The 288,358-nt window shown below is 43.8% G+C and overlaps 1 protein-coding gene across 1 annotated transcript; it reads right to left on the bottom strand.

Moving 5' to 3' along the window:
• Window positions 1-118,040: 118,040 nt before the first annotated feature.
• Window positions 118,041-236,434, bottom strand: LOC137374096 (5-hydroxytryptamine receptor 2A-like). Its single transcript, XM_068039854.1, has 3 exons — window positions 236,056-236,434; window positions 204,513-204,713; window positions 118,041-118,897 (listed from the first exon to the last, which is right to left on the bottom strand). Exons 1-3 carry the CDS (start codon window positions 236,432-236,434, stop codon window positions 118,041-118,043), a joined length of 1,437 nt encoding a protein of 478 aa, XP_067895955.1.
• Window positions 236,435-288,358: the final 51,924 nt, after the last annotated feature.

Raw genomic sequence — 288,358 nt, 5'->3', positions numbered from 1 at the left:
CTAGTGACCCATTGTATGCAGATAGTTTGGCAGTTGTCGGTTGTATCATCGATCTCTAATAACTCCGGTACATATTTTTATTTTTTATTTATTTATTTATTTTTTTTTAGAGATACAGCACTGAAACAGGCCCTTCGGCCCACCGAGTCTGTGCCGACCATCAACCACCCATTTATACTAATCCTACACTAATTCCATATTCCCACCACATCCCCACCTGTCCCTATATTTCCCTACCACCTACCTATACTAGTGGCAATTTATAATGGCCAATTTACCTACCAACCTGCAAGTCTTTTGGCTTGTGGGAGGAAACCGGAGCACCCGGAGAAAACCCACACAGACACAGGGAGAACTTGCAAACTCCACACAGGCAGTACCCAGAATTGAACCCGGGTCGCTGGAGCTGTGAGGCTGCGGTGCTAACCACTGCGCCACTGTGCCGCCCATATCTTTGAGGATTCGGCCTGATAGGATATTTGCACTAGCGCCGGTGACTATCTTGACCTTTAGTGTGTGTTTTCCAGCTTTCTTTGGGCACGTGATGTAAATAGGGACGAAAGCTTCCAGTTGCTTGACGTCATTAACATGATGTGTCAGGTTCACAATGTGGAATGCTTGCTCGTCTTCTGACTGAGACTTACCTCTCCCCAGGTCTCGTCTAAGGTCTGTTTTACTGTGGACCTCATGTATCGACTTGCGTTTATAAAGGTCTGTGGCACTTTTCTTGCTGCTGTTACTGTGTTGCTGTGCCTGTCTTCTGTTGGTTCGTGTCCTCCATGGCTTCTGGCTGCGTCTTCAGAGACATAAAATTCCTGCATAGGTGGGCCCAATGTCCTTTTACACTGCTGCCTTGCACAGGTCTCGAAATGCAGTGCAATTTCGCTGTGAGTGGGACCAACCACACTTACCACACAGCTTCCTTGCTCTTTTCAACCTGGATATGGTGCCGATACTGTTGGCTGCACCCAGTGCTTGCAGGTGCTGTTGTCCAGCTACAATGGCTTTGTATTTCCTGCCATCTTCCTGCAGTGCGTCAATGTTGTGACCTTTCTTTTCCAAAAGTGTTCTTTTTGAAACACTTCAATGGGTGTTGATACAATCACCAGCTCCATTATTCAGTCTGACAGTTCAGCGTCTGAGAAATCGCATTCATTGCCCTTGCTACGGCATTTGCATACGAACTGGTCTATTGATTCCTGTGGCTGTTGCCACAGGACATCAATTCCAGGCAGTAATTCACTCTTTATCAGAGCTGATCTTCAAGCACTTTCCATAGCTTTGCAGCATCTTTCTGGTCCTTTTCAGATGCGCCTGAGGTATTAATTCTGTGCAATCTCTCATTTCCAATCACTATCATTATTTTTAGAGCTTGCTTCTCTGGTTGTACCATCAGTTGGTCTGTGAAGCATAACTGCATTCTCTGTTTGAACAGTTGGAACTCAGATAGGTTATCCATGCTTTCTAGTTCATGTTGGGAAACTTGAAATCCATCTTTCTGCTGTTCTTTTGCTTTGAAACTGGCTTTAAGAGCTGGTTTTGTGACTCTGCGCTGTTTCCTCTTTAAGAAACTGTCTTGGCTGATTTGATTGACAACCGTAGCTTATTTGTTTGTCTAGCTTCCAGCCCCTAGTCTGTTGGTTTATACCGCTGTCCAATAGGTATTTCAAGTGCCTTTTTCTACTAGTTTGTTTATATAGCCAGTCAAGTGGCAATTCTTAAAGCTTGAGTGATTTAATGAGGTTTCTTTTTACAGCTCTAGCTGTGAGCTGCGTGAATGCAGGATTCCCACGCTTTTCACTGTTGGGCGCCTCCTGTAATGGCACCGACCACCGTTCAGCCTGGAAGTGGAGTCGGGTCTTCTCTGTTTTTTTAAACAGAGGCTTTGAAAAAGATCAATTTTTAGGCAATTCAGAGCTTTTCGTAAAAAAATTGATTTGCTGAAGGATTTCAAAGCTTTTTTTACAACAGTATCCCTCGCCTGTCGGCAGAATGACTCACCTGGTTTCCTTGCAGCCTGTCGTTCAGCTCTGTCTTCTACAGCTTGAGGTAAGTGTTTTCTTTCCCTGTTTGGGCCAGTATTTTTCTTTAACTTTCTCTCTTCCAGCTGTAGGGAGGTAGTGTTTAAAAGATGCTTTCCTGTGGTCTTCAAACTTACATTTTTTCTTCTCATCACAGCTGCCACCATGTAATGAGAAGCTGTTTCCATGTTGTCTGATGCAACATAAATGAGATGCGTTGAGTTCAGATTGTTTGAAGATCTTGAAACGGGTTGATTAAACAACTAACTAATATATAAAGTACAGAGCTATCTATTAACAGGACTTGCCTCTTGGTGTTACAGTAACATAGTGAGACTGGCATGTAGCCACATGACTACGCCCTGGTACTTGGCTCATTAGCATACTAAGATTTTAAAGGTACATTACTCAAAGGCAATTACACAACATCAACGAGCTCTTTAGTGACCTTAATTACCATCATTATCGGATCGAGTAGGTTCTTGGGGCTGCCCTCCCAACCACCCTAGTGAAACCTGCTGATGACAGGAATGGCGACGGGAAACCGGCATGTCGGCCGATGGCAGTATTTTCATCCCTGCCCGCTTCCGTTCCCACCCTTGGTGGCAGCTAAAAATTCAACCCAATGAGTCAGACTACAAACTTGAAAAATAATGTTTCTTTAATATGGAAATCCCATTACATTTGAATAAAATGTACAACAGACTCAATCTGAAAGGTACAGTTTTATTTTGATCACATGTAAGGACTATTAAAATAGTTTAGGTAAATGATAGGGTGTGAGCTTCATTAAAATCCACACAGGAGCCAATGTTCAGAATGCCAGTAATTTATTCAGATGAGAAGTATTGAGAAAGGTATGTAGGGACAGGAGTAGGCCATTCAGATCCTCAGGTCTATTCTGACATTCATTTAGATCATGGCTGATCTGTAGCTCAACTCCATTTATTCACCGTTGCACTCTGTCCATTGATAACCTTACCCAACAAAAATCAATGTCAGTCTTGAAAGTTCCAATTGACGCCCAGTATCCACAGCCTTTTTTTGGGCGGGGTGGGGGGGGCGGGGGTTGCAGTGGTGGGAAGAGATCCAGATTTCCACTACCCTTTATGTGAAGAGCTGCTTCCTGATTTCTCTTCTGATTGGCCTAGCTCTAATTTTAATATTATGGACCATTGTTCTGGATTCCCTACCAGAGAAAATATGTTTTCTGTATCTACCCTATTGAATCATTATTATTTCAAAGACCTTAATTAAAACACCCCTCAACTGTCTAAATGCAGGAGGTTACAACCTACATTTATCCAACCTAGCATCATAATTTAATCCTTTAAACCCTGGTATCATTTTGGTGAATCTGTGCTGTACTCGCCCCAACGCCAGTGTATCCTTCCTGAGGAACTATACCCAGAACTGAACGCAATACTCCAGACAGAGTTTGACCAAGGTTCTGTACAACTGAAGCATAATTTCCTTCTCTTGGCATTCCTTCCCCCTTGAGAGAAAGGCCAACATCCATTCGCCTTTGTGATTACTTTATATGCATGCGCACAAGCTTTTAGTGATTGTGTATTTTAGTGATTGTGTATCTGGACACCGAAATCCATTTTCTCCTCCACAGTTCTTAATCTCTCATCATTAGGAAAATATTCTGATTTGACTTTCTTGGATCCAAAGTGGATGATCTGTCACCTCTCCACATTGAATGCCATCTGCATGCTTTGCTCACTCACTTCACCTGTCTATGTCCCTTAGTAACGTCTTGGTCTCCTCCATACAACCTATCGGGCCTCTTAAGCTAGTGTCACCTGCGAACTTGGATATACAACTCTATATCTGGGTTCAAGTCATTGATTCATCAATATATGATCGTGAAAAGCTGAGTCCCAAGTACAGATCCTGGCACAACCCAACTTGTCACATCTCGCCAATCAGAATATGTTCCCTTTGTCTACTGTTTGTCTCTGACCTCTCAACCAGTTACCAACCTGCACAACAAGGTTACCTCCAATTCCATGCACTTCATTTTTGCTGATAATCGCTGGTGCAGCACCTTATCAAATGGCTTTTGAAAGTCAATATAGACAACATCCCTTATCCACCATGTTAGTGATCACCTCAAATAAAATCAACTGTATTGGTCAGACATGACCTACTCTTTGCTGATCAATGCTGACTCTCTCTGATCAGCTCATAATGATTCAGTCTCACTGATAGATTCCAGTAACTTCCTTGCAAGTGATGTAAAACTGACAAGCTCTGCAGTTTCCTGTTTTCTCCCTCCCTTTTAAATAATGGAGGGACATTTGCAATTTTCCTGTTGAAAAGATGCAATGCCTGAATCCAGGGGGCTTTGGAAAATTATGACTAACATATATGCAATTTCTTCACCTATTTCCTTTAATACCCTGGTGTGGAAATCTAGATCCTAGAGATTTGTCTTTCTTAAGTCCCATTATTTTCTCCAGTACCATTTCTTACTTGTATTAAATCGAATAAGTCCCTCCTTTTGATATATTTTTAGGTTCCTCGTTCTCTACTGTGAAGATGGATATGACGTACTCATTCAACAAATCTGCCAATTTTTATTGTCCATTATAGTATCACATGCATCTGTCACAATCCCCTTTTTGCCCTCTGAATATTTTTGTAAAAACTTTTACTATTAGCTGTAATGTTCTTTGCATATTTCTTCTCCTATTCCCTTTTTGTACCTGTTATTACTGTCTTTGTATCTCTTGATTTTTTATGGCTTTCCCAGTCTGCTTGATTTACACTTTTTCTCGCATTTCTATGTAGAAACAACGGGGTTAACAACTGCCATGTTTAATCTGTTATTACTGTACTGCTTGAATGAAACTGTGCAGGTTATGGCCTGCTGCTTACATGAGGTGCTATATTTTTAAAGTAGAATGCTTGTTGGAAATGATGCAGTTATGCTGGGAATAGTTACACTTTGTGTGTGCATCAACGCATTATATTCGGATTAAGTTGTGCACCTTGTGTCTGGAATCATGTATGTGAAATGTATATTTGCAAGCTGTACTGAAAAGATGGCTGAATTTTATAAGCCCATCATCAAAAGTGGCAGTGGGCGGAAAAAATGGCAGCCCGCCCATGTGGGCCGCATGCTAAAGAGTCGCTGCGATTCCAAGCTCGGTGGCTCATGTAAATAGCCAGGGCAGGCTGCCACCCCCCCCCCCCCACCCCCCGGATTATGGGAAAGGGGCGGGCTGTCCATCCCCAGCAATGGCATCAGCTGCCAGTGCGCAGGCGCTGACACCATTTTTAAAAGGCTGTCAGCCTTACTGTGACATTTAAATATTTAAAGTGACATTGAATTAAAATAAATAAATACATTTATTTTCCTCCTCTCCCACCCCTCCCATATCAATTAAATTACTTATTTGCCCTTTCCCCCCCAAAATACTTCCCTGCACAATCTGAGCTTACCCCCGCCAAACTGCACAAACTTTAAACTATAACCGTTCCCACCATCCGCTACACCCATGACGTTCATTTGACCCCGCTCCCCCCCTCACCAACACTGAGAAACCTACCTCCTCCCTCCTCCCCACCTGTGTTGCGCCTCGTTTCCCCGGATGGGGATCTGAAGGCACGGCACTGTTGGCTGCCAGGGGTGAAGATCGTGGTGGGACTTCAGGAGGTGACGGGAGACTCATTTATTCAGGTCTTTTTATTTATTTGAATATTTAAATGGGGGTTCCATCGCCAATTAGCAGGGGCTGGCCACCATGAGGCCTCGCCGCCGCCGGCAATATCAGGCTGGGCCCTGCTGGCATCGAGGTCCATGGTGGGCCTCATCTGGGGCCATCTTCAGCCACCCCCCCCACCACCCACCACGGTTCCCAACGTCGAGGGCTCCATAAAATCCAGCCCAATGTCTGCTGTAGGACAAAGGCAGAAATGGTTTTGAGATAAAGCAGGATGTCTGATGACTGCTCCTCTCCATTTCAATTAAGAGAGACTCCGAGTAACAATAACTGATAGACCTGCAGGCCTCATGGGGATAGAAATGTGAATAAAGATATTCAGAAACGATTCATAACTGGTGTTACGACCAGATAGGAAATGTGTCTAGCGGTCTGTTACTGTCTTCACCTGGTCTTATTGTAATAGGGTTTTATTTTTAAACACACTGTGTTTTGAGCTCCCCCTTTGTGAATCGTTGTTCACCACTTTCCAATTATAAGGCAAAGGAATGAGTATAAACAGGCTTACTCAGGTTTAAAGAAGAAAAGTGAAGTTTATTAAACCTTAAACTTAAACTCTAATACGGTTAACGCCTACAGATATACGACACGCCCACACTAGCAAGCACATGCGATACACACATGCAAATAGGGACAGAAAAGAGCAGAAGAAAAAAAATGGAGAGGTTTCAGGCAGTCTCTAAAGGGTGTTTCTTGTTACTGTTTCTGTGTTTCCAGTTCTCCGTAGAGTCCTTGACTGTAGACAGCTCTTACTTTTTGTTGGGGCCCAGTATTCTTCTTAAACCTTGTTCACTGTCGGAGACTTTTCTCTCTTGGTGTTCATATGTCTTCAATGTTTTCTGAAGCTTGTGAGAGCAAGATGAGAACAGATAGGAAAGAGGTGTTCTCAGTCCAGGAGAAAACAGCTTTCTGAGTTTCAAGCACTCTGTGGCGAGTTCAAAATTCAAACAACTCCAACAGTCAGCCAGTCTGGCCTGACCATGTCTGTTTGTGTATTTGGCCATCTTAGTAGTTCACCTGAAATGCTTCAACGTCTGGTAATCTAAAGTCCATTGTGGATTAAATTGGAGCAGGGACTAGCCCCTTTGTCCATTGAAGTACTTGTCTGTTGATATGCTAATGTCTCTCTCCAGCCAAAGTCTCCAATTGTTTTTTAAAGCAAGTTTTTTATTCACCAACGATAGTTTAAAATCAATGTTCATGTAGCGAAATTAATTTTCCTCATTCTTGGAAGGTGGGGGGCTTGCCTGACACCTCCACACCCAGAGGAATGAAATGCGATTTGAAGAAAACAGAACATTTCATTACAGGGTTTGAGAGAAAAATAAGATACAGAAAGAAAAATCATGCATTTCTCGCATTCATTTCCATTCATTCACCAATCTTAAAGCTTATTAAAATGGTCTTTTCCAGGGTGCCAGGGCTGCTTTAATTTCCCCTTTCTTTTCTCAGGAGAGTTAGTAGTGGGTGGGTCTACCCTGAACTCCCTGAGTCATGAATAGACTTTTGACTTCAGGGGATGGGTGGTTCCATTTTCCTCTGACTGTGGCGGGGGTGGGGGGTGGGGAGGATTCTTTGTTAATCTCCCCTTTGTTCTCTGGGATACTCCTACCTGCAGGTATTTGTGCAGACTTGACTGCACTCTCCTGTGACACTTCAACTAGGTGAGACATCACCCTCATGGTTTATGTGCCCCCTAGAGGTCTCTCTTTGTCTCTGCAGGTTCCTGTAAAAGCTGTTAGCAACTCTAGTGGGGTGCCTCTAGAGTCTGCATTTACATAGGAGGATGTGGGGTTTAACTTTTCAAATTTTTTGCGGTTGCTTGACCAGACAGTAGGGCATTTCATCCAGGATACCTCCCAGACTTCCTTTAACACGCCCTCTTGGTCACTTTTTCCGCTTCTCTTTCTAAACATTTGCCAGCCATGTTCTTGCCTGTCCCTTTTTGTTCTTGGTGGGGGTCCCTTACAGTTCACCAGCCCTCTGTTGGAGGGTCCTCCTAACACCAGTACAGGACTGAGGGGTGCAGGGTTCACTGTAGGTTGGGGTTTCCCCTCAACTTGGCGCATGTGGCAACTCCAGCAGTACTCCACCACATCTTTGTGGAGTTTTGGCAAGGCAATCTGCAATCTTAGGTGGGCTTTGGTCTTTCGTATATGTACAGCCACTGTTGTCTCGTGGGCCCTTCTTAATATTTCTCCACGGTACCTCTGTGGCATCACTAACTGGTGAATTACTGTCCACTCCTTGTCCTCAGGTCTGTGAGGAGAACTCCACTTCCTCATCAGTACCTCATTCTTTAAATAGTAGCAATCAGGGACTCCCTCTGCTTCACTTTCAGACTGGGCAGCCTGTGTTAACTCCCTCAATACTGGGTCGGCTCGCTGAGCCTCAGCGAGGGAAAATCCATTTAATTCATTCCCTGGGTCTCCTAATTTTCCAAGGGAAGTCTTGGACAGACAGAGTTCATTGCCTGCAGTGCCAATTCAGTCTCCTCTGGGGGAGCTGGTTTGATCATGGTTTGATCCACTACACAGTCAGGGACACTGCAGGGGACTGTCTCCTGCTACTACCCTGTCTCTCTGACCTCCTGCGGTCTTTCTTTCACTAATCGGGGGGCTGCCACCTTCACCCCTGCCAGATCATTACCTATGAGGAGGTCAACCCCGTCCACAGGCAAACTAGGGACAAGCCCTACGGTCACCAGTTCCGAAACTAGGTTGCACTCCAGGTGTACCTGTTGTACAGGTGCAGGCATACACTGCCCTCCAATACCATTCACCACCATTCTGGTGTTCACTGCACTCTCTGGGGGAAAGGTCAGGCCTTTTCCCAGTAAAAGGGATGTGGTGGCCCATGTGTCCCTGAGAATTACTATGGGCTTGCTTTCCTAACTCGAGGGATATGAGGTTACTTTCCCTTCAAACACAAAATCCTAATAACCTTCGGAAATCCTATTAACTTTTCCTGCACTGGCCGTAGTAAGCTTCGTCGGTTGCACTCTTACTGCAGTTAAAGTCACCGCTTGCTCTGTGCTTTCCATCAGGGTTCCATCTGCACTGAGTGGGTATGCCCTGATTAACCCGACTGGTTTTCCATTTAGTTTCCAGCAGTCAGCTTTTAAATGCCCTGCCTTATTACAATGGAAGCACACAGGTCTCCGGGTCTCACTCTTGCTCACAGCACCTTCCTTTTTGGCTGGAGGAGGGCCCCCGTGTCTCCTGCTTTGCTTTCTCTTCCAAGACTGCCTGCGCTCCTAACACCTTCCCACTCTTTGTCCTTTTTGGATTGGTGGGGGTGATTCGGAAAGGTTCTCCTCTGGGAAACCGACTTATAAATGAGAGCAAACTCATCGGCCAGAATGGCCACTTGCCGGGCTCTCTGGACCTGTTGCTCCTCTACCTGGGTCTTTTTTGAGAATGGGAGAGAATTTTTAAATTCCTCTGATAGGATTACTTCTCTGAGATTCTCATAGCTGACCTGTATTTTAAGAGCCCTCAGCCACTGGTCAAAAGCCAGCTGCTCACTTCTTTCAAACTCCCGATAAGTTTGATTGGCTTGCTTTTTGAGGGTTCTAAACTTTTGGAGATAGGCTTCAGGTACTAATTCATATGCCCCCAGGATAGCATTTTTGGTCAGTTTATAACTTGATGAACTCTCCTCTGGCAGCAAGGAATAAACTTCATGGGCTTTTCCGGTTAGTTTGATTTGCAATAAGAGAGACCAGGTCTCAGCTGGCCATTTTAGCTGCCTTGCCAGTTTCTCAAACGACACAAAGAATGCTTCCACATCTTCCTCATTGAATTTTGGAATTAATTGAGCGGGTTTTAGCAATTTTGTACACAGCCCTAAATTCTGCTCCTCCATATTGGCCATGCTTTCACTAGGGTTACTCTGTTGCCCTCTAGTTCACTCAAGCCACTTCAAGTCTCTTTCTTCAAATTCTTTCTGGAATAATCTTTCTCTCTCTCTCCTCTCTCTCTCGTTCCCTCTCCTGTCTTTCATTTTATTCACATTCCTTCTGGAAGGCTCTCTCTTTCTCCCTCTCCTGTCTCTCTCTCTCTCTTTCCCTGTCTTCTAATTCAAGTTTCCTTTGTTCCAATTGTATCTTTGCTAGCAGTACCCTGTCTGGGTCTACTTCTAACACTGCTTTCCTTCTTCAGATTCAAGGGAAAATTGTTTGGCCACTAGCCTTAGGAGTTCAGACTTCCTAGCCTTGCCACGTACAGTGATCCCACACTGCTGAGCCATTTTCCTCAACTCCTCCATAGACAGAGCTTTTAACTTATCCCAAGTTACTTCACCCTGGCTTGGAGAACTACTAGCTTCAGTTGCAGACATGTTAGTTATCAATCACATACAACCACAGGAAAACCTGTATTGAAATTTGCTCTTTTTGATTGGGAACAATTTGGCTTCCCACTTCCAATTTCACGCATTTGACTGTGGGAAAAATTCCGGATGCTAGCACCCAGATTTCTGTTATGACCAGGTGAGAAATATGTCTAGGAGTCTTTTACTGTCTTCATCTGGTCTTATTGTAACAGAGTTAAATTTTTAAACACACTGTGTTTTGAGCTCCCCTTTTGTGAATCCTCGTTCACCACTTTCCAATTATAAGACAAAGAAATGAGTATAAACAGGCTTTCTTAGGTTTAAAGAATGAAAGTGAAATTTATTAAACTTAAACTTAGACTCTAATATGGCTAACGCCTACGGATATACAAAGCACCCCCACACATGTGCAAATAGGGACAGAAAAGAGCAGAAGAAAAAAAATGGAGAGGTTTGAGGCAGTCTCTAAACGGTGTTGTTACTGTTTCTGTGTTTCCAGCTCGCTGTAGAGTTTTTGATTGTAGACAGCTCTTACTTTTTGTTGGGGCCCTGTATTCTTAAACTTGTTCACTGTAGGAGACTTTTCTCTCTTGGTGTTCATATGTCTTCAATGGTTTCCAAAGCTGGTGAGAGTGAGATGACAGCAGACAGGAAAGAGGTGTTCTCTGTCCAGGAGCAAACAGCTTTCTGAGTTTCAAACACTCTGTGGCAAGTTCAAAATTCAAACAACTCCAGAGCCAGTCAAGTGACTAAACTGGCCTGATCACATCTGTTTGTGTATTTGGCCATCCGAGTAGTTAACCTGGAATGTTTCAAGGTCTGGTAATCAAAAGTCCATTGTGGATAAATTGGAGCAGGGACTAGCCCCTTTGTCCTTTGAAGCACTTGTCTGTTGATATGCTAATGTCTCTGTCCAGCCAAAGTCTTCAATTGTTTTTTCTTCACCAACAATAGTTGAAAATCAATGTTTATGTGGCAAAATTCATTTTCCTAATTTTTGGCAGGTGGTGGGGTGGGGGGGGGGGGGGCGCGTGGTGGGTGGTGCTTGCTTGACACTGGAATGTTGATGGGAATATCAAATATTCATGACAATTACTTAGGTCATCAAACCATTTTTAGAGACAATGTATGGAAGGTGATGTCATAAACTTTAGGGACTTTCAAAAGGCTTTTGGATAGGTATATGGATAAAGGAGAATGATGGGGTATAGATTAAATTGTCCTTGACAGAGGACAAAGGATCGGCACAACATTGTGGGCCAAAGGGCCTGTTCTGTGCTGTATGTTCTATGTTCTATGTTCTATACCAGACCAATCGAAAAGGTTAAGTTAGAATATGACCTAATATGGAATGAGGAAACCCCTGGAGGGGGATAAAAGGAGGTTGAGAACAGTGGAATGCACACAGATTTGAAGAAGGAACCAGACCATGGTCAACAGAACACCTGAAGAGAGAAGACTGCGCCACGGCAGCTCGGGAAGCAAGAACAGGCGACCAAAGAGGTAGGTTTTCAGGAGCATCTTAAACTGAGGACACTCTGCATTCTGCTGTAGACTACTGCTGTTGGTTAAGTATTGCAAATCCTTGCTGTGCTTAATAAACTCTCTATCTTGATTTAAGAATACCAGAAACTGTACCTTGTGGATCCAGCCTAGTCAATGTGCCCCCCCCAACACCACCACCACTGAACACAAAGAAATCTTATATCTGTAAGCTTTGTCTTTTTTCTTAATAATGTTTCTTACATCATTTATTGACCAAGGATGCTCAACTACACAAGAGGAGCATTGTCTTTTAAGGATGACATACTGGTTTTGTGTTGGACCAAATCTTTGACTACTTCCCATAGCTTGTCCATAGGTTTACCCATTAACAGCTCAGCCCAGTTTACTGTGGTTGATTTACTTCTCATCCCTTTTAAATTTGCCTTGCTTTAATTTAAAATCTTTGTGATTGTCCTTTATCCCTAATATCAAGTTCATATGGTCACTTTTTGCAAGCTGTTCCCTTACAGTCAGATTGCAAATTAATTCTGTTTAGTTACTCATCACTAAATCTAGTATGGTCTGCTCCCTTGTTGGTCCTAAAACAACATTATTCTAGAAAACTGTCTTATTTTTGTGTAAGAAATCTTTGCTTATTCCAGTACACTTTAACACAATGATTGATTGTTAATGTAAGCAAACTAAGAGCAGCAATCTCGGTAACTATTCAGGGGACAGATCCAATTAGCTTATATAAACTGTGTTCCAATATCATAAATTTTACAGCTTTAGCATAAGGCGTTATTCGAGCAAAGATTTATTACTGCTGATGGACTTAAGTCAGTGAATCTGATATTAGGAACTTGTGATAACAACAACAACTTGCATTTATATAGTGCTTTAAACATAGCAAAACATCCCAAGGCTTTTCACAGGAGGGTAGTCAGAAAAATTTGACACTGAGCCACATACAGATATTAGGACAGGCGACCAAAGAGGTAGGTTTTAAGGAGTATCTTAAAGGAGGAGAGAAGGGTAGAGAGGCAGAAAGGTTTAGGAAGGAAATTCCAGAGCTTAGGGCCTAGGCAGCTGAAGGCACAGCTGCCAATGGTGGAGCAATGAAAATCAGGGATGCGCAAGTGGCCAGAATTGGAAGAGTGCAGATCTTTAATAAGTGTTTAAACTTTTTAATGCATTGTGCTGCTTTGCAGTCCAAAATACCATAAGTATTACATTAGAATACAGCCGTGCAATGGGTGCACAGCTAGGGAAAGGTTTCAGATGCAATGCTTTTGTATAGAAGATACATTATGGGATATTGAGCGTCATAAAGGGCATATTCGGACTTTGAGAACACTGCGCAACCTGATTAATTTTCTCTCCATTGAGTGGCGTCTCATCAAATTTACGCTAATGTGTTCCAATGAACAAAGTCATTTTCTACATCAATAAGTTAATGAAAGGAGCGGTCAAATGGTAAAAGAATGTCAAATGTGATAGAACATTAAAAAAGCCACAATAGCTGTTTCAAGGAGGTTGTAGGAACAGTATTTACCCTTATACATGGAACTATAAAACATGGTGGAGCCAAATGGGCAATTTTACCAGTATCCGCCTAGCAGGTGGGCAGTTAAAATTGGCTGAGTGACTAACCCACATCATATCCAATGGTGTCCATGTACGCTAACACACTAATCACTAAAAGCTGGTGCACAGATACTGAAAGTCATAAATTAAGATAATAGAACATTGGCCTTTATTTTAAGGGGGCTGGAATACAAAAGTAAGGAAGTTATTCTGCAATTCTACAGAGCCTTCATCATACCCCATCTGAAGTATGTGTTCAGTTTTGGGCACCATATTCGCAGGAATTATATATTGGCCTAGGAGTGGGTACAGTGCAGTTTCATTAGGATGATAATAGGTCTTAAAGGGTTAAGTTATGAGAAAAGGTTGCATAAACTTTGTTTGTATCCCCTTCCATTTAGAAGGTTGAGGGGTGATTTAAATGATAAAAGGATTCCGTGGAGTTGATATAGAGAAGCTATTTCTTCTGGTGGGGGAATCGAGAACAGGGGAGCACAATCTTAAAATTACAGCTTAGGCCATTTAGCAGTGAAATTAGGAAACACTTTTTCACACAATGGGCAGAGGAAATCTGGAACAGCCTCCCCTAGAAGAATGAGAAAGTTGGGTTAATTGAAATTTTCAAGCCTGAAATAGACCTTAGTTAAGGGTATTAAGGCATATGAAGCAAATGAGGAACTATGCAGTTCAGAGACCTATCAGCCGTGATCTAACTGAATGAAAGAATAGGCTCGAGGGGTTGAATGGTCTACTCCTTTTCCTATGTATTCCATGGTCCAACAGTTTGATTTGCAAAGAAATATCTCCTAACCTCTCTCCTCATTCTTATAGTGATAACTTTAAATTTCAGACCCCTTGTACACAATTCCTCAATGAAAACACTTGGGGGAAAAGTCCATTCCCATAGCATTGATTCACTAGGGGCAGACAGCACCATGAACCACTACATGCACAGCCCATGTGGATTTCCTTATTGATACCATTGAAGAACTCCACAAAGGTCACACAGGTAGTGACTGGTGGGTGGTAAACCCCTGGGGAATCAATGTGAGTCTATGCAGGCTCTAGAAGCAGTACTACATGAGCAAATTTTTCCATCTTAGTCTTTCTCTATTCACTGTATCAAAATCTTTTATCTGATGCCCCTCTTTGCTATTTTAGCTGAGATGTTAATCCATTGAAAGAACAGAAGGGTGTAATTTCAAGGCTGAAGTCCTTTAAAATTTGTGAAATTAAGTAGATGTCAGCACAACACTGTGTAAATATATACAAAACTAACAAAGCATTTTGCTAAGGAGCTAACTAAGGAGCATTTTGAATTGTGCAGTATATTTTTACTCAGGCCTTTTCTCTGAAGCGAAGTACACATTTTCTGCTTGTAGAATTTACAATGAGCTTCCTGCTGTGTACAGATCATTTGTAGGATCCTCTAGGAGGTTACATTTTGAAAGTAGACACCCGTTAATCACAGTAAAGTGGTTACAGGCTCCATAACTCTAGTAGATTAGCCTTTCAAGATTTAAGGAACCTCTAACAACAACATTTGGTTGAGTTATTTCAAATGTTAAAAGAACTCAACAGAATTGCTACAGACAAACTATATCCTCTGGTAGGGGAATCAAGAACAAGGGGGCATAAACTTAAAATTAGAGTCAAGCAATTTAACAAAGAAATCGGGAGTGCTTTTTCACACAGAAAGTAAAAATATGGAATTCTATCCCTCAAAAGGATGTGAATGTTGGGACAATTGGAGCTTTCAAGGCTGAGATCAATAGATTTGTATTTTTTAATATTCATTCTTGGAATGTGAGCAATGTGAGGGCGGCACAGTGGCGCAGTGGTTAGCACCGCAGCCTCACAGCTCCAGTGACCCGGGTTCAATTCTGGGTACTGCCTGTGTGGAGTTTGCAAGTTCTCCCTGTGTCTGCGTGGGTTTCCTCCGGGTGCTCCGGTTTCCTCCCGCATGCCAAAGACTTGCAGGTTGATAGGTAAATTGGCCATTGTAAATTGCCCCTAGTATAGGTAGGTGGTAGGGAAATATAGGGACAGGTGGGGATGTGGTAGGAATATGGAATTAGTGTAGGATTAGTATAAAATGGGTGGTTGATGGTCGGCACAGACTCGGTGGGCCGAAGGGCCTGTTTCAGTGCTGTATCTCTAACCTAAACTAAACTAAACATTGCTGGCAAGTCCAGAATTTATTGCCCATCCCTAAATGCCCTTGAACTGAGTGGCTTGCTAGGCCATTTCAGAGGGCAGTTAAAGTCAACCACATTGCCTTGGGTCTGGAGTCACATGTAGGCCAGACCAGGTAAGGATGGCAGATTTCCGTCCCCGAAGGCCATTAGTGAAGCAGATGGGTTTTTAATGACTATCAATGATTATTCATGATTATTATTAATGAGACTCACATTTTTATTCCAGATTTATTAACTAATTGAATTTAAATTCCACCAGCTGTCATAGTTGGATTGGAATTCATGTCTCTAGAACATTAGTCTGGACCTCTGGATTACTATTCCAGTAGCCTTACCACTATGCCATCTTCTCCCTTCGGTCAGGGTATTAGAGATATGGAGCTAAGGCAGAGTTAGGAACATAGGAACAGGAGTAAGCCATTTAGCCTCGCAAACCTGTTCTGACATTCAATGAGATCATGGTTGATATGTGACCTAACTCCACACACCCACCTTTGCCCCATATACCTTAATACCTTTGACTAACAAAAATCTATCAATCTCAGTTTTAAAATTAGCAATTGATCTAGCATTAATTGCTGTTGGTGAAAGAGAGTTCCAAACTTCAACCACCCTTTGCGTGACGAAATGTTTCCTAATTACACTCCTGAAGAATCTGGCTCTAATTTTTAGACTATGCTCCCTCATCGAAGACTCCCCAATCAGTGGAAATAGTTTTTCCCAATTTACCCTATATGTTCCCCTTAATATCTTGCAAACTTCGATCAAATCACACCTTCTACGTTCCAGTGAATACAATCCTAGTTTGTTTCATCTCTCCTCGTGGCTTTACCTTTTGAGTCCCGGTATCATTCTTGTAAATCTATGTTGCACTCCCTCCAAGGTCAATACATCCTTCCTATGGTGTGGTGCACAGAACTACTCACAGCACTATAGGTGTGGTCTAACCAGGGCTTTGAATAGCTGAAGCATGACTTCTACCCCTTGTATTTGAGTCCTCCAGATATAAAGGCCAGCATTCCATTAGCCTTTTTGATTATTTTCTGTACCTATTCATGACATTTTAATGATCTCTGTCCCTGGACTCCGCCACCACCCCCACCCCCCCTGCACCCCCCACCCCCACCAAGTATCTTTGGGCCTCCACTGTTTCTAGCTTTTCACCATTTAAAAAGGACACTGCTGTATCCTTATTAGGTCCAAAGTGGATGACCTCACATTTGCCTACATTAAAATCCATTTCTCACAGTTTTGTCCATTCACTTAATCTATCAATATCTCTGTACTTTTATACTTCCATCTATACTGCTTACATTACGGCTTATCTTTGTGTCATCAGCAAATTTGGATATGTGGCTTTCTATCCCATCATGAAATCAGTAAATAGTTGAGGTTTCAACACAGATCCTTGTGGGATACCACTAGTCACATCGTGCTAATTATCCCTATTCTCTGTCTCATTCCACTCAGCTAATTTCTTAACCAATTCAATAATTTGGCTTCAATTCCATGAGCTTCAAGATACAGATCAGCTATGCTCCATGAATTGAATGGTGGAGCAGGTTTGAAGGGGCTGAATGGCCGGATCTTGTTCCTGTGGCCGGCAGCGGGGCAGCAGGTAGTGGGGGGGGGGATGCAAAAAATCAGCTGGATGGCAGGGGCACCATACCTGTCGCCGACCTGCCTCCGCTGGTATTTTACCAGTGGCGAGGTAGGTGTCAGGCAGAGCGCCCGCCCTTGGGCCAATTGAGGCCCTTGAGTGGCTAATTAATGGCCACTTCAGGGCTTCTTCCAGCAGCTGCTGGTATTTTGACTGTGGATTCGAGGTGGAGGGGGGGGGGGGGGTCCCTCCTGTTTGTGCAACCTGTGCCCCACAGAGGGCCCCCATTGGAAAGGGCTGCCCTGGCTTGATTTCCACCTCTTCCCCAGCCTCCTGATTGCTGCCCGAACCCCCTCATGCCAGGTTTTGCCCGGTGAGCCCTGGTGAGCCCACCCCACTTACTTGAACTCTGGACCTCCATCACTGGCTGGGTCTGGGGCCGGGTGCAGTCACAACAGTGACCACCGCTCCCAGTGGTGCTGCTGGGACTGAAGAGCCGCCGGCCCTCTGATTGGCTGGCAGCTCTTGGAGGCGGGACATCTTGCCTCATGTGGGCAGAAAGCCATGACCTCAAACAACTAATTGCCTGAGCCACGCAAAACTGCGTTGTGGCTTCCCGAGCCAGCGAAAGTGGGCTCATCCCCAAATTTTCCAGCTGGTGGGTGGGACCACCACCTCTGCATTAAGTCCAGCCCTATGTTTCTAACAACATTCCAGAGTTACTAGGAGATATTTTGCTGACTTTTGACCAGTGTTGTGAGCAACTTAATCCCCATTGTAGCTGATGTGTCCCTATCTCAATCCTAAAGTCTATGGCTTGATACTATTCAGAAATAGATCACTGAAGAATCTTCCAAAAGGTTTGGAACTGTTCCATTGAACATAATTGAACATTACACCATGAGTGCAACTGTTCACGGGGACACCTCCCCATCTCAGATGTTTTGGAATGGATGATGTCTACCTCCTCTTCCTGTTCTAACCACAGTATTGCTCCAGTTGTCCTTCAACCTTCCTTAATCCTTTCAATGTGGTTCTACCTCTGGTCTGTAGCCTTACCTTTGGGAATCTACGGTGTAATTCCTCCTCACAGACAAACACCTTGGTCATCTTTATCATACTCCTGAGATAGCAATTAGTTTTTGGACTGCCTCTGAAGATGTGGATAATGCATGGAGATTAATTGATGTAGGGATATGCATTAATGGTGCCTTTTATAATAACTCTGTTCCAAGATGGTAAACAGGAACTAATTTACATCCTTTGTTGTAACAATTTATAGCTAATGAATATTATATATCGGATTGGCAAGATTATAATAGGTACAGTTGGCAATCATTTCATAGAAACTGCTGTGTTGTGCATCTTACAGATAGTCACTTGGTAGTACAGAAGTTGCGTATTACTGAAAAAGAGACATGCTGTCGAAGCTTTTCATCTTGCACTCATCAGGACAGATGCAAGAATGCCAAATTTCAAAGGGAACAACAATTAATACTGCATGCGAATAGGCTACTAATTGGTTGGCAAGTTGACTCTGATTGGTTGAGGTGTTGCCTTAGAGAATGCATCAGGGAAAGATTTGTTCGAGAAACTTCCAAGCCTGTTTGTGAAGAAGACACTGAGACTAGGATGCTTTGGTGGAGACTGTTTATTGTTTGCCACAGAGCTTACTTCTCCACTCTGAACAACACCCAAAACCTATTCACCCTATTACCTTCAATTACTAGGTATTTAACATCCATTAACAGAACTTATTAGACACTAATACTATTGTCCTCCACACTTTTGTTTAATTCAAAAAGGTGCAATGCCTGGACATGTTCCTTTTGCCTGCAGAGGACAGGTCCCTGCCTATGAATATACGTAGCTTCTAGCAAACGTAAATGAGCCACATTCCGAGCCCGACTGATAATCTTCAGTTGGTTGTTTATGCAATTATTAGCACACTTGGGATTGTTCACTAAATCTGCCTATAGCGAACAACCCAATCCTCCAGTGGTTGGGACATACGGCTGATGTACCTTGCAGTACACCGGCACTGGAATTCATATACCACATCACTCATTTGTGTGGTAGGCAGAACGTCTTTTTAGCTGGACGGCAGCATCTTATTAGTGGAAAATATCAAGTGTTGCTACTGCATAGTAGCAATGTGAAATAGCTAGTTTCACCTGTGGCTCAAATTTTTGAGATACCTTCCCCTTCCAGGGTAATTTGAGGTAGACTGGGCACTTTTCAGGTCCGAATGTGGAGGCCTTAGGCCCATTCGTGAATTTGCGCAATACACAGCGAGCAATGATCTGATCAGGTTAGCCATTACCCTGCAGGGTAGCTTTGATGCCCCCTATTTTGGTGTCAGGTTCACACACTGAGCAAATGACTCAGGCCCTATTTATGAGATTGCCAATAAGGCCAATCTCGTAGCGCGTGGAGCTGTAGGAATCCCAATGCGTATATTGATCAGTGAAGGTAGGATTGTGGTAAACAGTAGTAACGAGCCCATTAGTGGATTTCTCAACTAGCACGTTGAGGATAGGGAACACATTCAACTGCTCCATTTCAAAGGTGAACTTGAGCGTGGGATGGAGCGCATTAAGGTGTGTAAGGAAATTCTTACACACAACTGCAGATTCAAATATAGTAAATGTATCATCTATGTATCGGAAATACGCCAAGGGTAGGAGGATGGGATCATTCCATAGAAAACGCATTTCCAGTGGAAACTGACGAAAATGTTAGCAAGAGCTGGGCCTAGAGCACGGCCGGAATTTTATTTCAGGCGGAAGACCCACCCACTGGCTTAAAATTCAGGGCGATTTTGCCTCTGCTGGGCCTGGGAGCCACGCATAGATTTTGCGTGGCCCAGGCCCTTAATTGACCTCAGGTGGGACTTTCACCCCTCTGAGGCAGGACGTCCCACCTCCAGGAGTTGCCGGCCAATCAGCGGACTAGCAGCTCCTCAGTCTCATCAGCTCCACCAGGAGGTGGTGGTCACTGCTGAGACTGCACCCAGGTTCATGAGGATTGTAGACGCTGGCCCTGCAAATAGTAGGTGGGGTTTTGGGCCTCGCTAGGGACAATCGGCTGGGCCCCGGCGAGGGGGATGGGGAGGCAGTGGCATAGTGGTAATGTCACTGGACTAGTAATCCAGAGCCCAGGCTAATGCTCTGGGGGTATGGGTTCAAATCCCACCACGGCAGATGGTGAAATTTGAATTCAATTAATAAATCTGGAATTTAAAAAAAAAGCTAGTCTAATGGTGACCATGAAACCATTGTCGATTGTTGTAAAAATCCATCTGGTTCACTAATGTCCCTTAGGGAAGCAAATCTGCTGTCTTTACCTGGTCTTGCCTACATGTGACTGCACACCAACAGCAAATGTGATTGACTCTTAAATGCCCTCTGAAATGGCCTAACAAGCCACTCAGTTCAAGGACAATTAAGGATGGGCAATAAATGCTGGCCTAGTCAGCGACGCCCACATCCCACAAATGAATATGAAAAAAAAAATCAGGAGGGCGGGGGCAGGTGCACCAGCAGGGGCAGCAAGAGCTGCCCAACCAGAGGAAGTGTCTTTCCAGCCTGCAAGGAGTCCGCCAGGTATAACTGGACGGACTCCACAGCTGACGAAGAGCCTGTCTACCGTTGGTCATATACCAGCGGCAGTGGGAGGAGGCCCTTAAGTGGAAATTGATTGACCACTTAAGGGCTTCAATTTACCTGGGGCAGGCACCTCAGCCACTGCTCATATAATTGCAGCCAGGGCGGGAAGGCAATGGGAACGGCACCCCTCTCCTCCCACACAATTTTATGCCCCCCTCCTCCCGCCCACTCCCACGGGGGGTGAAAAATTCCGGCCCACGTCCCTTTAGCTCATAAATTTGGAGACCCACAAATTTGGAGACCCACATCATGCATGGTTGACATTAGGAGATCTGCAGAGCCTAACCCATACATGTTTTTGTTCTCTGATGCAGGTTGGCATGCGCAGGTAACCATAGCCACAGGGGGACAGTCGTCCACCTCTGAGGAGGAGGACGTCTCAGAGGATGCATGGTCCCATGGCCCTCCTGTACTCTCCACCAGTGCAGATACTTTCACCTCGGAGTTTCTGCTCGGCTGTAGAATCAGGCTCACAAGCTGGTGAGAGCACTACACACGTGCCCGAGCAGCTGAAAGTCAGAGGACTGTGGTTGGCCAGGCCCATGCTAAGCCCTAGGTTGATGATGAGCCTCTGATGTCAGCAGCACAGGGCATGCTACAGTTGCAGAGAGAGGTAAGGCAACAGCTGGCAGAGATGTCAGAGGCCATGTGTAGTCATGAGCGGATGATGCAGGTTCCACCTATGCCATGAGTGCTGCCATGATTCAGGCATGTGAGCGCATGGCTTCCTCCATCGAGGGGTTGGTGACCCTCATGGAAAGCCAGATCCCACAGGTATGCGCAGACCTGCACACCATTGCCTTGGCCATGAGCTCAACACAGCGGTGGCAAGATGAGAGAAGGAACAGGAGCCTGGAGTCTTCTCCAGCTCCTCGTCCTTCTCTGGTAAGCAGGGAGGTTCAAGTGAGCCTTCAAAGTGAGGTGGAGAGTCTGACCTCTACATCTGGGGGCTCCGTGTGGACACCGTTTCCTCAGCCCCTCCACCAGTGAGCCCAGCTCCAACAACCGCGACGCCTGAGGAGAGTCCTGCACCAGTGCAGGAAACCCTCAAGCAGCCGGGCCTTCCAGGCCTCAGGCAGCCAGAAAACTCTGTCAAATTCATCACAGGCCAAGGGGCAGCCTGATCAGCAACCTGCGTCCAGCCCAGCTGCAGGGATCACACTACATACGAGCACCCGCAAACATATTAAGACCAACTATCCACACTTCTCATGGGCACTAGCATGTATTGTAGCTGGTCACCAGTCAGGGAACACAAATAGAAAGGAAGCAATAGACTACATAAAGAAGGTGAGTCTTTATTACATTCTCAGTGAGTGGACATCAGGGTAGCTGGAAACGGCTAGTTATGAGGTTGTCTCTTGCCTCCTTTGTGCATCTCTCAACCTGTGTGGCCTCTAGTGCCGTGTCTTCACCATACATTGCTGCTGGCCCCTTTCCCTCCTCTGCGTCCTCCCCATTGGAGGATGATCGCCACTTTGGCATCTCATCATCATGTAAGGCCTCCTGCCTCTGAAGTGATAGATTGAGCAGAGCACAGCAGACTACCACGATACTCGAAACCCTCGCTGGGGCATACTGCAAGGCTCTGCTAGATCGATCGAGCCAGCGGAATCTCATCTTCAGTAGCTCAGTGGCCTGCTCGATGGTAGCGTGAGTGGACCTGTGTCACTTGTTATACCTCTCCTCTGCTGCATTGCAAGGGTTCCCCACAGGCGTAGGAAGCCAAGTCTTTAATGGGTATCCCTTACCTCCGAGAATCCATCCCTGAAGGTGAATGGTGGCCTGAAAAGCTGTGGTATCTGGGTCTGTTGAAGTATGTAGGCGTCTTGGCTGCTTCCCGAGAAGCGGACACACACTTGCAGGAAACGCTTTTGGTGGTCGCAGAACAGTTGAACGTTGATGGAATAGAAACCCTTCCTGTTGATGAAGGCGGCTGGCTGGTCCTTGGCAGCCTTGATGGCCACATGTGTGCATTCTATCACACCTTGCACCCAGGGAAATCCAGTGATGGCCCTGAATCCGCTGGCCCTCTCTGCCTGACTGTTCATGTCAGCCCTCTAGAGCTCATAGTCGACGACCCTCTTGATTAGGGCATTCATTGGTCACCTCCTTGAAGCAGCGGTGGGCAGCTGCCTGTGAGACTCCACACATTTCTCCGGCAGATCCCTGGAAAGATCCTGATGCGTAGAAGTTTAGTGCCATGGTGATCTTCAGGGTCACGGGCATTGGGTGACCCTCAAATCCCAGAGGTCGCAACTCATCCTGCACCAGGGCACATAAATCGATGACGGGCTCCCTGGGGAGCTGCAGTCTTCGCTGACAATGGTGCTCGGACATTTGGAAGAAGCTGATCCGAGTCCGGTACACTCTTTGGCGTATGTGGGCCCTTCTTGGCATGGCCGGCTGCTGTTGCTCTCGTCGTGGAGCTTCCCGGACAGATGCAGCTGCCTCTTCGCCCTCCCAGCATCGAGAGTCCAAAAAGACAGGGTCTATGAGACCTATGTCAGGTGACCTGTGGGCCTGCAGATCGATGTCAATGCAGAGATGACCCTACCTTGGCAATTGAGCTTTTGACAATTCTCTCGGCAGAGTCACTGATGGAGCTCAGAGTCCACCCTTGATGATGGTCTACCCTCTGTTCCAGCAGTGTGACTGAACAACCACATCACACAGCTGTATTGTAAGCCAAGACAGCCGTCCCACAACAACATGCATCTTTGCAGAGCCTCCCACACCCACACTGAACCCTTGCAGAGTCCCCAAGACACCGAACCCCCTTGCACAGCAACACAGTCTGACAATGACCTCTGAACCCTCCTCTTTCTCTATGCAGCAATGCTCAGGGCTGCCTCCCCGATGCGTCTTGCCTCACAGCCATCAGGTTTTAACGGTCATTAACACAAAGGCAAGTAAATGCAAGTAAATGCACAAACGTGAGGGCCTATCATGAAATCAGAATTAATTATATTTAAATGCATTTAAAAAAGCAGTTCAGCAATTTAAATAGCTTCCTGTTGTGGGGGTTTCCCACCGCTGACAAAATCTGGAACTGACATCACGATGCCGGATTTCCGGGCGGACGGTTCCAACCTGATTCTCTGTCCCTCCATGCCACCATACCCACCTTATACAGCCACATTAAATTCTGCCCTAGGTGTGCACAGATCATTCCAGGTTCATGACCCATGCAGAGGATCAGTAATCAAAGAAAACCAAGTAAAGTGTTTTATTAATAGAACCATTCGGTTCAAGTCAAGAAACAACCATTTAGTTAGACCGCATCGAGAGCACAGTGTTGAACCAGATTTTGTCCCCTCACATGATGAATGATGTAGGAATCTTTGAAAATGTTCAGAGGAAAGCCACAGGAATGATTCCCATCTTGAAGAATCATAGGTACTCGGCTTAAAGAGCTGGATCTAAAAGGGACCTAAAAAGTGATTTACACATGGAGGCAGGGGGCATGGCTGAGATACTAAATGAGTACTTTGCATCTATCTTTACCAAGGAAGAAAATGCTGCACAAGTTATGGGGAAAGAAGATGTAGATGAGACACTGGATGGGCTAAAAATTGATAAAGAGAAGGTATTAGATAGGCTGGCTGTACTTAAAGTTGATAAGTCACCAGGACTGGTTCAGATGCATCCAATGTTACTGAGGGAAGTAAGGGTGGAAATTGAGAAAGCACTGGTCATAATCTTCCAATACTCCTTCGATCCATGGTGGTGCCAGAGGACTAGAGAATTGTAAGTGTTACACCCTTGTTCAAAAAAGGGTGTATGGATAAGCCCAGGCCACTCTGTTTAACCTCAGTGGTAGGAAAACGTTTTAAAATGATAATTCTGGACAAGAAAAATAGTCATTTGGGCAAATGTAGGTTAATTAAGGAAAGCCCGCACAGATTTCTTTAACTAGCTTGCTTGAGTTTCTTGATGAGATAACAGAGAGGGTTGATGCTGTTGATGTGGTGTACATGGACTTCCAAAAGGCATTTGATAAAGTGCCACATAACAGCCTTGTCAGCAAAGTTAGAGCCCGTGGAATAAATGGGTGTACAGTGAACAATTTCAAAATTTGCAGATGACACACAAATTGGAAGTATTGTGAACTGTGAGGAGGATAGTGATAAATTTCAGGAGAAAGTAGATAGGCTGGTGGAATGGGCAGACAAGTGAAAGATGCAATTTAATGCAGAAAAGTGTGAAGTGATTCATTTTGGTAGGAAAAATTAGGAGAGCCAACATGAAATGAAGGGTACAATTCTAAATGGGGGTGTAGGAGCAGAGGGTCTTGGGGTTATATGTACACAAATCATTGAAGGTTGCAGGGCAGGTTGAGAAAGTGATGAATAAAGAGTATGGGATCTTGGGCTTTATAAATGGGGGCATAGAGTAAAAAAACAACAAAGTTATGATAAACCTGTACAAACCACTGGTTTAGCCTCAACTGGAGTAATGTGTCCAATCATGGGCACCACACTTTCGGAAGGATGTTAAGGCATTAGAGACGGTGCAGAAAAGATTCACGAGAATGGTTCCAGGGATGAGGAACTTCAGTTATGTGGATAGGTTGAAGAAGGCTGTTCTCCTTGGAGAAGAGAAGATTAAAAGGAGATTTGACAGAGGTGTTCAAAATCATTAGGGGTCTGGACAGAATAGATAGGGAAAAACTTTCCATTGGCCGAAGGATTCAGAACCAGAAGACACTGATTTAATGTGATTGGCAAAAGAAGCAACAGCAACGTGAGGGAAAACTTTTTTATGCAGCGAGTGGTTAAGATCTGGAATGCACTGCCTGAGAGTGTGCTGGAGGCAGACTCAACTGTGGCCTTCAAAAGAGAACTGGATAATTATCTGAAGAGAAAAAAATTGCAGGGCTACAGGGAAAAGGGGCGGGGGGGGGGGGGGTGGGAGGTGGTGTAGGCATTGGGTCTAAGTGAGTTGCTCTTGCAGCAAGCCAGCACTGTCGTGATGGGCTGACAGGCCTCCTTCTGTGCTGTAACTATTCTAGGATCCTATGATTTACTTTAGAGCAGAGTAGATGTAAAGGCAACCTGATAGAGGTACATAAAATAATGAAACGGTGGGATATGTATTCATTGTTAAATTATTTCAGTTTCACAAATTGGAGAGGGCCGGGTGCACACATTTAAACTACACAACCGTAAGAATATACTGAATGGTAAGCAATTCTTCTTTTCGCAGAGAGTAGTTAACCTCTGGAATACGTTTCCAGCTTGTGTGGTGTGTGCTAACTCTCTACATGCCTTCATGAGGGAGCTGGACCAGTTCTTGGCTGGAGCAGAGATCGCATCATATAGAAGGTAAATGAATTAACGATTAATGTTCATATTGTCCATGTGATCTCTTGGACTAGCTTCGATCACCAGAAGGGGGCTGGAGATGAATTTTACAGTGTGTTTTCCCTCCTTTTTGGACCTATTTTCAATCTGGTTTTTTGCCTCTCCCAGGAGATTAGATGGCCACGGGAGGGTAGAAAGTGTCTGGCTTTGCTAACCTGTGGCACAACTTTTATTGACTGATGTATTTATCCTCCGAGATCCCTTTGTTCCTCTACCTCACCTAGACTTGTACCTTCCAAGTAAAAAGCGACCTCCCTATTCTTCCTAGCAAAATGTGCTGCCTCATATTTATCTGTGCTAAACTTCATTTGCCAATTATTTGCCCATTCGGCAAGTTTATTAATGTCCCCCTGCAATTTGTTGATAAAAAGAGTAGGATTAAAAGAAAAGGCCTGTAAAGTTGCCAGAAATAGTAGTAAGCCTGAGGATTGGGAGGATTTTAGAATACAGCAAAGGAGGACCAAGAAACTGATAAAGAAAGGGACAATAGAATATGAACATAAGCTAGCAAAAAATATAAAAACAGACTGTAAAAGCTTCTATAGGTATGTAAAAAGGAAACGTTTGGATAAGACAAATGTGGGTCCATTACAGGCAGAGTCAGGAGAATTTATAATGGGGAATAGAGAAATGGCAGAGAAGCTAAATGATTACTTTGTGTCTGTCTTCACTGAGGAAGATACAAGAAATCTCCCAGAATTAGAGATCCAAGGGATTAGGGAGAATGTGGAATTCAAGGAAATTAGTATTAGTAAGAAGGTTGTATTGGAGAAATTAATGGGGCTGAAGGTTGATAAGTCCCCAGGACCTGATATTCTACATCCCAGAGTGTTGAAAGAGGTAGCTATGGAGATAGTGGATGCATTGGTGATCATCTTCCAAAATTCTATAGATTCTGGAGCGTTTCTTGCAGATTGGAAGGTAGCAAATGCCACCCCACTTTTTAAGAAGGGACAGAGAGAAAAAACAGGGAATTACAGACCTGTTAGCCTTACATCAGTAGTAGGGGAAATGCTAGAATCTATTCAAAAGGATGTGATAAATGGACATTTGGATAATAATGATCTGATTGGCCACAGTCAGCATGGATTTATGAATGGGAAATCATGTTCGACGAACCTGTTGGAATTTTTTGAGGATGTTACGAACAGAATTGCTAAAAGGGAGTCGGTGGACATGGCATACTTGGATTTTCAGAAGGCTTTTGATAAAGTCCCCTACAGGAGTTTGGTTAGAAAAATTAAAGCACATGGGATAGGAGGTAATATACTGGCATGGATTAAGGATTGGTTAACAGGCAGAAAGCAGATAATAGGAATAAATGGGTCATTCTCATGTTGGCAGGCTGTGATTGGTGGGGTATCGCAGGGATCAGTACTTGGGCCCCAGCTGTTCACAATATATATCAATGATTTGGATTTGGGGACCAAATGTAATATTTCCAAGTTCGCGATGACACAAACATAGGTGGGAATGTGTGTTGTGAGGAAGATGCAAAGTGGCTTCAAGGGGATTTGGACAGACTTAGTGAGTGGGCAAGAATGTGGCAGATGGAATATAATGTGGAAAAATGTGAGGTTATCTACTTCGGTAGGAGGAATAGATGTGCAGAGTATTTCTTAAATGGTAAGAGATTAGAAAGTGTAGATGTATAAAGGGAACTGGGTGTCCTTGTCAATAAGTCACTGAAAGCTAACATGCAGGTGCAGCAAGCAATTAGGAAGGCTAATGGTATGTTAGCCTTTATCACAAGAGGATTTCAGTACAGGAGTAGTGAAGTCTTGCTTCAATTGTATAGAACCTTGGTTAGACTGTACCTGGAGTACTGTGTGCAGTTTTGGTCCCCTTACCTTAGGAAGGATATTATTGCCATAGAGGGAGTGCAATGAAAGTTCACCAGACTTGTTCCCGGGATGGCAGGACTGTCCTATGAAGAGAGATTGGGGAAACTGGGCCTGTATTTTATTTTATTTTATTTAGAGATACAGCACTGAAACAAGCCCTTCGGCCCACCGAGTCTGCGCCGACCAACAACCACCCATTTATACTAACCCTACAGTAATCCCATATTCCCTACCACCACTAGGGGCAATTTACAACAGCCAATTTACCTATCACCTGCAAGTCTTTGGCTGTGGGAGGAATTCTCTAGATGTTTCGAAGAATGAGAAGTGATCTCATTGAAACCTACAAAATGCTTAAAGGGATAGACAGGGTAGATGCAGCTAAGATGTTTCCCCTGGTTGGGGAGTCAAGAACAGGGGACACAATTTCAAAATAAGAGGGAAGCCACTTAGGACAGAGATGAGGAGAAATTTCTTTACTCAGAGGGTTGTGAATCTTTGGAATTCTCTACCCCAGAGGGCTGTAGAAGCTCAATCATTGAGTATGTTTAAAGCAGAGACTGACAGATTTCTAAATACAATGACATAAGGGAATATGAGGATAGTGTGGGGAAAAGGCATTGAAGTGGATGATCAGCCATGATCATATTGAATGGCGGAGGAGGCTCAATGGGTTTGCTTTTTTATGGCCTTGTTAACCTATGTCACTATTTTTAGTGATTTGTGTATTTGTACTCCCAGGTTCCTTTGCTCTTCTACCCCATTTAGATTCTTATTTTCTAAATAATATGCAATCTCCTTTTTTGTCAAATTGTAATACCTCATATTTATCTGTTTTGAAATTCATTTGCCAATTATACGGCCATTCTGCAAGTTTGTAAATATCTTCTGTAATTTGTTGCAGTCCTCAGTATTGATTACCCTCACTTCCGACCCCCCAGCCGCCGACTCCAATCAGCTGCAAATGTAGAAATTGTGTTTTTGATTCCAAAGTCTAAATCGTTAATATAAATTGGAAATCTAGATAAATTACATCTTCTACTCACAGTTACCTCTTCAAAATTTTCCCTTTCGAAATCCATGCCTATTCATTATGGTATTTTTGGTTTCTAGATGTCCTTCCATTCTCCCCTTTAGTAGGGATTCCATTATTTTTCCTACCACTGATGTTAATCTGCCTGATCTATAGTTCGCCGGACATGTTCTATCTCCTGTCTTAAATATAGGTATAGCATTAGCTTTCGGCCAGTCTTCTGGCACTACATCTTTCTCTCATGAAATATTAAAAATGTGTCGTAATGTTTCTGCTATCTGTTCCCTAGATTCTTTTATAATGGACAGATCGGGGTTTTATTCTCTTTAAGTTCAATTACTTGATAAAGATTACACCTCTTTTTATTTTGAATGCCGTTATCTCATTTCTAGTCTCATTATTCGATGTCATGTCCACCTGTCCTATTTTTCTGGTAAATACTGAAGCAAAGTAATTACTTAATATTTCTGCTATTTCTCGATTGCTGCCTGTGATATTATCCTGTCCATCACTAAGTAGTTCTATTCCCATTGCAACGTTCCTATTCTAAATTTATGTGCCTGTAAAAATTTCAGTATTTTGTTTTATGTTCCTTGATATTTTAATTTCATAGCTCCTCTTTTCTTTCCGAAAGGTTTTTTTTGTCTTCTCTTCTAATCGCTTCATATTCTCCCTGCTGTCCATGTAATTTGTATATGTCTCTTTCCTTACCCTCAATTATTTCCTAATGTCTTTATTCATCCATAGTGTTTTATTAGTGTTTAGTTTGTTTTGGTATAGTGGAATATATTTTTCTTGGACTCTGTCAAAAGTTTCCCATTTCTGTTCTACATCGTTGTTTGCCAATATTGTTGTCCATTTTATTTTCCTGAGATCTACGGCCAGCCCCTCCAAATTGGCTTTTCTCCAATCTATTATCCTTGTCCTCATCATACTTATTTCCTTCGCAGTTATTATCGTAAAGTGTATAATATTATGGTACTGAGAATGTGTGGCTGTTCTGGTTTTCACTAAGCAGACAATTTTATAACTCAAATTGAATTGTGATTCTTGTGCATGTGGGTTGTAGTAGGTAATCAGTGAAGATGGAATGAATTGAGACGTCGCTCTTGGCTGACATACATTGTCCAGGCCTCACTGCCATAGAGCAAGGTACTGAGGACACAGGCTTGATACACTCGGACCTTTGTGTTCTGTGTCAGTGCGCCATTTTCCCACACTCTCTTGGCCAGTCTGGACATAGCAGTGGAAGCCTTTCCCATGCGCTTGTTGATTTCTGCATCCTTGGGATGCGTGGGAGCGACGTCTCAATTCATTCCATCTTCGCTGCCTCCGGAGAATACTTGGCATCAGGTGGCAGGACCGTATCTCCAACACAGAAGTCTTCGAGGCGGCCAACATCCCCGGCTTATACACACTACTGAGTCAGCGTCGCTTGAGATGGCTTGGCCATGTGAGCCGCATGGAAGATGGCAGGATCCCCAAGGACACATTGTACAGCGAGCTCGCCACTGGTATCAGACCCACCGGCCGTCCATGTCTCTGCTTTAAAGACGTCTGCAAACGTGACATGAAGTCCTGTGACATTGATCACAAGTCGTGGGAGTCAGTTGCCAGCGTTCGCCAGAGCTGGCGGGCAGCCATAAAGGCAGGGCTAAAGTGTGGCGAGTCGAAAAGACTTAGCAGTTGGCAGGAAAAAAGACAACAGAGACATGACGACGAAAGGATAGGATTGATTTTTTTCACATCTCATTTGAGAGATTACTGTCTGAAGAATATTCTGACACATCTTTTGGAACTCCCAAAGTCAATTTGGAGGAAGTTGGAGTGATTTGAAAGATTGCTCTGTGTATCTGCAATTCATGTTCAGCTACGACTCAGTGAGTATGTAATTTTAAAAATATGGCACTGAAGACATATTTTGGGTTCAACCCTAACAAAGAGGACTAGTGTAATTATGAATGAAGGTTACACATGTGACTGCAAGCTAATGAAATTCTAGGTGAGGATAAAGTGAATGATTTCCTGACCATGATAGTGTTGGATGCTTTTGAGGTGGTGTTTAACCAATGCTGCCCAGGAGACTCCAGTACTTTGGACTATTTTGAAATAAATGAGATTGTGAACTCATATTATGGCTCGATTAAGAATGAAATTGCACTCCAAATTACATTCTGTGAAAGGAAACAGTTGCCAAGTGAGTCTACTGCAGATTATATTCTTGAACTAAAAATATTGTCTCATCACTGTGGTTATGATGCCAACTTAAAAGTCAACCTCAGAGACATGTCCGTTGGAGGTCTAAAGAACAATAAAATTCAGGCCAAGCTTTTGAGTAAAGGCAATAAGCTGACGTGGAAGGAAGCCTGTGATGTGGCCACAGCTGTGGAAATGGCAGGAAGAAATAGCTGCAGATAGCAAAGAAGTTCTTTTCCTGAGTCGGCAGGGGAGGTCCATTGGATTTCAGCAAGAACCAGGCAGCCATGTTCACAGACTCAGAGTCAGAAATTTAGATGCCATCATTGCCACGGTAGCCACCAAACATCCAAGTGCTATGCCTGTGGGAAAGTTGGTCATATCCAGGCGGCATGCAGGAGTAGAGGAAACAGTAATGCTCCAGGTCGCGAAAAAGCTCCCAGTCACAGCAATGCATCAGGTCGAGGTCTTGGTAGATCTAAAGCTAGATTAGTCTCCTGGAAGTCCTTGAATGCACACATGATAATTATGGAAACAGAAGTTGATGTTATTGAGCAGAAAGGTCAAAAGTTGTACTTGATCAGACAGCAAGAGAAACAGCATTTGGATGTTGAGAGAAAATAGGAATGAAGATATAATTCCAGTGCCCACAGTAAAAATGAAAGTTGGAGAGTCACCATTTACCTTCATCTTTGATACAGATGCAGCAGTGTCTGCTATCTCAGAAGGAAAGTACAAGAAGTCTCTAAGTCACATTCCCTTATGAAAAACTGGTGTGAAACACACTAGTTATTCCAATAACAGTATTCCAGTATTTGGTGAAGTGAGTGTTAAGGGGAACTACAATGATGCATGCTATTACTTGCCATTGGTAGTAGTAGGAGGGAAGAAAGTCTTCCTGATGGGAAGAAATTGGCTTAAGGAAACATGTTTAAACTGGGCTGAGTTATTTACAGTTGGGATAATTAAGAGTACATCTGACATTAAGGAAGTGCTAAGAGCGCACAAAGTGGTCTTTGAGAAAGGAGGACGAAGTCATAAAATTAGGTATCATAAGGCCGAAGTCAAGACAAAGGACAAAGTCAAGATAAAGACAAAGCTATGCCAGTGCCTCATGCACAGTTAGAAGCAGTAAGCAAAGAGCTGGATAGATTAGAAAGAACAGGGGCAATTAAAGAGGTGAGGAGCAGTGAATGCACCACACCCATTGTGGTTGTTCAAAAAGCAAATGGGTTTGCTCAAATTTATGGAGGTTATAAACAAATGGTAAATAAAATGATTGAAAATGATACTTACCCACTACCTACTAGTGATGATTTGTTTTCTAATTTAGCAAATGGGAAGGTCTTCAGTAAAATAGATCTGTCAAATGCATATTTGCAATTAGAATTAACTGACAAGAGGAAGGAATTGCTTACCATTCATACACACAAAGGGTTGCACCAGTATGAAAGGTTACCATTTGGGGGTATCTACTGCTCCCACAGTGTTCTAGAGTGTCATGGATTAGGTACTAAGTGGGATGAAAGGAGTGTGCTGTTTCTTGGATGACATTTTAATTAGCACTAAGATGGAGAAAGAGCACATTATAAGATTGAACTAAATCCTAGATCAACTTTGAAAGTGTGCATCAAAGCTAAAAATCACAAGTATTGCTTCATGGTGTCAAGTGTAACACACCTAGGTCATCAAATAGATAGTCCCTCTATCCATCCAACACAGGAGAAGGTTGAGGGGATTTTAAAAGCAAAGAGACCAAAGAACAAAGAAGAACTTAGAACATTCATAGGAATTGTTGTGTATTATTCTAAGTTCATCCCCAACTTAGATAATGTATTCGCTCCATTGTATCAACTGCTCAAAGATGGAATAGATTGGGAGTGGTCTGTGGAATGTCAGAAAGCATTTGAAGAAGTGAAGAAAGTACTGACTAGTGATGCTGTTTTGACCCATTATGATCCCAAGAAACCCTTGGTTTTAGCATGCAATCCCTTGCCACAGACATTAGGTGTGGTGTTATTTCACATAATGGAAATCAGTGTGGAGAAGCCTGTAGCATATGCTGTATGTACTTTAACAAGGTCAGAGCAAAATTACTCACAAGTTGAGAAAGAGGCATTAGCGATCATATATGGTGTCATAAAGTTCCATAAATACCTGTACAGTAGAAAGTTCATTTTGTTAACTGATTACCAAGCCCTACGATCATATTTGGTTCAAAGAAGGGAGTATCATCTCTTGCAGCAGCACGGCACCAGAGATGGGGATTGAATTTGATGGTCAATCAGTATGATATTAAATATCATAAGTCATACAAATGCGGATGTTCTTTCGATATTTCCCATGAAGACTGATTTATTTTAGCCCATGAGTTACCTATAAATAACATTCACAAATGACATGCCAGTGTCTCCCAGAGAAATTTCTGAAGAATCTTGCAAGGATGTGGTGCTCAGTAAAGTGTTCAATTATGTCATGAATGGCTGGCCTAAAGAGCGCGATGATGAGTATTTTTGATGAGGAATATTTCACAGGTAGAAATGAACTGAATGTACATCAAGGCTGTCTCCGATGGGGCTTCAGAGTCAATATTCTGCCAAGATTTAGATAGAGATTTTTAGAGGAACTTCATCAAGAGCACACAGGGATAGTCTGTATGAAAGCAGTAGCAAGAAGCTATTTTTGGTATCCAAAGGTAGATAGAGATATTGAAGAGTTGGTGAAAAGTTGTGAAGTGTGTCTCAAAATGAGAAATGATCCAACCAAAGTTTCTTTTATTCTATGGTCAAACACAAGAAAACTGTGGGAACGAGTACATTTCGATTTCTTTGGAGTGGAAGGTAAAGTGTATTTTGTTTTGCTTGATAGCTATAGAAAATGGATAAATGTTGAGTTTATGTCAAATATCATAAGTGCCAAAACTATTGAGGTTTTGAGAAGTTGGTTTGCAATTTATGGATTGCCAGAAGTGTTGGTGTCAGATAATGGCCCACAGTTTACATCAGAAGAGTTTGAAATATTTCTGATTAAGAATGGAGTCAAACACACTCTAATATCACCATATCACACAGCATCGAATGGCGCTGCAGAAAGAACTGTGCAAATTGTGAAGAGGTCGTTGCAGAAATATTTGCTAGGTGACAAGCTAGGCAGTAATTTCCATGTTTCTCTTCGACACAGATAGACAATTTTCTGTTCTCTTACAGAATAACCCCACAGTCTACCAGAGGTTGGTCACCTTAGCGCTAGTGTTTAAACACGCTCCTAGGACAAGGTTTAGTTTGCTTAAGGCTGACATCAATAGCCAAGTAAGAGAAAAGCAAGACAGAGTGAAGGTGAGTCATGGTACTCGAGGCATGAAACTTAGAGAGTTCAGTGCTGGTCAGGTCATGGTGAAAAACCACTGAGGTGATAATGAGAAGTATGTATTTGAAGGTGTTGTAAAAAATTGGTGTATTCACATATCTAGTGAAGGTTAGAGAGACACTCTGTCAGTGTCATATCAATCATTTGCTTGAAAGACGAAATCTGACAAAAGGAGAGCATGAGAAACCTCTTATAGTCCAAGTTCCTATAGCTCCAAGTGAAAATCAGGAAGAAAGCGAAAGTCACGAAGAAACTGGAAGTTCGCCGATATCTCCAAATCCACCAGTACAGCAAAGTGAGTCAGGGTCTTACTTTAAGAATAACCAATCAATTTTCCAGTCCCAACCATTAAGTGGTGCTGGTAGTCAAAGTCAAAGTTCAGAATCAACACACTCTGAGATGTGGCGGCACAAATGAGGGGCAGTGCAGTGGTTAGCACCGCAGCCTCACAGCTCCAGGGACCCGGGTTCAATTCTGGATACTGCCTGTGCGGAGTTTGCAAGTTCTCCCTGTGACCGCGTGGGTTTTCGCCGGGTGCTCCGGTTTCCTCCCACCGCCAAAGACTTGCAGGTGATAGGTAAATTGGCCATTGTAAATTGCCCCTAGTGTAGGTAGGTGGTAGGGAATATGGGATTACTGTAGGGTTAGTATAAATGGGTGGTTGTTGGTCGGCAGAGACTCGGTGGGCCGAAGGGCCTGTTTCAGTGCTGTATCTCTAAATAAATAAATAAAAAATAAATGTTTGGAGAGCAGAGTCAAGCTAATGAAAATGGAAGAGGATATCCAGACAGAAAGAAAAAGAAGTCAGATAGGTTAATTGAAAGTATGTAGGAAGGAACAAAAAGTAAGTTGTTTATTTCATTACTTTGTGTCATAATGATATTTTTGTTAAATACATACTGGTGTTAAGGAATTGTTTTACATGTAAATTATTCTGGAAATATTGGTTATGTATGTTTTAGTTGTGATTATAGTAACAACAAGCATGCAACCCAATCTGTATTCAGGTAAATTATATACATGTACCATTTTACACTTACTGTACAAGCTATTTTTTTTAAGTGGGGAGGGAGTGTGGTATATTGTAATATATTTTGTATACTGCCTCTCTGCTGCCCTCTCTGTTGGGAGGTGTAAATAAAGTTTCCAACATGGCTGCTCTCAGTTAAGACCTCATGTTAGTTTTACTGTGAATACACAACAGATACAATGGATAGAAAGGACCAATTTCTCTTAGCAGAGAGATCAATAACTAAGGATCATAGATTTAAAGTAACTGGTAGAAGGATTAGAGGGGAGTTGAGGAGAACGTTTTGTCTCCCAGAGGGTGGTTGTTGTCTGGAACTCATTGCCTGAAAGGGTGGTAGAGGCAGAAACTGTCATCACATTTAAAAGGTACTTGTAGATACACTTGAAGTTTTGTAACTTACAGGGCTATGAACCAGGAACTAGAAAGTGGCATTAGGCTGAACAGACACGATGGGCTGAATGGCTGAATTTTTGCTGTAAATAACCATGATTCATCTGCTTTCATCGTTTTCAATAGCATATGAAACACTGAGATGTACAGAATACCTGATTCTGAGTGTCCATCTTTATGCTACAACAAGAAAGTATAAATAAACTCAAAGCAAGAAAAATGTATCAGGCCCATCAAACCAATTGTACCTAGAGGCAATGTAAAATTACACTATCATGGTTTTCTCCTCTGCCACATATTAATCTCCAACTGTGAAGGGGTACTGAGTTCCTTCATTCCCTGCTACTGAAAAATCAAGCAGTGCTATTGGTACCTCAATCAATGTTGATCCATCGGCTTTTTAAAGGACAGTCACCACGGATACATAAACATCAGCTCCTGGTAAGTGTGGACAGTATAAGTAGCAAGAACTGTATCAAGTGATTCTGGGTCAAGGTGGGGACTGTATCAATTATTTCTGGATCAAGGTGGGGACTGTATCACAGGAATATGTCAAAAGAACAAAAGAATGACAAAAGAAGATGGCAAGAGGACCATGCAAGGTCAAAAACTGTAAATTACCACCCCCCCACCACCGACCCCTGCACATCTATGGACAGTTTTGGAGGGCTAAATTTGAAGAAATGTGAAACCCGGCTCCAATGCACTGTGGAACGCCTATCCCTGAATTTACCAGTGCTGGTTTGAGGTCAGCCGAGCTTCCTGATCCTGAGAGGTGAGTTGGTAATTCTCATATTGAAATGAGGCTCCGAGCCTCAGATTTCTGGAGCAATTTGAATTTAATCTCTGTGGTTGGTTTTCTTAGGGTTTGGGTTCCTGTTAACTGAATAGAGTCCAGAGCTGTCAGATCCAGCAGGGAAGTATTTTTCAAGCACTGCTTGTGGGTCAGGTGGAGCTGTAGTGCACCCCCTTCAATAAAACCTATCTGCCTTCCCCCCACATTATGTAATGACACAGTGATTTAACGATCCTCCATGATCTAACGGCTCCCCCAAAATCCAAAGAACACCATGATCTAATGAACCCCCAGCAATTTAAAGACTCCTGTGATCTAATGAGCCCCTAGTGATTTAGACTCCCATGATCTAGCGATACCCACGTGTTCTAATGATCCCCCGCAATCTCAGGATCTCCCGTGATCTAAATTCTTCCCTGTGATCGAATGACTTATCCACAATCTAACGACTCCCCCATGAGCTAATGATCCCCCGATCTAATGATCCCCGTGATCTAATGACACTCATGCAATCTAACAAGTTCCTGATGATCTAATGATCCCCCGATCTAATGATGCCCTGTGATCTAATGACACTCTGATGTTCTAATGATTCCCCCTGTGATCTAATGCCCTGTGATCTAATGACACCCTGGTGATCTAACAATCCCCTCTGCCATCTAACGATCCCCTGGCAATCTAATGGCTCACCCATGACCTAACGATCCCCCACAATCTAATGATCCCCCCACGATCTAACAGCTGCCTCGTAAATTTAACAGTTTCTCACGATTTAACAGTCCCCAACAATCGTTTTTATATTCAACCATGAGATGTGAGCATCATGGGCTAGGCCAGCATTTATTGCCCATTCCAAATTGCCCTTGAGAAAGTGCTGGTGAACTGCCTTCTTGAACCGCTGCAATCCATGTGGTGTGATACACTAACAGTGCTGTTAAGAAGGGAGTACAAGGTTTTTGACCTAGCGACAGTGAAGGAGCGACGATATAGTTCCAAGGCAGGATGATGTGTGGCTTGGAGGGAAACTTGCAGGTGGCGGTGTTCCCATGTGCCTGTTACCATTGTTCTTCAAGGTGGTAGAGGTCGTGGGTTTAGAAGATGCTGTGAAGGAGCCTTGCTGAGTTGCTGCAGTGCATCTTGTAGATGGTGCACAGTGCTGCCACAGTGCGCTGATGGTGGAGGGAGTGAATGTTTAAAGTGATGGATGGGGTGCCGATCAAGTGGGCTGCCGCGATCGGTTTGTTATATTGTCCCGGATGGTGTCGAGCTTCTTCAATTTTGTTGGAGTTGCACTATCCAGGCAAGTGGAGAGTATTCCATCACACTCCGTACTTGTGCCTTGTAGATGGTGGACAGGCTTTGGGGAGTCAGGGGTTGAGTTACTCACTGCAGAATTCCCAGCCACTGACCTGCTCTTATAGCCACTGTATTTATGTGGCTGCTCCAGTTAAGTTTCTGGTCAGTGTTATGCCACCAGGATGTTGACAGTGGGGGATTCAGCAATGGTATTACCATTGAATGTCAAGGAGAGATGGTTAGACTCTCTCTTGTTGGAGATGGTCATTGTCTGGCACTTGTGTTACTTTACTTGTGACTTATCAGCCCAAGCTTGAATGCTGTCCTGGTCTTGCTGCATGTGAGCATGGACTGATTCGGTATCTAAGGAGCTGTGAATGGAACTGAACACTGTGCAATCATCAGGGCATTAGCCAGGGCCCCTGGATTACTAGTCCAGTGACATTAGTGGAATTTTACACCCCCTCCCCCCCCACCAGCACCACAGGAGCGAGCTGGGGGGGGTGGGGGGTGGTTGGGGGGAATTGAGTGCGCGGCTGGGGAGTACGGGGGCCATTCCTGATGCCTTCCCACCTCCGCTGCAATTCTACCAGGGGCAGCGGCGGTGAGAAACGGCCTGCCCGCCCCAGGTCAATCAAGGCCCTTAAGTGGCCAATTAACCACCATTTAAGGGCCTTCCCCCGCCACTGTTGGTATTTTACTAGTGGCCAGGGAGTGCCTCAGGCTCCTAAAGCTCCGCCAAGTAAAAGGTTGTGAGGGGGGGGGGGGGGCAGTGGGTTGGGGGGGGGGGTGCAGGGATGTTCCTGATCAGGCACCCTGTACCTCGTGGAGGGCCTCCTCAAAGCCCCAACTGCCCCCACTGAAATAAAGTACACCCCCTCCCAACCGACCTCCCTTGCCTCAACGGGGCCCGGACAACTATCCCCGGCGAGGCCCCAAAACTTACCTACCTTCCAGGGCCGATGTTCATGACCCTTCCGTTGGCTGGGTGCAGTCCCAGTAGTGGCCACTGCTCCCGATGGCGCTGCTGGGACAGAGAGCTGCCAGCCCGCTGATTGGCCGGCAGCTCTTGAGACAAACTTCCTGCCTCAAGGAGGTGGAAGTCCCGCCCAAGTCCAAATAAAGGACTGCCTGTGAGACAGGACATATCCCCGGAGGATGATGGAGGAATCTGGGAAAATGGCTGTAAAGTATGATTCTGTGAGGATGACTGTCAGGCTGTTGCTTGACTAGTCTGTGGGACAGCTCTCCCAAATTTGGCACAAGACCCCAGATGTTAGCGAGGATAACAATGTGGGTTGTCTGGGCAGAGTGTATCTTTGTCGTTTCCGGTGACTAGGTTGATGCCAGGAGGTCCGTCCAGTTTTATTCTAATGTGACATTTCTGTAGCGGGCTTGCTAGGCCTTTCGGAGGGCAGTAAAGAGGCAACCAAATTACTGTGGGGCTGGAGTCACAAATTAGGCAGATTTCCTTCCCTAAAGGAACTTGGTGAACCAAATGGATTTTTACAAGAATCTGATAGTTTCGTAATCATTATTGAGATGAGCTTTTTATTCAAGATTGATTAATTAATTGCATTTAAATTCCACCAGCTGTAATGGAAACCCCTGCAATTCAACAATCCCCTGTGATCTAACAACTCCCCCTGTAATTCAACAATCCCCTGTGATCTAACAACTCCCCCTGTAATTCAACAATCCCTGTGATCTAACAACTCCCCCTGTAATTCAACAATCCCTGTGATCTAACAACTCCCACTGTAATTCAACAATCCCCCGTGATCTAACAACTCCCCCTGTAATTCAACAATCCCTGTGATCTAACAACTCACCCTGTAATTCAACAATCCCCAGTGATCTAACAACTCCCCCTGTAATTCAACAATCCCTGTGATCTAACAACTCCCCCTGTAATACAACAATCCCCTGTGATCTAACAACTCCCCCTGTAATTCAACAATCCCTGTGATCTAACAACTCTCCCTGTAATTCAACAATCCCTGTGATCTAACAACTCTCCCTGTAATTCAACAATCCCTGTGATCTAACAACTCCCCCTGTAATTCAACAATCCCCTGTGATCGAACAACTCCCCCTGTAATTCAACAATCCCCAGTGATCGAACAACTCTCCCTGTAATTCAACAATCCCTGTGATCTAACAACTCCCCCTGTAATTCAACAATCCCTGTGATCTAACAACTCCCCCTGTAATTCAACAATCCCTGTGATCTAACAACTCCCCCTGCATTGAAAATCCCCTGTGATCTAACAACGCTCCCTGTAATTCAACAATCCCTGTGATCTAACAACTCCCCCTGTAATTCAACAATCCCTGTGATCTAACAACTCCCCCTGTAATTCAACAATCCCTGTGATCTAACAACTCCCCCTGCATTGAAAATCCCCTGTGATCTAACAACTCCCCCTGCAATTGAACAATCCCCTGTGATCTAACAACTCCCCCTGTAATTCAACAATCCCCCGTGATCTAACAACTCCCCCTGTAATTAAACAATCCCCGTGATCTAACAACTCCCCCTGTAATTCAACAATCCCCCGTGATCTAACAAATCCCCCTGTAATTCAACAATCCCCCGTGATCTAACAACTCCCCCTGTAATTCAACAATCCCCTGTGATCTAACAACTCCCCCTGTAATTCAACAATCCCTGTGATCTAACAACTCCCCCTGTAATTCAACAATCCCCGTGATCTAACAACTCCCACTGTAATTCAACAATCCCTGTGATCTAACAACTCTCCCTGTAATTCAACAATCCCTGTGATCTAACAACTCTCCCTGTAATTCAACAATCCCTGTGATCTAACAACTCCCCCTGTAATTCAACAATCCCCTGTGATCTAACAACTCCCCCTGTAATTCAACAATCCCCTGTGATCTAACAACTCCCCCTGTAATTCAACAATCCCCGTGATCTAACAACTCCCCCTGTAATTCAACAATCCCTGTGATCTAACAACTCCCCCTGTAATTGAACAATCCCCGTGATCTAACAACTCCCCCTGTAATTCAACAATCCCTGTGATCCAACAACTCCCCCTGTAATTCAACAATCCCTGTGATCTAACAACTCCCCCTGTAATTCAACAATCCCCGTCATCTAACAACTCCCCCTGTAATTTAACAATCCCCCGTGATCTAACAACTCCCCCTGTAATTCAACAATCCCTGTGATCTAACAACTCCCCCTGTAATTCCACAATCCCTGTGATCTAACAACTCCCCCTGTAATTCAACAATCCCCTGTGATCTAACAACTCCCCCTCTAATTCAACAATCCCCGTGATCTAACAACTCCCCCTGTAATTCAACAATCCCTGTGATCTAACAACTCCCCCTGTAATTCAACAATCCCTGTGATCTAACAACTCCCCCTGTAATTCAACAATCCCCGTCATCTAACAACTCCCCCTGTAATTTAACAATCCCCCGTGATCTAACAACTCCCCCTGTAATTCAACAATCCCTGTGATCTAACAACTCCCCCTGTAATTCAACAATCCCTGTGATCTAACAACTCCCCCTGTAATTCAACAATCCCCTGTGATCTAACAACTCCCCCTGTAATTCAACAATCCCCGTGATCTAACAACTCCCCCTGTAATTCAACAATCCCTGTGATCCAACAACTCCCCCTGTAATTCAACAATCCCCGTGATCTAACAACTCCCCCTGTAATTCAACAATCCCTGTGATCTAACAACTCCCCCTGTAATTCAACAATCCCCGTCATCTAACAACTCCCCCTGTAATTTAACAATCCCCCGTGATCTAACAACTCCCCCTGTAATTCAACAATCCCTGTGATCTAACAACTCCCCCTGTAATTCAACAATCCCTGTGATCTAACAACTCCCCCTGTAATTCAACAATCCCCTGTGATCTAACAACTCCCCCTGTAATTCAACAATCCCCGTGATCTAACAACTCCCCCTGTAATTCAACAATCCCTGTGATCTAACAACTCCCCCTGTAATTCAACAATCCCCTGTGATCTAACAACTCCCCCTGTAATTCAACAATCCCCGTGATCTAACAACTCCCCCTGTAATTCAACAATCCCCAGTGATCTAACAACTCTCCCTGTAATTCAACAATCCCTGTGATCTAACAACTCCCCCTGTAATTCAACAATCCCTGTGATCTAACAACTCCCCCTGCATTGAAAATCCCCTGTGATCTAACAACTCCCCCTGCAATTGAACAATCCCCTGTGATCTAACAACTCCCCCTGTAATTCAACAATCCCCCGTGATCTAACAACTCCCCCTGTAATTCAACAATCCCCGTGATCTAACAACTCCCCCTGTAATTCAACCATCCCCGTGATCTAACAAATCCCCCTGTAATTCAACAATCCCCCGTGATCTAACAACTCCCCCTGTAATTCAACAATCCCATGTGATCTAACAACTCCCCCTGTAATTCAACAATCCCTGTGATCTAACAACTCCCCCTGTAATTCAACAATCCCTGTGATCTAACAACTCCCCCTGTAATTCAACAATCCCCGTGATCTAACAACTCCCCCTGTAATTCAACAATCCCTGTGATCTAACAACTCCCCCTGTCATTCAACAATCCCCGTGATCTAACAACTCCCCCTGTAATTCAACCATCCCCGTGATCTAACAAATCCCCCTGTAATTCAACAATCCCCTGTGATCTAACAACTCCCCCTGTAATTCAACAATCCCTGTGATCTAACAACTCCCCCTGTAATTCAACAATCCCTCTGATCTAACAACTCCCACTGTAATTCAACAATCCCTGTGATCTAACAACTCTCCCTGTAATTCAACAATCCCTGTGATCTAACAACTCTCCCTGTAATTCAACAATCCCTGTGATCTAACAACTCCCCCTGTAATTCAACAATCCCCTGTGATCTAACAACTCCCCCTGTAATTCAACAATCCCCTGTGATCTAACAACTCCCCCTGTAATTCAACAATCCCCATGATCTAACAACTCCCCCTGTAATTCAACAATCCCTGTGATCTAACAACTCCCCCTGTAATTCAACAATCCCCGTGATCGAACAACTCCCCCTGTAATTCAACAATCCCCGTGATCTAACAACTCCCCCTGTAATTCAACAATCCCCGTGATCTAACAACTCCCCCTGTAATTCAACAATCCCTGTGATCTAACAACTCCCCCTGTAATTCAACAATCCCCGTGATCTAACAACTCTCCCTGTAATTCAACAATTCCCGTGATCTAACAACTCTCCCTGCAATTCAACAATCCCCGTGATCTAACAACTCCCCCTGCAATTCAACAATCCCCCGTGATCTAACAACTCCCCCTGTAATTCAACAATCCCCGTGATCTAACAACTCCCCCTGTAATTCAACAATCCCCAGTGATCTAACAACTCCCCCTGTAATTCAACAATCCCCGTGATCTCACAACTCCCCCTGTAATTCAACAATCCCCGTGATCTAACAACTAGCCCTGTAATTCAACAATCCCCAGTGATCTAACAACTCTCCCTGTAATTCAACAATCCCTGTGATCTAACAACTCCCCCTGTAATTCAACAATCCCTGTGATCTAACAACTCCCCCTGTAATTCAACAATCCCTGTGATCTAACAACTCCCCCTGCATTGAAAATCCCCTGTGATCTAACAACTCCCCCTGTAATTGAACAATCCCCTGTGATCTAACAACTCCCCCTGTAATTCAACAATCCCCCGTGATCTAACAACTCCCCCTGTAATTCAACAATCCCCGTGATCTAACAACTCCCCCTGTAATTCAACAATCCCCGTGATCTAACAAATCCCCCTGTAATTCAACAATCCCCCGTGATCTAACAACTCCCCCTGTAATTCAGCAATCCCCTGTGATCTAACAACTCCCCCTGTAATTCAACAATCCCTGTGATCTAACAACTCCCCCTGTAAGCCAACAATCCCTGTGATCTAACAACTCCCCCTGTAATTCAACAATCCCTGTGATCTAACAACTCTCCCTGTAATTCAACAATCCCTGTGATCTAACAACTCTCCCTGTAATTCAACAATCCCTGTGATCTAACAACTCTCCCTGTAATTGAACAAACCCCTGTGATCTAACAACTCCCCCTGTAATTCAACAATCCCCTGTGATCTAACAACTCCCCCTGGAATTCAACAATCCCCGTGATCTAACAACTCCCCCTGTAATTCAACAATCCCTGTGATCTAACAACTCCCCCTGTAATTGAACAATCCCCGTGATCTTACAACTCCCCCTGTAATTGAACAATCCCTGTGATCTAACAACTCCCCCGTAATTCAACAATCCCCGTGATCTAACAACTCTCCCTGTAATTCAACAATCCCCGTGATCTAACAACTCTCCCTGCAATTCAACAATCCCCGTGATCTAACAACTCCCCCTGCAATTCAACAATCCCCCGTGATCTAACAACTCCCCCTGTAATTCAACAATCCCCCGTGATCTAACAACTCCCCTTGTAATTCAACAATCCCCAGTGATCTAACAACTCCCCCTGTAATTCAACAATCCCCGTGATCTAACAACTCCCCCTGTAATTCAACAATCCCCGTGATCTAACAACTAGCCCTGTAATTCAACAATCCCCAGTGATCTAACAACTCTCCCTGTAATTCAACAATCCCTGTGATCTAACAACTCCCACTGTAATTCAACAATACCTGTGATCTAACAACTCCCCCTGTAATTCAACAATCCCTGTGATCTAACAAGTCCCCCTGTAATTCAACAATCCCCGTGATCTAACAACTCCCCCTGTAATTCAACAATCCCCGTGATCGAACAACTCCCCCTGTAATTCAACAATCCCCGTGATCTAACAACTCCCCCTGTAATTCAACAATCCCCGTGATCTAACAACTCCCCCTGTAATTCAACAATCCCTGTGATCTAACAACTCCCCCTGGAATTCAACAATCCCCGTGATCTAACAACTCTCCCTGTAATTCAACAATTCCCGTGATCTAACAACTCTCCCTGCAATTCAACAATCCCCGTGATCTAACAACTCCCCCTGCAATTCAACAATCCCCCGTGATCTAACAACTCCCCCTGTAATTCAACAATCCCCGTGATCTAACAACTCCCCCTGTAATTCAACAATCCCCAGTGATCTAACAACTCCCCCTGTAATTCAACAATCCCCGTGATCTCACAACTCCCCCTGTAATTCAACAATCCCCGTGATCTAACAACTAGCCCTGTAATTCAACAATCCCCAGTGATCTAACAACTCTCCCTGTAATTCAACAATCCCTGTGATCTAACAACTCCCCCTGTAATTCAACAATCCCTGTGATCTAACAACTCCCCCTGTAATTCAACAATCCCTGTGATCTAACAAATCCCCCTGCATTGAAAATCCCCTGTGATCTAACAACTCCCCCTGTAATTGAACAATCCCCTGTGATCTAACAACTCCCCCTGTAATTCAACAATCCCCCGTGATCTAACAACTCCCCCTGTAATTCAACAATCCCCGTGATCTAACAACTCCCCCTGTAATTCAACAATCCCCGTGATCTAACAAATCCCCCTGTAATTCAACAATCCCCCGTGATCTAACAACTCCCCCTGTAATTCAGCAATCCCCTGTGATCTAACAACTCCCCCTGTAATTCAACAATCCCTGTGATCTAACAACTCCCCCTGTAATCCAACAATCCCTGTGATCTAACAACTCCCCCTGTAATTCAACAATCCCTGTGATCTAACAACTCTCCCTGTAATTCAACAATCCCTGTGATCTAACAACTCTCCCTGTAATTCAACAATCCCTGTGATCTAACAACTCTCCCTGTAATTGAACAAACCCCTGTGATCTAACAACTCCCCCTGGAATTCAACAATCCCCGTGATCTAACAACTCCCCCTGTAATTCAACAATCCCTGTGATCTAACAACTCCCCCTGTAATTGAACAATCCCCGTGATCTTACAACTCCCCCTGTAATTGAACAATCCCTGTGATCTAACAACTCCCCCGTAATTCAACAATCCCCGTGATCTAACAACTCTCCCTGTAATTCAACAATCCCCGTGATCTAACAACTCTCCCTGCAATTCAACAATCCCCGTCATCTAACAACTCCCCCTGTAATTTAACAATCCCCCGTGATCTAACAACTCCCCCTGTAATTCAACAATCCCCGTGATCGAACAACTCCCCCTGTAATTCAACAATCCCCCGTGATCTAACAACTCCCCCTGTAATTCAACAATCCCTGTGATCTAACAACTCCCCCTGTAATTCAACAATCCCCGTGATCTATCAACTCCCCCTGTAATTCAACAATCCCCGTGATCGAACAACTCCCCCTGTAATTCAACAATCCCCGTGATCTAACAACTCCCCCTGTAATTCAACAATCCCCGTGATCTAACAACTCCCCCTGCAATTCAACAATCCCTGTGATCTAACAACTCCCCCTGTAATTCAACAATCCCCGTGATCTAACAACTCTCCCTGTAATTCAACAATCCCCGTGATCTAACAACTCTCCCTGCAATTCAACAATCCCCGTGATCTAACAACTCCCCCTGCAATTCAACAATCCCCCGTGATCTAACAACTCCCCCTGTAATTCAACAATCCCCGTGATCTAACAACTCCCCCTGTAATTCAACAATCCCCGTGATCGAACAACTCCCGCTGTAATTCAACAATCCCCGTGATCTAACAACTCCCCCTGTAATTCAACAATCCCCGTGATCGAACAACTCCCGCTGTAATTCAACAATCCCCGTGATCTAACAACTCCCCCTGCAATTCAACAATCCCCCGTGATCTAACAACTCCCCCTGTAATTCAACAATCCCCGTGATCTAACAACTCCCCCTGTAATTCAACAATCCCCGTGATCGAATAACTCCCGCTGTAATTCAACAATCCCCGTGATCTAACAACTCCCCCTGCAATTCAACAATCCCCGTGATCTAACAACTCCCCCTGTAATTGAACAATCCCTGTGATCTAACAACTCCCCCTGTAATTCAACAATCCCCCGTGATCTAAAAACTCCCCCTGTAATTCAACAATCCCCCGTGATCTAACAACTCCCCCTGCAATTCAACAATCCCCCGTGATCTAACAACTCCCCCTGCAATTCAACAATCCCCGTGATCTAACAACTCCCCCTGTAATTCAACAATCCCTGTGATCTAACAACTCCCCCTGTAATTCAACAATCCCCGTGATCTAACAACTCCCCCTGTAATTCAACAATCCCTGTGATCTAACAACTCCCCCTGTAATTCAACAATCCCCGTGATCTAACAACTCCCCCTGTAATTCAACAATCCCCGTGATCTAACAACTCCCCCTGCAATTCAACAATCCCCCGTGATCTAACAACTCCCCCTGTAATTCAACAATCCCCCGTGATCTAAAAACTCCCCCTGTAATTCAACAATCCCCGTGATCTAACAACTCTCCCTGTAATTCAACAATCCCCGTGATCAAACAACTCCCCCTGTAATTCAACAATCCCCAGTGATCTAACAACTCTCCCTGTAATTCAACAATCCCTGTGATCTAACAACTCCCCCTGAAATTCAACAATCCCCGTGATCTAACAACTCCCCCTGCAATTCAACAATCCCCCGTGATCTAACAACTCCCCCTGTAATTCAACAATCCCTGTGATCTAACAACTCCCCCTGTAATTCAACAATCCCCGTGAACTAACAACTCTCCCTGTAATTCAACAATCCCCGTGATCAAACAACTCCCCCTGTAATTCAACAATCCCCGTGATCTAACAACTCTCCCTGTAATTCAACAATCCCTGTGATCTAAAAACTCCCCTTGTAATTCAACAATCCCCGTGATCTAACAACTCTCCCTGTAATTCAACAATCCCCGTGATCAAAGAACTCTCCCTGTAATTCAACAATCCCCGTGATCAAACAACTCCCCCTGTAATTCAACAATCCCCGTGATCTAACAACTCCCCCTGTAATTCAACAATCCCCGTGATCTAACAACTCTCCCTGTAATTCAACAATCCCTGTGATCTAAAAACTCCCCCTGTAATTCAGCAATCCCCGTGATCTAACAACTCTCCCTGTAATTCAACAATCCCCGTGATCAAACAACTCCCCCTGTAATTCAACAATCCCCAGTGATCTAACAACTCCCCCTGTAATTCAACAATCCCCGTGATCTAACAACTCCCCCTGTAATTCAACAATCCCCGTGATCGAACAACTCCCCCTGTAATTCAACAATCCCCGTGATCTAACAACTCCCCCTGTAATTCAACAATCCCCGTGATCTAACAACTCCCCCTGCAATTCAACAATCCCCGTGATCTAACAACTCCCCCTGTAATTCAACAATCCCCCGTGATCTAACAACTCTCCCTGTAATTCAACAATCCCCGTGATCTAACAACTCTCCCTGCAATTCAACAATCCCCCTGATCTATCAACGCCCCCTGCAATTCAACAATCCCCGTGATCTAACAACTCCCCCTGTAATTCAACAATCCCCGTGATCGAACAACTCCCGCTGTAGTTCAACAATCCCCGTGATCTAACAACTCCCCCTGCAATTCAACAATCCCCGTGATCTAACAACTCCCCCTGTCATTCAACAATCCCCGTGATCTAACAACTCCCCCTGTAATTCAACAATCCCCGTGATCTAACAACTCCCCCTGCAATTCAACAATCCCCGTGATCTAACAACTCCCCCTGTAATTCAACAATCCCCGTGATCTAACAACTCCCCCTGCAATTCAACAATCCCCTGTGATCTAACAACTCCCCCTGTAATTGAACAATCCCTGTGATCTAACAACTCCCCCTGTAATTCAACAATCCCCCGTTTTTAAAAACTCCCCCTGTAATTCAACAATCCCCCGTGATCTAACAACTCCCCCTGCAATTCAACAATCCCGCGTGATCTAACAACTCCCCCTGCAATTCAACAATCCCCGTGATCTAACAACTCCCCCTGTAATTCAACAATCCCTGTGATCTAACAACCCCCCCTGCAATTCAACAATCCCCGTGATCTAACAACTCCCCCTGCAATTCAACAATCCCCCGTGATCTAACAACTCCCCCTGTAATTCAACAATCCCCGTGATCTAACAACTCCCCCTGTAATTCAACAATCCCCGTGATCGAACAACTCCCCCTGTAATTAAACAATCCCCGTGATCTAACAACTCCCCCTGCAATTCAACAATCCCCGTGATCTAACAACTCCCCCTGTAATTGAACAATCCCTGTGATCTAACAACTCCCCCTGTAATTTAACAATCCCCCGTGATCTAAAAACTCTCCCTGTAATTCAACAATCCCCCGTGATCTAACAACTCCCCCTGCAATTCAACAATCCCCCGTGATCTAACAACTCCCCCTGCAATTCAACAATCCCCCGTGATCTAACAACTCCCCCTGTAATTCAACAATCCCTGTGATCTAACAACTCCCCCTGTAATTCAACAATCCCTGTGATCTAACAACTCCCCCTGTAATTCAACAATCCCCCGTGATCTAACAACTCCCCCTGTAATTCAACAATCCCTGTGATCTAACAACTCCCCCTGTAATTCAACAATCCCTGTGATCTAACAACTCCCCCTGTAATTCAACAATCCCTGTGATCTAACAACTCCCCCTGTAATTGAACAATCCCATGTGATCTAACAACTCCCCCTGCATTGAAAATCCCCTGTGATCTAACAACTCCCCCTGTAATTCAACAATCCCCTGTGATCTAACAACTCCCCCTGTAATTCAACAATCCCTGTGATCTAACAACTCCCCCTGTAATTCAACAATCCCTGTGATCTAACAACTCCCCCTGTAATTCAACAATCCCCCGTGATCTAACAACTCCCCCTGTAATTCAACAATCCCCCGTGATCTAACAACTCCCCCTGTAATTCAACAATCCCCCGTGATCTAACAACTCCCCCTGTAATTCAACAATCCCTGTGATCTAACAACTCCCCCTGTAATTGAACAATCCCCTGTGATCTAACAACTCCCCCTGCATTGAAAATCCCCTGTGATCTAACAACTCCCCCTGTAATTCAACAATCCCCTGTGATCTAACAACTCCCCCTGTAATTGAACAATCCCCTGCAATCTAACAACTCCCCCTGTAATTCAACAATCCCCCGTGATCTAACAACTCCCCCTGTAATTCAACAATCCCCTGTGATCTAACAACTCCCCCTGCATTGAAAATCCCCTGTGATCTAACAACTCCCCCTGTAATTCAACAATCCCCTGTGATCTAACAACTCCCCCTGTAATTCAACAATCCCCCGTGATCTAACAACTCCCCCTGTAATTCAACAAACCCCTGTGATCTAACAACTCCCCCTGCATTGAAAATCCCCTGTGATCTAACAACTCCCCCTGCATTGAAAATCCCCTGTGATCTAACAACTCCCCCTGTAATTCAATAATCCCCTGTGATCTAACAACTCCCCCTGTAATTCAACAATCCCCCGTGATCTAACAACTCCCCCTGTAATTCAACAATCCCCCGTGATCTAACAACTCCCCCTGCAATTCAAAAATCCCTGTGATCTAACAACTCCCCCTGTAATTCAACAATCCCTGTGATCTAACAACTCCCCTTGTAATTCAACAATCCCAGTGATCTAACAGCTCTCCCTGTAATTCAACAATCCCTGTGATCTAACAACTCCCCCTGTAATTCAACAATCCCTGTGATCTAACAACTCCCCCTGTAATTCAACAATCCCAGTGATCTAACAACTCTCCCTGTAATTCAACAATCCCAGTGATCTAACAACTCCCCCTGTAATTCAACAATCCCCTGTGATCTAACAACTCTCCCTGTAATTCAACAATCCCTGTGATCTAACAACTCCCCCTGCATTGAAAATCCCCTGTGATCTAACAACTCTCCCTGTAATTCAACAATCCCCGTGATCTAACAACTCCTCCTGCAATTCAACAATCCCCATGATCGAACAACTCCCCCTGTAATTCAACAATCCCCGTAATCTAACAACTCCTCCTGCAATTCAACAATCCCCGTGATCTAACAACTCCCCCAGCAATTCAACAATCCCCGTGATCTAACAACTCCCCCTGTAATTCAACAATCCCCGTGATCTAACAACTCCCCCTGTAATTCAACAATCCCCGTGATCTAACAACTCCCCCTGCAATTCAACAATCCCCCGTGATCTAAAAACTCCCCCTGTAATTCAACAATCCCCCGTGATCTAAAAACTCCCCCTTTAATTCAACAATCCCCCATGATCTAACAACTCCCCCTGCAATTCAACAATCCCCCGTGATCTAACAACTCCCCCTGCAATTCAACAATCCCCCGTGATCTAACAACTCCCCCTGTAATTCAACAATCCCTGTGATCTAACAACTCCCCCTGTAATTCAACAATCCCCCGTGATCTAACAACTCCCCCTGCAATTCAACAATCCCTGTGCTCTAACAACTCCCCCTGTAATTCAACAATCCCCTGTGATCTAACAACTCCCCCTGCATTGAAAATCCCCTGTGATCTAACAACTCCCCCTGCATTGAAAATCCCCTGTGATCTAACAACTCCCCCTGTAATTCAATAATCCCCTGTGATCTAACAACTCCCCCTGTAATTCAACAATCCCCCGTGATCTAACAACTCCCCCTGAAATTCAACAATCCCCCGTGATCTAACAAATCCCCCTGCAATTCAAAAATCCCTGTGATCTAACAACTCCCCCTGTAATTCAACAATCCCTGTGATCTAACAGCTCTCCCTGTAATTCAACAATCCCTGTGATCTAACAACTCCCCCTGTAATTCAACAATCCCTGTGATCTAACAACTCCCCTTGTAATTCAACAATCCCTGTGATCTAACAACTCCCCCTGTAATTCAACAATCCCTGTGATCTAACAACTCCCCCTGCAATTCAAAAATCCCTGTGATCTAACAGCTCTCCCTGTAATTCAACAATCCCTGTGATCTAACAACTCCCCCTGTAATTCAACAATCCCTGTGATCTAACAACTCCCCTTGTAATTCAACAATCCCTGTGATCTAACAACTCCCCCTGTAATTCAACAATCCCTGTGATCTAACAACTCCCCCTGTAATTCAACAATCCCTGTGATCTAACAACTCCCGCTGTAATTGAACAATCCCATGTGATCTAACAACTCCCCCTGTAATTCAACAATCCCTGTGATCTAACAACTCCCCCTGTAATTCAACAATCCCTGTGATCTAACAACTCCCCCTGTAATTGAACAATCCCATGTGATCTAACAACTCCCCCTGCATTGAAAATCCCCTGTGATCTAACAACTCCCCCTGTAATTCAACAATCCCCTGTGATCTAACAACTCCCCCTGTAATTCAACAATCCCTGTGATCTAACAACTCCCCCTGTAATTCAACAATCCCTGTGATCTAACAACTCCCCCTGTAATTCAACAATCCCCCGTGATCTAACAACTCCCCCTGTAATTCAACAATCCCCCGTGATCTAACAACTCCCCCTGTAACTCAACAATCCCCCGTGATCTAACAACTCCCCCTGTAATTCAACAATCCCTGTGATCTAACAACTCCCCCTGTAATTGAACAATCCCCTGTGATCTAACAACTCCCCCTGCATTGAAAATCCCCTGTGATCTAACAACTCCCCCTGTAATTCAACAATCCCCTGTGATCTAACAACTCCCCCTGTAATTGAACAATCCCCTGCAATCTAACAACTCCCCCTGTAATTCAACAATCCCCCGTGATCTAACAACTCCCCCTGTAATTCAACAATCCCCTGTGATCTAACAACTCCCCCTGCATTGAAAATCCCCTGTGATCTAACAACTCCCCCTGTAATTCAACAATCCCCTGTGATCTAACAACTCCCCCTGTAATTCAACAATCCCCCGTGATCTAACAACTCCCCCTGTAATTCAACAATCCCCGTGATCTAACAACTCCCCCTGCAATTCAACAATCCCTGTGATCTAACAACTCCCCCTGTAATTCAACAATCCCCTGTGATCTAACAACTCCCCCTGCATTGAAAATCCCCTGTGATCTAACAACTCCCCCTGCATTGAAAATCCCCTGTGATCTAACAACTCCCCCTGTAATTCAATAATCCCCTGTGATCTAACAACTCCCCCTGTAATTCAACAATCCCCCGTGATCTAACAACTCCCCCTGTAATTCAACAATCCCCCGTGATCTAACAACTCCCCCTGCAATTCAAAAATCCCTGTGATCTAACAACTCCCCCTGTAATTCAACAATCCCTGTGATCTAACAACTCCCCCTGTAATTCAACAATCCCAGTGATCTAACAGCTCTCCCTGTAATTCAACAATCCCTGTGATCTAACAACTCCCCCTGTAATTCAACAATCCCTGTGATCTAACAACTCCCCCTGTAATTCAACAATCCCAGTGATCTAACAACTCTCCCTGTAATTCAACAATCCCAGTGATCTAACAACTCCCCCTGTAATTCAACAATCCCCTGTGATCTAACAACTCTCCCTGTAATTCAACAATCCCTGTGATCTAACAACTCCCCCTGCATTGAAAATCCCCTGTGATCTAACAACTCTCCCTGTAATTCAACAATCCCCGTGATCTAACAACTCCTCCTGCAATTCAACAATCCCCGTGATCGAACAACTCCCCCTGTAATTCAACAATCCCCGTAATCTAACAACTCCCCCTGCAATTCAACAATCCCCGTGATCTAACAACTCCCCCAGCAATTCAACAATCCCCGTGATCTAACAACTCCCCCTGTAATTCAACAATCCCCGTGATCTAACAACTCCCCCTGTAATTCAACAATCCCCGTGATCTAACAACTCCCCCTGCAATTCAACAATCCCCCGTGATCTAAAAACTCCCCCTGTAATTCAACAATCCCCCGTGATCTAAAAACTCCCCCTTTAATTCAACAATCCCCCATGATCTAACAACTCCCCCTGCAATTCAACAATCCCCCGTGATCTAACAACTCCCCCTGTAATTCAACAATCCCCTGTGATCTAACAACTCCCCCTGTAATTCAACAATCCCTGTGATCTAACAACTCCCCCTGTAATTCAACAATCCCTGTGATCTAACAACTCCCCCTGTAATTCAACAATCCCCGTGATCTAACAACTCACCCTGTAATTCAACAATCCCTGTGATCTAACAACTCCCCCTGTAATTCAACAATCCCTGTGATCTAACAATTCCCCCTGTAATTCAACAATCCCTGTGATCTAACAACTCCCCCTGCAATTCAACAATCCCTGTGATCTAACAACTCCCCCTGTAATTCAATAATCCCTGTGATCTAACAACTCCCCCTGTAATTCAACAATCCCTGTGATCTAACAATTCCCCCTGTAATTCAACAATCCCAGTGATCTAACAACTCTCCCTGTAATTGAACAATCCCCATGATCTAACAACTCCCCCTGTAATTCAACAATCCCCTGTGATCTAACAACTCTCCCTTTAAGTCAACAATCCCTGTGATCTAACAACTCTCCCTGTAATTCAACAATCCCCCGTGATCTAACAACTCCCCCTGTAATTCAACAATCCCTGTGATCTAACAACTCTCCCTGTAATTCAACAATCCCCCGTGATCTAACAACTCCCCCTGTAATTCAACAATCCCCCGTGATTTAACAACTCCCCCTGTAATTCAATAATCCCCTGTGATCTAACAACTCCCCCTTTAAGTCAACAATCCCTGTGATCTAACAACTCTCCCTGTAATTCAACAATCCCCCGTGATCTAACAACTCCCCCTGTAATTCAACAATCCCTGTGTTCTAACAACTCTCCCTGTAATTCAACAATCCCTGTGATCTAACAACTCTCCCTGTAATTCAACAATCCCCCGTGATCTAACAACTCCCCCTGTAATTCAACAATCCCCCTGTGATCTAACAACTCTCCCTGTAATTCAACAATCCCTGTGATCTAACAACTCTCCCTGTAATTCAACAATCCCTGTGATCTAACAACTCTCCCTGTAATTCAACAATCCCCGTGATCTAACAACTCTCCCTGTAATTCAACAATCCCTGCGATCTAACAACTCACCCTGTAATTCAACAATCCCTGTGATCTAACAACTCCCCCTGTAATTCAACAATCCCCGTGATCTAACAACTCTCCCTGTAATTCAACAATCCCCTGTGATCTAACAACTCCCCCTGTAATTGAACAATCGCTGTGATCTAACAACTCCCCCTGTAATTCCACAATTCCAGTGATCTAACAACTCTCCCTGTAATTCAACAATCCCTGTGATCTAACAACTCCCCCTGCAATTCAACAATCCCTGTGATCTAACAACTCCCCCTGCAATTCAACAATCGCTGTGATCTAACAACTCCCCCTGTAATTCAACAATCCCCCTGTGATCTAACAACTCCCCCTGTAATTCAACAATCCCTCTGATCTAACAACTCCCCCTGTAATTCAACAATCCCCTGTGATCTAACAACTCTCCCTGTAATTCAACAATCCCTGTGATCTAACAACTCTCCCTGTAATTCAACAATCCCCCGTGATCTAACAACTCCCCCTGTAATTTAACAATGCCCCTGTGATCTAACAACTCTCCCTGTAATTCAACAATCCCCCGTGATCTAACAACTCCCCCTGTAATTCAACAATCCCTTGTGATCTAACAACTCTCCCTGTAATTCAACAATCCTCTGTGATCTAACAACTCCCCCTGTAATTCAACAATCCCCCGTGATCTAACAACTCCCCCTGCAATTCAACAATCCCCTGTGATCTAACAACTCTCCCTGTAATTCAACAATCCCTGTGATCTAACAACCCCCCCTGTAATTCAACAATCCCTGTGATCTAACAACTCCCCCTGCAATTCAACAATCCCCCGTGATCTAACAACTCCCCGTGTAATTCAACAATCCCTGTGATCCAACAACTCCCCCTGTAATTCAACAATCCCCTGTGATCTGACAACTCCCCCTGCAATTTAACAATCCCTGTGATCTAACAACTCCCCCTGTAATTCAATAATCCCCGTGATCTAACAACTCCCCCTGTATTTCAACAATCCCTGTGATCTAACAACTCCCCCTGTAATTCAACAATCCCTGTGATCTAACAACTCCCGCTGTAATTCAACAATCCCTGTGATCTAACAACTCCGCCTGTAATTCAACAATCCCCCGTGATCTAACAACTCCCCCTGTAATTCAATAATCCCCCGTGATCTAACAACTCCCCCTGTAATTCAATAATCCCCCGTGATCTAACAACTCCCCCTGTAATTCAATAATCCCCCGTGATCTAACAACTCCCCCTGTAATTCAACAATCCCCGTGATCTAACAACTCCCCCTGCAATTCAACAATCCCCTGTGATCTAACAACTCCCCCTGTAATTCAACAATCCCTGTGATCTAACAACTCCCCCTGTAATTCAACAATCCCTGTGATCTAACAACTCCCCCTGTAATTCAACAATCCCCCGTGATCTAACAACTCCCCCTGTAATTCAATAATCCCCCTGTGATCTAACAATTCCCCCGTAATTCAATAATCCCCCGTGATCTAACAACTCCCCCTGCAATTCAATAATCCCCCGTGATCTAACAATTCCCCCTGTAATTCAATAATCCCCCGTGATCTAACAACTCCCCCTGTAATTCAACAATCCCCCGTGATCTAACAACTCCCCCTGTAATTCAATAATCCCCCGTGATCTAACAACTCCCCCTGCAATTCAACAATCCCCTCTGATCTAACAACTCCCCCTGCATTGAAAATCCCCTGTGATCTAACAACTCCCCCTTTAATTCAACAAGCCCCTGTGATCTAACAACTCCCCCTGTAATTCAACAATCGCCTGTGATCGAACAACTCCCCCTGTAATTCAATAATCTCCGTGATCTGACAACTCCCCCTGTAATTCAACAATCCCTGTGACCTAACAACTCCCCCTGCAATTCAACAATCCCTGTGATCTAACAACTCCCCCTGTAATTCAATAATCCCCTGTGATCTAACAACTCCCCCTGTAATTCAACAATCCCCCGTGATCTAACAACTCCCCCTGTAATTCAGCAATCGCCTGTGATCTAACAACTCCCCCTGTAATTCAATCATCCCGTGTGATCTAACAACTCTCCCTGTAATTCAACAATCCCTGTGATCTAACAACTCCCCCTGTAATTCAACAATCCCCTGTGATCGAACAACTCTCCCTGTAATTCAACAATCCCTGTGATCTAACAACTCTCCCTGTAATTCAACAATCCCCTGTGATCTAACAACTCCCCCTGTAATTGAACAATCCCCTGTGATCTAACAACTCCCCCTGCATTGAAAATCCCCTGTGATCTAACAACTCCCCCTGTAATTCAACAATCCCCTGTGATCTAACAACTCCCCCTGTAATTGAACAATCCCCTGCAATCTAACAACTCCCCCTGTAATTCAACAATCCCCCGTGATCTAACAACTCCCCCTGTAATTCAACAATCCCCTGTGATCTAACAACTCCCCCTGCATTGAAAATCCCCTGTGATCTAACAACTCCCCCTGTAATTCAACAATCCCCTGTGATCTAACAACTCCCCCTGTAATTCAACAATCCCCCGTGATCTAACAACTCCCCCTGTAATTCAACAATCCCCCGTGATCTAACAACTCCCCCTGCAATTCAACAATCCCTGTGATCTAACAACTCCCCCTGTAATTCAACAATCCCCTGTGATCTAACAACTCCCCCTGCATTGAAAATCCCCTGTGATCTAACAACTCCCCCTGCATTGAAAATCCCCTGTGATCTAACAACTCCCCCTGTAATTCAATAATCCCCTGTGATCTAACAACTCCCCCTGTAATTCAACAATCCCCCGTGATCTAACAACTCCCCCTGTAATTCAACAATCCCCCGTGATCTAACAACTCCCCCTGCAATTCAAAAATCCCTGTGATCTAACAACTCCCCCTGTAATTCAACAATCCCTGTGATCTAACAACTCCCCCTGTAATTCAACAATCCCAGTGATCTAACAGCTCTCCCTGTAATTCAACAATCCCTGTGATCTAACAACTCCCCCTGTAATTCAACAATCCCTGTGATCTAACAACTCCCCCTGTAATTCAACAATCCCAGTGATCTAACAACTCTCCCTGTAATTCAACAATCCCAGTGATCTAACAACTCCCCCTGTAATTCAACAATCCCCTGTGATCTAACAACTCTCCCTGTAATTCAACAATCCCTGTGATCAACAACTCCCCCTGCATTGAAAATCCCCTGTGATCTAACAACTCTCCCTGTAATTCAACAATCCCCGTGATCTAACAACTCCTCCTGCAATTCAACAATCCCCGTGATCGAACAACTCCCCCTGTAATTCAACAATCCCCGTAATCTAACAACTCCCCCTGCAATTCAACAATCCCCGTGATCTAACAACTCCCCCAGCAATTCAACAATCCCCGTGATCTAACAACTCCCCCTGTAATTCAACAATCCCCGTGATCTAACAACTCCCCCTGTAATTCAACAATCCCCGTGATCTAACAACTCCCCCTGCAATTCAACAATCCCCCGTGATCTAAAAACTCCCCCTGTAATTCAACAATCCCCCGTGATCTAAAAACTCCCCCTTTAATTCAACAATCCCCCATGATCTAACAACTCCCCCTGCAATTCAACAATCCCCCGTGATCTAACAACTCCCCCTGTAATTCAACAATCCCCTGTGATCTAACAACTCCCCCTGTAATTCAACAATCCCTGTGATCTAACAACTCCCCCTGTAATTCAACAATCCCTGTGATCTAACAACTCCCCCTGTAATTCAACAATCCCCGTGATCTAACAACTCACCCTGTAATTCAACAATCCCTGTGATCTAACAACTCCCCCTGTAATTCAACAATCCCTGTGATCTAACAATTCCCCCTGTAATTCAACAATCCCTGTGATCTAACAACTCCCCCTGCAATTCAACAATCCCTGTGATCTAACAACTCCCCCTGTAATTCAATAATCCCTGTGATCTAACAACTCCCCCTGTAATTCAACAATCCCTGTGATCTAACAATTCCCCCTGTAATTCAACAATCCCAGTGATCTAACAACTCTCCCTGTAATTGAACAATCCCCATGATCTAACAACTCCCCCTGTAATTCAACAATCCCCTGTGATCTAACAACTCTCCCTTTAAGTCAACAATCCCTGTGATCTAACAACTCTCCCTGTAATTCAACAATCCCCCGTGATCTAACAACTCCCCCTGTAATTCAACAATCCCTGTGATCTAACAACTCTCCCTGTAATTCAACAATCCCCCGTGATCTAACAACTCCCCCTGTAATTCAACAATCCCCCGTGATTTAACAACTCCCCCTGTAATTCAATAATCCCCTGTGATCTAACAACTCCCCCTTTAAGTCAACAATCCCTGTGATCTAACAACTCTCCCTGTAATTCAACAATCCCCCGTGATCTAACAACTCCCCCTGTAATTCAACAATCCCTGTGTTCTAACAACTCTCCCTGTAATTCAACAATCCCTGTGATCTAACAACTCTCCCTGTAATTCAACAATCCCCCGTGATCTAACAACTCCCCCTGTAATTCAACAATCCCCCTGTGATCTAACAACTCTCCCTGTAATTCAACAATCCCTGTGATCTAACAACTCTCCCTGTAATTCAACAATCCCCGTGATCTAACAACTCTCCCTGTAATTCAACAATCCCTGCGATCTAACAACTCACCCTGTAATTCAACAATCCCTGTGATCTAACAACTCCCCCTGTAATTCAACAATCCCCGTGATCTAACAACTCTCCCTGTAATTCAACAATCCCCTGTGATCTAACAACTCCCCCTGTAATTGAACAATCGCTGTGATCTAACAACTCCCCCTGTAATTCCACAATTCCAGTGATCTAACAACTCTCCCTGTAATTCAACAATCCCTGTGATCTAACAACTCCCCCTGCAATTCAACAATCCCTGTGATCTAACAACTCCCCCTGCAATTCAACAATCGCTGTGATCTAACAACTCCCCCTGTAATTCAACAATCCCCCTGTGATCTAACAACTCCCCCTGTAATTCAACAATCCCTCTGATCTAACAACTCCCCCTGTAATTCAACAATCCCCTGTGATCTAACAACTCTCCCTGTAATTCAACAATCCCTGTGATCTAACAACTCTCCCTGTAATTCAACAATCCCCCGTGATCTAACAACTCCCCCTGTAATTTAACAATGCCCCTGTGATCTAACAACTCTCCCTGTAATTCAACAATCCCCCGTGATCTAACAACTCCCCCTGTAATTCAACAATCCCTTGTGATCTAACAACTCTCCCTGTAATTCAACAATCCTCTGTGATCTAACAACTCCCCCTGTAATTCAACAATCCCCCGTGATCTAACAACTCCCCCTGCAATTCAACAATCCCCTGTGATCTAACAACTCTCCCTGTAATTCAACAATCCCTGTGATCTAACAACCCCCCCTGTAATTCAACAATCCCTGTGATCTAACAACTCCCCCTGCAATTCAACAATCCCCCGTGATCTAACAACTCCCCGTGTAATTCAACAATCCCTGTGATCCAACAACTCCCCCTGTAATTCAACAATCCCCTGTGATCTGACAACTCCCCCTGCAATTTAACAATCCCTGTGATCTAACAACTCCCCCTGTAATTCAATAATCCCCGTGATCTAACAACTCCCCCTGTATTTCAACAATCCCTGTGATCTAACAACTCCCCCTGTAATTCAACAATCCCTGTGATCTAACAACTCCCGCTGTAATTCAACAATCCCTGTGATCTAACAACTCCGCCTGTAATTCAACAATCCCCCGTGATCTAACAACTCCCCCTGTAATTCAATAATCCCCCGTGATCTAACAACTCCCCCTGTAATTCAATAATCCCCCGTGATCTAACAACTCCCCCTGTAATTCAATAATCCCCCGTGATCTAACAACTCCCCCTGTAATTCAACAATCCCCGTGATCTAACAACTCCCCCTGCAATTCAACAATCCCCTGTGATCTAACAACTCCCCCTGTAATTCAACAATCCCTGTGATCTAACAACTCCCCCTGTAATTCAATAATCCCCCTGTGATCTAACAATTCCCCCGTAATTCAACAATCCCCTGTGATCTAACAACTCCCCCTGCATTGAAAATCCCCTGTGATCTAACAACTCCCCCTGTAATTCAACAATCCCCTGTGATCTAACAACTCCCCCTGTAACTCAACAATCCCCCGTGATCTAACAACTCCCCCTGTAATTCAACAATCCCCGTGATCTAACAACTCCCCCTGTAATTCAACAATCCCCGTGATCTAACAACTCCCCCTGTAATTCAACAATCCCTGTGATCTAACAACTCCCCCTGCATTGAAAATCCCCTGTGATCAAACAACTCCCCCTGTAATTCAACAATCCCTGTGATCTAACAACTCTCCCTGTAATTCAACAATCCCCGTGATCTAACAACTCTCCCTGTAATTCAACAATCCCTGTGATCTCACAACTCACCCTGTAATTCAACAATCCCTGTGATCTAACAACTCCCCCTGTAATTCAACAATCCCTGTGATCTAACAACTCTCCCTGTAATTCAACAATCCCTGTGATCTAATAACTCCCCCTGCAATTCAACAATCGCTGTGATCTAACAACTCCCCCTGTAATTCAACAATCCCCCTGTGATCTAACAACTCTCCCTGTAATTCAACAATCCCTGTGATCTAACAACCCCCCCTGCAATTCAACAATCCCTGTGATCTAACAACCCCCCCTGCAATTCAACAATCCCTGTGATCTAACAACTCCCCCTGTAATTCAACAATCCCTGTGATCCAACAACTCCCCCTGTAATTCAACAATCCCCTGTGATCTGACAACTCCCCCTGCAATTTAACAAACCCTGTGATCTAACAACTCCCCCTGTAATTCAATAATCCCCGTGATCTAACAACTCCCCCTGTAATTCAATAATCCCTGTGATCTAACAACTCCCCCTGTAATTCAACAATCCCCTGTGATCTAACAACTCCCCCTGTAATTCAATAATCCCCGTGATCTAACAACTCCCCCTGTAATTCAATAATCCCTGTGATCTAACAACTCCCCCTGTAATTCAACAATCCCCTGTGATCTAACAACTCCCCCTGTAATTCAACAATCCCCGTTATCTAACAACTGCCCCTGTAATTCAACAATCCCTGTGATCTAACAACTCTCCCTGTAATTGAACAATCCCCTGTGATCTAACAACTCCCCCTGTAATTCAACAATCCCCTGTGATCTAACAACTCCCCCTGTAATTCAACAATCCCTGTGATCTAACAACTCCCCCTGTAATTCAACAATCCCCCGTGATCTAACAACTCCTCCTGTAATTCAACAATCCCTGTGATCTAACAACTCCCCCTGTAATTCAACAATCCCTGTGATCCAACAACTCCCCCTGTAATTCAACAATCCCCTGTGATCTAACAACTCCCCCTGTATTTCAACAATCCCTGTGATCTAACAACTCCCCCTGTAATTCAACAATCCCTGTGATCTAACAACTCCCCCTGTAATTCAACAATCCCTGTGATCTAACAACTCCCCCTGTAATTCAACAATCCCCCGTGATCTAACAACTCCCCCTGTAATTCAATAATCCCCCGTGATCTAACAATTCCCCCTGTAATTCAATAATCCCCCGTGATCTAACAAGTCCCCCTGCAATTCAACAATCCCCTGTGATCTAACAACTCCCCCTACAATTCAACTATCCCCTGTGATCTAACAACTCCCCCTGCATTGAAAATCCCCTGTGATCTAACAACTCCCCCTGTAATTCAACAATCGCCTGTGATCGAACAACTCCCCCTGTAATTCAACAATCCCTGTGATCTAACAACTCCCCCTGTAATTCAACAATCCCTGTGATCTAACAACTCCCCCTGTTATTCAACAATCGCCTGTGATCTAACAACTCCCCCTGTAATTCAATAATCTCCGTTATCTGACAACTCCCCCTGTAATTCAACAATCCCCTGTGATCTAACAACTCCCCCTGCAATTCAACAATCCCCTGTGATCTAACAACTCCCCCTGCAATTCAACAATCCCCTGTGATCTAACAACTCCCCCTGCAATTCAACAATCCCTGTGATCTAACAACTCACCCTGTAATTCAACAATCCCCTGTGATCTAACAACTCCCCCTGTAATTCAATAATCCCCTGTGATCTAACAACTCCCCCTGTAATTCAACAATCCCCGTGATCTAACAACTCCCCCTGTAATTCAACAATCCCCCGTGATCTGACAACTCCCCCTGTAATTCAATAATCCCGTGTGATGTAACAACTCTCCCTGTAATTCAACAATCCCTGTGATCTAACAACTCCCCCTGTAATTCAACAATCCCCTGTGATCTAACAACTCCCCCTGTAATTCAACAATCCCTGTGATCGAACAACTCCCCCTGTAATTCAACAATGCCCTGTGATCTCACAACTCCCCCTGTAATTCAATAACCCCGTGTGATCTAACAACTCCCCCTGTAATTCAATAATCCCGTGTGATCTAACAACTCCCCCTGTAATTCAATAATCCCCTGTGATCTAACAACTCCCCCTGTAATTCAACAATCCCCGTGATCTAACAACTCCCCCTGTAATTCAACAATCGCCTGTGATCTAACAACTCCCCCTGTAATTCAATCATCCCGTGTGATCTAACAACTCTCCCTGTAATTCAACAATCCCTGTGATCTAACAACTCCCCCTGTAATTCAACAATCCCCTGTGATCTAACAACTCCCCCTGCAATTCAACAATCGCCTGTGATCTAACAACTCCCCCTGTAATTCAACAATCCCTGTGATCTAACAACTCCCCCTGCAATTCAACAATCCCCTGTGATCGAACAACTCCCCCTGTAATTCAACAATCCCTGTGATCTAACAACTCCCCCTGCAATTCAACAATCGCCTGTGATCGAACAACTCCCCCTGTAATTCAACAATCCCTGTGATCTAACAACTCCCCCTGTAATTGAACAATCCCCCGTGATCTAACAACTCCCCCTGCAATTCAACAATCCCGTGTGATCTAACAACTCCCCCTGTAATTCAATAATCCCGTGTGATCTAACAACTCCCCCTGTAATTCAATAATCCCGTGTGATCTAACAACTCCCCCTGTAATTCAACAATCCCCTGTGATCTAACAACTCCCCCTGTAATTCAACAATCCCCGTGATCTAACAACTCCCCCTGTAATTCAATAATCCCGTGTGATCTAACAACTCCCCCTGTAATTCAACAATCCCCTGTGATCTAACAACTCCCCCTGTAATTCAACAATCCCCGTGATCTAACAACTCCCCCTGTAATTCAACAATCCCCTGTGATCTAACAACTCCCCCTGTAATTCAACAATCCCCGTGATCTAACAACTCCCCCTGTAATTCAATAATCCCGTGTGATCTAACAACTCCCCCTGTAATTCAATAATCCCGTGTGATCTAACAACTCCCCCTGTAATTCAACAATCGCCTGTGATCTAACAACTCTCCCTGTAATTCAACAATCCCTGTGATCTAACAACTCCCCCTGTAATTCAACAATCCCCTGTGATCTAACAACTCCCCCTGTAATTCAATAATCCCCTGTGATCTAACAACTCCCCCTGCAATTCAACAATCGCCTGTGATCTAACAACTCCCCCTGTAATTCAATAATCCCCTGTGATCGAACAACTCCCCCTGTAATTCAACAATCCATGTGATCTAACAACTCTCCCTGTTATTGAAAATCCCCGTGATCTAACAACTCCCCCTGTAATTCAACAATCCCCTGTGATCTAACAACTCTCCCTGTAATTCAACAATCCCTGTGATCTAAAAACTCCCCCTGTAATTCAACAATCCCTGTGATCTAACAACTCTCCCTGTAATTCAACAATCCCTGTGATCTAACAACTCCCCCTGTAATTGAACAATCCCCCGTGGTCTAACAACTCCCCGTGATCTAACACCCCCTGCGATTTAATGAACCCCATGATCTACTGATCCGCACAATCTAAGTATGCCCCCATGATCTAATGGTCCTCTTTGATCGAATGACCCCAGCAATCTAACAGGTCCCCATGATCTAAAAGATCTCATTTGATCTCATGATTTCCCCCAAAAGCCAATGATATGCTGTGATCTAATGACTCCCCATGATTTAATAATCCTGGTGATCAAATAATCCCCACGATTTAACAATCCCCCTTGATCTAACGAACATGCGAACATACATACGAACATACAAATTAGGAGCAGGAGTAGGCCACTCGGCCCCTCAAGCCTGCTCCGCCATTCAATAAATTCATGGCTAAACTGATTTCTCCACATTAGCACCTCCCCTAATGATCCTCTGCTCTGTAACAACCTCCATGATGATTCCCCCATGATCTCATGCTCCCTCTAAACTGTTCTCCCATCTTTCCCACCTTGCTGCTAAATTTTGTGTCCCCCTTCATCATGCTGCAATCTGCATTATTCCCTGGATTGTCCAGCAGTTATTTACTCTTGTTCCTCGCCCGGTAGCTGCCCAGATTGAGAGCCTCACTCTCTTGTCTGGACAAATTCAGCAGGATCTTCATGCTCCAGGCATTTTTGGATTTCTCGACCCCAACATATGCCCACCCCGCTCCTTCCCCACCTCCCCATAAATATCACGGCCTGTGTATCAGACTTAAATCATACCTTATTGAGATTATAGTGAAGAAAACAAATATTTTCGAGCAAATGTTCCTTTATTTTATTTGACATATCTAACAATTCTCACTCTCAGCTGTGACATCCATATATATCTTTCTTTTCATATTAAAATGGGATATTATAGCTTTACCTTAAGGTGTCAAGCCTTTATTCAGTGGTAGCAATCTTGCCTGAGGCAATGGATTCAAGCTTTATTCCTGAGGCTTGAACACAGAAATTAGGCTGTCACTCTAGCCTGGTACAAAAGGGCTGCTATACAGTAGGACATGTTAAACTGAGGCCCCGTTTGTCCACTCAGGTGGATGTAAAAGATCCCATGGGATTATTTGAAGAAGAGCAGGGGAGTTCTTCAGAAACTAAAAGCCCTTCGTTGGCCATCAAGTGCTTTGTAACGTCCTCAGGTTGCGAAAGGCAATATATAAATGCAAGTTTTTCTTTCTTTCATTCTCATCCTGCTTCCCTTACCCCCACACCCACCCTTTAGAAAATGGCCATCCTATCTTAGTATCGACCTGCCAATATATTTTGGTTGGCAGATTGCCTCACTGGAGGGCACCAGCCTTCACTTATGTAGATAGTTGTTCCCCTGTTCATGTGCAAATCCAGTAACATACGCAGCACTCCCTCAGTAATTCACTGGAGTGCCAGCTGTAGCTCAGTGATAGCACTCTTCGCTCTGAGTCAGAAGGTTATGGGTAAAAGTACCACTCCAGAAACTTGTGCACAAAATCCAGGCTGGCATTCCTGTGCACTACTGAGGGAGTGCTGCACTGTCAGAGGGGCCATCTTTCAGATGAGGAGTTAAACCAAGACTCTGTCTGCCCTCTCTGGGTGATGTAAAAGATTCCGTGGCACTATTAACAGAATCACAGAATAATACAGTGCAGAAGAGGCCCTTCGGCCCATCAAGTCTGCACCGATGCATTAAAGACACCTGACCTGTTTACCTAATCCCATTTGCCAGCACTTGGCCCATAGCCTTGAATGTTATGACGTGCCAAGTGGTGGATGATGAGCCTAGGGATGGGAGTGTAGATAGTCTCAGTCATCTCATTATCAAAAAGGAGGAGGTGTTGGGTGTCTTGCAAAGCATTAAAGTAGATCAGTCCCCAGGGCCTGATGGAATCTACCCCAGAATACTGAGGGAGGCAAGGGAAGAAATTGCTGGGGCCTTGACAGAAATTTTTGCATCCTCATTGGCTACAGGTGAGGTCCCAGAGGACTGGAGAATAGCCAATGTTGTTCCTTTGTTTAAGAAGGGTAGCAAGGATAATCCAGGAAATTATAGGCCGGTGAGCCTTACGTCAGTGGTAGGGAAATTATTAGAGAGGATTCTTTGGGACAGGATTTATTCCCATTTGGAAACAAACGAACTTATTAGCGAGAGGCAGCATGGTTTTGTGAAGGGGAGGTCGTGTCTCACTAATTTGAGTTTTTTGAGGAAGTGACAAAGATGATTGATGAAGGAAGGGCAGTGGATGTTGTCTATATGGACTTCAGTAAAGCCTTTGACAAGGTCCCTCATGGCAGACTGGTACAAAAGGTCACACGGGATCAGAGGTGAGCTGGCAAGATGGATACAGAACTGGCTCAGTCATAGAAGACAGAGGGTAGCAGTGGAAGGGTGCTTTTCTGAATGGAGGGATGTGACTAGTGGTGTTCCGCAGGGATCAGTACTGGGACCTTTGCTCTTTGTAGTATATATAAATGATTTGGAGGAAAATGTAGCTGGTCTGATTGGTAAGTTTGCGGACGACACAAAGGTTGGTGGAGTTGCAGATAGTGATGAGGATTGTCAGAGGATACAGCAGGATATAGATCGGTTGGAGACTTGGGCGGAGAAATGGCAGATGGAGTTTAATCCGGACAAATGTGAGGTAATGCATTTTGGAAGGTCTAATGCAGGTGGGAAGTATACAGTAAATGGCAGAACCCTTAGGAGTATTGACAGGCAGAGAGATCTGGGCGTACAGGTCCACAGGTCACTGAAAGTGGCAACGCAGGTTGATAAGGTAGTCAAGAAGGCATATGGCATGCTTGCCTTCATCGGTCGGGGCATAGAGTATAAAAATTGGCAAGTCATGCTGCAGCTGTACAGAAATTTAGTTAGGCCACACTTAGAATATTGTGTGCAATTCTGGTCGCCAAACTATCAGAAGGACGTGGAGGCTTTGGAGAGGGTACAGAAGAGATTTACCAGGATGTTGCCTGGTCTGGAGGGCATTAGTTATGAGGAGAGGTTGGATAAACTCGGATTGTTTTCACTGGAACGACGGAGGTGGAGGGGCGACATGGTCGAGGTTTACAAAGTTATGAGCAGCATGGACAGAGTGGATAGTCAGAAGCTTTTTCCCAGGGTGGAAGAGTCAGTTACAAGGGGACATAGGTTTCCGGTGCCAGGGGCAAAGTTTAAAGGGGATGTGCGAGGCAAGTTCTTTACACAGAGGGTGGTGAGTGCCTGGAACTTGCTGCCGGGGGAGGAGGTGGAGGCAGGTACGATAGCGACATTTAAGAGGCATCTTGACAAATACATGAATAGGATGGGAATAAAGGGATATGGTCCCCGGAAGTGCAGAAGGTTTTAGTTTAGGCAGGCATCAAGATCGGCACAGGCTTGGAGGGCCGAATGGACTGCTCCTGTGCTGTACAGTTCTTTGTTCTTTGTTCTTTTGTATGCCTTTTTCACCACCCTATTAACCTGCCTTTCTGCCTTCAGAGATCTATGGACAAACACGCCAAGGTCCCTTTGTTCCTCGGTACTTCCCAGTGTCAGGCCATTCATTGAATACTTCCGTGTCACCTTACTCCTTCCAAAGTGTATCACCTCACACTTTTCAGGGTTAAATTCCATCTGCTATTTTTCTGCCCATTTGACCATCCCGTCTATATCTTCCTGTAACTCAAGACACTCAACTTCACTGTTAACCACTCGGCCAATCTTTGTGTCATCCGCGAACTTACTGATCCTACCCCCCTATTCAAAGAAGGACAGGGAGTTCTCCCTGGTGTTCTGGCCAATATTTATCCCATGACCAACATCACTAAAAAACAGATGATCTGCTCATTATCACATTGCTGTTTGTAGAAGCTTGCTGTGGCCAAATTGGTTGCTGCGATTTTTGCATTACAACAGTGACAACACTTCAAAAAGCAATAAAGCATTTCATTGGCTGTCGAGCACTGTGGGACAACCACAAGTCATAAAAGGTGCTCGATAAATGCAAGTCTTTCTGTCTGTAATATTCACTGATTTGGGTGTTTGGTTCTTTTTCTGAACAGTGTTTATATTGGGCGCTTTTGCTTACAGATCATTCACTCAAGGCTTTATGTGTACAAATTGTAAATGGCTCATCACTGATGTGTGAAATGAGATTAGATAGTTTGGAGCTTTGGTTTACTATCTGTGTGAGGAAGCAGAAAAAAATCTGTCGAGCCTTCCTTCAGGAAATGAAATAAACTGAATCGAACTGATAGTGCATTTATAGGGTCTGTGGGAGCAGTGGGGCTTGACAGGTGAATGACCAGTGCTCATTCCGAACTGTGAGGTTTTTACATTTCCAAATCTTTCTGCCTTCTGTTGTTCCACATAAATTTAATCATCGGTTCATTAAGATATTCAAGAATCTTCTTTCATATTCAGATGCATAGAGGCTTATTCTCATCTTGCTACTGTCCCATTTATGCCTAATTGAAAAGATTCCAAAGACTTACTGTTGGAGGTCCATCTGTTTATGAGCGGGCCTCCATTTAGATAGCCAAGGTTCCTGCTGGCAACAGGCAGCGGCCTCATTAAAGTATGTTAATAGGGGTAGACTGACTTAGCTGAGACCCTGGTCTGGACACCTGGCAGTAGGCCCCTTTTAAAATGCTGCCAGATGCATTGCCAGAGCTGATGGGCCAGTAAGGCTACTGACCTCATTTTCAGCCCATTACTTGCCCTGTTAATAACAGGAGAAGGCAGTCAGAATCAACGCTATGATAATCATAAAAAAGTGGTACCAAATTAAAATTAAAACATACAGCCCAATGAGATTTATAGTTTAAAGTGTGACCTAGAGACTGGTCAGTCAGTTCTCCTGCTGTTAAACATCATGTTGAATCTAGAATTGGCAAATCATGGGAAAACTGGGTGACATTCATGATTCTGATGTCACATACATTTTGCATATTAACACGTTGAAAGGCTGATCTCATGTGTACTTTCACCACGAGTATGGGGAGAGGGGAATAAATTACAGTCAGTGGAGTCCACACACTGGACACTGGGATAAAGAATGCATTTCTGCTGCTGTGTTTTACTGAGAAGCTGATGTAGCGCAGTGCCCAGAGATGGCAGCAGCCATGACAATGGATGTTCCTGACGGATGCCCATACTCATTTGGATGGCACCTGAAGAGGTAGGAGCAGTAGGCTCCTGCACTGGCAGCAGTGGGGTGAAAGGATTGTGTGTCAGGCACCTTAAAGCCTTTTCATTCTGCGTGCTGATAATACAGCATGTTCTTACTTAGACTAAAACCATCACCCTTGAACAATTACACAAATCCTGCCAGATGCCTCTTCCTTGGATGTTAACAAGTTTGTGCCGGGGGAAAGCTAAGAAAGTTGTAGCCATCATATATTTGGCACCTTTACTCAGTCGCAAAGCACAGAGAACATCAACAGAATTCAAAACTTGGAACTATATTTTTTCCAGAATGAAGCTACATTCTGTGCAGGAAGTCTAATTTACATAGTGGTGCAAAAAAGAAAATCTGGCACGCATAAAAATGGGCACTCGATGCTGCAGAAATATGCCTCAATGCAAAAGAAATTAAAGCTCGTGCTGTAACCAAATGCATTGAACAATATTTGACAGAAGGGTTTGCAGATATTGATGCACCTTAGTTTTCTCTCTTCGTGCTTGTTTCCTAGTATTGGATGTGAATAATCTGCCAATTATGATGCAGTTCTCAAATTAAAAAAACACTCTTTGCCACTGACCCTTTCATTGTTTAGGTACTTGAAGATATAATTAATGGGGTAAGTTCTTGCCTTCACCACGAGTGGTAATTTATCAGTGTGATTGCCCACCTATTGTGGAATCTCCCTGAACTTCATTCCATTGATTTCCATAGAATGAAAATTAGGCAACTTCTGTAATGGGCAGGAGATCCACTTCACTCCATTAATACCTATGTGCTGACTTTGGAACTAAATCTAGGCTAACACTTCAGTGCAGTACTGAAGAAATGCTGCACTGTCAGAGGTCTTATCTTTCAGCTAAGATGCGATGCTGAGGTCCAGTTTGCCCTCGCAGGTCTGGACATAAAATATTCCATGGTACTATTTTGAAAATGAGCAGCATAGTTGTCCTTGGCATCCTGGCCATTATTTATCCTCCAACCTAAAAATCAGATTATCTGGTCATTGTCACATTATTGTTTTGTGGGATCTTGCTGTGATTCACGCAAGAAAGAAAAAGGAAGAACTTGCATTTAGATGGCACCTTCCACAACTTCAAGATGTCCTAAAGCAGTTTACAGCCAATGGAATACTTTTCCCGTTTGGTCACTGTTGTAATGTCGGACTCGTGGAAGCCAATTTGCACACAGGAAGCTCTCATAAACAGTAATGTGATAATGACCATATCATTGTTTGTAGTGATGTTGGTTGAGAGATAAATATAGGTCAGGATACTACATTGGTGGGTAAGGTTTTGGAAACAATAATCAGGGAAACAATCAGTAGGTACTTGGAGAGGTTTGAGTTAAGTAAGGATAGCCAGTTATGGGGATAGAGCAGGGGAATGGGACTGATGGATTGCTCTACAGAGAACACTGGGCTCGATGGGCCAAATGACCTCCTTTTGTGTTGTTATGACTCTATGACTCTTCTTCAAAATTGTGCCTTGGGATCTTTTGCAGCCACCTTAGAAGGCAGACAAGTCCTCGGTTCAAAGGATGATCCCTCCAACGGTGCAGCACTCCCTTAGTACTACATAGGAAAAATCAGCCGAGATTATGCACTCAAGTCTCTGGAGTGAGACTTGAACCCAGGATCTTCTGAATCAGAGGTGGCAGTGCAACCAGATTGATTCCTGGGATGAGAGAGTTGTCCTATGAGGATGGAACTATATTCTCTGTAGTTTAGAATAATGAGAGATGATCTCACTGAAATGTATAAAATTCTTAGAGGGCTTGATAGGGGAGATGCATAGAGGCTGTTTTCCCTGGCTGGAGAGTCCAGAACTATGGGGTCATAATCTCAGGACGCGATCGGCCAGTTAGAACTGAGATAAGGAGAAATGCCTTCATTCAAAGGGTTGTGAATCTTTAGAATTCCCTACCCAGCTGATGTGGATGCCATATCATTGAGTATATTCAAGAAAGAGGTCGATAGTTTTTTGGACATTAAGTGTATCAAGAGATATGGGGACAGGACAGGAAAGAAGGGTTCTGGTTGAAGATTAGCCATGATCTTATTGAATAGTGCAGCAGATCTGAGGAACCGTATGGACTACTACTGCTCCTATTTCTTATGTTCCTTTGTATCACTGAGCCACAGCAAGAGTGCAATTTCTATCACTTGTGTGAATGCTAAAGGAGATTGAATGGGTAATTCAGCGTGATCATTCCAGATTTTTCTGATTGGTTGCTCAGAACAGATTGGAGCCCCAATGAACGTACTAAGAGCAATGTTGCAGTTCTCATGGTTCAGAGAAGTGCTAAAATCCCCTGTTATAAAATTGGTCACTGTTGCCCAGTTCTTGGCAGGAATAAACCAGTGGGTTGCTCTAAGTGTGCTAACTAAAACAAACGAAAATGACTCACTCATTTCATGCACCAAGTAAACTCATTGGTGATTAGGATGCTTTTACTTATTAGTCTCACCCAGAAGTTTTCTGACTCGAGTTTAATTTAGTACTTACCACTGTCGAACACAACCTGGTCGCAACATATTAATTGCAGTTAGTTGGCCATTTTGTGATATTCTAATGTTCTCTACATTCTTTTGTATATATTAGAACATAGAACATAGAACAGTACAGCACAGTACAGGCCCTTTGGCCCACGATGTTATGCCGAACCTTTAACCTACTCTAAGATCAAACTAACTGCCTACCCTTCATTTTACTATCATCCATGTACCTATCCAAGAGTCGCTTAAATGTCCCTAATGTATCTGCTTCTACTACCACCGCTGGCAGCGCATTCCACGCACCCACCACTCTCTGTGTAAAGAACCTACCTCTGACATCTCCCCGAAACCTTCCTCCAATCACCTTAAAATTATGCCCCCTGGTGATAGCCCTTTCCACCCTGGGAAAAAGTCTCTGGCTATCCACTCTATCTATGCCTCTCATCATCTTGTACCCCTCTATCAAGTCACCTCTCATCCTTCTTCGCTCCAATGAGAAAAGCCCTAGCTCCCTCAACCTTTCCTCGTAGGACATGCCCTCCAGTCCAGGCAGCATCCTGGTAAATCTCCTCTGCACCCTCTCTAAAGCTTCCACATCCTTCCTATAATGAGGCGACCAGAACTGAACACAATATTCCAAGTGTGGTCGAACCAGGGCCTTATAGAGCTGCAGCATAACCTTGCGGCTCTTAAACTCAATCCCCCTGTTAATGAAAGTCAACACACCATACGCCTTCTTAACAACTCTATCAACTTGGGTGGCAACTTTGAGCGATCTATGGACATGGACCCCAAGATCCCTCTGTTCCTCCACACTACCAAGAATCCTGTCTTTAAGCCTGTATTCCACATTCAAATTCGACCTTCCAAAATGAATCACTTCACACTTTTCCAGATTGAACTCCATCTGCCACTTCTCAGCCCAGCTCTGCATCCTGTCAATGTCCCGTTGCAACCGACAACAGCCTTCCACACTATCCACAACTCCAGCAACCTGTTTGTCATCGGCAAACTTGCTAACCCAGCCTTCCACTTCCTCATCCAAGTCATTTATAAAAATCACAAAGAGCAGAGGTCCCAGAACAGATCCTTGTGGAACACCACTGGTCACCGAGCTCCATGCTGAATACTTTCCATCTACTACCACCCTCTGACTTCTATGGGCCAGCCAATTTTGTATCCAGACAGCCAACTTTCCCTGAATCCCATGCCTCCTTACTTTCTGAATGAGCCTACCATGGGGAACCTTATCAAAAGCCTTGCTAAAATCCATATACACCACATCCACTGCTCTTCCTTCATCAATTTGTTTTGTCACATCTTCAAAGAATTCAATAAGGCTTGTGAGACATGACCTGCCCCTCACAAAGCCATGCTGACTGTCTCTAATCAAACTATGCTTTTCCAAATAATCATAAATCCTGTCTCTCAGAATCCTCTCCAATAATTTGCCCACTACCGATGTAAGACTGACTGGTCTATAATTCCCAGGGTTATCCCTATTCCCTTTCTTGAACAAGGGAATAACATTTGCCACCCTCCAATCATCCGGTACTACTCCAGTGGACAGTGAAGATGCAAAGATCATCGCCAAAGGCGCAGCAATCTCTTCCCTTGCTTCCCGTAATATCCTTGGGTATATCCCATCTGGCCCCGGGGACTTATCTGTCCTCATATCATTCAAAATTTCCAGCACATCCTCCCTCTTAACATCAACCTGTTCGAGCATATCAGCCTGTTCCATGCTGTCCTCACAAACTACCAGGTCCCTCTCACTAGTGAATACTGAAGCAAAGTATTCATTTAGGACCTCCCCTACCTCCTCCCACTCCAGGCACAAGTTCCCTCCACTATCCCTGATCGGCCCTACCCTCACTCTGGCCATCCTCTTGTTCCTCACATTAGTGTAGAATGCCTTGGGATTTTCCTTAATCCTACCCACCAAGACTTTTTCATGTCCCCTTCTAGCTCTCCTAAGTCCATTCTTCAGTTCCTTCCTGGCTACCTTGTAACTCTCTAGAGCCCTGTCTGATCCTTGCTTCCTCAACCTTAAGTAAGCTTCCTTCTTCCTCTTGACTAGCTGTTCCACATCGCTTGTCATCCAAGGTTCCTTCACCCTACCATCCCTTCCCTGCCTCATCGGGACAAACCTATCCAGCAGTCGCAGCAAGTGCTCCCTAAACAACCTCCACATTTCTGTCGTGCATTTCCCTGAGAACATCTGTTCCCAATTTATGCTCCCCAGTTCCTGCCTAATAGCATTGTAATTCCCCCTCCCCCAATTAAATATTTTCCCATCCCGTCTGCTCATGTCCCTCTCCATGACTATAGTAAAGGTCAGGGAGTTGTGATCACTATCACCGAAATGCTCTCCCACCAAGAGATCTGCCACCTGGCCTGGTTCATTGCCAAGCACCAAGTCCAAAATAGTCTCCCCTCTAGTCGGCCTATCTACATATTGAGTCAGGAAACCTTCCTGGACACCTGACAAAAACTGCTCCATCCAAACTATTTGCACTAAGGAGGTTCCAATCAATATTAGGGAAGTTGAAGTCACCCATGACAACAACCCTGTTACTTCTGCACCTTTCCAAAATCTGCCTCCCAATCTGTTCCTCCGTGTCTCTGTTGCTATTGGGGGGTCTATAGAAAACTCCCAATAAAGTGACTGCTCCTTTCCTGTTTCTGACTTCCACCCATAATGACTCAGTCGACAAACCCTCCTCGACGACCTCCCTTTCTGCAGCTGTGATACTATCCCTGATTAGCAATGCCACTCCCCCACCTCTTTTACCTCCCTCCCTATTCCTTTTGAAACATCTAAACCCCGGAACATCCAACATCCATTCCTGCCCCTGTGATATCCACGTCTCCGTAATGGCCACAACATCGTAGCTGCAAGTACTGATCCATGCTCTAAGTTCATCACCCTTATTCCTGACACTTCTTGCGTTAAAATAGACACACTTCAACCCATCATACTGGCTGCAACTTTGCCCTATCAACTGTCTAACCTTCCTCACAGACTCTCTGCACTCTGTATCTGCCTGTTCAACAGCTACCCCATCCACTATCCGTGGCTCCGGTTCCCATCCCCCTGCCAAACTAGTTTAAACCCTCCCGAAGAGCTCTAGCAAACCTCCCGCCCAGGATATTGGCGCCCCTCCAGTTCAGATGCAACCCGTCCTTCTTGTACAGGTCCCACCTTCCCCAGAAGGTATCCCAATGATCCACATATCTGAATCCCTCCCTCCTACACCAGTTCTGTAGTCACGTGTTCAGCTGCACTCGCTCCTGTTTCTAGCTTCACTAGCACGTGGCACCGGTAACAATCCTGAGATTACTGCTCTGCTCGTATATATTATATATATTTTAAATGGATTTCATCCCCATTACCTTCTCCCCTCATCCAAGGGGTTGAAGTCTGCCTGGGGCACAGGTGGCCTTGAACACCTGGCCCATGTGACCATTATTCATGTGTTACCCTGAATGTTTTGCTACATTACAGGTACTATATAAATGCAAGTTGTTGTTGTTGTTGCTATTGTGGGTACATCACAGCCAGGTCCCATCCTACTCTCATCTGATGCCCAGGAGTGCTGAGCCCCCACCTGTTCAACAGATCAGTTCACTTAGCACAAACCCACAATCAAACCTGCTACCTTTGATGTGTATGGTTCAACTACTCACTGACTATAGTAACTGAGCTTATCGATGCAGGCTTTAGAAATTCCCTCCCATCCCCACCACCCCCAGAAAAGTAAAATAGACTAAATTGACTCAACTCATCTCAGCAGTAATTCAAGTCACAATTTAATTCAGCTTCCTTACTGGCAGGCAAGTCTAAACATTTTTCAAAAAATATTCTGATGGAATTTGCACTATAAAATGACAACTTTACTGAAGCATCAAGATTCATAACGGGATAATAATAATGCTTCCAATACTGTACTGCTATTGAATAGACGTGATAACCCATCTATATATTAACTGCATTGTTCCAAAGAGGCACCAAGGTTTTCGGTTGCAGCAATCTTATGGGGAAGATAGTTTATATATTTTTAAACTGGTACAGGTCACTTATACCAAATTATAATGCAGGACCCAAAAGATTACAGCACCAGGAGTAATAAAATATCTAGAAATGTTGTAGAGTAAAGAAGGACAAAATTACAATGTTTTTAAAGTGTTGGATATGGAAATGGACAAGTGACAAGAATAAAAAAGGTGTTGGGGCCTTGAATTTGGACTGTGTGAATATTAGCATGAAGGCTCCATTCAAATGGATTAATCCCTCTTCCTGAAAATGGTGGACATGAATATGGTTCATTCCCTAATGTTCATAAAGTTCAAGGTTTGTCTGATAAACTGCCAGAAAAATTCATTGAATAAATATTCCTTACATATCACGTTGTTTGAAAGCAAATGACAAAGATTCCTCTCAGCACACCTCCCACACACCAATCTTGAATATAAATTGATGGCTTTGTGGTGGGTAATTGGATTTCTAAATTGATCCATACTGATTAATCACTCTTTGAGAGATGTAGAGGGGGGTGATGTTTTAACACCCAAGAATGGGTGGGAAATTAAAATTGAAGAACTTTAAAGGGCAACTGCAACCTGGCTCCAGCACGCCCACTTCCAGGTTTCATTGAGGCATATATGGCAATGTGGAAGTAACATGTTCACCAGAGTTGGTGCCACTATTCATGCAGGTGGGTTGGCAATTTCCAATTGAATTAAGTAGTCCTTTGAATTTAATGTCTTCAGCACAGGTCTCAGGAAACTTGCCAGTGACAAGGAGATGAGATTAAGGTGCACTTTGCGGGGGTCATTAAACTTTAGCTAACCCGAACTCAATAAAAAGCTCAGTGCTTACAGATGTTTTGTCAGTTTCCTTGGGCAAATGTTTGGCACAGGAACAGGAGTAGGCCATTTAGCCCCTCCAGCCTGTTCTACCTTTCAATGAGATCATGGCTGATCTGTGACCTAACTCCACATACCTGCCTTTGCCCCATATCCCTTAATATGTTTGGTTAACAAAAATCTATCAATCTCAGATTTAAAATTAACAAATGATCCAATAATAATTGCCCTCTTGCAGAAGGGAGTTCTAAATTCTACCACCCTTTGCATGTACAAGAGTTTCCTAATTTTGCTCCTGAAAGGTCTGGCACTTATTTCCCTTGCAGTATAACTTCTACCCACTAGCATTCTAGTTCTCTGGGTATAAAGTCCAGCATTCCATTAGCCTTTTTCATTATATCTGTACCAGTTCATGACAGTTAATATCCTATTACCGAGACACCCAAGCCTTTTTGGACCTTCACTGTTTCGGGCTTTTCACCATTTAGGAAGTACCCTGTTCTATCCTTTTTTAGGTCTAAAGTGGATGACCTCACATTTTCCAACATTGAAATCCATTTGCCATAGTTTTGCCCATTCACTTAATCTATTAATATCTCTTTGTAATTTTATGCTTCCAGCTACACTGCTTACAATGCCGTCTATCTTTGTGTCACTGGCAAACTTGGATATGTGGCTTTCTAACCCATCATCTAAGTGGTTTATAAATAAGGTGAATAGTTCAGGCCCCAACACAGATCCTTGCGGCAAACCACTGGTCACATTCTGCCAATTACTGTACCTGCCCGTTATCCCTACTCCCTGTCTTCTGCTGCTCAGACAATTTCTTAACCAGGTCAATAATTTACCTTCAATTCAATGAGCTTCAACTTTAGCTAACAGTCTTTTATGAGGGACTTTACCAAACAGCACTGAGATGCAAAACTGGGCATCCATGAGGCGCTGTGGACTATCAGCAGCAGCAGAATTGTACTCAACCACAATGTGTAAGCTCGTGGCCCAGCATATCCTCCACTCTACCATTACCATCAAGCCGGGGAATCAACCCTGGTGCAATGAAAAGTGCAGCAGGGTATGCCAGGAGCAGCACCAGGCATACATCAAAATGAAGTGTCAACCTGATGAAGCTACAAGCCAGGACTACTTGCATGCCAAACTGCGTAAGCAGCATGCAATACACACAGCTAAGCGATCCCACAACCAACAGATCAGATCTAAGCGCTGCAGTCCTGCCACATCCAGCCGTGAATGGTGGTGGACAATTAAACAACTAACAGGGAGGAGGTGGCTCCACAAATATCCCCATCATCAATGATGGGGGAGCCCAGCACATCAGTGCAAAAGATAAGGCAGAAGCATTTGCAACAATCTTCTGCCAGAAGTGCTGAGTGGATGATCCATCTCGGCCTCCTCCTGGAATCCCCAGCATCACAGATGCCAGTCTTCAGCCAATTCGATTCACTCCGCGTGATATTGAGAAAAAACTGAAGGCACTGGATACTGCAAAGGCTACGGACCCTGATAACATTCCGGCAATAGTACTGAAGACCTGTACTGCAGAACTAGCCGAGCCCCTAGCCAAGCTGTTCCAGTACAGCTACAACATCAGCATCTACCCGGCAATGTGGAAAATTGCCCAGGTATATCCTGTACACAAAAAGCAGGACAAATCCAACTCGGCCAATTACTGCCCCATCAGTCTACTCTTAATCATCAGTAAAGTGATGGAAGGTGTCATTGACAGTGCTATCAAGCGGCACTTGCTTAGCAATAACCTGCTCAGTGACGCTCAATTTGGGTTCCGCCAAGGCCACTCAGCTCCTGACCTCATTACAGCCTTGGTTCAAACATGGACAAAAGAGCTGAACTCAAGAGGTGAGGTGAGAGTGACTGCCCTTGACAACAAGGCAGCATTTGACTGAGTGTGGCATCAAGGAACCCTAGCAAAACTGGAGTCAATGGGAATCAGATAGAAAACTCTCCACTGGTTGGAATCGTCTCTAGCGCAAAGGAAGATGTTGTGGTTGTTGGAGGTCAATCATCACAGCTCCAGGACATCACTGCAGGAGTTCCTCAGGGTAGTGTCCGAGGCCCAACCATCTTCAGCTGCTTCATCAATGACCTTGCTTCAGTCAAAAGGTCAGATGTGGGGATGTTGGCTGACGATTGCACAATGTTCAGCACCATTTGCGACTCTGTATAGGAATGCAGCAAGACCTGGCCAATATCCAGGCGTGGGGCTGATATGTGCCAAGTAACAGTTGCACCACACAAGTGCCAGGCAATGACTATCTCCAATAAGAGAGAATCTAACCATCTCCCCTTGACATTCAACCCGGCATTATGATTGCTGAATCCCCCACTATCAACATTCTTGGGGGTTACCATTGACCAGAAACTGAACTGCAGTAGCCATATAAATACCGTGGCTACAAGAACGGTTCAGAGGTTAGGAATCCTGTGGCGAGTAACTCACCTCCTGACTCCCCAAAGCCTGTCCACCATCTACAAGGCACAAGTCAGGAGTGTGATGGAATACTCTCCACTATGCCTGGATGGGTGCAGCTCCAACAACACTCAAGAAGCTCGACATCATATAGGACAAAGCAGCCCACTTGATTGGCACCCCAACTACAAACATTCACTCCCTCCACCACCGACGCACAGTGGCAGCAGTGCATACCATCTACAGGGCAGCAAATGCATGGGAACACCACCACCTGCAAGTTCCCCTCCAAGCCGCACACCATCCTGACTTGGAAGTATATCGCTGTTCCTTCACTGTCGCTGGGTCAAAATCCTGGAAATCCTTTCCTAATAGCACTGTGGGTGTCTCTACCCCACATGGACTGCAGCAGTTCAAGAAGGCAGCTCACCAACACCTTCTCAAGGGCAGTTAGGGATGGGCAATAAATGCTGGCCTAGCCTGCAATGCTCACATCCCAAGCAACGAATAAAAATAAAGTTCTTGTGAGCATAGAGGTACTTGAAAAATTTGGAGGCTTTCAAATGGACACCGGCAGTTTGGGATGTGCCATGAATGTTTCACACATTAGGTCAGTTGAGGAAGTCAATTACCATCCATGGCAGTGATGATGTGCGGTGGTGGGATCAGTGGGTGCACAGGATGGGGAGAGAGATATGCACAGGGGAGAGAGAGAGACTGAGAGATAGATAAAGGTGAACAGGAGAGAGAGAGTTGCAAAAAAACAGAGAGGTGGTCAACAGAGGGGCTGAGGTTACAGCAGGCACTACCTATGTGAGAGGGTCTACCAACAGAGGCTCAGCTTCCTCGCTCCATCTGAACAGTAGTGCTTCCACAGGCTCAGATTGACATGGCAGGCGATCGCTGACATCTACACCTTCTTCAAGAAGAGCTGCTCCTTGCTGGACCTGCTGGCCATGTATTGTCTGTTGCTGTCATACTCAGTAATATCCTCAATTTCTTTGCCTCTGGTTTCTCCCAGTGCACCACTACCACATATGAACATATGAACATACGAATTAGGAGCAGAAGTAGGCCGTTCGACCCTTCTAGCCTGCTCCGCCATTCAATAAGATCATGGCTGATCTGTTTGTGTCTTGAATTCCACACTCCCATCTACCCGAATAACCCTTGATTCCCTTGCCGAAACAAGAATCTATCTACCTCTGCCTTAAAAATATTCAATGACCCCGCCTCCACCACCTTCTGAGGCACAGAGTTCCAAAGTTGCACAACCGTCTGAGAGAAAAAATTTCTCTTTCTCTCTGTCCTAAAAGGGCACCCTTAATTTTAAAACAGTGCCCCCTAGTTCTGGACTCCCCCACAAGAGGAAACATCCTTTCCACATCCAGCTTGTCAAGACCGTTCAGGATCTTATACACTTCAATCAAGTCATTCCTCACTCTTCTAAACTCCAGTGAAAACAAGCTCAGTCTGTTCAACCTTTCCTCATAAGACAACCCGCTCATTCCAGGTATCAATCTAGTAAACCTCCTCTGAACCGCCTCCAACGCATTTACATTCTTCCTTGAATAAGGAGACCAAAACTACTCACAGTATTCGAGATGTGGTCTCACCAATGCCCTGTATAATTGAAGCATAACATCCGTACTTTTATTTTCAATTCCTCTTGTAATAAAGGATAGCATTCCATTAGCCTTCTTTATTACCTGCTGTACCTGCATACTAACTTTTTGTGACTCCTGCACTGGAAAACCTAGATCCCTCTGCACTTCCGAATTCTGCAGTTGTTCTCCGTTTAAGTAATACTCTGCTTTTTTATTCTTCCTGCCAAAGTGAACAACTTCACATTTTCCCACATTATACTCTATCTGCCAGATTTTTGCCTCAACCTATCTATATCGGTCTGCAACCTCCTTATGTCCTCTTCACAACATACTTCCCTATCTATCTTTGTGTCATCTGCTACCATGCCATCGCTCCCCTCATCTAGGGTCCATCGAGGATCTCTCAGTTGACTGCTTTGTAAATTTATATGGCTGGTCACAGATGGGTTGTTTACTAGGGTGTTGAGTCATGTCAACTTCTGCTGTGATGACAATAGCCAGAGTGATCAAGGACTTGCATTCGCCTCTCTGGCTGGTTTTACAAAGTTATACGGTGTCACTGATTGCATATGTGTGGCAATCCTAGCACCACCACAGCAACCAGGAGTTTTTATAAACTGCAAGGGCTATTAGTCCAGCAATGTGCAGCTGGTATGAAACCACCAGAAGAGGTTCATGCAGGTGTGCTCCAGATTCCCTAGGAGCTGTCATGATTCACTAATACTGCGGCAGTCCAAAATCTCAGAGCTTTCATTCAGCAGACTTAAGGGCTGGCTCACAGGAGACTGGTGATACCCCCTGCAAACTTGGTTCACTACCCCTGTGAGGAATCCTACCAATGAAGCACAGGAGAGTTTCAAGGAGTCACATGACCACCAGATGTGTCATCAAGTAAGCCATTGGTATGCTAAAGATGCACTTCAGGTGCTTCAATATGTCTGGAGACGTCCTTCAGTACTCCCCAGTGAGGGTCTCCAGAATGATAATGCTGTACTGTGTCAGGCAGAGAGGATTGCAGGTGGAGTAGGATGAAGGTGCTCATCACTCATCTTCAAATGAGGAGGACTTGGAGCAGGATAAAGATGGGGCAACGTACACTACTGTCCAGTATGTCCAGATGTCCTCATAGCTCAAAGGTTCAGTTAATTATTCCGACTGCAACAAACACGAATGAAAGTCACCACCAGTATCATCCCCATCCCCACCCTCCCTTTGCATCAAACAGTCCTTCAAACCACTCATCCACCCATTGTACATGCACCCAATGGATCCCGGCTCGTATTGACATTCATCATGAAACAAGTGAAAGGGCGAGTTGCCATTTGGTACGCAAGAACTAGCAAGATGTCGAAGTGATGCTAATCAATACATTTCATATGGCATTATAAAAAAGGAAATTTAACAACATACTTTTTGTCAAACACCCACATGCGTACCCTTAGTGAATAACAATTTCTTCAATTTAGCTTCCTACCGCTTCTATGTGGTGCATTCTGTGTGGCCTCAGCAGAGGCAGCTGCTCACGTCCCTTTTCTGACTGTGAGTTATACTTGTAGCTGACCCTCTGGATTTAGGAGCCATTGAGGGCTCTGTCAATGACTCCTCCACCTGTAGGAGCAGACTCAGCCATTGGGAGATGAGGCAGTATGTCTGGTCCTGGCTGAGGGGTGATGACGGGTGAGATGTTGGAGCGCTAGAGTGGAGTTCCCACTGCCATGTCTCCTTTCATCATCATCCCTATCCCAGGCCAGTGCCATATCATTCCTACCACTCTGCTGGGTATCAGGGTAGTAGCTTGATGCAGGTCAGGGACACATTGTAAAGCCTGTTTAAGGCAGCAGACAAGTTGGCACCCAGATTCTGCAGGGCCGTGGTCATGACCTGCTTGGACACATTTGAGAGCCTTGTTTGAATCTCCATGGAGATGGCCACTCTCTCTATCCTCTCCACTGTTGTGGAGAGTGTGTGAGAGATACATCTGTCAGCACCTCGTGAGGCTGCTGATGCACCTCTAGCTTTCTCCTCCTCAATGATAGGCCCCAGGGTTCAGCAACTGTATCCAGCTGAACAAAAGTTGTATAGGATTGTGCCCCTGATGCAAACTCTCCACTGCTGTCCCTGCCACCACTGCCTACTTGCACTCACTTGTGAGGTGTGAATCACCAGGTGAAAACCAAACTAACAGTCTTAGTGAACCACGGAAGTCTGTCTATTTGTGCTGGTGCATGGCTGCATGTCCTGTGATGGTGTACTCTTAGAACGAATATGGTCCTCTGAGGACTCGTCCTTGTCCTCATGGATGTCCTATGACACTTGATGTACAAATGAAGGGTATGGAAGACAAAAATCCGGGGATATGATTTAGTCATGGCAAAGTCACAATCTTGACAATTACCATACTCTGTCTTCTTGTAATTCAGTTATTGATGAAATGAAGTTAGCATATGTATTCAGGGATATTTGTAATTCCGTCACCAGCTATCTTTGGGCTTCTTGACTCCTCATCTCTGACTAAGAGGGACGAAGATATGTCACTCATCTCCAGGACTGTCTCTGCACCAGTGAACTGGATTATTTGTTCTGGTCCACCTCCAGTCCTGTCTCCCTCCCTTCTGTTTTGTGCTCTTTTCTTCTCCAAGGGTAAATAAATAGACTTGTGAGTGAATGAAGCTCAGGTATTCACCTGATGGAGACAATGCATTCGATGAGGGAGACTATCAGGCAGATGCATCACATTGTGTCAGGATCAGGGTGAATGGCATTTGATGGATAAATGGAAAGGTGAGGAATTGCATAAAAAGTGAAGGCTGCATGTTCCTCAAAGTTAAGTGGGTGTGAGGAGCAATGGGAAAGAGCATGCTTAGCAAGACAGTGATGGGGAACTTGGTGCTTAAAGCACAGGATGTAGATGAAGCAACAAATGTACTCACTTTTCCTGACCTGGTTACATCATGAAACTGCCTCCTACACTGCATCCATGGCCTATGCACAATGTTCCTGCTGCTCACCTCCTCAGCTACTTCTAACCACATCTTCTGAGTGAGAGCTGTGGGTTTCTTCCTCTTGTTGTTGGGGAAAAGTCTGTATTCCTGCTTCTGTCTGCACCCAGCAATAATTCCAGTGATGTATCATTGAATCTAGGTGCTGCCTTGGTTCTATGTGAATCCATTGTAGACACCTCCTGGTTCCTCCAGATTCCATTTTTGCATTTGACCTTTAGATAGTGGACTTCAGATCACATTGTGTGGATACGCTTAACACCGTAGCACAGTATGGAGACACAAAACCCAAAAGGAAAAACTTTAATCATTCAATCAAGTCAAAATTGTGACATTCAATCCACTAACTTTACTTCCGGCTTTTGTGCATCTAATCCCACCCCATCTTGGAACCCACATTTGCAATAATATCAGGGCTATAGTCTTTGTTGTCTCCTTAATATCATACATGAAGGACAGCCGCTTGCACCCCCCGACTGAAACCAGAAGCTTAATCAGTCCTCTATTCACATAGTGCATTATAGTGAACCCCTGCAAGAAAGACTTGCATTTATACAATGTTTTACACAATCTCAGCATGCCAAAGCACTTTACAATAACCAACGCCATACTTTTGAAGTGTACTTACTATTTTAATATACAGTCAATTTTCACCTGGCAAGATCACATAAACAGCAATGCGATGATAACAAGATAATTAGTTTTAGTGATGTTGAAGAATAAATATTTGACAGAACACTGGGAAGAACTTCCCTGCTTTTCTTCAAAATAATGACATGGGATCTTTATGTCCACTTGAGAGGGCAAATGGGGCCTTGGTTTAACATCTCATCCTAGCGAGAGCATCTCAGACAATATCTGGACTGAGTCTTGAGCCCATGACCTTCTGGCTCAAGAGGCAAGAGTTGTGACTGAGCTACAGTTGATACTGGCATCTATGGTGCTTACATGTGCTAGCTCCTGATGACCACGCATCCCAAACAGACTAGGAGCCCTTCTCGTAACATAGCTGGAATACCTTCTGAGGAAGCATTTGCTATAGGGGGTGTGGTAGGTGTCGGGGGAGTGGGGAATGAGATGAAACAGTCTTTCACTTCAGGGCTGCCTTCTCCTTCCAATAAGAACACTTTCTTTTCCTGCATCTGAGGATCATAGAATCATCAAATGTTATCGCACAGAAGAAGACATTTGAACCATTATTTCGATGCTGGCTTTTTGAAAGAGCTATTCAATTTAGTCCTATTTCCCTGCTCGTTCACCATAGCCCTGTAAATACATTTAACTAATTCCCTTTTGGAAGTTATCATGAATCTGCTTTCACCACCCTTTCAGGCAATGCATTCCAAATCACAACAACTCGCTGTGTAAAATAATATTTCCTCATGTTGCCTCTGGTTCTTTTGCCAATCACCTTAAATCTGTGTCCCCTGGTTACCGGCCTTTCTGCCACTGGAAACAGTTTTTTATTTAGTCTATCCAAACCATTTATGATTTTGAAAACTTCTATCAGGTCTCCTCTTAATCTTCTCTGCTCTCAGAAGAACAACACCAGTTTCTCTAGACTCTCCATGTAACTGATGTCTTCCAGCCCTGATACCATTCTAGTAAATGCGCCCTCTCCCAGGCCTTGACATCCTTCCTAGAGGATGGTGCCCAGAATTGGACACAGTACTCCAGCTGGGACCTAACCAGTGTCTTATAAACCTTTAGCATAACTTGCTTGCTTTTGTACCAAATGCCTCTATTTGTAAAGCCAAGGATCTTGTGTGTCTTTTAACAGCCTTGTCAACTTGTCATGCCACCTTCAAAGATTTGTGTATGTATAGCCCAAGGTCTCTCTGTTCCTGCATCCCCTTTAACATTGTACCATTTAGCTTACATTGCCTCTCCTCATTCTTCTGACCAGAATGAATCACTTCCTACTTCTCTGCATTAAATTTCATCAGCCCATTTTACTGCTCTGTCTATGTCCACCTGAAGTCTGTTACTATCCTCCTCATGGGTTATTATGTTTCTAGTTTCTTGTCACCAGAAAACTTTGAAATGCCTGTTAGCCCAAGTCCTAGTTATCAATATATATCAGAAAGATGGATTTGACATCTTGCTCTTCTCCATGCTCTTCAGGTGAGAGAATGAGATTTTGTTGTGGTTCTCCCAAATTTTGAAGCTGGTTGTTTGAAGTTTCTCGTAAAAAGAAAGACTTGCATCTATATAGTGCTTTTCATGACAACCGGACGACTCAAAGTGCTTCACCGCCAATGAAGTACCTTTGAGTGTAATCACTATTATAATGTAGGAAACGCGCCAGCCAAATTTCGCACAGCAAACGCCTGCAAACAGCAGTGTGATAATGATTGGATAATCTGTTTTTGTGATGTTGATTGTGGGATAAATATTGGCCAGGACACCGGGGATAACTCCCCTGCTCTTCTTTAAAATAGTGTCAAGGGATCTTTTACATCCACCTGAACAGGCAGGTGGGGCCTTGTTTTAACAGCTCATCAGAGAGATAACACCTCCGATAGTGCAGCACTCCCTCAGTACTGCACTGGAGTACCAGGCTTGATTTTTGTACTCAAGCCCTGGAGGAGAGCTCGAGTCCAGAACCTTATGATTCAGAGGCGAGAGTGTTACCAACTGAGCCATAAGACTAACCCAAATATAATCCCTTGCTGTCGATGGCTCCTTCTCATGCCCTTCTTCATTTTGAAACATTCTTGGCTTCAATTACTTTTTTGATTTCCTCATTACAAAAGCTATTTCCAAAAAACCTCAGCGACTCTTACCTCTCTGTACAGGGTCTACATCTGTCCCAGGGTTGAATATTGCTCCCTTAGCTTTGTAGGTTCTGACTGCATCTCTCTTACATTCCTGGACAGGATATACAGAGAGGTTTTAGTCTGATAGAAAATTCTTCTGCCAACCCTAGTTTGCAAGCTCACGCTCTCCATCACAACTGCTTTCTTTGTCTTCATTTTATCAATACTGTTATGATCCTCGCTGATGCAAGCATTCCTTTATTGTTCATCTCAAGCTCCTGATACAGTATCCTTCATCCCTTCTGTTCCACTCTCCTGTTCGAACTCATTTTTTCCTTGAAGTTAAAAGTCATGGAACTCCCTATCGAGTTTCATTCTTCTAAACCTTTTAAGTCACAAGCTACGGATTTTAGCCTTTTATCTCAGCTTCTTAATTTAAAAAACACCTTGAAGTATGGTAATTGTTAGTTTAGGTTGTTCAATCATGTCTTCCCTCAATCGGCTTAATTATTGCATTAACTGTTATAACTGGGCTTAATTCAACTCTTAATTGCCAATTAGGATGAGAGTGTCACCAATCAAATTGTCATTTGACAAGGTGGCTGCTTTTGAAGGGATGCAAACAATAAACACCAAATTACAAAACAAAGGAAACGTATCAAATTAAATTATATTATTTTCTGTGTTAACAATGCCCTCCAGCTGGGCTTAATTGAGCATGTAAATTCTGCTAAAAGTAGCAATAACACTAAAAGATCCACACTAGTATGAATGGTAAACATGTAATACCATTAGCAGATCGATTTGGGCCCTTTTCTTTTATCCCTTTCCTTTCCCAAATTTCTTCACAGGAATTTGTTCAATCTGGATGGAGGTGTTTAATATGTTGAAAGGATTCGATAGAGCAGATTTAGAGAAAACATTTCCTATGTTGAAAGACCCAAGAATGAAGGGAATGAGGTTCCTGTGTTCCTGTAGAGGTTCTGATGAAAGCTCACACAGACCTGAAACGTTAACTCTGATTCTTTCTCCACAGATGCTGCCTGACCTGCTGAGTATTTCCAGCACGTTCTGTTTTGTTTCAGATTTCCACCATCCACAGTATTTTGCTTTTGGAATTTTGACTGATCAATTAGGAGAGGAAAAGATTTTGAAGACTTTGGTGTTTTACATTGTTTAGGCCCTCAGAATTATTGTTAATTCAAAATCATTTGTTTCCTTGTTTCCTTTCAGATACCCAAGAACTGCCATGTGGTCAAGCACTGCTGCAGGAACATGAAGTGTAAGAGGAGCAGGACATTGAGAAAGAAACACCATCACTCGATCTCACACTCATAACCATCAGCTCAGATACTGGCACTGCACGATAAAGGATAGTATAGAGGTGGAATCTGCATGTGATGAGTCAGCGGGCACACGTGGGGTGCAGACAGGCCAAGGGGAAAGGGTGTTGCAGGTGCCAGCTCCCCGGATAGCGATGTTGCATTGAGTACTACTGTGAGGGACTCAGATGATGACGTCAATGGGTGGTGCACAGAAAAAGGTTGATGGACATGCACAGAAATGCTTAGTGCATTGGCAGGCCTATCGGAAAGCCTGATGTCACTGTCAAAGAGCATGCAGATGTCCGGCTCCAACTTGGCACAGGCTTTGTGCAGAGCTTGGAGCCCATCCTTTCCAGCAGAGAGGTGGTGGTGAGCTCCTGAGCTGCACATTGTATCCCAGCTGTCAAGGTCTGTGCCCTGGCCAGGCTGTGGAGGATGCAGCAGACCACTATGAATTGGGACACACGCTCCTGTGAGTACTAGAGGGGAGTGGAACTGTCACTTAAGCATCCAATGGTCTGCTCTACGATGTTTCATGGTTCCCATTACACGCAAGCTGACCACATGTGCTTGGGTTGTGGAGCGGGGCCTTGAGCTAGGTATGAAGTGGATGGCCCTCGACACCCAGCAGTCACTCTCTGGTTTAACATGGTTGCTCAAATACTGAGGGAACAGCAGCCTGGCACAGAATAAAAGCATTGTGACTGCTGCCAGGATAGCTGCCACTCACCAGCATACTGGGATGAGGCTGGTCGCATACCAATTGCACGTTCAGCGAGTGGTAACCTTCGCGGTTGCGATATACCTCAGCATTTAGATGCGGTGCCTGCAAAGCCACATGTGTGCAGTCAAGGCACCCTATAAGAAAAATGCTTTTGGGAGACCCCAGGAGGGCCAGGCCTCATGCTGAAGGCCCTCCTTTGTGTCAGCTGTGGCTCAGTTTGTAGCCCTCTGGCCTGTAAATGAGAAGGCTCTGGGTTCAAGTTCCACACCATGACTTGAGCACAGAAATCTAGGCTGACACTCCAGTGCAGCATTGAACTGTCAGAGGTGCTGTCTTTCCGATGAGACATTAAACTGAAGGCCTGTCTGCCCTCTCAGGTGGAATAAAAGATCTCTTGACATTATTGTAAGGAAGAGCAGGGAGTTATCCCCGGTGTCCTGGCCAATATTTATCCCTCAAACAACATCACAAAACAGATTATCTGGTCATTACCACATTGCTGTCTGTGGGAGCTTGCTGTGCACAAATGGCTGCCACATTTCCTACATTACAACAAAGACTACACCTCAAAAATATTTCATTGAATGTAAACTGCTTTGGGATATCCTGCATTTGTGAAAGGCCCTATATAAATGCAAATCTTTTTTTCTTCTAACCCTTCTTCTCTTTCTCTGAGCTGGTTCTCTCCTTTGCTGCCTCTGGTCTATCTCTTCCTCATGCTGCAGCCCAAATGGGATGATAACAATAACACTCATGACTTGAAGCAAGTGGCTTGACCAAAACTCCTAATGGCAGAAGCAAGGCCTTCTCGACATGCAGTGCCACTTCCTGTCAACTTTATAAACTTTAACCAACTGTGCAAACCACCAACCTCTTCTACAAACTCAAACAGAGCCAGTAGAAATTAATCAGCAACTAACCGGAGAGTGGTTGATGATCCATTTAAATAGTGCTGGTGGGGGTCCTTCCTGCTGCTGAGCACATGTTCAGCTGTGCATGTTTAAGAGAGGCATTAGCTGAAGTGGCAAGGTCGAAAATGGCAGTGCTGGCATCGAATCAGAATTGCACACGGATTGATGTCACAATCTGCCTACTCTGCATACTTCCAACATATGTTCCTAACACTCACACTAACGTCCTTACCAAGATGGCGTTAGGCACAGGCCATGCCAGAAGTGTGCCAATGGGAACTGGGGGAAAACTCTCCACTGGTTGGAGTCATACCTAGCGCAAAGGAAGATGGTTGTGGTTGTTTGAGGTCAATCATCTCAGCTCCAGGACATCACTGCAGGAGTTCCTCAGGGTAGTGTCGTAGGCCCAACCATCTTCAGCTGCTTCATTAATGACGTTCCTTCAATCATAAGTTCAGAAGTGGGGATGTTCACTGATGATTGCACAATGTTCAGCACCATTCGTGACTCCTCAGATACTGAAGCAGTCTGTGTAGAAATGCAGCAAGACCTGGACAATATCCAGGCTTGAGCTAAGAAGTGGCAAGTAACATTTGCACCACACAAGTGCCAGGCAATGACCATCTCCAACAAGAGAGAATCTAGCCATCTCCCCATGACATTCAATGGCATCACGATCACTGAATCCCCCACTATCAACATTCTTGGGGGTTACCATCGACCAGAAACTGAACTGGAATAGCCATATATATACCATGGCTACGAGAGTAGGTCAGAGGCTAGGAATCCTGTGGCAAGTAACTCACCTCCTGTCTTCCCAATGCCTATCCACCATCTACAAGGCACAAGTCAGGAGGGTGATGGAATACTCTCCACTTGCCTGGATGGGTGCAGCTCTAACAACACTCAAGAAGGTTGACACCATCCAGGACAAAGCAGCCCGCTTGATTAGCACCCCATCCACCACATTCAACATTCACTCCCTCCACCACCAATGCACAGTGACAGCAGTGTGTACCATCTACAAGAAGCACTGCAGCAATGCACCAGGGCTCCTTCGACAGCACCTTCCAAACCCATGACCTCTACCACCTAGAAGGCCAAGGGCAGCAGATGCATGGGAACATCAGCACCTGCAAATTCCCCTCCAAGCCACACACCATCCCGACTTGGAACTATATTGCTGTTCCTTCACTGTCGCTGGGTCAAAATCTTGGAACTCCCTAATAGCACTATCCTATAACTCCCTATCCCACATGATCTGCAGCGGTTCAAGAAGGCAGCTCACCACCGCCTTCTCAAGGGCAATTAGGGATGGGCAATAAATGCTGGCATAGCCAGCGACGCCCACATCCCATGAAAGAATAAAAAAATATACAGCGCAGATGCCATTTTGGTACCAAAGCGGCACTCGTAGCGCTGAAACTATCAGCACTACTGAGCTTAATTTTGTGGCTCTTCTTCCTGGTATTTTTTTAATTTTGTGGGATGTGGGCATCGCCAGTTCAGCCAACATTTATTGCCCATTCCTAATTTGCCCTTGAACTGAGTGAATTGCTAGGCCATTTCAGAAGGCATTTTAAGAGTCAGCCACATTGCTGTGGGTCTGGAGTCACATGTAGGCCAGACCAGGTAAGGACAGCAGATTTCCTTCCCTAAAGGACATTAGTGAACCAGATGGGTTTTTACAACAATCGACAATGGTTTCATGGCCATCATTAGACTAGCTTTTTAATTCCAGATTTATTAATTCAATTCAAATTCTACCTTCTGCCATGGTGGGATTTAGATCCATGTCCCCAGAGCATTAGCCTGGGCTCTGGATTACTAGTTCAGTGACATTATCACTACGCCACCGCCTCCATATTTTTACAATTAGAATTTTTACCAAAGTGTAATATTATCTGTTCCTTTGGTATGTGAACTATTGTAAGACTCACAGGACTACAAGTAATATCCAAAGAATACATGGGTTTTTATTATAATGTAACTGGAACACCTATATGCAGACAACTACTGCACAAGCACATCTACACACATCTCACTCTGTCAGACTACATCCACAGCTCCCTGGTTATGTGTGATGTGATATCACATCCTCCGGTGACCTTCACTTACAGCCTCTTAAGGTGGTCGTCTTAAGATAGTCCTACAATAACCCCTTTTTTCAAAGATTAAAAACATATGTACAATATACAACGATGTTGCGGTTCGGACGAACTATGTATGATTAACATAAAACATTATTTACAAGTAAGCAAGTTTGAAACTCTCTAAAATGTAAAGGAGCTTTGCTTACTTGTCCCGATCTTGTTATCGTAAACCTCTTCGCAGGGCTGAGTTCGTCTCGACAAATCTTCGGAGACTCTCGTGACTCAGAACTCTGGTTAGCATATTCTTTCTTTGTGCTGGTAGCTTCTGTACATTCATCTTCAGACTTTGTCTTTGAAGGTGTCCGTGATGCCACAGGGTTGTCACATGTAGTGTTGTCATACAGTTCTCTGATTTGACTTCAGTTCTGTCTGAGAATTGCACCATTGGGTGTCTGGACCTTGTATATTCTGGGCTGGTTGCATATCCTAGTAATTTCTGCAGGATACCAAACTCCCAACGCATGACTGAGGGCTCTGGCCTTCTGTCCTACTCGCAATCGAGCTAATTCTGGTCCTCTGGCCTATCATAGGATGCCTTAATCTTCCCTTGTTTGGGAGAGCTTAGAAAAATGATAACTGGCAACTTCAGTAATCACAGACAATCTCTCTGACTTCCAGATACTTGCTGTAATGAACTGAAGACTGAGGAGAGACTCCCAGTTATAGCATCTCTGCGTGTCAAGACTCCCAGCCTTTGTGCCATCCTTTACATGGACCAACCCGATACACTCGACCTGGATATTTTCTACCATCTGACTTCATGTATTGTGACAATTTGTAAACCTTGGCATACTGGAAGTCCTGTGGCAGCTGGTCCAGTTGTATCTACAGTATAAAACATTTATGGTAGCCATTTGGAGCACCAATAACTGCACTGTAAGGTTATTGTTCCAACGCAGTTTGTTGGAGAACCATTGTAGGCAGTCAGCCTAGCCATGGTGGATTGTACCATAGATTCCCATTTCTTTAAATACATATTCTTCAGTATACGATTGGGTAGAATATTTGCATTTGCTCTGGTATCAATTTTCACTCTGAGCTTATGTTCGCCACTCTTCTGTGGACATATAATCCCGATCATGTGAATGCCTCAGATTGCGTAATAGCATTAACACGCTGATCCAAATTAACTCTGTGAAATGCTTGCTCACTGTTTGCACGAGTTCATTCTTCATTCGTCTCCTCCTGACAATCTGTCTCTCTGCTGATCTGATGTACCTGCTTGGGCTTTTGTTGTGTATTGGTAAACCTTTTGTTACATTTACCATCCTGTCTTGCAGACGTTCTCTCTGCATATGATGCACCACCATTCCTGTGTGCATTATCTGAGCTCGACTTTCTGCAATGCCTTGCCCAATGTCCTTGCATGCCACAAGCTTTGCATTGGTCCTGGTACACCGGGCAACTGTGAATTGGGTGAATCAGGCCACATTTGTCACAAGGCGTAGCAGATTTCTGAGCCTTGGTTACCATACTCATTGTTGTAGCCACCTCCAATACTCCTGACTGTTGGCACCTAGGCATGATGGCTTCAAATTTCCTTCCATCATTAAGTACTGCATCTATGGTGTGCCCTTTCCTCTTTTCTAGCAGGTCTTTTTGAAAGGCCTCCATTGGGTAGATGTGATTACTAGCTCTATAACCTGTTCTGACAATTCGACATCTGCAAAGTTGTATTCTTGAACTTTGTTTTGGCACCTTGCAACAAATTGGTAAATGGACTCATTTTGCCTTTGCTGGTAGGTCATAAGTTCAAGCCTGTGTACTTGGAAATTTACCTTTACCTGGAGTTGCTCCTCCAGGAATGTCCATAGCTTGCTAGGATCCTTCTGATCCTCAGCTGACAATCCCGATGTGTTGATCCATTGCAGGCCCTCATTGCCCAGTGCGATCTTGCTTGTTTCTCTGGTTCATTCACTTCTTGATCCAGGAAACGCAGTTCCAACTGTTGGTGAAACAATTTAAATTCAGGCGCTATATCCAATGCCTTCCAATCCATAATTGAATACCTGAAAGCGATTTTGCGGCTGATCCTGCTTTTTTTTAATATAGGACTTTTTACAAGTTTTCCTTATCACCGGTATAGCTTTCTGTTTCCTTTTTCAGACAGTAGCATTTTTGCAGGCCTGCCCCTTTTAAGAGTGGGACTGCAGCTGTTTTCTTTGTTTGCACAGTGTGTTCATTTTGTTAAACTGGAAGAGCAGTTCTTTTTCTCTGCAGAGGACTGCAACTTGCAATACTAGCAGCTGGCACAGCCAGCCTTTTTTGTGCTGGATCTCCAGTGACACTGTTGAGCCCGTCCCACTATTTTCAGCCTATGCCCCACCCACAAACAAAAAAATGGAAAACTAAAGCAGTTTTGGCTGTAGCTACTTCTTTTCAAATTTTGTGCCACTGCCGGATTAGTTGAAAGCTCCGATCTCCTGGCAATTTGCTTGTGTACTTACAGTGTCAACGCCTCCCAGGCTCTTGTCTGCAGGCCTAGCTCACTGCACTGTTGTAGATTCTCCTGCGAACTGCTCTCCAACTTCAGCCACTCCAGGAAGGCAATTAGCTGTTGTATGTTCTCTCTTGGTCTGTTCTTCAGGAAAAAAAAATCAAATGTTGCCATGATGTAATATTTGGTAGTCTTCAGAAAAAAATCCCAAACATTGCCACTATGTAATATTACTTGTTCCTTTGGTATGTGAACTATTGTAAGACTCACAAGACAACAAGTAATACCCAAAGAATACATGGGTTTTTATTATAATGTAACTGGAATAGATATACACACAGCTACTGCACAAACACATCCACACATATTTTACTCTGTCTGGCTACACCCACAACTCTCTGGTCATGTGTGACGTGACATCACTTCCTCTAGTTGTCATGTCCTTGGGACTTGAGTGAGGTTTAGCCAAGTTTGGTGTAGGATATGAGGCAAAGACAGAGAGACAAAGACTGCAGCAGCTGAACATAAAGGCTTCTTCATTTATTCAGTCTTAGTTTCACTTTCTCTTTGCTAGCATGTGTGTTCTACAGCAGCCTCTAGAGTACACAATGCACAAATGCAATTGCAATTTCAAAATGCGACAACACTACATTCCTCCCTTTCTTAGTAAATGAGAGACATAGCATGTTTCCTTGGTTTGTTTCTAAAGCAGTAGACAATAAACTCAAACATAAATAGTTCATTTCATAACATAGCCACTAAAGTATGGTAGACATTTCCCTCACAAGTAAAATATCTTCTGACATCAGATGTAGTCTCATTTGACTCATGTTCTTCAACTGAGCTGTCAATGTTGGAATTGGATTCAGTGCTTGTGAGTGGTGTTTTTAGTGCTTGAAGAATGACACATTTCCTGTGATGATTTGTGAACTGCGCTTAACAGTGATTATTGATCCTTTTGTGTTGGTCACAACAAATAATGTCATAAGGAGTTTTTTGTTTTCCAATATGACCATCACGTTTCACAAGTACTTTATCTCCTGGCTTTAGCGGTGTAGCTCTAAATTTCATGTTTCGCTTTGCATGTACTTTTATTCGACCCTGCTGTTCACGATTGTGTTCACATAAGTGTCGCACTGTAATTACAAAGTGATATAGCTCTTGCTTTCATGACTTGTTCTCAGCTTTAGCTGTACATATCACTTTTTTCAAGGTTTGCATAAATCTCTTGACTTCACCATTAGTCAAAGGGGTGTGATTTTCCTATGAATGAACCCTACGTAGTTTGTGAATTAACTGAACTCATCGCTGTTGAATGGGGGTCCCTTGTCACTTCTTACCATTTGAGGGATTCCAAACAAGGCAAAGATCTGGTCAAGCTTTGGGATGATTGCTTTTGTTGAAGTTGGCATAACTAATTCCATGATTGGGAAAATGCTGGTTGCCAGTGACAGAAGTAGGTGTTCACCTGTGGGCAAATCTGTGAAATCAACATTAACTTGAGTCCATGGTCCTGGAGCTAGTTCAGATATCTTGAGAGGATCATGAAGATTTGACATTGTGGTTGCTTGACATGGCAAACACTGATTGATCTTGTGCTGTTCCATCTGGTCAATATCAGGAAGCGATCAGCATACAGTTTGGGAATGTTTTTATTATGTGTAGGAATTGCATATGTGACTGCAATCATGTGCAGATTTGTTGCTGTGTGGAAACTGATAAGTGTGTCACATTCTCCAGATATGACATAGAATAGAGCTTTCGTTCTAATGCCTTTGAATGAGACTGGTGCTTCAGAAGTCCTGAGGATTTTCAGCAGTTTGTCATTGTTGTAAGGGAACACTTTCATATATCCTGGTTTGTAGAGAATGAAGCAATTCTGAATTTTGTTGAATATTTGTCTTCTATAACGCTGACAGATGTACCTGTGTCTTTAAGAGCATCTACGTCCGAGCAGCCAATGGTCCCTGTCACACGTGACTGTTTGCTGTGTCTGAGAGAGCACAAATGTATATTGAAGGTCATTCGCCTTTATGTTAGCTACATTCTTGCGCCCTTTTGCTGTGGTATGTATATGTGGAACCCTTCTGTGGGTGTTGGTCTTAGTAGTTGATTTTGCTGATGAGCGACAAACACAAGCAAAGTGGTTGGGTTTTCCACAGGCTTTACACTGTTCACCAGTAGCAGGACACTCTGTTCAGTGTGGGCAAGCACCACCGCAGTGGAAACATTCTTTGGATAAGTCGCAGCTCTGTGCGACTGCTATTGTTGCTTTGCAGGTGGTTTCCTGGTATGTGAGAGATGAACAGTGTTCACAGGAGTAGAACTTGGAGTGTGGTAGTTACCGTTAGCACCCTCAACTTCAATAGCTCTGGACTCTGAAAGCGACAATGATCTTGCTAACTCCAGCAGCTCTGCCAGCTTTCTGTCTTTCTTGAGTGCTTTTTGACATGATTTACTGGAGAGACAGCCTTTGATTATTTGTGTTTTGACTCCCCATTTGACATATTCAACATCACTGAAATCACATCTGGTTGCTAATTGCCTCAATTGTGTGCAATATTGGTCAATTGTCTCACTTGCTTCTTGCTCAGTGCATCGGAAGATAACGGTTTTGTATATGGTTGTTTATCTTGGGCATGAATTAGGCCGTCAGCGCATTTGTTGCTGAGTTGTCATAAGTTTGCTCAGGCGTAAGTGTCTGAAAGATATCCTGTGATTCTTCATCTCCGTAGTGTAGAAGTAAGGCCTTTTTCCTTGTGTCATCAATGATTGCGAAACCTGCCAAACGTCACAGCCACTTTTGCCAATGTGGGGATACGGATGATGACTCTGAATGCACATCAAAAGGTGGTAAATTGGGTACAGACAATATCATTTCTGACCAGCAACACAGCGATAAAGGATCCAGGATCGCCCTCCTTTCGGAAGAAACCTCTCTGCAGTGATCTGAGATTATATCCAAAGTTTTTTGATTGGATGATTATTTTGGAGAGATCAGTGTGAGTATACACTGTACTAGCTTCCTGTGTGTCATTTTAACAGCCTCCGAGTTAAAATGCTGTCTGTGAAAGTAGACAAAAACTTTCCAAAATTTTCATACCTGAAAGCAATGTTTCATTTTTTTCATCCTTTTTCTGTTTCCCACCGCGCTCTTATGATGTCCTCGGGACTTGAATAAGGTTTAGCTGAGTTTGATATAGGATATGAGACAAAGATTTGTTTACATGTGTGTTCCACAGCAGCCTCTAGAGTACACAATGCAATTGCAGTTTCAAAACACTACAACACCACACCGGTGACCTTCACTTACAGCGTCTTAAGGTGGTTCTCTTAAGGTTCTCTTAGGATGGTCCCACAAGACAAAGTAACAGGGTTGTAGTTTGTGTTTATGCAAATTGACCCTTATACTGCTCTGAAAAACGCCAGTCGAAAGAAATGGCACACTGTGAAACAAATATTACAATGGTAATCAGCCTTAAAAATAATTTAAATTTAACGCTAGCTTCTGGTGTCTTTCCAATTTGTATTCATTGCTATATTTTGTTTGCTGAGTTGTTTCATTTAATTGCAGGAAGTTTACAAGGCAAAATAGCTGTAACTTAATACATGGAAGGTCTATTTTTGGATTCTTGGGAGTAAATGAACTTTGAATGGATAGATTGTACATGCATCAATTTACTGCTTAGCTGTGAATGTTGCATATTCTGGTACACATCATCTAAAGTTCTGGCAGTATACCAAGACACTCATTCATTGCAAAGCCATGCTGATCACCATTAAGCACCTAAACAAGCAGAAATGATACATGTTAACTCTAGGTATCATTGTGCAAGAATTCTGCATTCAGAAATCATTGCAAGATAGTAATTATTTTGGAAGAAAGAAGCAAGATTCACATTCTTCAATATTTGGCGCTCATCCCATATACAAGGAAGGAGACCTAGGTGCTTAGGAGTACAAAAGCAAGGAAGTTACAATGACCTTTATAAAACACTGGTTCTGCCTCAACTGGAATATTGCATCCAATTCTGAGCACTGCACTTTAGGAAGGATGTGAAGGCGTAGGGTGCAGAAACGATTAACAAGAATGGTTCCATGGGTGAGGGAGTTCAATTATGTGGATAGACTGGAGAAGCTGGGGTTGTTCTCCTTAGAGGTGAGAAAGTTGAAAGGAAATTTGATCTGTGTTCGAAATTATGAGGAGTCTAGACAAAGTAGAGAGAAACTGTTCCCAACAGCGAAAGGGTCGAGAACCAGAGGACACCGATTTAAGGTGATTGGTAAAAGAGCCAGAGGTGACATGAGGAAAAATGTTTTTATGCAACAAGTGGTTCTGATCTGGAGTGCACTGCCTGAGAGTGTAGTGGTGGCAGATTCAATTAAGGCTTTTAAAAGTGAATTGGATAAGTACCCGAAGAGAAAGAAATTGCAGGGCTATGAGGAGAGGGGAGGGGAGTGAGACTACCTGAGAGCTGGCAAAGACATGATGGGCTGAATGGCCTTATTTTGTGCTGTAACTATTCTATGATTCAATGAGGTGAATGCATGGCGGGCGAATGCAGCCTCCACAAAAAGGGGAACCTGATAGGAGGTCTGGGAAAACTCCATTGCATAAACCAGCATGGAGAAGGTTGTATCCTGACTGCCCAGCGAGGACAGCAACTACTGAAGTAAGTCAGAGATGGGTACAATAGGGCACAACTCCAGCCTGGAATGCTTGTGGGGGTGGCAGGAGATAAAATGGCAGGATCCATGACTGAGGTGAGTAAGGAAGTTCCCCATGTATACTTTGATTTCTAGAACATATTGAGCAATGACTGTATTGGGATCCAGAGATAGAAAGATGTAACCTCCCTGACACAATGCATTGTATCACATAGTAATTATCATAAATATACACTCTTGTTTTATGTACCACTTGTCTAAATTTGCACCAGCTGGAGTGTAAGAGCTCTTACTGTAAGACAGTGCTGCACAACCAATACAAACCACTCACATTACAGTAGCTGGCAGGAGCTTGAGGGACCTGTGGTTATATACATTACAGTGTCAGTCATGTGAGACAGAGGAGGAATTACAATGGTTGAAGCCAAATTGAAAAGGCAGTTGTGGATGACAGGCATTGCAGGACTGAGACACCAGTGTGGGGAGTGGTCTTCAGGGTCGGAGCGTGATGGAGGCTGCACTCACACACCATGCACTTACCTCATAGAATGGTTACAGCACAAAAGGAGGCCATTCAGCCCATCATATCCTTGACAGCCCTCTGTAGCTCAGGTAGTCCCACTCCCCTGCCCTTTCCCCATGGCCCTGCAACTTTTTTCTCTACAGGTGCTTATCCAATTCACTGTTGAAAGCCCCGATTGAATCTGTGTAAAATGTTGTTCCTCACGTTGCCTCTGGTTTTTTTGCCAGTCACTCTAAATCGATGTCCTCTGGTTCTCGATCCTTCCACCGATGGGAACAGTCAGCGACTCAGTGCTATTGGTACTGTGCACAGTATGATAGGTCAGAGGGTGGAAATCACAGATATCTCCCTCTTTAAGATACAAGTCTGTGTCTCTGAAGAATTTGTCATGCTGTACCATTGAGGTGTTACACCACAGCTCACCTTAGAGGGTTCACCATTTACCTGGATAAAATCAACAGTGATTCTGGCATTCAGATGATTTTAAAGTACTCTGACTGCTCCTATGTCACCTTGGGAGGGGGGGTGGGGAAGCAGTGGGGGTGGTGGGTGGGGGGACTAGTGGGTGGGTGCTCAGTGCTCCAAGCAGCATTGCATTCGTGGCTGAATGATGTTGCAGTCAATTGTAAGGGAAGTGTTGGTAGAACAGATGTTCGGTCTGTTCCCAGCTGCAACCGTTGCAAATCACTGCAGGCTGAAGTTTGGACCATTGGAACCAAGAGAGTATTCCATAACCTGACTGTGATGTGTGAGCCAGGTCACACAAACTCAAAGACATTGTGTCTTGCACATTGATGCCTTAAGAATCCCTCTTTGTGGCACATTACCGTCAGGAGATGCCATTGATGTCCCCACCATCACGGCACTCTAAATTGCACATCCCAATTGGATGTGGTTCCTTTCCCCATAAAGGGATTAGGAAGGGTACAAATAGAAACATTTTGTCAAATTACTCTCTATGCTGTTTAAACAGAGACAACCCACTGTAAATGCCGCTGATAAAATAGACACAGGCAATGCCATAAGTTATCATGCAACCTTTTATTGACATGTCAGTTGAATATTGGTGTGGCTGTTTGTATGTGGAATTGGTAGGAATGTTTGTAAGTGAAGTTTCAGAAAATGGGTGACCTTTTCAGAGGCACACTTATGAATGATATCTTTCTCTGTCAGCTCTGATCATTTATTATGAATGGAACAGGACATGTTCATGTTGATAACTCAACAAGGCATCTTCCCCAGAACCTCCCAAACCTGCAACCTCCACCACCTAGAAAGACTGATGCTGGGAACCTCCAAGTTCCCCTTATCCTTCCCACACTACATCCTGACTTGGACATATATCACTGATCTTTCATCATTGCTGGATCACAATCCTGGAACTTCCTCACGTAATAGTATTGTAGGAGCACCTTCACCGCAGGCACTGGAGTGGTTCAAGAAGAAAGCGCACCACAATCTTCTCAAGGGCAACTATGGATGGGCAATTAATGCAAGCCTTGCCATCAACACCCATATCCTGAGAATGGAAAAGTATTTTATCAGGATGAGGGATTCTTTTAACTGAATGAAAGGAGGCTTTTGTAAATCTTCCTTGATAACACTGGCTTATTGTCCTCTGAATGGTGAAGTAATTCAACACAGACAAGTGTTACGACCAGGTGACACAGCAATCTAGAGGTTCCCTCTCAGCCTTTGCCTGGTTTAACCATAACAGGATTTAATTTTAGAAACACCGTGTTTTAGCTCCCCCTCAGTGAATCGTTGTTCACCGCTTTCCAATTGTAAAGCAAAGAAATCAATTAGACAGGTTTTCCTAGATTTAAACAAGAAATGTGGAACTTTATTAGTCTTAAACTCTAATTTGGATAATGGCTACGAGTATGTGATGCAATCATGCTAGCATGCATATGTAATAAACACACAAGGAGATGGAGACAGAATAAGTAGAAAAGAACAAAGGAGAAAAGTTTGAGGCAATAGATGGATTGTATTTACAGTCCTTTGAGTTTGATGTGGAGTCTTTGGTTGCCGGTAAGTCTTGCTCATCACTGGGGCCCAGTGCACACTTTAACTTGTTTCAATGTAGGAGTCTTTTCTCTCTTGAGGTTCACGTGTCTTTAGTGGGTCCGGAGGCTTATGGGAAAGCGAGAGAGATCCAGCCAGGAGAGAGGTTGTCTTGTTCCAGGTTCATTTGCACTCTGCAGTCTGAATTCAAACTGTCCTGTGTCTAGTTCAAAAAGCCTGGACCAGCCGGTTAGCCATGTGACCAGCTGGTTTAACCACTCCTGCGTTTGTGGATTCCAAAGCTCTCAGTGGGAATTGTAGTGCTGTCTCTTACCCCGACAAGATGTGGATCACCATTGCCCAGTCCAATCTCTGTTAATTGAATCAGTGAGCAATTCTTTTGTCTGTCCAAGCATTGTCTCTTAGTATGCAAATATCCTCCAGCCAAGAGTTTGGTGATCTCTTTTTAACAAGTAATTTCTTCACTCCAGCAACAGTTTAAAAATTAATGTTCATATGATAAAATTAATATGCCTCTTAGCAGGTGGGGGTCTTCATGACACCTCCACGCCCAATGGAATGAAATGTGATTTTTTTTAAAAGAGCATTTCATTAAAAGGGACTAGAGAGAAGATAAGTACATGAAAACACACATGTATCTCTCGTTCATTCAGAATCTTAACAGTTGTTACAGCCGGCCTTTTCTTGGTAGCAGTGCTGTTTTAAACTGCCCTTTTTGGCGTCCCAATAAACCTGTGGTTTTTGGTAAGTTTTTCAGTTTGCACATTTCCATGACTGCCTAAGGGGCCTTTGTTCTTGTTGAGGTCTGCAGGAAGAGGGTTAGATTTAATTAGCCCTAAGTGGGAGTTCTGCTCAAGGGTGTCGGCAGTGGGTGGTCCTACTCTGAATTCTCTTTCAGTGCTTTGATGAGTCATGCAAGGGCTTTTCACCTTAGGGGATGTTTGGTTCCCTTTTTCTCCTGACTGTGGGGTGTGGGGGATTCTTTGCTAATCTTCCCTTTGTCCTCTGGGATACTCCTGCTTGCAGGTATTTGCCCAGATTCCCCTGTGGCATCGCCCTCATGGTTTCTCTGCCCTCTTGAGGACTTTCTTTGCCTCAGCAGGTTCCTGTAAATGCTGTTATCAACTCTGGTAGGGTGCTTCTAGTGTCTGCATTTACATAGGAGGATATGGGGTCTAACTTTTCAAATATTTCACAGTTGGCTGACTGGACAGTAGGGGTTTCCATTTGGGATTCCTCCCGGACTTCCTTTAACCTGCCCTCTTGGTCCCTTTTTCCCCTTTCCTTTCTAACCTGTTGCCAGCCTTGTGCCTGCCTGTCTGTCCCCTTTTGTTCTCAGCAGGGGTCCTGTTACAGTTCATTGGGTCCTCCAAACACCAATACAGGATGTAGGGGTGCAGATTTCACTGTAGGTTGGGGTTTCCCCTCAACCTGGCACATGTGGCAACTCCTACAGTATTCTACCACATCTTTGTGGAGTTTCGGCCAGTCAAACTGCTGTCTTATTTGGCCTTTGTTTTTTCGTATACCGACATGTACAGCCACAGTAATCTCATGGGCCATTCTTAATATTTCTCTCTGGTACCTCTGCGGCACCACTAACTGGTGACCACTGTCCACTCTTTACTCTCAGGTCTGTGAGAAAAACTTCATTTCCTCATCAGTACCTCATTCTTTAAATAGTAGCAATCAGGGACTCCCTCTGCTTCACTTTCAGACTGGACAGCTTGTGCTAACTCTCACAATACTGGGTCAGCTCGCTGAGCCTCGGCTAGGGAAAATCCATTTAATTCATTCCCTGGATCTTCTAACTTTCCAAACAAAGTCTCAGACAGACAGACCTCATGGTCATCTGCCTGCAGTGCCAATTCAGTCTCCTCTGGGGGAACTGGTTTGATCATGGCCTCATTTACTATACCTTCAGGGAAACTGCAGGGGTCTGTCTCTTGCCACTGCCCTGTCTCTCTGACCTCCTGCGGTCTCTCTTTCATGACTGGGGAAGCTACTAACTTCGTCCCCACCAAATCATTACCTAGGAGCAGGTCAACCCCGTCCACAGGCAAACTAGGGACAATCCCTGTGGTCACAGGTCCCGAAACTAGGTCACATTCCAAGTGCACCCAGTGTAACTACACCCACAGCCGTAAGCTTCCTTGGTCTCAGTCTTACTGCTGTTAAAGCCACAGCTTGTTCTGCTGTACTTTCCATCAAGGTCCCTTCTCTGTCACTGAGCGGGTGTGCCCTGATTAACCCTACAGTTTTCCCTTTAGTTTCCAGAAGTCAGCTCTTAAATGCCCTATTTTATTACAATGGAAGCACACAGGTGTCTGGGTCTCACTCCTACTTACAGCACCTTTTTGGCTGGAGGACAGCCTCCTGTTTCTCCTGCTTTTCTTTCTCTCCCAGGACTGCTTGGGCTTCTATCACCTTCCCACCCTTTGTCCTTTTTGGATTTGTGGGGGTGATTAGAAAAGGTTTTCCCATGGGAAACTGACTTATAAATGAGAGCAAACTCATCAGCCAGCACTGCAGCTTGCTGGGCTTTATGAACCTTCTGTTCCTCTACATGGGTCTGTATGGAGAGTAGAAGAGAGTTTTTAAATTCCTTGATCAAAATTACTTCTCTGAGATTTTCATAGCTGAGCTGTACTTTAAGAGACCTCAGCCACTGGTCAAAAGCCAGCTGCTTATTTCTCTCAAACTCCAGGTAAGTTTGATAAGCTTGCTTCTTGAGGGTTCTAAACTTTTGCGATAGGCTTCCGGTACTAACCCGAGGATAGCTTTTTTTGTCAGTTCATAATCTGATGAACTCTCATCTGGCAACAGGGAATAAACCTCATGGGCTTTTCCGGTTAGCTTGCTTTGTAGCGTGAGAGTCCAAGCCTCAGCTGGCCACTTTAACTGCCTTACCAGTTTCTCAAAAGTCACAAAAAATGCTTCCACATCTCCTTCATTGAATTTTGGGATCAGTTGGGAAAGTTTTAACAATTCTGTACCCATCCCTGAATTACGCTGCTCCATTTTGGCCATGCTTTCACTGGGGTTACTCTGTTGCCCCCTAGTTAATTCAAGTCATCTCAGCTCTCTCCGCATTCTTTCTAGAAGATTCTTTCTCTCTTCCATATCTCTTTTTCTTTCTCCTGTCTTGCTTTCTCTCTCTTCTGTCTCTCTTTTTCTTCACATTCCTTCTGGAAGGCTCTTTCTTTCTCTCTCTCCTGTCTCAACTTTCTCTTTCCCTGTCTTCTAATTCAAGTTTCCTCTGCTCCAATTGTGTCTTTGCTAGCAGTACCCTGTCAGAGTCTATTTCTAACCCTGTTTCTGCTTCTTCAGATTCATGGGAAAAATGGTTGGCCACTAGCCTTAGGAGTTCAGACTTTCTAGCCTTGGCACAGACAGTGATCCCACATGGCTCAGCCATTTTCCTCAACTCGTCCATAGACTTTTAACTTATCCCAAGTTACTTCACCCTGGCTTGGGGAGCTACTGGCTACAGTCGCAGGCATATTAGTATACTAGAACACACAACCACAAGTAAACCTGTATTGAAATCCTTTCTCTTTTTATTGGGAACAATTTGACTTCCCACTTCTAATTTCCTCATTTGTCTGTGGGACAAATCCAGGATGCTAGCCCCCAAATTTCTGTTACTCCCAGGTGAGACAGGGGTCTAGGGGTTCCCTCTCAGCCTTTGCATGGTTTAACCATAGCAGGATTTAATTTTAGAAACACTGTTTTTAGATCCCCCTCAGTGAATCCTTGCTCACCGCTTTCCAATTGTAAGGCAAAGAAATCAATTAGACAGGTTTTCTTAGATTTAAACAAGAAAGGTGGAAGTTTATTAATCTTAAACTCTAATTCGGGGAACTGCTACGAATACCCGAAGCGACCATGCTAGCATGCATATGTGATAAACACACACGCAGATAGAGACAGAGAAAGTAGAAGGAATAAAGGGGAAAAGTTTGAGGCAATATCTGGTAGTTACAGTCCTTTGAGTTTGATGTTGAGTCTTTGGTTGTCAGTAAGCCTTTCTGTTCGTTGGGGCCAGGGCATGTTTCAATGTAGGAGTCTTTTCTCTCCTGAGGTTTATGTGTCTTCAGTGGGTCTGGAGGCTTATGGGAAAGCGAGAGAGATCCAGCCAGGAGAGAGGTTGTCTTGTTCCAGGTTCAGTTGCACTCTGCAGTCTGAATTCGAACTGTCCTGTGTCTCGTTCAAAAAGCCAGGACCAGCCGGTTAGTCATGTGACCAGCTGGTTTAACTACTTCTGCGTTTGTGGATTCCAAAGCTCTTGGTGGGGGTTGTAGTGCTGTCTCTTACCCCGACAAGATGTGAATCACCATTGCCCAGCCCAATCTCTGTTAAGGGAGGGACAGGACTGGCAGCTCAATATTCCAGGGTATATAATCTTCAGGCGCGACAGGGGAAGGGATAAAGGAGGAGGTGGCAGTGCACTGTTGATCAAGGAGTCAATTACTGCAGTAAGGAGGGATGACATCTTAGAAGGTTCCTCAAATGAGGCCATTTGGGTAGAACTTAAAAACAAAAAGGGGGCAATCACTTGGCTGGGTGTGTACCTCTTTGGTCTCCTTGTCTCGAGAGACAATGGGTAAGCGCCTGGAAGTGGTCAGTGGTTTGTGAAGCAGTGCCTGGAGTGGCTATAAAGGCCAATTCTAGAGTGACAGACTCTTCTACAGGCGCTGCAGATAAAATTGGTTGTCGGGGCTTTTACACAGTTGGCTCTTCCCTTGCGCTTCTGTCTTTTTTTCTGCCAACAGATCGACTCGTGTGTGTACTACAGGCCTCCAAACAGTCAGGAAGAGATAGAGGAGCAGATATGTAGGCAAATCTCTGAGAGGTGTAAAAATAATAGGGTAATAATAGTAGGGGATTTCAACTTCCCCAATATTAACTGGGATAGTCTTAGTGCAAAAGGCTTAAAAGGGGTGGAATTCTTAAAATGCATACAGGAGAGCCTTTTGAGCCAGTATGTAGAAAATCCTACAAGAGAAGGGGCAGTACTGGACCTAATCCTAGGGAATGAAGCCAGTCAAGTGGTAGAAGTGTCAGTGGGGGAGCATTTCGGGGATAGTGACCATAACTCTGTAAGATTTAAGGTAGTTATGGAAAAGGACAAAGATGATCCAGAAATAAAGGTATTGAATTGGGGGAAGACTGATTTCAATATGATGAAACAGAATCTGGCCAAAGTGGACTGGGAGCAGCCACTAGTGTCCGATGTGACCATTTTGCTGCCCGGTTTATATCGGACAACCTTCACCAAAAGTCTTTGCGACCACGGAGGAGCACTCATGAGCAGTTTGTGCCATATGGTTTCAAGTAGCTTGTGGTCAGTGTCCATGGTAAAATGTTTGGCGAACAGGCAGGTGTGAAACGTAACATACCAAAAATATGAGGTAAGATTTCACATTTGATGTAGAGTAATTGAACTGGGTTTGCGATAAACTCTTTGACACAAAGGCGATTGGCTTCCCTTCCTGTATGATGCAGGTGCCTAATCGCATCTGGGACGCATCGAACTTGAGCGTGGCCTCTTTGGTTGGGTTGTAATACTGTAGCATGCTGTCTTGGCTTGACGGAACTAACTTTAAGGACCTAAACACCTGCTGCTGGTCTTCCTGTTACAAGTAAGGGGTATCTTTCTGCAGCAGTTCCCTAAGTGGTGCTGCTCGCTCAGCGAAATTGGGGATGTACGGGGCCAAAACATTGAACAGCCCGAGACACCGTTGAAGGTCTTCCCGGTCCTGAAGAGTCGGCATGGCTCTGACATCTTCGATCATATCTGGGTCTGGGTGTATTCCTGTAGCGGAATATATTGACCCAAAGAAGCTGATGTGCCCAACATTGACCTGGACTCCTTGCTATTAAACACAAGGTCCTCACGGCGAGCAGCCAGCAATGGCTAATGCAAGTTTCAGTCATTGGCCCGGCCGATCACCGCAATATCATCGGCTATACAGATACAACCCGGGATGTTTTCCATTATCCTGTCCATGTATTGTTGGAAAATGGCTTGGCTGACGCACAGACCAAACAGAAACAGTATCTCCTGAATGGCAAACTAAAAGTTGTGAGTGGCTGGGGCTTCTTGGCTAAGTGGACAGTCCAGTAGCCATGCTTCGCATCGAGTTTTGTAAAATACGTAGCAGTAAAATTAGGATTCAGCTCCTCCAGGGTCAAAATTTTATGTGGGCTTCTCTTGTGGGTGAAATTCACTCGTTGCGGGTCTAAGCAAATCCTGAGATTGCCATCTTTCTTCAGCATGCAGGTAATGGAGCTGCACCAATCGGAATGCTGGTGCACTTGGTGGATGCACTCCATCTCATCCAGCTCCACTTTAAGCTTCTCTTGAATGTGAACATGACACTTCCTTGATGCATCAATAGTAGGAACTGCATCCACCCTCATGCATCAAACCTGCCTGGATAAAGTAGTTTCAGGTCTCTAACCAACTCAATGCACTCTGTGTTGCAAACATTTGGTGTGATGCTGACCTCGTATTGTGACAATTTGTAAATCTTGGCATACAGGAAATCTTGTGACAGCTGCTCCAGTTTGTCTATAACATAAAGCATGAGTGATAACCATTCAGAGCTCCCATCGCTACACTACAAGGTTATCTTTTCAATGCACTTGATTGGAGAACCATTATAAGCAGTCAGCCTAGCTGTGGTAGTCGATACCATAGGTTCCCATTTCTTTAAGTACATGTTCTTCATTATACGAATGGGTAGAATATTTGCACTTGCTCAGGTGTTGATTTTCACTCTGAGCTTATGTTCGCCACTCTTCTGTGGACATCCCGATCATGGCAAATGCCTCTGATTGTGTAATAGCATTGACACGTTGATCCAAATTAACTCTGTGAAACACTTACTCACTATTCGCACGAGTGCATTCTTCATTCGTGTCCTCCTGACAATCTGTCTCTCTGCTGATCTGATGTACCTGCTTGGGCTTTTGTTGTGTGTTGGTGAACCTTTTGTTACATTTGCCATCCTGTCTTGCAGACGTTCTCTCTGCATGTGATGCACCACCATTCCTGTGTGCATTATCTGAGCTCGGCCTTTTGCACTGCCTTGCCCAATGTCCTCACAAGGCACAAGCTTTGCATTGGTCCTGTCACGCTTGGCAACTGTGAATTGGGTGAATAAGACCACATTTGCCACAAGGCTTAGCAGACCATGAGCCTTGGTTACCATCCCAATTGTTGTAGCCATCCCCAGCACTTGTAAGCATTGGTGCCCAGCTATGATGGCTTCAAATTTCCTTCCATCATTGAGTAGTGCATCTATAGTGTGTCCTTTCTTCTTTTTCAGCAGGTCTTTTTGAAAGACCTCTAGTGTGGTAGATGCAATTACTAGCTCTATAATCCGTTCTGACAATTCAATATCTGCAAAGTCGCATTCCTGAGCTTTGTCTCAGCACCTTGCAACAAACTGGTCAATGGACTCATCTTGCCTTTGCCAGTAGGTCATAAACTCAAGCCTATGTACTTGGAAATTGACCTTCGCCTTGAGTTGCTGCTCTCGGAATGTCCATAGCTTGATCTTCAGCTGACAATCTGATGTATTGATTCAGTGCAGGCTCTCATTGCCCAGTTCAATTTTGATTCTGAGAGCTCGTTTCTCTGGTTCGCTATGAAGAGAGATTGGGGAACTGGGCCTGTATTCTCTAGAGTTTTGAAGAAGAGAGGTGATCTCATTGAAACCTACAAAATACTTAAAGGGATAGACAGGGTTGATGCAGGTAAGATGTTTCCTCTGGTTGGGGAGTCTAGAACCAGGGGAAACAATTTCAAAATAAGGGGGAAGCCACTTAGGACAGAGATGAGGAGAAATTTCTTTACTCAGAGGGTTGTGAATCTTTGGAATTCCCTATCCCAGAGGGCTGTGGAAGCTCAGTCATTGAGTATGTTTAAAGCAGAGACTGACAGATTTCTAATTACCAGTGACATAAGGGGATATGAAGATAGTGTGGGAAAAAAGTATTGAAGTGGATGATCAGCCATGATTTTATTGAATGGCGGGGCAGGCTTGATGGGTTGAATGGCCTACTCCTGCTCCTATGTTCCTATGCTCACTTCTTGATCCAGGAAACACAGTTCCATCCATTGGTGAAACAGTTTATATTCTGACGCTATGTTAAAGCATGGCTACTCGACCCGAACCTGACCAGACCCGACGACATGCGTGTCGGGTTCGGATCGGGTCTTTCTTCCAGGTCCGGCATTTGGGCTCGGGTCAGGTTGGGCTGGACATGGACACAGTGCTGCCTTGCTTAGGGAGGGAAGTAATCTTCAAAATTTGAACATTCAGCCGGGATGTCAAGGCAGGAAATGTGCTGCTGGAACGGAGGATCACAACATTTGGACAAGGTAGAGCATAATAACCTGTTTGATATTATTAACTTTATTACGGTAGTCGGGTCGGGTCGGGCGCGGGAAAAAAATCAAAGGACTCGGGCCTGGGCTGGGTTCGGGTTGGATGTGGTTAGGTCAGGCCTGGGTTGGGTTTCAACTTCATACCCGAGCAGGAATTTACACTATGTCCGACGCCTTCCAATCAATATCTGGATATGTGAAAGCCATTGTCTTAATGATCCTGATTTAAAAAAAAAATAAATATAGGACTTTTTACAGGTCTTCCTTTTCACAGGCATGCTTTTTTTTTTCTTGTTTAGACAGATTTGTTTTCTGCAGGCCTGCCCCTTTAAAAGTGGGAGACTACAGCTGCTTTCTCTTTGCACAGCTCGTATTTTTTAGGCTGCGTTTGCTGACAACACAACCACGAGGTGGTGCAGTACTGGCACATGGGCAAATGCAGTCTCATCCACTGAAACATCACTATCTGTGACTTTCAGGCAGCTGCCAGTAATAAAGATGGCACTGCTCATTTTGTCCAAAAAACAAATTAAACCCAAATCTCCTCAATGGCTGTGATCGCCGCCTCCATCCCACCCCCAACAGTACCCTGCTCCCTCCTGCCATCATGCTTCTCTTGGCCGTTTCCTGCGCGCTCATCTGCTTGCTGCTCGCTCCCCGCCTCGCTGCTGCCTTCACTCAGCCACTCTCTCCTCACTTCCCCCGGCCCCTAGCTGCTCACTCCAGGCCTTGCTGCTTCCCTTCTCTCGATGACTCACTCTTGCATCGCAACGTCACCCCTCGGTCGCTTGCTCCCCGCTTTCCTGCTTAGCCGGCTCATTCCATGCTCTCTGCCGCTTCTTCAGGTGGCACAGCGGGGAGCAATCGATCGAGGGAAAAAGCGACGAGACTGGGAGCAAGCGGATGAGTGGGTGAAGGAGCGAGGGCGGGAGCAAATGGCTAAGGAGGGGGAAGCCACGAGGCCAGGAGGGAGTGGTCAAGAGGCGAAGTGGCGAGGATGGGAGCAAGTGGCTGAGGGAAGGCAGCAGCGAGGCGGAAAGTGAGTGGCCGAGGGAGGGAACGAGTGGCTGAGGATGGTGGGAGAGAGCAGGATATTGTTAGGGGGAATGGAGCCAGCGATCACGGTTATTGAGAGGTGATGACGTCATTGCGTGGTGACGTCAGTGCGGGCATACGAGCATTCATATTGGCAAGCTGGAAAATGTTCGCACGTACAGGTGATGTCCATGATCACTCTGCGCATACTCTGCATTGTCATGAATCACTGTTCTTTTAACTGTGAGACAGTTTTTTTTCTCATCAGTTTGCTTTACCAGCAGCTGCCACAACCAGCCTTTTTCCACTGTGCTGCGGACATCCAGTAGTGCTGTTGAGTTCTTCCCTCTCTTTTCAGCTTAGCCCCACCCATGAAGCAAAAAAAAGGGACACCTAAAAAAGTTATGGTTTCAGCTACTTTTTTTCAAAATTTTTGATGCATTGCCAGATTAGTTGAAAGCTCCGACTTCCTAGCAAATTACCAACTGTACTCACAGACTTTCAATACCTCCCGAAGTCCTGTCTCTGCTCTCTGCCTGAATCTTCATCCAATCCAGCTGGGGATCGGCTGTTCTTTGTTTCCTCTTGATGTGTTCTTCAGAAAAAAATCAAACATTGCCATGATGTAATATTTGGTGGTCTTCAGAAAATATATAACTCACCACTGTTACCATTTAATATTACTTGTTCCTTTCATATGTGAACTATTGTAAGATTCACAGGACTACAAGTAATATCCAAAGAAAACGTGGGTTTTTATTATACTTTAAACTAGAACATATATATACAAACAGTTACTGCAGGAGGCACATCTAAACACATCTCACTCTGTCAGGTTACACCCACAAGTGACATGACATCACTTCCTCCAGAGACCTTCACTGACAGCTTCTTAAGGTCATCCTACAACAGAAACCATCCAGAACAAAGCAGTCCACTTGATGGGCACCCCATCCACCATCTTCAACAATCACTCTGTCCACCACTGACACACAGTGACAGCAGTGTGTACCATCTAAGATGCATTGCAGCAACTCAGCATGCCTCCTTCAACAGCATCTTCCAAACCAGCGAACTCTTCCACCTAGACGGTCAAGGGCAGCAGACGCATGGCAAGCCACACAGCGTCCTGACTTGGAAATATATCGCTGTTCCTTCACTGTTGCTGAATGAAAATCCTGGAAATCCCTCCCTAACAGCACTGTGGGTGTACCCGCAGCAGATGGACTGCAGCAGTTCAAGAAGGCAGCTCACCACCACCTGCTCAAGGGCAATTAGGGATGGGCAACAAACGCTGGCACTGCCAGTGATGCCCACATCCTATGAAAAACAAATAAAAAAAAATAAAGAACATTACAACAATGACACTTCAAAAATACTTCTTTGGTTGTTAAACGCTTTGGGACATCGTTTGGTTGTGAAAAGTTCTATATAAATGGCAGTATTTATTTTTCTTCTTTTTCATTTAATATGAATGGTTGAAAAATAGGATATGGTGTGCCGGCCTCCAGTTCTTGATCCGTCCTATTATTGATGAAGTTCCATGCAAGGAGGCCTCATTTGTAAAACCTATGCATTATCCTGTGCCTGAAGGTTCTTTTGCTGTCTGCGTGTGAAATTAAAGAAAACAATTTCTCTAAACTATTGTCAGTTTAGAACGAGCTCAGTGAAATCATTTTTCTTTAACATTCCACCCAGAGGAAATGATATAAAGAAAGACTTGCATTTAGATAGTGATTTTCATATCCTCAGAACATCCCAAAGTCCTTAACAGCCAATGAAATACTTTGAAGTATAGTCACTATTGCAATACAGGAAATGAGACAGTCAACATATGCACAGCAAGCTCCCACAAACAGCAATGTAATAATGACCAGATAATTTATTTCGGTGATGTTGGTTGAGGGATAATTATTGGCCAGGAGACCAAGGAGAACATCTCTGCTCTTCTTCGAAGCAATGCATGGGATCTTTTACATCATTGAGAGACAGAAGGGATTTTGGTTTAACATCTAATCTGAAAGGCGACATCTCTGACAGTGCAGCACTCCCTATGTGGTAAAGAGAGGATTAATGAGCCAATGGCTTTCATCACTTTCACAGACTCAGGCAAAACATTCTCTAAGGATAGTTTTAAATCAGTTGCCAGCATCATACATACTTCACTCAATACCTCTCTGGAAATTTGGCCGGTCCAAATTTTGCATTTCAGGCCTTTATTTTGAGCAAGGCCTTTTTTCTTATGATCCTGCATTTCCTTATCTTTCTGCTTCTCCAGCAAAACCAAATAGCTGTTAGTGGCCAAAAATATGTAATCCTGTCAAAACAGAAAATGTTGGAAATATTCAGCAGGTCTGGCAGCATTTTGTGGAGAGAGAAATAGATTAATGTTTTAGGACTCTTCATATTGTTATGTTTGTTGGCGATGTGACTGCTGAAAATGTGACAAATGAACATCATTTGACTATTTGGAATGTGCAGTGTGACTCAAATTAACTGTCTATATCTTTAGGTTGATGCTGTTAGTCAACAGGCAGAAAACACTCATTGCCATGTTGACCCTCTATCAGAATATGCAAACTGGCTTCAGTACCACCTAAATTTGTCTTAAAGCCTGGACTTTCATTCTCTGCAATAGAGGCAAATTGCCATTAAAATTACTTGCAGTCCCCATATTTTTCCATCAGTAGCCCTAATAAAAATCGGGAGCCATCTCCCGATGTGTGAAATAACTGACCATATCAACAGAAAAAAAGACATATGTTACTATCTTTCCTAACTAAAAATTCAATTTTAACCACCTTTATTAATCCTATGGTAATAATTAAAATGGCAGACATTGGCTTCTTGAAATGTTTTTATTGGCACAATATATGGAAGGGTCAAAATACACATTTAAAGCAATAAAACTTAAATCGTGACTTTGTACACAATTCAAAACAAAGTTCAGTCTCCTCTATACAGAGGGGATGTGAAATCTCAGCACATTATATACTTGTTGCACAAAAATCAAGACATTGGAATTATCCGCACCACTTTAAAGCAGCCAACAGGGAACAATATAATCGAATAGAAACAATAAAGTATTGGAAACATTAACCAGAATATTACCAGCCTTGTGGAGGTGGCTTTGGAGGTGGGGGACATTTCAAAAGTTGCTCGTCGGTTCGGCTGCCCGACATGTTCACGCCTCCATACACTTTTGCTGGAAGAGGGCTCAAAGCGACAGAGACTACCTGCCCAGCAGCAGGTAGACAATTAGACCAATTAAGGCCCCACTTAGGGTAGACGCTGACAGTATTTTACCAATGTCGGACTGGCCTCCTTGCTAAGTCCAGACGCCAACAGCAACTTGGAGGCAGCCTCCCAGGGGTAGACCAGAGGGCCATTGGTGCCTCCTCTCACTGGCCCAATGAATGAGCTGCAAGAATGAAAAGGCCACGGCCTCGGTTGTAACCATTCCAGTGGTGGGGTTTCTGCTCCACACTGACGGTTCGAGGAGCTGTGGACCTTCCTGATTTTTAAAATCTAAGCACCCTTCTGAGAGTGCCTCCATCTTGAGGTGCCCTCGAGCTCCCCTACCTGCCTCGGCAGTACCCACCTCTCCCGTTGGGGCTGCCGTCCATCTTGTGCTGCAGGCCAGTCTATTAGGCCTTGGGAACCCGCCTGCCATCCTTAATTGGATGGCAAGTGTGGAGAGAGCCTGTTAATTGGCCACTGTCATGAATAGATGAGAACCCCCCCCCCCACCCCCCGTAAATTGTGTTTGTGCATCTGAGTATTAATGACAACTGCCATTTTATACATCATGTTTAAGTTTTGACTTCTATGTTTCAATTGTCAAAATGGAGGAGAGATGTCAGGTGGGACAGCAACTTGAAAAGGGTCTAGTTTTAGGACCCAGGAAATCCCTATCCAACCTGCCTGGACTGGGAACTGTAACAGTTTGAGGGTACAGCCTGTTTCCAATACACAGCTGCCTTTGGTTCAGATTAGCCCAGCTGCCTGAAGCTGCACATCTCTCTCTAAGACACAGTCTGAAGAAGCCAGGAACATCAAAGAAGACCTAGACTGCAAACAGCAAAGAAAATTAAAGACACAGTCTGCAAAAAAAGCAAGAAAACCTGCCTTTGGCCATCTAAGGAAAAAGGTGAGTTCAGCCAAATCAAGCTACCTCCATTTATATCTGAGAGTGCAAAGAAGAAGAAATTTGTAAGAGAAGAGATATTTCCAACAGCTCCTCTGTGATCTCCAATTTTTGGACCATTTTTGATAATTCAAATGGACACTAGTTTTAACTGAAATTCATGTTAGTTTATAGTTCTATTAAGTAAATGTCCTTGCCTTTTAATGTCTTTACCCTTTCCCTGAATGTTTGTAAGTGTGCGTGGCGAAGTTAAACTCCCTTCCCGAGTTTAAGAGTGTGTAAATAAACCCTAATTCTTTGATTTAACTCTAACAACCGTGTTGTTGTTGCAGTCATTTATTATCAGGGTTTAAGGGAGGGAAAGAAATTCAATCGCTGATCTATTCATGGACAGGTGGTTGGAAAAACAGGGAAATTTGTTCAGAGGAAAAAAAGATTAACTACCTGTCTGTAACACCACCTCCTGGAAGATCGCAATGCCGTGCTGACAGCAGACACCAGTGGGGTCAGGATACGAAAGTGTTCCCGACCGTCGATTATTTTCTATGTCGAGAAGATTCCACCCTCTGATTCTGCTTCTGTTATAAATTTGTGAATTTGAATCCATCTTATTTTACATGAAGTTTTAAAAACATTCGACTTAATAAAAGGTGCTTTCTATGTTTAAAGGGACTGTGCCACCTGGCCTGATAGTGAAATAGCAATTTTGTCTCATTTTGGTCTTGCCATCTGGGAGTTCAAAGGGAAGGGAGGCAATCTGCAGACGAGCCATTCAGGCTGCTACTACACACATCTCCCTTATGCTCTACGTTGGGCAGTGCAGAGGCCTCTGTATGTAAGATGCATAGACCTTAAAAAGGGGAAAGGAAATGTTTACGCTATAAAACTAAATGGAAAACCTCAGAGCGGTTACAATGCACCTCAGGGGAGTGGAGTTCAAGCCATTTTCATATCAGGCCTTTCAAGGCATTCATTCAGGGTCGCAGTGACACTGTATCCCAGCAGCCTTTATTGTTCCCTGGCAACACAGAAAATAGCGCAATAATGCAGCATGACGTAAATGTATATCAAAATATATGACTTTATTCTGCTATATCCTAACATGTTGTGCGGATAGATTTCCTTCTGTTTAAACTGCAGGAGCAAAAGGGGAGTTGGGAGAAGACACAGTCAAATCTGGGAAAGGTACCCAGAGTGAATAAACATTATAAATCTTTTTGTCTCTTAGTTTTAGCTATATGTACAACAGAATAAAACATTTGAAAATGCTTATGTATACAGTGAACCCCTGAAACATTTGATCATATTTTAATATTCCAAACACAACTGTAAACTCAATCATGATACTTTTCCTACGGTTCTGGTGCAGTTTTCCAACCTTCAGCTTGTTCCCATTGTGTATTATCCACACAATACATACACCAACAAATGCTGAATTCTAACCCTGACTTTATATTGTTGGTAACACTTTAAAATCAACACATTCTTTTTCAATAATAGAGGTAAGAATGGCTTCTGAAGAGTTAGATTATTGCACAAATGTATCGTAAATACAGAGGTGCTGTACTCCTCAAAACAATAGCTTTCTGAGCGATAGTTATAAGATAAACAGGACACTGTTACAACTCTTCTTACTATTTCTTATAATGTGTTTGTACATGGTTTTTACAGCTCGTATAAAGAAAAATCTCCATATTCACAACATTTTAAATTATTCACAGGTAGAACATGTCATGTAAACCAGAACTGCACAGACGGCCTATCATGAAACATCAGCAAATATATATCATTTACTTTTGGACCTTTTTTTCATCTAAAAGTTGACCTGTGTGTCACTATGTACAGGTTCCTATCAAAAGGAAAAGAAATGGGACTTAATATCTCAGTTAAATATGGGAGTTGCTAACTACAAGTAACCAATCTAGTGCATCCGTAGCCAGTCATGAAAGGAATCGATGGCGTGAGCAAAAAGGTGTTCGGAGAACTGAAGGATTAATGGATTTTGTGAATGGAATTGCTGATTATAATTTACTAAGCATTCCAAAGGTGTATGGTTATTTGTACATAAAACAATTACAATGGGTTGCAATATACTAACCAATCCAGTCGAATCTATTTACTCTTGATTCTTTTCCCATAATCTAAACTGGAAAATCCAACTGTACCAAACTTACAGTGCTCTGCTGTCTATAACCTTAAAGGCAGTGAATGCAGCAGGTATTGGGATATAGTATATATAATTAACATTACAATATAACAGCATTTGAAGATATGTCATGTTACTTTCTGTTTCATTAACTGTCCCGAAGAAGACTTTCACTATTTCATAATGGGTAGTAAGTTGCACTCAAACATAGCTGACCTTTTCAGTGATATAAACTGTTTCAATCTTTGATGTCTCTTGATGGTTTTCTCCCAGTGTTTCAAGGGAATGTACCCTGGTCCTCATTTCTGTGCTGTTTTTCAGACTCTCCGTACTGGAGAGCTGCAGTTTGTCCTTGCTGGGTGTCAGAGTGGGTACAGTGCTGACTAGAATTTGCTGAGCAGGCTTCTTCTCGTTCTTGTATTGACAGTGAATGTACCGCAAAAAAGCCAATCGATAGGTTTTATTGAAAAGTGTGTATACAAGTGGATTAATACCAGACGAGACGTACCCCACCCAGACAAATATGCTGAGGAGTTCTTCAATGAGTTCCTTATCACACACCTTTATACAGATTACAGACATGACGTTGGTCACGAAGAATGGGCACCACATCACAACAAAAAGGAGAAACACAATCCCAAGAACCTTGGAAGCCTTCTGCTCATTGCTGATTGACTGCATTGACCGTCTTCCTGAAGTCCCCAGTTCTTTACTTGAGGAACACCAAGACAATATCTGAGGAGATGTCCTTTTAATGTCATATTTCTTTAACATCGCTGCTTTGTCTGATGAGTTGGCTGACAAAGGCCCTTTCTGAAGAAACATCCGAAGGTTTGTCCATTTGGGCTTGGGTTTAAATACGTCCAAGCACAAAGTGGCTTCCTGTTGTAGTACTCGAATTGTCAAAAAGTAGGTGGCCACCATTATTGTGAGGGGAATGAAGAATGCCACGAAGGAACCCACCAGGACAAAATGTTCATCCGTCAGGGAACAACTGCCATCCTTAAAAACCTTGGAGGCATCTTGAAGTCCAAAAACAGGAATTGGCATTGAAATACCTTGGAGATAATTTGAAGAGAAAAAGAATCAGTTAAGGATGCAAAAGAACAAAAAGGCAAATGAAGGTTAGCAGATCCTAACCCAACTGTGTTCATGTGAACTATTTTCATATGTCAAAATGAAAAAAAATAAAGACTTTCATTTATATAGCACCATCCTCAGGACGTCCCAATGCACTTTAAAGCCATCTAATTGCTTTTGAAGTGCAATCATAAGAACCTGAGAAATAGGAACAGGAGCAGGCCATTCGGTCCCTCAAGCCTGCTTCACTATTCAATATGATCATGGCTGACCTTATTGTGGCCTAAACTCCACTTTCCTGTCTGGTCCCCATAACCCTTTACTCCCTTGTAGATGAAACATCTGTCTAACTCAGCCTTATATTCAATGGCGCAACCTCCAATGCTCTCTGGGGTAGAGAATACCAAAGATGAATGACCCTCTGAGAGAAGAAATTCCTTCTTATCTCTGTCTTAAATGGGAGACCCCTTATTTTGAAACTGTGCCCCCTAGTTCTAGAATATCCTCTCAGCATCTACCCTGACAAGCACCCCCCCCACCCCCAAAATCTTATATGTTTCCATAAGATCACCTCTCATTCTTCTGAATTCCAATGAGTATAGGCCCAACCTGCTCAACCTTTCCTCATAAGACAACCCCTTCATCGCGGGAATCAACCTAATGAACCTTCTCTGAACTGCTTCCAATGCAAGTATGTCCCTCCTCAAATAATGTGACCCAAACTGTACGCAGTACTCTAGGTGTATCTCAGCAACATCCTGTACAGACACTGTTGGGGTATAGGAAATGCGGCCGGCATTTTGTGCACAGCAAACTTCCACAAACTGCACTGTGATAATGACCAGATAATCTGTTTTTTGTGATGCTGATTGAGGAATATATATTGGCCAGGATACTGGGGATAACTCCCTTGCCCTTCTTTGAAATCGTGTCATGGGATCTTTTATATCCACGTGAAGTGTCAGCCTAGATTCTCTGCTCAAGTGTTTGGAATAGCACTTGAATCCACAACTTTCTGTCTCAGATTGGAGATTGGTGCCTCTGACTATGACTAACACCAAGTTAGCAATGCTTTCCATATTAGGAACAAGGATGAAGGAGCAGTCATCGCATCTTTGCTGTCTGTACACATGTCAAAGGGAGTTGCAGTAAAAATCATTATCTATTAAGGAGCCTTCTCATTGAAATCCAGGGAAACATTTCTGTTACTTGCACAGTTTGGAAGATTCCAGCAGAAAACTGAACTGAAAAACCACTCTAGATATGGCCAGTGGAATTCTCTGAAGACACATTACAAAATGATCCTAGAATGTGGATTACTGCTGGGCTTTGAGATATGTTCACAAACTTAATTATGTCTGCAACAAAATCAATAGCTTGCTAGACTGTCAGAAATGAAATATATACTACTTCTAGGCTGCTGGAGATGGGATGAATACTACCACCGACTTCAATGCAACCCCACTCCACCACCCCAGTCTCTCTCCACAGGAATCTGATCCATGCATCCCATAAACCATTGTAGACTACATTAGTAATTCAATATTAGGATGGCAGCAATGAAAATTTAAATTTAATATGATAAAAGGAAAAGACTTGCATTTATATAGCACCTTTCATGACCTCAGGATGCCCCAAAAAGCATTTCAGCCTATGAAGTACTTTTGAAGTGTACTCACTGTTGTAATGTAGGAAATACAGCAGCCAATTTGCACAGAGCAAGCTCCCACAAACAGCAATGTGATAATGATCAGATAATATATTTTAGTGATGTTGGTTGAGAGGTAAATATTTGGCCAGGACATCGTGGAGAATTCCCCTGCTCTGCTTCGAAATAGAACCATCCGCCTGAGAGGACAGGGCCTCAGTTTAACGTCTCATTCATAGGATGGCATCTCTGACAGTGCAACACTCCATCCGTAGTTCTTGTTCGGAAAAGCAATATATTCCTTTTGGAGACTCCAGCCACAGGTATTGTATGCAGTCTACTAGCCGTCGTGATAGCAGAAAGTGATTGCCAGACACGAAAAATAGCCTCATAGCTACTTCTGTTGAAAGCCATCCAAAGCTGAAATGGTGCATGTTGTATCCAGGTTTGCACAAGCAAACCCAGAATAGCCTGCTTGAGGTGAATGTGCTTCACAAATCTCATTTGACACTCAATCCTCACATTCATTCTCCTGCTTTAATTTCAGGATTGCCCCAAAACTTAAATTTTTTACACATTGCAAATGAGCATATTAGACATGGCATGTTTCTGCTCATTTTAATTATCATTTTTAAGGGTTTTTTTCAGATTATCAAGGTACAAATATCAGTATTGGAGAGTGAAGCATTTTCCCATTGTTTGCACACAAGGGTTGATTCTGTAATCAGATGCTCCCAATGAAGAGTCCTGTTACCTCATATATCCAATTGGGACAGGTTTGGAATTGCCAAAACTCAATTCGCTTTGGGTGTATTTACACTACAGGTTCCAGACAGTCTAAACTGTGTTTACAAAGTTTGGTTCCTGCCCAAGAGACAGCTGTGCACATGTCTGGATAGAGACATCAGGAGAACTGTCTCTCAGCAGACAGAAATTTGAATGTTGGGAGAGCGCAGAGGAGAGAGTCCCAGTCGCTAGCCATTTACATTAACGTTAGATAGGTTTAAAAAGTGGCCCTGAGCACTTTGTAGCCAGGTTTGCCACTGCACTGGATTTACCTCCTCTTGGAAGTTTCAGTCCATTTCAATCTGGATTTACGCTGCACATTTAGTGTTGGTGCAAAGCTGAAATCACTTTGCAAAGACACCAAAGGTTAGCTCTACATGCACCCATAAACCTGTTAGATTCTTTTACATCATCAGCTCTTAATCTCGCAATGCACTGGGAGCGAGAGGGGAGGTGGGGACCCCAATATCAAGTGGGAAACCGGGAAGTAAGTACACGAGCCTGCCTGTGGCTTTTTAACTCAGTCACCTCATTCTAATTTTACTTCTTAGTTTCCTTTCTAATCAGTGGCATCAGGTGTGATGTAGACCCGCGTGACGCAATCTTAACTCCAGTATTCAAAGGGACACTCCAAACATACACGTTGAATGAGTTTAAAGTTGGGAAGAAAAGAGAATCAAGTGCTAGGGTTGTATCCAGATGGGCAAAGGCTGCACCTTGTTTCAGTGACATCTCCCTGGATGTGTTCTTGGGGGCTGTGAGGAGTCAGAGAGAGATACCCTGGAATTAAAAGCTAGTCTCAGCAATGGTGCCACTGAAACTATCATTGATTGGTGTAAAAACCCATCTGATTCAGTAACGTCCTTTAAGGAAGGAAATCTGCCGTCCTTACCTGGTCTGGCCTACATGTGACTCCAGACCCACAGCAATATGGTTGACTCTTAACTGCCCTTTGAAATGGCCTAGCAAGCTTCTCAGTTGTCAAGGGCAATTATGGATGGGCAACAAATACTGGCCTTGCCAGTGACACCGACATCCATGAAAGGATAAAAAAAAAATCAATGGGAGGAAGAAAACGGCAGCTGAGACCAAGAAGGCATGGTTTGACGTACTGGAGGAGGTCAGAATCAGGAGCATGGTATTAGAGGCCTGCTACCCGACCCAAACGCGACCGGACCCGACGATGTGTCAGGTTCGGGTCGGGTCTGGCCCATCTTCTGGGGCCAGCTTTCGGGCTCGGGTCGGGTCGGGCTGGGTCCAGGTCGAGTTGGGTTGGGTCGGGCCTGACACACACGGTAAGTGCTCTGCTAGTAAGTATTGGAATTAAAAAAACTTACCTGAGCTGGGAGTCCGGGATGAAACTGAGTCTGTGCAGTGAGCGAGTGACGTCACTATGACATCATCGCGCATGCATTGCAGCTTCCAGCAGGTTCAGTGTCGGAGGTAAGTAAAGGGATGGTCGGGTCAGGCTCAGGTCGGGTTGAGTAGTGGCGGGTTTGAGTCGAGTCGGGCTCGGGGCAAAATAGGAGAGACTCGTGCCGGGTCGGGCTCGGGCCCGCTGTGGTTTGGTCGGGTTCAGGTCAGGATCTTTTTCCTGACCTAAAGCAGGCCTCTACATGGTATCATGCTCTTGGATTCAGTGCAGAAAGCGCTTTAATGACCTAAGCAGGTCAGCAAAGGTGAGAGATAGTGGCACATTCACCTAAATCCTGCTTTGCACTTCACCGCAATAGTTCACTCTGTCTTGTCAAGCCTACTCCAGCACGTCACTCCTCACACCCACTCACCTTGCTGGTGCATCCATCTTTCTCTGTCCATGCAATTCCTCACATCCCCATCCATCCACTCACCATTCTCACATCCTCATCCTTATGCAATTTGATGCCTCTCCCTCATAGTCATCCTCACCAAATGCATTCTATCCATCGGATGAACGTAAGCCATTACACTCACTCATACTCACATATATGTCTCTTCTTTCCCTCCTTGCAGGACAAAGGAGCACAGAATGCCAGGGAGAGGGAGAGAAGCAGAGGGGTCCCTCTGAATATCTGACAACTGACAAACGCAGGGGATGAAGCACTGGATTTTGGTGTCCCTGGTCATTGTAAATGGGGAGACTGGGAGCTCCCAGCTATCCAGTGACACAATTAAATAAAAGCCACCCACATGTCATAAGACACTTGATTTCAACAGTGAGTGAAATATGATCAGCAGCATAACAATAACTGGCAACATATTCTTACCTTGGCAGGACTACTTCATGTCTTTTATCTCCAACAGGGCCTTGAAAAGTGCAGCAGAAGCACTGCAATGATATGTACCAAAGTGCTCTCCAGCAGAGCAGTAGCAGTGAAATGGGGCTGGGCCATGAGAGGGATGATGGTGAAAAGGGTTATGAATGTGGGGACTCCACGCAAAGTGCTTCTACTTCTCACCCACAGCCTCCTCTCAGTCAGTATCCCACATGCTGCCTCGTCTCCCAATGAGTCTGCTGCTGCACAGGTGCTGGTGGAGCAGACAGGAGAGAGGCCTTTTCAGTCCAGGAGTCAAGAGCTTTCTGCCAGTTTAAAACTCTGTGGCAACTTAAAATTCAAAAAACTCCAATAACCAGTTAGTCGTGTTTGTTTGTGTATTGGGGCAGGGACTGGTTCCTTTGTTCCAACACTGTCTGCTTGTATGAAAAAAATGTCTTTCCAGCCAGGGGTTTGGCAACCCCTTGTAATAGGCCTTCTTTTCTTCCCAGCGACAATTTTAAAATTTAATGTCCATGTGGCGAAATATATGTGCCTCATTCCTGGCAGGTGGGGACCTGCATGACAGGCAGTTTGGCTTTTGCTAAACTGTAGGGATGGCAAAGATCATTCTGTGCATCTTTCAGATCCAGGTTAACAAAGGTGACCCACTAATTTTATCTGGCCTTCTCTTTTGGCTTTGGCCTCCTTGATGAATCAATTCTTCTCTACATGCGACATGTTTGAAATCTTTGACATTGTTTTTGCACCATTTCTCACCATGGTTGCAAGTTAGTTGACTTGAGCTGTTTCATTACTTGGCCACATCTTGCACACTCCATAAGACAATCTGTAGATCTTCTGAAAATGAAATATTTGCTTTCCCAAACAGGGTTGAACGATCTTTTTTTTTGAATTCAACACCATTTTTTTTCACAGTTAAGAAAAAAAGCGGGAAAAATGTGAATGTAGCTAATGTTTTGACTGATTGGATAACAAAGCTTCTCTGATTCTACAGCAAGTTGTACATTTTTTGAATATATTACCACAGACGTCAAACTTTTTACCACGGACACTGGTGTCCGTGTACGGACATGTTGCCGACCCCTGGCCACCGCCGATGCCTAAGACAGGTGATTGCCAGGGTTGTTTGCCAGGGTTGGAAGTTATGTCAATTTTGCCTGCAATGATGCCAGTCAAAATGAGCGGCCGCCCGGCTTTGTGGCTCTGGCTGGCTTCCCACAGGTGCAGGGTGCCATTGATTGCACACACATGGCAAACTGGGCACGCCCAGAACAAAGAGTATTTGTCAACTGCAAGACTTCGACTCCATCAATGTGCAGCTGGTGTAGAACCACAATAAAGATGTTTATGCTGGTGTGCACAAGATTCCCAGGCAGCTGCCACAATGCTTTTGTTCTGCGGTGGCTTTTGGTTGCAGTAGTCCAATAAAGCATGCATTTGACCAGCTCTTTTTCAGGAAACCTGGCCTTGAATGTCTGTTCAATTTTCTTTGCATATTCAAGAAATGTTGTTTTTACCTGGACAATCTGTTTCTGGCAAGTAGTGCCGTTCTTTACACTCCCTCAGCAACTCTGTGACCTTGGCACTGGGGATAAACAGGTAGCTTGGAGATACAAAAGATTCCAGTGTAGAATCTTCATTTGAAAATGGCCTTGAAGTACTCCGCAGACAGCAGTATGTGTTGTACAGATCAGAGATCTCTTTCTGCAGTACCAAATTCATTGATGTGAGAAGTGGCAAAACTCAGTTCAAGAAACTGAGATACAGAATGAATTTGAGATTGAAGCATGTCATGGATATTCTGGCAATTTTTTCTATAATTTGGCGACCCATTCTCAAATGTCTCTCCCTCAAAGTGTTGCACTAGAGAATCCCACAGTAGCGCGAACCCCTCAACACAGGCAGCCAAAGTTAACCATGAATTTTTTGTAGCCAACCAGGTTTGAACATTCCTCTTCATTCAGCTCACAAATCTGTCTAAATTCCTTTTTTCATCACAGCTCCACTGGAATGTCTAAGTGTCGCTTTGATCATGTCTTCCACAAAGTCAGGTATGACTGATTCAGTGCCTTTAGCCATTAAGGCTTGGCAATGGGTCATACAGTGCTGGATGAATAAATCTCCACAACAATCTTTCAGTCACGATGAAACACTTTCACGTTGGGCTAGCATTACAGATGCCCCGTCGGATGTAAATCTTACAATTTTCTCTACAGGGTACTTATCATTTTCCAAACAACCAACAATGACTGCACTCAGATTTTCTGCATTACATGCACAACTATTTCAATTAAACTTAAAAACTCAGAGCCAGTTCACAAAACGATGGTAAATAATAAGCTGACTCCTGTCACTGCAGTCAGTGCTCTTGTTGCACATTAAGATTACAAACAGAGCATCTACTGCTGCTTGAACAGTTTCACTGTAAAGGTAGTCACTTAAATCCTCAGAGTTTCTGTCCATAGTCCTTGCACTGCAGTGCAGTCTTTGAAAAGGGGCACCTGCTCAAAATGGCAGTGTTACGACCAGGTGAGAAAGGTGCTTAGGGGTTTTTCTCAGCCTTCACATGGTCTTATTGTAACAGGGTTTAATTTTAAACACACTGTGTTTTGAGCTCCCCCTTTGTGAATTCTTGTTCACCGCTTTCCAATTATAAGGCAAGAAATGAGCACAAACAGGCTTTCTTAGGTTTAAAGAAGAAAAATGAAATTTATTAAAACTTAAACTTAAACTCTAATTCGGTTAATGCCTATGGATACACGCTGCGCCCCATGCTAGCATGCATTGAGGCAATATCTTGTTACTGTGCTTCGAGCTCACTCTATTGTCCTTTTGTAGGTAGTTCTTGCTTGTAGGTAATGCTTGCTTTTCGTTGGGGCCCAGTATTCTTCTTAAACTTGTTCGCTGTAGGAGACCTTTCTTTCTTGGGGTTCGTATGTCTTCAATGCATTCTTGGAGTTCTGTGAGAGTGAGATGGAAGCAGACAGGAGAGAGGCCTTTTCAGTCCAGGAGTCAAGAGCTTTCTGCCAGTTTAAAACTCTGTGGCAACTTAAAATTCAAAAAACTCCAACAGCCAGTTAGTCATGTGACTAAACTGGTCTGACCATGTCAGTTTGTGTATTGGGCCAGGGACTGCTTCCTTTGTTCCAACACTGTCTACTTGTATGAAAAAAATCTTTCCAGCCAGGGGCTTGGCAACCCCTTGTAATAGGCCTTTCTTAATTCCCAGCGATAATTTTAAAATTTAATGTCCATGTGGCGAAATATATGTGCCTCATTCTTGGCAGGTGGGAGCCTACATGACACCTCCACACCCAGGAGAATGAAATGCGATTTGGAAAAAAAGAACGGCACATTTCATTAAAAGGTTTGAGAAAAATATCAGATACAGAAAGAAAAAACATGCATTTCTCTCATTCATTCATAAATTTTTAAAGCTTATTAAAATTGTCTTTTCTGGGTGCCAGTGCAGCTTTAATTTCCCCTTTGTGGCATCCCAGTAACCATGTGGTTATTTGGGATAGCTTTTCTTCGGTTTGCTCATTTCCATGACTGCCTAGGGTTTCGTTCCTGTTGAGGTCATTTCTTTTTTAGGAGTGTTAGTAGTGCGTGGGTCTATCCTGAACTCTCTTTCAGTGCTTTGCTGAGTCATGCAAAGTCTTTTTGACTTCAGGGGATGGGTGGTTCCCTTTTCCTGTGACTGTGGGTGAGGATTCTTTGTTAATCTCCCCTTTGTTCTCTGGGAGATTCCTGCCTGCAGGTATGTGTGCAGACTTGACTGCACTCTCCTGTGGCACTTCGACTAGGTGAGGCATCACCCTCACAGTTTCTGTCCCCCCCTAGAGGTCTCTCTTTGTCTCTGCAGGTTCCTGTAAATGCTGTTAGCAACTCTGGTGGGGTGCTTCTAGAGTCTGCATTTACATAGGAGGATGTGGGGTCTAATTTTTCAAAATTTTCGGGGTTGGCTGACTTTACAGTCGGGTTTTTCACCAGTCTCAGAAATTCAAAAACTTGCTGCAAGATTTACAAAGCACAATGACTCCAGCAAAGTTGAAATGCAACATACATTGTACTGTGAAGATAAGGCTGTCAAGACATTTTTCAACTCAGTTCGCTGTGGTAGTGATGTTACCAAATTGTGGTGTCTTTTGTTTAGGTCAAATGAGGATGAATACAGTGAACTGGGGAGGTTATCACCTCTTTTACTGACACTGAGCCCTGGCACATGTTGCTGTGAACGAGGGTTCAGCCACTTGAACACAATCAAAACTTCCACAAGGAATCGCCCAGGGAACTGTCGGGTTAATGCTTGCAACTGCAACAATGAGAACAAAGGACTTTGATGAAGCTGATCGATGAGGTACATTTGGAAACTTTAAAGTCGGTTGAATTTATTATTTATTATTATTATTGTTATTAGTTTGCGAGCTAATCGCTTTTTCCAGTGTGGGAAATTATTTGCTATTTTACTGGTTGAAAGACTTCTCTTTCCTGGTTTTTATCATGTAATGTTTTAGCTAGCTGGCTACATGCTGACGCAATGTTAGTGCATGTTGTAGTTAGCTCTATTCTGTCAACAAGTAATTCGCAATGGCATTGCATACTGTTTTGCTTGCTCGCTAGCTAATGCAGTTGTGCTGCTCTCCATTGATGTTTGTTTGCTCAGCTACTTTATTTATAGGGAGAAATGTGTTTTTAATCGGACTGTTTTTTGATGGCATTATGTTGGCTTTTAACTTTATATACAGATTAATTGCCCCCATGTCCGTGGCTGAGTCTAATTATTTTGTCAAATGTTCTTGGAGCGACATGTTGGTGCTGATCTCTGATTAAAACTAACTCTGTTTACTTAATTTTTAAAAAATCGATAGTTTGCTCATGAATAATGTTCACCGCCAGGCTTCTGAACCACGCGCTGCTCTGTAACCATTCAGCATGACACACCAGATGGTGACCATTACAGCTCTTCTATGAAATGCAGTCTGGAAAGCTGTCATCATTATAGCCAGCTGGTTTTTGATAACTGCCTTATAAACTGCATAGAGAGGTTTAGCTCCTCATAATGGATTTTGAAAAATGTTGCTCTATTTATCAATCATAATTCTGTAGAAGATTTGTATTTTTATGAGTCCATTTCCACAATAATGCCATCCCCTGATCACACTGTGGAATGAAGATACCAATTGTCTTCTGACAAATGATTGTCACAAATTGGGTTCCGCTACACCAGAGTACCATGTAGCTCATACTGAAGAGAATGTTTTGCTTCGAAGTAAACAATTTAAATGCTAAATTGCAAATGGACTTTAAATTCTCCCTATAGTGGTGAGCTGTCAAATGCAAATTCTTTCAATTTCTTTCTCTTTGCTGTTCAGACCTTACCTGAACAATCTGTGTTAAAATGTTTTTCTCGAAATGTATTGTTACGATAAGAAGAATGATGACAGAACGATAACCCATCACCATGGCAATTAAAGGGGTCCCCTATTGTAACTCGGGGCCGATTACTATTTCCCCCCAGGGGATGGGTCCCAACTTCCATTCCCTGCCCCCACATGCAAACATCCTGCCTTTTGTGTAGAATTTCCCTTGAAATGATAACATGGCTGAAAATAAGGTATGGTTTGGGTGATATTCTTCATCACATCAGAGCACGTTCCTCACAAAATGCTTGTCCATCTGTAGCTCGAAGCTTTAAAATATACAGAGGGTGAAATTCTTCTGAGGCGTTCACACAAAATAGCAAATAGTGAAACAGCGGCCCAGTTTACACCTTGCCTGGTGTTCTTTTCCATTAGGGAGTAGTAAAAAGAGAAAGTAGGAAAGCAAAGCGAGGACATGAAAAAATATTGGCAGGTAAAGTCAAGGAAAACCCAAAGATGTTTTATCAGTACATTAAGAGCAAGAGGATAACTAAGGAAAGGGTAGGGCCTATCAGAGATGTACAAGGTAACTTATGTGTGGATGCAGACAATGTGGGCAGGGTTCTTAATGAGTACTTTCTTTCAGTCTTCACAAAGGAGAGGGATGATGCAGACATTGTAGTTAAAGAGGAGGAGTGTGAAATATTAGATACGATAAACATAATGAGAGAGGCAGTACTAGAGGGTCTGACATCCTTTGAAAGTAGATAAAATACCAGGGCCAGATGGATTGTGTCCCAGGTTGTTAAAGGAAGCCAGGGAAGAAATAACGGATGCTCTGAGGATTATTTTCAAATCCTCACTAGATGCAGGCAAGGTACCAGAGAATTGGAGGTCTGCGAACGTTGTTCCATTGTTTAAAAAGGGTGTGAGGGATAGGCCAAATAATTATAGGCCGGTTAGTCTGACCTCGGTGGTGGGTAAATTATTAGAATCAATTCTGAGAGATAGGATAAACTGTTATTTAGAAAGGCATGGATTAATCAGGGATAGTCACATGGATTTATTAAGGGAAGTTCGTGTCTTACTAACTTAATTGAATTTTTTGAGGAAGTAACAAGGAGGATTGATGAGGGTAGTGCAGTGTATGAGGTCTACATGGATTTTAGTAAGGCATGTGACAAGGTCCCACATGGCAGACTGGTCAGAAGTAAAAGCCCATGGGATACAGGGGAACATGGTGACTTGGATCCAAAATTGGCTCAGTGACAAGAAACAAAGGGTAATGGTTGACTGATGTTTTTGCAAGTGGAAAGCAGTTTCCAGTGGCATTCCACAGGGCTCAGTGTTGGGTCCTTTGCTGTTTCTGGTATATATTAATGATTTGGACATAAATGTAGGAGGCATGTTTGGGAAATTTGCAGATGATGCAAAAATTGGCCATGTAGTTGATAGTGAAGAGGATAGCTGTAGACTCCAGGATGATAGCAATGGTTTGGTTGAGTGGGCGGAAAAGTGGCAAATGGAATTTAGGTAATGCATTGGGGAGGGCAAACAAAGCAAGGGAATACACAATAAACGGTATGATATTGAGACAGGTAGTGGAAGTGAGAGACCTTGGAGTGCATGTCCACAGGTCCCTGAAGGTGGCAGGACAGGTAGATAAAGTAGTTAAGAAGGCATATGGAATGCTTTCCTTTATTGGCTGAGGTATAGAATGCAAAAGCAGGAATGCAATTCTGGAACTGTATAAAACGCTGGTTAGGCCACAGCTGGAGTACTGCGTACAGTTCTGGTCACCACATTACAGGAAGGACATAATTGCTCTGGAGAGAGTACAGAGGAGATTTACAAGAATGTTGCCAGGGCTTGAAAATTGCAGCTATGACGAAAGATTGGATAGGCGAGGGTTGTTTTCCTTAGAACAGAGGAGGCTGAGGGGTGACTTAATTGAGGTTTACAATATTATGAGGGGCCTAGATAGAGTAGACAGGAAGAACCTAGTGGTGAGGTCAATTATCAGGGGGCCCAGATTTAAGGTGATTGGGAGAAAGATTAGAGGGGACATGAGGAAAAACTTTTCGACCCAGAGGGTGGTGGGTGTCTGGAATTCACTGCCCAGATCGGTGGTGGAGGTAGAAACCCTCAACTCATTTAAAAGGTACCTGGACCTGCACCTGACATGCTGTAACCAGTAAGATTACGGACCAGGTGCTGGAAGATGGGATTAGAATGGGCGGCTAGTTTTTTCAGCCAGTGCAGACATGATGGGCTGAATGGCCTCTTTCTGTGCTGTAACTTTTCTATGGTTCTATTGTTTGCCATCACCCATTTTGTGCTACCCAACATGATTGAACTTCCACAGAGTTCCTTTGCTCTGAGGTAAAGGTGCAAGTGAATAGTCAGAGGGGGTTATTTTGGTGACAGGGTGAAAAAAAGCAATGGAGACCTTGAGGGGAAAACTTCTTACGCAGCGACTGGTTAGGATCCGGAATGCACTGCCTGAGAGTGTGCTGGAGGGAGATTGAAGCCTGGCTTTCAAAAGGGAATTAGACAATTATCTGAAGAGACAAAAATTGCAGGGCTATAGGGAAGGGGCGGGACAGTGGGACTAGCTAAATTGCTCTTGCAAAGAGGTGGCATGGACTTGATGGGCCAAATGGCTTCCTTCTATGCTGTAACCATTCTATGATTCGATGAAAAGGGCTAATTCTCTCAATAGGGTGATTCTATAGCTGATGCTGAGCCTTGTGAGATGACCCCCAGTTAGTATGGAAAATCAGGGGACACTCAGCTCTTGCCATATTTTTTCAAGATCATCAACTTTATTAAGTAGTTGACTGGGGCTAAAAATCCTCTAAATTGTTGTTGAATCTTACCAAGCAACAAAATCAGCGATGAACGTCAAGCGTTTGTCAAAGAAAAGAAAGTGATCTGAGGCCCCGATTGTTTACAGCTTCCTTGTGTTAGGAAAAGAGATGAATGATTACTTAGAGAAGACAAGGGCCTTTTTTGCTGTCTGCAGAAAATATGCTCCCAAAAATATGATGTTTTGTTTTGGAATATATTAAAAGATGTTTGGATAATTCGTTTAGAAAAATTGGGACTTGGCAGAAACATCAAATTCTTTTAAGGGAATGAGGCCTGGATGGCTGGGTCACAGATCTCCAGCACAGTGCAAAAGCTCAATTAATTAAGACACAGAATGTGGAGAACACAGCTCGGAATTGGCTGAATCTGTGAGATTTCTTAGTCTGCTTCTCTTCTCCCTCCTGGATATGTCTGTGCATATTGAGATAGAACAGTCTCTGGGTTCTAGCTTCCAAGGCTGTAAACAGGCCCAGGGATTGTTTTAAATTGTGGGAAAGAGACCAAAGCTCAAACTTAATGGGCGGAATCTTACGGCCTTTGCAAATATTTTTCCATCGGGGACAAATGCGCGTCTCACCCCCAATGGTCTGAGTCTTGCCCACCTGAACAATCTTCCCGGAGGTAACCAATTAAGAGGCTGCCTCAGGAGCCCCGTACAAGTAAGGACGGCGGGCGGCTTCCTGAATCTGCAGTCTCATTCAGAGGGTCTGCAGCGTTGGAAATCTGGCAGCCCCACCGGGAGAGGTGGGCGCTGCTCAGGCAGAAAGGAGAGTCCAAGTGTGCCTCAAAATGGAGGAACCCTTGGAAGCATGCATCAGACTCAAGAATGATGAGGGCTGAAGCCGGTAGGCCTCTCGGAGTGGAGGGGAAACCCCTCCAGAGGAATTGTCTGGGCTACAGGTGCAGCCTTTCCTGCCCGCGGCCCTGTCATTGGAGCATGGCGCCTCCAGCTCCGATGGTGCCCCGGTCTGCCACCAGGAGGTTGCCTCCACTGAGCTCCCAGGCTCAGCTCTCCGGAGGAGGCCGCTCCAACACCAGGAAGATCCTGGTGGAGTCCTCCCCGTCACCCTCAACACATTCTTAACAGCAAATTATTGCCTATACGCCGCTGCTGTGCTGGTAGCCACTTCTGTCATTCACCCGCCTCTGCCAAGATCGCTCAGAGGTGGGAACGTGTCGGCCTGGCGACCCACTCCCTAATCTGCAAGTCTGCTCTCTGTCTCGCCTCTGAGCGATGAGGAAGATTCTGCCCAATACAAAGGGGAGTATGTCTGGAAGTAGAACCACTTCTCAGACTTTTCCATGTCAAGCTGACACTGATCCAAAGATTACGTTTAGAGAGTAGGGCTTAAAGAGGGTCTCCTTTCAGCTAGGACTTTAATTATTCAGCACATCAGTGCAAAAGTAAATGCTGAAGCATTTGCAACCATCTTCAGTCAGAAATGCTGAACATACGATCCAGCTCAGCCTCCTCTTGAGGTCCCCAACATCACAGATGCCAGTCTTCAGCTAATCTAATTCATTCCATGTGATATAAATAAATGCCTGAAGGCACTGGCTACAGCAAAGGCTGCGGCCCTGACAACATCCTGGCTGTAGTACTGAAGACTTGTGCTTCCGAATTAGCCATGCCTCTAGCCAAGCTTTTCCAGTATAGCTACAACACTATGCGACAATGTGGAAAATTGCCCAGGTATGTCCTGTCCCCAAAAAAGCAAAACAAATCCAATTCGGCCAATTACCGCTCCATCAGCCTAGTCTCAAACATTAGCAAGGTGATGGAAGGTGTCATCGGCAGTGCTATCAAGTAGCATCTACACAGCAATAACCTGATCAGCAACACAGTTTGGGTTCCACCTGGGCCACTCGGCTCCACATCTCATTACAGCCTTGGTCCAAACATGAACAAAAGAGCTGAATTCAGGAGATGAGCTGAGAGCAACTGCCCATAACAACAAGGCAGCATTTGCTGAGTGTAGCATCAAGGAGCCCGGAGCAAAATTGAAGGCAATGGGAATCAGGGGAAATCTCTTCACTGGTTGGAGGCATACATAGCACAAAAGAAGATAGTTGTGGTTGCTGAAAAAAGAGACATGCTGTTGAAGCTTTTCATCTTGCACTCATCAGGACAGATGCAAGAATGCCAAATTTCAAAGGGAGCAACAATTTATACTGCATGAGAAAAGGGTGCTGATTGGTTGGCAAGTTGACTCTGATTGGGTGAGGCGTTGCCATGGAGAATGCACCAGGGACCTATTGTCCCCCACACTTTTGTTTAATTCTAAAAAGCCGCAATGCCTGGACACGTTCCCTTTGCTTGGAGAGGACAGGTCCCTGTCTATAATATGTGTAGCTTTTAGCAAGTGTAACTGAGCCACATTGCGAGCCTGACTGATGATCTTAAATTGGTTGTTAGTGCAATTCTTAGCATACTCGGGATTGTTCAGTAAGTGCTGTCCAATCATGGAATTATGTCTAGCATTAGATATTGTGTTCTGAGTTTTGCAAGTACAGGCTGGTTGAGTACGGTCAGTAGTCTGCCTATTACGAACAACCGAAGAGACGTGCTGTTTGATATGATCCGTCAGTCATTGGGACATACGGCCTACATACCTGGCATCACACCGGCACTGCAATTTATATACCACATTTCTTATTTGTGTGGTAGGCAGAACGCCTTTTTGGCTTGAAGGTAGCATCCTGTTAGTGGAAAATACCACCTTGTGTTGCTACTGCATAGTAGAAGTGTGAAACGGCTAGCTTCACTGGTTGATCAAATTTTTGAGATACCTTACCCTTCCAGGGTAATTTGAGGTAGACTGGGCACTTTTCAGGTCTGAAAGTGGCGGCCTTAGGCCCATTCGTGAGTATGTGTGATACACAGCGAGCAATAATCTGATCAGGGTAACAAGGGTAGCAGGATGGCTTTGAGCCCCGTTTCAGCATCAAGCTTGCATGGTGAGCAAATGGCTTGGGCCCTGTTTACGAGATTGCTGATAAGGCCTGTCTCTTGTGGTATTTTCCACTAACAGGATGTTGCCGGCAATACAAATGAGTAATGTGGTATATGAATTCCAGTGCTGGTGTGATTCCAGGTACATATGCTGTACATCCCAGTGACTGGCAGATTGTATCAAAACACTACGTCCCTTTGGTTGTTCGTATTAGGCAGAGTACTGACCATACTCAATCAGTCTGTACTTGCAAAACTCAGAACACAATGTCTAACATTAGATATGATTCTGTGAATGGACAGCACTTACTGAACAATCCCCAGTGTGCTAAGAATTACACTGACAACCAATTTAACAATATCAGTTGGGCTCACAATGTAGCTCACTTACGCTTGCTGAAAGCTATATATATTCATATGCAGGGACCTGTCCTCTGCAAGCATGTCCAGACATTGCACCTTTTTGAATTAAACAAAAGCATAGGGGACAATAATCACTGGTGCATTCTCCATGGCAATGCTTCGCCCAATCAGAGTCAACTTGCCAACCAGCCAGCACCCTTTTCTTATGCAGTATAAACTGTTGCTCCCTTTGAAATTTGGCATTCTTGCATCTGTCCTGATGAGTGCAAGATGAAAAGCTTCGACAGCATGTCTATTTTTTACAGCAATACTCAAATTCTATACTACCAAGCAACTATGGCTGTGGTTGTTGGAGGCCAAACATCTAAGCCCCAGGACATCACTGCACGAATTCCTCAGGGTAGTGTCCCAGGCCCAACCATCTTCAGCTGCTTCATCGATGACCTTCCCTCCATCATAAGGTCAGAAGTGGGGTTATTCACTGATGATTGCACAGTGTTCAATACCATTTGCAACTCCTCAGATACTGAAACAGTCTGCGTCCACATGCAGCAAGACCTGGACAACATTCAGGCTTAGGCTGCTTAGTGGCAAGTAACATTCGTACCACATAAGTACCAGGCTATGAGCATCTTCAACCAGTGAAAATCTAACCAACTCCCCTTGATATTCAATGGCATTACCATCACTGAATACCCCTACATCAACATCCTGGGGGTTATCATTGACCAGAAACTGAACTGGACCAGCCATATAAATTCTATGGTTACAAGAGCAGGTCAGAGGCTGGGAATTCTGCAGTGAGTAACTCACCTCCTGATTTCCCAAAGCCTTTCCATTATCTACAAGGCACAAGTCAGGAGTGTGATGGAATATTCTCCACTTGCCTGGATGGGTGCAGCTCCAACAACACTCAAGAAGCTCGACACCACCCAGGACAAAGCAGCCCATTTTATTGGCATCCCATCTACCACCTTCAATGTTCACTCCCTTTACCACCAACGCCACAGTGGCAGCAGTGTGTACCATCTACAAGATGCAGTGCATCACCTTGCCAAGCATCCTTCAACATCAACTTCCAAACCTGTGACCTCTACCACCTAGAAGGACAAGGGCAGTAGATACATGGGAACACCACCACCTGCAAGTTCCCCTCCAAGTCACACACCATCTATATCGCCGTTCCTTCACTGTCACTGGGTCAAAATCCTGGAACTCCCTTCCTAACAGCACTGTGGGTGTATCTACCTCACATGGACTGCAGCGGTTTAAGAAGGCAGCTCACCACCACCTTCTCAAGAGCAATTAAGGATGGACAATAAATGCTGGCCTAGCCAGAAATGCTCACTTCCTATGTAAGAATAAAAATAATGTAAGTTCTCTGTCTCCTTTGTTATATTTGCTGAAGTAGAAGTTTCTCACAGTGGAATGAAGCTCGACTATCCAAGTGGTAAGCACATCGGCATCTGAAGCATAGCCTGGACCTTTTGCTTAGTTCAGTTTGATGTTCATGGGGGACTCAGTGATGAGTTGGAACTTTCCAAATTGAATGCAATAAAGTAATTTCAAAGTGTTGTAAATTATTGACCATTGATGCCACGATAAACATAATAGAATAAGGGTGACAGTACAGGTGTTAAATTGGACTCTGTGGCGTCACTGGTGCCGCACTACAGAAGCCTGGAGGCAAAAAATTGGCACCACCTGCATTCCGGTCACTTTCGGTGTGGACTGCCTGGCACCCCATGTTGGGAAGGGCATGAGGGTGGGCATGCACCATAAGGGTCAGTGAGGTGCTACCATGACATCATACAGCTGTTTCAGCTGGTTTGACGTTACTTTCAGCAACTTCGTCTGCACAGGTACAATAAACGCCTGTGTTGAATACTCCAAGTTCACGAACACAAGGACTCCCTTATTAGCGCCATTTAAAGGGCCAGGCACCAACTTGCAGTTGTATTTTTGGAGATGTTTTGGACACAGGGTTTGGTGAATGAAAACACTGTCAGTTTCCACATGTATGCTGACGACACCCAGCTCGACCTCACCACCACCTCTCTCAACCCCTCCATTGCCTCTAAGTTGTCAAACTGCTTGTTTGGCATCCAGTACCCGATGAGCAGAAATTTCCTCCAATTAAATATTGGGAAGACTGAAGTCATTGTCTTTGGTCCCATGACAAATCCTGCTCCATTACAACCAATTCCATCCCTCTCCCTGACAACTGTTGTAGGCTGTTCCCAACCTTGGTGTTATATTTGACCCTGAGATGAGCTTCTGACCACATATTCGTGCTGTGGCTAAGAGCACCTATTTCCATCTCCGAAACATCGCATGACTCCATCCGTGCCTCAGCTGTTCTGCTGTTGAAACCCTCATCCATGCTTTTGTTACTCCCAATATGACTATTCCAACACTCTCCTGGCCAGGGTCCCACATTCTACCATGCACAAACCTGAGCTCCATCCAAAGCTGTCCTAACTGGCACCGAATCCCGCTCACCCATCACCCTGTGCGCGCTGACCTACATTTGTTCCTGGTTAAGTAATGCCTCAATTTTAAAATTCTTATTCTTGTTTTCAAATCCCTCCATGGCTTGCCCCTCTCAATCTCTGTAACCTCCTCCAGGCCCACAACCCTCAGAGATATCTGCACTCATCTAATTCTGGCCTCTAGAGCATCCCCGATTTTAATTGCTCCATCATTTGCGTCAGTGCCTTCAGCTGTCGTAGCCCTAAGCTCTGGAATTCCCTCCCTAAACTTCTCTGCCTATCTACCTTGCTTTCCTCCTTTAAGACAGACTTTAGAACTTGCCTCTTTGACCAAGTTTTTGGTAATTTGCCCTAATATGTCCTTATGTGGCTCAGTGTCATATTTTGTTTTAGAACGCCTCTGTGAGGCACCTTGGGGCATCTTATTCTGTTAAAGCTGCTAAATAAATGCACGTTGTCGTTGATCGAGGTATGGGTGCTGTACCTATACAACAGGTCCATGACATGGAGAGAAAGCTGCAGAAAGGGGAAGCTCTGCGAAGAGGAAGAAGGATGAGGGCTCTCCACAGAAGGCTCTACGCATCAAGGGTTTTTCAGGAGCACTGATAGTTCCATGTGATCCAGGAGCAGTGCCTGAAGTGACTCAGGTTAAACAACGAGATGGTCACTGAACTGTACCACCTCTTGCAACCTGACATGGAGCCTTGCACCAAGGCAGGCACAGCCCTGCCAAGGGCCTTCAAGGTCACAGTGATATTGAACTTTTCTGTGTCCGGATCTTTCCAGGCAAGAGTGGGCGACATTGCAAACATTTCCCAGTACTCTGTCCATTGGAGCATTGGGGACATCACGGAGGCCATCCATTCCAGAAGAGGGAGAGCACATTGTTTTCTCCCTCAGCAGGGATAAGCAGGATGAGCAGGCACGTGGCTTTGCCAGGATAGTGGGGGTCCCAATGGTCCAAAGTGCCTTCGACTGCACACATGTTGCTCGACGGAGCCCCCATATAATGGAAAGAGGTACAGGAACCGCAAGGTCTACCATTCTCTAAACACACAGTTGTTGTGCAACCATTACCAATACATCAGGTTGGTGAATGCCCACTATCCAGGCAGCAGCCATGATGCTTTCAACCTGTGCCAGTCAGCCATACTCTCTGTCTTCAGGCCTCCACTGAGAACCAGAGGCTAGCTCCTCAGGGACAAAGGCTGCCCCCAGTACAAGTGGCTGAGGAACCCCTTTCACCACCTGACCACGTGAGGACAGCAGACTTATAATGGCAGCCACAAGAAACATTGTGCAGCCGACCATTGGCCTGTTGAAGCAATGGTTCCACTGCCTCGACCGATTGGAGGAAGCTCTTCAGTGCATACGGGAGTGGGCTTCGAAGTTGATGGTGACCTACTGCCTCCTCCATAACATTGACACCATGAGAGCACAGCCATTGCCTCCAGAAATCCAGAGGCCACATTGGAAGGAATACGAGGAGCAGGAGGATGAGGAGGAAGAGGCGGAGGTAGGGAGGATGCATCCTGGATCCCTTCCTTCTTGTCGGGCTGACAGAGAGTGTCTTCTCAGACTCTTCTTTCAGTAAAACTACTTCCCCTGACCACATGGATCCAACATTTCCCACTGTTACATCCATCTGAGATGCTCCTTCACTGCATCCCCTTAGCCACCATCCAACAATAAAAGCCAGCCCCAAAAACCTTTTCATGAACACCTTTATCCAATAACACATCCAATTATACAAACGGAAATGAACAGTTAACCTTTGTGAATTCGAATTCCCTTAGTGCCTTTCTTCCATGTGCCTTTGCCTGTCCTAGTGCTCCTACGCAGTGCTACCCCAGTGACTGAAACATGGCTGGTGGAAGGCTGCTGACTTTCACTGGGGGAGACTGCAGATGACCTTGCAGGTCGCCCTCGAGCAGCTCTGGGTCTTGAGGGCCTGGCTTCCAACTGTGCCAACTCGGCATGGAGAGTCTGGGCTTGCTGGCTGAGAGGCAACAACAAGGGCATTGAGGGAGTGACGGTGGTGGGAATACGAATGCCGTCACTGAGAGAGGACAGCAGGTTCATGCTCCACAGAGCCACTGGACTGCTGCGATATCCTCTATACTGCTTTGAGCACTGAGATCTGCAGCCATGATGGCAGCTGCCTGAGCCTGCATGGCAGCAAGCACTAGATATGGGGAAGGTGCCAGAGGATTGGAGAGTGGCAAATGTGACTCCCTAATTCAAGAAAGGGTGGAAGGACAGTCCTAGTAACTATAGGCCAGTTAATTTAACATCAGTGATGGATAAGGTTTTAGAAACAATAATCAAACAAAAATCAACAGGCATTTGGAGAGGTTTGAGTTTATTAAGGATAGCCAGCATGGATTTTTAAAAGGCAGATCGTGCTTGATGAATATAATTGAATTTTTTGATGAGGTAACAGATAAGGTTGATGAAGGGAAAGGAGTGGATGTTATCTATATGGATTTTAAGAAAGCGTTTGACAAATTACCAAATAGGCTGGTTAACAAAATTGAAGCTCATGGAATAGCTTGGGTAAAAAAAATGGCTTAAAGACAGAAAACAGCGAGTTGTGCTAAAAGGTTGTTTTTCAGACTGGAGGATGGTAGATAGTGGTGCTCCCCAAGGGTCAGTGCTAGGACCACTGTAGTTTTATGTATATAAATGACTTGGATATTGGAATAGATAGTAGAATTTCAAAATTTGCCAATGATACCAAACTTGGAGTATGAGGATGATACCAATTGACTGCAACAGGACATAGATAGGCTAGTAGAATGGGCAGACAAGTGGCAGATGGAATTTAATACAGACAAGTGAGGTGATGCATGTTGGCAGAAGGGATAGGGAGAGGCTTAATGACACAGTTCTAAAGAGTGTACAGGGACAGAGAGACCTGGCATTTCATGTGTATCAATGTTTGAAGGCGGCAGAACATATTGAGAGAGTAGTTAGAAAAACATATGGGATCTCAGGCTTCATAGAGGTATTGAGTAGAAAAGCAGGAAGGTTATGCTGAACCTTTATAAAACTCTGGTTAGGCCCCAACTGGAGTATTGTATCCAGTTCAGTCACCACACTTTAGGAAGGAGGTGAGGGTTGTTGAGAGGGGGCAAAGGAGATTTACCAGAATTCTAGGGATGTGTGGATTTTAGCTACAAGGTTAGGCTGGAGAATCTGGGGTTGTTCTCCTTGGAGAAAAGGAGATTGAGGGGATATTTGATAGAGGTATACACGATTATGACAGGTTTAGATAAGGTAGTCAAAGAAAAGCTGTTCCATTAGCTGATGGTTCAAGGACTAGGGGACACAGATTTAAGATTTTGGGCAAGAGATGCAGGGGAGATGTGACGAAGAACTTTTTAATGCACTGAGTGGTAATGACCTGGAACTCACTGCCTATAAGGGTGGTGGAAGCAGAGACAATGAATGATTTCAAAAGGAAATTGAATGGGCATTGAAGGAAATACATTTGCAGAGCTATGGGGATAGAGCAAGGGAATGGGACACCTCCCCTGCATCTCCAGCCCAAAATCTTAAATCTGTGTCCCCTAGTCCTTCAGCTAATGGAACAGCTTTTCTTTGTCTACCTTATCTAAACCTGTCATAATCTTGTATACCTCTATCAAATATCCCCTCAATCTCCTTTTCTCCAAGGAGAACAACCACAGATTCTCCAGCCTAACCTTGTAGCTAAAATCCCACATCCCTAGAATTCTGGTAAATATCCTTTGCCCCCTCTCAACAACCCTCACATCCTTCCTAAAATGTGGTGACCAAACTGGATACAATACTCCAAATGGGGACTAACCAAACCAGAGGAATGGGACTGATTGGATTGCTCTATGAGAGACAGCATGGACTTGCTGGGCCAAATGGCCTCTTTCTATGCTGTAATGACTATATGGGCTGAATTTTGTGGAGAGGAAAGAAGTCCTGCCACCAAGGCTGAAAGTGGTCAGTGACTTCACTTCAGTGGGCAGCTGGACCTGGTGGAGGGGGCATTTGGTCACTGTTGGCCAATTAAATGGCCACCACTGGGACCACCATCCAATTAAGGACAGTGACACCACGAGCTGCCGGCCCAATCAGAGGGCCAGGATCTCAGCAGCCTCAGCATCGTCACCATTAGCAGTGGCCAGAGGCTGCAGCTGCAGGGAGAGGGCAGTTCAATGGTGGGGCATACTCAAAAGGTGGTAATTTGGGGCCAGGCAGGGAGACCCCGGCGATCAGGGGGATGGGGGTGTGTCGTGTGCTAGCAGCAGAGACTTAGGTGTGAGGGCAGCCATTGCCACCAGTGGTCTCCTCTGTGGGATATAGAGTGCCAATAAAGGAGGCCTCCCCCCATCCCCGGAGCCAGCTACAAGGCTGCCAGATTTCACTGGGCAGTCTCTCTACGTGGCAGAAGGCCCTCCCGACGTGTGCAAAGTATTCACCAAAGCAGGAAGTGACCCTTAATTGGCCACTTAAGTGACTCAATTAGCTACCCAGGATCTCCTGGCTCCGCACAAAAATTTGGCCTCTCCCCTCCTTTCCACCTCCATGACGAGGGCTGCAGCCATGAACTGTGGAGCCCTCTCTGTGCCCTGGTGTTCAATCTCCCTTGGTTGCAGTTGCATGAGTGGTATTCAACAGCAGACTCCTGCCAACCAGCGCAGCTTCCATTTGAGAGAGACAGACTGCCTTTAAGAGCTGGAAGCTAGCTGGAACACATGCTAGCCTCATGCACTAGATAGCCCTCTGTTGTGTGTGCAGCCAACCAAAAGTGTGGGTCATGCTTGGCTGCACGCAGAATTTATTTAAATGAGGAGGCAGCATGAAGTTTGCATACAGTTTGCCTCCAAAAAGAACCGAGCAGGGGTCACAAATCGTGACCCCCCCATACCTAAAAATGTATGCAAACCAATTTTTTTTAGCCCTATATATCAGATGATCTGTGCTAGATTTGCTATTATTGATAGGGGATACAGGGTTATGTACAGGGTACACGGACTGATCCTGAATTCCCAGAAGGAAGTTGCATTCGAAATGAAGCAGATCACAGGTAGGGCGACAACACTGTTGCTGATTCTCTAGCCTGCACTCTCTCTAAGTATAGCTCCCTGCTAGGGATGCAAGGTTAGTGAATGTACCCTATAACCCTGTATGGTACATGCTACCGGACAGAATCAAGCTGAATATGTAAAGAACAGAGTAGTTCTAAAAGCTCCACAGCATGCGGGGATTTCCGGACTTAAGAGTTTCCAACTTAAACCCTGACCTCCAGCTAGAAAAATCTGTCCTTGGCAATATCGAGGCCAATAATCCAGGATAAAATTAATTGGTATTTGGAAACATTTGAGCTAATAATTGAAAGCCAGAATGGATTTATTAAAGGCAAATGGTGTTTGAACATCTTGATTGAGTTCTTTGATGAAATAATGGCGAGGGTTGATGAGGGTAGTGCTGCTGATGTATATATGTACTTTTAAAAGGTGCTTGACAAAGTATCATATAATAGATTTGTTTGCAAAATTGAATCCCATGGGATTAAAGGGCAGTGGAATGTAGTTATGAAATTAGCTAGGGGAGAGAAAGTAGAGAGTATTGGTGAACAGATGTTTTTCACACTGGAGGGAATTATGCAGTCGTGTTCCCCAGGGGTTTGTTATAGGATCACTGCTCTTTTAGATATATATTAATGGACTGAACTTGGTTAAACAGGGCATAATTTCAAAGGTTGCAGATGACATGAAACTCGGAAATGTAGTAACCATTCGGCAGATAGTAACAGACTTCAGGAGGACATAGACAGGTGAAATGGGAGGACACATGGCAGGTGAATTTTAACGCAGAGAAGTGTGAAGTGAAACATTTTGGTTGGAAGTTTAAGGAGAAGCAATATAAACTAAATGATACATGAACAGAGAGGTGTGGGGGTGGATCACAAATTGTTGAAGGTGGCAGGACTAATTGAGAAGGCTTTTAAAAAAGCATATCATATCCTTGGCTTTATTCGTAGAGGAATGGAGTACAAAAGCAAGGAAGTGATGCCAAACTTTTATAAAACACTGGTTAGGCCTCAGCTGGAGTATTATGTTCAATTCTGGGCACCAGACTTTAAAAAGAATGTCAAGGACTTAGGGTGCAAAAGAGATTTACTAGAATGATAGCAGGAATGAGGGACTCCAGCAATGTGGTGAGATTGGGGGAGCTCGGGTTGTTCTCCTTAGAATAGTGAAGGTTAAGAGGAGATTTGATAGAGGTGTTCAAAATCAAGAATGGTTTTTATGGAGTAAATAAGGAGAAACAATTTCCAGTGTTGGTAACCAGAGGACACAGATTTAAGGTGATGGGCAAAAGAACCAGAGGTGGCACGAGGAATTCTTTTTACACAGTAAGTGTGAATGCAATGCCTGAAAAGGTGGTGGAAGCAGACTCCATTGTAACATTGAAAAGAGAATTGGATAAATATTTGAAGGGAAAACATTTGCTGGACAATGGGGAATGAGCTGGGCAGTGGGACTTGAACGATAACTTTACGAAAGAACCGACACAGGCACAATGGGTTGAATGGCCTCCTGTGCTGTACCTTTCTGTGATTCTTTGATATTGTGCTGGCTATCACCTTACTGCACTGCAGTCCATCAAAAAGAGAATATTAGCCAGCTATATGGCTTCAATGGAATCTCTGTGACCAGGGGACTAAACAACATGGGGGCATCAATTTGACTGCAACTTAAGCTCACATGTGGTCTACAATCTAAGGAGGGCTGGAAAAGCTTTGTGAAAGATTGCACTCACATTTTCTCTGATGTGGCTGATATCCTCAGACAGATGTTGACCATTAAGTTAAGTAGAGGAATCCAGAACAGCATGAAATATCTCATCATGATGCAGGAGATTCCTTTAACTAAAATAGGTAACATCCATCCTGGAAATGCCTTACTGAATCTGTGCCACGAATTTTCTGTTGTTTTTATGTCCTTCCTATAATGAAGTGCCCAAGCTGTACACAATATTCCAACTTCAGCCAAAAATAAAGCCTTGTACAAGTCTAATGTTACTACCTTGCAACAGTCAAAGCAAACTGCAGATGAATTGTCCATCATAAATTTCTGTGGAAACCCAGGAGAAACTGCACACCATGGGCGGTGATCCCAGAAATTGAAACACTGTGCCCAATTTATTGCTGCATCCAATGGCTTAAGGCACTACTTCTATATCTCTGGTGGGTCTGCTCCTGAGATGGTTCCTTAACTATACTTGCAGTCCTGAGGTCAATAACACATGGCAGGTGGCTTTCCCGGCATATTCCTGGGGTTTTGTACAGTCCGAGGGCATAAACATGCTGTGGTGGACACCAGGGGCCTGCTGTAGTGGGAGGAAGAGGCTGCTGTAGTGTAAAGTGTTTTTAAATCTTTAAATTTTCTATGGTTGGTTCCTGTGCATGATAGTGCTCTGAAAAAAGTTGCACAGGACCCCGTCATCGATGAGGCTCAAGACCTCCTCTACTGAGAGGTCAGCAACAGGCACTGGTAGCCATCAGGTGGCCACAGTGCAAATGGCAGAAGATAGCAAGAAGCTGCATTTCCCTCATTAGCTGTGATTTTAATGCCGCTGGCACATATGGGCTGGCACACTTGCAGGGAAGGGAGGAAAGGCTGTGGCAGGGTGTGCCACCAAGCACACTTCAGGTCCTGACCACCCTAGGACTGCTGGGAAACTGGTGGGAAGGGGCCCATGTTGGTAACATCAGGGTTGGACTTCTGAAGACAGTGAAGATGACACCTGCAGATAGGGATATGATCATGGCTTCGGACCACAGTCCATTTTGGGTAGATCTGATTTTTTTTAAAAATTCATTCATGGATGCGGGCAATTAATTTATGCCAGCATTTATTGCCCATCCCTAACTGCCCTTGAGAAGATAGTGTTGAGCTGCCTTCTTGAACCGCTGCAGTCCACGTGGGGCAGGTACACCCACAGTGCTGTTAGGAAGGGAGTTCCAGGATTTAGACTCAGCGACAGTGAAGGAACTGCAATATAGTTCCAAGTCAGGATAGTGTGTGGCTTGGAGGGGAACTTGCAGGTGGTGATGTTCCCATGCATCTGCTGCTCTTGTCCTTCTAGGTGGCAGAGGTCATGGGTTTGGAAGGTACTGTCTAAGGAGCCTTGGTGCGTTGCTGCAGTGCATCTTGTAGATGGTACACACTGCTGCCGCTGTGTGTCGGTGGTGGAGGGAGTGACTGTTTGTGAATGGGATGCCAATCAAGTGGGCTGCTTTGTCCTGAATTGTGTCGAGCTTCTTGAGTGTTGTTGGAGCTGCACCCATCCAGGCAAGTGGAGAGTATTCCATCACACTCCACTTGTGCCTTGTAGATGGTGGACAGGCTCTGGGTGGGGGACTTCAATGTCCAACACCAAGAATGGCTCGGTAGCACCACTACTGATGGAGCTGGCTGAGTCCTAAAGGACATAGCTGCTAGACTGGGTCGCAGGATTCCTAGCCTTTGACCTGCTCTTGTACCCACGGTATTTATATGGCTATTCCAGTTCAGTTTCTGGTCAATGGTAGCCCCTAGGAGATTGATAGTGGGGGATTCAGCGATGGTAATGCTGTTGAATGTCAAGGGGAGATAGTTAGATCCTCTCTTGTTGGAGATGGTCATTGCCTGGCACTTGTCTGGCGTGAATGTTACTTTCCACTTATCAGCTCAAGCCTGGATATTGTCCCGGTCTTGCTGCATTTCTACACCGACTGCTTCAGTATCTGAGGAGTTGCGAATGGTGCTGAACATTGTGCAATCATCTGCCAACATCCCCATTTCTGACCTTATGATTGAAGGAAGGTCATTGATGAAGCAACTGAAGATGGTTGGGCTTAGGCCACTACCCTGAGGAACTCCTGCAGTGATGTCCTGGAGCTCAGATGATTGACCTCCAACAACCACAACCATCTTCCTTTGCGTGAGGTATGACTCAAACCAGCGGAGAATTTTCCCCCTGATTCCCATTGACCTCAGTTTTGCTAGAGCTCCTTGATGTCATACTTGGTCAAATGCTGCCTTGATGTCAAGGGCAGTCTGTCACTTCACCTCTTGAATACAACTCTTTTGTCCATGTTTAAACTGAGGCTGTAATGAGGTCAGCAGCCTGTGACCCTGGTGGAACCCAAACTGAACGTCACTGAGCAGGTTATTGCTAAGCAATTGCCACTTGATAACACTGTCGACGATGACCCCTTCCATCACTTTACTGATGATCGAGAGTATTTTGATGGGGCGGTAATTACCCGGGTTGGATTTGTCTAGTTTTTTTGTGTACAGGACATACCTGGGCAATGTTCCACATTGCAGGGTAGATGCCAGTGTTGTAGCTGTACTGGAACAGCTTGGCTATGTGCGTGGCAAGTTCTGGAGCACAAATCTTCAGTACTATTGCCGGAATGCTGTCAGGGCCCATAGCCTTTGCTGTATCCAGTGCCTTCAGTCATTTCTTGACATCACACGGATTGAATTGAATTGGCTGAAGACTGGCATCTGTGATGCTGGGGACTTCTGGAGGAGGCTGAGATGGATCATCCACTCGGCACTTCTGGCTGAAGATTGTTGCAAATGCTTCAGCCTTATCTTTTGCACTGATGTGTTGGGCTCCCCCATCATTGAGGGTGGGGATATTTGTGGAGCCACCTCCTCCAGTTAGTAGTTTAATTGTCCACCCCCATTCAAGATTGGATGTGGCAGGACTGCAGAGCTTAGATCTAATCCGTTGGTTATGGGATCGCTTAGCTCTGTCTATCGCATGTTGCTTACGCAGTTTGGCATGCAAGTAGTCCTGTGTTGTAGCTTTACCAGGTTGACACTTCATTTTGAGGTATGCCTGGTGCTGCTCCTGGCATTCCCTCCTGCACCCTTCATTGAACCAGGGTTGATCCCCCAGCTTGATGGAAATGGTAGAGTGGGGGATATGCCGAGCCATGAGGTTACAGATTGTGATTGAGTACAATTCTGCTGCTGCTGCTGACCCACAGCGCCTCATGGATGCTCAGTTTTGCATTGCTAGATCTGTTCAAAATCTATCCCATTTAGTACATTGGTAGTGCCACACAACACGATGGAGGGTCTCCTCAATGTGAAGGCAGGACTTTGTCTCCAGAAGGACTGTGCGGTGGTCACTCCTACCAATGCTTTCATGGACAGATGCATCTGCGGCAGGCAGATTGATGAGGACAAGATCAAGAATGTTTCTCCCTCTTGTTGATTTCCTCGCACCTGCCGCATACCCAGTCTAGCAGCTATGTCCTTTAGGACTCAGCCAGCTCCATCAGTAGTGGTGCTACCGAGCCATTCTTGGTGATGAACAATGAAGTCCCCCACCCAGAGTACATTCTACAAGTCGTCAACATGGAGGAGTACTGATTCATCAGCTGAGGGGGGCGGTAGGTGGTAATCAGTAGGATGTTTCCCTGCCCATGTTTGACCTGATGCTATGAGACTTTATGGGGGCCTGGGTTGATGCTGAGGATTCCCAGGGCAACTCCCTGCCTACTGTATACCACTGTGCCGCCACCTCTGTTGGCTCTGTTCTCCTACCAGTGGGACAGGACATACCCGGGGATGGTGATGGCTGTGTCTGGGACATTTTAAGGTATGATTCGGTGAGTGTGACTATGTCAGGCTGTTGCTTGACTAGTCTGTGGGACAGCTCTCCCAACTTTGGCACAAGCCCCCAGATGTTTGTAAGGAGGACTTTGTAGGGTCGACAGGGCTGGGTTTTCCATTGTCGTTTCCGGTGCCTAGATCGATGCCGGGTGGTCCATCTGGTTTCATTCCTTATTGACTTTGTAGCGGTTTGATACAACTGTGTTGCTTGCTAGGCCATTTAAGACAATCACATTGTTGTGGGTCTGGAGTCACATGTAGGCCCGATCAGGTAAGACCACCAGATTTCCTTCCCTAAAGGACATTAGTGAACCAGATGGGTTTTTACAACAATCGACAATGGTTTCATGACCATCATTAAACTAGCTTTTTAATTTCAGATTTATTAATTGAATTCAAATTCCACCTTCTGCCATGGTGGGATTTAGACCCATGTCCCCAGAGCATTACAGAGATATCGAAGAAACAACGTAAATTAAAGAATCAATAAAGGTCTTTCAAGAAATAAGAGATTCAAAAATCCGAGAAGCAACTTTAGGTAGAAAAATGTACAGGGTTTAGAAAAGGAAATAAAACTTTAGAACAGGAGTACAAATAATAGAAATTGGAACAATCTTAACTGGAAAAACTTTGGAATCGGGAAGAACACAGCCTTTACCTTATTCCGATTACAAACCCTGAGACTCGCCTTGTGCTCTCTTGACCTCATTCGACTAAGCTGTTGACCAATCAACTTCCCTTCCTGGCCCCCATATTAGATGGTTCTTTCTCTCTTTGCAAACTACTGGCCCATCTCCAACCTCCCTTATCTCTTCAAAGTCCTTGAATGTGCCATCACCTCCCAAACCTATGCCCAACTTTCCAGCAACTCCCTGCTTGAGTCCTTTCAGTTGGGTGTCCGCTCCTGCCATAGTCCTAATCAAAATCAGAAGTGACATCTTTTGTGACTGTGACCATGGTGCACTTTCCCTCCTCTTCCTTCTTGACCTTTCTACAGGCTTTGACTCCATCGACTTGACATCCTCTTCCAACTCCTTTCCTCTGTCGTCTAGCTGAGTGCACCTCTCCTGCGCCATTCCTTTTGAAGTCTCGCAAGAATCTATCCTTGGCCTCTTTCTCATCTACATGCAGTTCCCTGGCAACATCATCTGAAGATATGGAATCAGTTTCCACATGTACGCTGACGACACCCAGCTCTACCTCTCCACCATCTTTCTTGACCCCTCCACTGCCTCTGTGCTTTCAGCCTGCTGGTCTGACGTTCAGTCCATTTCAGCTGTAATGTCCAAAGGCATCGTCTTCAGCTCATCCAAAATTTTATTGCCCGTATCCCAACCTGCAACATGTCCCACTCACCCATCACCTCTGTGCTTCCTGACCTTCATTGGCTCCCAATCACCAATGTATTGTACCAATGTACCAATTTAATATTCTGATTCTTAGTTCAAACTCCCTCACTAGCCTCCTCCTGTCCTCTGAGAAGTCTGCTTGATTCTATCTCTCGTGAAGCCTCAATCCTTTCACTCCATCGTTGGCAGCCGTACTTTCATCTGTCCAAGTTGTAAGCTCTGGAATTCCCTGTGTAAACATCCCCACCTCTCTCTCTTCAAGACCCTTCTTAAAACTAACCTTTTTGTTCAAGCTTTTATCACCCTCTCCAAATGTCTCCTTGACTGGTTCAGTGTTAATTTGTATCTGGTTAAGCTACTGTGAAATGCTTTGTGAAGTTTTTCTATGTTCAAGGTATTATATAAATGCGATTTGTTACTGTATAAGACAGTGGGGTACAAGTCAGGGAAAGTCATGCTGAAACTGCATAGGGTTCTAGTCAGACCACACCTGGAATTCTGTGCCAGTTCTGGTCACTGAGACACAAAGAAGATTTTGAGGTTTACAGAAGAGAAGTGAAGCTGACATCCAGTGTATGATGTCTGAAGTATTAGCTTCAAAAGGAGAGGTGCCCTTATGCAAGTATGTGGTAAACAGTATGGAAAAGGTATTTCAGGAAAATTATTTCAAACTAGGTTGGGGGTCATAGGCTCAAAATAATAAAACACAAACTTAGGATTGAGAACAGTCTGCAATATCAGAGGTATGGTCTTTCTGGATGGATGAATTAAGATGGGCTGAATGGTCTTCATTCAGGATTATGCTGTGATCATGTTCTAACCATCTGAAGAATCTGAATTATTCTGAAGTGCTCTGTTTATGGTTATTCCTATCATGGTAAAACATGCCATGCTGTGCGAGTTACAAGCCCATTTTTGCATCCATCAGTTGGAACATTGATTATCTGGCTTAATGATTAGGACCTTAAGTGAAGAATGGAGACTGATGGACAATCGAGGTTCTACTATGCAGTTGTTAAGTTGCATTACAAGTGTTGACTGCTGTGGTTCCCTTCATTATAACATCGACTGCACCTCAAGTACCTTCTTGACTATAAAGTTTTTTGGGACATCCTGAGATTGCGAAAGGCACTATATAAATGCAAGTTCTTGCCTTTCTTGTCTTTTACCTGCACTTTTTGTTGATGTGAATTCAGCTAATTTTATTGCATTCAATCACTCTCTTTCAGATCTGATGAAATAATAGTTGTATTGAGAAATTTTCTCTCTACCTTTTCCCTGACCCTCAAGAGTCTCCTGACCAAGCCTCAATAATGCAGCTGGGTTGCATTACCAATCTGGGTGCAGGGATTATCTGAGTAATTTATGTTAGGTTTGATCTTTGGTACTCAAAGACTAGATGGGGCCTTGTACAAAGTACATATGTTTATTACAGTTATAAAAGAAGCTACAATAAGAGAAGTAAAGGAATTAAAATACAAAGATTATACTTATAACATTGTAAAATGGGAGAGATACAACCTGCTAACATCTACATGGTTTCAAGGTGATCGATCTCGAATAGTTTTTTGGTAACACGTGTTATCCAGCCTTGCTCTGAGAACTTTCTAATATTCTATGCTTTATGTCTGCCTATATACATTAAATCACACATTGAGCCTGCTTTTTATGCCTGTATGTCAACACTTTGCAATGTACCCTCCTAGTCACTCCTGCAGATTCCAAAATAGGCAACAAAAAAAATTAACCAATGATTCCCATGCTATGATCCCAGAAACATTAGGTAGCAACAGTAGACAAAATGTCTTCTGATGTAGTGGTACAAGGATAGTTACAAAAGCTGCTGACAATAACAAGTTTGAAACTAAAAGGCCTGTACTGAAAAGCTTGGAAAACATACTTTTCTCAGACTATAATGAAGATTTGCACTGCTTTGCTGGAAACATTGACCCTTCTGAAGTCAAAGGAACAAGAAATTGAAGGACCAGGTATTGAATGCCTCACATTTTCCTTTGTGCTGAAATGCTGCTTTTTTGTTGTAATTACAATCAATTAGTCTGCATCAATTCTTTTGATTCTGATAAATGAGTTTGGAAGACCATTAAGCACAGCTTGCCATTCAGGTTCATCTTCAGGACAAGCTGATCAGAGTCATAGAGTCATTTTGGCACAGAAGGAAATGCATTGTTTGGGTTTAAATTTCAACCTTTGTCTTGATCAATCATTGATGTCATGGATGATGATCTCTAGCTGCATCGAATTGAAAGGGATCTAACTTTTCTATTATACTCAAGGTAAGACATGGCCTATGAAGTGGCCCACAATTCCTGGTGAGCCATAGAGTATTCAAAAGAAAAACAGTTCCTCACTCAAATTCTGTTATTTGAACAATCCAGCAATTGGGAAGATTAAGAAATGTGTTGAGATGAGAAGTTAATCTGCTTGGCAAGTTAAAGGTCCGAATTTAGTGTAAAAATGGTAAGCGTTTCAGATATGATGGAAACTGAATTCTAAAAGAGCAGCCATGAACTCGGAGAGGCTTTTACATTCTTGCAGCAAAGGCCTAAGGTGTGAGGTAAATTCATATTGTTCGGTAAAGCGATGCTATTCTATAATAGATTAAACTGGAAATCTTAAGTAGGAACATAGTGAAGAACACAGAACATTTTCAGAATGGGAAAAGGACATTTTTGTCTAACAATCCTATGCCATGGCCCTGATTGTGCTCCGTCCACCACCCCATTTTTTCAACAGGAATGGTAGAGTTGAGACAAAAAATAGCAAATGGTTTCTTACCATCAACTTCCCACCTGATGCCCGCCCGCTGGAATTTTTCATTGGGTCTTGATTTAGACCGCGCCAACACTCCCATCAGAAACAGGCAGAAGCCTCATTACTCCATATAAATATATTCTTTATGAAGTACTTAGGACCCCTATACCATTTTGGTAGATTGTGGCGACTGATGGGTGCTGGACCTGCCCACTCTACAGAGCGGGATAGGGCTGGGATAAATGTCACTTAAGGATAGCTTGAAGCAAAAAAGGGCCAAACAACAGCAGTCATAAATCAGATCTTTGATGAACTTTTCCTCTTCCTAGCTCAAAGACACACTGAAGCCAATTTTAGCATCACCATAGTTCCTTCTCCCTCTTGTCATGCTCAAGAAGGGAACAGTGAGGTGAGGTGAGAGTGACTGCCCTTGACATCAAGGCAGCATTTGACCGAGTATGGCATCAAGGAGCCCTAGCAAATCTGAAGTCAATGGGAATCAGGGGGAAAACTCTCTGCTGGTTGGAGTCATACCTAACGCAAAGGAAGATGGCTGTGGTTGTTAGAGGTCAATCATCTGAGCTCCAGGACATCACTGCAGGAGTTCCTCAGGGTAGTGGCCTAGGCTCAACCATCTTCAGCTGCTTCATCAATGACCTTCCTTCAATCATAATGTCAGAAGTGGGGATGTTTGCTGATGATTGCACAATGTTCAGCATCATTTGTGACTCCTCAGATACTGAAGCTTTCCATGTAGAAATGCAGCAAGACCGGGACAATATCCAGGCTTGGGCTGATAAGTGGCAAGTAACATTCGTGCCACAACTAGAGCTAGGCAATGACCATCTCCAACAAGAGAGAATCGAACCATCTCCCCTTGAGGTTCAATGGCATTACAATCGCTGAATCCCCCACTGTCAACATCCTAGGGGCTACCATCAACCAGAAACTGAACTGGAGTAGCCATATAAATACTGTGGCTACAAGAGCAGGTCAGAGGCTAGGAATCCTGTGGCGAGTAACTCATCTCCTGACTCCCCAGTGCCTGAACACCATCTACAAGGCACAAGTCAGCAGTGAGATGGAATACTCTCCACTTGCCTGGATGGGTGCAGCTCCAACAACACTCAAGAAGCTCGACACCATCCAGCACAAAGTAACCCACTTGATTAGCACCCCATCTACAAACATTCACTCCCTCCAGCACCGACGCACAGTGGCAGCAGTGTGTACCATCTACAAGATGCACTGCAGCAATGCACCAAGGCTTCTTCGACAGCACCTTCCAAACCCACGAGTTCTACCACCTCGAAGGACAAGGGCAGCAAATGCATGGGAACACCACTACCTGCAAGTTCCCCTCCAAGTCACACACCATCCTGACTTGGAACTATATCACCGTTCCTTCACTGTCGCTGGGTCAAAATCCTGGAACTCCCTTCCTAACAGCACTGTGGGTGTACCTACCTCACATGGACTGCAGCGGTTCAAAAAGGCAGCTCACCACCACCTTCTCAAAGGCAATTAGGAATGGGCAATAAATGCTGGCCGAGCCAGCAATGCCCACATCCCATGAATGAATTTTTAAAAAATGAACTGGAGAAATTATGAAATAAAAATCAGCTGCTGAACTGAACTATAAAAAATGGACACATTTGTGCTGCAGGTAAGATGGGATAGAGGTCAGTTGACCCCTTCTGAACTGTCAATAAACATGTTTGTCTTTTGAAGATGAAACCCATTATCCACGTCTGAATTATTTTTGGGGAAAACACATTGAAATGGAAAACTCCCCTTTCCATACCAATAACTCCTATCCACAGGAATGGAGCTAACAAAGACTTTTGCAGACAGACTGACTCCAAAACCAAGACCTATGTAATAGGTGTGAAATAATACCGATTTATCAGAATGGATCACATCCAGGCACTATCATGAACAATGGTTCCCATATCCGGGAACATTGTATGAATCACCCCAGGGAAGAAAGCCCCTCATCACCTGACTGACATCCCAACCTGACAAGTTTCTAACTTAAAAGAGGCAGAGGGCATAGCTAAGGTATTCAATGAACGCTTTGCATCTGTCTTTACCAAAGAACAAGGTGCAACCCAGGCAATTTTGACAGAAGAGGTAAGTCAGATACGAGAGGGGTTTAAAATTGATAAAGAGGAAGTATTAGATAGGTTCTCTGTGCTTAAAGTGGTTAAAACACCAGGACCAGATGAGATGCATCCAAGGATACTGAGGGAAATGAGGGTGGAAATCACAGAGGTACTGGCCATAATTTTTCAGAGTTCCTTAGACTCAGGGGTGATGCCAGAGGCCTGGAGAATTGCTATTATTACACCCTTGTTCAAAAGAGGGTGTAAAGATAAGCCCAGAAACTACAGGCCAGTCAGTTTAATTTTGGTGGTGGGGAAATTTCTAGAAAAAATAATTTGGGACAAAATCAATAGGCACATGGACAAATGTGAGTTAATTAGGGGAAGCCAGTATGGATTTCTTAAAGGAAAATCATGTTTAACTAACTTGTTGGAGTTTTTTGAGGAGGTAACAGAGAGGGTTGATGAGGGCAATGCTGTTGAGGTGGCGTACATGGACTTTCAAACTATGTTTGCTACAGTGACACTCAACAGACTTGTGAGCAAACTTGTAGCTCATGGAATAAAAGGGACAGGAGCAACATGGATGTGAAATTGACTGAGTGACAGGAAACAAAGTGTAGTGGTTAATGGATATTTTTCGGGCTGGACGAAGGTTTGTAGTGGAGTTCCCCAGGGATCAGTGTTGGGACCCTTGCTTTTCCTGATATATATTAATGACCTAGACCTTGGTGTACAGGGCACAATTTCAAAGTTTGCAGATGATACAATACTTGGAAACATTGTGAACTGTGAGGAAGATAGTGTAGAACTTCAAAAGGACATAGACAAGTTGGTGGAATGGGCAGACAGGTGGCAGATGAAGTTCAATGCAGAGAAATGTGAAGTGATTCATTTTGGTAGGAAGAACATGGAGAGACAATATAGAATAAAGGGCACAATTCTAAAAGAGGTGCAGGAGCAGAGGGACCTGGGTGTATATGTGCATAAATCATTGAAGGTGGCAGGACAGGTTGAGAGAGCATAAATTAATAAAGCATACAGTATCCTGGGCTTTATTAATAGGGGCATAGAGTACAGGAGCCAGGAAGTTATGTTGAACTTGTATAAGACACTAGTTCGGCCTCAGCTGGAGGATTGCATCCTGTTCTGGGCGCTGGACCTTAAGAAAGACGTGAGGGCATCGGAGAAAGTACAGAAAAGATTCACGAGAATGGTTCCAGGGATTAGGAATTTCTGTTATGAAGATAGATTGGAGAAGTTCAGACTGTTTTCCTTGGAGAAGAGAAGACTGAGAGGTGATTTGATAGAGGTATTCGAAATCATGAGGGGTCTGGACAGAGTAGACAGAGAGAAACTGTTCCCACTCGTGAAAGGATTGAGAATGAGAGGGCACAGATTTAAAGTATTTGGTAACAGAAGCAAAGGTGACATGAGGAAAAACGTTTTCACGCAGTGAGTGGTTAAGGTCTGGAATGTGCTGCCTGAGAACGTGGTGGAGGCAGGTTCAATTGAAGCATTCAAAAGGGAATTAGACAGCTATATGAAAAGGAAGAATGTGCAGGGTTATGGGGAGAAGTCAGGGGAATGGAACTGAGGGAATTGCTCTTTCGGAGAGCCAGTGTGGACACGATGGACCAAATGGCCTCCTTCTGCACTGTAACAATTCTGTGATTCTGTGAAAAGGTATCTCTCTGGAGAGAAAGGGGCAGAGCAACCAGAGAAGGCCTTTCCAGCCAGAACAGCTGGGAGCCCTGCTGATAACATCTTTTAACTACTCCAGCAGAGAGATTAAAAGGTGACTTTGGAACTCCCCATCTGTGAAAGTGAACCAGGATTTCCCACCATCGACTTTGGATTGAGGCTTAACCACAAGGAGCCTGAGGCATGTCATGTTTTTAAGACGACGAACATTCAGGTCTGCACCACTGAAAGATTTCCTCCTGAAAATCTTCTAAAGGTTCTTGAAAACAACAAACTCTTCTATCACATTGGACTCTCTATCTTTTCTTGTGTGAGTGTGTGCATCTGTGTGAATGCGTGAGTGGGTGAAGTCGCAAATATTTTTCGGTTGTTGTGTAAAAATAAAAATATATCTTTCTTTTTTAACCTATGCTATTTATTTGACCCTTAAAACACTCAGGGACTAACCACTATTTTTAAAACCCCAGTTGAGGGGTGAAAAGTGGAAGTCACCCACACCACTTTCCATCTGTCTGTAACACTCTGCTCTTCAAGACTGGTGATGACATAATCCATTGATTGAATCTGATTCTTGCTACCTTGGATAATTCAGTATCGTACCATGAGGTGCACTGAAACTTTTTAAAATCATGATGATTGATAAGGCTGCTAAGGCAGGAGACTCTGAATTGCACAACATTGGTCACAAAGATAAATTAAAGGGTTTCAAGTTATAGTTGAATACCCTTGAAAAGCACAGAAGTATTCAATTAACATTGCTGTGAACAACTTCACATACCTTCAGTGAATGGTCAGTGTTAAAACTCAAATCCTTCTTTCTCACTTCTCCCTTCAATCTGCACATTTAATTTTTCTTACTCCATCGCACACTAGCTTACATTAATCTACATGAAAAAATACTTATTTGTCATTAGATTATCCATTTAATTGGTGCAGATGCTTTTGAATAATTTTTTTTATTTGTTCGGGGTATGTGGGCGTTGCCTGCTATGCCAGCATTTATTGCCCATCCCTAATTGCCCTTGAGAAGGTGGTGGTGAGCTATCTCTTAAACCGCTGCAGTCCAGGTGGAGTAGGGACACCCACAGTGCTGTTATGAAGGGAGTTCCAGGATTTTGACCCAGTGACAGTGAAGGAATGGCGATGTAGTTGCAAGTATGTACCTGTGAGGCAGGGAGGAAGTTGTCGAGCGAGGGAGCCGTGGTTTACTAAAGAAGTCGAAGCGCTTGTCAAGAGGAAGAAGAAGGCTTATGTTAGGATGAGACGTGAAGGCTCAGTTAGGGCGCTTGAGAGTTACAAGCTAGCCAGGAAGGATCTAAAGGGAGAGCTAAGAAGAGCAAGGAGAGGACACGAGAAGTCATTGGCGGATAGGATCAGGGAAAACCCTAAGGCTTTCTATAGGTATATCAGGAATAAAAGAATGACTAGAGTTAGATTAGGGCCAATCAAGGATAGTAGTGGGAAGTTGTGTGTGGAATCAGAGGAGATAGGGGAAGTGTTAAATGAATATTTTGCGTCAGTATTTACAGTAGAGAAAGAAAATGTTGTCGAGGAGAATACTGAGATTCAGGCTACTAGGCTAGATGGGATTGAGGTTCACAAGGAGGAGGTGTTATCAATTTTGGAAAGTGTGAAAATAGATAAGTCCCCTGGGCCAGATGGGATTTATCCTAGGATTCTCTGGGAAGCTAGGGAGGAGATTGCAGAGCTTGATCTTTATGTCGTCATTGTCGACAGGAATAGTGCCGGAAGACTGGAGGATAGCAAATGTTGTCCCCTTGTTCAAGAAGGGGAGTAGAGACAGCCCTGGTAATTATAGACCTGTGAGCCTTACTTCGGTTGTGGGTAAAATGTTGGAAAAGTTTATAAGAGACAGGATTTATAATCACCTTGAAAAGAATAAGTTCATTAGCGATAGTCAGCACGGTTTTGTGAAGGGTAGGTCGTGCCTCACAAACCTTATTGAGTTTTTCGAGAAGGTGACCAAACAGGTGGATGAGGGTAAAGCAGTGGATGTGGTGTATATGGATTTCAGTAAGGCGTTTGATAAGGTTCCCCACGGTAGGCTATTGCAGAAAATACGGAAGTATGGGGTTGAAGGTGATTTAGAGCTTTGGATCAGAAATTGGCTAGCTGAAAGAAGACAGAGGGTGGTGGTCGATGGCAAATGTTCATCCTGGAGTTTAGTTACTAGTGGTGTACCGCAAGGATCTGTTTTGGGGCCACTGCTGTTTGTCATTTTTATAAATGACCTGGAAGAGGGTGTAGAAGGGTGGGTTAGTAAATTTGCGGATGACACTAAGGTCGGTGGAGTTGTGGATAGTGCCGAAGGATGTTGTAGGGTACAGAGGGACATAGATAGGCTGCAGAGCTGGGCAGAGAGATGGCAAATGGAGTTTAATGCGGAAAAGTGCGAGGTGATTCACTTTGGAAGGAGTAACAGGAATGCAGAGTACTGGGCCAATGGGAAGATTCTTGGTAGTGTAGATGAACAGAGAGATCTTGGTGTCCAGGTGCATAAATCCCTGAAGGTTGCTACCCAGGTTAATAGGGCTGTTAAGAAGGCATATGGTGTGTTAGCTTTTATTAGTAGGGGGATCGAGTTTCGGAGCCACGAGGTCATGCTGCAGCTGTACAAAACTCTGGTGAGACCGCACCTGGAGTATTGCGTACTGTTCTGGTCACCGCATTATAGGAAGGATGTGGAAGCTATGGAAAGGGTGCAGAGGAGATTTACTAGGATGTTGCCTGGTATGGAGGGAAGGTCTTACGAGGAAAGGCTGAGGGACTTGAGGTTGTTTCCATTGGAGAGAAGGAGGAGGAGAGGTGACTTAATAGAGACATATAAGATAATCAGAGGGTTAGATCGGGTGGATAGTGAGAGTCTTTTTCCTCGGATGGTGATGGCAAACACGAGGGGACATAGCTTTAAGTTGAGGGGTGCTAGATATAGGACAGATGTCAGAGGTAGTTTCTTTACTCAGAGAGTAGTAGGGGCGTGGAACGCCCTGCCTGCAACAGTAGTGGACTCGCCAACTTTAAGGGCATTTAAGTGGTCATTGGATAGACATATGGATGAAAATGGAATAGTTTAGGTCAGATGGTTTCACAGGTCGGCGCAACATCGAGGGCCGAAGGGCCTGTACTGCGCTGTAATGTTCTAATTCTAAAAAAAAAAGTCAGGATGGTGTGTGGTTTGGTGGGGAATTGCAGGTGGTGGTGTTCCCATGCATTTTCTGCTCTTGTCCTTCTAGGTGGTAGAGGTCGCGGGTTTGGAAGGTGCTGTCTAAGGAGTCTTGATGAGTTGCAGCAATGCATCTTGTAGATGGTACACACTGCTGCCACTGTGGCGTCAGTTTTGGAGAGAGTGAATGCTGAAGGTGGTGGATGGGATGTCAATCAAGTGGGCTGCTTTGGCCTGGATGGTGTTGAGCTTCTTGAGTGTTGTTGGAGTTGCACCTACTAGGCAAGTGGAGAGTATTCCATCACATTCCTGACTTGTGCCTTGTGGATGGTGGACAGGCACTGGGGAGTCAGGAGGTGAGTTACTCGGCATAGAATTCCCAGCCTCTGACCTGCTCTTGTAGCCACAGTGTTTATATGGCTGGTCCAGTTCAATTTCTGGTCAATGGTGACCCCCAGGATGTTGATAGTGGGGGATTCAGCGATGGTAATGCCATTGAACATCAAGGAGTCGGATGGTTAGATTCTCTCTTGTTTCAGAGTGCCATTGCCTGGAACATGTGTGGCGCGAATGTTACTTGCCTCTTATCAGCCCAAGCCTGGATGTTGTCCAGGTCTTGCTGCATATGGGCACGGACTGCTTCAGTACCTGAGGAGTCGCAAATGGTGCTGAACATTGTATAATCATCTGCGAGCATTCTCACTTCTGAGCTTATGATGGAGGGAAGGTCATTGATGAAGCAGCTGAAGATGGTTGGGCCTAGGACACTACCCTGAGGAACTCCTGCAGTAATGTCCTGCGATTGAGATAATTGACCTCCAACAACCAAACCATCTTCCCTTGTGCCAAGTATGACTCCAGCCAGTGGAGAGTTTTCCCCCTGATTCCCATTGACTCAAATTTTGCTAGGGCTCCTTGATGCCATACTCGGTCAAATGCTGCCTTGATGTCAAGGGCAGTCACTCCCGCCTCCCCTCTTGAGTTCAGCTCTTTTGTCCATGTTTGGACCAAGGCTGTAATGAGGTCAGAAGCTGAGTGGTCCTGGCGGACCCCAAACTGAGTGTCACTAAGCAAGTTATTGCAGAGCAAGTGCCACTTTGATAGCACTGTCGACGACACCTGCCATCACTTTGCTGATCATCAGGAGCAGACTGATGGGGCGGTAATTGGCCATGTTGGACTTGTCCTGCTTTTTGTGTACAGGACATACCTGTGCAATTTTCCACATTGCTGGGTAGATGCCAGTGTTGTATCTGTACTGGAACAGGTTGGCAAGGGGCGTGACAAGTTCTGGAGCACAAGTCTTCAGTACTATTGTCAGAATGTTGTCATAGCCCATAGCCTTTGCAGCATCCAGTGCCTTCAGCTGTTCCGTGATATCATGTGGAGTGAATCGGATTGGCTGAAGACTGGCATCTGTGATGCTGGGGACTTCAGGAGGAGGCCGAGATGGATCATCAACTTGGCATTTCTGGCTGAAGATAGATGCAAATATTTCAACCTTGTCTTTTGCACTGGTGTGCTAGCCTCCCCAATTGTTGAGGATGGGGATGTTTGTGGAGCCACCTCCTCCTGTCAGTTGATCAATTTTCCACCACCATTCACGACTGGATGTGGCAGAACTGCAGAGGTTGACCTGATCCATTGGTTGTGGGATTGCTTAGCCCTATCGCACGCTGCTTTCGCTGTTTGGCATGCAAGTGGTCCTGTGTTGTAGCTTCACCAGGTTGATAACTCAATTTGAGGTATGTCTGGTGCTACTCCTGGCATGCCCTCCTGCACTCTTCATTGAACCAGGGTTGGTCCCCTGGCTTGATGGTAATGGTAGAGTGGGGGATATGCCAGGCCATGAGGTTACAGATTGTGGTTTAATACAATTCTGCTGCTGCTGATGGCCCACAGTGCCTCATGGATGCCCAGTTTTGAGTTGCTATATCTGTTCAAAATCTATCCCATTTAGCATGGTGGTAATGCCACACAACACGATGGAGGGTATCCTCAGTGTGAATACGGGACGTTGTCTCCAAAAGGACTGTCACCCCTACCAATACTGTTATGGATAGATGCATCTGCAACAGGTAGATCGATGAGGATGAGGTCCCCATACTAATCACATGACAATGTAGCCTGGCGTCGTCAGCAAGATGTTACCTCCTACCTGCCACAGAGAAATACAATGAAGAGCAGGGAACCCAGAACTGATCCTTACAAATCTCCACTAGTCGTTACCATCAGCCACAAACTCTTCTGTTTCTCATCATGTTCTGCTTTGTATCATTAGGCCAAGCAAGGAGATGCAATGCAAGATTCCAGCTCTTGGCCTGACCTGCAGAGTTTCACACATGCAGAGATGATGAGAAGCACATCCTGCTGCCCAGTGACAGAATTCCTTAGCCAACTAAAATTATTATTTTTTAAATTAAGTATCAACCATGGCTCAGTTGGTAATATTCTCACCTCTGAGTCAGAATGTCTTCGGTTCATATACCACTCCAGACTCGAGCACACAATCTAGGCTGACAATCCAGTGTAGTACTGAGGGAATGCTGCGCTGTTGTAGGTTCTGTCTTTCGGATATGTCATTAAATCAAGTGTGCCCTCTCAGGTGGATGTCATAGATCCCTCAGCACTATTCAAAGAAGAGCAGGAGATTTCACCTGGTGTCCTGGCCAATATTTATTCCTTAACCCTCATTGCTGTTTGTGGGACCTTGCTGTGCACAAACTGGTTGCCGTGTTTTTCAGATAACAGTGACTACACTTTAGAAGTACTTAATAGTTCAATGTACTTTGGGATGTTCTGAGGTCATGAAAAATGCTGTATAAATGTAAGCTTTTATAACGTAATGAACAAATACTCAGTAGTTACACACATTGTCCAATCAGGTATATCAGCAACAACAAAACAAGTTCAAGTTTGATCCATTGGATGACAAACAGTTAATCGTCCTTTCTTATATCAGTGGGAAGATTTAGAAATTATGAGCCACCATCTGATCAGTTTCCTAGTTAGAAAACTAGCCAGGGATAACTATCCTCTGCTTTCTACTATCCAGCTAATATATTAAATATGCAAGAGCAAAATACTGTGGATGCTGGAAATTTGAAATTAAAACAGAAAATGCTGGAAATGTTTCCATTACCACCCACTTTTGCCTTGCACCATCTTTCCTTTAGTCTTTTAACCATTTCTGCTTTCCTCCCTATCACAGATGTTCCCTGTTGTTCTTTCCCTCCCTTCCTGTATTTCCTTGTCTCTGCACTAGTTTAAAAGCTGTTACATCTCAACTTTTTCCAGTTCTGATGAAAGGGCATTGACCAGAAATGTTAACGCTGTTTCTCTCTCCACAGATGCTACCTGACCTGTTGAGTATTTCCAGCATTTTCTAATTAAACGTGCACCTATGTTTTGGATCCGAACTGTTCTCACTTAGCTAAAAGTGTTTTACAAGGGACTTTGTCAAATGCATTCTCAAAGTCAAGATCTATGCGCTCCACATTACATTCTGCTACATTCTGAAAGAATGCTACTGAATGTGTTCGACACACCATTCTCTTCATAGACCAATGTTAACTTAGAATTATTGGGGGATATTTAATTGTAAAGGACACGTAGATTTTGGTTTGAGAGGATTGTTAAAATCGGTGAAAATGTCAGCGTTTATGGAAGCCAGCTCCAACATTCCGACTTCCTAGTTTTCAGATGCGTTTCGATGCATGTGCATAACCAGCTCCAGAGAGGCAGGTTAGTAATTAAAACAATGAGATGAGACAGTTTCAACCAGATGTTCACCAGAATTAATAAATTTAACAGCACATGCATGGGTTTCTCAGTGAAGGTCCTGGTGGAGAGAAAAGACAGGAGTTAGTACTGGCAAGGTAAGAAGGTTGCAGCTTTGCTTTATAAAGATGATCATATTTCACTCACTGCTGAAATCAGCAAACTTGACTGGGTGTTGTATGACATGTAACCAGGCAGCTGTGAGGTCTCAATCCCTCTATTGTCAATGGCCAGGGACTCCGAAACACCACTGATCTCCAGTCTTTCCACCCCTGCAGCTTCAACTGCGAAATATGTGGAGGAGCACCTATGGTCCTCTCCCTCATGTTTTGCACTCTTCTGCAATGGGGGAAACAACAGACCTGTGTGACGACCGAGGCAGGAGGAGTGCACTGTCTTTTCTAGTTCTACTTCTCCACAGGTCACAACATATATTTAAATGTTTACTCAATTACCAATACAGTCTATCATAGACTCAACTCTTTATCCCAGAATAAAACACACCAACCAGGTATTTTAAAAAACAACAAAATTATCAGTTTATTATAAAACAACACTTATCCAGTAAAGAAGCAAAACATTAACACACAGATTGAAATATGAAAGTCTCTTTTTAAATACTCCCCCTCCCACACACACTCACACACACTGGTTAAAGAAAAAATAAATAAATGTTCTCTGCAGAGCTCTTTTACAACAAAAAAAGACAAAAAAAGAATATTTTGGCCAAATACTTGTTAATTGTTGAAAACAGATGAGATATGTTGTGTCCCAAAATGTTATACAGTCTGGCATCGAGAACACATTAATGGGTCACTGGGATCTTTACTGGAGCAGTTCATTCTGGAGATGTCGAGAAGTAGTCCAGTAGGCTTTCCAGGAGAAATGTGGCATCAGGGGTTTCAATTATCCCACTTTGGATTTGCAGGTTCTTCAAAGAGGTAGAGACAAATGAGCTGTTGTCTTATCTCTTGGCAGGTTGACCTCCAACTGCTTTCAACACAGTCAACAGCCCAACTGAACCAAACCAATATCTCAGAAGTGAAACCCTAAACATCAAGTCAGAATCTCCTGACCACTATAAATCTTGACATGTCACTTCTCTGTAAACATCTCCCCCAAGTTAACAAGGTTTCTGTTGTTTATTGAGCTTAAAGCATGTGATTTCCAGTAAAGGTTGTTTTCAAACAAGACCTTTCAGCGACCCTTGTAGAAACATCCATGGAGTCTTTTCAGTTTTCCCAAAAAAACAATGTCCATTATTCTAAAATATGAATCCTCAAAAAAATTTTTTTAAATAGAAGTACTTTCATAACACCCGTGACTGAATGTAATGGGTGCAGTGTCTATCAGGGAGAGTGAGTGGGAATGATAGATGGATGGAAGGGGATGTGAGGCAGAAAGAGAAAGGTGGAAGCACCAGCAAGGTGTGGGTGTGAGGATTGACATGATGGAGTCAGTTTGGCAAGGCAGTGTGAGGGCATGATGCAATGGTACTTCTTTACCTGACCTAGTTAGGTCAATAAAGCACTTCCAGCACAGAACCCATGAGCCATGGGCACAAAGCTTCTGCTGCTGACCTCCTGGGCCACTGTAGCCATGCCTTGTTTGTGGCAGCAGCAGGTTTCTTCCTCCTGTTGCTGGGGAAGAGTATCTGTCTCCGACTTCTTATTGCATCCAGTAGTGCATCAAGTGATACATTGTTAAATCAAGGCACAGCCCTTGACCATCCTGAATCCATCATGGCACCTCTCCCTCTCTTTGTTCAAACTCCCGCCTCCTCCAAATTCCATCTTCGACTTGGATATTTAAAAATTCCAGTTGAGATGATGTCATGCGGGTCTGCACCAATTCAGCTGCCATGCATTTGCAGGCAGAAGCAGAAGTAAAATTATAATGAAGTGAAAATACCATAGACCAACACATTGAAACTCCTTCTGGATTTCACACAACACCCCACCACCCTGCTCTGAACACGCCTACGTTATCATTGGGGTCATTGCTTTTGCTGTCAGTTTATACTCCTAAAACATCTTCCTTATAAAAGACTGCAATATTTCATCCTTTAGATGCTATTATGAATAGGCCTATAAATCCAAGTAGCATAACTCTGACCCATTTTAAATGCTGTAATTAATTGACCATCTTTGAGGCTTTTAAAATCACTACTGTGTCAAAATTAGCTTTAAAATATTCTGCGACTTAACCTTATCTGGAAAATATTCCATCTTGTCCTAATGTTCAGTTATTAATTGACTATTTTTATTACTATTTTGTTGTAAGCTTGGGTTCAGCTCCTCATGCATCCATCATGATACCCATATATTGCCTTACAATAAATTCCTGTAAAACCTCTACCATATTGTTCACTTTTGACTTCTCGAAAGTCTTCATTTATTATACTTCACCCGCTGCTTAACCTGCCTATTTAATGAAGGGTTCTGGGGCCAAACTCTGACTAGCAGAACCCCTCCTCCAGGTCATTTCGGCGATTGCCAAGTTACAAGGCAAATGTTAGAGGGAGTTAACCAGGAGTTTGGAGTTGCCTGACTCAGGTAATGAAACAGGCCAGACCCCACTGAAGAAAGGAGACTTTTTTTTCGGAGCTGGTCATGCTGGGATCTGGGGTTTGGGCAACCCTTGTCCCTGCAATGGTGAGGAAGTGATAGCCTTTCAAGTCGCATGGAACTATAGAAGATCCTGAAGGGGTTTTTGTGCCTTCCAGCCCCATGCAAATGAGATATCCTCCTGCTGTCCCCACAACCTCCAACCAGGAATGCACAGGATGGCATTGGAATCGCACCTTGAGGAATTTCAGCCTCATTTTGTCTCGTGCATGTCCATAGCGTGAAACATTCATGAACTGTGGAAACGTGATGCATGCAGCCATTCATACCTCTGTACAGTGTGAAGCATACTGATTACTTGAACCACACCGCAAACAGATACAAATTCAACATTCTGAAAAAAATGAAAATGTATGCAAAAGCAACTACTCTTTTTCTAGAACCGAAAGTTACCTCCTCCTGCACAAGCTCGCCTTCTGTTGATGGAACTGCAGTTTTCCTTGGACTTGGATCATTTTGGGCCTTGCATTTGTTCAGGTTTTGCAAGCACACACTGTTTCAGGCCCGACCACATTAGGCTGGAGCAGGTGTTGTCCTTGCCCTTCAGTTACTAGCTGGTAACTTTAATTAGCGCAATCCCTTTCGAGAGCTTTTGCCTTTAAGCACTGGGTGGGGAAAGGAAAGAAAAATAAAGACTTGCATTTATATAGCGCCTTTCATGACCTCAAGGCACCGCAAAGCGCTTCTTAGTCAATGATGTACTTCTGAAATGTAGTCACTATTGCAATGTAGGAAAGGCAGCAGCCAATTTGCACACAGTAAGATCCTACAAACAACCATAGGTAATGACCGATCATCAGTTTTGGTGATGCTGTTAAGGGATTAATATCGACCAGGATACCAGACAAAGCTCCCCAGCTTCTTTGAAATAGTGCCATGGGATCTTTAACATCCATCTGAGAACGTAGATGGGACCTCGGTTTAGCATCTCATCTGAAAGACGGCCCAACCGACAGTGTAGCACTCTCTCAGCTCTGCACTATAGTGTCAGCCTAGATTATGTGCTGAAGTCTCTGGAGTCGTCTGGGGGTTTCAGTCATTCTATGGCTGCAGGTATTTGCTTCAGGAAAATCAGCACTCTGAATCTGATTCTAATCTGGTGCCACATAATGGACCTTTTTGAGTGCAACAGTAATTGTTCATTCCATCTGTTTACTAAAATAGTGCAATTCAAATGTCATGGATAGAATCAGAAATCTCTGTTTCTCTAAGCTCATTTCTTTTTAACATTCCTGTTGTTCAAATTCAAAATCAATGTGAGACCTGAAAAATGTCCTCTGGATTTTCATAAACAAGGTGCCTTACAGATGCTTCAATACTCTGGTCAAATTTACAGATAATCCCAAACTTGGAGGGGCAGTGGAATCAAAGGAGGCAGCCCAGAAATTCCAGGATGGGCTGAACAAAATATGAGAGTAGGTTAAAAACTGGCAGATGAAATTTAATGCAGACAGGAAAGTTAACGTTTCAGACCTGTGACCTTTCATCAGAACTGAAGAAAGGTCACAAACCTGAAACGTTAACTCTGCTTCTCCCTCCGCAGATGCTGCCAGACCTGCTGAGTATTTCCAGCACTTTCTCTTTTGATTTCAGATTTCCAACATCCGCAGTATTTTGCTTTTATTTTAGTAGACTCAATGTTTAATATGTCCAACCAGTACAAAGTGGTGATGAAAGTAGCCAATAACATGTTGAAATACATGGCCGAAAGAGTAGACTACAAGTCGGAGGAAGTCATGACCAAACTGTACAGTACTCTGGAAAGACTGCGCTGTGGATGTGTGTCCAGTTCTGGTTGCTGAGACACTATGGAGACATTCAAGTGTCAGAGGCAATGAATCACAGAATCACAGAATAATAGTGCAGAAGAGGCCCTTCGGCCCATCGAGTCTGCACCGATGCATTAAAGACACCTGACCTGTCTACCTAATCCCATTTGCCAGCACTTGGCCCATAGCCTTGAATGTTCTGACTTGCCAAGTGCTCATCCAGGTACTTTTTAAAGGATGTGAGGCAACCTGCCTCTACCACCCTCCCAGGGAGGGCATTCCAGACCATCACCACCATCTGGGTAAAAAAGTTCTTCCTCAAATCCCCCTTAAACCTCCTGCCCACCTTAAACTTGTGTCCCCTCGTAACTGACCCTTCAACTAAGGGGAGCAGCTGCTCCCTATCCACCCTGTCCATGCCCCTCATAATCTTGTACACCTTGATCAGGTCACCCCTCAGTCTTCTCTGCTCCAGTTGAAAACAACCCAAGCCTATCCAACCTCTCTTCATTGCTTAAATAATGCAGAGAAGAGCTACAGGATTGATTCCCCAGATCTCAAGTTCTGAATTATGAGAAAGGGAATTAGGGGAATAAATTCCATACTGTGTGAAAATGGGTGCAGGGATCGCAGTATGTGATTAACCCGCGCCCATTCATTGCGTGAAGGCAGAATGTTAAGCCCTGGCAGAAAGGTCTCTCTATGTTGCTGCCTCAGTTGGTTAGCTGGCAAATGGTGCTAAGGGCTGTTCCCTCATGATGACAAGGTTGTGAAGCATGCAGCAAACAATCACAAATATGGATACCTGTTCAGGATTGTACTGCAGGGCTTTTCCTGAATGGTCCAGGCAGTGGAAGTATTGCTTGAAGATGTCAATTGTTTGCTCAATGATGTTCCTTGTAGCAGCATTGCTCTTATTGTAGGTGTGCTGTGTAGGTGTGCGCGGTTCCTAACTGGAGTCATGAGCCATGTCAGGAGGGGACAACCCTTATTGCCCAAAGGCCAGCCTTTAACTTGCAGAGCTGTCTGGAATATAAGGGGTACAAAGGACTTCTGCAGAATGAAGGGGTCATGATTGCTGCCAGGATAGCAGGCACAGACCTGTGTGATGTGCTGCCTGTGGTCGCAAGCCAGCTCCACGCTGAGGAGGTGGAATCCCTTTTGATTGATAAAGATTGCAGGGTTCTCATGGGGAGCTTTCAAGACACTGCGCATGCAATCAATGGGACCTTGTACCATGGGGAAGCCTGCCATGGATTGAGAAGTGGTTAACATGGATTGAGATTTGGTTAACGGACAGAAAACAGAAAGTAGGAATAAACGGGTCATTCTCAGGTTGGCAGGCTGTGACTAGTGGGGTACCACAAGGATCAGTGCTTGGGCCCCAGCTGTTCACAATTTGTATCAATGATTTGGATGTGGGGACCAAATGTAATATTTCCAAGTTTGCTGATGACACAAAACTAGGTGGAGATGTAAGTTGTGAGGAGGATGCAAAGAGGTTTCTAGGGGATTTAGACAGGCTAAGTGAGTGGTCAAGAACATTGCAGATGGAATATAATGAGGAAAATGTGAAGTTATTCACTTTGGTAGGAAAAACAGAACTGCAGAGTATTTCTTAAATGGTGAGAGATTGGGAAGTGTTGATGTCAAAAGGGACCTGGGTGTCTTTGTTCATAAGTCACTGAAAGCTAATATGCAAGTGCAGCAAGCAAAATAACCTTTATTGCAAGAGGATTTGAGTACAGGAGTAAAGAAATCATGCTCCAATTGTATAGAGCCTTGGTGAGATCGCACCTGGAGGAAGGATATACTTGCCATAGAGGGAGTGCAACGAAGGTTCGCCAGACTGATTCCTGGGATGGCAAAAATGTCCTATAAGGAGAGATTGAGGAAACTGGGCCTGTATTCTCTAGAGTTTAGAAGAATGAGAGGTGATTTCATTGAAAAATACAAAATTCTTACAGGGCTCAACAAGGTTGTTGCAGGTGGATGTTTCCCCTGGCTGGGAGTCTCTGAATAAGGGTAGACAATTTAAGACTGAGATGAGGAGGCAATTCTTCAGTCAGAAGGTGGTGAATCTTTGGAATTCTCTACTCCAGACGGCTCTGGAGGCTCAATCATTGAGTATGTTCAAGACAGAGATCGATAGATTTTTAGATATTAAAGATATCAAGGGATATGGGGATAGTGCGGGAAAATGGTGTTGAGGTAGAAGATCAGTCGTGATCTAGTTGAATGCTGGAGCAGGCTCAAGGGACCGAATGGCCTACACCTGCTCCTATTTCGTATCTGTGCAAATCCTTGTGCTCTCTCCTGCTTCACTCTGTCCATAGTGAAGGAGATGTAGGTGTTCCTTCAGGAGTAGAGAGCCACAGTGACCTTCCTGACCCTGTGGTAGACTGCAAACTATGAGATGCTGCTAATGTTACCTGTTGCAGACTGAAAGGGGCAATGGTATAAAGGTTGAGTGCAATGACAACCTTGACAGGCACAGGCAACACTGACCATTTGGTGCTTTGAGGCTGTGGTTTTGGCTGCAGCAGCTGACATATCTCAGTATGAACCTCCTCAGTGAAGCGAAGGCACATCATACAATTCTCCTCATGGAAGTTGATGTTGGAGAAGTGGTTTCTGAAGACCCTGTGTGGATACACCCTCCTGCTGAGTGCTCTTTTCCTCCTCCTCCCTCTTCTGGCAGCTCATCGTTTTCTGTGATGTCTTCCTTCATGCTCCCATTCAATATCTATTCCAAGAGGCCTTCTTGCTACAGGCCACTCTTGTCTAGAGGCAGATAATTTGTGAAGGAGATAACAGCAACAGGGGTGCAAGAGCTGCCAGACCTTTCTCTGCAGACTAATTAAACTTTCAACAGTCTTGGAACTCAGCAAAAACATGCCAGGATGTTGTCTAGCAGCCAAAAGTAATAATCTAGTGTCATGCAGACCCCTACCTGCCAAGAATGAGGCATATTAATTTTGTCATATGAACATTAATTTTTTAACTGTTGCTGGAGTGAAGAAATGACTTGTTAAAAAGAGATCACCAGACAGTTGGCTGGAGAACATTTGCATACTAAGATACAATGCTTGGAGAGACGAAAGAATTGCTCAATGATTCAATGAACAGAGATTGGGTTGGGCAGTGGTGATCCACATCTTGTCAGGGGTAAGAGACAGCACTACAACCCCCACCAAGAGCTTTGGAATCCACAAGTGCAGAAGTGGTTAAACCAGCTGGTCACATGACTAACTGGCTGGTCCAGGTTTTTTGAACTAGCCACAGAACAGTTTGAATTCAGACGGCAGTTTGCAACTGAAGCTGGAACAAGGAAGCCTCTCTCCTGGCTGGCTCTCTCTCGCTTTCTCACAAGCCTCTGGACCCAATGAAGTTGCATAATCCTCAAGAAAGAAAAGACTCCTACATCGAAACAAGTTAAAAGTGTGCTCTGAGCCCCAACGAACAGCAAGACTTACCGACAACCAAAGACTCAACATCAAATTCGAAGTACTGTAACTACCAGATATTGCCTCAAACTTTTCCCTGTTATTCTTTTCCACTTTTCTGTCTCTATCTGCATGTGTGTTTATCGCGTATGCATGCTAGTGTGGTCGCATCGCATATTTGTAGTCGTTAACTGGATTAGAGTTCAAGATCAATAAACTTCCACCTTTCTTGTTTAAGTCTAAACCTGTCTGAATTGATTTCTTTGCCTTACAATTGGAAAGCGGTGAACAAGGATTCACTAAGGGGGAGCTAAAACACAGTGTTTTTAAAAATTAAACCCTGTTATGGTTAAATCAGGCAAAGGCTGAGAGAGAACCCCTAGACCCTATCTCACCTGGTCGTAACACTAGCAATTTATCTGCAAATGCTGCATGATCCCTCTTATGTCTTGTGGCTCCCATAGCTCCTGAAATAATCACACTTTAGACACAGCTACTGGAGCTTGCATCATGTTTTCCCACATCTTTCCATTTGTGGCAGAATGATACAATATGTGTTTCAGTACTCAGGTTGTAGTGCAGTAGTGAGTGATGTGGCACTGTGGAGATATATATACAGACACTTGAATAATGTAGTTCCTGAGTCATTTTGGATAATATAACAATCCCTTCTAAACAATGCTGGGGAGGGGGCCTTCATGCCTTTTAGCATTATTTTCTGCTAAGCAATGTGAGCACATGGTGTCTGATTGACTAGGACCTTTCAAAAAGGTGATGTCAGTCTCAATTCAGCATTGTGTGTTGATCCACCAGATGATATCGCTCCTCTGTATGCTGAGGGGTGGTCTCATAGAAGGGTCCAAGCACGTAAATGGTATGGAAAAGGTTAATTTGGAAAACAACTTTAAATGGTGAAATATGACAAGAAGACAGAGGTTCAATCTAGCACCGCAGCCTCACAGCTCCAGGGACCCGCGTTCAATTCTGGGTGCTGCCTGTGCGGAGTTTGCAAGTTCTCCCTGTGACCACGTGGGTTTTCGCCGGGTGCTCCGGTTTCCTCCCTCAGCCAAAGACTTGCAGGTGATAGGTAAATTGGCCATTGTAAATTGCCCCTAGTGTAGGTCGGTGGTAGGGAATATGGGATTACTGTAGGGTTAGTATAAATGGGTGGTTGTTGGTCGGCACAGACTCAGTGGGCCGAAGGGCCTGTTTCAGTGCTGTATCTTTAAATAAATTAAAAAAAAATAACTTTAGGACTGAGGTCAGGAGGTTCTTCTTCCAAGTGATCAACACTTGGAATGGACTCTGGGCAGAACACGCTGGAATCATTGAAGAAATAACCAGATGTGTCAATGAGGGAGTAGTGAGTTGTGCTGATTGAATGTAATAAGGAGGGCTGAATGGCATTTGCCATCCATAAGTATCCTTTAATCAAATTAGAACATGGAACTTGCTACCACATGAAGTAGTTGAAGCGAATAGCAGAGATGCATTTAAGGGGAAGCTAGATATGTACATGCGGAAGACAGGAATAGAAGGATATGCTGATATGGTTAGATGAAGTCAGGTGGGAGGAGGCTCATGTGGCATATAAACACCAAAAAAGACTGGTCGGGCCAAATGGCCTATTTCTGTGCTGTACATTCTATGTAATGCAATGTAAATTAAGTTCAGTGCACCATATTGCAGAGATAGTTCCTCATGGTTTGTTCAGTGAAGTAGGGGGAGAGAAAGGAATTGATGGAAAAGTTAAAAGGGATGCCAGTAGGTTCAGAAAGTATAATGATTACTCAGAGAATGTTGTTTAAAGTGCTTGCCTTAGGGGTTTTACAAATGGACTGAAATCTAAGAGGTTGTCTTCAATACAGATGAATTCTGGCATGTTGCCCAGATCACTTGGATCTATATCTCTTTGGAGCTCTCGGTGTTATAATAAGCACTTCGAATAATTAATTAAAATATTCACCATATCTAATGAATTAACTTACAAAACTTCAGCACTCATTGGTTGTATTTAATAATTAAAGTCACTCTCTGCACTTGATACTTAATTTAATTACTCACTAAATTAAAAAAAATATGTAATACATCTTATAAATCCTCACTACATTTCTGTCTGAATCTATTAGCTTATAACTTCCATTCTGTTATTAGACAACTGTCCAGCTTATCAGTGAGCAATTCCATATGAGGATATTTTGATTTTCTCTAAAGCCATTGAGATTTAATTTTCCAGATTTCTCATTTCTCCCTGATTATTGTTTCAAATTCGTTATTGTACATTTTCTAATCTCATTTCAAATAGCATTTAAACCACTTTTCCTTTCTACCTCAACAGCTTTCCCATTTAACCTCACTGGGATATTTTCTATGCTTCTAACCAATATATGTTTAATTGTTGTGAGCTCTTCTACTGTTATAAGAGCATTTGTACAGTGTCACTCACATTAAAAGAGAATCTCAAGGGTGGAAAGTAGACATTGAGCGACATTTATATGGCATTTGTTATATTAAAAAAATCCCAAAGTGCTTCACGAATAGGCATAAGCAAAACAGACACAAAGCCAGGAAGAAAGGGTTTAGAAGCGGTGATTGAGAGCTTGGTTGAAGAAATGTATTTTAGGAAGGTTTTTAAAGGGGGAAGAGAGTCATAAAGAGGCAAAGAGTTTGGGGAGAGAATTCCAGAGAGTAGGACGCAGGTGATCGATGCCTCAGGCACTAATAGTGCAGTCAAGAGCGGGGACGGGGGCTGGAGAGGGGAAATCAAGCAAGAAAAATAAGAATTTATGGCAAGGGAGACAAAGGTATGGTCAAGAGATTATTTTAAAGACACTTGAATGTAGGGAGGAAGGCAGTAGGTAACGTAGTTTGGGGAGAGAATTCCAGAGAGCAGCGGTGCACTAATTATTAAATGGACGCAGAAGGTGAACAGCAATTCCGTGTCATAGGAGGGGAGGATACAGACAACAGTTTGATTGGAGAAAATTCCTCAGACATAGTGAAGTGAACTGATTGAAGGCCTTCATGATAAGGATGAGAAGTCAGCTCACTGAGGGACTCTAAGTTAGTAAAGCTTAGGAAGGACATAATTGATGGAGCTGAGACACAGGATGATCTAGGTTAGCAAAGATTAGTAGAGATGAAGGCCAGGAGGCTGGCAAGGTGATGCAGGTATAGTTAAGGGTTTCATCAGTGGAGTTAGGGTGGGGATGGTGGGAGGAAGTCTTGGAAATACACTAGATGTGAGGTAAACCCCTCAGCTCAGGGCTGAACTGGATGCCAAGGATTCAGTCTGAGAGGGGATGTTTAAAGCCAGTGACATGCAGATCAGAGCCAATGATGATATTGAATTCACCAACTTTGAGCTGAAGGAAATTATGGACGGAATTTTACGCCCCCCCCTTACAGGAATGGGCTGGTGGCGGAGTGGGGTTCATAAAATTGAGTGGAAGGCAGGGGGTGTCGTTTCCAAAGCCTTCCCGCCTCCGCTGCAATTTTACAAGGGGCGGCGGACACGAGAATCGGTCCGCCCACCCCAGGCCAATCAAGGTCCTTAAGTGGCCAATAAACAGCCACTTAAGGGCTTCCTTCTTCTGCCACTGGTACTGTACCAGCGACAGGAGGCGGCTGAGGTCCCCCAGGAGGCTGCTAAGTAAAATCTGGTGGGATGGGGGAGGGGCCCTCATGATCGAGCACCCTGTTCCCCATGGAGGGCCCCCCCAACGACCCAACCACCCCCACCCAACCCCCCTTGCCTCGCTAGGGCCTGGCCGATTGTCTCCGGCAAGCCTCCACAAACTTACCCTCATCCGGTAACAGTGTCCCTCTTGCTGCTGTGGCTGGGTGCAGTCACAGCAGTGGCCACCGCTCACAGTGGCGCTGCTGTGACTGAGAGCTGCTGGCCCGCTGATTGGCCGGAAGCTCCATTAGGTGGGACTTCCTGCCTCAAGGGGGTGGAAGTCCTGCCCAAGACCAATTAAGGGCCTGGGAGGTGTAAAATCCTGGCGTGGCTCCCCAGGCCTAGTGGAGGTGGGCTCGCCACTGACCTTTTAGCTGGTGGGTAGATCTTCCCACCCAATGTAAAATTCTGGCCTATGAGCCAGCCATCTCTTGGTTCAGACAAACAGGCAGAAAGTATAGTGATAGCTGATGATGGTGGTATAGAAATAGAGTTATATTTCATTCACATACATGTGGAAACTAATCCTGTTCTTGCAGAGAATGTCAAGTAGGGGTAGCATGCGAACGATGAGTATACAACCAAAGATGGAAGCTGGGACGCACTGGAGGTGATAGAATGGGGGAAGAAATGCAGAGATGCAAGGTTACATTTTCTTCTTTAGCACACAGTGCAGAGCTTTATCTGATAGGAGCGATAAAGACAAATAATGGATCCTGTAGTGACTGTGTTGGCACATAGTTTGCAACCATAGAGTATGATAGCATGGAGTTGGTCTGTGGAAGAAAGGCCATGGAGGAGAATGAGTGGTCAACAGTGATGAAAACAGCAGCGGGATTACGTTGGATGAAGAGGTACTGTGGGCCAAGCTGGCAGCCATAGAGATGTTCATCAGGGGAATCTCAGTGCTGTGAACAGATTGAAAACTGAATTGAAGGGGAAAATGAAAGAGGTGAGCATGAGTGATAATCACAGACTGAATGCCTTGGATAGAATTGGTAGGTTGGAGATATGGCAACAGAGAAAAATGAAAGGTCAAAGGCAGGCTTTTTAACAAGAGTTGCTGACAGTTTCATGGACAATTGCTCCCGCCAACCTCTCACGCCTATTATCATTCTGATGTATCATTCTGTGACAGTGCTGTCACTTTCCAGATGACAAATCTTTTGCAGTTCTTTCTGTCAGCTTCATGATGATGTCAGTATGCTCATTCTCAAGGCCCTATGATTGCCAATCACCTTCTATCGATGACCCTAGCAAATTCCAGCCTCCAGCTTCAGCTCACTCTTGGCCTGTAATATGATTCAATCTACACCACAATAAACACCACCACCCATTATTAACATCCTCACAAAATATGCACATGAAACACTCTTGGGTGTGAAATTGCGTAACATACCACCAGAGGCCGACCTCTGATTTCTGGGTGCATGGTACACTGCTGACTACTTCCAGCACCGTCTGTGTGCCATTATTACAGAAGAGATTTACCAGGATGTTGCCAGGAATGGAGAACTTTAGCTATGAGAAAAGACTTTGGACTATCTTTGGAACAGAGGAGGCCAAAGGGGATTTAATTGAGGTGCAAAAAATTGAAAGGGGGTGGGGGGGTGGCTAGGTAGAGTGGATAGGAAGGAAGTATTTCTGTTAGAAGAAAGGTCAATAACTAGAGGGCATTGATTTGAAGGAATTTGGGAAAAGGATTAGAGGGGAGTTGAGGAGTAATTTTTTTATCCAGAGGATGGTGGGCATATGGAACTCACTGCCTGAAAGGGCGGTAGAGACCAAAACCCTCATCACATTTAAAAATCATTCGGCTATGCACTTGATGTGCTGTAACCTACAGGGCTATGAACCAAGAGCTGGAAAGTGGGATTATGCTGGATAGCTCTTTTCCAGTTGGCATGGACATGATGAACCTGAATGGCCTCCTTCTGTTCCGAAGAAGGGTCACTGACCCGAAACGTTAACTCTGCTTCTCTTTCCACAGATGCTGCCATACCTGGTTCCAGCATTTCTTGTTTTTATTTCAGATTTCCAGCATCCGCAGTATTTTGCTTTTATTATGGCCTCCTTCTGTGCTGTATATCTTTCTATGTTTCTATGAGGAATGCATGCAGGTGAGTCCCCAGCATGCACTGGTAGGGTGTGAATCAGCCCTATCATTACATCACTCAGCCGAACTGGCAATTGCAACACCAGGATCCCAAATTAGGTCAATTCACGCGCAGGCAGTGTCTTGGTTATTCACTCCTGAAACAACAAACATTCTGAAGCAAGCTGGGTCCTGTTTTGGGGCTATTTAAAGGGGCCACCCAACAAGTTGCAGGTGAGGTATTTTTGACTTACTTCTGCTCAGGCAGAGTTTGTGGAAGCATTGTGGTGAGTTGCTGGAGCTATTGTGACATATTTGCTGCACACAATGAGGGAGGAAAGACCAGTGCCTTACATAGGTATTGGGGCACCTGTTGAGTTACCACTTGGTCTGCAACATGAGCAGGAGCCAGAGACGGGGCAGCTCTGCAAGGATGGAGGAGATGGAGGGCTCTTCAATGAAGGCTGTACCCACAAAGAGGGGTTCAGGAGCACCACTCCTACTTAGCAATGAGCCAAGAGCAGTGCCTGAGGAGGGTACAATTCATCTAGGGGTTTGTCACAGAGTTGTGCCACTTCCTTCACACCAACCTGGAGCCCCAAAGCAGGGTCAGGACAGCCCTTTCAGTGGCTGTGAAGGTTATCATTGCCCTGATTCTATGCCAGTGGACCTTTCCAGGTGTGAGCAGGTTACATCAGTAACATCTCACAGTTCGCTGTTCATAGATGGATCAGGAAGGTCAGAGGCGCTGTATGAGAGGTGAAGGGACTTTTTCCTCTTCTTCCTGAGGAGTGTATAGCAGGATGAAAGGGCATGTGGATTTGCCAGGATAGCGGGCTTCCCGATGCTGCAGGGTGCCATCAACTGTATGCACATGATTCTGTGGGTCCTCCACATCAACAGGAAGTGATATAGGAACTACAAGGACTAGAACTCTCTGAATGTGCTGTTGGTGTGCGACCACACATCTCAGTGAATGCCACTATCCTGGCAGAATTCATTTTCCCTGTGCCAGTCTGTACTACCCACCATCTCCAGGCCTCCAAGTCGCACTGGAGGACGTCTGCTCGGCCCCCTCTACACATGACTGATGATGCCCTTCCGCCAGGTCAGAGGGCCTTCAACGAGAGCTGCAACACCATGGACAAGCATCGGCCTCCTTAAACAACGGTTTCTCTGTTTAAATCGCTTGGGGGCGTCTCTCACCAGACAGGGTCTGCCGTTGGGTGAGTGTTGGGGGTGAGGTGCATTGAGCAGTGTGAGAGGTGGATGGTGAGGTGGGTGTGAGATGTGATGTGCAGATGCATTGGCTCACCTTGACCACCTGAATGATGTTATTAAACATTTTTCGCACTGCTGCCATGTCCTCAGGGCATTGACTGCCTTTGTCATCTACTGCCATTCCCTTCTGAGGGTCTGTCTGAAGGCTGTATTTGCTGACAACACAACCACAAGGTGGTGCAGTACTGGCACATGCGCAAATGCAGCCTCATGCACTGAAACATCACTGTCTGCAACTTACAGGCAGCTGCAGTAATAAAGATGGCGCTACTCAATTTGACACAGAAAAAGGAATTGAACCCTAAACCCCTCACCCCTCAATGGCCACAATTGCCACCTCCACACCCCGCCCCCAACAGTAGCCCACTCCCTCTTGCGATCACTGCTTCTGCTCCCCGCTCCATCCTACGATCGCTGCCTCAATCACTGCATTCAGATTCCCCCTCCCTCCTGTGATCGCTGCTTCTCTTCTCTGCTCGCTCCCTTCCCCCTGCTGCTTCAGACTGCTTGCCGTTCCATCTCGCCATTCTCTCCCGCGCCCATCTGCTCGCCATTCCCTCCCACTGCTCGCTTCCCGCCCGGAGAAGCGGCAGCAAGGTGGGAAGCAAGCGGCAGGATGGAATGGCAAAGACTCGGGAGCGGCGGGATGGAGCGGTGAGAAAGTGGGAGCAGTCTCAAGCAGGCGGGCAGGGGAGAGAATGGCAGGAGGGAGTGGGCAAGGGAAGCGGCAATTGAGGCACCGATTGCGGGAGGGGGTAAGGTACTGTTTGAGGGGATGAAGTTGATGATCGCGGCCATTGAACTGGAAGGCAACACTTGTACATCATTAGATGTGACGTCATTATGCGGTGACGTTGACGTGTGCTTTGGCGATTGCTCTGCCCATGCTCTGCGTTGTCAAGAGACACTCCGCTCCTGCCCCCGACCCCAGTGGAAACATACATCTCTGCTGGCCCCCACTTGTGTCACCTATGCCTCCAGGGGGAGAGAGAGAGAATGACACTACCGTTCTGCTTCATCCGTCCTTTCATCAGATTGGGACCAGTAAACCATTTTATCTGTTACGAGTCATATGTCTTTCCCGTCTGTATGACTTATGGATCATAGCTAAACTGTCATTTCTTAACAAGATACTTTAAACCACTAATTGTGACTTTGACCCCCTTTTGGGTAATCTGTGACACCTGGATCAAATCTTACAATGGTGACAGAAGTGGAATTCACAGCGGTCAGGATCATACGTTTGGTTTGTGAGAAGCTTTGTTAAAACACATGCAAGCATTGTTAAGACTGGTAGGAAACCACAGGAGGGTTTCGGTTAAGCAAAGCCAGGAGTACAATGACATTGGCATCTCACAGGGAACAGTTGATAGATAGCCTGGCAGAGAAAGCAGGCGTGCCTGGGCAAAAGACATCCTGAGAATTTTAGAGGAGTGTGATAAGGATTACAATTACATTCTCAGTAAACTTTCTGAGGATGTTCAGAACCTTGAGCTTAAGCTAAAGAAGGGCTGAGATAAGTTGAAACAAAGGATTAAAGGAACAGGTAGACAGTTACAAAAACTTTGGCAAGACAGCATTGCTGTACTACACTATCAGTTACACTGGGAAAGGAAGCATTTGATGGAGCGTGTTATACAAAGACAAAACTAGAGAAAATACTGTAACAAAATATCGAGTTAGAGGTAGAAAATACCAAACGAGGTGAGGAGTTAAAAGATGCAGGGGCAGCTTTGAGGGAATTAGTCCGGCAACAAACTGTCATATCGCTGAAGCAGATTCCATCCCCTGTTTAGCTAAAATCCAACACCTTCAGGCACAAATTGGCCAACAGTGGGCTGCTGTCTCCAAAATGAGAGTGGATGACCCTGGCCCCTGTTGGGACAGTATAGGCAAAAAGACTACCCTCTCTGCCCTCCCTTTCCCATACAAAGCGGACAGGGCAGGCAACAGAATGCTGGTGTGTATGATCACCTGGGCCCAAACAACAGGTCAGCCTAAAGGGCACAAGGAGAGGAGACTTCGCCTGAGTGTGACGTAGTTGGAGTGTGAAGGTGGGAATTTGGTTCATGTGGGAATTCGGTGCAGAGGGGCAAAGAGATGCTCCTTTTTCAGTTTCTAGTAGCTGTAAAAGACCCAAGTTGCTTCCCAGAAATAGAGGGTAACCTAGAGACAGTGGCGAGAGTTTGAAGAGCATTCAAAGAAAATTGACGTGTGACGTTACAGCAAAGAAGCTAAGTGATTGGCTGGTGAACATTTTCTCTGATTTAAACTAAGGAATTTAATTGGAGTGAGTATAACATTAATTGATGTTCTGAGACTCAGATAATTTATTAGTAAGTTTATTAGTCGTAGTGAGGCTTAGTAGTAGTGGTTTTTTAAAATTATACATTAATCAAGAAAAATAAATTAATGAACACATAATAAAGATGGTAGGGCAGGTGATGTGTTGCAGCTGTAGCATGTGGGAGCTGGTGGACACCAGTGTGATCCACAGCAAACACCTCTGCAGTAAGTGTCTGCAGCTCGAGGAGCTTTGGCTTGGAGTCAGTGAGCTGGAGGCCGAGCGAGACACTGCAATGCATCAGGGAAGGGAAAGATACCTGGACACTTTGTTCCAGAAGGCAGTCACACCCCTAAGGATAGGGTCTTCCGATTTGGTTGGTGGGATAGGAGGGTGTGACTGTGAGTGAGGCAGGTAAGGGGATCGAGACGGCAGAAGTGGAGAAACCTCAGCCCTTGGAATTGTCCAACAGGTTTGAGGTTCCTTCTGTATGGATGAGTGCGGAAGCTGCAGGGTGGATGGGAAAACTGACCATGGCACAGGATGCCATTTAAGCGGAGGGGGTTGATAGGAATGTAGTAGTAGTAGGGGATAGACATTGTTCTCTGCAACCAAGAGTGAGAGTCCAGACTATTGCGTTGCCTGCCCAGTGCCAGGGTTCGGGACAACTGCACGGGGCTGGAGAGGAACTTGCAGTGGGAGGGAGAGGATCCAGTTGTCATGGTCCATGTGGGTATCAACAACATGGATAGGACTAGGAAAGAGGTTCTTCATAGAGAGTATGAGCAGCTAGGGGCTAAATTAAAAAGCAGAACCTCAAAGGTAATAATCTCCGGATTATTACCTGAGCCACATGCAAATTGGCATAAGGCCAATAAGATTAGAGAGTTAAATGCATGGCTCAAAGATTGGTGTGGAAGAAATGGGTTATGATTCATGGGGCACTGGCACCAGTACTGGGGAAAGTGGGAGCTGTACCATTGGGACGGTCTTCACCTGAACCACGCTGGGACCAGTATTCTGGCAAGTCATATAATTAGGGTGGTAGAGAGGGCTTTAAACTATATAGTGGGGGTGAGGGATCAAGTGACAGAAGACGTGATAATTTAAAGAGAGAGGAGAAGGCAAGAGAGGAAGGTAGCAATAAAGGTAATGATAATTAGAGTGTGGCTGGAAGGGATAGAGCGTATAAACTTAAGAGTGTCCCAGCAGATAAGGATAGAGGTTGTGAAAATAATAAGACAGAATTAAAGACACCTCTATCTGAATGCACACAGCATTTGCAACAAAGTAGATGAAATAGAAGCAAACAGGTATGACCTAATTGCCATTATGGAAGCATGGCTGCTGGGTGACCAAGGCTGGGAACTGAATGTTCAAGGGTATTCAACATTTAGGAAGGATAGGCAAAAAGAAAAATGAGGCGGGGTAGTGCTCTTAATAACGAATGAGATCAGTACATTAGTGACAGAGGATCTTAGATCGAAAGATCAAGTTGTAGAATCACTTTGGGTAGAGCTAAGAACCAACAAGGGGCAGCACACATTGATAGGAGTTGCTTTTCGGCCACCAAACAGTGGTGGTAATGTAGGGTGTGGTATAAATCAGGAAATTAGAGGTGCATGTAACAAGGGTAATACTGTAATCTAGGGGTCTTTATAGACTGGGTAAACCTAATTAGCACTAAAGCTGTGAAGATGAATGCCTGGAACGTATATGAGATGGTTTTCTAGAAGTATGTTGAAGAACCAACTAGAGAATGGGCTATTTTAGATCTGGTATTGTGCAATAAGAAAGGGCTAATTAGTAGTCTCATTGTAAAGGAGCCTTTAGGGAAGAGTGACCATAATATGATAGCATTTTACTTTAAGTTTGAAAGTGTTGTTGTTCAATCCGAAACTAGTGTCTTAAATCTAAACAAAGGAAACTAGAAAGGTATGAGGGGCAAGTTGGTTGTGGTAGATTGGGAAACTACATTAGAAGGTATGATGATAGACAGGCAATTGCTAGCATTTAAAGAATTAACACATGGTTTACAACAAATTTACGTTCCTTTGAGTCACAAAAACCCAGCAGGAAAAGTGATGCAACCATGACTAACAAGAGAAATTAATGATTGTATTAGATCAAAGGAAGAGGCTTAAAAAAGTTGCCAAAAAGGTAGTAAGCCTGAAGATTGGAAGCATTTTAGAATTCAGCAAAGGGGCACTAAGAAACTGATAAAGAAAGAGAAAATAGAATATTAAAATAATCTATCAAGAAACATAAAAATGGACTGTAGAAGCTTCTATAGGTATGTGAAAAGGAAAATATTAGCAAAGACAAATGTGGGCCCATTACAGGCAGAGACAGGGGAATTTATAATGGGGAATAAAGAAATGACAAGAAACTAAACAAATACTTTGTGTCTGTCTTCACAGAGGAAGAAACTAAAAACTCCCAGAAATACTAGAGAACAAAAAGTGCGGAACTGAAAGAAATTAGTATAAGTAAAAAATAGTACTGGAGAAATTAATGGGACTGCAAGTTGATAAATCCCCTGGACCTAATGATCTACATCCAGAGTATTAAAAGAAGTGGCTGTAGAGATAGTGGATGCATTGGTGATCATATTCTAAAATTCTATAGATTCTGGAGCAGTTCCTGAAGATAGGAAGGTGGCAAATGTAGCCCTTCTGTTTAAGAAAGGGGGGAAAATTTACGTGAAGTTTAAGGGGATAATCAAATTTTCATTTTAAAAAATAGATGGAAAACAGTCTAAATGGTTCCTGAGAATCAAGAAAGAAAGTTTCTTTTGGGGGAAATAAAATTAAACATTGGCAAAAAATCTGTCAGCCCAACACTGCTATTTGAATTTGGAATAGTTTCCAAATGATCAAATGTAAAGCACAATATAACAAGTTATTTTTAGGACATTAAACACCATCTAAAATAAAGAATAAACAAACAACATAACTGGGACCACTTAGGAACATTTGATTTTTTTTAATACATTATGAGAATATGGTATTGGACAGTAAAGTTCCTCCAGGGCTCATGAAAGAGAGAGAATGGTAACTAATGGGAAGCCCCCACTTAGGAAAGAAGATAGAGATAGGAAAATCACAATATCAAATGGGAATTGGAAATATCACTGGGGCGCAACTCAATAGAATATATCAATCTGGTAGCAATGTACATTCTACTGAAAGTCAGGAAAGTATAGTTATGAATCATAAAATTATAGCTTTCTCTTGGAAATATTTGTATGCTTGCCTATGGACATTTAAAAAAAAAACTGCATTGCTAAGGCTGGACATTAGCTGAGGCATCAGGACCATGCAGGGGGAGATAAGCAAAGATCTTGAGACTTTTGATAAGATCACAAGAATGTCTTGTATTGGATGGTACATGTAACATGATATTGGGATAGCAGTGTGAATGTGCAGATGTGATTTGTTACATGTGAAGCAACTAACATGCTGAAATGCATGGTGAACGTGAACTGAAGAATGGGTCTCAGACATCCTCAGCTACTTGACAACAGCATGACATGAAATGGTTAATGTGGCCAGTAGAGTGAGACAAGATTTTAAGTATTCAAGTCATGGCACATACTCCATAGCTAAATGAACTTTAAAGCAATTAGGATAGAATTAAACATACTGGTACCTGTCAAGATTAAAGTAAAGAGGGACATGGAATATGGATTAAGAGAATTGAGGGGTAAGGAGAAATAACACTTAGCAAGAACTATCCACAAGGTGGATGCAGGTGAACAGAGATCTGGAAAATCTTTTAAGTCCATGCAAGATCTGTTGCTTGACACATATGTATTTATGACATGCCAATAATTTAGAATTAGCAGCATTCATGTAAAAGGACAAGGAGTATTACTGAGTGAGGTGATCTGCAGGTGGGGAGTGCCAGTCCGAGTCGATAGTGATCACGTTTTATAGGAAATGTTTTTACATTTATTCTTGGTGACAGCTTGTGTTGATGGTTTTGATAACTCTAGTAGTTACCTACAGTGTCTGATTAAGAAGTTAGGAAACCGAGCTTATAACTTAAAAATAGCTTAGTTAATCAAGGTTCAATTGTGAGAAGTCAACAAGGATATTTCCTTCTCAAGGTGGGGAGCTATACGAAAGTGGTAGTTTTAATAACATATTTGTAGATTAGTATGGAAGTATGAATTTGGAAAATGCTGAGAAGCAAGGCATAATTTTTAAATAATGTAAGATTCTGATGTATGGAGGACAGTGGAAAGAAATGTCAAACTGTTATAAAAGCTTAGATCAGCAAGTATTCTGACCTTTGGCTGCTTGGAAGCTTGGATAAACATTTTTGTCTGCCGAACTCTATAATAAGACAATAGCAAAGATAAAGAACTATGTTATGTTAACTATGTTAGCAAAAGGGTCTCCTGCTTAGTAAACAATACCATACATGAAGGACATGTAAGTTTACAAGACAGTAATGGACAATAATAGAATGATAGTAAACTAATCAGATTGATTAAGATGAGGTTTCACCCTACTCAAGGGTAAACTAATCAGTCACCAAACACGGCATAAGGCTGGACTCAAAAAGGGTATAAGAAGAGTCTTGTGACCCTCAACACACAACCAAGAGATGAGGAGATAGACTATGGTCGACAAGAACGCAGCAGCAAGAAGAACAGAGCAGGAAACAGCAACCCAAACAATTGGAGAATCTGGGAGCTGGTGTTTGTAAGAAGTGTGACGACCACCTTGCTAAGTACCATTTTGTTATACCGCTTGTGCTTCCACTTAATAAACTTACTACTGCTTATACCAAATGCCTCGTACCCGGAGTGGTCAGTGACTAGTCAGAACTAAAGGTGCCAAATGTTGACTCAAACTTACATATTTGTAAGAAAGAGTAGTTCTGAGTACTGCTTGAACTAATAAGTTTTAGCAGAAATGCTATGGTTTCTTAGCAATAAAGTTTCTCTCTCTGTCCTAAGTTCAGGAGATAATAAAGACACAACACATTCAATTGTCCATTGTTCTCCACAAGGATGTTATCTAGGTCACATAGCTCCTTCAGGCACAGGCTTTCACGTAGCCATTCCTGGGACTGGATAAGATGGATGTTGAGTGCCCATTAAATAAACAAGATGTTCTTTCAAGAGCTAAGCAATAAGGTGATCTCAGGGGTAAGAGGAGGCTGGAAAAGAAAGAAATTACCTTGGGTATCTGTCCCTTAGTAATTGGACAATTGAATGGGAAGAAATGGTTGAATAGTGATTGGCATGAGACAACCACCAGCAACGTAGAAAAAAGGTATTTGAACGGACACTGAGGGGGGTAAAAATCATTTCAGACGGAGAAGAGCTTTACGAAGTGGATCCATGCTGGCTTTGGCCGAACACTTTGATTAGCTTAAGAAAACTGAGAAGAGACTGACACTAACATTCTGCTTCATCCGTCCTTTCATTCGATTTGGGACTGATAAATCATCTCATCTGTTATGGGTAGTCTGTCTTACCTGTCTACTTAACTTGTGTATCACACCAAACTTTCACTTCTTAATAAATTGCTTTAAACCACTACTTGTGACTGCGACCCTGTTTTGGGTAATCTGTAACTCCCGGAGAGGTGGGTAATGTGTTGGGTGAGAGATGTGATTGGCAGATGCATTCACCCACCTTGACCACCCGACTGAGGTTACTAAACATTTTTTGTCACTGCTGCCATGTCCTTAGGGCGACACTCTGGGCATTAAGTGCCTTGGCCACCTGCTCACATCCCCTTCTGAGGGTCTGTCTGAAAGGCTTCCTGCCCCCGACCCCAGTGGAAACTTACATCTCTGCTGGCCTCCATTTGTGTTGCCTGTGACTTCAGGGCGGCGTCACTGAAGGGGGAGCCATCAGCCTGACATGTTGCAATATCTCCCTTCAGCCTGAGTCTTCCACAGTGATTATCTCGCAACCTTTACTCCATTAGTGTGGATTCCCATTGATAGGAACTGAATCTTTAATAAGGGAAGGCTGCCTGCAGTGTGTAGTTTAGTCACACACTAGTCGACCTCTGGTGGTGCGCAGAGACCGCTGGCAGCCCTAGAGAGGAGTGCAGCATGGGATCTGCTCAGGGCCAAATTATGTGCTCCCAATCTCCACTGGAATTGTTGCAAATTGCAGCCCTGGCACCCAATAATCAATGTATACCAATTTCTCACTCTGAAGTGTAGCATTCCCTAATTTAGAGGCTCACAGTCGGCATGCATATTTCAGAAAGTGCTGGAAATAGACAATGTGCTATCAGCATTTTAAAAGAAAAACAGACAGGTTTGTGTTTCAGGTAAACGAAAAAAACTTGTATTTATATAACTCCTTTCATGATCTCACAACGTCCCGAAGCACTTTACAGCCAATTAAGTACTTTTACGAAATGTAATCACTATTCTAATGTAGGACAAATGGCAGCCAATTTGCACACAGCATGGTCTCACAAACAGCAATGTGATAATAGCCAGATACTCTGCTTTAGGTGTTGGATAAGGTATAAATATTGGGCCAGGACACAGAGGGAACTTCCCTGCTCTTCTTTGAAATAGTGCCATGGGATCTTTTATGCCCACACGCAAAGCAAGTCAGGGCCTTGGTTTGACATCTCATCCAAAAAACAACAGCTCTGATAGTGCTGCACACCCTCCAAAATACACTGGAGTTTGTGATCAAGTCTCAGGAGGCAGACTTGAACCCACGACCTCTGACTCAGAGGTGAGCATGCTACCAACTGAGTCACAACTAATGGGTTGAGATGCTTTGTCACTTTCTTTCTCTTCTCATATGCTGACAGCTGCTGTGCATGTTTTATCTCCTAATTTCAGCTTTCCAATGTTTGAAGTTTGATGTTGGTGTTTCAGGAATATCACGTGTAGAAAGAAATTCTGCACTTGTGTAAAATGGAAATACAGTGGGGTAGAAATTGGTATGTGTCATTTACATTTTCTGGGGGCAAAATGGGCGCAATGGTGTCAAATTTAGCAGTGAATGCAGTAACAAATTAAGTTAACAAATATGATATACAAATATGATATTCAAAATGACAGAACAGTGCCAATGACCAACATTGCTGAGAGATTATTACCACTCTACTTTCAATTGTTATATTTCGTATAAACTTTACACAATTCAGGTACTGTTTTCTGGATGGGTGAATAAATTTTCCCTTCAAAGTACAAGTTCAATGATCAAGTTCCTTCTCCAGCAAAGCACTAGAAAGTGATACCCCTCTTGACCCTACAACTCTGAGCATCATCTATAAGAACAAGTGGAAAAACACAACACAAAGCCATGATCTGCCTTCTGTCTCCATTATCTCATGCATTGACAGTTTTCAAAACATTGAAGATAGTTCCAGCACCTTCGTACCAAACTTCATCATTTCCAAAAATATCTCACTTCAAGTGTTCTCGTATAAACACAAGAAGCAGATCCATCCACCTGTTCAGAGGCTAGCTTGAATTACCTGGATATAGTGATAGTGATAGTGTCCAACTCTTGACAAAAGAGACTTTCCATATTTATTGAAAGTATCCTTGGGTTTCCTAGTTCTATGCACTCCGAAGTATTTCAGTGAACTGAATAGTGTGAGAAGAACAGCATTGCAACAGGCAAACTATGTTAAAAGAGCCAATTCAACTTTTGCTTCAACAAGTTCCTCATGGCACAGAATGACTTTTATTGCTATCTTCAATATGGCCCTGCTCCAAATCGAGTGAACACTCACCTCTTGGAACTGTGCCTTGCAAAGTACCCAATGCAAGCATCACTAAAAATGGTAAACCATGTCATTACTACTTCTAGCCAGCACAGAATGAAACCTCAACCTTTCCTTCCAAAGTACCATTGCCAGGAGTTAGTCTTCTACTAATAAACAGCCTCAACTCTGTCCAAAATACATGATGATGAGGCTATCTCAATGCAAATTGATGGAAGTATGTTCTAAGTTAAATTGGATTTTGGCTTGACTCCAGTGCATAACGTTCCAATAAGTATATAAAAATTTTAAATTAAACAAGAAAAAATGGTACATTTGATGCTCCCATTTCCCCGTGCAACATAATTGGGGGCCATTTTGAGTGATCGAACAACAGGAAGATAAGAGGTAAGCATCACAGTTAGGCAATTGTACCTTTCTCCTGTTGACTCTTACTGCTATTTTTACAATTTGGTCGTCTATTGTTTTTGTATGAGTTATTAATTGTTTGCTTCAATTATTTTCTCAGTTTTCAATGACAACCAATGTGACACTGATGTAACCTAAGTTACTATCAAGTACCACATTCCAAAACTAGCTGAAATGCCAGATTCATTCTGTAAAGTGACAACATGATCTGACAGTAAAATAATCACCTCTTATTACTGCATGGCTCAATCGATAAATACATCACCTGCGAGGTGCTGAGTTTTACAGAGTAGGACGTTTCCAGGTTCTGCTCTGATTTGTGCAGAAGTAGTTTATCTCAGTCACAGAAGCCCAGAAGGTGCTGCACCTGGCCTGTGTCCCCAGGTTAGGGAAAGGGGAAGAGAATCAGTCAGGATTTCTGCTCAGGGACAATATCCAGTGACCCTGCTGTACCTTGGCTGTATATCGATGTCAGATGATTAGACTTAGTCATAATACGCTTTTATGGTTGAATAGGCTGCTGGCACTCAACGTTTGTGCTCACTGATGAAAGATGAACACTTGACTGAAGTACTGGAAGACTTCTAGCATCTGTGAATCTTACCCCAGGGTGAGTCACTAACTTTAGGAAAAAAGAGGAGAAAACTGGGAAAAGTGCTTCACTGCAACCTAACTAGAAGGAAGAACTTGCATCAACATAGTACCTTTCATGTCCTCAGGGTGTTCCAAAGTGCTTCACAGTCAATGATGAACCTTTGAAGTGCATTTTCTGTTGTAATTTAGGAAATGCAGCAGCCAATTTACATACTCAAGATCCCACAAGCAGCAATGTGATAATCAGTTTTAATGATGTAGGTTGAGGAGTATTGATTCAGACAACTGCCATGCTTCTCATCAAATAATACCATGATTACTTTTATAGCAACCTGAGAGAGCCTACTTGGTTTAACATCTCGTGCAAAACATAGCACAGTCTGCCCTTACAGCCTTCCCTCAAGGAAGCTGCTTCAGAAGCACTGCAGGAGAGTTCGAGTGATGAACAGAGCAGGATGTATCTTACATAAACAGTCAAATAGCAGCATTTCAGTTTACACAGGATCATCAAGCCTGTTGCTGTTGGATATATGATATGGCATTCTCAGGGTATAACATACCATTGACTGCACCCACCTTACTATTCATACAATCCCTTTTATTAACAGAAAACCTCCCTACCAGATAGTGTACAACCACTGACCCAAACTATGCCAATTACTGCTCTTTTCCAAGAGACTGCTCATTTCTTGATGCCATCAAACATTTCCGACTCTTCAAGAGTGCAGACAGAAGGTAAGGTTGGCTGCTGAGAGATGTGGATTTGGCTGATGACATCTGTGTGAAAGCTCCATACACTTCAAGAAAGAGCCTACCAAGACACAGTCACATGGCAGAAATATAACTGAGCACAGTTTCTGAACTCTTAAAGAAACAGCCCTGATATCTGGAGCACTCTGCGGGTAGTTTACTGTGTGAGCTGGACTAAGTTGGCAGAATAATTATTTGCCCATTGCACAATATTGCAATTGAAAGAGGTGCATGAGCAGCAGCAACAGAGCAGGCACAGCAAGACGACAAAGGGAGCTGATCCACCTGAAGCAGAGAAGCAAGCATCTGCAGTGGGACAGGTGTATCAGGCGATCATTTGGGATTATTTTTGAAGCTTGCGCAGGGCCCTCAAAGTAATTAAAAAGACAGAATTCCGAATATTGTAAATACATTTGAACCTCCAACTCGCTGTTGGTTATTTTGTTGTTGTTGCTCAATTCAAGGTAAAGAGTACTGAGCATTTGCTTTTCTTTATGTAAGAGTGGTGTGTGTGTGTGAAATGTGTTTGGTGTGATCTGCTGCTCTGTTCCCTTGTGCTCTGTGTACTAGTCATTCACATTCTTCCTCATGCACTGTTGTTAAGTGATTGTTTAGTGACAACTGACAAAGTGCCCTCCTCTCCATGTTCTGTAGAACCGGGCAGTCCAACTGTGTGCCAGGGTCAGACTCGCACATTCTAGTTGTTAGGCCTGCACGGTCTGATGTGCTTCCAAGATGTGTCCATAGACAAGTGGTGGCAATGGATCGACAGTGACTTGAGAGCCACCTGTCTCACCTGCACACAGGTAGCTCCTGGAGGCTGAGTTTACAAGCAACCAGATGCTTGTGTGCAGAGATTGTTGTCTTGCATGTCAGGCAAAGTTCCATTTAAAATGTAGTTGTTATGCGTGGCCAGATTTTCCAGTGCGCGGTCCCTTTAAATGTTTGCAGTGGCGACGCATGTATAGTATTTATCACAGAACAAGGCCTGTGTAGTACCTTCCAGGCTGCTGCAGCTTAACGGGAACATTGATGCCAGGTTTCTGATTGCTCCTCTGTTGGCCATCCTTTATATGTTTCCAAGTACACACTTAGTTGGCTGTAAAGTTCTTTGGAAAGTCCTGAGGTCATGAGAGGCACTCCACAAAATCTGGCTCTTTAGCATCCAGCTTATTGGTGCCATGAGTGCTCCTGAAAGCATGCAGAATAGGCTTATCATCATGTCAATGGGTGTGTAATGCTGATTTGACACCAGCACTGCTCAGTGCTCCAGCTAACACTCTCTCTTCATCTCACATAGCTGAACATGTGTTCAACAGCAGGAAGGACTCCCTCCACCAGTGCTACTTAAAGGGATCATCAACAACATTCAGGCTAGGGGGAGACAGAGAGAGAGAGGGAGACACAGGGGGGAAACACAGAGGGGGGAGACACAGAACAGGAGAGAGACACAGAGTAGGGGGAGGGTGGTGTGGTGAGAGACAGAGTGCAGGGAGACAGAAAGAGATCAAGATCACTGCTGACAGATGGACATCTATTCTGAATACTCCGCATCACTACATCAAGTGTGCAGGCAGACATTGTGCAAGCAAAAACAATTCAGGTATCTCAATAAATCAGTGTTCAACATAGTGATGAGAAAGTTATTTAATAAATTAGTCGTCTCATTTAAATCTTCTACACAAAAATGCACATTTTTTGTTGTTTTGAATAATAGTGAGATAAACTTCTAATGCCTTTTTCTTGCCAAAATTTGCTCACCGACACCCTATATAGGACAAAAATTGCAATATGGCCCCCCCATGCGAAAAGTTTGGACACCCCTGGGCTATCCTTTGACGACGTGACTCATGACTCTGGTGTGCAAGCTGCGCACATGTGGGTAGCATGCTTAAAAAGATAGCTATGCTGCCACATAAAATGTCATTGAGCAGACCATTGGGTGCTTAAACAATGCTTCCACTGCCTGGACTACTCTTGAGGAACCCTGCTGTACTCGGCAGAGCATGTGCCAAGATCTGTGGTGATCTGCTGCATGCCACACAACCTCGTCATCATGAGGGCACAGCCCTTGTCACCAGCTACATGTCGACCAGCTGAGGAAGAGGAGGAGGAAGGGAAGGGGGTAACCAACACAAGCCCTTTCTGGTCGGGCTGTCTGTGACTGACTGATCCAACAGCGATACCAGTAAATGCAACCCCGATTCCCCATTCACCAACAGACCCATACTTTACCTTCCCTCTGTTACTGATCATCACAGTGTCTGCTGGGCACAATGCTAAAGTAAAAGCCACCATAAAATAAACATTCAAAACCAAATTTATAATCAAAACATGCCATATTGCATACAGATATCAATTAATCACTCTTGTGTATTCCATGTGTGCCTGTCTTCCTTCGCCTGTCCTAGTGCTCCGACACCCCTGTGGCTACAGCTTGGCTGGTGGAAGGCTGCTGACTTCCACTGGGAGAGAGTGCAGATGGTTTTGCAGGATTCCTTTGAGCAGCTCTGGCCCTAGAAGGCATGGCTTCAGACTACACACCTCAGCATGGCTGGCTGACAGGCAACGGTGAGTGTACTGGTGCAGTGGCAGTGGTGGGAGGGCCAATTCTGTCATCCTGCACAGGGGCAGCAGGCTTGTGCTCCATGGAGCCACTGCCACTCCCTTGAGGCAGCACTTCTGCAATCCTAGTATTCTGTTGGAGCACAGAATGCTGGACTGTTGTGACACCCTACAAGCCCCTTTGAGCACTGGTATGTGCCAGTGATGGCAGCAGTGTGAGCTTGTGTGGCACTAAGCTTTGCTTACAAGAAAACAGTCTAAGCTTCCATGACAGAAGGCTGAGATTGCATGACTTCAGTCCAAGCTTCCACCGCAGCACTCAGACGTTGGGTGGCTTCTGCTTGTTCTGTAATGGAAGTTGAGACATCGGCCATTAATCGTTGCATGATGATTGATTCCTCAATTGTGCTAACGGAGTTGGCCACCACTTCCACGCTGGAAAGGATGGGCTCCAAGATTTGCGCAAAATCCTGTGCCAAGTTGGTGCCAAACTTGACCAAGCTCCTTGACATTGACTGCATAGAGCGGGTGGTCCTGAGTCTTCTTGAACTGCTGCAGTCTATGTGGTGTAGGTACACACAGAGTTCCAGGACTCAGCGACAGTGAAGGAACAGGAATATATTTCCAAGTCAGGATGGTGTGAGACTTGGAGGTGGTGGTGTTCTCATTCCTCTGCTGCCCTTGTCCTTCTAGCTGGTAGAGGTCGTGGGTTTGGAAGGTGCTGTTGAAAAAGTCTTGGTGAGTTGTTGCAGTGCATCTTGTAAAAGGATCACACTGCAATAACCTATATGATTCTCTGCGTATGGTCGCACACCAGCTGGGCGTTGAGGCAGTGAAATCCCTTTTGGTTGTGGTACATCTCAGAATTGACATGCGGCCTCTGTAAAGTGGTGTGCATGCAGTCAATGGCACCCTGCACTCTGGTGTAGCTTGCAGTCCTTGCAAAGCTGCATGTTGACTTCACCTGCTTCTGTCCGGTAACAGGGAGTGTGGTGGGGGGACCCAAACTGAGATTCGTGAGCAGGTTATTGGTGAGTAAGTGCCGCTTGATAGCACTGATGGGGTGATAATTGGCTGGATTGGATTTGTCCTGCTTTTTGTGCACAGGACATATTTGAGCAATTTTCAACATTGTTGGGTAGATGCCAGTGTTGTAGCTGTACTGGAACAGCTTGACTAGGAGCCCAGCTAGTTCTGGAGCTCAGGCCTTCAGTACTATAGCTGGGTTGTTATCAGAACCCGTAGCCTTTGCAGTATCCAGTGCCTTCAGTCGTTTCTTGCTTTCATGTGGAGTGAATCGAATTGATTGAAGACTGGCATCTGTGATGCTGGGGACTTCAGGAGGAGGCCGAGTTGGATCATCCACTCGGCATTTCTGGCTGAATATGCTTGCAAATGCTTCAGCCTTATCTTTTGCACTGACATGCTGGGCTCCCCCATTGTTGAGGATGGGGATGTTCATGAAGCCTCCTCCTCTGGTTAGTTTTTTAATTCTTCACCACCATTCATGACTGGATGTGGCAGGACTGCAGAGCTTTGAGCTGATCTACTGGTTGTGGGATTACTTAGCTTTGTCTATAGCATGCTGCTTCTGCTGTTTAGCATACAAGTAGTCCTGTGTTGTACTTTCACCAGATTGGCACCTCATTTTTAAGTATGCCTGGTGCTGCTTCTGGCATGGCTTCCTGCACTCTTCATTGAACCAGGATTGGTTCCCCGGCTTGATGGTAATAGTAGAGTGGGGGATATGCCAGGCCATGAGGTTACAGATTGTGGTTGAATACAATTCTGCTGTTGCTGATGGCCCACAGTGCCTCATGGATTCCAGGTTTTGAGTTGCTAGATCTGTTTGAAATCTGTCCCATTTAGCATGGTGGTAGTGCCACACAACAGAATGGAAGGTGTCCTCAGTGTGAAGACGGGACTTCATCTCCACAAACACTGTGCAATGGCCACTTCTACAAATACTGTCATAGACAGATGCATCTGTGACAAGTAGACTGGTAGCCAAGTAGGTTTTTCCCTCGTGTTGTTTCTGTCACCTGCCGCAGGTCCAGTCTGGCAGATTGTGTCCTTCAGGATTCGGCCAGCTCGGTCAGTAGTGGTGCTATCCAGCCACTTTCAGTGACTGACATTGAATTCCCCCTTCCAGAGTATATTCTGTGCCCTGTTAGACTCAATGCTTCTTCAAAATGGTGTTCAACATGGAGGAGGAAAGATTCATCAACTGAGGGAGGATGGTACGTGATTTCCTTGCCCATGTTTGACCTGATGCCATGACACCTCGTGGGGTTCAGTGTCAATGTTGAGGACTCCCAGGGCCGCTCCCTCCCGACTGTATAAATTTATGCCTTCACCTCTGCTGGTTCTGTCCTGCCGATAGTACAGGGCATACCCAGCGATGATGATGGAGGAGTCTGCGACATTGGCTGTGAGATATGATTCTCTGAGTGTGACTATGTCAGTCATAGAGTCATTTATGGCACTTGACTGGTCTGTGGGACAGCTCCCAAGTTTGGCACAAGTCCCCAGAAGTTAGTGAGGAGAACTTTGCATGGTCCATTATGTAGAGTGTGCCTTTGCTGTGCCCAGTGTATAAGTCGATGCTGAGTAGTCCGTCCAGTTTTATTCTTATTTGGCTTTTTCCATAGTGGTTTGATAAAACTGAGTGGCTTGCCAGGCCATTTCAGAGGACAGTCTGGAGTCACACGTAGGCCAGACCAGGTAAGGACAGCAGATTTCCTTCCCTAAAAGACATTAGTGAATCGGATGGGTTTTTACAACAATCCAGTAGTTCCATGGTCACCATTATAGACACTAGCTTTTTATTCCAGGTTTTATTTAATGAATTGAATTTAAATTCCACTGCTCCTGTGGTGGAATTTGAACTGATGTTTCTGGTTCATTAGTCCAAGCCTCAGGATTACTAGTCCAGCAACTTAAACATTATGCTACCATACCGATCCTTCAGATATTGTGGAGTCTCGGGACTGAGATAATGTGCTCCTAATGGTCAATGTTATGAATGGATGCTACGTGGGTGAACCACCGCCCATTGGAGTGGGTAATCATAGGCAGTATCCCTGTAATTTCTCCCTCTAAGGAGCTGGTGGGCGAAGCTCTCTATTGATAGCACAGCTTCAACAACACAGTCCTCTAGAGTTTAACTGACATGAAAACTTGCAGTGTGTGTGCCTTGAGAAATGCTCAGTGTTGTCTGTATCCCTATCTATCATTGCTGTTTACTCAATTGCAAACCCATCGTCTTGCCTGTTCATAGTGTCACCTGTTTAATATCAAACATCTTCCCAACATTTTCCACTTCTCATCATGCTGGGACCTAGACTAACTCAATTAGTACCATGTCTATTTATACAGCATCATCCAAATATCATCAATTATCAATTTATACTTATCATCTTACAGTGTAAAACATTCCTTCATTTCCTGTTTGTCTCTATATAATGTATCTCAGTTTATCCCCTAATAGAGGTCAGTTCACATACATGTTTTCACAGTCAAACCTCTCTGCATCTGGCTCTTTTCATTCGCGGATTGTCTGATTGTATTTCTTCTTAAATGTCTCCTGTTTTTGTATACCTATTACCGTAATGTATCTAGTAAACAAAGCTTAGCAGTGGCAGCTGGTGGTCTTTTTTGACAGGTAAAGAAAAGAAAGACTTGCATTTATATAGCGCCTTTCATGACCACAGGACTCAAAGCGCTTTACAGCCAATGCAGTACTTTTGAAGTGTAGTCACTGTTGTAATGTAGGAAACGTGGCAGCCAATTTTGCACACAGCAAACTCCCACAAACAACGTTTTGATAATGACCAGATAATCTGTTTTGTGATGTTGATTGAAGGAAAAAAAAATTATTGATTAGCTCTTCTTCAAAACAGAGTCATGGGATCTTTTATGCCCTCCTAAGAGGGCAGAAGGGGCCTCGGTTTAATGTCTGATGTGAAAGACAGCACCTCTGACAGTGCAGCACTCCCTCAATACTGCATTGTTGTTTGTGCTTGAGTCCTGTCTTGGGACTTAAACACAACATTCTGATGCAGAGAGTGAGAGTGCTGCCAATCGAGCCACAATTCAAGGTGAGGGGTAGTTATAAATGTCTACCATGCCAGCTTGTTACCAATGGAAATGTATTCTTTGGATATGTGCAATGGGTTTTACTTTCTTGTCCATGGCTATCTTTCCTTACAAGAAAAGAGGAAAGTGAAAGGGGAGCCGGATTTCTTTAACTCGCTTTTCCCAACATGTGCATCGTAAACTTCATCCCTCCCTCTCGTCTCACAGCCCAGGTCTCTCTTTCTCATCTCCTCCCACCCCCATCTCTGAGCAGGCCTCCCCATTCACCATCTGGGTTCTTGTGGAATCCCACCATTGCCATGTGCAGAAGCCCACCACTGGGCTCCATCCTGCTCATTGATGGCTTGAAGTCCTGGCAGCAGTGGCACCCAGTCCCTGCTTACACACACACATGTGGAAAATTCTAGGAGAGGCACGACCGCACTGGATGAGATGCATCTGGTGGTTTCATTATAGAGTCAATTTAGTCATATAGAGGAGGCCATTTGGCCCAACAAGTCCACGGCAGCTCTCCATGGATTAATCCAGTCAGTTCCACTCCCCTGCTAGATCCATGTAGCCTTGCAAGGTTATTTCCTTCAAGTGCCCATCCAATTTTCTTTTGCAATCATTGATTGTCTACGCTTCCACCACCCTCACAGGCAGCGAGTTCCAGATCATTACGACCCGCTGCATAAAAAAGCTTTTCCTCATATTCCCCCTGCATCTCTTGCCCAAAACCTTCAATCGGTGTCCCTGAGTCCTTTAGCTATGAGTCAATGGGAACAGTTTTTCATTGACTAACTTATCTAAGCCTGTGATAATCTTGTACACTTCGATTAAATCTCCCCTCAATCTCCTTTGCTCCCAGGAGAACAACCACAGCTTTTCCAACCTATACTTGTAATTAAAATCCCCTATCCCCAGAACCATTCCTCTGCACCCTCTCAAGGAACCTCACATCCTTTCTCAAGTGTGATGACTGGAACTAGACGCAATACTCTAGTTGCATCACCTCAGTATTAAATTCCATCTGCCACCTCTCTGCCCATTATGTTAGCCTATCTAGGTCCTGTTTCAGGCAGTTCATATCATCCTCACTGTTTGCCTCACCTCCAAGTTTGGTGTCGTCAACAATTTTTGAGATTCTACTCTCTATTCCAAGATCCAAGTCATTTATATATAGTAAAAAAAGCAGTGATCCCAGCACAGACCCTTGGGGAACACTACTGTCTACCATCCTCCAGTCTGAAAAACAACCATTTACTACGACTCACGTTTTTCTGACCTTAAGCCAATGTTTTATCCAATTGGACACTGATCGTCCTATTCCATGAGCCTCAGTTTTGTTAACCAAACTCTTTATGTGGTAATTTATCACTAACCAAAATCCATAGAAACAACATCCACTGGATTCCCTTCATCAACCTTCTCTGTTACTTCATCAAAAAATTCAATTAGATTAGTCAAGCCTGATCTCCCTTTTACAAATCCACGCTGGCTATCCTTAATTAACTCAAACTTTGCAAGTGTCTGTTGATTCTTTTCCCTGATTATTGTTTCTAAAACTTTACCCACCAGTGATGTTAAACTAACTGGCCTGTAGTTGCTTGGACTGTCCTTACACCCTTTCTTGAATAAGTGTGTCACATTTGCAGCTGTCCAATCCTCTGGCACCTCCCCTGTAGCCAGGGACATTTGAGGAGGCAGTGGTGTAGTGGTATTGTCACTGGACTAATGATCCAGGGTATTGCACTGGGGACATGGGTTTGAATCCCACCACAGCAGAAAATGGAATTTCAATTCAATTAATAAATCTGGAATTAAATGCTAGTCTAATGATGGCCATGAAACCATTGTCAAAACCCATCTAGTTCACTAATGTCCTTTAGGGAAGGAAATCTGCCATCCTTACCTGATCTGGCCTACATGAGAATCCAGACCCACAACACTGTGGTTGACTCTTACATGCCCTCTGAAATGGCCTAACAAGCCACTCAGTCATATCTAATTGCTACGATGTCAATTAAAAAAAAGAATTAAACCGGACAGACCACCCGGCATCGACCGAGGCACCGGAAACAACAACGGCAAACCCAGCCCAAGGTCCTCCTTACTAACATCTGGGGGCTTGTGCCAAAGTTGGGAGAGCTGTCCCGCAGACTAGCCAAGCAACAGCTTGACATAGCCATACTCATGGAATCATACCTGACAGACAATGTCCCAGACACTGCCATCACCATCCCTGGGTATGTCCTGTCCCACCAGCAGGACAGACCCACCAGAGGCGGCGGCACAGTGGTATACAGTCAGGAGAGAGTTGCCCTGGGAGTCTTCAAAATTGACTCCGGACTCCATGAAGTCTTATGGCATCAGGCCAAACATTGACAAGGAAACCTCCTACTGATTACCACATACTGCCCCTCCCTCAGCTAATGAGTCAGTACTCCTCCATGTTGAACACCACTTGGAGGAAGCACTGAGGGTGGCAAGGGCACAAAATGTACTCTGGGTGGGGGACTTCAATGTCCATCACCAAGAATGGCTCGGTACCACCATGACTGGCTGAGTCCTAAAGGACATAGCTGCTTGACTGGGTCTGCGGCAGGTGGTGATGGAACCAACAAGAGGGAAAAACATACTTGACCTCATCCTCACCAATCTGCCTGCTGGAGATGCATCTGTCGATGACAGTATTGGTAGGAGTGACCACCGCACAGTCCTTGTGGAGACAAAGTCCTGCCTTCACATTGAGGATGCCCTCCATCGCGTTGTGTGACACTATCACTGTGCTGAATAGGATCGATTTCGAACAGATATGGCAATGCAAAACTGGGCATCCATGAGGCGCTGTGGGCCATCAGCAGCAGCAGAATTGTACTCAACCACAATCTGTAATCTCATGGCTCGGCATATCCCCCACTCTACCATTATAATCAAGCCAGGAGACCAACCCTGGTTCAATGAAAAGTGCAGGAGGGCATGCCATGAGCACCAGGCATGAAATGAGGTGTCAACCTGGTGAAGCTACAACACAGGACTACTTGCATGCCAAAATGTGTAAGCAGCATGCGATAGACAGAGCTAAGTGATCCCATAACCAACAGATCGGATCTAAGCTCTGCAATCCAGCCGTGAATGGTGGTGGACAATTAAACAACTAACTGGAGGAGGTGGCTCCACAAATATCCCCATCCTCAATGATGGGGGAGCCCAGCACATCAGTGCTAAAGATAAGGCTGAAGCATTTGCAACAATCTTCAGCCAGAAGTGCCGAGTTGATGATCCATCTCGGCCTCCTCCTGAGGTCCACAGCATTACAGATGCCAGTCTTCAGCTGTTTCGATTCACCCTGTGTGATATCAAGAAATGACTGAAGACACTGGATACTGCAAAGGCTATGGGCCCTGACAACATTCCAGCAATAGTACTGAAGACTTGTGCTCCAGAACTTGCTGCACCCCTAGCCAAGCTATTCTAGTACAGCTACAACACTGGCATCTACCCGGCAATGTGGGAAATTGCCCAGGTATGTATTGTATGCAAAAAGCAGGACAAGTCCAACCCGGCCAACTACCACCCCATCTGCCTACTCTCAATCATCAGTAAAGTGATGGAAGGTGTCATCAACAGTGTCATCAAGCGGCACTTGCTTAGCAATAACCTGCTCAGTGAAGCTCGGTATTGGTTCTGCCAGGGCCACTCAGCTCCTGACCTCATTACAGCCCTGGTTCAAACATGGACAAAAGAGCTGAACTCAAGAGGTGAGGTGAGAGTGACTGCCGTTGACATCAAGGCAGCATTTGACCAAGTGTGGCATCAAGGAGCCCTAGCAAAACTGAGGTCAATGGGAATCAGGGGAAAACCCTCCACTGGCTGGAGTCATACCTAGCGCAAAGGAAGATGGTTGTGGTTGTTGAAGGTCAATCATCTGAGCTCCAGGACATCACTGCAGGAGTTCCTCAGGGTCGTGTCCTAGGCCCAACCATCTTCAGCTGCTTCATCAATGACCTTCTTTCAATCATAAGGTCAGAAATGGGGATGTTCGCTGATGATTGCACAATGTTCAGCACCATTCGCGACTCCTCAGATACTGAAGCAGTCTGTGTAGAAATGCAGCAAGACCTGGACAATATCCAGGCTTGGGCTGATAAGTGGCAAGTAACATTCGCGCCACACAGGTGCCAGGCAATGACCATCTCCAACAAGAGAGAATCTAACCATCTCCCCTTGACATTCAATGGCATTACCATAGCTGAATCCCCCACTATCTACATCCTAGAAGCTACAATTAACCAGAAATTTAACTGGAGTAGCTGTATAAATACCATGGCTACAAGAGCAGGTCAGAGGCTAGGAATCCTGCAGCGAGTAACTCACCTCCTGACTCCCCAAAGCCTGTCCACCATCTACAAGGCACAAGTTAGGAGTGTGATGGAATACTCTCCACTTGCCTGGATGGGTGCAGCTCCAACAACACTCAAGAAGCTCGACACCATCCAGGACAAAGCAGCCCACTTGATTGGCATCCCATCCACAAATATTCATTCCCTCCATCAGTGCCGCACAGTGGCAGCAGTGTGTACCATCTACAACATGTACTGTAGCAACGCACCAAGGCTCCTTAGACAGCACCTTCCAAACCCAAGACCTCAACCACCTAGAAGGACAAGGGCAGCAAATGCATGGGAACACCACCACCTGCAAGTTCCCCCCCAAGTCACACTCCATCCTGACTTGGAGCTATATCACCATTCCTTCATTGTCGCTGGGTCAAAATCCTGGACTTCCCTTCCCGTGGGTGTACCTAGCTCACATGGACTGCAGTGGTTCAAGAAGGTGGCTCACCGGCACCTTCTCAAGGGCAATTAGGGATGGGCAATAAATGCTGGACTAGCCAGCGACGCCCACATTCCATGAGTGAATTTAAAAAAATTTATGGCAAGCCCTTCAGCTATGTCCACCCCCACTTCCTTTAGAAATCTGGTTTGCAAACCCTCCAGACCAGGTGACTTATCTACCCTAAGCATAGCCAGCCTTTCCAGTATGTCATTCTCTCAATTTTTACCCTATCTATTGCCTCTACTCTTTCCGCTTCTTTTGCCAGATTCCTATTCCGTAAGAAACATTGATACAAAGTACTCATTACGTATTTCCTCCTTGTGCTCCGCCTCTAAGCATATATTACACTCTTTGTCCCGAATAGGCTCCATTCCACCTCTTACCACCCATTTATTATTTACATCTTTGAGTTCCCTTTTACATTGACTACTGTTCTATTCTCTCTTTGCCAATCTTATTTTTCTCTTCACCTCCCCTCTTAACTTATGGTTTATGGCCTGGTTCTCACATGAAGAATTCATCTGACATGCATCTTTTTTTTTATTCGTTCATCGGCTTTTGGGTGTCACTGACTAGGCCAGCATTTATTGCCCATCCCTAATTGCCCTTGAGAAGGTGATGGTGAGCTGCCTTCTTGACCCGCTGCAATCCATGAGGGGTAGGTACACCCACAGTGCTGTTAGGAAGGGATTTCCAGGATTTTGACCCAGTGACAGTGAAGGAATGGCGATATAGTATAGGATACTGTGTGGCTTGGAGGGGAACTTGCACCCTCTTTTTTTGATTCATCATAATGTCTATCTCCCTCGTCATCCAAGGAGCTCTGCTTTTGGTTCCTTTACCTTTCGCCCTCATTGGAATGTACCTAGCCTGTACATGAAGTATCTCTTTCTTCAGGAGAACCCATTGTTCTGCTACAGCTTTTCCTGTCAGTCTTTGTTTCCATTTTAACCTGGCTAGATCCCTTCTCATCGCGTTGAAATTAGCCCTCTTCCAATTTAGACATTCTACCTTATTTTGTTCCTTGCCTTTCTGCACTACTACTCTTAAAGTTATGATACGATGATCACTCTTACCCAAGTGTTCCCCCACAGACACTTGGCCCACCTCATTTCCCAGCACCAGATCCAGCAATGCCTCCTATCTAGTTGGGCTGAGAACATACTGATCAAGGAAGTTCTCCTGAACACATTTCAGAAATTCCTCCCACTCTTTATCCTTTACTCTAACATTATCCCAATCCATAGAAAAGTTATGGCAGGCTAGGCTTGTAACCGCTGGAGTTTAGAAGAGTAAGAGGCAACTTGATTGAAACATATGAGATCCTGAGGGGTCTTGACAGGGTGGATGTGGAAAGGATGTTTCCCCTTGTGGGAGAATCTCGAACTAGGATCACTATTTAAAAATAAGGAGTTGCCCATTTAAGACAGAGATGAGGAGAAATTTTTTCTCTCAGAAGGTCATGAGTCTTTGGAATTCTCTTCCTCAAAAGGCAGTGGAAGCAGAGTCTTTGAATATTTTTAAGGCAGAGGTAGATAGATTCTTGATAAGCAAGGGGGTGAAATGTTATCGAGGGTAGGTGGAAATGTGGAGTAATCAGTTCAGCCATGAACTTATTGAATGGCGGAGCAGGCTCGAGGGGCCGAGTGGCCTACTCCTGTTCCTAATTCATATGTTCGTATGTTTGTATGCGCTATAGTTTATAGATTAGTGCTTCCTATTCGTACAATAGGAACACATCAGGAATTCAGGTCTGGAAGACAGTGTATTTGCTTTGCTTCCCACACACTTCCTGTCCATTAAAATGAATGGATGAAAAATTGAAAAGTCCAACAATCATGCGCGGTGATCTCTGCACCTGAATTTCCATAAAAATTCAATCACATGAGGCTCTGTGCTAGAGCGCTAACCTATAACATTTATCTAATGGTCTTACCACCAGTTCAATGCCATGAGCCAAACCTTAGTTTATATTTTTGGTGGCTAAGCACTCTTTGATTTAGGTGCTGATGAACAGAGTACTTTTCTCTCAGTATTAGCATGGAGATGGCTAGGTCAGGTGTGGTACTGTTGATGCAGTGATACAGAATAACAGTATAACTCGAGAGGCAGGCCCAGACCTGAGTGGAACCTAGTTTCCCTTGACACCATAAGAGAACAGGAAGGAAGAAGTACTGTCTAAAGGGACTGATTGGCACAATAGGTTTGCACACTGCCCTTCCAGCTGTAACACAGCCCAGACATTAACTCAGATGTTAGCTGCAGCTCAGTTGGTAGCACTGTTAGCTCAGAGTCAGAAAATTGTGGCTTTGAGTCTCACTTGAGAGGCTTAGGCACATAATCTAGGCTGTCACTTCAATGCAGTACTGAGAGAGTGCTACACTATCCGTGGTGCTGTTTCTCAGATGAGATGTTAAATTGAAGCCCTGTATGCTGTCTCAGGTAGAGCTAAAAGGTTCTAAGACATTTTTCAAAGAAAAGCCGGGAAGTTTTCTCTGGTATCCTGTCAAATGTTCAGCCCTCAATCAACATTTCTAAAACAGACTATCTGCTGTTTGTGGGAGCTTGCTGTGTGCCAATTGGATATTGTGTTTCCTCCTTGACAGCAGTGACTTCAGAAGTACTTCATTGGTTGCAAAGAGCTTTGGGATGTTGTGAAAACTGTTGTAAAAATGCAATGTACTTCTTTTAATTTTTCAGGCTTCTTTCCTGTAAGACTAGGAGAGAGAAGAGATTTTCATCCCTCTGTCTCGGTTAGACACCATAGCAGGTGACAGAGATGAAAGGGCAGTGTGCTAACCCATCGTGGCAACCCATCCTATAGGCAAAAGTTCTTCCTTTCCATTCAGCTTGCTGTGTCTTCCATGCATTCCATCACCTATTTAGCTTTGAGTATTATATCATGTCCCATCCTAAAATAGGCCTCTGTTTATATCTGGCTCTGTGGTTCACCATTACAAAACTGATTATTATTCACAAAGGCATAATTAGTCTCATGTTATCATCAGACTGCTTATCTCCCATTGTCATGGCTTAAAAAAATTAGAGGCTGTGATTATTCTACATTATACATTGCATTATTTAGGAAAGAGAGCAAAGAGGAGACAAAAAAAATCAGACTCTTGCTCTGGATCATGATATATTGTGCACTCACCGACAGATATTGTCCAAACAGCAATTATTTTCATGAATGCTTTTGTTCTTGAGTTGCAGCGGCTGTGGTGGATAGGATTCCGTATCGCAATGTATCGATCCAAAGAAATTGCACACAAGTGCATGATGGACGCAGTTGAAAATAGCACATCAAAATAAATCCATATGGGACAGAGTTTGGCAGGTAAAGGCCAGATGTATCCTAAACAAAAGAGCAAGTAGGTGAGCGAATGATTGAAATATAAATGAACGACAGATTTTTTTTTTATTTTTTGGTTTTTAAACTTACAGGCTTTAAATGACCTGAAGCAAGTATTTCTGATATTTAAATTCCAATGTAAATAACATAAAATGAGATTGGATGCAGAGCACAATCTTTGTATCAACAACATGTATCAAGATAATCTACAATAAAAGGAAATTCTGCCTGTTGTCATATTTGGGATGTAGTGCAAAAATGGCACCTTAGCCTCAGGCCACAGCAGGGCACATTTCATTTCTATGATTTGTACATACTTTCATATATTGTTACCACTCACAAGAGCACAACCACAATAACATTTGAGAAGACAGAACTTGAAAGAAATACATTTCTATAGCACCTTTCATGGCCTCAGGATGTCCCAAAGTTCTTTATGGCCAACTAAGTACTTTGGAAGTGTAGTCACTGTTGTAATGTAAGAAGCACGGCAGCAATTTGCAGACAGCAAACTCCCACAAACAGCAGTGAGGTTAATGACCTAATACTCAGTTTTAATGATGTTGGTTGAGGGATAAATATTGATGAGGTCACTGGGCGGAGCTCTCCTGCTCTTTTTCGAAGAGTGCCACGGGGTCGTTTACATTAACCTGAGAGGGCAGACAGGGCCGCGCTTTAACGTCTCATCCGAAAGACGGCAATTCTGACAATGCAGCATTCCCTCAGTTCTACATTGAAGTGTCAGCCTAGTTTTTGCACTCAAGTCTCTGGAATGACAGTAATTCCTTCTGCTATCTTTTCTCTTTTTGTTTATGTTTCGGTATGTTCTTGTTTTCCATTTCAAATGTACAGTATTTGCTATTTGTTCTTTTTATCCCATCAATTTAATGGTTTGCTAATTAGCTGATGGTTACAGAAACAGAAACTACCTTCCATCTCTTTCGAAGGATTTACAGGCCAATTATGCGATACAGTTTGCACAGAAGCAAAGGAATTTGGACTTGCTACTGAGGTAGGCTGTTTCTCGTAACCAGTGTGAAATCGGTTAAACTAAACTATGATAAATGGTGTTTAATCACTTGGAGCTGGTGGTCTCAGATCATGTCAGCTTCAGATTGAGAAGCAATGCCAGGTGCCCAAATGTTCTGCTGCTGAACATTTCACATTGTATGTGTAACTTGCTTAATGCTAGCAGAGTGACTGGTGTACTGTCAACTCTTTATTAATGTTAAAATGGAAACACTTTCCAGGACCATGGAGCTGGCAGGATGTCTTACGTCTGCTGTCTCTTATTGCTCAAATTGCAGTACAAGAAAGCCAACTGTGCAATGAGTTTACTCAGAGTGAAAAGCAGAGGGGGTGGGAAAGGTGTTCAAGGGCACAAAGGGGCATAATGAAGGGGAAAAAACAGACTAAAATAGTGAACTTTGCAAAAGATGCACCTTAAGGCAGATAAAGGACAGATAAAGGAGAAATATAGCAAAAGAAACAATCAGAAAGAGTAGAAAGGAAAAGGAACTGAAGAATTGCTCTGCCCACTTGTGCCTGTATTTTGCAAACAGGATCCTATGATTAGCAAAGGACCCCGAGTTGAAATATGGGATACAATTTTGCCCTTTAGATCAGGACCCTGATAGGGTCAAATGGGGGTCAGAAGTCCTCACTGTGTGGGGAACAGTCATTCATCAGTGATTTTCTCAGATTTGGCCAACTCGTGGCCAGAGGATGGGCTCGCTGTCCGTGGGCTCTCAAAGCTCGGGGGAAATAGGAGGCCCCCCAGCACTGAAGAAGCAGAGGCTTGCAATTCAGGTAAGAGAGAGGTGGAGGGCACCTCTATTTAGAGGCACCCTCTCTCCAACTTTTTACAAATCCCTTCAGCAGCTGGGCCACCATTGTGGAACGGTCTGCAATTGCAGCTGTGGCCAGGCAGATAGTGAGGGCCTGGAGTGCTGCCCCCTCCGCCCCGCCACACTCCCACCCTGGTCTATCACCAGGAAGCCACCTCCAGGCAGCTGGCCTAGTCCCAGTGCCTAAGGGGGGCCCAGTTAGCCTCTGACAATGGGCCTTAATAGGCCTTTCAAGATCCTTAATTGGCTACTTGCTGCTTGTGGGTAGGTAGCCCTGCTGGCCCCATCCCACCTCCAGGAAAGCAGCAAACCAGCCCGCTGGCCCGCAACACAAATATTTGCTCCTGCCCGCCTCTGCACTCACTCCCATCGGGGCCTAAAAATCCTGCCCATGTAAGCAGTCCACTGCTTGTTGGGTCCACTAGGGACCATTAATAGGTTTGTTTGGAAACTGTATCACCTGGGCCTGCTTTTCAACTGTTATCTGTTTTTCAGTCAAGAAATGGGTGGCCGGCAGTTAAAAATTGCCCCAATCGCTCTATTTGAAGAGCAACTACTTGCCCAGGTGCATTCGGCTGAATGGTCTCTTCCTGTGCTGTAATCTCCATGATGAAATGAAAGCAGGTGAGATGGTGCTGGCTTTTCCTTTACTCTCCTGGACATGTTTATCTTTTTTTTTTGCATGGAACCATCATGACATGTAAACAGAAAGGGAAGCCCATGCCTTCAAACACTCAGATCCTGATTCTGAGCATAATGAAAGTGCTTAACTCACTACTGCCTCTTTTGCACACCCTGAGCAAAGGCTGTTATTTTAAGAGTTAACTGTAAGTTGCTGTAGTCTTGCTCGTTCAGTCATCTTCTACAGAGGAGGCAACTAATGAAAAAGAACAAGTGCTGATTCTTTAATCAGCATTGAATTCGAGTCATGATTTTAGCCTGGCGCCAATTCAGTACGGGCGAGGACTGGGACAGGCGAGAAAATGCACCATGGACTGGTCGGTGTGAAGTCCGGGCTCTTCAGACTCTCATGATTTCATTTTAATGTTCAACATCTGTCTCACACCCAAAGCTAGCATGAATAATGCCAAAGCCAGTGGATGTCAGCGGGACTGGGCAGAACTGGACTCTACTGGTGACCCAAGGAAATGGCCCTCAGCATAAAGTAAGTGCTGGATCTGCAAAGCCAGTGCCAGTCAGAGGAAAGAGGATAGATGTGGCATGGGGTGGCCCAAAGATTCCTTACAGGGCCCAAAGGAGCACCTGCAGTCCCCTAAGGAATCCTTCTAAAAAGTAGATGCTTCTGGCCATGTTGCTGCTTTGTGCCAGTTTTTCCTTGTGACTCTGGCAATGTGTGGGCCTCCCAGGATTAGGCTTGTTGCCTGCTTGTGGTGGGAAGCCTCCAAGTTGCACAATCCTGCAGTAAAAATGGTGATGGACACAACCACTTTGAGGATTCAATGCAAATCCCCCAACTACCATTTTAATTATCTCAGAGGGTTGGGTTAAAAACAGGCCTTAGGAGGTAATCAAGCAGCTAAGATAAGCACGGTTGTGTGGCCTGCCCCACACAAAGTCCTGTTTCCCCACCATTTCTGTCTCTGCTGAAATAATACTGTCTCCAAAGCCCCTAATGTATTAAACACCTTGTCCTTGTTCTTCCACAACCTTATCTCATCTTATCTCTGTAACCTCCTCCTTGTATCCCCTCTACATCCTTTGGGCATGTGACACCCACTCTCTGTGTGTACATTTTCCCTTCACCTACTATTGGTGACAGAGTTTTCAGCCATGCCGGCCTTACCTTCTGGAACTCCATCACAAAACCTCTCTGCCTCTCCTCTTTTCCCAACACCTTCTAAAAATCTTCCCAAAGCGTTTCCACAGCTCAGCAATTGTTTTTGTATCTGTTTTCATTTGTGACGAACTTTGGGATTTTCCTTTTACATTCAAGGGATTATATAAATATTTATTTGCTAACATAGCACTGGAAATGTAATGCCAACTGTTTACCAAGCCAAATTAATTGTTACAGAGCACGGAAAACCTTAACGCAAGTAATCAAGGAAAGCAGGCACACAATCTATAGATCTGAAAATAATTTTTGATGACATGTATTGAGTTTAACTAGTTCATTTGCATTTAAATAAACTGATCAGTGCCTTTTCTATAAATGTAATATATTCTGCAAGATACATGGCTTCATTAAAAGTCCAGGTGATTGCATAGCACAATGTAGCAGGGTCTTGGATAACCCACATGCAGTAGTTCAGCAGGTGTGTGGGGGGTTAGGATTATACCCACAATCACTCATATGGCTGAATTTCTGATGTCCATCTCATCTCTGTGGGGAGGATTGCGGTGTGTCACATCAGGACCGCGTGCAGGGGAATCGCAAATGGTGGCTCCTGCACCCAAAAACAGGAGCAACCCAATTTTTAGCCCTTTATGTTTTATTTCTTGTTGCTCACAGGTAGAAAGGGAATCAAAGACTTTCCAATTTAATGGGCGTGAGTTGTATTTTAATTGTCAAGACAATCTAATAAGTTGCTTATTATTTACTGTCAATAGTCTAGCTCATTGTACTTATCGGGCTGGATTTTGTGCAGCTGACGGGGCTCCCAGAGCCGGGCCGAAAAGGTGAGAGAAACCCTGCCTTGGCCTTTTCAAGCCACTGCACCACCCCCACCCCACCCGGTGTGATTCTCCATTGTTCCAGAAGTGAAGTTTCCGGCGCCGGAATCTCCGTCCTTTCAAAGATGGGGATCCTGCCTCCAAGCGCTGCCGGCCAATCACAAGGCCAGCAGCTCAGCAGTATCGGCAGTCCCACCGGGGGCAGTGGCCACTGTCAGTATTGCAGAGGCCTTGGACCTAGGCCTAGCGCTAGAACCCCAAGTAAGAGAGGCCGAGTTTCCCGGACCCGTCCAGAAGGCCACAGCAAGGTTGTGGGGGTGGGGGGGGGGGGGGCGTGATGTCCTGGAGGAGGGTGTTGTATGATTGCTTTAAGAACAGTATGCTAATGAGCTGAGTAGCAGGATGTAGTCATGTGACTAGAAGCCATAGTCACTCTGCACTGTAACACCCTGGACACAGGTTCTGTATGTAGTTTGTATTGTGTGTAGCACTTTAGCTGTTAATAAACCTTCTAGAGATATTTAAGGAACTGGAATCCACGTGCCTCATTGTGTTGCTGAAGATATCACAAAGAAATGCATGACAGAGGGGAGACCATAGAGGTGGAGGTTTTGCCAGAGGGGCTCCTCCGTGGGCCACAGATTGCTCATGGAGGAGAGACCCCCACCTAACACCACAGGAAGGGAACCTAATATTACAGGGCGCCCTCCCCCCCGTGGTGAAGGCAACCCCCAACGCTGGCTAAATCCCAGCGGCGGCGGGAAGAGGTCCTTAAGTGGCTGTTAATAGGCTGCTTAAGGGCTTCAATTGGCCTCTGGGCGGGAAGGCCGTCATCGGCCTATCCTGCCCCCGATAAAATTGCTTAGTGATGGGGTGGTGATTCTATGGGTCCCCCACCTCCGACCCAATCTAAAATCCAGCCCATCACTTCAGAACCTCTTTTATGACTCATGAATACACTATGACTTTTAAAAGCCCTATCTTATAAACAACTTTTTTTTCCCAGATTCTTTCAGTGGAAGAATAGTCAGTAGATCCTAATATCTCACACAAATCCAAACAGGACAAAATTCTTTTTCTTCTTTTTACTTCCACATTAGTCGTATTCCTCCAACCAAAAGGCCACACGAACCATCTATTCGCAATTCTCTGTCTGCACCAAGCCTAAAGTGGTGCATAAGAGCAGCCTCGTGTGATTAACAATGTTAGCTTCCTCCCTATGAGGAAGTAACTCAAATGAATGCTGACTCTGATGAGTCTTGGGAACTGGACAATCCACAACACCACGGTGTGTTCGTACACCAACAGAGTAAGACCTCTGCTAAGGCCCCTTTGCACATATACATGTTTTGAATGCTCCTCATCTCACAGCTGAATAATCTTCCCAGTGTTAGTTCAATCATCTCTTACTCAGCTACCTGCAATAATTAGGTTTCTTCACCATTAACAAGGGCAAGCCCAAGGAGCTAAACAAAATGGAATCACAATCAATCTGAACACCATGATGAAAATGATGCCATGAAAATTAAAACCCTACGGTTTCTCCAAGAGGCACCCAATCCATATTACTAGTTCTATAGATGTTCAGTAAACTCAGAATCTACCCCCAGCCATTCTTATGGCCTCTAAGTCATATTGGCAATTTTTTTATTATTTACTACTGAGCTGCTTATGTTGTGGAGCTGTACAGACCAGCGTATTCTCCGTTAGTGCTGTTATCCATGATGGTATTTGCAGAGTTAAACCAATTTCTACGTCATGGAAACTTAAGTTAAAGAACAGAATCCATTATTTTAACGCTTTCATTTTCAATATGCCACCAATTTTGTTCAGCGCCCACTTCTTTTTTGTTTTTGTTTTATGTGAGGTTATCACTCCTTTTAATATTATTTTCTCCTTTTTCTGCAACAGAGTCTCTCTTCCATGGCTGGAGCTTTGGCATAGGAATGTTGGAACTGCCAGATGAAAGAAAACTATGGGTCATTTAGTTCACCTTCTGCCATCCTGGTAGTCCCATTATACACTAAAAATGGAGATGTTGACCAATGCTAGCAATCAAACTCGATCAATTAGTCTATAAGAGACCCAAACATAATGTGAAGAAGAGCTCAGTGGTGGAGAGCTTTGGAAATAAAGGTCCAAAATCACCTTTTTCTTCTGAAGCAGTCTAAACTTACCATGTGCCATGTCCAATGTTCCCTTGAAATTTGCTTTGTACCAGGTGGGCTACAAACTCCTCTGAACACTACTTTTTGTCCATGGACAGTTTATTAAAAATCAATGATTTATATTATGCTGGAAATTTCTACCGATGAACTGACAAAGCTGTGAGCTGCCCTTTTATTTCAATGCATGCTGCATTCCAGATTGCACGCACGCTCATCTTAAAGGGAACATTGGTCATGTCTCAAGTTATTCATATACTGTATCCAGGCCTGTGCCAAGGCTGCTTTAAATTTGTCCACTTGATGGCGCATGAGAGCAAGTGAGGGACCACGATCTCATTATCCCTCCTTTCCTGCATTTCCATGATTTCAGTGTGCAGTGCAGCGCCAAACATGCTGCTGGCTGGCGAAGTCAACAGGGGGCCCAGCTGCCTGCATGGCTAGCATGCTAGCTTGTACCTCTTAAAAGCAGCCTGTCCTCTTAAAGGGAACTGCACTCATTATAAGGAAGTTGCTGACTGTGCAGTAATTGGCTGCAAGGAGAAGCACCCCAAATGAAGCAACAGCCGAGAGAGGGCTCCCAGGTTTTCTGATGCCGCGCTGGAGGCATTAGCGCAGGAGATCAAAAGGAGAAGTAATGTTTCCGCAAGGGATCAGGAGGCCCTCTAGACACACCCTGAGGAAGGAATAGAAGCAGGTAGCCAGGGAGGTCAATTCCGTGAGCTTGGCTCTGAGGACCTAGCAGCAGTGCCACAAGAAATTCAATGACCTCACACGAGCGGTTAAGGTTAGTGAATGCATCTTGAAAAGAGATCTCCTACTGATGGCACCACCAACCTCTCATTCTGCTCAATGCACCTCATCACCATCAATTACCCATCAGCAATCTCTAGCAATCAGGGCTCAGGCCTATTATTCAGATACTCCACCTCACCCTCATACACTTTCTCATGCTGCCAGCCTCACACCCATCTCTCGCTCTTCCGCATACCTTCAGTTATTCAGCCATGACAAACACATCAACCAAACACAATCACTTGGCATTTTTCCTTCCCTCTTTCAGGACAAGATGGCATATAACAGGAGGGGCAGAACAGAACCGGAGGGGGACAGGGACACCTACATCACCCAAGCCTGCATCGTGGGGATGACTGTGACAGAGCCCATGGCATCTGGCACCACTGCGAACATTCAGGATGACAGTATGTTCCTGTCCTATGCCTCATCTCAAAACACACCTCACCCTCATCCTGCCATCTGGCATGAAGTGAAAGCTGCAGATGGTGTGACCACAGACCTCTTGCTTTTCACCCCACCCTCCTTCCCTCCCCTTCTGCATTTATGCTTCCAGATACCCAAGAAATGCCACCTGGCCAGTCAATGCAGCCTCTTGAGGAAGGGTGAGAGATGCACCTGACTTCTGATGAAGAAGCACCATCACTTGTTCTGACAATCGCGGCCACCAGCTCAGATACTGGCACTGTGAGTACCTTAGAAGGTAGGATAGAGTCAGGATCTGCAAGTGGTGAGTCACTGGGCATGAGTGGGCTATGGCCAGGCCAAGGAGAAAGGACAGTGTATGCGCCAACTGCCCCAAGGGCGAACAGAAAAACGTGATGAGCATGCACACCGAGATTCTTGGTGCATTGACAGGCCTGCCAGAAAGGCTGTTATCATTGTCAAGGAGCAAGGAAGAGTCTGGCTTGGAACAGGGAATCATGCAGAGCTTGGAGTCCATCCTGTCCAGCTTCCAAAACAGCATAGGCGGAAGTGACACAACGTCTGAGTGTAGACAGAAGTCAAGAGATCTATGCTTGTTGCCATGCAGGCTCAGACTGCTGCCATCATGGCTGTGGATCTCAGTGCTCAAAGGGGCACACAGGCTCTCACCACAGTCCAGCAATCTGTGCTCCAACAGATTACTAGGATTGCTGAAGGCGCCACCCTGGGGGAGTGCTAGTGGCTCCATAGTGCACTAACCTGCTGTCCTCTCTCAGGATAACACCATTTGTGCTCCTTTCACTGCCATTCCGCCAATACCCTTGCAGTTGCCTGTCAGCCAGCCAGCCCAGTGGGGCAGTCTGAAGCCAGGTCCACAATGCCTGGAGCTGCTTGAGGGCATCCTTCAAGACCATCTACAGTCTCCCCTAGTGAAAGTCAGCAGCTTTCCACCAGCCATGTTGCAGTCACTGGGGTTTGCACTGAGTAGGGGCATTAGGAAAGTCAAAGGCACCCGCAAGACAAGCACTAAAGGATGCACAAGAATGAATTGTTCAGTTCTGTATGTATTATTGGAAGTATTGTTGGATAAAAGTATTATGGGATGGTTTTTTGTTGGTGGCTTTTATTTCAGGACTTTGGTTAAGAGGACGCTTTGATGGGACTTAGCAGTTGGAACGAAATGTGAGGAATTGTGGAGCAATGGTGAGGATGAAATGAGGTCTTGGGGAAATGAAGTCTCATTTGCCACTCAAGGACAGAGTGAAGGGGTCCCAGATGCCTCCTTTCTGCTTCCTCCTCCTCCTCCCAAGGTGGCCTCCGAATGCCTGGTGGCAAGGAATGCACTCTCATGAGAGTGAGATTTTGGAAGTCACAGTAGACCACCACTAACATGGACAACTGTTCTGGTGAGTACTGGAGGGCTTCCCCCTCGTGGTTCAGGCAGTGGAACTGTTGCTTGAGGCTGCTGATGGTCTGCTCCACAATGCTTCTTGTGGCTGCGTGGCTCTTGTTCTCGGCACGTTATCCTCATGTGGTCGGATGGTGAAGGGGCATCATGACCCAGGTGTACGGAGGGTATCCATTGTCTCTAAACAGCCAACCCCTGGTTCATTAGTGTGGCCCAAAGACAGCAGGAACAGCTGACTGCCTCAGGATGAGGGCCTCGTGGATACTGCCGGGTTAGCAGGTCTTCACCAACATGGTGTTATAGAAACGGTTGCATACCAGCTGCATGTTGACAAAGTGGAAGCCTTTGTGGTCGCTGTACCCCTCCCTGTTTACTTGTGGGGCCCACAGAGTCACTTGTGCGCAGCCAATGGTTCCCTGCACCATTGGGAATCCCGCTACCCTGGCAATGCCATGTATCCACTCCTCCTGCTTCTCTCTGGTAAGAGAGAAGATGAAGTGCCCTGTCCTGGCATAGGGGGCCTCTGTCACCTCCCCCATGTAGTGGTGGGCGGCGAACTGGGAAACGTTGACTATGTTGCTTGATGCCGGCTGGAAAGATCCGCTTCCATAGATGTTGAGAGTGACGGTGACCCGAACAGCCTCTGGCAGTGCCATCCTCATCTTGCTGTGCAGCTCTAGGTCCTATTGAAGGAGGTGGTCCAGTTCAATGGCACCTCCTTGCTGAATTGTAGGTGCCTAAAACATTGCTCCTGGTTGAGGTGGAGGTAGAAGAAGTATTCTCTGAAAACACTTGGTGGGATAGGGCCCTCTGTGGAGAGCCCTCCTCTTCCTCCCTCTGTGCACAGCTTCTCCTCTCTGCAGTCTGTGCTTCATGTCCCTGTCATGCTGCAGGCCAAAATGAACTGCAACTATAGCCCCCATAATTCTAGCAGGCTTTCTATAGACAGGAAAGTGCATCACCTTACACTTTTCTGCATTGAATTTCATCTGCCATGTGTTTGCCCATTCCACCATCCTTTTGAAATGTCTTATTATCTTCCTCCCTGTTTGTTACTTTTCCAAGTTTCATGCCATCTGCAAATTTTGACATTGTGCTCTGTACCTCCAAGTCCAAGTCATTAATGGTTATCAAAAACAACAGTGGTCTTAGTGAACCTTGGGAAACTCCACTTTATACTTTCCTCATGTCAGAAAAACAGCTATTCATTGCAACTCTCTATTTTCTATCTCATAGCCAGTTTTATATCCATGATGCTAAAGCATCTTTCATCCCATGGGCTTCAATTTCACTAACAAGCGAAATATGTGGTACTTAATCTAGAAAAGAGAAGACCGAGGTGACTTGATTGAGGTTTTCAAAATTATGAAAGGGTGTGATAGGGTAGACGCAGAGATGTTTCCACTTGTGGGGGAGCCCTAACCTAGGGTCCATAAATATCACTAATATATCCAACAGGAATTCAGGAAAAACTTTACTCAGAGAATGGTGAGGATGTGGAACTTGCTACCACATGGAGTGGTTGAGGCGAACAGCATAGATACATTGAAGGGGAAGCTAGACAAGCATATGAGGGTGAAAAGAATTGAAGGCTATATCTTGATCGGATTAGATTAAATAAATAAAGTGGGAGGAGGCTTGTGTGGAGCATATGCACCAGCTGAATGACCTATTTCTCTGCTGTAAATTCTATGTAGATGTATGGTTAAGTTTACTGATTTATTTGAGTTTTTTAAACATCTTTATTGCGTTATAAATGCAATATTTTCAGTCACATATATAGGCAGAAAAGCAACACAACTGATTAAAGAAAGTGGAGCAAATTTTTTCTAGTAATTTGATTGGTTGGCTGTGATAAAAAATGGAGCGATTTGATTGATCACCTTCGTGATGGTCACCGTTGGTCGATCGCCTTCCCTGCCAGTCTAATAAATGGAAATGGGTTTTAATTGCTTTATGTTTGATAAGTTGGATATTTAAAATAAATCGACATTAATAATAGATTGCGGTAGCTTGAGATTTTACCCATTGGGTCCATAACTTCTTTTGAGAAATGTAACATCATTGAGAGATGTGATGCTATTAATGCTTGCAAGACGATAATTATATAGGTACAATACAGTTTCATACTTAGCCCTGCTGTTTGCCTTTTATTTCCCAATCAATTATTGACCCATGTTACAAGATTGCCTCCAATTCTGTGAGCTTTCATTTTTGCTAAAAATCACTTATGTGGAATTTTATCAATTGCCTTCTGGAAATTCGCAATAAGAACATGCATAGACACTTCCCTATACACTATTCTAGTCAACTCCTCAAACATTTCAACTAGATTAGTAATATGTGGTCCACTCGTCATCGATTTATTTGATCAGTTGATACTTGTCCAAGTGTTCAGTCACTCTATCTCTCTTGATAGATTTCACTAGTGTCCCCACAATTGATTTTAAACTGACAGGTCTGTAATTAGCTGGCTTCTCTCTCACTTCCTTTCTTCTGAAATAATGGAGTGACATCTGACATTTTCTGATCAAAAGACACAATTTCCAAATTTGGAGACTAATACATCTACAATTTCCTCACCTATTTCTTTTAATATCCTGGGGTGGAAACCATCAGGTCCTGGAGATCTGGTCAATCTTAAGTCCCAATATTTTCTCCATTACTATTTTTAAACATATATGATGAGGTCATCTACTTTGGTAGGAAGAATAAAAAGGCAGATTATTATTTAGACAGAGAAAGACTACAAAATACTGCAGTACAGAGGGATCTGGGTGTTCTTGTACATGAAACACAAAAAGTTATCATGCAAGTGCAGCAAGTAATTAGGAAGGCAAATGGAATTTTGGCCTTTATTGCTAGGGGGTTGGAATTTAAAAATAGGGAAGTCATGTTACGACTGTCCAGGGTGTTGGTGAGGCCGTACCTGGAGTACTGCGTGCAATTTTGGTCCCCGCATTTAAGGAAGGATACACTAGCATTGGAGGCAGCTCAGAAAAGGTTCACTAGGCTGATTCCTGGAATGAAGATGTTGTCTTATCAAGAACGGCTAAACAGGTTAGGCCTTTATTCATTGGATTTAGAATGAGAGGTGATCTTATTGAAACAAAGAGGCCGGAATTTTACGTTGGATGGATGGGAGCCGGACTCCGACATGAAAGTTGGTGGTGAACCCGCTTCCGCCTAGCTTTGGGATCCGTCCCATATTTTACGGATCCCCAGGCTTTAGTTGTCCCGAGGCGGGACTTCCATCCATTTGGGGGAGGAGGTCCCGCCTCAGTGTGCTGCCGGCCAATCAGCAGCCGGCAGCTCTTAGTCCCAGCAGCGCCACCGGGAGCAGTGGCCATTGCTGGGACTGCAGCCAAGCCGACGCCATGGATCGAGGAGGGAAGGTAAATAGGGGCATGCCTCAGCAGGGGGATCAGTCCTTCCCTGGTGAGGCTGGAGTGGACCTTTGGGGGGAGGGGGGTGTCTTGGGTCCCGGGGGTGGGTTGGGAGACAGGGGCGGCCCTCAATTGCGCACCCTGTGCCCGACTGCCATGACCCCCACCCCCCCCTCCCCAGCACACCCGCTTACCACGGGTAAAATATCCGTGGAGGTGGGCGAGGGCCATTAAGAGGCCACTTAAGGGTCTTGATTGGCGTCAGGTGGGCGGGCCATTTCCAACCACCCCCCCCCCGCCTGACCCCTGTAAACTTGTCTGGAGGCGGAATCGCCTGCTGCTCAATTTTACGCCGTCCCCACGCCACCATCCGACTCGCTGGGGCAGCGTAAAATTCAGGCCATAAGATTTTAAGGGGGCTTGACAGGGTAGATGTTGAGAATATGTTTCCACTGGTGGGGGAATCTCGAACTAGGGGACATAGTTACTGAATAAGGGGGCATACATTTAAAACTGAGATGTGAAGGAATTTCTTCTCTCAGAGGGTGGTGAATCTCTGGAATTCTCTACCTCAGAGAGTTGTGGAGGCTAGGTCACTAAATATATTTAAGGTGGAGGTAGATAGATTTTTGAAATCTCGGGGAGTTGAGGGGTATGCGGAGCAGGCCCGAAAGAGGAGTTGAGGCCTGGGACAGATCAGCCATGATCTTATTGAATGGCGGGGTAGGCTTCAGGGGCTGAATGGCCTACTCCTACTCCTATTTCTTATGTTCTTATGCTTTTATATTAAGTTCCTCCCCTTGACTTATTTCTAGGCTCCCTTTTGTCACTTGTATTTTGTCCTCTGCCTTCACTGTGAAAAAGATGCTAATTATTCATTTCATAAGTCTGCCATACCTTATTATACATTATGGTCTTATCTGTATATGCTTTAATGGGTCTATATTTCCCCCTTACTACTCTCATTCACTTAAAATATTTATAAAAACTTTTACTGTTGCATTTAATATCCCTCATAATTTTGTCACCTTCCTTTTTGCACCTCTTCTTACTTTCTTTGTATATCATTGTTATTTTTTATTGCTCTCTCAGTTCTCTGGATTTCCACTTTTCCTTGCATTTCTGGAAGGGTTTTCTTTAGCTTGATAATGTTGATTACTAAGTATACAAGTGGAGCCTTTGTTTTTATAAGGCTATGTACTGGTTTTCCATGGTATTTCACATTTTTTCCATAGGATTACCCAACAACATCTCAGCCCATTCTACTGTGGTCAATTTATTTCTCATCATGGTTTGTAACTCGCTTGTCCCTCTCAAACCAATTCACAAATGCAATCATATTATGGTCACTTGCAGTCAGATTGTTAATTAATTTTGATTTGCTATTCATGACTAATTCCAGTATGGTTTGTTGCATTAATCGATTATGGGTGCACGTAATTTATGGTGCACGTCCAAACTTGGAGGTCTGAGCTCATTCAAAATTAGGCCTTGGGCCTCATCTTAATAATTGTGATGATCTGCTGATGCCTGTCGTACATCCAGAGGCAGCTCTGTGCTTAGCTACGATTCAATTTGTGCCACTTGCCTCTTCGTCAACAGCCCTCAGATCAGTTCTCAGAGGGGGAGGGGAGAGGGTCTGGAGGAGACCAACGGCTTTCTGAAGTGCTGTGGAGCCAGGAAGAGTATTACAACTACTCCAGCTCTATAAAAAAGTGCCTTAACCAGAATTAACTTACCTCTTAGGTAAGGCCAGACCGCCATGTCGTTCAGCACCAATGAATTCCCTAGAAAGGTCCTTAAACTCGTGCTAGACCCCTCATTAGCATATTTGTGGACTAGTGTCTGTGTAAAGTGGTTGCCTGGAAACCTGAAAAGCCGCCTTTACCAACTTGGTGGCATCTTTAATGCTGGCGTACATAGGCGCAGGACGTAGCACCCCGTAACTGGTTCTTTTCCTTTTGCCCCCATTTTCTGTCTAGAAACTGGGGCCAGAAAGACAAATTTCTATTACTGTTCCAGAAAGCTCTCCCAACTGTATTTGACAGACTTGTTACTTTTACTACCTTAGCTGTGCTGTTTCTTCCAGTCTAGGTGAACATTAAAATCTCCCAGTGTACACAATTGTTCCTGCCACATGTTTCCCACTACATCACTACTGTCAAGAGGTGTGTAAACAATGCTCAGCAGGGTATAGCATCCTTTACTGTTCCTTAACTCTACTCATACGTTCCACTGCTTGTTCACTATTACTGATGTTTTTTCTTCCTGCTGTGCTAATTGTGTGTTTTATCAATATTGCTACTCCTCCCCCTATCTCAATGTCTCTGTCCTTCCTGAAGATCTTATATTCTGGAATATTTAGCCCCCAGTCATGCCCAGCTTGTAGCCAGATCTCTGTAATTCCCACTACAGCATTATTTTAAGTTGAATTTGTTCTTTGATTAGATTGGGTCGATTAGGCTTGTATTCGCTAGAGTTTAGAAGAATGAGAGGGGATCTCATAGAAATCTACAAAATTCTAACAGGACTGGACAGACTAGATGCAGGAAGGATGTTCCCGATGGCGAGGGAGTCCAGGACCAGGGGTCACAGTCTAAGGAGGACTGAGATGAGGAGAGATTTCTTCACCTAGAGAGTGGTGAACCTGTGGAATTCTCTACCACAGAAAGCAGTTGAGGCCAAATCATTAAATATATTCAAGAAAGAGTTAGATATAGTTCTTAGGGCTAATGGGATCAAGGGATATGGGGAGAAAGCGGGAACAGGGTACTGAGCTTGGACGATCAGCCATGATCGTATTGAATGGCGGAGCAGGCTCGAAGGGCCGAATGGCCTACTCCTGCTCCTATTTTTCTATGTTTTCTATGTTTCTTTGTTCTAACTCATTTGTTGTATTTCATATGCTACATGCATTTGTGTACAGAATTCATGCTGGGGTAACTAATGAACACTGCCCATATGCCTGGTGCCATTTTCTCATACTTTTTTGAGTATTTGTATTATCTGTATCACTTTTTGTACTCTGAGCTTTGCTCTTATTCCCTTCTTTTTTATCTACAGTTATGTACACCCTGGCTCCCCCCCACCCCACCCCACTTCCCCTTTATTGGAGTGTTTGATGTCAGCTGAGGTTCCAGTGCAGTTCTGAGGGTGTGCTGCATTGTTGGAGGTATTGTTCACTGTTCCGATAGTTCAGTTGGATGGTAAAGATCCTGTAACACATTTAAAGGACAGCAGGGTGTTCTCCCAGTGTCACCGCTGTGGTAAGGCAGTGGCCCTATTTAGTCTCTTGGCATCACTGGTGGTTGGGAATATTTTGCTTGCAAATCCATGAGGCATGACCCTGGCAGTTATGTGGGGACTGTGCCTGCTGGTACCCTCTAGCACTGATTTAGAAATTCGGTTTCAATGTTCCATCAGTCTCATGAGGAGTCAAATTCTGCCACCAATGTATATTTAGACTCATTTTAGTAAGCTTGAAAAGTATGCCATTGTGATCCCTTTATCCTTCAAAAACATTAAACCTGATCCTCACTAGTCTCACAGCCCAGTTTCCATGATCTCAATCCAGTTCTCCAAAGTGCTCCCAATTTCCATCGAAGCCCTCCCCCCTCCAGATCCTGGCCCTATCCCACTTTCCTGCTCCTCCATCCATGTCCCAAGGTTTTCTCATATGCTAGTTCATCCTGATACTCCCACTACCTCTGCCCCCATCCAACCAACTGCAATAGTATAATCTCCAAACAAACATACATAGTATCACTGGAGACCCAATAATGCAGGGAAAGCCAACCCTGCAAAGCTCAAGAGCCAGTTTTTATTTTTATTTGACAAAATGCCTGACATTTCAGGCCCTGTTACAGTTCATGGGAGGGTGATGGCAAAAAGAGGATCTCCGTTTCTGTTGGCTGCTCAGAAATCTGGTTATTTATGTTACAAAGTTCTGCCATTACTGTGAAAAGCATGCATCTATGGGTAACCTATAAAGCACCTTAAAATAAAATATTACTAAATATATTATTATATATGCTAAATACAATATATTAAAAATCTTAGAAATATTTACATTATAATCTAGGCACAGTTCTTTGAATAGGATTCCAGTCTGCCATCGTTTTAATTAAAAGTTAGTTTCCAAAAATTGCAATAATCCTAGCAACTAACAAGGACTAAAAATAAGAACAAACTTCAATCACTTCTGATAAACAATGAAACACTGCCAATAATGGCAGTAACACTGGGATGCTGAGTGACATTTGCACTATAACCACAATGATATGCCTGCATTGCATTGCATAAGGTCCAGTCAGGTGAACAAATCAATGCGCATTCTGACGTGCTTTCACTTCCCACTATATTCTTCAAATCAGGCTTATACTTGATTGCTCATGAACACAGAGATTCTGGAATATGAGCGTGAACCAGAACCGATGTTGTGATTTTATGTCTTAAAGGGCTGGGAAACATTATAGACTTGTGCACACCGGTGAAACAGAGCATCAGTGAACCTGATATTTTGCTACTTTTTAAGAGGCATTGTCTCCAGAATTCAGCTCAGCGCCCACAATATGTGGCGCACTTTGGGCCCTGTACTCCATGAAGGAGCGACCTCTGTTTGCCCCTTGCATGGCAATTGACAGCGAGAGGGTAGAATCAGGAATAGGGGCTCCCTAAGCATGAAGTTCTCACTGCTACATATGGAAGTGAGTTCTCTGGAACTTGATAGAATCATAGCCAGAGGACATGAAAAAACACCCCCCGGGTGTGCAGGCAGGTGTCAGAGTTTCTGGCTGTCATGTGGCGGTCAGTGTGAAAGATGCACCCAAAGTATTGTTGTACCTACTTGACCCATGTGAGCCAAAAGCCTTCCAATGACCTTGCAAACTCTGCCCTGACTAAAAAACTTTCAGAGCCCCTGGGGGTAACTTTAAATTAAATTGGAACAAGGTGGGATCAGAGACCCAAACCGTCAGTGCTACTCTTCCCTTATTCTATTGCTGTTTCACAAATTTGGAAGTTAAAGCTGCAGTTAAATACCAGAGCCAATGTTATTCTGCCACTTCCCAAAGGCAAGGAGGATCAGATAGGGGCAACTCATTCGGCCAGAAACTGAAATAAACTGAAGAGGGTTCTGTGTTTATTTCCCTGGGCACATAGTTAATACTGCCTAGTATCTGGACAAGCGATACAGATGGAGCTGGGACTCAGAGATGAGAATGACCTGAGACTCAGAAACCAAAAACGTCTAGAGTAAAAATAAAAGTAAGAAAACCTTCAAAATGTAACAAAGATCTTAAAATCATTCTATTCTTTCAATTATTAGTGAATTAATTAATGGTCTTATCTGACCCAATAGTCAATGCTCACTTTTTGATAACTCCCTCCTTGCCCAAATAATACTGCACTAGTTTTTCACAACCGGCCTTTAAACAAAGTCCTTACAAGTAAAATGTTAGGAACATAGGATCATTAAGAATAGGAGGAGCTATTTAGCCTCTCGGTCCTGCTCTGCCATTCAATTAGATCATGGCTGATCTGTACCTTAACTCCATTTCCGTCATGCTCGCCAACCTTTTCATAACTGGTATTTAATATAAGCTATCTCACTAAACACGAGCAAATAGTCCTTTAGCATGTTCTACCCATATTGCTGAACTCTTTATGCATGTCTAGCTTTGTATTAGCATTAGGGACCAATAGAAAACATGGCCTCCCTGATACCATTCAGAATGCTTCAGTGCACATGAATCTCATTTGCCTGTTTGGGACATATTAGCACATAAATTCCCATTAACAATTTCAGAAATGGATATATATTCAGCCTTCTATATTTATATCTTTGCAGACACTTCCAGAGAGGAAAATTTAGCCCCCAGTGTTTTTACGATGAATCTGAAATTACATTCAACACAAATAATTCCTTGTTCAATCTCACCCACATAGTCAGACTTTCTTGCATTCGACCTGACAATCACGGTTAAATGAACCATAAACAAAATTAAAATTAAATATTTTACCATACAATGATATTTTCCTACTTTTTGTTTGTCCATGTCAAATCACAGACATATCTATAATATATTAAAAATCATATCTTTGTGCATTTCCCATTAATTTATCCATTATCAGTTCCTATGTCCCCATTTATAATGGGAACTTGTCACACTGAAACTACATTTGGTGGCATTTTATTTATTTATAAAGGTGATTTAAGTTTTCTGCACAAAATAGCATGTTCTGCAAGACAAAGGGACAGTTGAGCAGTGAGTCTGCGAGCTGTAAAACTCTCATTAGCGTGAAGTCTTTTAGCATTTAAAAGTTGCTGAGTGGCATGAAGCTCAGTGATTGCAAGATAATATAATGTTCAGGGTTACTGAAAGCCCATTGATTTTTTGAATTAAATGAATTGTATTTTGCACATCCTGACTGCAGAATATGCAGTAGAATTCCCCTGTAATGTTGCACCACTGATCTCTGAGATTAGCAGTTACCAGGAACACTGTATATGCATTGCCTTCTAATACCAGTGGAAAGGAAAATTGGCCAGAGTGTATAACGGGCAGACAATCTGCCACCGCCCATTTTGTACCACCACCAAAGTTGAACATTACAACAATCATTTCATTTATATAGCAGCTTTAATGTAGTAAAACATCCAAAGGCCTGACATAGGAGAGTCACGAAGAAAATTTAACACTGAGCCACATAAGGAGATATTAGGGCAGATGGCCAACAGCTTGGTCAAAGAGGTATGTTTTAAGGAGCATCTTAAAGGAGGAAAGTGAGGTAGTGAGGTGGAGAGTTTTAGGGATGGAATTCCAGAGGTTAGGCAGTTGAAGACACAGTCGCCAATGGTGGAATGATTAAAATCGGGCTGGAGACAAGATTTGGAGGAGCACAGATAACTCGAAAGGTTGCGAGTTGGAGGAGATTACAGAGATAGGGAGGGGCGAGGCCATGGAAGTATATGAAAACAAGGATGAGAATTTTCAAATTGAGGCGTTTCTGGACCAGGAACTGATGTACGTTAGCTAGCGCAGGGCTGAGGGTGAACGTAACTTGGTGCAAGTTAGGGTGTGCACAACAACAACAATAACAACTTGTATTTATATGCCACCTTTAATGTGATAAAATGCCCCAAGACACTTCAAAGGAGTGTTATAAAGCAAAATTTGACAGCGAGCCACATAAGGAGAGATTAGAACAGGTGACCAAAAGCTTGGTCAAAGAGGTAGGTATTAAGGAGTGTCTTAAAGGTTAGAAAGAGAGATAGAGAGGGGGAGAGATTTAGGGATCAAATTCCAGAACTTAGGGCCTAGGCAGATGAAGGCATGGCCACCAATCATAGAACAGAATCATAGAATGGTTGGAGCACAGATGGCGAACATTCAGCCTGTCGTGTCCGTGGCGGCTCTCTGCAAGAGCAACTCAGCTCGTCCCACTCTCCCACCCTTTCCCTGTAGCCCTGAAATTTTTTCTCTTCAGGTGCCTATCCAATTCCCTGTTAAAAGCCATGATTGAATCTGCCTCCAACAAACTCTCAGGCAGTGCATTCCAGATCCTAACCTCTCGCTATGTAAATAGGTTTTCCCTTATGTCGCTGTTGCTTCTTTTGCCAATCATCTTAAATTGGTGTCCTCTGATTCTTGATCCCTCTGCCAATGGGAACAGTTTCCCCCTATCTACTCTGTCTAGATCCTTCATTATTTTGAACACCTCAATCAAATCTCCTCCCAACCTTCTCTTTCTAGGGAGAAAAGCCCCAGCTTCTCCAATCTATCTACGTAACTGTAGTCTCTCATCCTTGGAACTAAACTCATAAATCTTTTCTGAACCCTCTTTAAAGCCTTCACATTCTTCCTAAAATGTGGTGCCCAGAATTGGACACAATACTCCAGTTGAGGCCGAACCACTGCTTTATAAAGGTTCATCATAACTTCCTTGTTTTTGTACTTTATGCCTCTATTAATAAAGCCCAGGATTCTGTATGGCTTATTAACCACTTTCTCAACCTGCCCTGCCACCTTCAATGATTTGTGCACATATAGAGCTGAATTTTATGGACCCCCTAGGGATGTGAATGGAGGTGGGGGCCCATAAAAATACATAGGAAGATGGGGGGGGTGCCCATCGCCTTCAGATATCTTCGAATTTAGTCCAGGGCAGGGAAGGCTGAGGACTGCCATCCTGCCCAGAGGCCAATTAATAGCTACTTAAGGTCCTTCTCCCCTGGGCGACCACCCAGTAACTCAAGACAGCCTCCATGTAGGTTTGAGCAGGTCCTCCTACATGGGCAATCTGTGGCCCAGGGGGGTCCCTGCAGCAAAGGCTGCCCCTGTGGCATAACCCACCTCCCAGCCCTCAGTAACCCACCCCCCCTGCCCCCACTTCGCTGGGGCTTGCCTGAATGACCCCAGTGAGCCTGCTCCCACTTACCTCCCTGGCTGCTCTTCATCATGCTGCAGTACCAGCAGTGGCCACTGCTCCAGGTGGTGCCCTTTGATTGGCCAGCAGCTCTTGGAGGTGGGATCCGTTAAATGCATCCGGGGGAGGGGGCTTCCAAAGGGAAGGGTTCTCCTTGTCTTTTGCGCCCAGCATTGGGACCCCGGATGGCTGCATAAAATCCAGCCCATACTCCCAGATCTCTCTGTTCCTGCATCCCCTTTAGAAATGCACTCTTTATTTTATATTGGTGCAGCTATTAAAGTTGGGGATGCTCAAGAAGCCAGGATTACAGCAGTGCAGATCTCTCAGAGGGTTGTAGGGCTGGAGGAGATTACAGAGATAAGGCGAGGCAAGGCCAGGCAGGGATTTGAAAACAAAGATGAGTATTCTAAAATTGAAGCCTTGCCTATCTGGGAACCAGTGTAGGTCGGTGAGCACAAGAGTGATGAGTGAACGGGAATTTGTGCGAGTTATGACACAGGCAGCAGAGTTTTGGATGACTTCAAATTTATGAAGGGTAGACTGTGGGAGGCCAGTCAGGAGTTGGAACAATTAAATCCAGAAGTAACGAAGGCATGAATCAGGGTTTCAGCAGCAGATGAGCTCTTGCAGAAGTGGAGCAGATATGTGGTCAGAAGTTCATCTCAATGTCAAGTACGACACCAAGATTGCGAACATTCTGGTTCAGCCTCAAACAGTTGTCTGGGAGAGGGATGGAGTCGGTGGCTGGTGAATGGAGTTTGTGGCAGGAACCGAAAACAATGGCTTTAGTCTTCCCAATATATAGTGAGACAAAATTTCTTCTCGTCCAGCACTGGATATCGCATAAGCAACGTGACATATTAGAGACAGTAGTGACTTTGAGAGAATTGGTAGCAAGGTGTCATAAGTGTACATGCAGAACCTGAGGTGTTTTTGGATGATGTTGTTGGGGAGTGGGGAGGGTGGTGGGTAGCATCTAGATGTGGAATAGAAGAGAGACAAGGATAAACCTCGAAGGACACCAGAGGTGTTGTGGCAGCGGGAAAAGAAGCAAGTGCGGGTGATTCACTGACTTTGACTGGTAGATAAGAATGAAACGAGGTGAGTGCAGTCCCATTTAATGATGATGGAGGAGAGGTGTTGGAGGAGGGTGGTGTGGTCATCACCTCCCTACTTTTTTCTTTCAAAGTTAAATTTTCCCTTCTCAAAAAAAAGAAATTATCATGAGTAATAAACTGCCTGACTGCCTTTCCCTTTATTTTTGTCTTTCTTTCTGTCTCTTACTCATTCTGTTTTATAGGTGTTAGAAATTAGAATCTGTCTCTCAGATGTGCAATTAACATTTACTTTTCTAACAACCAATTGCAAATAATTAGATGACTTTAAAAGTCAATTCTTTTTGAAAATTGAAGCAATATTATATATTACTGAAAAAGAAACATGCTGTTGAAGCTTTGCATCTTGCACTCATCAGGACAGAAGCAAGAATGCCAAGTTTCAAAGGGAGCAACAATTTATACTGCATGAGAAAAGGGTGCTGATCGGTTGCAAGTTGACTCTGGTCGAGGTATTGCCATGAAGAATGCACCAGGGAACTATTGTCTCCATGCTTTTGTTTAATTCAAAAAAGGTGCAACATTTGGACATGTTCCTTTTGCTTGCAGAGGACAGGTTTCTGCGTATCAATACATGTAGCTTCTAGCAAGCGTAACTGAGCCACATTTGAGAGCCAGACTGATGATCTTAAATTGGTTGTTAGTGTAATTCTTAGCACACTTGGGATTGTTCAGTAAGTGCTGTCCAATCGCAGAATCACCTCTAACATTAGACATTGTGTTCTGAGTTTTGCAAGTATGGGCTGGTTGAGTATGTTTGGTAATCTGCCTATTACGCACAACTAGTTTTTGGCTTGACGGCAGCATCTTGTTAGTGGAAAGTACCACTTGTGTTGCTACTGCATAGTAGAAGTGTGAAACGGTTAAATTTCACCTGTTGCTCAAATGTTTGAGATACCTTATCCTTCCAGGGAGGTAGACTAGGCACGTTTCAGGTCCAAAAGTGGAGGTCTTAGGCCCATTCCTGAGTATGTGCGATATACAGCGAACAATAATCTGATCGGAGTAGGCATTATCCCGCAGGATAGTATGATACCCCTTATTTCAGTGTCAAGCTTGCACAGTGAGCAGTATACATCTTGGGATTCCTACAGCTCCACGTGCTATATGATTGGCCTTTTCGGCAAGGTAAATAGGGCCTGAGCCATATTATAGATTGTCGAATTCAGAAAACTACTTAATGGTGTAGTGCTGTATTTGGATGATGTGTACATGCCATAGCTGAATAACTAGAGATATATGCAGGCAGCGAGAGGTGGGTGTGAGGCTGGCAGCATTGGAAGGTGTGTGAGGGTAAGGTGAAGTATCTGGATGTTAGGCATGAGTCCTGAGTGTCAAGGAGTGCTGCTGAGTGAGTGATGGGGATGTGATGCATTGAGCAGCATGCGAGGTTGATGGTGTTGTGGGTGGGAATGTCAGATGAAGATGCATTCAGTGACCTTGACCACCTGCAATAAGTCATTACACTTCTTATGGCACTGCTGCCAGTTCCTCGGGTCCAGACTTCGAGAATTGACCTCCCTCACCACTTGCTCTCACTCCCTTCTGAGGATGGTGGTCCTTGAACACCTCTTGGCCCCACTCCCCAGTGGAAACATGGCATCTCTTCTTCCCACCTCCACCACTAATTCCTCCAGTGCTCATCCATCACCTCGGAACCCTCTCTGTGTCCCGGTGTTCCATTTTCCATAGAACATAGAACATAGAACAGTACAGCACAGTACAGGCCCTTCGGCCCACGATGTTGTGCCGAACCTTTAACCTACTCTAAGATCAAACTAACTACCTACTATCATTCTACTATCATCCATGTACCTATCCAAGAGTCACTTAAATGTCCCTAATGTATCTGCTTCTACTGTTCCATGTGTAAATTCTAGCAATATTATTCAATGCAGCTTCCCTTTAAGAGGGATAGACTACCTTTAAGAAGAGCAGGCTGGCTGCACCACGTGCTCTCAGTACATCACTGATTGGCCTCCTGCTGAGTGCAGAGGCAGCTGTCAGCATGAAGAGGAAGCCAGCAGCAAGGGAGCTGCTTGCCCCAATGCTACTATCATGGTAATGAGTTGGGAACACCAGGTTTGTGTACTGCCCACCTCCAACAGAACCAGCACAGGCAGGTCACGAATCGTTACCCCCATGCCCAAAAAACGCACCAGGCACATTTTTTAGGCCCAAGTTTCTAAATGGAGGAGAGGAACAAAGTGATCTGGGGATACAGATACCCAAATCACTAAACGTAGCTAACCAGGTTAATAAGGCCATTAAAAAGTAATAAAAGTCCTGGGTACATTTCTAGAGGGATAGAATTGAAAAGCAGAGAAGTTATGTTAAACTTGTATAGAACCTTCATTAGACCACACTTGAAGCACCCTGAACAGTTCTGGTCTCCAGATTATGAAAATTACATAGCGACAGGTGCATAAAAGATTTACTAGGACGATACCAGAACTAAGATTTTATACCTATCAGGAAAGATTGGGAACAGAACTAAGGGCCACAAATATAAGCTAGTCACTAATAAATCCAATAGGGAATTTAGGAGAAACTTCTTTACCCAGAGAGTGGTTAGAATGTGGAACCTGCTACCACATGGAGTAGTTGAGCAACTGGCATTAGATGCATTTAATGGGAGAGCTAAATAAGCACATGAGGAAGAAAGGAATAGAAGGATATGCTGATTGGGTGGATTAAGAAGGGTGGGAGGAGGCTTGTGTGGATCATAAACACCTCCATAGATCGGTTGGGTTGAATGGCCTGTTACTGTAGTATAAGGATTACGGGCTGGATTTTGTGCTGGAGGAGGGGCTTCCGGCGCCGGGCCAAAAAGGCAGGGGGTTTCCCATCTCTGACTTTTTTTTCACCCTCACCCCCCCCTGCCCCCGGAGTTATCCTCCAGTACTTTTTTGTCAAAGTTTTTGGAGGCAGGGTCCCCATCCCTTTAAAGACTTTAAAGGGACAGGCGATCCCGCCTCCAAGAGCTGCCAGCCAATCACAAGGCTGGCAGCTCAGCAGTATCGGCAGCTCCACCAGGAGTGGTGGCCACTGCTGGTACTGCAGAGGCCTCAGCCCCAGACCCAGCGCTGGAACACCGGACAAGAAATAGATGAGGCAGGTTCGTCGGGGCCAGTCTGGAAGGCCCCGGCAAAGGGGCTGGGGGGAGGTGGTCTTGCAGTCCGGGAGTGTCCCGGGGGGTGAACTGGTTCCTGCTGGGGGTCCTCCCTGGGCCACAAACTGCCCACGAAGGAGGGACCCCTTCCCTAAGCCCGCAGGGAGAGCGCCACGTGGCAGAAGCCCCCCCGCCACTGGTAAGAACCCAGCGGCGGTGGGAAGAGGCCTTTTATTGGCCCTTAATAGGCCATTAAGGGCTTCAATTTGCTTCCGGGCATGAAAGCCATCATCGGCCTATCCCACACCTGCGAAGACTGCTGGGTGACGGGGAGGCGACAGCCCCTCTGCTCTCCACCCGTCACAATTCTCTGTGCCACCACCCCCCACACCCCACCCAACCCCACCTCCGATCCTGCCTCGGGGTGGGGCCGCAAAATTTCGGCCAATGTGTTTAACCTAGGCCTTAACAGGGCGGCTTACTTAGGGCTTGGAGGGGCATTGGGGGGACGGTGCTTTGGCCGGGAAACCCAGAGGTCTATGCTGTGAAGTTTTAACTCCACAGTGCGCATCCTTTAGCCTTGACAGGTTCTCCGCCCGAATGTTTGCCTGTTTAATAGGATTGGCTACCAGTTAGGTGGGGAGGTTTCTGGAGCAGGTCGTAGGAGCTGCAGGGGTGGGGTAGGGGACATCAGATGAACAGATATTTGGGGGCTGGGGAGGAAACACCCCTGCTCCACCTGGCCCAGAAGCAGTGGGTGTTTCCTGAAGCTGTCCTCATCTCTCTTCTGCTGTCATGCTTCCCAAGACCTGTGAAACCTTGCTCGTCACACATAAACCTGAATGCTGGTTAAACAAGAGGTTGCGAGCATTATTAAAATATTGAATTGCCAACTGACCTCCTGGAAGCAGCCTGGCTGCCTGCCCCTTGGCATGCCTCCATTAAACCTGGAAGTTAGCAGGTTGGGTGGGCTGATACGGTGTTTTAGATTTTTAACATTTTACACCTGATCTGACTCCACCTGTTTTCACCTCTTACTTTGTGTAACACCCTTTTTACCAACATTTAAAATTAGATCTGTATATGCGAGCATTTACACTGAGATTCTATACATAAACATTTATATAAAAATTTAACAGTGAGAAAACCATATTAAAACATTACTCTATCATGGTTTGTTGATGATCAACAACAATAACTATTTGCATTTCTATTGCGCCTTTAATGTAGTAAAGCATCCCAAGGTGCTTCACAGGAGCATCATCAAACGCAACTTGACTCCGAGACACATAAGGAGATAAGACAGATGATGGAGGTAGGTTTAAGGAGCACCCTAAAGGAGGAATGAGAGGTAGAGAGGCAGAAAGGTTTGGTGAGTGAATTCCAGAGTTTAGAGCCTAGGCAGCTGAAGGCATAGCTGCCAATGATGGAGCAGTTAAAATTGGGGAAGCACAAGTGGCCAGGATGGGAGGAGTGCAGAGATATGGTCATAGAGTCATTTACAGCACAGAATGAGGCCATTTGGCCCATTGAGTCCATGCCAACTCTCCACGATCTATGCAGTCAGTCTCACTCCCTGGCTCGATCCCCGTAGACCTGCGAGTCTATTTCTCTCAGGTGGACATCCATCTTCCGCTTGAAGTCATTGATCGTCTCTGCTTCCACCACCCTTGTTGGTAGTGAGGTCCAGGTCATCACCACTCCCTGCATAAAACAATGCTTCCTCATATTCCCCTGCATTTTATGCTCAAAACCTTCAATCTGTATCTCCTAGTCCTTGTACCATTAGTTAATGGGAACAGTTTTTCCTTGTATAACTTATCTAAGCCTGCCATGATCTTGTACACTTCTTTTAAATCTCCCCTCACTCTCTTTTGGTCTAAGGCGAAGAAACACAGCTTTTCCAACCTCGCCTTGTAACTATAATCCCCCATCCCTGGAACCATTCTGGTAAAATAAAAGCAAAATCCTGCAGATGCTGGAAATAAAAAAAAAGTGCTGGAAATACTCAGCAGGTCTGACTGCATCTCCTCTGCACACTCTCAAGGACCCTCACACCCTTTCTGAAGGGTGGTGACCAGAATTGGACACAATACTTCAGTATAAACCAGAGTTTATAAAGGTTCAGCATAACCTCCCTGCTTTTGCACTCAATGTCTCTATTTATGAAGCCCAAGATCCCATATGCTTTACTAACCACTCTCTCAATATGTCCTGCCACCTTCAAAGATCTATGCAAATGCAGCCCAGATCCCTCTGTTCCTGTGCACTCTTAAAACTATACCATTAAGTATACATTGCCCCTCACTATTCCTTCTGCCAAAATGCATCACCTCACACTTGTCAATATTAAATTCCATCTGCCACATCTCTGCCGATTCTGTTAGCCTATTATTATCTTGTTGCAGGTGGTTCATATCATCCTCACTGTTTGTCATACCTCCAAGTTTGTTGTCATCAGCAAATTTTGAGATTCTACCCTCTATTCCAAGATCCAAGTCATTTATATATAGCAAAAAAAGCAGTGGTCCCAGCACTGAGCCTTGGGGAACACCACTGTCTACCATCCTTTAGTCTGAAAAACCATTTGCCATGACTTGCTGTTTTCTGTCCTTAAGCCAATTTTTTTTATCCAATTGGACACTGATCTTCCTATTCCATGGGCTTCAATTTTGTTAACCAACCTTTTATGTGGTACCTTATCAAAAGCTTTCTTAAAATCCATAGAAACAACATCCATTGCGTTCCCGTCATCAACCTTCTCTGTTACTTAATCAAAAAATTCAATTAAATTAGTCAAGCATGATCTCCCTTTTACAAATCCATGCTGGCTCTCCTTAATTAACTCAAACCTCTCTAAGTATCCATTGATATTTTCCCTGATTATTGTTTCTAAAACCTTACCCATCACTGATGTTAAACCAACTGGCCTGTAGTTGCTAGGACTGTCCTACACCCTTTCTTGAATAAGGATGTCCCATTTGCCACTCTCCAATCCTCTGGCATCTTCCCTGTATCCAGGGAAGATTGGAAGATTATGGCAAGCCCTTCTGCTAGCTCCATCCCACTTCCTTTAGCATCCTGGGATGTAAGCCATCTGGACCAGGCAACTTATCTACCCTAAACATAGCCAGCCTTTTTCGTACCTCCTGCCTCTCAATTTTTATCCTATCTATTGCTTCTACTGTCCCTGCTTCTACTGAAATTTTGTTAGCCTCCATTTCCTTAATGAACATTGATACAAAATGCTCATTAATTATATTAGTCTTGCCCTGTGCCTCTGAGCATATATTATCCTCTTTGTCTCCAATAGGCCCCACTCCACCTCTTACTACTCACTTACTATTTACATGCTGGTAGAAGATCTTTCGGCTCCCTTTTATGTTGACTGCCAGTCTTATTTTCCTCTTCACCTCCCCTCTCAACTTATTGTATATGGCCCAGTTCTCATTTGATGAGTTCATCTGACATGCATCATACACCCTCTTATTTTGTTTCATCATATTCTCTATCTGAATCCACGGAGGGTTGTAGGGCTGGAGGAGGTTTGAGAGATACGGAGGGGTGAGGCCTTTGAGTGATTTGAAAACAAGGATGAGAATTTCAAAATTGAGATGTTGCCAGACCAGGAGCAGGTATCCAATCAAATACCCAAAATACCTTCTAAAAATATTTTGTTCTGCCTTTTTATTCTCAGTAAACTAAATTTCTAGACCAAAACAAGTGTTCTGTTTCCCTTTGTAAGACTCTTCTTCAAACCTAACCCCTCACCAACCATTTTGTCTCACCTACAAATGTTTCTTTCTTTGCCTCGGCAACCATCTATTTCTGACTATGCCTCTGTGAAACACTGCAGCTCATTTTCCTATGTTAAAGGCGCTGTATTGATTGTTGTTATTGGGTCAAGGGGGATGTTAGAGTGTAGTGGGGATATTAGGAGAGAGTGGAAGACATTAGGAGGAAAGAAACTATATATGGATTATGTTGGCCATGCTGATGTTGTAAAAAGGACATGGTTAAGATTGATCTTAAGAGCAGAACATAAGAACCCAAGAAATAGGAGCAGGAATAGACCATACGGCCCCATGAGTCTGCTCCACCACTGATCTTCTGCCTCAACTCCACTTTCCCGCTTGCTCCCCATATCCCTTGATTTCCTGAGAGATCAAAAATCTGTCTATGTCAGCCTTGAATATACTCAGTGATTGAGCATCCACAACCCGCTGGGGTAGAAAATTCCAAAGATTCATAACCCTTTGAATGAAGAAATTCTCCTCAACTCAGTCCTAAATGATCGACCCTTCATCATGAAAGTGCCCCTGTGTTCTAGATTCCCCAGATTATGCTGAGAAGTTGATTTTAATTTTCTGCATAAAATGGCATGCTATGTAAGACAGAGGGACAGTCAAATAGTGAAGGGCTCTGTCAGCTGTAAAATTCCGGCCAGCATGAATTCTTTTAACATTTAAAGTTGCTGAGTGGCGTGGAGCTCAGTGATTGCCAGATGACATAATGTTCAGGGTTACTGAAATTCAACAAATTTTTTTGAATTTGATGAATTGTATTTTGCACATCCTGACTGCAGAATATGCAGTAGAATTCTGCTATAATGTTGCACCTCTGAGCTCTGAGATTGGTGGTTACCAGGAACACTGTATATGCATTGCCTTCTAATACCAGTGGAAAGGAAAACTGGACAGGATGTATAATAGGTAGACAATCTGCCGCCACCCCTTTTGTACCACCACCAAAGTAAATATCCCCCTTGTCTGCTTTCAAAATTCAACTCACAGATTCAATGTCAGGGACAAAAATATTAAGTTCAATGAAGTACCACTGGCCATCAGATGCTTCATCATGGTCAGGTCCACAAATGTTGTCATGGAGATCACCACAACTTCCAAGCTGGAAAGCTCTGCGCAAAGCCCTGTGACAAGTTTCCCTTAACAAACCCATGCTGGTTTTCCTTAATTAATCCACACTTGCCCAAGTGACTGTTAATTTTACGCCGGATTATAGTTGCTAAAAGCTTTCCCACCACCGAGTTAAACTGACTGGCCTGTAGTTTCTCTGAATGGGTGCAGGTTAATTGTGCATTGTGATCCCTGTGCCCATTTTCCAGCCTTACTCAATTCTACCCCCCCATGATTCTAAGCCCAAGCCCAGGCTGCTGTGTGAGGTTGAAGAGTTCAAGTAAAACTTTAAGTAAGGCATTTATGAAGCAATGGTAATTCAATGAATAAATGTAATTATATTATTGTGAAACTTTTTTTTTAAATGTTATTTTTTATTTTGGACCTTAAAACTTTCAGTTACTGAGAAAAAAGGGCAAATGAAAAATCTGTCAGGAAGCACTTTGAGCAACTCGTGGGAACTCGGAGGTCAAATTGCACAATCTTAGTGTATTATATTCCAACCACAAAATAGCAATGTGCATCATACTGTATGACACCTATAATAATGAAAATACCTACCCCGGTGCTACTAGAGGAGTAACAGGTACTGCAGGTACTTACAATGAGTATTCAATGGAACATGTGCTGCATGCACCATATTTAATATGTCATCAGTTCACTTTGTGCTTGCTTTTTGTAGTGCACAGGGAGATGTTTAAAACTACATAGGAAGACTGCACAGGAGCTGCAAGTTCAGCCAGTGCAACTCCATATAAAATCAGTAAAAGGCTCATGACTCATTCAGTGGGAGCTGCATTTCTATTTCTGTGTCACAATGAACAGCATAAAGTACTTAGCCTATTCAGGAAATACGTGACCTAACGACACCCTTCTAGCATTTAAGATAAATAATGGGTAATGTTCGAAAGCTGAGCTGGGCATTCATGATAAATCAGGACGCTGTTTTAGTCAGTTCATCCACATAATTGTCAGGACCACATTTGCTTTGCTCAGCATTAATTCACTCTCTTTACACACAACAGAGGGCAGAGGGAACGAGAATGGATTTAGAAAAAAACACATCAAGAGTTAACATTTTTTATTTTCTAAGAAAAATGCTGTACTTACTTACCATACAGAACAGTGATCAGTGAGACGGGCATGACAAGGATCCCCACCAGCATGTCTGCTATTGCCAGAGACATTAAGAAGTAGTTTGTGGCATTCTGCAGTTTTTTCTCCAGTGACACTGCCATGATAACAAGAATGTTTCCGCCAATCGTTAAGATTATGATGATGATAATAAGCAGAGCTGGCCAGTTTTTCCCCTTTCTGTCACCACAGGCTTCGTTTGGTAGGGCTTCAGGGGCTAGGGATAGGTTACAAGAGCCAGAATAATTTACAAATCCTGTCAGGGCTCTGCTGCTGAACGCACTAAGATTCAGCAGTAAAGGTGCAGCGGAGTACGTGGTCAGATTGAGAGAGTTCCCTACTTCACTGAAAGAACTCATTCTTTGAATCTCAGCTTTCGAGACTCATAAGTAAAATCGATCACATTTGAAATGTGTCACTGCCATAGTTAAAAGGTGCATAGGTCCCGACACCTAATGCCACGAATGTAGATACTGAAAGCCATCATTCTTCTTCTGATTCCTCTTGTGCAGCATTAAAGACCACATTCACTCTGGTCCCGTCACTATTCCTAGAAAACACATACTCCAGATCGAAACTGCAGCAGCCGAACCATCCCAAGAAATTCATCTTTGTGTGTATTCATTGCTGGTATCTTACAGTAACTCCTTCCAAAGACAATTTTTTAAGAACAAAGTGAGGTTGTTTTCATTATTTTCATTGTCTTCATCGCGGTCAAAGGAAAATAATCTTTATCCCAGATCGAAACAGCATGTGTAAAACCAGTCCTTAACCTCAGGCTTGTTATTTATTCTTCACTAATGAAGCTGTTGATGTTACACCTTCCAAAGCTAAGATTATTTCCCCTTTGTTTTAAACAAATAGTTTCCCAGCATTAAGGCTTGCAGAGAAGATGTGCTTGTTTGTCAGTTAAGAGGATCAGTCTGTGGTCTGTGTATTTTCATTCATCCTCCAGTGCATTTGTTCGCTGTCTTTCTGTCAGCTGCTCTCACCTCCCTTTGGCAGGGAATCAGCAACGACTGCTCAGTGTGGGTGGGCTGCACCACTAAGTATGGGACTTCCAGCAAAGCACTTTCATCATCTTTTCTACCAGTTCTTGACTGCAGTGTTCCTCTGTCAGACACTGAAAGGATAAATAGGATATGAGCAATGCTTTAACTACCTGTGATGTCATTCCACTCATACACATTAATCAAAAAGATTAATTTTCACACAAAGCACTTCAATTAATGCCTAGAAGATAATATGATCACTTAATCTGTAATTATCAGACAAAGTCTACAATGAATACTTTGACTTGCATTTCCATTCACATTAGAAAGATAATTGACTGTATGACTGACAGACGTGAACAGTAGGGGTGCTTCATCTAAATTTATCCAAGTTTAGCCTATTTGGATCAATTTGTAAAATTAAATCATTGTCCATGAACTAGTCAATAATATATATGCAATACATGAAGCACTCATGTAAATTCACCTAATTCATGATCTACTTATATACATAAACACAGTCTATAATCTACTCATATACATAAAACACAGTCCATGATCTACTCATACTTAGCATGTGGCAGGAAAAAAGACGGAAGCGTAAGGAGAGGACCAACTGTGTAACAGCCCCAACAACCAATTTTATCTGCAGTGCCTGTGGAAGAATCTGTCACTCTGGAATTGGCCTTTATAGCCACTCCAGGCGCTGCTGCACAAACCACTGACCACCTCCAGGCGCTTACCCATTGTCTCTCGAGACAAGGCGGCCAAAGAAGATGATCTACTCATATACATAAACACAGTCCATGTTCTACTCATACATATAAACACAGTCCATGATCTACTCATATACATAAACACAGTCCATGTTCTACTCATATACATAAACACAGTCCATGATCTTCTCATATACATAAACATAGTCTATGATGTACTCATATACATAAATACAGTCCATGATCTTCTCATGTACATAAACACAGTCCATAATCTTGTTATGTACATAAACACAGTCCATGATTTACGCATATACATTAACACAACGTATGGCCTTCTCATCTACATAAACATAGTCCATGATCTAATATACATAAACACAGTTCATGATATACTCATATACATAAAGACAGTCCATAATCTACTCATGTACATAAACACAGTCCATAATCTTGTTATGTACATAAACACAGTCCATGATTTACGCATATACATTAACACAACGTATGGCCTTCTCATCTACATAAACATAGTCCATGATCTAATATACATAAACACAGTCCATGATTTACTCATATACATAAGCACAATATATGGCCTTCTCATATACATAAACACAGTCCACGATCTACTCATGTACATAAACACAGCCCATAATCTTCTCATGTACATAAACACAGTCCATGATCTTCTTATGTATATAAACACAGTCCATGATTTATACTATACATAAAGACAGTCCATAATCTACTCATGTACATAAACGCAGTCCATGATTTACTCATATACATAAACACAATATATGGCCTTCTCATATACATAAACACAGTCCATGATCTTCTAATATACATGAACACAGTCCATGATCTACTCATATAAATAAACACAGTCCATGATCATAAACACAGTCCATGATCTACTCATATAAATAAACACAGTCCATGATCATAAACACAGTCCATGATCCTCTCATATACATAAACACTGTCCATGATCTTCTAATATACATGAACACAGTCCATGATCTACTCATATAAATAAACACAGTCCATGATCATAAACACAGTCCATGATCTACTCATATAAATAAACACAGTCCATGATCATAAACACAGTCCATGATCCTCTCATATACGTAAACACAGTCCATGATCCTCTCATAGACATAAACACAGTCCATGATCTAAGATTGTGCCCTCCTGCCCAGAGTTTCCCCCCAAAGGAAATAGTTTCTCTTTATCTACCCTATCAAATCTCATTTCAAACACCTCAATCAAATCACCCCATAACCTTCTAAACTCAAGGGAATACAAGCCATGGTTAAGAAAGCTACTCTCAAATTTGAACTTTTTAAGTAACTGATGAATCTGTACTGCACTCCCTCCAAAGCTAATTTTTCCTGATGTTTGGTGCCCAAACCTGAACACAGCACTTCAGATTCAGATGCACAGACACACAGTCAGCATCCTGTTTAAAATCTAATTTTGGCTAGTGTTTGTAAATCGAGTACCAAAGTCAGAAACATTAAACGATAATTTTCTTTTAAAAATGTGGTTGTGAAATGTAGTTTTGTGTATTTGTGTGTATAGATATCTATGGGGTGGGATAGTGGGTGAAGGACTTTACTGTGTGGAGGCTGTATGCATCTGACTTCTGTGAGCCGGAGTTGGGTGGGGTGAGTTGTTGTTGTACAGTGTTATGAGAGTTCAGTGACATTCATTGTAGGGAAAGTGTCAGAGGAGTCAGTCGTTGATTATGTATGTATTATATGTTCATTTGCATTTATAATCTAAGGATAGCATGTGACATATATTCTGGTGTGCTGGGCTAGAGGGTATCTATGTCTGATTTCATTGTCTCTCATAGTCAGTATACAAGGGCATGATGATGTATTGGCTTTGTTACTGGATTTATAATCCAGAGGCCTAGGCTATAAATCCAGGGAATGTGCGTTCAAATCTGATCATCATAGTTTGAGAATTTTAAATACATGTTAATATATCTGGAAATAAAAAGGTGGTCTCTACAAAAGTGACCATGTAGCTGTCAGATTGTTGTAAAAACCCAACTGGTTCACTGATATCCTTTTGGAAAGGAAACTTGCTGTCCTTACCTGGTCTGGCTAATATGTGACTTCTGTTGCACATGAACTGGAATCTAGGAACAGGAGTAGGCCATTTAGCCCCTCAAGCCTGCTCCGCACCATTCAATGAGATCATGGTTGATCTGTGACCTAAGTCCACAAACCAGCTTTTCCCCTTATCCCTTAATACCTATCAATTTTCGATTTAAAATTAACAATTAGTCCAGCCTCAATTGCTGTTTATGGAAGAAAATGCCAAACTTCGATCACCTTTCACATGTAGAAGAGTTTCCTAATTTCACTCCAGAAAGATCTGGCTCTAATTTTTAGCCTATGGCCCCTAGTTCTAGACCCCCTCCCCACCCCCAACCTCACAGCCAGTGGAAATAGTTTTTCTCTCTCTATTCTGTCTGTTCCATTTAATATGCTGAAAACTATGAGCAAATCACCCTTTAACCTTCGAAATTCTAGGGAATATGACCCTAGGTTGTGTAATCTCTCCTCATAATTTATCCCTTGGTGTCCAGGTATCACTCTGGTAAATCTACGCTTCACTCCCACCAAGGCCAATATATCCTTCTTAAGGTGTGGTGCCCAGAACTACTCACAGTACTCCAGATGTGGTCTAACCATGGCTTTGTATAGCTGTAGCATAACTTCTACACTCTTGTATTCTAGTCCTCTGGGTATAAATGCCAGCATTCCATTATTTTTTTTGATTATTTTCTGTACCTGTTCTTAACATTTTAACAACCTATGTATATGGACCCCTAAGTCTCTTTGGATCTCCACTGTTTCTAGCTTTTCACCATTTAGAAAGTACTCTGTTCTATCTTTTTTAGCTCCAAAGTGGATGACCTCACACACAACCCTATTGAAATCCATTTGCCACAGTTTTGCCAATTCACTTTATCTGTTCGTAATTTTATGCTTCCAAATACACTGCTTACAATGCCATCTATCTTTGTGTCATCAGCAAACTTGGATATGTGTCTTTCTAACCCATCATCTAAGTTGTTAATATATACAGTGAATAGCTGAGGCCCCAATACAGTTCCTTGTGGGACACCACTAGTCACTTCCTGTCAATTAGAGTATCTGCCCATTATCTTTACTCTCTGTCTCCTGCCACTCAGCCAATTTCTTGACTACTTCAATAATTTGCTTTCAGCTCCAGGAGCTTCAACTTTAACTACAGTCTCTTATATGGCATTTTATAAAATGCCTTCTGGAAGTCCATATAAATAATATCCAGAGACATTCCCCTGCCCACTACTTTAGTCACCTCTACAGAAAATTCAATCAGATTGATCAAGCATGACTTGTCCTTTACAAAAATCCATGCCTGCTCTCTCTGATCAGCTGAAAATTTTCAAGGTATTCAGTCACTTTATCCTTAATTATAGCTCAAACAATTTCCCCACAACAGATGTTAGGCTAACTGATCTATAATATCCCAGTTTCCCTCTCTCACCTTTCTTAAATAGCACAATGACATGTGCAGTTTACCATTCTAAAGGAACAGATCCCGAATTGGGAGAACTTTAGCAGATTATAGTTAGAGCATCTGCAATGTTCTTAACTACTTCCTTTAAAACCCTAGGATGGAAAGAATCTGGTCCTGGGGATTTGCCCCTCTTTAGTGCCATTATTATCTTCATTACTGTTTTTTGCTTACATTAATTTTGGTGAATCTTTGTCCCTGATTCAATGATGACTCTTAACTATTCTCTGAAGTAGTACAGCAAGCCTCTCAATTGTACCAAACCACCCAGTGGTTTAAGACGAAATCTTGCAAGGTAAGCAGAGCTAGACAATAAATGCTGGCCTTGCCAGCAACACCCACATCCTTAGAAAGATTTCAATATCATTTGAAAGTCAGTCTTCAATTCAGAAAACCCTCCAAATCTGAGTCCAAGCCCAACCATAACATCCAGGCCTAGTGAACAGTTAAGAAGAGATAATGACCAACAGTGCAAACACATGGCTAGGAAAGGGAAAGCACATTTTTAAAAAATAAAGGTGATTCTGACAACGTGCCTTAATTTACAACCATCTTATATATTGTAGGTAATATGCTATCACAATGATTGGAGACCCGCAGCACAAAACTAGCAGTTGTTATTGTTGTCTTACATCTTGCTGTGATGAATCTTGGACCATTCCTTCAATTGTGTGATAAAATACACACTTAAAGAAACATAATTACAGATGAGGTGCACTTAATTACAGCTAGATTAGGAAAGATATTTTTTCTTGCAAAATAGAGTCACAGTCCTGCAGTTTTCAATGACTAGAATTGGAATGTGTTACGATCGAGGCAGGAATAATGCACTGTCAATTCAGTCCCATTACTCCACAGGTCACAGCATATTATTAAAGTGCCCACCTACCCGAAATTAGCCAAATTAAACACTTTTTAACACCCCGAATAAAACACACCAAACCAGGTACCTTTAATCAACAACAAATTAACTATTTATTATTAAACTAAATCTTAAACAATACTGAGATAAATCTATGTCTGAAAAGACTTTATAGCTTCTTATTCCTCCTAACCCTCATGTACACATACATACATTCAAAAACCAATGAATAACTCATTCTAAAATGATGTTTTAAATTAGAGATGTTTCTTAGGAATAATAAAACAACTGGGTTGGTTGGTTGGTTACTTTCCCAGTTCATTGAGGTGTCCCAGAGCCAAATAGTCAGATGCCACTCGAAGTCTCCAGTCTGTAATGGGCAGGTATTCAAGGCACTTCGGCTGCAGTAGGCATCACACAGATATTTCAACAAGGAATATAACAACAGGTCTATTTAGACCGAATTAGCAATTATCAGTACAAACTTTATTGAGTTTCCAGAACCCCCAGAATCAAAAAAGACAACAGAAAGTTACTGCTGAGGCAAAGAAATCTTAGAGACAGGACTAAAAAGAAATTTGCTACCTCCAACAATGCAAAGATTCCTTTCCAGGAGTCTTTTCCTCTTTAGGAAAAACACAGCCTGTAGACCAATGTATATTTTCTGCTGAGAGAGAAAGAAATCCTTCCTTCAGGGAGAGCACGCTTTGCTGGTTTGCCAGATCAAACTGGTTATAGCCAGTTCTTACAAACAGTCAACCTGATACAATATGGCATGTGACCGCATCTCTCTTTCTGTTGCTTAGGAACAGGCTTGCAGCCCGCACACACTGTTTCCAGAGAATATTAACACTTCTCTCAGTCTTAAAGGCACATCCCTTATTTTTTAAACAGAGAAAAAAATCACTTTGATGACACCTTCGCCATTGGTGAAATGAAACGCCATTCTTGAATGTGTTTCATTACAATGCAAAACAGAAACTGAAAAAACACTCTAAACATATTTTCACCTTCATGCCCCCATTCACTCTACTAGTAATTAATATTTCTTTGTACCATCGTTATTCATGTAACTTAACAAGGTTAAATTCGTGACAAAGCATCGGCGGTGACATTGTTTTCCCCCAAAATATGTACAATCTTCATATGATAGGGCTGTAACAATAACATCCATCTGAATATTCTGGCATTTGGCTTTTAAATTTTTCCACAAACGTTAGTGGGTTATGGTCAGTGTATATTAGTGTTTCTTTGTAGTCTTGGCGGACATATACTTCGAAATGTTTAAGAGCGAGCAATAGTCCTAATGTTACATTTTACACAGTGGAATACCTTTTTGGTGGTGATTTACTTTTCTTGAAAAGTACCCTACTGGTTTTTTTATGACTGATTCGTCATCCTGCAATAGGACTGCACCAACCCCCAGGTTGCTAGCATCAATCGCTATCTTGAGGGGTTTAGCAAAATTTGGAGCAGCCAACACAGGTTCATTAGTTAAGATTGCCTTTAACTTTTCAAAAGCTGCCTGGCATTCATCTGACCATACGACTTTGGTTTTCTTTTTTTGTAGTAAATCGGTTAATGGAGCAGCTACAGCACTAAAATTCTGTACAAACTTCTTGTAGAAACCGCACATTCCTAAAAACCTCATGATTTCACGTTTAGTTTTGGGAATAGGGAACTCTACTAAGGCTTATACTTTTGCTATTCTTGGCAATACTTGTCCTTGCCCTACCATGTGTCCAAGGTAAATTACTCTTGCTTTTCCGAATTCGCCTTTTGCTAGATATACCACTAAGTCCACTGCTTGCAGTTTTTAAACAGAGTTTTTAGCTGGTTTAAGTGCTCTTGCCAAGTGTTACTGTATATTAGTACATCATCAAGATACATGACACAGTTGGGAATGCTGGCTACCACCTGATTCATTAATCTTTGAAAAGTGGCTGGGGCATTTTTTAGCCCGAATGGCATCACCTGGCGCTGATAAAAACCATCTGGTGTGACAAAGGCAGATATTTCTTGAGCTCGAGGAGTCAAAGGAACTTGCTAGTATCCCTTTAACAAGTCGATCTTTGTAAGGAACCTAGCACTGCCCACTCTGTCAACACAGTTTTCTAAGCGAGCAATTGGGTAGGAGTCTGCCGTTGTTACTGCATTGACTTTTCTGTAGTCTATGCAAAGTTAGGTTGATCTGTCAGGTTTAGGCACGAAGACTATTGGTGAACTCCAGTTGCCATGACTAGGTTCAATTAAGTCGTTTTCCAGCATGTGTTGGATTTCTGCTTTTACTTGGGCCTGTTTGTCCAGACATAAGCGGGAAGGATGTTGCTTTACATAGAAACATTGAAACATAGAAAATAGGAGCAGGAGTAGGCCATTTGGCCCTTTGAGCCTGTTCCGCCATTCATTATGATCATGGCTGATCATCCAACTCAGTAGCCTGTTCCAGCTTTCACCCCATACCCTTTGATCCTATATCTAACTCCTTTTTGAAAACATTCAATGTTTTGGCCTCAACTGCTTTCTGCGGTAGCGAATTCCACAGGCTCACCACTCTTTGGGTGAAGAAATTTCTCCTCATCTCAGTCCTGAAAGGTTTACCCTGTATCCTTATACGATGACCCCTGGTTCTGGACTCCCCCATCATCGGGAACATCCTTCCTGCATCTACCCTGTCAAGTCCTGTTAGAATTTTATAGGTTTCTGTGAGATCCTGCCTCACTCTTCTGAACTCCAGAGAATATAATCCTAACCGACTCAATCTCTCCTCATATGTCAGTCCTGCCATCCCAGGAATCAGTCTGGTAAACCTTCACTGCACTCCTTCAATAGAAAAAACATCCTTCCTCAGATAAGGAGACCAAAACTGCACACAATATTCCAGGTGTGGCCTCACAAAGGCCCTGTATAATTGCAGCAAGACATCCCTGCTCCTGTACTCGAATCCTCTTGCTATGAAGGCCAACATACCATTTGCCTTTTTTACCGCCTGTTGCACCGGCATGCTTACCTTCAGCGACTGGTGTACGAGAACACCCAGGTCCCGCTGCCTATTCCCCTCTCTCAGTTTATAGCCATTCAGATAATAATCTGCCTTCCTGTTTTTGCTACCAAAGTGGATAACCTCACATTTATCCACATTATATTGCATCTGCCATGCATTAGCCCACTCACTCAACTTGTCCAAATCACTCTGAAGCATCTCTGCATCTTCCTCACAACTCACCCTCCCACCCAGTTTTGTGTCATCTGCAAATTTGGTGATAGTATATTTAGTTCCCTCATCTAAATCATTAATGTATATTGTGAATAGCTGGGGTCCTAGCACCGATCCCTGCAGTACCCCACTAGTCACTGCCTGCCATTCGGAAAAAGACCCATTTATCCCTACTCTTTGTTTCCTGTCCGCCAACAATTTTCTATTCATTGCAATACACTACCCCCAATCCCATGCACTTTAATTTTACACGCTAATCTCTTATGTGGGACTTTGTCGAAAGCCTTCTGAAAGTCCAAATAAACCACATCCACTGGCTCCCCCTCATCAACTCTACTAGTTACATCCTCGAAGAATTCTAGTAGATTTGTCAAGCATGATTTCCCTTTTGTAAATCCATGCTGACTCTGCCTGATTCTACCACTGTTCTCCAAGTGCTCTGCTATAAAATCTTTGATAATGGACTCTAGAATTTTCCCCACTACCAACGTCGGGCTGACTGGTCTATAATTCCCTGCTTTCTCTCTACCTCCCTTTTTAAAGGAATAGTTTCCCCTATATCCACATCATGTGTGGGTAAGGTTGTATATCCTGACTTATCCATACAGACTCTTTTAAAAGTTGTGAAAAGCCTGGTTAGGTCTTCACGTTGTTTTGCATCCAAGTACAAAAGCATGTTGTCCACTTTTCCTAGCCATTCTGTATTCGCGAACCAGATATTTAGAGGTTCAATCTGAGAATTGTCGAGGCCTCCTTCTGCCTCATCCTATCCTTTTCCTTCTCAACAGTCCCCATTACCTGACATACCTGTAATGACTTATCCTCCTCCCTGCAATGATATTGCTTTAACATATTTATATGACACAACTGATTCTTCTTCCGGCGATCAGGGGTGTCAATCAAGTAATCTACCTTACCCACTCTTTTGATCACTTTATATGGGCCACTGAACCGTGCTTTTAATGGTTCCCCTTATAATGCTAACAATACCAATACTTCATCCCCTGGTTGAAAATAGTGGGTCTTTGCATTCTTTTCTGCCCATTTTTTCATATTGGCTTGGGATGCTTTAATGTGTTGACTTATATTTGATTTAGTCTTCTGAATCCCCCTATGTCCTGCAAAAGGAATGTCATGTCCTAACCTTAATAATTCTTGGCGATATTTAGGTGGTACCACTATCTGTTCAACAACTATACAGTCTTCAGTTGCAGGTCTATGAGGCGGTCTCCATTTTCTCCTCAAAACCCCATCTTCAATACAATAGCCTTCTGGAACTCCTTTCGCCTTAGCTTTTGTCAGAGCCGACTGTGCTATTCTGTATAACTTTGGATCAGCTTGCTGGGCTGCAATTATAGAAGATCTGTTAAACATCTAATTTGGATTATCTAAATCCCCAAATAAGGTTTCAGATACTTGGCTATCTGTTTGTGGTGCCAATTTTACCTCTGACAATGTTTGGCCATTGCTCAGGTTACTACACACACAGGAAATATTCCTGGAACTTGTTCCTGTAATTGTTCCGTTCCTTTATCTTCACTTGGTTTCTCTGTAATTATCGGAGAAACTGATACTTTTGATCCAGTCAAATCATTTCCTAGGAGTAGATGAATTACCTCTACTGGCAAACTATGGACAACTCCTACAGTTACCATCCTAAATATTAGTTCACACTCTAGATGCACTTTATATAAAGGTACGGGTATATACTCCCTGCCAATTCCATTAACTAAAACTTTAGCGTTCAGGGCGCTCTCTGGAAACGTTATACCTTTCCGCAGCAAAAGTGTTTGGGTTGCTCCTGTATCCCTAAGTATTATGATAGGTTTTCCTGCCTCACTTAAAGGATATGGAGTTACTTTCCCCTTTGACAAGAATTCATTATAACTTTCAGGTACCTTATTCTTAACCTCTACACTCACTTGAGTTTTTGTATCTGGTTTTACAGCTGCCATTAATGCTATAGCCTGGTCTGCTTATTCTTAGTCAGAGCTCCTTTCTCTGCATTAGCTTTGTGTACCCCAACAAGTCCTATGGCTTTACCTCGCAACTTCCAGCATTCTGAATAAAGGTAACCCATTTTGTGGCAATGGGAACACTTCAGCTTGCGGACCACACTTCTACGCTCATCACCTTCCTTTCTGGCCTGAGGAGGTGATCCTGGGGCGTTCCCAGCTGTTCCTTCTTGTCTCCGGCTACTTGCTTTCTTTCACTCTCCCACTTTCTATCCTTCTCGGGTTTATGGGGGTGGCGGACAAAAGGTTTTGGCTTATTCAAAAGCTCAAAATCATTAGCAATTTCCATTGCTGCCTAGATTTTAAAACTTTCAGGTTATCTATATGAGTTCTCACTACTGAAGGGATTGAATTTTTAAACTCTTCCAAGAGAATCAGTTCTCAAAGGTTCTCATACATGGTTTCCATCTTTAATGCCCATATGCAATGGTTAAAATTAATTTTCTTTACCCTCTCAAATTCTGCATACGTCTGTCCAGCCAATCTCCGTAGGTTCCGAAACATCTGAGGTAAGCTTCAGGAACTAACACATATGCAGTGGGAATGGCCATTTTTTCTATCTTATAATCTGCAGAAGCCACTTCAGGAAGCATGACATAAACTTCATGAGCTCTGCCCATCAACCTGCTTCGCATAAGCAGTGTCCAGCTTTCCTTTGGCTATTTCATTTGTTTGCCTATTTTTTCAAAAGATATGAAAAATGCCTCTATGACCCTTTCCTCAAACTTGGGGAGAGCTTGTATGAATTTAAACAGCTTTTCGCTGGTTCCTGGGCTAAATTCTTCCTGGTCAGACTCTTCCCTGGAGAAAAGACTACCCCATTGTCTTAGTTCCATCTTTCTTAATTCAAAATCCCTTGCTTCTTTTTCACTCTGTCTCTGAAATTCAAGCTTAAGTCTTTCCAATGCTATTGCTGTTTCTTTTTCTTGTTCAAGTTTTCTTAATTCTTTTTCAGCCTCAAGTTTTGCCATTTCTTTATCCTGTTCAAGCCTGCGATTTTCCATTTCTAACTGAATCTTAGCCATTTCAACTGCATCACCCTCTGATTTACTATCTTCTTGTTCCTCATCTTCTTCTAATTTTAAATGTTGGATGATTACATCAAATATCTCTGCTTTTTTAGCACATGATTTCAACTCTAACCCCAATTTTGCTGTCAAATCTTTTAGTTTGTTCTTAGTTAAAGTTGTCAAGTCACTGAGAGACACATTCTCCTTTCCTAGAAACTCTGCAGCAACTGCCATTCTGATGGTACAGCCTTTACCCTATTATACAAGAAACCTGGTTCCTTTTATTTTTTCTCTTTCAAATTATTACTCCCCTTATAAGTGAGGTAATTGGTGTTGGATTTGGATCTCGGTTGATTGAGCCCCCAATTGATATGTTACGACTGAGGCGGGAGTAATGCACTGTCAATTCAGGCCCATTACTCAACAGGTCACAGCATATTATTAAAGTTCCCACCTACCAGAAATTAGTCAATTTAAACACTTTTTTAACTCCCAGAATAAAACACACCAAACCAGGTATTTTTAAACAACAAAAAATTACCTATTTATGAATAAACTAAATCTAAACAGTATTGAGATAAATCTATGTCTGAAAAGGGGGAAATCTCCCATCCTTACCTGGTCTGGCCTACATGTGATGCCAGACCCAAGCAATGTGGTTGACTCTTAACAGGCCTCTGAAATGGCCTAGCAAGTCTCTCAGTAGTATTCAAACTCTACAGAAAAGTTGACCACCCAGCATTGACCTAGGCATCTGAAATGACAAAGGCACACCCTGCCCAATCAACACGCAAAGTTCTTCTCACAAATATCTGGGGACTTGTGTCAAAATTGACAGATCTGTCCTACAGACAAGTCAAGCAGCAGCCTGATATAATCATTCTCTCTGAATCATACCTTACAGCCAATGTTAGATGCTCAGTTTGGGTTACAGCCAAACATGGACAAAAGAGTTGAATTCCAAAGGTGAAGTGAAAGTGACTGCCCTTGACATCTTTGACCAAGCGTAGCATCTAGGTGCCCTGGCAAAATTGAAGTCAATGGGAATCAGGGGGAAACCTCTCCACTTGTTGGAGTCATACTTAGAATAAAGGAAGATGGTTGTGGTTGTTGGAGGCTGATCATGTCAGCTTCAGGATATCACTACAGGAGTTCCTCAGGGTAGTGTTCTAGCCGTAACCATCTTCAGCTGCTTCATCAATGCCCTTCCCTCCATGATAAGGTCAGAAGTGGGGATGTTTGCTGATGCTTATACTGTGTTCAGTACCATTTCCAATTCCTTGGATACTGAAGCAGTCCATACCCGCATGCAGCAAGACCTGGACAACATCGAGGCTTGGGTGGATAGATGACATGTAACATTTGCACAGGCAATGACCATCTCTAACAAGAGAGAATCTAACCATCACACCTTGACATTCAACAACATTACCATTGCTGAATCCCCAACCATCAACATCCTGGGGGTTACCATTGTCCAGAAACTTAACTGGATCCCCCATATAAATACTGTGGCTACAACTGTGTGGGGCGGCACAGTGGCGCAGTGGTTAGCATCGCAGCCTCACAGCTCCAGCGACCCGGGTTCGATTCCGGGTACTGCCTGTGTGGAGTTTGCAAGTTCTCCCTGTGTCTGCGTGGGTTTCCTCCGGGTGCTCCGGTTTCCTCCCACATGCCAAAGACTTGCAGGTTGATAGGTTAATTGGCCTTTATAAATTGCCCCTAGTATAGGTAGGTGGTAGGGAAATCTAGGGACAGGTGGGGATGTGGTAGGAATATGGGATTAGTGTAGGATTAGTATAAATGGGTGGTTGATGGTCGGCACAGACTCGGTGGGCCGAAGGGCCTGTTTCAGTGCTGTATCTCTAAACTAAACTAAACAGCAGGTCAGAGGCTGGGAATTCTGTATTGAGCAACTCACATCCTGACTCCCCACAGCTACTCCACCATATATAAGGTACAAGTCAGGAGTATAATGGAATATTCTCCACTTGCCTGGATGAGTACAGCTCCAACAACACTCAAGAAGCTTGACACCATCCAGGACAAAGCAGCCCACATGATCGGCACCCCATCCACCACCTTAAACATTCACTCCCTCCACCACCTGAGGACAGTGGCAGCAGTGTGTACCATCTACAAGATGCACTGCAGCAACTCACCAAGCCTCCTGTGACAGCACCTTCCAAACCCATGACGTCTACCAGGTATAAGAACAATGGCAGCGGATAGATGGGAACACCACCAAGTTCCCCTCCAAGTTGCACACTGTCCCGACTTGGAACTTTATCACTGTTCCTTCACTGTCGCTGGGTCAAAATCCACAAACTCCCTCACTAACAGCACTGTGGGTGTACCTACACCACACAGACAGCACGGTTCAAGAAAATGGTTCACCGGCCCCTTCTCAAGGGCAATTAGGAATGGACAATAAATTTTGGCCTTGATGGCCGTTGAGGTAATGATCAAGCGGGCTGCTTTGTTCTGGATGGTGTCGAGCTTCTTGAGTGTTGTTGGAGCTGCATCCATCCAGGCAAGTGGAGAGTATTCCATCACACTCCTGACTTGTGCCTTGTAGATGGTGGACAGGCTTTGGGGAGTCAGGTGGTGAGTTACTCGACGCAGGATTCCTAGCCTCTGACCTGCTCTTGTAGCCACAGTATTTTTAACGCTGGTCCTGTTAAGTTTCTGGTCATTGGTGGCCCCCAGGATGCTGATGGTGGGGGACTCGGTGATGGTAATGCCATTGAATGTCACGGGGAGATGGTTAGATTCTCTCTTGTTAGAGATGGTCATTGCCTGACATTTGTAAGGTGCGAAGGCTACTTGCCACGAATCAGCCCAAGCCTGAATGTTGTCCAGGTCTTGCTGCATATGGGCACAGACTGTTTCATTAAAAGAAATATACAAACAGCAGCAGGGGAGTATGGGAGTGTAATGGTTACATGACTGGACGAATAATCCAGAGGCCTAGACTAATAATTCCAGAGAACATAAGATAAAATCTTAGCATAGCAATTTGAGAATTTGGATTCTGTTCAATAAAAACCTGAAACAGAAAGCTGGTATCAGAAACCGTGTGCAACTGATTTACTAATGTCCTTCAGGTAAGGAAACCTGCTGCTGGTACCTAGTTGGCCGATATGTGACTCCAGTCCCCCACCAGCCACTTAACTGTAGCACACAGACTTGGAGAAGGCTCACCACCACCTTCTCAGGGCCACTAGAGGTGAGCAATAAATGCCAGCTTTGTTAGCAACACCCACATCCTGAGAATTTGTTTTTATAAATGCATCTTGCTGAGGCACCAAACTGAAACTGGCATCACCAGCATTTACTGCGAAAGCTCTTTTAAAGGATTGAGGAACTTCAGGCAGTTGTATATTTGTATGAGGGGGCAGATGTCTTTCATCATTTTCACTATGCTTGCGTCACACACACATAGCATAATGATGTGTTTCGTTGCAATTCACCTCACTGTGCCAAACCTTTGTTGCAAGGTTTATCCAAATGTTTTTTCCAATTAAACTAACACAATTGGCATCTAAAGCATTAGGTGCTCATCGAGTCAAAAATGAATCATTTTGTTCCCTTCAAGTAAAGGGCACCAGCTCTGCAATGCTTAGGAAGAAAATATTATGAATTTAAGGCCACAACCTGCTATAGAAACATTTCTACTTGGCAAATACACAATTTGATTTTGGTTGGGATGACACACGAGTAGCTGCAAATACTTTTCTCAGAATTTTAATTAACATTTGACCTAAAAATGTTTGAGAGCGCAAACAGTACATGGGAAATAATACATGGAACTTTTACCTGCGGTACCCAAGAAGATATTTATTTCATCCAGCAGTCCCTTCAAAATGATGCAGTGCCTTTCTACAATGAAGTTTGCCAATTTGGACAATTTAATTTTTTTTTCAGTAAGTAAGACAGTCTGGCTTTGGATATTTAGTTGAGGTCAGCCTTACTCATTGAATGCAGAGCCAGTGTGGAGCTGACACAATTACCAACAACATCACAACACAAGGGAAAAGCTGGCTGCATTCCAACTGACTTCAACAGAAAATAAAATGGAGAGAAATGCATAATGGGCAGCTGATCTGACCTCTCATGTTTTACATTATCGCCCAAGTCAAAATGACCCCCGAAGAGTGATTAATACCTGGAATGTCCTTCTGTGGTGAGACGGTGGGGACAAAAGAGGGGTTTTGAGCTTCTCTGTCTGGTGAAATCTGGGCAGAATGGGAGTTAAAACTGAGTGGTTCTTTTCCTCACTCCGATTAACGCCCCCCCACTAATAATCGCCCCATCGATTATAAGATCAGGCGGTTGAGGCGTCTCCCTGATCCATGAATATATACTAATCAGAGTCTTGTGGCTGAGATAAGACCTGGCGTAATGAAAACAGCCTGCTGATTGGACTGCACACCATAGTCACTAAACCAGAGGCCTGAGCTCTCCCCTGCTTCCCACTTGCGGAACCCTGCCAAATATCCCCCTGTCCCCTCACACCCTATGATTTACTTGACAGCTAGTAGCAGCTAATTTGCATCCATTTCAAGAAGGCAGTTGGCCAGTGGGATGTTATTGAAGCTTGACCATTAAAATTGATTGACCCTCCCATGGAGACTCTCAGGCAGGAAGTTTGACAGCTCCTGTTCCAACCCCTCACCACCCCTGTTTTTGCACTGGAGTTAAAATTCATACTAAAGTGGCATGAGTCATTCAAGAGGCTGTTGGATGCAGTGAAAGGGGCTGGGATGGGACTGTAGGTTTCCATAGTATGATGCCCTTCCTCTCAATACTTACCTTTGTCAAGCTAAATCCAGCCAGGTTCATATTACTGGCTCAACTTCAGTAGGTGGCGGCACAGTGGCGCAGTGGTTAGCACTGCAGCCTCACAGCTCCAGGGACCCGGGTTCGATTCCAGGTACTGCCTGTGTGGAGTTTGCAAGTTCTCCCTGTGTCTGCGTGGGTTTTCTCCGGGTGCTCCGGTTTCCTCCCACAAGCCAAAAGACTTGCAGGTTGATAGGTAAATTGGCCATTATAAATTGTCACTAGTATAGGTAGGTGGTAGGGAAATATAGGGACAGGTGGGGATGTTTGGTAGGAATATGGGATTAGTGTAGGATTAGTATAAATGGGTGGTTGATGTTCGGCACAGACTCGGTGGGCCGAAGGGCCTGTTTCAGTGCTGTATCTCTAATCTAATCTATTAAAACTTTGCCACACTAGCTAATCTTTCAGGTCCCTCATGTCATGAGATTATTTGTGCTATCTTAAAGCAACATAATGAGGTACGTGGATTCCAGTTCCTTGAAGATCTATTAACAGCTAAACTAGTATATACAATACAGAACAAACTATATACAGAACCTTTGCCCAGGGTGTTACAGTGCAGAGTGACCATGGCTTCTAGTCACATGACTACATCCTGGTACTTAGCTCATTAGCATACTGAGTTCTTAAATGGAAATCACACTTAAAGCGATCATACACCATCCCCTCTCTTTCCAAAGATAAGCCTCGTATGCTAGAAGCAAAAACACATAAAATTGGATAATATTGAAATTAGTTATACAGGGATAGAGATTATAAAATTTAGAAGTATAGAGATAGAGATTATGAAAGTTAGAAGTTTAAGAGTCCATATATCATTTTGGTGGTTTGACAACTCTTCCAGATCTGGTTATAGTATAACCTTCTGGGGATGTGGATTTCACCCTTGGCTGTTTTTGGCTTACAGACATGTAGTCAATGTGTTGGTTGTTGTCCTGTTGTTCCAACGCGCCCTCATCGTCACAGCGTGTTCTTTCGAGTCCACTGTGCGCAATTGGAATATTGCACACTTCTCTTAGTTGGCTTCGGTTCCTTCTCAACACTGTTCCGCTAGATGTTGTAACCTCGTAGGACCTAGGCTCACTGCATACTTTGGATACCTCTGCGGGTAACCATGTTTTCATTGTGGGGTGCATGACCCGACCTTTTGTCCTACATGAAGTTGAGGTAGTTCCGACCCTGCATGTCGGTCATGCACCATCTTCATTCTCCCATGTTTTTCGAGCAGTGTCTCCTACATCTCAGAGAATTTGGACAGATGATGGCTTGGTAGAGTTGTCCTCACTCTTCTGCCAAACATGATCTCTGCTGGTAAAAAAAAAAGATGTAGCTCTGAGGTGGAACATGGCAACACAAAAATCTTGTTTTGTTGTCCTACACTTCAGGATAAGTGATTTAACTGTGTGAACCATTTGCTCAGCGAGACCTTGAGATCTGGGGTAATGTGGTGAGGACGTCACATGGTTTACGCCCCATTTGGCACACATATACCTGAAAGGTCTGCCCGCATACAACAGCCCATTGTCCTAAATAATTTCTTCAGGTGCACCGTACAGGCTGAATATAGCACTCAATGTGTCTGCAACAACCATGCTTGCAGTGTCTTTTACCTTTCTGTCAATTGGGAATTTGGAGAAATAATCAGTGACTAAGATAAAGTCGTCTCCATTCAAGGTAAATAGATCAGTGGTGATTTTGGACCAAGGGACTGATGGAGTCTTGTGAGGGTGTAGAAGTTCTTTACGTTATTGTGGCTGGTGGCTCTGGCATGCTTCGCACATCCTCACTAACCTTTCGATGTCATCGTTGATCCCTGGCCAATTAACAGTGTCTCATGCCAGTCTCCTTGTTCGCTCTATACCCATATGGCCTTGGTAAAGTTGTGACAGGATATCCTGAAGGAGAGCATTGGGCACAATCGCTTGCTTTCTTTTGAAGGGTAAGCCTCTCGAGTACCAAGTTCATCCCTGTAACGCCAAAAGCATCTGAGGGTTTCTGGCACCTGTTTTACTGTATTAGGCCATCCTTCTATGATGAGTCGCCACAGTGCCTTCAGTTGTGGGATATTGGCTGTTTCTGATTTTAGTTGGTCATATTTGTGCTGACCAAAATGCAGTAAATCGATTTTGAGCACATCTTCCACCTCGATGTCCATGCTGTCTGCTTGTAGATCCAGTGGAACTTCTTCGTTCCTGCTCATGTTTGGTAATCTGCTCAGCATATCCGTGGTGACCTTTTTGGTACCTGGTTTGTAGCAGACGTCGATGTCGTACCTCTGTACTTTCACTAAGAGTCGCTGTAGTTGAGGTGGTGCGCTTATCAATGGTTTACACCAGATCAACTCCAGTGGTTTGTGGTCAGTTTCCACAGTGAACTACTTACCCAACAGGTAAGTGTGGAACCTTGTGATCCTAAACACCAAAGTCAGTGTTTCATGCTCCATATTTGAGTAATTGGATTGTGCTGAGGATTACCTTTTGGATTCAAATGCAATTGGTTTGCCATCCTGCAGGATGCAAGCTCCTCGCCCTTTCTGTGATGCATTGACTTCCAGGATTGTCTTCTTCTTTGGATCATAGTACTGCAGGGTACAGGTTTCTGCTGACAATGCTTATCTGGCAGACTCAAACATATACTGATGGTCCTCCTGCCATACATATGGTACATCTTTTTTAAGAGTTCTCTCAGTGATGATGATGCTTTGTCAGAGAAATTTGGAATGTAAGTGTTAAAAATCCAAGACATCTGTGGAGATCTTTTTTGTCTTGTTTGGTAGGCATATGCCTTACATCTTCAACTTCACCTGGGTCAGGACGCATTCAGCAACTTGAATAGATGGAGCCACAAAATAGATCTGACTTCCAGTCACGTGGCATTTCTTGCTGTTGAAAATGAGCCCTTCACGATGTGCTACTGCCATCAGTGAATGAGGATTTCAATCATGCTCTTCTTTGCTTTTGCCCATTATCGCAATATCATTGGCAATGCATATACATCCAGTCACGTTTTCTATAATTCTGTCCATATGCTGCTAAAACAGATCTTGACTGACAGATAAGCCGAAGTGTTGTCTCTGGAAGCAGTATCTTCCAAATGGTGTCCTGAAGGTGGTGGCTTCCTGAGATTCCATAATTAGGTGTACCGACCAATATCCATATCTTCAACCTGGAGAAGAATTTGGGTCTTGTGAACTTGGGTTTCAATTCCTCTAATGTCTAGGGGCATCTCTTTAGGGAGAGAGTTAGATGCCTCGGATCTAGACATACCCTGATTGCTCCTTCCTTCTTCAGTACACATATACTTGAACGTACCGTCTGTGTGATAATGCACTCAACGAATGATGTTATTGCGTTGCATGTCACCGAACTCATGCTTAAGCTTTTCTTGTATGTGCATGCTGCACTTTCTGGGAAGGTCGATTGACAGAATTGCATCCTCTTTGAGGTGCAGTATGGCATCGCCTTTGAAATCTCCTATGGCGTCGAAGCTGTCCGGGTACATTTGTTGTAAGTCCTGAACTGACTTAATGCAGGTACCCTTAGTCTCTTCTGCTGTAATGGGCACCTTGGTGTAAAGGCTGGCTCAGGTCTGCAAATGAAACCCGACCCAAGCCCGACAGAACCACATCAGACCCGAGCCCGACCCCGCCCAAGTCCTTTCATTTTTTCCCGTGCACGACCTGATCCGACCCGACTCGGCCATCAGTTAACCGAGCTTCCGTTTTTCACTTTGTTGCTTATCTGCACAAGCTTAAAAAAAACTGTAACTAAACAACCTTTCTGGTCCAAAAAGTACATTAACATTGGAGCCACGTACCGGAGGTGGTGATAAAGTGTGTCCGACCTGGCCTAACCCGACCCGAACCCGAATGCTGGACCGGAAGAGCGACCCATCCCGACCCAAACCCAACACATGTCATCGGGTCCCATTGGCTTCGGGTCGGGTAGCCATGCTCTACCTTGGTGATCGCATGGATAGTCACGATGTTGTGGTTCTTACACGCTGGTAGTCCTGCCACTGCTGGTCTGCTTGTGACTACCAGGTAAAATATTTGTGGTTTCCATGTCGACTTGCCATAGCTGCATTGTATTGTTAGTGTGCCACTGAAAGGGATGGGTGACCCATTGTATGCAGTTAACTTTGCAGTTGTCAGTTGTATCATTAATTTCCAACCACCCTGGTACATATCCTTCAGGATTCAGATTGGTAGGATATTTGCACTAGCTCCCATGTCAATCTTAGGCCTGAGTGTGTGTTTGCCAACTTTCTTTGGGCACATGTTATTAATAGTAGCAAAAGCTTCCAGTTGTTTTATTTCATAAACACAATGTGTCAGGTTCACAATGTGGAATGCTTGCTCATCTTTTGGCTGAGAATCGCTCCACTCTGAGTCTTGTCTCAGGTCTATTTTGCTGTGGACTTCGCGTATCAGCTTGCATCTAAGTGGGTCTCTTGCGCTCTCCTTGCTGCTGTTGTCTCATGTTGCTGTGCCTCTCTTCTGTTTGCTTGTGTCCTACTGTGACTTCTGGCTGCATCTTTGGAGACAGATTTCTTGCATAGGCGAACCCAGTGTCCTTTTGCACTGCACGCCTTGCATAGATCTTGAAATGCCGATAATTTTGTGGTGAGTGGGACAAACCACACCTACCACAAGCTTGTTTGTTTTTAGTGACCTGGTTACCGTGCCGATACTGTCAGCTCCACCTAGTGCTTGCAGATGCTGTTGCCCAGCTACAATGGCTTTGTATCTCCTGCCATCTTCTAGCAGCGCATCAATGCTGTGACCTTTCTTTCTCCACAAGAGTTCTTTTTAAACACTTCAATAGGTGTTGAGACAATTACCAGCTGCATTATTTGCTCCAACGGCTCTGTTTCTGAAAATCACTTTTGTTGCCCTTATTCTGGCATCTACTGATGAATTGATCTATTGATTACTGTGGTTGTTGCTTGTTTCCATCAATTCCAAGCGATTAATTCTAAAATTCACTCTTACCCGAAGCTGATCTTCTAGCACTTTACATATCTTTGCGGGGTCTTTCTGGTCCTCTTCAGATAAGTCAGAGGAATTGATATCCACCCTTCTGCTGTTCTTTTGCTTTATGCTCGATATTTTAACTTTGTTCAACTCTGTGTGTGCCTTCAGCACTGTACTTATTATGACTTTTCTATTTGTGGATTAAAACTTGTTTTAAAACTTGTTCTATTAATTCTGTGCTGTTCTCCCTATAAGAAATTCTTTTATTAAGCTAGCTGCTTTGATGGAGTGTAACAGGTGCTTGACAGTGTTTTTTTTTATCTTTCAGCGCTTTGCTTGTATATATACACAGCTGTATGAAAGGCAGGTCAAGGGTATTTACTTTTCTTTGTTCGAGTTTATTTATCTTTACGCTTGATTGGTTTAATGATTTTTTTTCAGCTTGACTGCTTCAATGGAGGCTCTGCAGTGTTCAGGGTTTTTCCACCTTTTTTTACTATTGAACTTTTTTTTAGTTCGTGCGCTGTTCAGGGTTTTTCCCTTTTTTTTCTCTCACTCACATGGAGCCTTGAGAAAATTAATTTTTTTTAAACTCTTCAAAGGCTTTTTTTTTAACTGGGATTTCTTGACCGTCCACACAAGACTCACCCAATTGCTTGCTTTTCAGCCACGCTTCTGTTCTATGGAGCTTTTCTCAGCCTTCTAAGTTATGTAGCTTTCTTTCACTCTTTTCAGGTACAAGACAGAGTGTAGCAGTGGAAAGGTGCTTTTCTGAATGGAGGGCTGTGAATAGTGGTGTTCCGCAAGGATCAGTGCTGGGACCTTTACTGTTTGTAGTATATATAAATGATTTGGAGGAAAATGTAGCTGGTCTGATTAGTAAGTTTGCAGACGACATAAAGGTTGGTGGAGTTGCGGATAATGATGAGGATTGTCAGAGGATACAGCAGGATATAGATTGGCTGGAGACTTGGGTGGAGAAATGGCAGATGGAGTTTAATCCAGACAAATGTGAGGTAATGCATTTTGGAAGATCTAATACAGGTGGGAAGTATACAGTAAATGGCAGAACCCTTAGGAGTATTGACAGGCAGAGAGATCTGGGCGTACAGGTCCACAGGTCACTGAAAGTGGCAACGCAGGTGGATAAGGTAGTCAAGAAGGCATACGGCATGCTTGCCTTCATCGGTCGGGGCATAGAGTATAAAAATTGGCAAGTCATGCTGCAGCTGTACAGAATTTTAGTTAGGCCACACTTAGAATATTGTGTGCAATTCTGGTCGCCACACTACCAGAAGGACGTGGAGGCTTTGGAGAGGGTACAGAAGAGGTTTACCAGGATGTTGCCTGGTCTAGAGGGCATTAGCTATGAGGAGAGTTGGATAAACTCGGATTGTTTTCACTGGAATGACGGAGGTGGAGGGGCAACATGATAGGGGTTTACAAAGTTATGAGCGGCATGGACAGAGTGGATAGTCAGAAGCTTTTTCTCAGGGTGGAAGAGTCAGTTACTAGGGGACATAGGTTTAAGGTGAGAGGGGCAAAGTTTAGAGGGGATGTGCAAGGCAGGTTCTTTACACAGAGGGTGGTGAGTGCCTGGAACCTGCTGCCGCGGGAGGTGGTGGAAACAGGTACGATAGCAACGTTTAAGAGGCATCTTGACAAATACATGAATAGGATGGGAATAGAGGGATACGGTCCCTGGAACTGCAGAAGGTTTTAGTTTAGGCAGGCATCAAGATCGGCGCAGGCTTGGAGGGCCGAATGGCCTGTTCCTGTGCTGTTCTGTTCTTTGTTCCGGTGCTCTGATGGTTAAAATCGACAAAAGACAGACTAGAGAAGGGTGAGAGAATGAAAGGAGGGGAAGTGGAAGGTAATGAGGAAATGGGAAGGGGAGATGGAAAGTAGAAGGAGAGATGGAGGAGACAGGTAGTTCAGAAGTAATTATTAATTTCTCTAGTTTTACATTTAACTGGTTACAAAGCATCTACTTTATAGGAACAATTTGCTGAGGGGAAGCTTCCTGACTGAAGAAACAGTGTTATAGATATTCAAGCCATATATCCAAGCAACGTTCCCATCCAGGAAGGCTTCACATTGAGACTCATGCCTTGCAAGATTATCCCTTATATATTTCAATCAGTGATACCCCTCATTTATTTTAATGTGAATATAATAAAGCTAGAATGGACATTTCAGTATTAGTAGGTGATTCTTCAAGGTTGGAGTATATGAAATGAACAGCGAAGAGGGACAGTCCAGGAAGTACAGAATTTACCAACAGTTAACCCTTTGAACACTAGAGAAACATTTCAGCATCAGACGCACAAAAAATGATTATACAACTATCAATTGAATGATTTCCATTTTTTCCTAATATTCCAGTTTAATTACGAATAAAAGCATTGTTTTATGGAACGAGACACACCAGAAGCTTCAAACAAGTGTTATCTGATGCCGTGCACTGCATCTCACAGTGATACTGGGACACTCAACCCCAGCCTACAGCACTGATACTAACCCTCTGTTGGCAATGCTATAAATATAAGTCTGCTCATTAATGCCATCTTTGAGATGTTGTGCTCAAATCTAACTCCAGTTGTTGGAGCTGCACCCATCCAGGCAGGTGCAGAGTATTCCATCACACTCCTGACTTGTGTCTTTTAGGCTTTGGGAAGTTGGGAAGCAAGTCACTCACTGCAAAATACCCAGCCTTTGACCTGCTCTCGTAGCCATAATATTTATATGGCTGATCCAGTTAAGTTTCTGGTCAATGGTGACCCCCCCAGGATGTTGATTGTGGGGGATTTAATGATAGTAATGTCATTGAATGTCAAGGGAATGTGAGTAGGCTCTCTCTTGCTTGAGATGGTCATTGTCTTCCACTTGTGTCGCATGAATGTTACTTGCCACTTATCAGTCCAAGCCTGAATGTTGTCCAGGTATTGCTGCCTGAGGACATGGACTGCTTTGTTACCTGAAGAATTGCGAATGGTGCTGAACATTGTGCAATCATCAGCGAGCATCCCCATTTCTGAACTTATGATGGAAGGAAGGTCATTGATGAAGCAGCTGATGATGGTTGGTCCTAGGATACTGTTCTGGGGAACTCTTGCAGTGATGTCCAGGGCTGAGATGATTGGCCTCCTACAGCCACAACCATCTTCCTTTGTTCTAAGTATGACTTCAACCAGTGGAGAGTTTTCCCCTTGATTCCCATTGACTTCAATCTTGCTAGGGCTACTTGATGCCACACTCGATCAAATGCTGCCTTGATGTCAAGGGCAGTCTCTCTCACCTCACCTCTGGAATTCAGCTCTTTCGTCCGTGTTTGGACTAAGACTGTAATAAGGTCTGGAGTCGAGTGGTCCTTGCGGACCCTAAACTGAGCATCAGTAAGCAGGTTATTGGTGAGTAAGTGCCACTTGATAGTAGCATTGATGACACCTTGAGTAGGCTGATGGGGTGGTAATTGGATTTGTCCTGCTTTTTATCAAGGGGACATACCTGGGCAATTTTCCATTTTGTCAGGTAGATGTTGGAGTTGTAGTTGTACTGGAACAGCTTGGCTAGAAAGGACTAATTTTGGAGCACAAGCACTACAGCCAGATGTTGGCAGGGCTTATAGCCTTTACTGTATCCAATTCACGGTTTCTTGCTATTACGTGGAGTGAATCGAATTGAAGACTGGCATCTATGATGCTGAGGACATCAGGAGAAGGCAGAGATGGATCATCCGCTTAGCATTTCTGGCTGGAGATGGTAGTGAATGCACTCACGTGCTGGGCTCTACCATCATTGAGGACGAGGACGTTCATGGAGCCTCCTTTGCCTGTAAGTTGCTTAATTATCCACCACCATTCATGATTAAATGTCACAGAACTGCAGAGCTTTGATCTGAACCAATAGTTGTGGGATCACTTAGTTCTGGCTGCAGCTAAGCTATGTCAATAGCTAAGTGAGATCTGTCATTGACACCTCCAACACTTTACTGATGGAGGTAATAAAATTTGTCTCGCTTTTTGCGGACAGGGCATGTTGCTTTTGTTTCTTTGCATGCGTGTAGTCCTGTGTTGTAGCTTCACCAGGTTGACACCTAATTTTTAGGTACGTCAGATGCTTCTCCTGGTAGTGAACCAACATTGGTTGCCTGTTTTGATGGTAATAGTAGAGGGAGGGACATGCTGGGCAATGAGATTACAGATTGTGGTGGAATACAATTCTGCTGCTGATGCCCACAGTGTCTTGTGGATGCTAGTTTTGAGCTGGTAGATATGTTTTGAATTTAGGATGGTGGGCAACACAATAGAGTATATCCTCAATGTGAAGACGGGACTTTGTCTCCGCAAGGACTGTATGATGGTCACTCCTACCAACAGTCGTGGACAGCTCAAGGTAAGGATGAGGTTTTCCCTTCATGTTGGATCTGAGGCTCAGTCAGGCAGTTATATCCTTCAGGACTCCATCAGTTCAGTCAGTAGTGTGGCTATTGAGCCAGTCTTGGTGATGGACATTGAAGCCCCCTACCCAGAGTAAAATTTTGTGCCCTTGTTGCCCTCAGTGCTTCTTCCAAATAATGTCCAACATGGAGGAACATCAGCTGAGGGAAGGTGGCAGCTGGTAATCAGCAGGAAATTTAGTGTCCATGTTTGATCAAGTAGCACAAAGTCCAGCTCGACTGAATCCTGCGAGGCTGAGTGCGCTACTCATGAATTTGGTAAGTGTGGGAATTTGGTGCAGTGAGGGAGGAGGTGCTGTTCTGGTCTTTTACAGAACAAGGAGTGATTGAGAAAGGAAACTGGAGATAGTGAGACATTAGAGCTGAAGCCCAGAGACATTAATTAGGTAAACAGATAGGTAATTGGGTGGTGAGTTTTAAGGATTTTTTTCTCTTTCTAAACTGGGCAGTGATTTAAACTGGTACTGAGGAGATATAAGTATTGTATTAAATTTGTAGCTTAACTGGGTAAACTACTTGATATAAATACAAATCATTCAGTGATTTTTCTAAACTTGAAACCTAATTAGTTAAATAAAACACAATAAAGATGGCAGGGCAGGCGATATGTTGCAGCTGTAGCATGTGGGAGCTGGTGGACACCAGTGTGATCCACTGCAACCATATCTGCAGTAAGTGTCTGCAGCTTAGGGAACTTCTGCGATGCATCAGGAAGGGAGAAAGTTACCTGGACACTTTGTTCCAGGAGGCAGTCATTCTGTTTTGCTGTTGTAGCAGAAGTTATAGTGTAGCTTTGGTGTTGTAGATAAAGTCTAGGAATCTAGATTAGGTCAACTAATAATTCTTTGTTATATATACATTACTATTTACACTTTCCTCAAGCCTCCTTGGCTAACATCCTTCGTGCTGCTACTCTCTCCTTCCCAAAAGCCCATCACCATGTGACTATTACATCATCATCTCAACTGTGGGAGGGGTTGCTCTCACTGTCTCCAACATTACCCTTACATGTCCTTTTACTACAGCAGTCACACGCCTTAGGCTAGGTACTTCAGATTCGGTCTGTGCTCAGGGACAGGAGGATGTGACTATGAATAAGACAGATATGAGGATGCAAAAGGTAACACTGGAGCAGTCTCAGCCATTGCATTTATCCAACAGGTTTGATGCAGCTTGTGTGAAGAGAGCAGGGACTGCAGAGAAGATGAGCACACTGACCACAGCACCATGGTGCAAGGAGTCATTCAAGTGGGGAGAGTAAAAAGGAATGTAGTAGTAGTAGCAGATAGTATAGTTAGGGGGATGGATACTGTTCTCTGCTGCCGAGAGCACGAGTTCTGAAGGCTGAGTTGCCTGCCTGATGCCAGGGTTAAGGACATCTCCTTGGGGCTGGAGAGGAACTTGTAGTGGGAGGGGAAGGATCTAGTTGTCATGGTCCACATGACAATGACATAGGTAGGACTAAGAAAGAGGTTCTGCTGAGGGAGTATGAGCAGCTGGAGGCTAAATTATAAAGCAGAACCATAAAGGCAATAATTCTCTGGATTACTACCTGGGCTACGAGCAAATTGTATTCGTACACCCTCATGAGATTCCATCAGTTCCTTAGTCCAAAATCACCACTGATCTATTTTCCGTTATTGGAGACGATGACTTTATATTTGTCACTGATTATTTCTTCAAATTTCCAATTCTCAATCAGGTAAAAGACACTTCAAGCACAGTTGTCGCAGACACATTGAGTGCCATATTCAGTCTGTTTGGTGCACCTGAAGAAATTATTTCTGACAATGGGCCATTGTATGCGGGCCAAATGGGGCATAAACCATGTGACGTCCTCACCACATTACCCTAGATCTCATGGTCTTGCCGAGTGAATGGTTCACACAGCCAAATATTTATCCTGAAGTGTAGGAGAACGAAACAAGATTTTTGTGTTGCCAAGCACCACCTCAGAGCGACACCAATGGATATGGGCTTACCGTCACCAGCAGAGATCATGTTTGACAGACAAGTGTGAATGGCCCTATCAAGCCATCATCTGTTTAAGAGACTGTGCTCGGAAAACAAAGGAAAACGAAGATGGTGCATGACCGACACGCAGGGGCAGACCACCTCAGCTACATGTAGGACAAAAGGTCAGGGTCATACACCCACAATGAGAACATGGTTACCCGCAGAGGTATCCAAAGTATGCAGTGAGCCTAGGTCCTATGAGATCACAATGGGCTGAATTTTAGAAGCCCGCCACCGAAACTATTTAAATTATTTAAATTATTTATTTAAATAACCAGGGTGGGCTTCACCACCCCCTCCCGCCCCGATCGCGTGGAGGTAGCGGGCTGTCTGCCCCAGACAATGACGTCAGCCGCCTGTGTGCAGGCGCTGGTGCCATTTTTAAAGGGTTTTGAGCCCTACCATTAAATTTAAATATTTAAAGCTAAAGTGAATGAAAAAAAATTACATACATTTATTTTGCCCCTCTTCCACCCCCAATAACAATTAAATTAATTACTTGCCTCCCCCACAAAACACTTACCTTGTCCACCTGACCTTCTCCGCCCAAATGTGCATAAATTTTAACCTAAAACCCTTCCCACCATCCCCTACACCAATGATGTCACTTTGACCCTGTTCGCCCCGCCCACACTGAGAAACTTACCTCCTACCCCCTCCCCACCAGTGTTCCGCCTCATTTCCCTGGACGGGAATCCGAAGGTGTGGGATGCCTGCCAGCGGCAGGAAGATCACAGCAGGACAGAAGGCAGTAAGTATAATTAACGCATTCATTTTTAATTATTTGAATATGTAAATGGGGGGCCCATCGCAGAGGGACAGTGGGGGCTGCCATGAGACCTCGCCGCTGTCGGCAATATTGGGCCAGGCCCTCCCGGCGCTGGGGTGCATGGCAGCCCTCTCCCAGAGGCATTTTCTGCCCCCCGCCTGCATGATGAACTCTGATGTCTGTAGAATTCAGCCCAACATTGAACGGAGCAGTGTTGAGAGGAAACGAAGCCAACTAAGAGAAGTGTGCAATACTCTAATTGCAATCAGCGGACTTGAAAGAACACACTCTGATGATAAGGGTGTGATGACATACCTGCAAACCCAAAACAGCCAAGGGTAAAATCCACATCTCCAGAGGTTAAATCTTAAACAGATCTGGAAGAGTTGTCAAACCACCAAAACGATATATGGACTTTTAAGCTTCTATTCCTGTAAATTTTATGATCTCTATCCTGTATAACTAATTTTGATGTTATCTAATTTTATGTGTTTTTTACTTGTAGCTTACGAGACTTATCTTTGGAAAGAAAGGGGATGTTGTATGATTGCCTTAAGGGTTATGTCCCTTTAAGATCACAGTATGCTAATGGGCTAAGTACCAGGATGTAGTTAGGTGACTCGAAGCCAGAGTCACTCTGCAACTGTAACACCCAGATGAAGGTTCTGTAAATACTTTGCTCTGTATTCCATATAATAGTTGCTCTGTTAATAAACTGGACTCCATGCCATCTCATTTATGTTGCATCAGACAACATAAAGAACTCGTTACAGCAACCCCCCTATCCGATGCTGGGTCTCTCGTTCAGGCACTGAGTGCCTTTTAACGATGCCGCCCCTCCCCCCACCCCCCAACCACAGAGCTGGGAGGCAGCCCACACGGTTTTCTGTGCTGTTCTTCCCAGCGGTGACAGGGCCACCTACCGCACAGTTAATTGTGGCTGTGGTGGAAAGAGGCCCTTAATTGGAGGTCAATTGCACAATTAAGGGCCACAATTGGTGGCGGGGCAGGAAGGCCATTCACAGGCCTTTCCACCCTGGACTAAATTTTAACAGAGGCGGGATGGTGGCGGGGACCACCCGCACCACCATCCCACCTGATTTAGTGCTCTTCTTGCCTCCAAACCCATCGCGGGGCAGGGTATAAAATTCCCTCCTATGAGAAGGATACACCATCCATGGCTAACTAAGGAAGTCAAGGATGGTATCAAATTGAAAGAAAAGGTGTACAATGCTGCGAAGATTAGTGGTAGGCCAGAAGATTAGGAAAGTTTTAGAAACCAGCAAAGGATGAATAAAAAAAGAACTAAAAATGGAAAAATTAGAATGTGAGAGTAAACTAGCAAGAAATATAAAAACAGACAGGAAAATCTTCTTCCAATGCATAAAAAAGAAGAGAGTAGCTAAAGTAAGCATTGGTCCCTTATAGGATGAGGCTGGGGAAGGAAATGGCAGAGACTTTGAACAAGTATTTTCTATCTGTCTTCACAGCAGAAGACACAAAAAGCATCTCAAAAATAGTAGAAAATCAAGAGGAAAAAGCAATCACTATCATGAGAGAAAAAGTACTGGGAAAACTAATGAGGCTAAAGGCTGACAAGTCCCATGGACCTGATGGCCTGCACCCTAAGGTCTTTAAAGATGTGGCTGCAGAGACAGTGGATGCATTGGTTGTAATCTTCCAAAATCCCTAGTTTCTGGAAAGATCCCAGCTAATTGGAAAATTGCAAATGTAACAACTCTCTTCAAGAAAGGAGGGAGATAGAAAGCAGGAAATTATAGGCCAGTTAGCCTGACATCTGTCATCGGGAAAATGCTGGAATCCATTAATAAGGAAGTAGTAGCAGGTGTCACGGTCCTGTAGTTTTTTCGGGAATATGCAATTTGCCTTTAAGGCTTGCAAGGGATCAGTATTGCTTTAACAGCCAGCAAGCCTCAGGAGTTATAGAAAGGTGCATTTTCGGTTGCTGTTCGAAACAGCCATTTGGAGACTGCGATTCAAAGGGTGCATTCTTGTTACCATAGATATAGCCACTGTAAGTGGGTAAGATGCGATACATTTGTTACAATGGAGTTTTGAACTGGCTTATAGTGGAGACAGTTTGTCCTAACAGACTGACAGAAGACACAGACAGCTGTGGTGTCAGCACTGAAAAAGAGCTCTCAACCATTTAAACTGAAGGAAATAGGATTTTTGTCTGTTTAATTATTATCTCTTGAAATTCTAAAAACATCAAGCAAAGACAGAGATCTCTGGTAATTTAAATTGAAGCAAGGGAAGTTAGACTGTGACAATCTTTTATCCCTTAAAAAACTCTAAAGTCAGATTGATTCCGTTGAAAGTGTTTGCAAGTTGTTAATTGTTGAAATTCGCTAGAGAAGGAAAGCATCACCTACTGAGCAGTAGGACAGCAAGTGAAATAAATGAGGGGGAACTAGTAAATAAGGCCAGTAAGACTAAGAGGAAGAGCAGGCAGGGAGATATTGCGGAGCACAGCGGGACTGGTGGTCTGAAGTGCATTTGTTTCAATGCGAGAAGTATAACAGGTATGGCAGATGAACTTAGAGCTTGGATTAGTACTTGGAACTATGATGTTGTTGTGATTACAGAGACTTGGTTGAGGGAAGGACAGGATTGGCAGCTAAATGTTCCAGGTTTTAGAAGCTTCAGGCGGGATAGAGGGGGATGTAAAAGGGGTGGGGGAGTTGCATTACTGGTTAAGGAGAATATCACAGCTATACTGCGGGAGGACACCTCGGAGGGGTCATGCAGCGAGGCAATATGGGTGGAGCTCAGGAATAGGAAAGATGTAGTCATGATGTTGGGGGTTTACTACAGGCCTCCCAACAGCCAGCGGGAGGTAGAGGAGCAGATATGCAGGCAGATTTTGGAAAGATGTAAAGGTAACAGTGTTGTAGTGGTGGGTGATTTTAACTTCCCCTATATTGACTGGGACTCACTTAGTGCTCGGGGCTTCGATGGGGCAGAATTTGTAAGGAGCTTCCAAGAGGGCTTCTTGAAACAATACGTAGATAGTCCAACTAGGGATGGGGCCGTACTGGACCTGGTATTGGGGAATGAGCCCGGCCAGGTGATCGAAGTTTCAGTAGGGGAGCATTTTGGGAACAGTGACCATAATTCCATAAGTTTTAAGGTACTTGTGGATAAGGATAAGAGTAGTCCTCGGGTGAAGGTGCTAAATTGGGGGAAGGCTAATTATAACAATATTAGGCAGGAACTGAAGAATTTAGATTGGGGCGGCTGTTTGAGGGTAAATCAACATCTGACATGTGGGAGTCTTTCAAACGTCAGTTGATTAGAATCCAGGACCAGCATGTTCCTGTGAGGAAGAAGGATAAGTTTGGCAAGTTTCGGGAACCTTGGATAACGCGGGATATTGTGAGCCTCATCAAAACGAAAAAGGAAGTATTCATAAGGGCTGGAAGGCTAGGAACAGACGAATCCCTTGAGGAATATAAAGACAGTAGGAAGGAACTAAAGCAAGGAGTCAGGAGGGCTAAAAGGGGTTATGAGAAATCATTGGCAAACAGGATTAAGGAAAATCCCAAGGCTTTTTATACGTATATAAAGAGCAAGAGGGTAACCAGGGAAAGGGTTGGCCCACTCAAGGACAGAGAAGGGAATCTATGTGTGGAGCCAGAGGAAATGGGTGAGGTACTAAATGAGTACTTTGCATCAGTATTCACCATAGAGAAGGACTTGGTGGATGATGAGCCTAGGGAAGGGAGTGTAGATAGTCTCAGTGATCTCATTATCAAAAAGGAGGAGGTGTTGAGTGTCTTGCAAAGCATTAAAGTAGATAGGTCCCCAGGACCTGATGGGATCTACCCCAGAATACTGAGGGAGGCAAGGGAAGAAATTGTTGGGGCCTTGACAGAAATCTTTGCATCCTCATTGGCTACAGGTGAGGTCCCAGAGGACTGGAGAATAGCCAATGTTGTTCCTTTGTTTAAGAAGGGTAGCAAGGATAATCCAGGAAATTATAGGCCGGTGAGCCTCACGTCAGTATTAGGGAAATTATTAGAGAGGATTCTTAGGGACAGGATTTACTCCCATTTGGAAACAAATGGACTTATTAGCAAAAGGCAGCATGGTTTTGTGAAGGGGAGGTCGTGTCTCACTAATTTGATTGAGTTTTTTGAGGAAGTGACGAAGATGATCGATGCAGGAAGGGCAGTGGATGTTATCTATATGGACTTCAGTAAAGCCTTTGACAAGGTCCCTCATGGCAGACTGGTAGAAAAGGTGAAGTCACACGGGATCAGAGGGGAGCTGGCAAGATGGATACAGAACTGGCTCGGTCATAGAAGACAGAGGGTAGCAGTGGAAGGGTGCTTTTCTGAATGGAGGAATGTGACTAGTGGTGTTCCGCAGGGATCAGTGCTGGGACCTTTGCTGTTTGTAGTATATATAAATGATTTGGAGGAAAATGTAGATGGTCTGATTAGTAAGTTTGCGGACGACACAAACGTTGGTGGAGTTGCGGACAGTGATGAGGATTGTCAGAGGATACAGCAGGATATAGATCGGTTGGAGACTTGGGCGGAGAAATGGCAGATTGAGTTTAATCCGGACAAATGTGAGGTCATGCATTTTGGAAGGTCTAATGCAGGTGGGAAGTATACAGTAAATGGCAGAACCCTTAGGAGTATTGACAGGCAGAGAGATCTGGGCGTACAGGTCCACAGGTCACTGAAAGTAGCAACGCAGGTGGATAAGGTAGTCAAGAAGGCATACGGCATGCTTGCCTTCATCGGTCGGGGCATAGAGTATAAAAATTGGCAAGTCATGCTGCAGCTGTACAGAACTTTAGTTAGGCCACACTTAGAATATTGTGTGCAATTCTGGTCGCCACACTACCAGAAGGACGTGGAGGCTTTGGAGAGGGTACAGAAGAGGTTTACCAGGATGTTGCCTGGTCTGGAGGGCATTAGCTATGAGGAGAGGTTGGATAAACTCGGATTGTTTTCACTGGAACGACGGAGGTGGAGGGGCGACATGATTGAGGTTTACAAAGTTATAAGCGGCATGGACAGAGTGGATAGTCAGAAGCTTTTTCTCAGGGTGGAAGAGTCAGTTACTAGGGGACATAGGTTTAAGGTGAGAGGGGCAAAGTTTAGAGGGGATGTGCGAGGCAAGTTCTTTACACAGAGGGTGGTGAGTGCCTGGAACTTGTTGCCAGGGGAGGTGGTGGAAGCAGGTACCATAGAGACGTTTAAGAGGCATCTTGACAAATACATGAATAGGATGGGAATAGAGGGATACGATCCCCGGAACTGCAGAAGGTTTTAGTTTAGGCAGGCATCAAGATTGGCGCAGGCTTGGAGGGCCGAATGGCCTGTGTCTGTGCTGTACTGTTCTTTGTTCTTTGAAGTTAGACTATGGACTGTTCTACTGTGGAAGAACCTTTTTTCCCATATCGGACGACTGTGAGGACTTCAAGCAACCTTGGACTGTAAATTTGCAAGGACTCTAATTTTTTCTATTTTAAATGTTGTTTATATCTTCATAGTGTTTAAGACTTTAGTTCTTTTAATTAAAGAGTTAATTTGTTGGTTTGGTTAGCGTCATTCAGGGATTAACAGATGGTACTATCTAATGGGTCTTTCTTTAATTTGGAAAGTTCTTAAATGATATGTTAGCTGATTTGTGGAACGACAGGATTGAATTATCAATGTGTCTCTCCCACCACAATCAGAATCGTATATTTTGTTTGGGGGCTTTGACAGGAGTGGTTGGTCGTAACATATTTATTGAGGGCTCGTCCGGGATTTGAACAATATATTATTTGGGGGCTCACTCAAGATTTGAACCACATGTTAATTGGGTTTCTGGATTTGAATCATCTTAGTTGGGGGCTCGCTCGCAATTGAATCATATTTAATTCAGTGGCTCATGTCTGGGATCAGAATCAGATAAATTTGGAGGGCTCACATTTGGAATCATAGTAATTACTCGTCTCTGGGATAACATATTTAAAGTGGGGTCTTGTGTTTGGCATCAGATTAATTGCTCTTGAGTCTGGAATCTTATCAATTGAAACTTGATTGTTGGGATCTAAACACCAATTACAAAGAAATTAAAAGAACCTGGTCTCTTGTACAATAAGGTACAGTCTGTATCATTCTTATGGCATTAGTGGTTGTAGCAGAGTTTTTGGGTAAGCAGAATGTTTCCCTGAGTGACTTGATAACTTTAGCTAAGAACAAACTAAAAGAATTGGCAGCGAAATTGGGATTGGAATTGAAATCAGGTGCCAAAAAAGCAGAGATAATTGAAATAATAGTCGAACATCTGGAATTAGCAGAAGATGATGATGATGATACAAATGAAGGGCAATATGAGGAACAAGAAAGGGAATATGAGAGACATGAAGGTAATAGGTCCGAGAGTGATGCAGTGATATTGGCTAGGATTCAGTTAGAAATAAGAAAACTTGAACTTCTGAGAGAAAGTGAAAGAGAAGAGAGGGAATTTAGGTTAAAAGAGATGGAACTAATACAAAGGGGTAGTCTCAAATCCAGGGAAAATTCAGGTCAGGAAGAATCTGAATTTAGATCAAGATCCAGCGAGAAGTTTTAAAAATTTATACAGGCTCTGCCTAAGTTCGAGGAAAGGGACGTTGAGGCATTTTCATATCTTTTGAAAAAATAGCCAACAGATGAAATGGCTGAAAGAAAGCAGGACATTGCTCATGCAGGGCAGGCTGGTAGGCAGAGCTCACGAAGCTTATGCCACGCTTTCTGAAGAGGTTTCTGCAAATTATGAGATGGCAAAAAAAGCTATTCTCACTGCGTATGAGTTAGTCCCTGAAGCTTACCATCAGAAGTTTAGGAACTTACGGAGATTGACTGGGCAGACATATTTAGAATTTGAGAGGGTGAAGCAAATGAATTTTGACCGTTGGATACGGGCATTAAAGATAGAAACCGCATATGAGAACCTTCGAGAATTGATTCTCTTAGAAGAGTTTAAAAACTCCATTCCTTCAGTAGTGAGAACTCATATAGATAACCTGAATGTTTTGAAAGCTGGGCAAGCAGCAGAGATTGCTGATGATTTTGAGCTTGTGAATAAGCCAACCTATTTTGTCCGTCACTCCCATAAACCCGAGAAGGATAGAAAGTGGGAGAGCGAAAGGAAGGCAAGTAGCCGGGGACAAGAATGAACAGCTAGGAATGCCCCAAGATCACCTCCTCAGGTCAGAAAGGAAAGTGCTGAGGGTAGAAATGAGGTTCGCAAGCCAAAGTGTTAGCATTGCAACAAAACAGGTCATCTTCGTTCAGAGTGCTGGAAATTGCGAAGTAAACCCATAGGACTTGTTGGGGTACGCAAAGTAAGTGCAGAGGAAAAGACTCTGACTGAGAGTATAGCAGACCAGGCTATAGCTTTAACAACAGCTGTGAATGTGAAACCAGATACTAAAACTAAGAGGGGTGTAGAAGTTAATGGTGTCCATTAACATATTGTTTGCCTTTGCTCCGTGACCTTTTGGTCAGCTATGTGGCCTGGTCCAATCTGCGCCTTCTCCTTTGCTATCTCTTGCCCCACCCCCACCTCAGTTGCTTATAATCTGTGACTTTTCTAATATTTGTCAGTTCCGAAGAAGGGTCACTGACCCGAAACGTTAACTCTGCTTCTCTTTCCACAGATGCTGCCAGACCTGCTGAGTGATTCCAGCATTTCTTGTTTTTGTTTCAGATTTCCAGCATCCGCAGTATTTTGCTTTTATTTTAGTAAATGGAATTGGCGGAGTGTGTATACCCATACCTTTGTATAAAGTACGCCTAGAGAGTGACTTAATATCTGGGGTAGTAACTGTAGGTGTTGTCCACAGTTTGCCAGTAAAGGGAATTGATCTACTCCTAGGAAACGATTTGGCTGGATCAAAAGTATCAGTTTCTCCTCTAGTTACAGAGGAACCATGTGAAATTAAGGAAACAGAGCAATTACAGGAGCAAGTTCCGGGAATATTTCCGGCGGGTGTAGTTACCCGAGCAATGGCTAAACAGGATCCATTGTCGGAGGTAAAAGGGGCACTGCAAATGGATAATCAGGCATCTGAAACCTTATTTGGGGATTTAGATAATCCAAATGAGATGTTTAATAGATTGTCTATCATTGCAGCACAGCAAGCTGAACCAGAGATTTACCAAATAGCACAGACGGCTCTGTCAGAAGCTGAGGTGAAAGGAGTTCCGGAAGGCTATTATATGGCAAATGGGGTTTTGAGGAGGAATGGAGACCACCTCATAGGCCTGCAGACAAAGACTGGACAGTTGTTGAACAGATAGCGGTACCACCAAAATATCGACAAGGATTATTAAGGTTAGCACACAACAATCCTTTTTCAGGACATAGGGGAATTCGGAAGACCAAATCACACGTAAGCAAGCATTATTACTGACCAGGTCTTACAAAGGATGTGAGACAATTTTATAGGGCATGCCACACCTGTCAAACGGTGGGAAAACCACAACCTACCATAAAACCAGCGGATGAAGTAATAGTGTTGTTACCGTCACAGGGAGAACCAGTGAAAGCATGGTTCAGTGGCCCATATAAAGTGATCAGAAGAGTGGGTAAGGTAGATTACTTGATTGACACCCCTGATCGCTGGAAGAAGAACCGGTTGTGTCATATTAATATGCTCAAACGATATTACTGCAGGGAGGAGGATAAGATAGTATGTCAGGTAATTGGGACTGTGGAGAAGGAAAAGGATAGTGAGGATGAGGCAGAAGTAGGCCTAGGATATTCTCAGATTGAACCTCCAACTATCCCATTGGTGAATGCAGAGTGGCTAGGAAAATTAAACAATAGGCAAAACAACGTGAAGTCCTAACCAAGGTTTTCACAACGTTTCAAAAAGTTTGTTGGGATAAGCCAGGATGTACAACCTTAGCCACACATGATGTGGGTATAGGGGAACCATTCCTTTAAAACAACATCCTTGTCGCTTAGGTCCAGACAGACAGGTCCAAATGGAAGCAGAGGTACAATGCATGCTGAAGGACAGCTTAGATGAACCTAGTCAGGACAGCTGGAATTCACAGATGGTCTTGGTGACTAAACCTGGTGGAACGGCTCAAACTTGCATAGACTCGAGAAAAGTCACTGTGGTAAAGAAGGCAGACTCCTTCCCAAATTCTCATTTAAAGGACTGCATGGACAGAGTGGGCAACACCATGTGTCTTAAAGAGACAGATGTGTTGGAGGGATACTGTCAAATTCCTTGGACACCTCAGGGTAAGAAAAAATCAGCTTCTGTTACACCGGACAGGGTTTTCCAGTGTCAAGTGATGTCACATAGGTTAAGGAGTACTTCTTAGAGAATAGTGAACCCAGTAGTGGTCAGTGCTCCGAGCTGTGCTGCTCACCTGGCTGAGGTGATGGACAATAGGGACATTTGGAAGAAAAACAGAAAACAATTGGAAGATTATGCTTGGAAATTTAAAATGGGTTAATTGGAACAACCTTTTGAAAATTTATAGCTGAAATGTTCTAGTGGAACTTGTTGCTGTAGACTAAACATTTTTTTTTAGAAATGTGTATATCGATAAATGCTTGAAAAAAAAATTAGCGTTTTTTCAATTTGTATTTTTTTTACTCATTGTAATGCATTTCAGGAATGGCGTTTCATTCCTCTAGGGGTAGAGGTGTCACGGTCCTGTAGTTTTTTTGGGAATATGCAGTTTGCCTTTAAGGCTTGCAAGGGATCAGTATTGCTTTAACAGCCGGCAAGCCTTAAGAGTTATAGAAAGGTGCATTTTCGGTTGCCGTTAGCAACAGCCATTTGGAGACTGTGATTCAAAGGGTGCATTCTCGTTACCATAGATATAGCCACTGGGAGTGAGTAAAATGCGATACATTTGTCACAATGGAGTTTTGAACTGGCTTATAGTGGAGACAGTTTGTCCTAACAGACTGACAGAAGACACAGACAGCTGTGGTGTCAGCACAGCTGACATTATTATCTCTTGAAATTCTAAAAACATCAAGCAAAGACAGAGATCTCTGGTAATTTAAATTGAAGAAAGGGAAGTTAGACTGTGACAATCTTTTATTCCTTAAAAAACTCTAAAGTCAGATTGATTCCATTGAAAGTGTTTGCAAATTATTAATTGTTGAAATTCGCTGGAGAAGGAAAGCATCACCAACTGAAGTTAGACTACGGACTGTTCTACTGTGGAAGAACCTTTTTTCCTGCATCGGACGACTGTGAGGACTTCAAGCAACCTCGGACTGTAAATTTGCAAGGACTCTAATTTTTTCTATTTTAAATGTTGTTTATATCTTCATAGTGTTTAAGAATTTAGTTCTTTTAATTAAAGAGTTAATTTGTTGATTTAAAGAAGGCTGGTTTGGTTAGCGTCATTTGGGGGTTAATAAATGGTACAATTTGGTGGGTCTTTCTTTAATTTGGAAAGTTTTTAAATGATATGTTAGCTGATCTGTGGAACGACGGGATTGAATTATCAGTGCGTCTCTCCCACCACAATCAGAATCGTATATTTTGTTTCGGGGCTTTGACAGGAGTGGTTGGTCGTAACACAGGACATTTAGAAAATCATAATACAATCAAGCAGAGCCAACATGGTTTTGTGAAAGGAAAATTGTGTTTGATAAATTTATTAGAGTTCTTTGAGGATGTCACAAGCAGGGTGGATAAAGGGGAACCAGTAAATATAGTGTATTTGGATTTCCAAAAGGCATTTGATAAGGTGCCAAATAAAAGGTGACTGTACCAGATAAGAGCTCATGGGGTGGGGGTTAATATATGACCATAGATAGAGGATTGAATAACTAACAGGATACAGGGAGTCGGGATAAATGGGGCATTTTCAGATTGGCAAACTATAACTACTGGAGTGCACAGGGATCAGTGCAGGGGCCTCAACTATTTATAATCGATATTAATGATTTGGATGAATGGACCAACTGTATTGTAGCCAAATTTTTGGATGATACAAAGATAGGTAAGAAAGCAAGTTGTGAGCAAGACACAAAGAGTCTACAAAGAGATATAAATAGGTTCAGTGAGTGGGCAAAAATTTGGCAGATGGAGTAAATTGATGAGTATAGAAAAAGCTCCAGTTTAGATGAAGTAAAAACAGAACATCTAAAAGTCCTTGGAGAAACAGAATTTGGAAGTGATACAGAAATTTGGGATTAAATATTTATCAAAGGATACATTCCAAGAGACTTGAGACATTCATTATTCGTTAAGATACCTAGGAAAGCTAAAGCAATGGAGTGCAATCAGTTTAGAACTATAAGCTTAATGAGTTATCTCATTAAAGTGATCTTGAAAATCATAATGGAAAGAAATAATAACACACTCGAAGAATAAATTACTCTCTGGATTTAGATCTGGATTAGGAACAAGAGAGGGAATATTTAACCTAAGAACAATCTTTGATAAATATCTAGAAATAAACAAGAACATTTACATATGCTTTATAGGTTATGAAAAAGCATTCGATTGTGTTTATCAGAAAACACTAATAGACGTGTTGCTGAAATGTGACATTGACAGTAAAGATGTGAGATTTATCCAAAACCTATATTGGGGCCAAATAGCGAACATCAGGCTAGAAGATGGGCAATTAGATACTTTCAAGTGAAGAGAGACTGTGTACTATCGCCAAAATTATTCAGGCTGTACACAGAACAAATATTCAGAGAATTATATGTACTTCCAGGTGTAAAAATTGAGGGCAAGAACATGATAAACTTGCAGTTTGCTGACGACACAGCGCTACTTGTAGAAACAGAAGAGGCCCTACAAAATATTGTAGATAAAGTAAAATCTACAAGTTTAGAATATGGATTGAGTATGAACACCAAAAAGACACAATTGTAGTTAGAAGGAATACATTAGAAGAAGCTAGAGAAGATTGAAGTGGATGGTGTCACATTAGAACAAATCGATAACTTAGTCTATTTAAGACAAATGATAATCGAAGATGGTAGATCTGATGCCAAAGTCAGAAAAAGGATAGAGATAGTCAGGAGTAATTTTGTGAAGTTGAAGGATGTCTTAGCAACAAGAAAGCTCAAGCTTTTAACAAGGCAAAAACTCATAAGATGCTACATTCTATCCACTTTCCTGTATGCCTCAGAAACTGGACAATAAATAAAGATCTCTGGAAGAAAATAGAGGCCTTTAAAATGTGGATGCTAAGATGTTTGCTTAAAATTCCTTACACAGACCATAAGACAAATGAAGAGATTCTTGAAATTTCAAGAGCAAGAAGATCTCTAAAAAATGACACCCAGAAAAGAAAATGGCAGTATTTTGGTCATTTGATCAGAGCTGGAAAGCTGCAGAGATCTCTTCTGGAGGACAAGGTGTGAAGATAGCAGAAAGAAGGATCGACCTAGGTATAGTTGGATGATGAACAGAGCGGTTGCAGACGAGCTACAGTGAATGTACGAGGATGACTCAAGATAGACGAGTGTGACATACCATGACAGCAGATCACCTGGTAGGAGTAGCTACAAGCAGCAGCGGCGGCAGCAGCTTATTGTGGGAAAATGTGAGGTTGTCCACTTTGGTGGGAAGAATAGAAAAGTAGAATATCATTTAAATGGAGAGAATGCTGTGGTACAGAGGGATCTGGGTGTCCTTGTACATGAATCACAAAAAGTTAGCAGTTACAACAAGTAATTAGGAAGGCAAATGGAATGTTGGCCTTTATTCTATGGGTGATGGATTATAAAAGTAGGAAGTCTTGCTACAACTGTATTGGCATTGGCGAGACCACACCTAGAGTACAGCGTACAGTTTTGATCTCCCTACTTAAGAAGGTGTTACGTCCAGGTGAGAAAGGGGTCTAGGGTTCCCTCTCAGCCTTCACCTGGTCTTACGATAACAGGGTTTAATTTTAAACACACCATGTTTTTAGCTCCCCCTTCGTAAATCGTTGTTCACCGCTTTCCAATGATAAGACAAAGAAACCAGCACAAACAGGTTTTCTTAGGTTTAAAGAAGCGAGCTTGAAATTTATTAAACTTAAACTCTAATTCAGTTAACGTGCCCATCTTAGCATGCATAACATGATAGCATACATATGCAGATAGAGACAGAACAGAAACAAAGTGGAAAAGTTTCAGATAATCTCAAAAGGGTTTTTGTTACGGATCTTCGAGCTCACTGTAGAATCCTTGATTGTAGGTAGATCTTGCTTTTCGTTGGGGCCCAGTATTCTTCTTAAACCTTGTTCGCTGTAGGAGATTTTTCTCTCTTGGGGTTCTTGTGTCTTCAGTGGACTTGGAGTTCCGTGAGAAAGAGATGGGAGCTGACAGGAGAGGCTGTGGTGAGCCAGTTAGGAGAGGTCTTTTCAGTCCAGGAGCAAACAGACACTCTGAGTTCAAACTGTTTGTACAATTCAGAAAAACCCCGGTTGCCAAGCAGGTTAGTCATGTGACTAGCTAGTCTAACCACGTCTGTTTGTGGATTCTCTGGTCTTAGCCGACCCTGGAATGTCTCTTCTTACACACAATACCTGGTGCTCAGAGTCCATTGTGGGTTAAATTGGAGCAGGGATTAGCCCCTTTGTCCTTCCAAGGACTGACTGTTGGTATGCAAAAAATGTTTTTCCAGCCAAGGGCCTTGTGATTATTTTAAAATAAATCCTTTCTTCACTTCAGCAACAGTTTGAAATTTAATGTCCATATGGCGAAATTAATATGCCTCATTCTTGGTAGGTGGGGGTCTAACATGACAAGTGATATATTTGCATTGGAAGCAGTTCAGAGAGGGTTCATGAGGCTGATTCCCGGGATGGAGACGTTGTCTCATGAGGAAAGGTTGAGCAGGTTGGGCCTATACTCATTCGAGTTTAGAAGAATGAGAGGTGATCTTATTGAAACATATAAGATTCTGAGGGGGCTTGACAGGGTAGATGATCAGAAGATGATATGTTGGCCTTTATTGCAAGAGGATTTGACTACAGGAGTAAAGAGGTCTTGCTGCAATTGTATAGAGACTTGGTGAGACTGCACCTGGAGTATTGTGTACAATGTTGCCCTCCATACCTATGGAAGGATATACTTGCCATAGCGAGAGTGCAATAAAGGTTCACCAGACTGATTCCTGGGATGGAGAGAATGTGCTAAGAGGAGAGATTGAGGAGACTGTGCCTATATTCTCTAAAGTTTAGAAAAATGAGAGGTGATTTCATTGAAGCATACAAATTCTTACAGGGTTCGACAAGGTTGATGCAGGAAGGATGTTTCCCCTGGCTGGGGGTTCTGGAACCAGGGGACACAGTCTCAGAATAAGAGGTAGGCCATTTAGGACTGAGATGAGAAGTAATTTCTGCACTCAGAGGGTGGTAAATCTGTGGAATTCTCTACCCCAGAGGGCTATGGAGACTCAGTCATTGAGTATGTTCAAGTCAGAGATCGATAGATTTATAGATATTAAAGATAATAAGGGATGTGGGGAAAGTGCGGAAAAATGGCGTTGAGGTAGAAGAGCAGCCATGATCTAGTTGAATGCGGAGCAGGCTTGAGGGGCCAAATGGCCTACTGCTGCTCCTAATTCCTATGTTCCTCAGATGTTTCCCCTTGTGTGGGAACTTAGAACTAGGGGCCACAAATTTCACATTTATGTGTCGCATTTATGATGAAGATGGGGAGGAATTTCTTCTCTCAGAGGGTCATTAATCTTTGGAATTCTCTTCCCCAGACAGCAGTGAAGATTGGGTCATTGAATATGTTCAAGGCTGAATTAGACAGATTTTTGATCTACAAGGGAGTTAAGGGTTATGGGTGGCAGGCAGGAAAGTGGAGTTAAGGCCACAATCAGATCAGTCATAATCTTATTGAATGGCAGAGAATTCTGAAGGGGCTGAATGGCTTACTCCTGCTCCTATTTCTTATGATCTTATGCCACAAGACTTCATGGGGTCCAGAGTCAATGCCAAGGACTCCCAGGGCTACTACTGTCCCGACTGTGCCCCCACCTCTGGCGGGTCTGTTTTGCCAGTGGGACAGGCCAGATGTAGATGTCTGGAACATCTGCGAATAGGTATGATCCTGTGAGTATGAGTATGTCAGTTTGAGGGACAGCTCTCCTAATTCTGGCACATGTCCCCAGATATTAGTGAGGAGGACTTTATAGGGTTGCCTTTGTTGTGTCTGAATCTGATTTGTTTTATTCTTATTGCATTTTTTTGTATTGGTTTGATAGGCAATTTCAGAGGGCAGTAGCAATTTTGTTGCTGCAGGTCTGGAGTCACATATAGGCCAGAGAGACAGCTTTCCATTAAGGACATTCGTTGGGTATTTCCCCAGCAACTTCATGGATACCATTTCTGACACTGGCCTTTGATTCAAGATTAATTTAATTAACTGAATTCAAATTCACAAAATGCCATGGTGGGATCTGAACTTGCTTCACCAGAGCTATTACTACTCCAGTAATTTAACCACTACACTATCATACCCGTGTACCAATTTTAGTTCTTATTTCATATCAATCCATGCATGCTTCTACGTATACTTTTGTTAGTTTCTTTTTGGGATAGATTTTGTGCTCATCAATATGTGGGATGCCAGCAATGGCAAATATATTTTGTGCTTATTGGAACTAGTACGTCAACATTGAACAACCCCAGCTAGTTAGACAAAGAGAAAGCTAGCCTTGAAGCCAACGGCTTGTTGTAACTCAAGATCAAAGCATCTAACTGAACTCCAGACTTGAGTTGACCCAAACTTAGTTGCTTCAGGTTCATGTGGACCCACTAGAAATTGACCCACTTTAACTGTGCAACAGCTCAGTCATTTTCATATCCAGCTTAGGTTTTGTGTTGAGGGAGATCCTGTGATGCTTGCCCCTGCGTATTCTTCTCTATGGCTAGAGATATACAAGTCAAACCTTTTTAATAAACCATTTCCAATACATGGAGGGAAGGTGTGGGTGTTGGGGAGAGGTGGTGAGTAGGGGAGAACAATGTGTGCTTTCAGCCAGCAATAAAAGTGCAATTTATCCACCCCTGCCACCAATTAACATAATTTTTAATGATCCCTCCATTTCCCCTTTGATATTTGGAATTTAAGAAAGGAATGGCTTTGAGATACAATGGAGAAGGGGATTCTGGAGCAGCAAGAGGGTACGAGCTGGCTGTAGATGTAGAAAAGAAATGAACTTCAAGTTTGCCACGCAAGCAGATGTCCTGGATCTTACTCCACTAAATACAAATGGAGCATTTAAAACCATGGAGTAATTGACTTGGATAGTATCATGGGCAGGGAAACATTGGCAGTGAAATTGGTCATCGGTGGGCTGCAAAACAGGCAACAGTGAATCAGCAGCCCCTTTACACTTGCCACAATTTAATTTTCAAATGATTTTCAATTTCCTTTCAATTGAAAAGAAGATCGGATGGATTGTAGAATAGGGTCTGATTCACTATCATCCATTTGCAGCTACTTCCCAAGTCAGATTTCACCCCCAGTATTCCCTTTTAACCTTGGAATTTGGTCAACTCAAAACTGTCAGGATGAACACCTCTTTTCACCATCAGCTAGAGTAATCGTGACCAAAATACATTTAGGCAGTTTTAAATCAACTCTTAGTCCGTGTACAGAGCACAAAACTAACCGCAATTCAACTCAGAATTAGTGGCCCGATTCAAAGAAGCACAAAGATGGCAGGAGTAGAAAGTGAAACAGTTCACACTGATAGAGAAGGGGTATGCTTCAGAGGTTCAGTTAAGGTACATTGCTGGGAAATGTATAAAGAATTCTGCCTTTGGCAATGCTATACCTGACCTGGCAATGTTTCACTCTAGTACTGGGTGTTCAGAAGTGAGGACACTCTCAATAGACGTATTTAAAATAATAAAAGGGCTGGATTGCATGTCTATTTATAAAGTAATCCGCTTTTGACAGATTGGGGTGGACCAAGGGACAAGCATTTAAATTACTCAAAAGTAGGAGTAGACTAGTAGGATATTAGGCACTTCTTCTTCTCCCAGAGAGAAATTTACTCACTGAAAATACTTGATAATTTTTAAAACTAATAAATCTCTGGTGAAAATATTGCCAGTGTCCAAAGTATCTCCTGTTCCTGTTGAACCTATTTTGGGCATTCTCTCTGGCTTTAATGCCCTTTTTACAATACAGTCCCCAAAACTAGATGGGGCTAAACTAACCTTGTACAGATTTATTACTGATTGCTCTCACTTTGATAAATGTACATTTGCAAAATATAAATAAAATATAAAAATTAAATTGTTACCTTCAAGGTTAAAACCTCCACGCCTGAACTCTCAGCCCTAATTCCTACTATAGCAATGGAACATTTGCACATCTCACACACCATTCCCTAAATGACATTGCCAATTAGATGACGAATTATTTGCAACTGTCTTGTGCCCTCTGGAAACTGATCTGATACTTTGTTAAACTCAATCCCTAAAGCTCTCTCATAGCTCTTAGAGAGAGGAAAGTGTCATCCCATCAGTCTGAGCTAGACTCAAATGCAGGTCCCAGAGGAGAAAGACAGTTTACAGAACCACTGCATAACTTAGTCCCTTCCTAATTAGTACTTTGGGCAAAATGATAATTAATACTTTCAGGAAAACAATGTTGGAAGTAATCAGATTTCACCCCGAGCCAGAGAACAAAACTTCACTGTTTTCATTAGAACGCTCAGAGTTCTGAGCTGACTGGTGTGACATTGAGCTTTGAAATCTCCTTTTATTTAGTGCTTCACTGACTTTAGGCAATACACAGATTTATCATTATTAAAACTGTGACTGTTTCACAGTGATTGCAGAAAATTCCACACTGACAAAGGGGAAAATTTGAACATTTATTGCTGGGCAGAGAAGGGGCGATAATGAACCTGCCATGTGTTTTACATCTCACCCAGTTATTGCTTATTATTCACGATCACCTGTGATTGAAGTTTAAATGAGCCCCCAGGAGCATTACTGAATGCGCTCGCTGATGAATATAGTATGATAAAAGTACTGGGACCTGGCTGGGAGGTTTTCCTTCCTTAACATTAAGAATGGTCAAAGATTCCATGTTTCTATAATTACAAGCACAAGACAGCAGGCCAGCGGTGACCTGGTTTGGTGTATTATTGTGAAGCCTGACCAAATGTAGGTTATGTTTAGGAGTTCAGTGATTTCCTTATTTTGGCCTGGTGTCTGGGAGTTGAAGTGCTTCTCCATGGCTGGAGAATTTTCAAATAATTCACTTGGCAGCTTTTGTACACAGTCTGGGCAAATGAATTCTGCGTGGTGTGCAAAGGATAAAAGGAAAATCTAGGAAGGGACAAAATTAAAAACATAAAGTATAAATACCTTTTAATACGTACAGAAAATGTTTGCTATGGGCATTATGAAGTGTAAATGAAAGGCTGCTAAATATAGTTCAGTACTCAAAGGGTGAAGCGCACCCCAAGGGTATTGGCCCACCCAATTCCACGGGGCTTTCCTTCCAGTCTCCCGTTGTTACAACATTATGGCGGGAAGACTGTGAAATCCCAGTGGGGGATTTCAGCGCCATAATAACAATTGATTTTGGATCCAAGCACAGAATTCCAATCTGTCAAAATTTAATCTATTTAATCTTGCTGTGTATAACTCCTGATTTAAAGCTTAACACTTAAATATAAAATCCTGATCTCAACATAATAGTTCTTTGATGAAGCAATCCATCCAGATGTCAACTTAGTTTTCTCATTCAGATATTGCCCAGCATGCTGAAAATTTTCTGGCTTTATCTGACAAAATAGCCCTGGATTATATATTTCATAAAATCATACAACACAGAAAGAAGCCATCAGTCTACTGTGCCTCTATTGCTCTCTAAAAGAGCAATTCAGTTAGTCCCACTCCCTATTTCCCCATAGATATCCAATTCCCTTTTGAAAGTTACTATTGAATCTGCTTCCACTACTCTCTCAGACAGTGCATGGTTAGGATCTAATTCCCTTTATTACATTTCAATATTAACCTTTGTTAAGATTGAAATTAAGTATTAAGTTTTGTGTGCCTATACTTGAAGTCTTCGCTTTATAATGAATTAAATGATGATGTTGAACTAGTTTTCTTACAGTCTGAACAGCTGTTATCTTCAAGGTTCAGGTAGTTAGCTATGAGGTGCAAGAACAGAAACCTTGGGATTAGAGTTGAGACACCATGTTAGAGTACAGTCACATGATGCTCACTATCCATTGATGTCTGAATGGAGACCATTCAGACCAATAACAGCCAGGACACCACAGAGAACTCCCTTGTTTTTCTTGAATAGTGCCATGGGATCTTCTACATCCACCAGAGAAAGCATTTCCCCCACCACCTCGTCCCCATCCCATGGGACCTTCCCCTGCAATCGCAGGAGGTGTAATACCTGCCCATTTACCTCCTCTCTCCTCACTATCCCAGGCCCCAAACACTCCTTTCAGGTGAAGCAGCAATTTACTTGTACTTCTTTCAATGTAGTATACTGTATTCGCTGCTCACAGTGTGGTCTCCTCTACATTGGGGAGACCAAGCGCAGACTGGGTGACCGCTTTGCGGAACATCTCCGCTCAGTCCGCAAGCAGGACCCTGAGCTTCCGGTTGCTTGCCATTTCAATACTCCCCCCCTGCTCTCATGCTCACATCTCTGTCCTGGGATTGCTGCAGTGTTCCAGTGAACATCAACGCAAGCTCGAGGAACAGCATCTCATCTATCGATTAGGCACACTGCAACCTGCCGGACTGAACATTGAGTTCAATAATTTCAGAGCATGACAGCCCCCCATTTTACTTTCATTTTTAGTTATTTTTTAATTTCTCTTCTTTTTTACATTCTTTTTTACATTTTTTACAATTTTTTTTTTGCATTTTTTTCATTTCATCTTAGTTTGTTCAGTTTGCTTACCCACTGTTTTTTTTCAGGTTTGCACTTGCTGCTGTTCAATATTCAGTGTATTAACAGCTAATCTGTACTAATGCTTTGTCTTTCAACACATTATTAACATATTGTTTGCCTTTGCTCCGTGACCTTTTGGTCAACTATGTGGCCTGGTCCAATCTAGACCTCCTTTGTTATCTCTTGCCCCACCCCCACCTCACTTGCTTATAACCTGTGACTTTTCTAATATTTGTCAGTTCCGATGAAGGGTCACTGACCCGAAATGTTAACTCTGCTTCTCTTTCCACAGATGCTGCCAGAGTGGTTCCAGCATTTCTCGTTTTTATTTCAGATTTCCAGCATCCGCAGTATTTTGTTTTTATTAAAGCAGATGGGGCCTTGGTTTAACGTCTTTTCAAAAAGACAACACCTCTAACAGTGCAGGACTCCCTCACTTCTGCATTAATGTATCAGCCTAAATTTTATGCTCAAATCACTGAAATGGAACTTGAACCTGTTACCTTCTAGAGTCAAGACTGTCACCTCTTTGCCACAGTGAGCACTATTTCTTGCTCTTGAGATTGAATGAGTAAATGAGCTGCAGTGCAGCAAGTTGTAAATTAAAAATAATTTATTCAGAGTTTTGCAGAGCTTTACAGGTAACTTGTGCCAGCCATAATCCTTATCAGAGCATAATGTTATTTGACCGATAATTAGAGTTTTACAGGATTCAGCTGTATATGATCATTCCAATTGCAGAATTTAGTATACAATGGCTGTCAAAACAGAAATGAATTGAAAAAAAAGATTAAATGACAGAATTGCATTGTTAAATGAAGTAGCAGAAGGTAATATCCATCGAACACAGTCTTTGGTAAATCAAGTTAAGCTCTTCAGGCGTAAACTGCAATACTGCAGTCTGGCTAACGTGCCTTGATCTGTATAATGTAAATGTTATTCAATAGAAACTAAGGATATATTTCATTAAATTTGAACTAAGAGATTTCAGTTCAGAGCCTGCCTTTCTATTTTGGAATGCTTATCACATAAAGCAGCTGTCCTAATACAGTTTCTGTCATACTGCACTAGGAGCCTGACACAATTTTGAAGAGCCAATGGGCAAACTATAAGCCCCACCTGCTATCCACCTATTGGTTTTCTGTGCTAAACAGCCTAACCAAGGTTGGTCAAAGGGGCTGTTGGAGGGTGTTCAAAATAATAGTAGAGACAATTTTTTCAGCTCGTCGCCGACCTTGTAAGTGCTGAGATATTTTAAAGTACTGTAAATAAACCTCTTGTTGATTTAGAACTAGTGCCATCTCTGCATTGCCCCGAGATAAATCAGATATATAAAATATCCAGCAAACTGGTGAATATATAACAAAAGTGGCTATGAGGATGGTGATCACTGGGAGATCCTCCCATGTCCTGGGAGTGATGTATTTTGGGGCTCAAGACCTACTTGCTCACTACAGGGATGGACAGTTTGGATGTAGCAGTGATCCACAAGAAAGCGATACTTCTACATTGTCTCTACAGAACTCTGCCCATACTTACCAGAACTTTCTAGTATGTAGTTTCAGTTTAATAACCCTTAAACTCCACCCACGGGTTTAAGCAATTAAGCACAGTGAACATCAATCAGTGAACAGACTAACACAATCAAATACAGATCAATCAAACCATTGAACACTACATTGCCATTTTATTTTGGGTGGGGGGAGGTTGGTTGGGGGCAGGGAACTATGTCTGCTAATTTGAAATGGTCAGATGGCTTTGCTAGTTTTCTAGGTTGGCTTCATGAAGAAGTCACATGTAGAACTGTTCAAACTGATGGCTGCTTCCTTACACACGATGGAGTGATTGCCTTCTAAATGCTCTGAGACACCAACTAAGAGCATTTATGCTTCCATGAGCACTGTGTGCTTGCATTTGAACACAGATTCAGTCAGGAAGGAATGCCTTAAAAAAAAAAGCAGTCAGTCTTTTGTCAGTGCTATGGATGGCAGTAAAGTAAAAACCTTTCAGAGTAACCTGGAAGATTGCGGCAATAATAGTCTTCAGAAAGGTCTTGACGTTTGTGATTATCTTGAGCTTTCAGTGACCAGCAGAAGAAATATAATTGTGGAAAGGCTGCACACCTTTTAACAACAAATTAGTTGTCAGTTGTGCTATGTTAAAGTGGGGAGATTGAGGATGAGCCACTTACGGAGCTCTCAGTATTGAAGGATAAAACCGAATAACTTCAAGCTTCTGTAAGTGCAATCAGCGATGAACAAGGAGAAAGATTCATAAAGAACAAAATGAATGATAGCAATTGATCGAGTAGAAAAAAGGAAGGGATGAATGCCTTAGAGAATCATCTGGTAACATGAACATGCTGCTTGACAGTAATTTAACTCTTCACCTAACTATGGAGATTCACTTAATGCACTGAACATTAAACCAGGTATCTCATCATCATAGAATATAACAATTTTAATTCAAGCATTTCACCAGGATGGATTGTGTAGTGGAGGGTATGTTGGTCTTGGAGCTTCAAAACTTGGAACAGAAATTCAAATACACCCAAGTGCCCTTGTCTTCCACTGAAAACCTCCTGTTGGATATTACCATACCCCTCCCAGCCTCACCTAAAGGTGATGGGATACTCCAAGAACTCATCATTGAAGTTTACAGATGTTCAGTTCTCTGCAGAACATTTACAAGATCAGATTTTTGTGGATGAAAGTGAGGGTTCCGTACTTTTAATTTATCACCAAATTTATGATTTGTACAACACATAGTTGCTCAATTAGTAAAGACTGAAGAAATGATGCAGGTGGAGGAGCTGAATAATTTTCTTATTCTTTCATGGGATGTGGGCGTCACTGACAAGGCCAGCATTTATTGCCTATCTCTAATTGCCCTTGAGAATGTGGTGGTGAGC

Source organism: Heterodontus francisci, chromosome 10, assembly GCF_036365525.1.
Source record: "Heterodontus francisci isolate sHetFra1 chromosome 10, sHetFra1.hap1, whole genome shotgun sequence".
Taxonomy (NCBI): Eukaryota; Metazoa; Chordata; class Chondrichthyes; order Heterodontiformes; family Heterodontidae; genus Heterodontus; species Heterodontus francisci.
The sequence above is the reverse complement of the archived record's forward strand: the minus strand, read 5'-3'. Positions and strand labels throughout refer to the sequence as shown.

What these genes read in the sequence shown, in the direction of transcription:
- LOC137374096 (XM_068039854.1), bottom strand. Translation starts at nt 236,434, where the DNA reads ATGAGTTCTTTCAGTGAAGTAGGGAACTCTCTCAATCTGACCACGTAC. An exon ending in ACTGATCACTGTTCTGTATG is followed by an intron (nt 204,714 to 236,055) that starts GTAAGTAAGTAC and finishes TCTTTTGTTTAG; the next exon opens with GATACATCTGGCCTTTACCT. An exon ending in TGTTTGGACAATATCTGTCG is followed by an intron (nt 118,898 to 204,512) that starts GTGAGTGCACAA and finishes ATTATCTCCAAG; the next exon opens with GTATTTCAATGCCAATTCCT.